Below are 275,685 nucleotides of genomic sequence, written 5' to 3'. Positions count from 1 at the left end.
CAGGACTAGGCTAAGATCAGGTGGAAAAAGTCAATAATATTTGAGACACATGAACAGCAGTCTTTGCCACTGCCCCAAACCAAGACACCGCTGACAGGCAGCAGCTCTGTATACAGGCCTCTGTGATGCAAACCAGACCCTGCTGTTTGTTTCATGATGTGCAGCAGCAGCAAAGTTGTCTGTCATCTAGAAACCACTGCTTCTTTGTAGGTTAGATTAAACTAAAGGGGCTGTGCTGAGTGGGTGAGGGGTTATACAAGGTTGAGGAGGTGTGTGTGTTTGTGTGCGTGTGCGCATGTATGCAACCAATGTATAAAAGCATAGTGACTGAGAAGCAATAGGGCTCTTTCATTGGAGACTGAGCAAAGGGGTTGACATAAGATATATGTTGAGTGACATACCCCCAAAAACATGGAGGTGTAGGTTACACCCCTTTGCCTATGACTTGCTTTGCAATTGCAAGGCATCCTGCACTCCACTTCCCCCTTACATAGCAGCGCTGTAATTATAACTAGAGCCGGACAGAACATTTTTGACTAAACTAAATTTCAACAACATGTGCTGTTTGTTGAAACTGAAATGTTTTGGGAGACCTAGTGGTTTCAGAGGGTTTTTGAGTCCAGGACAGACAGAGTGAGAGAGACTCTGTAGCTGGATGGTGATGGTACTGGCCTGGGATGTGCTGATGTGGAGTGATCTGGGACAACAAAAACTGCTCTGAGTCCAGCAGAACCAGGGTATGTCTATACAGCAAGCAGGATTCCGGGACAGTGAGTCTCAGACTGTGGACTCTATAGACACTCTATGGACTCAGATTCACAGGGCTCGTGCTATGGTGCAAAAAATAGCAATGTACGTGTTGGAGCTCAGACTGGAGCTTGGGCTCTGAAGCTCCTCCCTAGAGCGCTAGCCCAAGCCTGACTGTCCACACTGCCGTAGTACAAGCCCAAGTCTGTAGACTTGCTGCTGTGGGATCTGGTTTGTTGTGTAGATGTACCCCTGGCCAGTACCTATAGTGTGTCTCACACACCCTCCCTCTTTTTATCTCCTTTTTTATTTTATTTTTTTTGTGAAAATGTTCTAAAGGTTTTGTTTTCATTCCAGTATGGAAGAAAAACGGATTCTGAAACCTTGAAAGTTGGTATGAAACAGAATTGTTCTCCTCCAATCAGCTCCAATTATAACAAACACACTAAGACACTCAGTTCCCAGCTGTCCCACACTTTGCTACTCTGATGGTATTCATAAGTGAGAAATTGTGCTGATTGAGACCCTGCTGCACCATTCATCATTTGTATTATTATCATCATTGTTTATATGGTTATAGTGCCTGGAGTCCCCTACCAGCTCAGGGCCCCGTTATACTAGGGATCATACAAATATATAGTAAATTACAATCCCTTCCTCAAAGAGCGTACTGTAAAAAAGACAAGACATAATACAGTAGTTGGATGAAACAAATAAATGTTATGGGGAGGATAACAAAAGGACAGGGTAAAGAAAAGAATAGGATGCTTTGATATAGACTAGTTGTGTGCACAGTCCCTAGCCAATCATTTGCAGTAATCACAACTCTCCACCTACTTCATTACCCCACCTGTCCATATTCTCCAACCACACTCCTGTGTGTTGCTATATCCTTGAATCAAGGAGTCCATTTGGGTCATGATCGCTGCTGATTGCTATGCAATCTGTGAAGGATGGGTTCAACTCTTCAGTGCTTTCTGTGTCACGATTTCACAGATACCTCTACTTACTGGTCCGTATACACCCTCTGTAGCCACCACTCAGCTTCTAATTTCTGTCCTCACTTGTCTGCAGAAGACCATCAGGTTCACCAGGAGTCTCCAATAGTCCTCAGACTCTCCCTCAAATACTCTCCTGCCCCAAGAGGAGAGAAAGAGAGAAGAATCCCTCCCCAAACTCATCCTGTTTCCCTCCCTAGTCATTTGTCTGTTCCCTAATCTGGCTGACATTTCACCAGAGGCAAGGTCTCTGCAGAGCCACCCAGGGCGCATTGCTGCAGCACACTCTCCAATAGCTGATGCCTGTCGTGGGGCAGGACAGGAGACAAGACAGCTCTTGTTGTACAGATGGAAATGGGAGGCTTGTCTCATGGAGTGCAATAGATACTTTTAGCAGACTCCAACAAGTCTGAAGGAAGCAGGGTGGATTTGATTTAAAATCCTGATTTAAATCAGTCACTAGTGAGGAAGACTCGGTTAAGTCGTGGATTTCTACATAAAAGTGCATTCTTGTTGGTTGTTATAACCTTAATACATATTCTTCACAACTCAGAGATGGATGTAGGTTTCATTTTTAGGAGGTACATACTATATATATTTTAAGTGATTTATTTTGAAAACTTTTCAGATTAGTTTTACAGCTATATCAGAAAATGAATAATTGTTTGGTTATTTCATTTACCAAAGGTAATTGAAGCAGATATTTATGAAGTCATTGGGAGGTGAACTATCTCCAATTCAACAGGTTAATCAATAATATTTGGAGGATTTTCTTGCCATGCTGCATTAGGAGGAGAACATAACCAAACATTTAAATTGTTTTACTTAACTAAAACAACAACCATCAGAGGGGTAGCCGTGTTAGTCTGGATCTGTAAAAGCAGTAAAGAGTCCTGTGGCACCTCATAGACTAACAGACATATTCGAGCATGAGCTTTTGTGGGTGAATATGCACTTCGTCACATGCATCTGATGAAGTGGGCATTCACCCACGAAAGCTCATGCTCCAATATGTCTGTTAGTCTATAAGGTGCCACAGGACTCTTTGCTGCTAAAACAACAGTGTTATGTATTCTGAATTTTTTTCTTCAACAGCAAACATATAATATTTTAAGAAAACGAGCATATGAATTTTTGAACTTAGTTAAACATTCAAGTTTTTTAAGATCAGGTTGGTTTTTGTTAAAATTGTTTTTAACTAAAATAGTTAAATGAAATATAATTTTTAAAAAAAATTAAATCAACTATGTCAGCCAGGTCAACGTGAGAAACTTAAAATATTGGCTTCTGCAGCTAACTCACCTTCATTTTCCTGTTTGTTCATAATTTGGAAAAGAAAAACAAGCCTTCCTGCTTTTTCAGGTCCCAAACAATTTCTCAATTTGGAACGAATTAGTCCAAAGGAAGAAAATATTCTTTCTACACTGGCAGAAGAAGCTACTGCTGTTAAAAGTGAGATTATCACTTGAACAGTCTCTGAATCCAAGTGCTTAAGTGACTTCCACCAGTTCACTAGTGTGACTTTCTTTAAAACATTATCAGCAAACATATATTTCTTGAATGGTTCACCCTTAGCTCTGAAGTTTATTATAGTTGGCATTATGGAGGGATGATTGCTGGATGTCCATGTCATAGCCAGCTCCTCTTCTTCAGCAATTAAGGTTTGACCCTAGTACCAAGTACTGAGAATATTTGCAAGAAAATGAGCTGGAGATAGTGCTTGTCCCATTTTTTTTTTAATGTTTGTAATTTAACTCTGCCATTGCATATTTCTCTTTTTAAGATCTCACTCAGTTCCCTCCAAATTTCAACAGCATCAGCAATAAAACAGCTATTTCCCTGCATTTCGTTTAAGGCTACAGAAATAGGTTTCTGGGTACTCAGCATGTGTTCAACATTTCTCTTAAGCCCAATGTTGAGAGCTTTAGCTGTGACAGTGCCATCTATTTTTTCACGATTTTGTTCACAAACTGTCATCAGATTAGGCCAGTTCTTGATATAGTGCTCAGAACAGTCTACTACTGAGTTCCATCACATGTCTTGTGGGAGAGTTAGCTTGGTTCTTCCCACTTTTTTCAGAGCAGCTGCTGCAAAATGGTTGTTACGGAAGTATTTTGCAATTTCAACAACATTAGCCTTTATTTCTGGAACACTGAAGTCTTTGGCTAGGAGGTGCATCAAATGATCACTGCAACCGTATGTTATTAGCTTGGGACTCTCTTCTAAATAATTTCTTCTCATCTTGGATACATTTGCAGCACTGTTTGTAACCAAGCTGTGTACTAGACGTTTGAATTTTTTTTCACAGTTTGTTATAGCTTTTACTGCTACTTCTTGTAAGTATTCTGCTGTGTGTGCATTTCCTGATGTATCAATTGTTTCTGTAAGGAAGACATTCCCTTCTTCTTCTGTTGTCACACAAGCACATACAACAGGATCATTGTGGACATTGCTCCACCCATCAAGACTCAGGTTAACAATTTTACCCTCTCGACCTTTTGCACACTGCTCAATTTCTCTTTCATACACTTTATCCAGCGATTTGCCCGTGACATCTGCTCTTTTGGGTGGACTGTATGCTGGTCTTAATGACTGAACCATGTTAATGAAGTGTGGGATTCTCAATCATACGGAAAGGAGAGTTTGTTGCATAAACAAACCGGGCAATTTTTTCATCAATTACCTCTTTTTGTAATCTGCTGGTTCTTATCACAAACTTATTTTTGGTTGTTTCTGGATGATAGAGATTTTTTTCGCTTTTTGCTCAAGGTGATATACTGTGGCTATGTGACATACATAATGTGACTGAAACACTATCATTGTCAGATAACTCTGAAACTATGGAAAATGATGGTGATCTTGAAGGTGAATAGTCTTCGGAATCCTGTATGTTGAGGATGGATTCTCCTAAACAAAATAAATCAATGCAGTTATTTAATTATTATTACCATGCAATTTAGTATTAGTCATTGCATTCACTGACACTCAGTACTACTTTAAAGGTGAAATTGTAAAAGGAAGATCTGCCTATTTCAGCTATTTATTTTTTATCACAACTGCATCTATATTTTTTGCTCAAACATGAGAATTCAAGAATAGTCCAGAAGGAAGACCGGCAGTCCTTAAGAAAGAAGTATGAAATAAAAAAGTTTACCAACCTGAAGATCCTGCATGTTCAGACATGTTCCTTTCATCATCTTTAACGCAGCTTCCTCCTGAGAAGGAACACGTCTCATGATGTTGTTCCATTCAGGCAACTAGGCCTTGCATTTCTTTGTTGCACTGTTTGCATTTTGCACGCATGCCTGTCTTACCCACAGGTAGAGGAACTTCATTAAATATTCCCAAACTGGGTCTCTCTACGGCCTGCTGCCATTATAGGTTTTCCCTTCTAGTGAGAGAATGGTATGGTAGATCTCAAATCCATGAAGGCTACACTCAGAAAGACCTCAAGACTTCTGGAATATGCTGCTCAAAGAATTTCACTTTTGTTTCTACTGCCTGTCCCTCCCTTCTGACATTTATCTCCAGACTTCTTCACCTTGTCCAGATCTATTCCGCCCCCAACAATCTTCTATTCATTGAACTTTTTGAAACTTTGCAGCCTTAGAGAGAGATAAGGGAATGACTTTGTGTACACAAATTTGCAGAGGGACAATAGGGTTGAGGTCTGTTATTTCTCACTTCTATATATTATTTATTTAATTAAAAACATTTTTGCTGTTAACAAACATGTTATCTCTGGAGACACAAATCCACAGTTTGAGAACTGCAAAACTAAGCATCTCTGATGGTATCTTCTAGACTGAGCACCGGGTTCCATTGGGTAGATAGAAAGATTTACCTAAATAATCATACAGAAGCCCCTGGAACGCTATAAGATTGGGTCCCTAATCCATGAACTATTGGAACTCATTTACAAAACTTTTCTTAAACATTACATGAATATATTGTCTCATAATATAGAATTAGAATTTATAATCTCTATTCCATGATGAAATATCTTTGAGTTATAATGTATCTTAATTAATTTTCCTCAAAAAGCATTTTATCAAAAAAATCCAATTTAAATTAAAAAAATCCAATTTTTCTTTAAAAATCATTGATTTTTATCCACCCTGGAAGGAAGATCATTTTTGAAAGGACTCTGAAAATTAGAGCACCGCCCCAGCCTGATTTAGCATTGACTCATATTTGGACCACTAGCAGTGAAGGAGCAAAGTGACCCTATGAGGAATGCACCAGGCACTGTTTCTCATGATGCTGTCTCAGAAGATGACAGCAGAATCAACAGCATCCTTTTCAGGTGCCAACACGCATTTACAAGGGCAGGCAGTGCAGTATCCCTGTTCTCATTATTCCACCTCTCCTTGTGTGGTGCTGAGTGACTGGTTAAGGCATTCCCCCTTCCTCTCTAAATCTTACTTCCCTACCACACCACAATAGAGTGAGACTGATAAACAAACTGATCCTTTACTTTTTTCCCCAACATCTTCAGATGCCTCAGGGAATGACTCTACATCCGTACCAATGTTACCCAACCTTGTCCCCCCTCTACCTCTCCACATTCTCTCCGAAATCTTAATTCTCCTATTCCTGCATCTACCATGACAGAACATCATGGTGCCCCTAATTAATGAACAACCACATAGTTCTGTATCTATCAGTGTCCGTTTACCTAGATCCAGTACCAGGTATAGGCAGCAGCTGAACAAGGGCCCAAAAGAAAAACATAATCAACTTTTAGCGTCCTCATCAGCATCCTATCCCTCCCTCACCTCCTTCCCCTCCCACAGGGACTCAGTTATCGCTGGTCAGCTGTCTTTTGCATTAGCCACATGCCTGTTGCAATAAATCTGCATATTCACTGCCCATCCATCAGTATCTGTCTATTTGTCTTATTGATCATTCCTCATTCACTGATCACCTGCAGAACTGTTTCCAATAAGCCAGGCCTTTGTGGTCCTGGGGCTTGGGCCAGTTGGCTGCTGTTCTTATCTCCCTAGTCCACCTCCTCCTTTGGGTTCCTACGGCCTTGTCTACACTACCAAGTTTTTTGTCACCAAAAGTGATGTCGACATCCAAAAGTTGACATAATAAAAATCGCAATGTCATGTTCACACTTGTTCTTTCTGTCGGCAGATCATGTCCACAGTGGGGGCACCATCATCAACAGTGTGAGCAGTGCACTATGGGTACTTATCCCACAGTCCTTCTGTCGCTAGGTATTGTGGGACAACAGAGCAGATCGCGGTGCATCTTGGGACAGTGCTAAATGTCCCGTGATGCATTGCTTTCTGTTCCAGCACTCCTTGGGCTTCCGGCTTTCTTTTATGGCATTTTTTCAATGGTCCTTCTTTGCTGTGTACCCCAGCATCTTTGTGAGACAGGATGGATCCCACACTGCTCTCCTACTCTCTGTTAACTGTCATGAAGACATCACGGATGGCAGTGCAATTAATCATGATGTTCCTAACTGAAGAAGACTCGCAGGTGCCCAACATTCTGCGTGATATGGATAGAAGGAACTTTAGATTGCTTTTGGCATTTTGGCAAGTGCATTGGGCTTATGAAACAAGCTCTGAATGGTGGGATCATATCATCATGCAGGTGTGGGATGACAAGCAGTGGCTACAGAACTTTTGGCTGTGGAAAGCCACCTTCCTGGATCCATTCTATGCATCCGAAGAAGTGAGCTGTAGCTCACGAAAGCTCATGCTTAAATAAATTTGTTAGTCTTTAAGGTGCCACAAGTACTCCTGGTTTTTTTTTTTACGGATACAGACTAACACGGCTGCTACTCTGAAACCTTCCTGGAACTGTGCATGGAGCTTGCCCCAGACCAGAGGCACAAGGACACCAGAATGAGAGCTGCTTTCTTGGTAGAGAATCATGTATAGGGTAACCAGATGTCCCAATTTTATACGGACAGTCCAGATTTTTGGGTCTTTTTCTTATATAGGCTCCTATTACCGCTCACCCCTGTCCTGATTTTTCACACTTGCTGTCTGGTCACCCTAAGCGTGTGGCAGTTGCTGTGTGGAAGCTGGCAATGCCAGACTGCTACCGGTCAGTCGCAAATCAGTTTGGAGTGGGAAGTTGACCACTGGGGCTCTGTTAATGCAAGTGTGCAGGGCAATATATCACATCCTGCTACAAAGGACTGGGATAGCTCAGTGGTTTGAGCATTGGCCTGCTAAACGCAGGGTTGTGAGTTCAATCCTTGAGGGGACCATTTAGGGAACTGGGGTAAAAATCTGAGGATTGGTCCTGCCTTGGGCAGGGTGTTGGACTAGATGACCTGTTGAGGTCCCTTCCAACCCTATGACTCTGGGAAATGTTTTTGAAATAGTGGACTGCTTCACAGACATGGGTTTCCATAGCTGTGGAAGGGCTATAGATGGCACACATGTTGCAATTTTGGCACCAGATCACCTTGCAACAGAGTACATCAATAGAAAGGGGTACTTCTCCATGGTGTTGCAGGCGCTTGTGGATCACCACGGGTGTTTCACTGACATCAACGCAGGGTGGTCTGGGGAGGTGTGTGACGCATGCCTGTACAGCTGCCTGTACAGAAAGCTGCAAGTGGGAACTTTCTTTCCTAACCAGAAAATTACAGTGGGGAGTGTTAAAATGGCCATAGTGATCCTGGGAGACCCTGCGTACCCCTTACAGCTGTGGCTCATGAAACCTTACACAGGACACCTGGACAGCAGTAAGGAGTGGTTCAATGACAGGCTGAGTAGGTGCCGGACGACAGTTGAATGTGCCTTTGGCAGATTAAAGAAGCACTGGTAATGCCTTTATGGCAGGTTGGACCTCACTGAGGATACTATTCCTATGGTCATAGCCGCGTGCTGTACATTGCATAATTTCTGTGAAGCTAAGGGTGAAAGATTTGCTCGGGGTGGAGTGCTGAGGCAGACCACTTGGCTGCTGATTTTGAGCAGCCAGATGCCAGGGCTGTCAGAAGAGCCTAGAGGGGAGCTATTTGAATCAGGGAGGCTTTGAGGCAACACTTTGACAATGACCACCGGTAACATACATCTCTGTCTGAGTTGCTTCAGTGTTCCATGACATGTAGTTTTCCTAGGGGGAAATGGTGACATTTGGGGCCTTATATTCCTGTAATAAAGTGATTTAAATGCCTGTGCATATATTGGCAGTGCCTGCAATCTCACCTTGTAGAAAAAAAATAAAGACGATTTACCATTATAAAAATTTGCTTTTATTGCACAAGAAACAGCACACACAAATGCAAGATGCTTGGTGGGAAAGGAGGAACCAGGGAAGGGCAGACTTTCACAACTGTGTGTAGGTCGAGCTATCATTGTGAAAGTTTTCTGAGGGGGTGGAGTGAAGGGGAAACCGAGAAGTCCCAAAAGGTGGAAAGGAATGTGCGAGCACAGTTTGTGGGGAGACATGGAAAAGAGTTCTGAATGTGCTGCAATGGAGGTTGAGCACTGATATGCTCCGTCTGAAGCATTATTAAGGACTTCAGCATCTGTGTTTGCTTCTCCATTACTTTAATTATCCGCTCAGTGGCGTCCTTTAAAAACATGTGATTCTCTTTTCTGTCCTGCCGTTCGGCTTCCCAGCACTCCTTTCATTCCCTGTTTTCTGCGTTGGAACACTGCAGGACCTCCCAGAGCATGTCTTCTTTGCTGTGTCTTGGGCACTTTCTTATCTGGTGGAGATGCTCGGCCGGGATGGCCACATCTGTTGAAGAACAGAGCACAATGCACAGAAGCGGGATTGTTAAATTCACGCACAGCATTGAAACATTTCTGTTAAATATACCTTTTGCAGCATTGCCATCACTTTCTCACTGACCCTAGCCAGGCACACATCTCTGTGAACACCCAAAGCATGGTGAGTGTTGGCGAGGGGTGGGCAGGCGCTCCACATGGGGAAAAGAGCACACACTCTTTGCAAGGATCATAGTGCCACATTCTAGGGAACAAATTCTAAAATTCTCCCACACTTTTCCACAGGCAGGGGTCATTCTAGTGTACATTTCATTGCTAAGAGTAAGCAGGGAAATGAGGGTACATCTACTCCATGCTTGTGGCTACTGCCCTGCTCCCTGTGCTGCTTGCCTATGTGCCGCCTTGGTCCCTGCACATAGAGGAGAGGCAATCCTCTGCTGACAGTTCCATGGCAGAGCTGCTTTGTTCTTTCCCCCATTGTAGGAAACTTTTCCGTGCTGCTTCCCGCAGCTCCCATTGGCTGGGAACGGCAAACCACGGCCACTGGGAGCTGCGGGCAGCCCGTGCCTGCAAACGGTCAATGTAAACAAACTGTCTCGCGGCCCGCCAGCGGATTACCCTGGTGGGCCATGTGCGGCCTGCAGGCCACAGGTTGCCCGCCACTGCCTTAGACCCACTAGCTACCACTTACTGTCTGTCTCTCTTCTGTCTGAGGCCACTAATGGCTGTCGGGGTGACCTCTGTCAAATTAGTTGCTTTAATCCCATTTCCTAGTGAACAAATATGCACTTCCAAAAATCAGCAGCACAACTAGGACCCAGATAGGCAATCTTGTCAGAAAAGCCAAGGGCTGAATTGACAGGCAATTGAAGTAATCTCTCCCCATTAGAATGGTCCCTCCTTCATGGTAGGGCTGGTAGGGCAATAAACGGCGTTTGTGTCTCACTTTGTTGTGTGTGCTTTTCCTGTTCTGTGGATAGAGGACTTCAGTCTCCAGAGCTGTCAATCACAAACATTATATTCACCCCCAAAAAATTCAATGGCCTTAAAAAACAAGGACATAATATTTTCAGTTGCATGTCTTGCTGAGAATATCAAGTTATTGGCTGATTAAAACATTGTGGTTCCCGTGGCATCATTCATTCTGATTGTTCACATTACTCTGATTTCTAATGGTGTTTTAAATTAAGAAATACGAGCACCTGAACTTTTACTTTTCATCCTGCCTTTTCATATTGGTATCTGCCTATTTTATTTCAAAGTTGACCTACTTTCTGCAAGATATTTTCTTTTACCTTTATTCCTTTCTATGTCACTTTGCTCCTCACCATGTATTATCATGCACCTTCTGTCTCTTGTTACTTTGTTTCTTTACTCTTCCAGTTTCTCTGTTCTTTTAGCTTTCTTACATTCTGCAGCCCTGTGTCTTCTCCCTTTGATATTTGGCCTTCACTAAAAGATTCCAAACACTTAAGTGCTCCTTACTTGTAGATCTTTTTAAGTGTACTCTGTTAAAATAGCACCATGCTGTGCAGCACACCTGAGGTGCAACCACTATGGCTTACATGCTTTGAATGAAAAAAATAGTCCCAAAATAGCTCGTGGCTCTAATCCAAAGCCCATATTTATCATTGACTTCCAAGAGCTTTGGATCAGACACTGTGTATTTTGTTAACTTAATTTAACTGAATCCATTGAAATTTTAAAAATAAAACCATTGAATAAATATTAATCGTGACCAAAAATACATTTTTGATTAACAGGAACTCAGTTAACTATGTCCAAGAAAAGTTAAAAGGGCCCCAGGATAGTCACTGAAATCCATAGTAATAAAGAAAGTCGGCAGTGATACAAAACTAGTAATAAAAATAATGTATTACATTTCACTAGTTGCCTACGAAGACTGAATGAATAGTCAGGTTTTTGTGCAATACTAGAGCAATTCTGATGGGTACACAGGAAGCTGTCTGACTATGGACAGCATTTAGGTCTCTCTGGGTACATCTACGCAGCACAAAAAAACCTGTGGCAGCAAGTCTCACAGCACAGCTCAGATGACTGGGGGTCAGCACCATGGTGCTAAAAACAGCAGTGTAGACATTTGGTTTGGGGCTGGAGCTTTTTGCAATAATGAAGTATAAAGAATGGCCTGTCAATGAATGGAAGAAATAGAGAAAAAATGAAGATAATCTCTAAGTAGCAGCTGCTGAATAAAATCTTTTTCATACAGCTTTAATGTGACACTTAATTTTGTATGTTATAGCTTAGCTACTATGATATTTGGTGCATTAGAAATACATAAAGGGTGAAACCCTGGCCCCACTGAGGTCAATAGGAGTTTTGCCACTGACTTCAATGGAGCCAGGATTTTACCAAAGTGAGATGACATCTGTGGAAAAGCCAATACATTGTAGAGATTAAAATTTAGTCCCTTCTGCTGCTGTAAGCACAGCACCCTTTGAAGCTGCCTAAGAAGTAAGGCTTGAGAAGCAGTTAGAAACCCTGTTCCTAGTCACACATACAGCCAGTGAAATACAACTGCCATTAGTAGAACTTCCACAATCCACATTTTGTAATGGCTGTAATATTGGTTGGGCACACTTTAGACTAGTGGTTCTCAACCAGGGGTATGCGTACCCCTGGGGGTAAACAGAGGTCTTCTGGGGGTACATCAACTGATCTAGATATTTGCCTAATTTTACAACAGGCTACATAAAAAGCACTAGCGAAGTCAATACAAACTAAAGTTTCATACAGACAATGACTTGTTTATACTGCTCTATATACTACACTCTGAAATATAAGTATACTATTTATATTCCAATTGATTTGTTTTGTAATTATATGGTAAAAATGAGAAAGTAAGCAATGTTTCAGTAATAGTGCGCAGTGACACTTTTGTATTTTTATATCTGGTTTTGTAAGCAAGTAGTTTTTAAGTGAGGGAAACTTGGGGGTATGCAAAACAAATCAGACTTCTGAAAAGGATATAGTAGTCTGGAAAGGTTGAGTGCCACTGCTTTAGACTTTCATATCAGTCTTTTTCTGGCTAACATTAATCTACTATAATGAACTGCAATTATTTATCTAACAGAAGCTGGATTTTCCATTGATGACTTTTATGTTGCTTAATGTTACAAAAGTACTTAAATGGGAGAGAAATACTGAAATCATAGGGCCTGATCTTGCTTCCACTAAAATCAATGAGAATTCCACAATTGATTTCAAGGGGAGAAGGAATGATTTTTAATGTATTTAGAATTGATGTTACATAGAGCAGCAGCAAGAGACTATATCAAGAAAAGGTAAAACACCCTTTTTAACATAAAACCATGTTAGCAGAAAATTTGACTCATCACAGTAACAATGGGTTGAGTGATGCAGCAAGCAACTTCTTTGTTTTATAGGTCAGGAGGCGGAGAAATAAGGCATCCTGTACACAGAAGAAAATTGATACTGTCAATTTCTTAGCTCTTGTCTCATTGATCATTATAGTTTGTTTCTGGGAGTAGGAAACAAAGTGAAAAACTATTATCCTGTCACCGGGACTGCTGGCATAAGTGAGGAAGGATCAGGCTCTGAGTCTAGAATGAGTTCTTTTTTCCTTCTACACAGACATGGCATAATTCTGCACTGACTTGCCCCTTGTGTGGTCATTTACACTTGCACATAGTGAGTATTAAATGCCACCTGTCTGATCTGAGTAAGTTTTTGCATCCACTTTGTGCAAATGTAAATGACCACAGCAGGTGTAAAGTAGTGGAGAATCAGGCCCAAGGTGTCTCTGAGACAGCGAGAAGGGCTAACTAAAAAAGCCACAACAGAGTGGTTAGGCTGAACTTTGAAAAAGCGATAACAGTGTATTACATATGAACCCACCCACAGCTATATCTATTTTGACTGTGTGCGTGTTTAGTTATGTACACACACACACCTCTTCTCTTCCTCTCTGCAGATACATGTGGATGTACGGGTGTGTAATAAGTAACGGGTATTTAAACACACACACATCTTATGCATGAAAAGTTTAGAGACAATCTTCCCTGTTTCCTCATTAATACTCTATACAGACCCCTCCTTTGAGCCCCATCTTTTCAAACGCAGGGATGCACAGAAAACCCTGTCAAAGGGGACCTGACTGAAGCCGGCTGCGTGTGTGAGGGAGGTCAGCCAGGGCAGCACTCAGGCACATCTCTGGAGGCAGCACGCTGTGCCTCTGCTCTGAGAGGAGTTTTGTGCCAGTGGGCGGCTCCTTCCTGTGCAAACTTTTCTCTTGCCTCCCTCCCTCCCCGCGTCCATCTCAGTGCCTTGCAGAGGAGCGGGAGCCTCTTCAGCTTGTTGCCTTTGCCCGCGGCTCTGTGCTGAGACACCTCAGATTCCACCGCCCTCCTCAGCCAGACTCGGTCGGGAGGTCGCTCCCTGCCCCGCGCTCCCGGCTAGCGGGTCGCAGGGCTGCCGCTGTCTGCCCAGGAGGTGATGATGGAGGGTCGGAAGGGGAGCGCTGCAGAGGCAGCTCCTCCAGCCGCTTGGCTGCTACCCGGTGATCCTGGCCCCAGGGGCCGCTCCCAAAGCGACATCTCCTCCTTCTGTTCCTCCAGAAGAAGCCACCCGTTCAGGTTCAACATCACGGGCTCAGGTAAGCGGTGGAGTGGGGTATTTGTTCTGGTGGATTTCTAGTTAAACGTGTTCCAGTCTGATTCAGCTGCAAGAAGCTGGTCCGGGCTCTTAGTACTCTGTTCTGCTTGGGAGCTTTTGCAGAGGGTGTCCTGGAGGGAATATGGGGAAAGGGAATCTGTGTTAGTGCCAGATCCATCTGGGTTTTGTACCTGGCTAATTTTGTACCTGGCTGGTCATTGGGGTTTAAAAACCTTCCAAACTGTTGAGGGCGGAAGGTGCCAGCAGGGTGTTGCGACCAAAAACTTGGGTTTATATCGAGAACCAAGTGCCAGCTCTCTCTCCAGCTTGAGTCAGGAGCATTACCTTGAAAGTTGTATTGTTGTGTCTGTTTCTACCATCCAAAGTGTATCTAAAGAGGGAAAGGCAGTGTAGCACTCCATCTGACATGCTTCAAGACCTGAATGAGTCTGCAATTTGTTTAGAAGATCTAAGCTGCCCTCACAACATGGGGCTGATCCTGAGAGGCAAAGAGTGCCTAAGATTCATTTTGACTTCAGTCTGATTGGATCCTCAAGATCATCCTATGTTATGGCTAATATCACTGTTTGTTTATGCAGATTGTCTGTTTATGAGATCTAAACACCTTTATCACCCTCATTATTCATTGCTTGGATATTCCCTTCTTCTGTTTCAAAAGTGCAGTTATCATTTTGCTACCTGGCTTTAGAGCTTTTCAAATTGACTTTCCTCAAATATACAATATTTTATGTGAGTGTTTTCAGGACGTTTGTGAAGAGACAATGAAATGCCCTGAAAGGGACCCCAAATACAGAGAAGTGGAACTGATTGCATGACTCACACAAGGCCCAATTTGTCCTCATTGAGTGCTTTGCTTGATAAAGGCTGCAGATTCTGGCTTGGAGTGGGAATTGCACTATATTGTTTTACTGCCGTACACTTTCTATTAAAATGTTATTTTGAAGATTCCTAAGTAAATGTACTACCTTCAAATCTCTCACACTTACTGTTTCACTAACAAAGGTGGGGTTTCCAATGGGACAAAAACTTGTGACGCAAAATTCTGTCCACAGCTAGGAGTGCACAATATACTGACTTCAGTGGAAGTTACGGGTACATGTCTCTGGGTGTAATTTGAGCCTTCGAGACACATGAGGTTTCCAAGAAGGTCCAGGGTGAATTTCAAGTAGAAATTTAAGGGAGATAAGGATCCCAGTCTACACTGTAGAAATTGTAAAGTGGCGAAAGTAAAAATGAGGCTATTCCCTAGTCTTTTAGGCCATTTCTTGTGGCTCAGTTTAAAAAGATCAAAGCCCAGTTACATCCCGCAGTACAGATCTGCATATGTTTACATTTATTTGGAAAATGAAAGGCCAGATCCTCAGCTGATGTAAGTCAGCACTACATCATTGAGTTAAATGAAACTATGCCAGTTTACACCAGCTGAGGATCTGTCTTTGAGATGCTTTGGAATCAGTTATGCTATTTATGCACCGAGGTTGATGTGGCGACAAACCACAATGAGGGATTATGCTTCAGGGAGGCATAGTGCCTTCTGGAGCTCCCAAGTGTACAGAGCGAGCACATCTGCTGCAGCATCTATTCAGATAATGTAGGGAGAGCAGCACACTGCACTGAGCTAGCAATGCTGCCTGGTATGAAGGGCACTGCCCTCTAATGCAGCTTGCACTATGGGAAATGCTAGGTGGGAGTAGGTTCTTTGGTTGGGGAATGCAGAAACTGTGAATCTATCTGGCTGCTGTGCAAAGAGCACAAGTGGGAGAGGAGGCTTCTTGCACACTTGCAAGGAAGTAAAACAAAATCTGGGCCTGTATTAGATTCAGTCTGCAACTCTTTTACTGACAAAAATCATATGCCAGTTTCTGCATCTCATCTTTCCTTTTACCTTTTTCTTTTCATATTTGTTCTTTTTGAACTATGTTCAAGCAAATTCAGGGCTGGTGAAGGGTGCTGCAAGTATAGGGGACTAATTGTTTGTGTTAAGCAAGTGAGATAAGAGCCAGAACAGGTACAGCCCGGACTGCAGCCCTGCAAGCTCCCCATGCTGCCCACCTAATATGCCTCAATCCAGGCCTAGAAGAACCACATCTAGGAGTGATAGTGTTCAGTCTCCTTGTATGTTTGGTCTTCAGTTTGTCTGCCAAGACTGCCAACAAAGAGATAGTGTTAACTGTGGTGACTACCAGGATGTGGACATTTCCCTTCAACAGTATGATTTATTTGTAGTTTTCTTGCCTTATGTGAGGCAAATTAGGCCTCCCTTCCTGTCCTTGTCTGTTTTTTTAAAAAACCAAAACCTTTCAAGGACGTGCCAGCGTCCCTGCCAGCAACTGACAAATAATTCCTTCTGATTTATTTTTTAAACCACTTCTTTGTTTTCTCCATTGCTGTTCCCTGGATTTTTCCAGCTGTGCATGTGCACAACAAGAGGTCAGGTAACACAACTGTTGATTCCATTTTTTAAAAGGGTACACCTGCATAAAAAATTCAAAGCTGTTACATTTTTAATATGGTGGTTAGAAATATTTTAATACAGCGTTTCCGTGAAAAATAACCGGTATTCTCATTCTTCCAAAAACCTGGAAAGCAAACATAACTGGGACTGAAATGTGGAGTGCTTGGAGGTACAATATGACAATGATTATTATTTTTGCCCCATCTTTTCCTGTAGCCTTATCAGTTTCTTTATTTAAAGGAGGCCATTCATTCACATCAAAGATATCACATGCACACCAAGTGTCCCTATTTAGAAGGGATTTTTTTAAAAATCTGTACATGTTTTTTTCCCCTTTGTAATTCCCAAAATCTGTCCAGCCCCAGTATATTTGAATGAAATGAAATGGTGCCTGCTGAAGTCATATTTTTGTCCCCATCAGCCAGACTCTGATCTCAGTTGTGCTGACTTAAATAAGAGCACAGTTTGATCCATTTTCTGAACAATCAGTACTGTCATTATTCCGCCATTTTAGTCACCACTGAATTTGCCACTATAACTGCATCAGTTGTTGAGGGACAGTATTAATGGAGATTGTCTAGTTATGAAAATTCTACTAGGCTTTCTAAAAGCAGTTTTGGCAATGACTCACAAAATCCATCTGTCTGTTATTCCAGACAAGCAATCTATATATCTGAACAGATGAATGAATCTAGGCTTTTTCTATAGCCTGAAAGTAACAGTTTCCCAGCATCTCTTTACAACATCTTACCATCAACTGCTGTCCTACTTTTTAGGCTAATGCAATTTAAAATACATACTTTTTTTTCAAAAGGGACCTATCCTAGGATAAGTGATGGCAGGTTATTTTCTTCATCTGTCTGGCCAAACTGTGTCAATCCTAGTCACACTGAGTAATACTTTATCCTCAAGTATTTTCATTCATTTCAGCAGGACTATTTGAGGAGTGAGGTACGACTTAATGGTGAATAAAAGTGGCATAATCTGGCCCATAATCTGGCCCCTGGTAGCAATTTGACTTGTACCCTCAAAAAAGATTAAAGTCATCCAAGTTCAGAGGGCTCCTGCAAGGCATAGCCTGCATGCCATTTAATTCCCATGCTAAGGGGCATTAAGTCTGGGAACTGCCGAGAGGTACCCTCGGAGTGGGGGTAGATGGTGGGTGGAGAAGGAATGTTCTCTCCAAGTTTCAGAGATGCTGCAGAGCCACTGCATGAACACTACTTGAGTCAAATGGCTGAAGCAGCTGATCTCTCAGCCGTAATATGCCTCAGTTATGCGGGTGGAACCCAAGGATACGTAATGTGTGGGCAAGTCTCTGGTCCAGTGATCTAATCTCCACCTGCCTTTGGCAGTTGCCCAAGAAAGAATTCACGAGTTTAGTCCTTGTGAATGACAGTTTAATTGTTCCTGTGAGTGTCTTGGTGTTGGTCCTTTGCAAGAGGTTCTTTGTTTAGATAACTTGTTCTAATGCCACGGATGCACTTTAAGGGTGAAAGGGTAGATTTTTGGACCCCATCTCCAACCCCGCAGTGCAGTTCTGGTGGAGGAAAGGAACTGGAGAGTTGTCCTAAGAAGGCAACCAGGGATTCGACCAATGTAGCTGGCATTGCACCACCCCACAACCCATCCTGAGACACCATGGGTTCGCTAGGGGTGACAGGGTGGAGCCACAGTATGGTGTATTCTGGCAATCCCTAGCTAGCAGAGTGGTCCTTGGGGGACTGCTCTACCCAGGATAATTTAGTTCAGTATGGTCCCCGCTTGAAGAAGTGGAAAGGTCATTTAGAATCACCACTATCTTGAAATTAATCCAGTGTTCTGCGGGGAGCCAGTGTAGTGAGAAGAGCACCAGGGTGAGGTTTTTTTGATGGCAGGTTTTGCTCAGGAAGACAAATGATGCATTTTGGACAGACTGGAACTTTTTATGGCTGGTGAACTCATTTCCAGAACAAGTGAGTTTCAGTAATCCAGCCTGAAAGTCACCAAGAAGTGGATCATTGCGGCCAGGCCATTATCGGACAGCAGCAGGTGCAACCTTCTTGGCAGATGCAAATAAAAGGTGTTTTTGACAGCTGTGGGTATTTTAGTGTCCAGAAACAATTTGGAGCCCAGAATTCCCAGGCTATGGACTGATTTAACTCTTTGAGGGGAGACTGTCTCAGTAGTGGGAGAGATTAGGTGCTGATTAGCTCTTTAGGCTTGTTTTGACTAATTTAGACTAATCTCTGAATTTGGCCCTTCGTGTTTGACGTTGGTTAAGTCACTTAGGCCAAAGTCGTCAGAAGGGGCTACAGACTGCATTCCATAATTTTGGGGTCTCATTTTCACCTACCAGACACCCAATATTGTAACTAAAGTCCATGGGAGCTGCAGATGTTCTGTGCATCCAAAAAATCATGTCATGCATACACTGAGTGGGGCTGTTCAGCAGAGAGAATCTTTCAGTCTGTGGATGAGGAAGATGGCAAGTTTGGAGGGCATCTCTCTCATGCTAGGGGAATATATTTGTGTGTATAGTAATTACCTTTGAAAGTGTTTGTATGAAAATTACATACAAATTGAAAAAGGAAAAAAATATAAATGAAATATATACTTTTATTGAGCAGGCTTTTGCAGGATTTGTTTACAGCATAGGTTAAAGAACAGAAATTACAGGAGGGTTAACACAGGTAATTTGGGGTGGAAAATTAAGTAGAAGAAAAGACAAATAGTTACTTTGTTGTTTAAGATCAGCAACTAGGAACAACCTGTGTGATTTCTAAGAAATTGTACATCCTTTTACTAAGGCGGTAAGCTCTTGATCTTTTTTCATTATATTTAAAACCTGGACTATTGAAAATAGGAAATAAACCTACCGGTATTTTGTTTGACAAGCAAATATTTATGAAATACGTATATGTATTTCTTTGTAATCAGGAAACATACTGCAGCTATTGTCACGTAACCTTAAACTTGACTGTTTTCATCATTACACATCATTTGTAATTTCAAAGTTGTTCTAAGGAAATTGTCAGCTGTCGGTGTACATTTTTTCATACTGCATTTATTGCAAAAGATGAAGTCTGTGTGAATCATTATCTTTGATTATGTTAGCTGAAGTATGCACAAGGAAGCTAGGTGCACTAGAACTTACCCACTGATTTCTGATATGTGGGCTTATGCATTACTGCCTACAAGGTAAGAATCTAACAGTTTTTTATATTGGACTTGGCAAATCTTGCTGCCTGCTGAAGCTTGTAGAAAACAATTGTGTCTCTGATAATAACACAGAATGATTAAGTGTGGGTGCACTGGGAGCACCATGATGTTAAAAACACAAAATACTATGTCATTTTTACAAGTGGAATGATTTCCAGTGCAGCACTTTAAAATCAATTCTAGATGTGAGCCCAGGATGAAAAATATTATCTTTATGCAGTAATGATCTCCACGGCTAGCTAAGTAGAAAGCTGGTTACAAACATTTGCACTATATTATTTAACATGCATTTGTGGCAATGAATCAGCTACTGGCTGTGTGATCTGTTTAGCATTTTGCCACTGTGTATTTTAGTTTCTCATGGCCTTTGGCATTTCTCACTTCCTGCTAAAGCGAGGCTTTTACTGAGTAACCATTTAATATCAGATCACATCTGAAGTACAAAGTCTGCGTAGGCTATTAAAAGATGCATTGCAAAAGAGTTTTTCACTCTTTTATCTTTGCTGACTATAAGTCACGTAAGGTTTTGAAAAAACAAACCCTAAATATTTCATTGTATTGAACTCATCATTGACTTTGTTGTTTTGTCATTTTATGAAATAGTAGCCCCTTTGTGGCAATCAGAACTGCATGTGGTTAGAAGTACGTGGGCTGTAAAAAGTTACATGGGGTTGTAATGGGACACTCTGAGTAGCTGGGTGTGACACTATATCTTTTCTCACCCTTGATGTCACCTGCGGGCTGCTGACCAACCTTGATGGGTCTTCAGTGGCTTTGCCCTCGGCAGGGGCAGTTGCAGGCCCCAGCACGCCATGCGCGTGCTTGGGGCGGCAAGCCGCGGGGGGCGCTCTGCCAGCACCGCGAAGGTGGCAGGCAGGCTGCCTTCAGCGGTTTGCCTGCGGAGGGTCCGCTGGTCCCGCTGCTTCGGTGAACCTCCCGCAGGCACGTCTGCGGGAGGTCCGCCGAAGCCACGGGACCAGCAGACCCTCCGCAGGCAAACCACCGGAGGCAGCCTGCTTGCCATGCTTGGGGCGGCAAAATCCCTAGAGCCACTCCTGGCCCTCGGGCCAAGTCACAAAGTCTGAATGAACCCTTCAGACCCAGCTTTGGGCCCTTTAAATTCAGCCCTTTGTTCGGACTCCCAAATAAGCTCCATCCCCTTCTTGGGGTTTATGCCACTTTACCTGTGGCCAGTGGGGGAACCCAGGCCCACTAGTATGGGCTCCAATCCAGGAACCCTCTACACAGCTGCCATGTACTGCTTCATCCAATTCTTTGCTACTTCTTCTCTGGGCCTCTCCCTACATGGCCCCTCTAGCTTTAGGGTTAAGGCTCTTAGGTCTTTTCTCTCTCTACAAATCCAGTTATGCAAAATGCAGCCAAAACCAAACTCTGGCTATCCCTCAAGTTCCTTTAGCCAGAGAGAAACACCCTTCCTTTCCCTACCCCCCACCCCCTCGGTACCAGCCAGGAACTGATCTGCTAAGCTCCTGCAGCTTCTTTTATCTGGCCTGCTGGGTTCTGATTGGTTGTCACTAGCCCTTCTAGCCCTTGGAGGACCACCCTCCAGGATTGTCCTGGAGTCTCTGGAATTAAAGATTAATCTTTAATTACATTTTATGTCATGTGATGAAATCTCCAGGAAAATATCCAACTAAAATTGGCAACACTAAGGCCTAGGTCTCTCTAGCTTCCAAGATGGCTGCTCCAACAAGGCCTCTCTAGGCAGGCCTGAAGGAACTACCTTTTCCTCCCACCTTCCTGGAGCGGGGTGTACTAGGACCGGGCACCTCCCCTAGGGAGCTACAAAGGCCAGGTTACACCCCGTCACAGGGCCATAAACATATTATGATAGAAACCATGTACTTTGTAAGCTTCAATGTGAGATTTGTAAGCCATCTATGATACAGAATATCAAGAGAAATTGTGTCCTGCTCCTTTGTGCATTATATATGGTAAATAGGAGAACTCAAAGTGAAATTTTAAGATGAAGACTGCACCCTGTGGCTATTTTTGTTTTTCACAGTGGTGGAGCCCATGGAAGTCCCCCATAAAGTGGTCAATTGTTATCCAGGTGTCCAGGTTGCTCATCGTCAAGTATACTTTGGCTAATAATAATAATAAATAATAATAATAATATCTAGCTCCTATATAGCAGTCGGTGGATCTCAAAGTACTTTACAAAGGGAAGTCAGTATCAGTATGATGTGACAAAGTAGCCTTTAGTAGTAATCATTACATTTACCTAGTATTGTTTGTTGCTAGGTGTAGTGCAGATGAATAAGTCAATGTTTCCTAAAGGTACTCTGTTAAACCACTCAGCTTATCTGGAAGAGTTTCCAGAGGGGGACCAAAAAATCCTGAGTTCAGTGTCCTGGATTCCATTGCCTTTTACTTGTCTTTTGAAATATCCTGTCATAGAAATATTAATGACAAGAGACATTCTTGCTTGTCATTCAGGTGGAAAGCTTTGTCTTCTTCTTAACATATGTAAAGAGTTAGGCTGTTTATCCTGTAAAAGAAATACACAGACAGTAAGAGCCTGGTCCTGCTCTCACTCACATCAGTTTTAAATCATTGTAACACCATTGACTTCTGAGGACTTGTTCTTGTTTACAATGTTTATGAGATCAGAATTGGGCCTTTAATATGTAAAATCAGGCTATATAACTATGAAAGCCTGTAAAAATATTTAGGATTTGTGAGTTTATGAAAGGCTGAATCACTGAAATATTCTTAAATATTATAGGAATCAAATCCTAGGTACGATGGCTTTAGAAATGTTACTGTTGTCACTCAGCCAGAAGCTTTATCAGAGCAATGTCAACAGTCCTCGCAAGCTTCCCTTGCCCTCATGTGAAGAACATTCAAGTACAGCTCTGTTAAACAGCAGCATCGCCTGCTGTGTACTTTGGTAATGACATGTTTTTCTATCATCTGTCAACACCTCTCTTTACCCCTGTGCCCCTTGTCCACATAAGATTGACACTTATCACATAACGTTTTAGACAGGCATTTGACTTGTTTTTTCAATGCACAGTCGCCGTGTCTGTCTAAACACTCTTTGGAGCGACAATACAGTCTACAGCTAGGACACTTCAGCTGCACGCCCATACTATCTGAACACGTTGCACTCAAGCAGAGGTGGCAACAAGACCTGCACAAGTGGTCATGACTGTACACAGTGTGGCAAAACTAATAATTTTTCACACTGAACAAGTTTTTCACATCCAGAACCTCGTATTAATGCTCATCGTGCAACAGGATGAAAAAAGTCTTGGGGAACACTGGGCCTCCTGTTTTAAAAAATCCCCAGCCGCCTTTCGCCGCATAAAGTACCACCTGTATGTTGATTCCTAAATGCTGTTCAAAAGCTGTGCATCACTGAGCATAATCTTTTTTTTTGATCTGACCACCCGAGTTTGTCATCTAACTTTCTCGCCCCGTCTAATAATTCTGCGTCTGTGGGTTTACAGTTGAACATGACGGCAGAGCCCGCCCGCAAAACACAGATTGGTAAGTCAGGTCTACTAAACACTGTCTCTTTTTATGGATGATTTGACTCCTGAGGATAGAATTTAGAACTCTATGGCCACCCCCGCCCACATTTTTTACAACTGTCACAGTGAGGTGCAACGTCCCATCAACATGCATCTCTCTTTACTCTGTAACAGCTTTGAGGTCTGATTTAAGAAGTCTTCAGCAGACAGCTCATTCCTAGTTCTTCTTACCAAAAACAAAGGGTTGGTTAAATTTGACTCTCTATATGTAACTGAATGTAATCATCAGGGGCTACCCTACTGTTAATGTCATCGAGAACTAATTGTATCCCCCTCAGTATGCTGACTTTATTCACTCAAGATTGACAAAATGAAATTCCTCACAAAACACGGAACCCCCAAATCTAGGTGATTCCCGTTGCCAACTTCTCACTCGCTCCATATACATGTCTGTTTGGGCATCTTCATTTTCAGGGTTACTTGGGGGTTCCTCTATGGGACCATCAGCTGCATCTTCTACATCAGACACTATTTGAGGGTCAGACTCCAAGGTGCCACCATGAGGATCATCAGGAGTAGACAGGAACCCGTCTAGAGAACCCATCTAGAGAAGGGGGGAATTTTCTAAATCAGACTCTGTGTGAGAGTCACTACCACTCTGCAGGTCAGTTTCTGCCTCCCCATTCTCAGACACACCAGTTTGAGAGCCTCCAATAGGGGGCATCTCTTTGTTTTTTTCTCCTCATCACCTCTTTAGCCTTTTTCAAAAATTTTACAGCGACCCTGGTCTGTATCTTCTGGGCAGCCATCCGTTTATTCTCCCTTTTATTTATGCCTTAGCTGATGTGTACCTTTGAGGATGCCCCTTTTACCCAGGCCCCTTTCCACAACGAGTCACGCCTGCTCAGAGCCACCCTCTGGAAAAATTGAAGTATTTTTCAAAAAGTCACCTGCAAGAGCTTTTGCATTTTGGATGTAGTTTCCAGTCCTCCTTTCTTTTACAACCCCTGAGGATACAGCGTCCATCAGCTTTCTGAACGAAGCATCGTATTTTCCCCAAATCTTTTTAGAATACTGAAGAGCTGTGCCAAGCAGTAGCATAGCTAGTGGGGTGCAGGGGAAGCAGCCACTTCCCCTCAGCACATTTTTCCAAAAGTGGCGCCTTAGTTAGGGGTTACTATGGCATCAGTGGGCGGGGCCCACGCTCCCTCTGCTCTGAAGCTTGGTCTGCCAGGCGGTGCTGGGATCCTGCAGGCAAGGGAGGGGAACAGACCCAGAGGAGCCATGGGGAGGTGGCGGCACGGCCGGAGGAGTGAGGGGGGGGCGCAGCATGGTGGCCCGCAACTCCACCCCCGCTGCAGACAACTTTGATGTGGACAGTTTGGTGGCTGGGCCCCTTGGAGCGCTCCATGGTGCAGAGACAGCTGTCAACAATCAGGTCCGGGCAGTTCCTGCTGGCCCAGAAGAGCCCCGCAAGCGCGGCCACAAAGCAGAGGCAGCAGCAGAGCCCGTGCATGGTGGAGGAGCGGACGCCGCGGCTCTGCGCTGCTCATGGAAAGCTCCATGCACAGCTCCCTGTGAGGGCGGCTCGGTGCCTGCCCCGCCTCCTGCACTGACCAGGTCCTGGGGCAAGGAGGGTCTCCCCCGCCTCCTCGCGGCAGCCACACCGGGCGGTCCCGTGGCCGGTCACTCCCAGCAGGAGCCTCGGCGTTGCCCTCAGCTCACCGGAATAAAACTCCCCTGAGGAGGGGAGAGCGCTTCCCCCCTCCTGCCACGGCCTGTCAGTGCAACCCGCCCACAGCCAGGCTCCGCCAATAACCCCGGGCAGGGCAGCACCCCCGGGCTGAGTGGGTGAGCCAGGCTGCAGCTCCCCCAGCTCCTGGCCACTGAGCTGCGTGCGATCTTGGCTACCAATTTGCCATGTGATCGGGGCTGCCGGGAGATTCGCCATGGTGGGGTTTGCTCTCTGCTGCTGGCTGGGCCGGGTCTAGTGACCGGGCCCCGGAAAGAAGTGACCGGGTCCCGGGGGCAGCTCCAGCCCCCTCTGCACAGAGAGCCCCAGGGACCCCAGCCCACTCCCATCCCAGGTAACCCCTGCCCAAGCACCATACCCCATGTACCTCTCCCATGTACCCCGTGCCCCTGCCTTTCCATCCCCTTCACCTCCCCTCGTACCCTTCTCCTCTGCCACCCTCCCTACATCCTCCCCTCCACCTCCCCTCAAGTCAACCCCCCTGTCCCCCTCCCTCCACATCCTCCCCTTCACCTCCCCTCGTACCCCCTGTCCTCTGCCAGCCTCCCTGTACAGCCATGGAGGGGCGGCACGGCCGGAGGAGTGGGGGGGGGGGCGCAGCATAGCTGCAGTGTGGCCGGAGGAGCCAGCCAACGGGGGCGGGGGGGAGAGGCACGGTGTGGCTTGAGGAGCCAGGGGGTCGTGGCCAGAGGAGGAGCCAAGGGGGGGGCGCCTTTTGTATGTTTGCTCCCCTGCTCTTAGAACCTGGCTATGTCACTGGTGCCAAGCTTATTGTGCTGGGAGAATGGTTTGTAATAATTTTCAGATACTTCATAAGGAGATACCCCAGCATCACAGGAGCTTTCAGTGCTTGTTTTTTTATTCACAACCCCTCAAGCGCATGCTCTGGATTTGTGAATGTCTGTGTTTTGACTCAGAGTTTTCTCAGGGTTTGGTGTGGTGTTGACCACTGAGGAGTTGGAGTTGTGTTTGCGTGGTTGCAATATCCCAGCATCACAGGAGCTTTCAGTGCCTGTTTTTTTATTCACAACCTCTAAAGCACATGCTCCAGGTTTGTGAATGTCTGTGTTTTCACTCACAGTTTTCTCAGGGCGTGATGTGGTGCTGACTGCTGAGGAACTGGAGTTGTGTTTGCGTGGTTGCTTTTTACCAGAGTCTTATGTTTTGTCCTTGGGTTTGATGTATATAAGCTTTGGACTGCCCTGATGCTTCATCTGCATTCTTGTGCTGTTTTGCGTTGGTGTTGTTGTTAAAGGGCTCAGAGCAGATTTCTGGTGGAGGTGTCCCTGTAGCTCTGACTACAGCATTGTCAGGAGAGCTACCCATGCCTGATTAAGAAAAACAGAGATGTTCCAATTCACCATCAAATAAACATTTTACAAAACTTAACTTTACCATCTTTCTCACCCATACCTATGTATTTGCTTAAAATACAAAACCTCATAAAATAACCAAATGAATAAGCAAAATATATTTACTGGACTTCATCCATCTGTCAACCATTGATGCTGGTGAATTTTCCTTTTCAGCTGTCTCTTTCCTTTTTCTTTTGAGATTGTTTACCTTCTCATGTTTTGATCGTACCATGGAGCAGACAACATTATTATTATAAAACACATGAAACCGTCTTGTAAATTTAAAAAATAAAATACTCATTAGGATGTTTTTCTATTTAAAAAGTCATAGCTTTAAAAGAAAATAATCCATTTCAAGCTGTACAACAAACACAGGTTTTGGTTTATTTCTACCACTAGTGTTTCTCTAAAACCTAGACATTTTTAATACAAGCACGTTTCCACCATGCACTCAAAAACGAAGTGTGCAATAAAATACTTTTTAACCCCCCCACCATAACTATGTCTTGCAGAAGCCCCCTAAGTCACCAACAACAATTTAAACACTAACTAATTTTAAAACAACCCATTTTAAAAGCAGGGGCGGCTCTGGGAATTCTGCCGCCCCAAGCAGGGCGGCACGCCGCGGGGGGCGCTCTGGCGGTCGCCAGTCCCGCGGCTCCGGTCGCCAGAGCCGCGGCACCAGCGGACCCTCCGCAGGCACGTCTGCGGGAGGTCCAGCGGAGCCGCCTGCCGCCCTCCTGCGGCACGCCGCCCCAAACGTGTGCTTGGCGCGCTGGGGTCTAGAGCCGGCCCTGTTTAAAAGCACATCACATTTTGCAGAGTAAAAACCAAACGGTTTTGAAACAAAATACTGTAAAACCCTACATATGTATCTTAAGCATAGGCCTCCCTGAATCACCAACAACAATTTAAACATTAAAACTAATTTTAAAAAGACAAACCACCCATTTTTTAAAACACATCACATTTTGCAGAGTAAAAAACCCTGTTAGTTTGAAACAAAACAAACCGTTTGCAACCAAATACTTTAAAAAAAATCCACATCTATGTCTTACACAGACCCCTAACTCACAAAAAAACCCAGCAGTTTTAAACCCACCAAACCAACAGTTTGTAACTAAATACTTTTAAAAAACCAACACTTATCTCTAGCATAGGCCCCCGAATCACCAAATAGGGTGACCGGACAGCAAGTGTGAAAAATCGGGATGGGCTTGGGGGGGTAATAGGAACCTATATAAGAAAAAGACCCAAAAATCAGGACTGTCCCAATAAAATTGGGACAGCTGGTCACCCTAATCACCAACAACAATTTAAACACTAACTAATTTTAAAACAACCCATTTAAAAAACAAACTTCACATTTTGCAGAGTAAAAATACCCCTGTTAGTTTGAAACAAACCAAACCAACTGTTTACAACCATATACTTTAAAAAATCCCACACCTATGTCTTGCAGACCCCTAACTCACAATTTAAACATTAAAACTAATTTTAAAACACACACATGCTTTTAAAAGCCAATTGCAGAAAGTTACCTTCCACAACAGGGTAAGAGATGCTGGCACATGGTTATTCTGTCCCGCCCCATGTGTATTCGGGCATTTGGATTAAAAAACAAGCAAAGTTTTTAGTTAGTATTATTCCCCAATTGCATCAAATCCCTATGCAAGCAGTGTTATACCTGGTGTTTTTAATTTAACAGTATTAAGCACAACTATAGTTAAAAATGGGGTTTTACCTGGCCCTGGTGAAAAGCAGCTTGAAGTTGCTATTGCCATGCTAAACAGATCACACTGCAATAAAGATAGGTACCATTATTTAATAAAGACAGCATGGACAAAGAGTGACATTAAATAATATAGATTTTCAGAGTTGAAAACAAGCAGCATACCTAGTCTTGCAGTCCAGCAGCTATTCTGTTCAGGATAGTTTCTGTTGAAAGAGGACAGTCTCCAAAAAACTTTGGTTTTTATACCATCCTAATTCTTTGTTTCAGAGTTTGTAGTTAGCAGGTTGATTCTTACAACTCTGAATTAATAGGTACTTAAGGAAATTAGGCCCGCCCGCCCCAACGTTCCCTTTTGTGATCTGAGGGGTGGGGAAATTATGGTAAGTTGTCTGCACAACTGGGCTGCTCTGTTTTTTCAATGAAACAGAAAAATCTATTTTAACTAAAAAAAAAAGAGCAGTGTAGGGCCTTCTTACAGTATTAAACCGTAAATCACCATACACAACAATCCTTAATGTTACTGATAGTGAATGGCTTGGTTTTGTTTTTGTTCTTAAACATGTTCATTTCATGCTTAAAGTTTTGGGTTGTTTTGAAATAAAATGGATGTATCACAACCACAGTAAACACCCTACAAATACCCCCATCTTTTAAATGCTTTTACAGTAAATGCTTGTTCTATAAAAGAATGGTGGAGGTTTGTGAACCCTTGAAGCATTTCAGTTTTGGGCTAGACCCTTGTTTAGTTTTGTAAATATATTATTTTAATGACTTTGAGGTTTTCTTTAAACTGTCCAATAGCATTCTACAAACTCCTGGGGTTATATTTAAGCTGTCCAACAGCGTCTACAAACTCCTGAGGTTTTATTTAATTTAATATTAATCAGACCTCACCATCACCACCCACCTCTCTCCCTTACTGTGGGTGTTCCCCGATCAAACTTAATTACTGATCACTAATACATTTAACCCTGATGGCAACAAGGGTGGGTAATCACATCTAAACCTACAGACTCAATAGAGTCACCCTTGCTATTCAGTGTGGGTGGGGTTAAACCATCAGCTCAACAAAGTGAGTCAGCTCTATTGTATTCAAACACGTCTCAAACATCCCTGTTTTATATAGAAGCCTTTTTTTTTGCTTTTATTTTAAACACTTTTTGGGGGGGTTTCCCCCCACAAGATTCTACTACACCCATTTCAGCTTTTGGGGTAAGTGGGTCTCTTTTACACAAAGACACAAGAGCTAGTTTCTCACAAACTATTTTTTTTATTTAAAAGACATACAGCCCCTTAAAAACAAACCAAGATGCTCCATCAAACGTTTTATCTTACTTTAGGACCACACAGACCTTTGAACAGAAACACAGATAGTCACAAAGCCCTTTTCAATAGATATTTTTATTTACAGCTACCAAGTTTTATATCGCATGTTTGTCCCCTCACCATTCTCTAACTTAATCCTTTTAGATTTCTTACCAATAGTCTTTTTCTTAAGCAGGGTTCTGTAACTGTTTGTGTGGACCAGACAGTCAATATAATGCTGTAAGCAGGCATCTTCTGGTTTGGTCATTTTCTTTAAATCACTGTCAGGATCTGAACCAAATTGCACAGCATTTACCAAGGTCACCCCTTGCGCTAAATTTTCTTGGGTTAGACACAGACATTGCAAAGCATAACCTATGGCAATAACAGTGTTTAATAAGCTTTCCAAACACAGCTCAGCACACAGATCCCGGAGCTTGCAGTTTATATCCTCCAAAGTCCAACTCACACAGTCATGGTACCATTGGGCTTGCATGTCTATGACACAGCCCTCACAATCGTTGAAAAGCTTTTCCCTAAGGCAGTGATTAAGGACAGCATAAACAGCATCACGTACAGTAGAACACATGACCTTTTTATGCTCACGACATGGCACTGGCTCAGTTCTATGCCAAGCCTCCTCCTTAAATCCATATAGCCATCATCCTCAGCATCTCGTCAACAATTTCTATCAGCGTTGAGCAAAAACAAGATGGGCCCGGTTTGTCTTTGTTGTCTGATGCAACACTGTCCAGGGCCTCCGGGTCCTCTAAAAAGGCATCGTTGAGCTGTCGAGAGATTTTCAGAAAATAAACAACTGTAAGCCTTCCCACTGCTTGTTTTTAGATTTATGCAACCCCAGGTCAGTTTCTAACCCCATTACACTCCATCCTCAACCACCACTTCTTAGTTGTTCATTTACCTGAGTGACGTCTTTTCCATTCACCTTGTCCACCGGTGACTCCCATGAACCATGGTCACCTTCCTCCATAGGGGTGGAAAACGAGATACTGTCACACATGTCGGTCTTCCTCACGAGGAGTTGGGTTTCGGGGTTGGATTCTGGTGTATCCATCAATGGCTGGGCCAAAGAGCTCCCCTCAGCCGCTTTCTCCTCCTCCTCGGAACTGTCGCTGATGTAGTGCTTTCTCCACAGGCGGACGAAGGCCTCAGAGCTAAAACAGATTCTGAAGTTCTCACCAGGGTGGTGAAGAAGTCCATTTTTCCTCTCAGCATTTCCATGATTTCTGGAACACGCATTCTTGGAACAAAATGGCCTCTTCTGCACGGCACCAAAACTTCTGGGGGTGTTGCTGCACTCTGCTTGGTAGAGGGCGGTAGGTGGAGCTCTTAGAGGGGTCACATGACCATTCTGGGTTGCTCACTCTGCCCCAGAACTCCCCCCAATTGGTCAGAAACGCTCTTGGGGAGGTCCTCTGCATCTGAAACCCATCCTGATTGGTAGAGAGTGGTGGGAGGAGTTCTTAGAGGGGTCACACAACCCTCTTCTGGTCAGGTCACCCGCCCTAGAATTCTTGATTAGATAGGATGTAATCAAGTGTTGCCCCTTTTTGATGTGAGCGGCTAATCACAGTTTGGGGTCCTGGGGTCGTTACAGTTGGGAGCAGAAATTGGTGATAGTCAGGTTAGTCAGGATACTCCCTGATTGGTCAAATCTGCTCTTGGAGCAGTCCTATGGGGGGTAAAACCCATCCTGATTGGTAGAAGGCGGTGGGAGGAGTTCTTTGAGGGGTCACACAACCCACTGTGGGGTGGGGTGGGATAGTTCAGTGGTTTTAGCATTGGCCTGCTAAACCCAGGGTTGTAAGTTCAATCCTTGAGGGGCCCATTGAGGGATCTGGGGCAAAAATCTGTCTGTGGATTGGTCCTGCTTTAAGCAGGGGGTTGGACTAGATAACCTCCTGAGATCCCTTCCAACCCTGATATTCTATGATTTTATGATTCTATGTATCACCTCACCCCAGAACACCCACAATCAGTCAAATTTCCTTTCGGGGCAGCCCTCCAGGGGGTGAAACCCATTCTGATTGGTAGAGGGCGGTGGGAGGAATTTTTAGAGGGGTCACATGACACCCTTTGCTTCCAGTCATTTGTCCGTCTTGACCCCAAAAGTAATACCCCAGGGGGTGGGTCTTAGGGTGACAGGTGGGAGGTGCCTGGGGGGTCAGGGGTGGGGCCTATGTTTGATTGATGGTATGCCCCATATACTACTTACATTCTAGAGACCCGTTTGACTAGGAAGCTTCAGTGAATGAGATTTGAATGGAGCTGGGACCCAGCAAAAATGAGCTAGATTTGTTAGATTCCACAAAAGGGCCGTGAAAACTAAATATAGCCTTTGGCTAAGGTTGTGGATAAACAGGGATAGCTGGAAGTTGCTTATTATTGTCTGTAACAAAAGTATAAATGCTTGCTGTAATTGTTTACCTGTTAAGAGACCTGTCTAGGAAGGGGAGACCCTATGTCCTAGTGCACTCTCTCCCTGCTGTAGCTGCTAAACAGAATAAAGTATCTAACTTTGCTGTACCCAACCAAAAAGTGAGAACTAAGTTTTTCTCCGACAGACTTTTTGGAGATCATGGGGAAGGAACAAAAGGCCTGTTAGGAGTCATGAAAAGAGAAGACTGAATAGTGGGAATAGAGGGGAGATCTTTCAGAACCATAAGAAGAGTAATGGCAAAGCTTAGGAAAAAAGCTACGCTTTGGCATGATTCTTAGTTTTTCTAAATCTAGAACTGGTTGAAATTTTCTGACCAAAAACATTTCCTGATGAAACATGTTTTTTTCCACAGGAAAATCTTGATTTCTAATACAGTTTCCAAAATTCAATGGGAAGGACTCAAACAAAGTGTTTATTTTTAAATTGACATTTTGAAATGTTTCAGATCCAAGTTTGTGAACTTTTAATTACAACCCCCCCACCCCCACCCCCTGATTCGGGACCAAAAAAAATAAAAATATGAGATTTTCCCATGGGATGGAAATGCCATTTTCCAACCAGCTTTAACTAAATCAGTTCACCTGTCTAGTGAAAATATTATTAAAGCCATTTTCTTTTTTTGAGTTAATCACTGAAGCCCTGATCCTCCAAGGTGCTTAATGCCTGGTCTAAAGGATGAGGATACTCAGAACTTCACAGGATCAGGCCCTAAAAAAGTATATTGATCCAATGTGCCATACAACTTGTAAAGACACGTGCACTTTCTTTTTTCCATTCTTGGTGGAGAATCATAGCTTCTAAATACATTTGTGACTAATGTACACCATATGCAAGTAAATTACAGGTGTTGAGTTGAATTGGCGTAGATGTGGGGTTTTGGTTTTGGGGGGGGCGTTTATTATTGTTTATAGACACAGTAAAGAATAGTTTGTGGCAAATTTGCACTTGAAAGTTTTTGTCCTAATTGCAGGCTTTATTTGTGTTCAAACACATACAGCTATATTTAAACTTAGTGTGGGAATAATTAGTAGTGATCCTTTTATTTTATTTTATTTTTACTATAGCCCAGTTTCATTGCTTACAACTCATTTTAAAGTAAATTTATTTCAGATAGTCTAGTGAAATTTTTCATCCACAAATGGCAATTGCTCCCAATAAACAATGTGAAAATTGTATTTACATTTTACAATTACCTGCTTTTGACTGAAATTAAGAACTGAATAGTGGCAAGCTCAGGAAACCCAGGTTTGAAACATATATTAATATGTCTGTTCTAAAATTAAATTGTTTATTTTTTTAATGTGTTCATGTCAGAAAGGAAGGCTGGCCTTGTTGTAAATGTGCTATACTAAGACTAGTGAGAGCTAGGTCAGTTTCTTCTTCCACCACAGACTTCCAATGTGATCTTGGGTAAGTTACCTTGCCTCAGTTCCTCATCTGTAAAAATGAGATTATTTAACCCTGCACCTGTCCACACGATGAAGCCATTTTTGTCGACTTAAAGGGGTCTTAAAATCAATTTCTGTACTCCTCCCTGATGAGGAGATTAGCACTGAAATCGACATCAACGGGTCGCATTTGGGGGTAGTGTGGACACAATTTGATGATATTGGCCTCCGGGAGCTATCCCAGAGTGCTCCATTGTGATCGCTCTGGACAGCACTCTCAACTCTCGTGCACTGGCCAGGTAGACAGGAAAAGCCTCGCAAACTTTTGAATTTTATTTCCTGTTTGGCCAGCATGGCAAGCTGATCAGCACAGGTGACCATGCAGAGCTCATCAGCAGAGGTGACAATGTTGTTCCAGAATCGAAAAAGAGCTCTAGCATGGACCGAACGGGAGGTGCTGGGTCTGATCACTGTATGGGAAGATGAATCCATGCTATCAGAACTCTGTTCCAAAAAACGAAATGCCAAAATATTCCAAAAAATCTCCAAGGGCATGAAGGACAGATGCTATAACAGGGACCTGCAGCAGTGCCTCATGAAACACAAGGAGCTCAGGCAAGCCTACCAAAAAAACAAAGAAGCAAACGGCCGCTCCGGGTCAGACCTCCAGACATGCCGCTTCTATCATGAGCTGCATGCAATTCTAGGGGGTGCCCCTACAACTACCCCACCCCTATAGGTGGACTCCTGCAGGAATGAGGATTTTGGGGATGAGGAAGATGAGGAGGAGGAGGAGGAGGTTGAAGACAGCACACAGCAGGCAAGCAGAGAAACCATTCTCCCCGACAGTGAGGAACTGTTTATCACCCTGGAGACAGGGATTCAGAGGGCTGGAGGGGGATCAGGGCTGGGGTGGGGGTTAGGGTGCGGGAGGGGGTCAGGGGTGCAGGCTCTGGCCAGTGCTTACCTCAGGCAGCTCCTGGAAGCAGCGGCATGTCCCCCACTGGCTCCTACATGGAGGCACGGCCAGGGGGCAGTGCGCATAGTCCCCTGGCTGCCCCTATGTCTAGGAGCCAGAGTGGGGACTTGATGCTGCTTCCAGGAGCCATGCAGAGCCAAGGCAGGCAGGGAGCCTGCCTTAGCCCCGCTGTGCTGCCGACTGGACTTTTAACAGCCCGGTCAGCAGTGCCAACCAGAGCCACCAGAGTGCCTTTTTAACCGGTGTTCTAGTCGAGAACAGAACACCTGTTTCCTGCCATTTGATTCCTTCTGCATTCAGAGACACAGGACTCTGTATGTCTTTGTTAATAAACAATGCTGCATCAAAGAAATAACTAACTATCACCAATTTCTGCTCCCAACTGTAATGTCCCCAGGACACCAAACTCTGATTAGCTGCTCACGTCAGAAAGGGGCAACACTTGATTACATCCTATCTTTTTTCACAAATGTTTTTGGTTTCCATGTCAACTATAATTAGGACTACAATTTTGTCATGGTGGTCAGAGAAGCTGTGAATTTTGAAGTCCATGAAATTCACCCAAATCAACTTGCATTGTGACCTAGTGCACAGAGTAGCACAGCCATTCAGGTTTGGCCCATCTGCCCCTGTGTAGAAGGAGATGTCAGAATGGACAGGCCAAACCTGAGTGGCACTGCGACTCCGTATGCTAGGTTGCAACGCCAATCAAATTTGTCTCACTGTCCTTCTGTCTCCTTCTGTCACCAAACAGAGCAGTGTTGCAAAAAATGTGTGCTAGGCTGCAGCACCCAGAGTGTGAAGCTAGGCCCAGCTCTGTGGGACAGGAGCCGCTTGGGCACATTCTCCAACCTCTCACCCCAATGAGCCCTCCACTCCCTGCCTTTCTGTGACTTGTCTTTCTGTCATGCGCCTCTGCTGTGAAATTTATTAAATATTTCTGTGACAAAATCATAGCCCTAACTCTAATCCATGGGAATTCATCAGTTTTGAGGATATGCCATACCACTATTGTGATATTACTTATCCTGGCACCAAAGAGGAAGCATAGCATTCTGTTTTATTTATCCGACTACAGAAGTCTCTAGAGATTTTCCCATCAGTAGAGTCTCCAGTTGTATAACTAGGGGGTAAGAGAGACTGTACCTGCACAAGGGTGCTTCATCTTCCTGCTGTCCTTTTACATTTAAATGGCAGGAGATTTTTTTAAAAAGTGTCTTTCTATTCTGTCTTATTTCCAACAAATCTGAGCTGGTAAAATGTCACATGTTGGCAGGGCCGCCCAGAGGGGGGTGCAAGTGGGACAATTTCCTGCAGGGGCCCCCACGAGAGTTTTTTGGGGGCCCTGGAGCAGAGTCCTTCACTCGCTCCAGGGCCCCTGGAAAACTCTTGAGGGGCCCAGGCCCCCGGAGCTTCTTCCGCTCCTGGTCTTTGGCGGCGGGGGGTCCTTCCGCTCTGGGACCTGCTGCCAAAATGCCCCGAAGACTCGCAGCGGGGGGGGTCCTTCTGCCCTGGGACCCGCCACCGAAGTGCTGGGTCTTCGGCGGCAATTCGGCGGCGGGGGCCCCCTGCCACCGAAGACCCCAGGCCCCTGAATTCTCTGGGCGGCCCTGCATGTTGGCTACCTTATTGAAAAGTAAATCCAACAGAGCTGCTGCCACCCAGTTATTTTAGCCCTTGCGAACTTGTTCTGCTATGAAATTTTTGTTTGATTTCTTGGAAGTTGAAATAACGGTGATTTTTGATCTGCAAAAAGCAAATTTGGTTTTAGAGAGAGAAAGATTAAGTGGATTAATTTTTATAGCTCCTGTCTTGTTTAGAGAATCAACAAGACAGTTGTCCAACAGAATCTGCACATGGTGATCAGTTTTCAATATATAGGGTTGTTTGTGTGTTGTGGAGCAAGGTGCTGTGCATTTTAGCATACAATACAACAACATATATTTCATTGTGTAGTGTGGATATTTTTCATTGTATAGTGGATGCAGTTTCTCTCTAGGACATAAGTGTGCTAGAGACTAAGTACAATCTCAAATATCATAATAGACATGCCTGTCATTTATTTACACAAGGACCAATCCCTTCTGTCTCAAGTCACTGCACAGTCTGCACAGCAGTCAGAACAGAAACAGTCCTGAAAGCAATTCAGAAGGCTTCTAATGTGTCTCTCAAGAGAATGAAACAGTTATGTTGAAGAAGGTTCCCTGCCAATGCTCCATATCTGACAATAATAATTTGTACTCAGAAAGAACTCACTGTATTACATCCGCCTCATTCAGCTGGCAGCCTATCAGTGTTACCAATTGACCATAACATCCTTGTAGCAGAGGATCTGACTGACCTTGAGTGAAACAGGTGAATTGATTACTTTCTACGAAATATACATTTCCAGTGACTTTTCTCAAAACCCTGTTTAATGACTCCTTAAAACCTTGGACACCTGCAGTGCTTGTAGTTGTTCACCGAAACTATGTTTTATCCCCTGAACCTCTGATATAATAAACAGAGAACATAAAGAAACCCTAGGTACAAAGAAAAAAGACATTTTACCTGTAATTTCCCATGTTCATGTTATTTTCTCCACATGTTGCACTTTCTTTTAGCAGTTGCTAAATCAGCTCTCTTAAATGAAGCAACTGTTATAATAACAGAGTAATCACAATTATTTTCCTTTTCTAATTTTGTCTTTTTTATTGCATTTCTTAAAGTTGCTGCAAAGCGTACATTGCAAGAAATGTACTAACACACACAAGCTTATATCACAGAAGTTAGTCAGAAGTAAAAACAACCCAAGTCACATAGTAAAGAATACAGCTTAGAAAAGCAGCTTCACATCCACTATATTGGCAATCATTTTGCAATCATTGTAATATTTTGTGAATTTGGGGAGGGGGTGGAGAGGAATTGATATTTGATTCACCTGTATGAGACCAAACAAAGGGTATCTGGTACAACATACAAGGGGTCAGATGTAAGAGTATTGGGATGAAATTTATGGCGGGGGGGGAGATCAAATGTTATTAGGAAAAAGCTTCTGAGAGGTGAGATCCATTGGACTGTGGAATAGTCTCCCAAGAAAAATTGTGCAAGCTGCACTACTTACAACATTTAAAATCAGACTGGGTAAAGCACCAGAAAAATATATAAAAAGAACAGTCCTGCATCAGCAGAGAGATGGCCCAGATGACCTAACAGGTCTTCTGTGGCTGTGAGTCCCCTGAGTCTGGGTGTCTGCCGGAAATTCAGAAGTGGTGGCAGTTTTCCACTGGAGCGGGGGAGAGCTGAAGGCAGGCAGACTCTCCCTCTTTCCCTCTCTGCCCCTCTGGAGGGATCCACTGGTAGGAGGGACAAGAATCTTCCTGAAGAAGAAATGAAGCAGCTAGGGGACTTGTACAATTAGAGGCTGCTGTTGCTGATGGGAGGCTTGGAGACATATAAACTCTCAGCCAGGCACTAGTTCCTCCTGCTGCTCCCACTTAGAGTCTCCTGCCTGATGAGGCAGCCAGTGAAGAAGCAGAAGCAGAGGTGTGCCAAGAGAGATGAGAGAAAGGAGAGTGATGGCAGAGGTGGCATTATGTAATGAAGCAACCTGCCACTAGATCAGGTATAGCCAATAATGACAAATGGACACAGGATCAAACTCAAAATGCTGTGTGCAAATCATCTCTAGTAGACACCTGAGGAGTCGATCTTTCTTACACTTTGGCAGTACTTGTATAGCTTGTCATGCCAATAAAATCTCATTGAACTGAAGGGAGAAGGGAGAAGACTCTTCCTCTGCTAAATACAGAGTGAGAGTTGCATTCCACTTTACCTGAACCCTGGGTTTATGATAACTATATTTAGATGAACCACCTAACAGGTCAGAGGCAACTGCTTATGTCTGAAATTGGGACTATCATAAGAAGCTTACAAAGGTGGGAAGTGTCTTGGTAATGGCAATTCTGCTGAACCAAGTGGCGTTAGCTACTTTCTATGCTCTTTTCTATGTTTAATGTGAAGGATAGAAAAAATGTCAAAAGAGATTTCAATGCAAGCAGAAATAACTAAGACAAATTCTGCTCTCCATTAAAACATTATACTTCTGGCTTCACTGGAATTAATCTAGGTGGACTATAGTGTAAGGTTTCAAAGTAGCAGCCGTGTTAGTCTGTATCCGCAAAAAGAACAGGAGCGCTTGTGGCACCTTAGAGACTAACACATTTATTTGAGCATAAGCTTTCGTGGGCTACAGCCCACTTCATCGGATGCATACAGCAGAAAATGCAGTAGGAAGATATACATATACACAGAGAACATGAAACAATGGGTGTTACCATACACACTCTAATGAGAGTGATCAGTTAAGGTGAGCTATGAGTGTAATAGAGAGTAGAACCTGGCCTTGTGGTTTTAAAAAATAAATCCAAACAGTTTTAGAACCCACTGTGTAAACGACAAGTAAGTATCACTCTCTCTGACCAAGGATTAGACGCTTGGGTTTATGAACAGTAGAAAACACTGCAGTTCGAAAAAAGCACACAGCACAATGCTAATATCAACTTGTAATGCTACTTTACATTTAAAAGGCTTAGCATAGTAAAGGCAACCAGCATGTGCATACATTGCAATGAGCCTAATCTCTAACATCAATAGGTGTTTAGTCCTTTGGAAACATTTGCAAGAATGGGCTTTTCATATTGAGAGGCAAAGCTCGTGCAATGAGTTTAATGAGGAAAAATCAGAAACCAATTACAGTGGCTATTGGTGGATGCCAGATGTTTAAAATATTCATTCTGGAACTGATTACTGCTCCTCAAGTTCATTGTTTTTGGATTGTTGATGCTTTAATGCAATATCGTTCTTTGGTACCACTCTACAGTGCACAGTCTCCATTAGGGTTTTCTCTTAGGCCAGGAATTTGTGTAATAGCATTGCTTGTGCGATACTGTATAGGTGGAGAGCTTTGTAAGAATTTGATATAGGACTGGAAGCCACACTACAGCAGAGGTAAGGCAAATGTAAAATTCTTGTATGTGGCTTTGTAGTGAAGATTCGCAAAGTGTAATATAGAAAATTTTGCAATGTTAAGAATAATTATATACTGTGTATGCCCTGGTCATAGATCCTTTTAGATTGGCTGGTATAATTTGTGTGTGTTTATAACATTCTACAAACATCCATCTTCAGTTAGGGCCCTGCAAATCTGCAGATATCTGCAGACCATGTTCGCAGATCGCAGATGAATGCGGATACACATTTTATATCTAGAGCCCTGCAAATCTGCGTTGACTTTATCTCTGTTGACCGCATTTGCAGATCGCAGATCGAATGCTGATACAAATGTTGTATCCACGCAATACCCTACTTAAAGTGCCATTTTTCTGAAACACTGTCTGTCAGACTGAAATCAAACAGTCCACCTACATATTGCTGAACTATGCTGGATCAGTGGGGGATATAGGGAGAGAACTAACTGGGAACTATCAGATGCTGTGGGTGAGGGGACTGGAGACTGGCTGTGTGGGTCATTTCTTCCTAGAGACCCCAGCGGGAGCAACCCCCTCTTCCTGGGGGTACAGAGAAATGGCCAGAGGCTGTTGGACACTGGGGAGAGCAAGAATGCGGGGCAGGAATAGCTATGTGATTTCCTCCCACTAGAGATGCTTCCAGGTACAAGCCTTTAGATACTTTTACCCTAATTTTAGAGTGTTTAATATTACAATTTTAGTATGAAGTTATAATAATATCCTTGACAAAGAGACATTTGATTGTTGAGAAAAAGTGTATGTTTTAAGAAAAGAGATAATTATAACCAGGAACTCTTAGCATAGAAAAGAGATGTTTAACGTGAATACAGTTCAGAGGATAACTCTGCAAGAATGATTTAGTTCTCTTATCATGCAGTTATTATGATCTGTTCACACACATATATTTAACCTCCGTCCATCCCCTTCCTGTTAAACATCATACTCTGTCCTTAAGGCCTATTTCAGGGTGCCCAACTCTTATGATTTCATTGTGACTCCTGTGATATATGGTGGGGTTTTGTTTTAAAGTTCCAGCTCCTGGAGTCACACGATTTTTTGAGAATATCAGCTTTCATTTTCAAAAAAGAAACATTGCTAATTAAGACATAGGTGCCGATTCTGTGGGTGCTCTGGGGTGCTCTGCACCCACTGGCAGCTCCCCGCACCACCCCTCCATCCCAGCTCACCTCCGCCTCCACTCCGCCTCCGCCTCTTCCTCCTCCCCTGAACGCACCGCCGCATCCTGTTTCTTCCCCCTCCCTCCCAGCGCTTGTGCCGTGAAACACCTGTTTCGCGCGGCAAGCGCTGGGAGAGAGGAGGGAGGAGGAGGAATGCAGTGTGCTCAGGGAGGAGGTGGGGCTGGGGCAGGGATTTGAGGAGGGGTCTAATAGGGGCAGGGAGAGGACGGAGTTGGGGCGGGGCCAGGGGTGGGGGAGGCATGAGCATCCACCGGCGCCAACGAAAGTTGGCGCCTATGAGTTAAGATAGCAATGATACCCACCTAAGAAGTGTGGGAGACCCTAGTTCCAATCTTTTCTTCTCATGCAGCAGAGGGGCAACTGAAGCAAGATCTCCCATATACTGGGTGAGTTCTCTAACCACTGGGCTAACGGTGATAAGGGAGGCCACCTCCCCCTCCCTGCCATTTTGTGACGTCAGTCCTCCTTTGCTTTTGTGAAAATACCCCAAATTGAAAAGAGAAACTTAATGAGCATGAAACAAAAATGTTTAATTTAGATACTTCTGAAATATTTTGACTTTTTTCTGAAAGCTACTCACTGAAAAAAATGTTGCCCTGATCTCTATATGATTCATATTTAACAGCTCCCTCCCATTGAGTTAAGGGCAGGAACTGGGTGTGATAGGTGTCAGTGGTGATTCTTCTGAGTGATGGTGAGTGCCTCTTGGTTTCCTGGCTGCTCTCTCCTCTGGTGAAGGGTGCTCTGTGCCTACATCCCCTTTGCCCTCTTTCAATCTTGCCCTCCTTAATCCTATTAAATGGAAGAGGAAAAGGGAGGAAATGTCCTGGGGAGAAAGAAGGGTTAAGTCTGAATAGCAGAGTGAGAGCGGATTTGCGGGGAAATGGAATAAGTGTGAGAGATTGAGGGGTGGGGAAGTGATTTCCTCTCTTCATTTCAAATTTTCCGCTCCTTCCCCTGCTCTGTCGCCAGATTCTATGCTTCACTCCTTCTCCCTGTACACACACATAGCACAATATGCTGACAAATTAACTCTACCCTGAAAAAAACATTTGGTTCTGCTCCTCACAAGCCCTCACACTTGATACTGCTCCCTCCACATAGACCCACCCAATTGTTTCTGCCCTCTGGAGCCCCCCACATGCCTGCCTCTACCTTTTTTCTATTCTGATGTTCTCCTGTGCTCTAAAACCTGTTCCTTGCTCTGACTTCCCTCCCATGAAAAGAGCAGTGGATCCAGCTAATCTGTGGGAGGCACCCACAGAGTAGAACCTTCATTCCTCAACTCCCCAGACCTGGCAGGGTCGCCAGCCTGGATGGGGAGTGTCCAGGAGACATGGCATAGCTGACCCAGGTAATGTTCTGGCCTTGTGTTTGTAGGGAAGGACTGGTGGCCATATTTGCCAGGAGACGAAGATGTCAGCCACTCTGACTAGCTACCATTTGCCAGGCAATCAGAAAGGGAATTCCCCATAGGTTAGAAAGTTTACCTGCAGACCCATAGAAGGGGAAAACCCACGGAATGGGCAGACCTGTGGTTCTAGTTCACTTATCTATGGTGTAATGTTTTGGAACCATTGAAGTTACCTGGTAGGAGCCTCACTCATATGAGTAATATTTATTCCTAAAAGTAGTTTTGACTGAGTAAGGACTGCAGGAGCTCTTTGCTTCTTTCATGACCTTTCTAGTTTTACAAGGCCCTGGTCTCCTGCGAGTTTTCTGTTGGGTGGGAAGGAATGGCAAAATGCCCTAGAGGTACGGCTTTTGTGAGCAACTTTGTTTTCACAACGACAATCTGGCAACATTGAAAGGGAAAATTTTGCACGACCCTGAACTAGGATTAAATCTCCTTTAATGTTGGATTATGACAGTTCTTACTCACACAAGTTGACTTCAGTGGGTAGAAAAGTGGTCATCACTGGATTATCTAGAGCAGGGGTTCTCAACCTTCATTGCACTGTGACCCACTTCTAACAACAAATTACTACATGACCTCAGGAGGTGGGACCAAAGCTTGAGCCTGCCCAAGCCCCACTGCCCTCTGTGGGTGGGTTGGTGGGTGGGGGCAAAGCCCAAGCCCCACCACTCAAGGCAGGGGGGCCCAAAGCCAACGCCTGAGACCCACTGCCCCGCATGGTGTGGGGGGGGCCCAAAGTGAAAGCCCAAGGGCTTTCCCTTTGGGCCCCCCCCACACCTGAGCCCTGCCACCCAGGACTGCCACCTGAGCCCTGCCACCCAGGACTGAAGCCCTCGAGCTTCAGCTTCAGCCCTGGGCAGTGGGGCTCAGGCTTCAGCCCCAGGAAGTCTAACACCAGCTCTGTCAACACCATTAAAAAGGGGTCACAACCCACTTTGGAGTCCTGACCCACAGTTTGCGAACCCCTGACCTAGAGTATGAGGAGATGGAGCCATGCTCTACCCCTCCCTTCCTCCAGCTTCTCAGTGGAAGCTACTTCCACACTCAGATTGTTATGATGCAGTTGAATGAAGTAGTGTGTTCAGCCTGAAGTCCAGTTATTTTTATTGCACTGAGCAAAAAGGAGGAGGAGTGGGACTTTACAAAAAAGGAGGACTCCTCTTGTGAGTACAGGTTATCCACATGAGAGAGCCTTTGAAGTGTCTGCCCTTTCAGTTGCTGTTACCCCAGCTAACACAGCTGTCTCCTGACTAGGCAGCACATCTTATATCAAGCACTCCTATTCTGTCCAGGAGTACTCTGTATGATTCATCTGCTGTCCAGGCTATTAGTTTAGATATACACAGTATTGTTTATATTCTTAAATATTTTTCTGATTAGGATTTTAATATATTCTTTCTAATTGCAAGACTGTTTGATCAGGGATTATTACAAGTTAAAATGTGAGATGGCAAATGAAATTGCTGCTGTGTGAAGTTGACACACTAGATGGGGTGGTTGTTATACTGATGTCAAATTGCTGGCATGAGGACACAACATTTTCTTTCTTTTATGAAGTTATATAAAGTACATGAGTCCTTGTGTAGCAGGATTAATTAATTACTCCAATTATTTTTAACATTTAGGTTTCATTCATACCTGAATGATTTGAAGTCACAGTAGAGCCATTATTAGGTTTGGTTTCTTTAAACACCAATTCAGCTGTCTTTAAGAGAATAAAAAGCTAACTAACGGGACAGCATTGTTTTTAAAATTCCTAAAAACAATTTGTGTTCCAATCTACAAAGGTTGTTTAAGCAATTAAAAAAAGTAATTATCAGTCAGTGCTACTGCTCTCAGCCAACGTAATGTGATGTAATGTAATGAGCCTTATGTTATTGGTTGTGCTAGTGAAATATGAGCTCTTTGTAGTATTTGATTCTGCTGTGCTTGGCCACGGTTTGGGCTTTTCATATTGATCTTCAAAGAAACTGAGTGAGGAGCAGGTGAGAAGTCAGTTCTGTGAGACTTATTTGTGTTGTACTGTGCTGGAATCATCAGAGGCTGGTATTCTCCATCCTGAGGTTGTTGCACACCTATGGTATTAGTGAACTTCAGTTCACGATGGGGGAAGAAGTCTGCTGTTACTAGAACCAGGATTTCTAGCATATACACCAAGTGCTTTGTTTCTGAGCTAAAGCAGCAGGTTTATGAGCACAGAACAGTAGTTCTGTGATGCAGACACCTGTACACTTTGGGAATTGGACTGGGTCCCATAACTAAGTACACACAGGCTACAGAGCTCCTGCCGTATAGTGATGACTTGTGATCAGTATCAATCACATCAAATTTAAATCAGTGACCATGGATCACTTGATGATTACCTGTTCTGTTCATTCCCTCTGAAGTACCTGGCACTGACCACTGTTAGAAGACAGGATACTAGGCTAGATGGACCTTTGGTCTGGCCCTGTATGACCATTCTTATGAGAGAAGAAAGTGGAGTGCATTCCTTTACCTGTAGGGTTCCATAGCATCTTATGAGTAGAGGAAAAAACAAAAAAAATCTCTTTCTTTCATGATTTATTGTAAATTATTATTTATCTGAATTGTAGTAGTGTGTGGGAACCCCACTCATGGACCAGGGCCCCATTGTGCTAGGCACTGTACACACACTGAACAAAACACAGTCTCTGCCCCAGAGAGCATACAGTCTGGTGCATCTGGCCATGAGGGACTGATGAATGAGAATGAATTTCAGTGGGTGGGGGATGAGTGGAGTGATATGTAGGGCCATGTAAACTTCACATTCCCAAGCATGAGGGCCCCATCAGAAATGATGACAAAAATCAGACATTTTGTCAGGGATTTATTTCTAAAAAAAAAAAAAGAAGTATTACAACAGTAAGTGATTAAATGGGTCACATGAGGATCAAATTCAAAAGATGACATAAATAGCGCATGCATGTGTGGGTGTTGGTGAGTAAGGCAGAGGAGATTTTGTTTCACAGTGAAATTCAAATGTAAACCTATGTAGAGTGTAATTAAAAAGAAAAAGGGGAGCTATATTTGTATAGAATAACTTCATACTGAATGTTGGTATTTTCCAAAATGAAGCATTAAAAATCACTATTACTAAAACATTGCTCAATTATTTATTCATTATCATTACCTAAACTTCTCAGAGCAAATAAATGGAGAGAGCCTAGAGATGTTATCACAGTAATCCAGTTATTGGAGAAGTAATTAGCCAGATTGTGGAATACATCAATTATAAGTAAAAACAGAGAGCAAATAAATGATATCATTGACCTTATTCTCCTCCTAAATAGACACACTTAGTTAATGGGATAAACATAAAAAAATTAGTCATAGTAGCTATAGCTAGCTAGGTTTTGACAGAGAAAAAAATATAGTAACACCAAAGTCAGTGTGCTATCATACCAGTTGCCAACAGCTCTAAAGAGTCATTTCAGCAGCTGAGGAAGCCCCAATTTCACCTCCCTCATACCAGCCACAGGAAGTATGTGGTAGCAGCATAGGAATAACTACAGTGCATCTATGCTACTCAAGAATACTACACAGAGAACATTTTAGGGCAGTTTTGTGGAAAGTTGCCTTAATGCACAAGCTTCTCCGTTTGTTCTGTGTGTTGGAGATGGGGAAGAAGGACTAGTAAAATTCCTTTCTCCCGTGCAAATTTATGGCTGAAATCTTCCATCTGTTAGCATGGATAATATCACTGTTTCTAATGGTTATAACATTATCCAGCCCCTTTTTAGAGTCAGTTACAGCATTGACCCAATGCTGCTTTAAAGAACTAGATGATTTGAATGTCTAATTTTAAGTTAATTCTTGAGAACATCTTCCAAACTGCTTTTCTATCTGATTTGGAAGTAGAAGTGTGTAAGAGTTCTGGTGAGTGGCAGGAAGGCATAGCCTGCCTAGCAAGTCCTTGCAGATTCAAGGCTTGCCTATTACATTTTGTCTTGCTTTAACTGCAGCATTTTGCTGAGCAAGAGCATGAACACGTCTGAATATTTCTTCGCTTAGGGCCCAGTCCTGTAATCACTTATGTGAGTAACTTTATTCATATGAATGGGACCTTTGAGGCCAAAGAGACTGCTTGCCTGGGGTTAAGCATTTGCAGGGTGAGTCCTTTATTTAAGGCATTCCCCAGAAAAATCTGCAAAGCCACCATATTGTCCTTCTCAAAATTTACTTCTTCCATGATACCTACAAAGTGCTAGGCCTGGTCTACACTACGCGTTTAAACCGATTTTAGGACTGTTAAACCGATTTAACGCCGCACCCGTCCACACTAAGAGGCCCTTTATATCGATATAAAGGGCTCTTTAAACCGGTTTCTGTACTCCTCCCTGACGAGAGGAGTAGCGCTAATATCGGTATTACCATATCGGATTAGGGTTAGTGTGGCCGCAAATCAATGGTATTGGCCTCCAGGTGGTATCCCACAGTGCACCACTGTGACCGCTCTGGACAGCAATCTGAACTCGGATGCAGTGGTCAGGTAGACAGGAAAAGCCCCGCGAACTTTTGAATATCATTTCCTGTTTGCCCAGCGTGGAGCTCCGATCAGCACGGGTGGCGATGCAGTCCGAAATCCAAATCCAAAAAGAGCTCCAGCATGGACTGTACAGATGTGATCGCTGTATGGGCAGACAAATCTGTTCTATCAGAGCTCCGTTACAGAAGACGAAATTCCAAAGCATTTTTAAAAAATCTCCAGACAGAGGCCACAGCAGGGACTCAGCACACTGCTGCATGACAAGCGTAACAGAAAGCCAAAGAATCAAATGGACGCTCATGGGGGGAGGGAGGAGGGACTGAGGACTCAAGCTATCCCACAGTTCCTGCAGTCTCCGAAAAGCATTTGCATTCTTGGCTGAGCTCCCAATGCCTGTAGGGTCAAACACATTGTCCGGGGTGGTTCAGGGCATAGCTCGTCAATTTACCCACCCACCCACCCACCCCAGAAATAAAAGGGAAAAAAATCATCTCTTGACTCTTTTAAATGTCACCCTATGTCTACTGAATGCTGCTGGTAGACGTGATGCTGCGGCAGTGAATTGCAGTATCCTCTTTCCCCCTCCCTGGTGGCAGATGGTGCAGTATGACTGATATCCGTCATCATCATCAGCCTTGTGGCAGATGGTTCAGTGCAGAAGGACTGGTATCCGTCCTCATCATCAGCCCGTGAGTGCTCCTGGCTGGCTTCAGGTGAGGTCAGCTGGGGACACCTGGGTAAAAACTCCTGGTCATTCCCAGTAGATGGTACAGAATGGCTGGTAACCGTCTTCATCATAGCAACAGGGGGCTGAGCTCCATCAGCCCCCGCCCTTCATGTGTAAAGAAAAGATTCTGTACTGCCTGGACTATCATAGCAGCGGGATGCTGGGCTCTTCTCCCCCACACTGCTGTCCTGTCTGGACTATCATAGCAGCTGGAGGCTGCCTTCCCCTCATTTTATCTCACGCATTCTTTATTACTTCATCACACAAATTGGGGGACACTGCAACGGTAGCCCAGGAAGGCTGGGGGAGGAGGGAAGCAACAGGTGGGGTTGTTGCAGGGGCACCCCCAGTGAATGGCATGCAGCTCATCATTTCTGCGGGATCTGACACGGAGTGGCTGTGCTCTCTGGTTCTCTGATACACTGGTTCTCTAGTACACTTGCCCCATATTCTAGGCAGGACTGATTCTATTTTTAAATACCAAAAAGGAGGGATTGACTCGGGGAGTCATTCCCATTTTTGTCTTTTGCGCCCCCGGCCGACCTCAGCCAGTGGCACCCATGACAGCAGCAGACAGTACAGTACAGAAGGACTGGTAACCATCATCTCATTGCTAATTTACAATGGAAGCAGATGGTACAGAACAGCTGATAACTGTCTCTGCTATCATGCAAAAGCAAATGAATGCTGCTGTGTAGCGCTGCTGAATCGCCTCTGTCAGCGGCATCTAGTACACATACGGTAACAGTGACAAAAGGCAAAACAGGCTCCATGGTTGCCATGCTATGGCGTCTGCCAAGGCAATCCAGGGAAAAAGGGCGTGAAATGATTGTCTGCCGTTGCTTTCCCAAAGAAGGAGTGACTGACGACATTTACCCAGAACCACCCGCAACAATGATTTTTGCCCCATCAGGCACTGGGATCTCAACCCAGAATTCCAAGGGGCGGGGGAGACTGCGGGAACTATGGGATAGCTATGGAATAGCTACCCACAGTGCAACGCTCCAGAAATCGACGCTAGCCTCGGACCATGGACACACACCACCGAATTAATGTGCTTAGTGTGGCCGCGCGCACTCGATTTTATACAATCTGTTTTACTAAACCGGTTTATGTAAAATCGGAATAATCCCATAGTGTAGACGTACCCCTAGACAATGGCTAGGCAGATGGTGTGTAATGAGTGCTGCTTATATCATTGCTGATCATAATTACCTTGCTGTTACCCTGTTCTCTCCCATCTAATTGTGTATCCACCTGTCATCTCTTGACTTATGCTTAGATTGCAAGATCTACAGGGCAGGGTTTGGCTCAGTTATGTGTGTGCAGTGCCCAGCACAACAGAGTCCTGATCTATGACTGGACCCCTAGGCACTACTGTAATCAAAATAATAAATTTGCCAATAACCATGACTAGAAAGAGGATAGCAGTTTTGAAGAGAAGACTTCCGCTTAGATGAGTTTAGGACAAACTTGGCTAATCTAAGAACAAATCCTGTTCCAGGGCTGTGTGTGTTATGCCTTTATAGATCTTTATCAAGACAGCTGTTAAATTGAACTAATTGAAATGTAAATTAAATGGCCAGGAAAGGATTTCTAATTAAGCTATGAATTCATTCCTCCTACTAGACAGTTGCAGATACTAGCATAAGCAGGTCTCCTACATTGCTTCCTGTTTCCAGATAATTTTAAAATGTCAGTCATTTTTGCTTAAAGTTATATTTTTAGAAGTAGGCAAAAAGTAATCTTCCCCTGCTTGACAATGTAGTATCATAACTTTACTGACTGAATTTTTAGGATTTCTTTAAGTGTTTTCTTAAACTCTTGGAACATTGAATAAATGTGCAGTTTTTATAGGATCCAGTCCTGCAATCCTTGGTCAGAAGAACATTGGCCTGGATCATCTCCACCCACCCCCCAGATCCGCACATGAAGGGGACTCTCTGCACATTGATTGCCCCCTTACCATATGGAAAATGAGAAGGTCATTGTTTCCATAACTTCCCCGTCCTTTATCCGGACACCACAGAGGGATTGCTGCATCTCTGGGATCGTCTGGAGGGGCTGGAGACTGGGTGGATCAAGAGGCTAAGTACTGGGTGGAAGGGGATGTAAATCTTCTGCCCCTCCCTCATCCCCCAACCCAGGGAAACTTAAGCTGAAAAGGTAATGACTTGTGCTTTTATTGTCTTCTCCATAGAACACCACCACCACATCAGTCCTGGGGACAAGCAGTGACTGGGGGAAGGTGGCTGGTAGCTCAGCTCCAATGGAGTACACTGCCTGGGGGGTGGGGGGGGACAGAACCTCTGCACATATGTCCCTGGCCTTTCCTGGACACTGGAGGATGCACCTGTTTGCGGGAGGGAGGTTGTCTGCAGTCTGTTTTGCAAATCCTGATTTCCTGACAGAACACTGCAAAGAATATCAACACTGGGTTCCCAGCGGAGATTTCCTCCTCCAGTGCCACTTCCTGTAGGCTTTTTCATGGTGAGAGATGATTGTGAGAGTAACTGTTTGTGCACTTGTCTTTAGACGGAGAGGTGTAGAGTTAGGAACAAAATTCTGATCTATTGAAATATTCATATAGTTTCATATTCACTGATACTCTCATGTGTGCTTGACAGGTTTGTTCATAACAGGAACCTACATAGGATCCATTATAGAACTCCAGGTGAAATTTGTTGAGGCTCAGCATTTAGGTTTTAGTTTATTTTTAAATAAAAATTGTGCAATGGGTGCCCAACAAAATCTCTGGGAGTATGTATAGAAACATAAAACATTTTGAATTTTAATTAAAAGTATTGTAGTGTAAGAAACCCAAACACAGCTGTGACATTCCCCTGGTGTTATCTGACCAGTGATCTGCTAGTTCACTACAACCCTTGACTCTGGGAGCCAGCCTTACCCTGCTCTGCTGTGAGAACCCCCACTCCTGGGCTGTTCATTCATAGCCTCTGGCATGTAAGCTGCTCCCAGCTACGTGAGTGAGCTCTTTTGGCCAGCCGCTGCTTGGATTGTGCAACAGAATGACATTAGCCAATATCTCCGGTCCCTAACACAACCCGAGGAACCTCCATCTTGCAGTGTCCAGTTATGCCCACTGGATGCTGCAAGCTTATATGAGTTCATCAATTTAACAAAGAAATTGATATGTACCAGGCTTGTTATCCCAAGGGGAGTCTCTGACATGCTTCAAACCAAACGCATTGCTTTAGGTAGAATAAACTAACAAATGTATTAACTACAAAGATAGACTTTAAGTGATTATAAAAGCACAACAAGTCAGATTTGGTCAAATGAAATAAAAGCAAAACGCATTCTACACTGATCTTAACACTTTCAGTGCCCTCACAAACTTAGATGCTTCTCACCACAGGCTGTCTGGTTGCTCTTCAGCCAGGCTGTCCCCTTTGATCAGCGCTTCAGTCTCTTGGTGGTGGTTTCTGTAGATGGAGGTGGAAGAGGGAGCACATGGCAAATGTCTCTCCCTTTTATCATGTCCTTTCTTCCCTCTTGGCTTTGCCGCCCCCCTTCAGAGTCAGGTGAGCATTACCCCATTGCAGTTCCAAACTGACCAAAGGAAGTGGGGTGACTCACTCGAGAGTCCAACAGATCCTTTGTTGCTGCCTAGGCCACTGTCCTTTGTTCCTGTGAGGCTAGGATGGGTTTGTCCCATACATGCCCTGATGAGGTGTGAACTGCGCCTCTGCTCCTGGAGAGTTTTTGCTGGGCTTGTTTTAAGCCATGAGGATACATTTTCAGCCTTATAACTATATACATGAAATTACAACCTATAGCATAACTATAACAACAATGCTCAGTGCGTCATGAGCCTTCCGAAGACACCTGACATGACAAACTTTGCATTGGATACCACACAACCATATTATAAGGATGAACATGGGGATGCAGGGTGTTCCCCCGAGGTACAGAGCGTCACAACACCTATGTGCTAATACATGGGTTCTCAACTTGTGGGTGATGACCCCCTGGGGCAGGGGAATGGAAGCTTCAGAGTATTGTAATCAGGTTTCCCTTTCCATATTGCTCAAGAGGAGAGGGGAATCCTAGTGTGGGAAAATTTAAGAGCCACGGTGCTAGTGCATAAACACCAGAAAGTGAATCTGAGCATAAAAAGAAAGTGAAAACTCCCCAGCCTAGTTTTACTCTTTATGCTGAGTGATATACCAAAAAAAATGGTTTAAGTGGTGAAAAAGTGAATTAGCTACTTCAAATACATTATGTTTTAATAATTCAAGCATTATTAGTAATGCGGAGAAAGAACATTTTAATACTTATTTGGCAGAGTCCATCTAATGTCATTCACACCCTGGTTAAAGCTGAGCAGATTAAGTTTCTCACTGCCATATGATGTGAAGAAAAGGTCAACAGAGTTATAAAAATGCCAAACAGCTTTTCATAACCATTTTAATGTGCCTTTTGATATTGTGTGCAAGAGGCCACCCCTCCCTGGGTGTCTAAATATGCTCTTAGAGCACATGTTGCACAGTTTGCTTCTGCTGAAGGTTATTCTTAGAAATAAATGATGAAGGGTGTATCATTTCCCCTCCCCCACCTTTGTTGGTGCCTTAATACAAAAACCTGTGTTTGTAAGAAAATTACAGCATCCTAGATTGCAGTGCCTATTTGGTGTGCAACTGCAAGCGGGTGCTATTGTGAAGGGGAAAGAAAGAGAACAATGGTGCACAAATGTCACTTCGGTATCTTTTTATGTCTGATTATCACCCCAGGAATACAGCGATGACTTGTTTTCCATAAAAGGAATAGATGGCTTTACATGATGTGCTGGGAATGGATGCTCAGGTGAAAGAAATCTTGCAATAAATAAGGTATTTTGTAATACCTACAGAGGGAAAGAAATGCCACCAGATCTTTTATAATATATATATTTGATCATACGGTTACATCAATACCAAGGACTTAAAATAATATAGTACTCGACTTCCAGCTTGTTGTTGATCATGATTTTATATACTTGCAGCAAAAGCTGTTATGTGGCATCTCTAACACCGCAATACCTCCTAACACTATGCTGGAGTAATGGTTCAGCATTAACTCAGGCCTGGTCTACACTACACGTTTAAACCGAATTTAGCAGCGTTAAACCGATTTAACCCTGCACCCGTCCACACAACGAGGCCCTTTATATCACTATAAAGGGCTCTTTAAACCGATTTCTGTACTCCTCCCCGACGAGAGGAGTAGCGCTGAAATCGGTATTGCCATGTCAGATTTAGGGTTAGTGTGGCCACAAATCGACGGTATTGGCCTCCGGGGGGTATCCCACAGAGCACCGTTGTGACCGCTCTGGAAAGCAATCTGAACTCGGATGCACTGGCCAGGTAGACAGGAAAAGCCCTGCGAACCTTTGAATTTCATTTCCTGTTTGCCCAGCGTGGACCTCTGATCAGCACGGGTGGCGATGCAGTCCCAAATCCAAAAAGAGCTCCAGCATGGACCGTACAGGAGATACTGGATCTGATCGCTGTATGGGGAGACAAATCTGTTCTATCAGAGCTCCGTTACAGAAGACGAAATGACAAAGCATTTGAAAAAATCTCCAGGCTATGATAGACAGAGGCCACAGCACCGTGCTGTGTGACAAGCGTAACGGAAAGCCAAAGAATCAAATGGACGCTCATGGAAGGAGGGAGGGGGGACTGAGGACTCCAGCTATCCCACAGTCCCTGCAGTCTCTGAAAAGCATTTGCATTCTTGGCTGAGCTCCCAATCCAGGGGAAAAGGGCGCGAAATGATTGTCTGCCGTTGCTTTCACGGAGGAAGGATTGAGTGACAACATTTACCCAGAATCACCCGCAACACTGTTTTTGCATTGGGATCTCAACCCAGAATTCCAATGGGCAGGGGAGACTGCAGGAACTATGGGATAGCTACGGGATAGCTACTCACAGTGCAACACTCCGGAAATCGATGCTAGCCTCGGTACATGGACGCACACCGCCGAATTAATGTGCTTAGTGTGGCCACATGCACTCGACTTTATACAATCTGTTTTACAAAACCGGTTTATGTAAAATCGGAATAATCCCGTAGTGTAGACATACCCTCAGTGTGACAAGTGCCAGCTACTGAATCATCGCTTCCTGCAGCAACTGGGATTTCTTTGGTCTCTCTTTCAATATACTGACCAGACCTGGCCCTGCTTAGCTTGTGAAATCCAATAAAATCACAGCTCATGGTGATATGACTACAGACTGGGCTATAAACCTTTTGCCTCCCCAGCTAGCTCTGCAGAGACAGGCAAGTTCCTTCTGATGTATGTTATTCTCACACCTGTTTATGGCACCTCACCAACATGCCAATTTGTTTAATGTGCTTTATTCATATCAGATTGGCTGTAAACTTGTCATAATACATTTTGGAGGAAATCATGGCGAAGCTATCAACTACAGAACTATGATAAAAAATAACTAGATGCTGCAGACTTTTCCCCTTTAATTGCAAATATATATCATTGTAGAAGTTTTTAAAAATACCCTTGCTCAGTTTAATTATCTTTAGAGGCATTTGAGTATCTGTTTTTTCTAGGGCTGTCAAGCGATTAAAAAATTAATCGTGATTAATCACACTGTTAATAATAGAATGCCATTTATTTAAATATTTTTTATGTTTTCTACATTTTCAACTATATTGGTTTAAATTACAATGCAGAATACAAAGTGTACAGTGCTCACTTTATATTTATTTTTAATTACAAATATTTGCTTTGTAAAAAAACAAAAGAAATAGTTTTTTTCAATTCACCTAATACAAATACAGTAGTACAATCTCTTTACCATGCAAGCTGAACTTACAAATGTAGAATTATGTCCAAAATAATCTGAATCCAAAAATAAAACAATGTACAATTTTAGAGCCTGCAAGTCCACTCAGTCCTTCTTTTTGTTCAGCCAATCGCTTAGACAAAAACTTTGTTAACATTTGCAGGAGATAATGCTGCCCGCGTCCTCTTTACAATGTTACCTGAAAGTGAGAACAGGTGTTCTGATGGCACTGTTGTAGCCAGCGTCGCAAGATATTTACATGCCAGATGCGCTAAAGATTCACATGTCCCTTCATGTTTCAACCACCATTTCAGTGGACATGCGTTCGTGCTGATGACAGGTTCTGCTCGACAACCATCCAAACTAATGCGGACCGATGCATGCTCATTTTCATTATCTGAGTGAGATGCTACCAGCAGAAGGATGATTTTCTTTTTTGGTGGTTCGGTTTCTGTAGTTTCCGCATCAGAGTGTTGCTCTTTTAAGACTGCTGAAAGCATTCTCCACACCTTGTCCCTCTCAGATTTTGGAAGAAACTTTAGATTCTTAAACCTTGGGTCAAGTGCTGTAGTTATCTTTAGAAATCTCACATTGTACCTTCTTTGCATTTTGTGAAATCTGCAGTGAAAGTGTTCTTAAAATGAACAATATGTGCTGGGTCATCATCCGAGACTGCTATAACATGAAATATGTGGCAGAATGCAGGTGAAACAGAGCAGGGGACATACAAGTCTCCCCCAAGAAGTTCAGTCACAAATTTAATTAACAAGCGTCATCAGCATGGAAGCATGTCCTCTGGAATGGTGGCCGAAGCATGAAGGTGCATACGAATGTTTAGCATATCTGACACATAAATACCTTGCAATGCTGGCTACAAAAGTGCCATGTAAATGCCTGTTCTCACTTTCAGGTGCCATTGTAAACAAGTAGCAGGCAGCATTATCTCCTGTAAATGCAAACAAACGTCTTTGTCTTAGCGATTGGCTGAACAAGAAGTATGATTGAGTAGACTTGTAGGCCCTGAACTTTTACATTGTTTTGTTTTTGAGTGCAGTTATGTAACAAAACATCTACATTTGTAAATTGCACTTTCATAACAAAGAGATTGAACTACAGTACTTGTATGAGGTGAATTGAAAAAGACAATTTTTTTATCATTTTTACAGTGAAAATATTTGTGATAAAAATAATATACAATTTGATTTCACTTACAGCACAGAATACAATATATGTGAAAATGTAGAAAAACATCCAAAATATTTAATAAATTTCAATTGGTATTCTATTGTTTAACAGTGTGATTAAAACTGCAATTCATTTTTTAAATCACGATTAATTTTTTTGAGTTAATCATGTGAGTTAACTGATTAATTGACAACCCTAGTTTTTTCTGATGGTTTTAGAAATATTTACACTCACAGTGAAATTCATCCAGGTATACAAGGATCTCTATTCCTCTTATTGCCATAGGACAGGGATCGGCAACGTTTGGCACATGGCCCGCCAGGGTAAGCCCCCTGGCGGGCTGGGCCAGTTTGTTTACCTGCCGTGTCTGCAGGTTCGGCCAATCGTGGCTCCCACTGGCCGCGGTTCGCTGCTCCAGGCCAATGGGGGTTGTGGGAAGCAGCAGCCAACATATCCCTTGGCCTTGTATAGCAAAATTTATACTTTACTAGTGGATGAGAGGCCTTTCTGTTGCATGAGTGTGGCAGTTGTGTCAAGTAATCCACCATCTTTGTGGTCTCCCTCATTCAACCAATTAAACTGTTGCATGCAAATTAGCTGTAGGGTAAGGGCAGTGACTGGTTGATTTATCCGTGATATCACAATGGTCTAGCATGCCTTACTGTAGCTGAAAGCCTGTGCTCTTGCACAGCTGTAATTCATATGTCAAAAGTGGATCATAACAGACTGTGAATCCCAGTGATGATTGAACCTGGTGATATTCTGAATGAAAAGTGCTCTCAACCATGCTTGTAATTGTTTCTGTCACTTCACACTGACTCAGTAGACATTCTAAGCTTCAGAGTGACACACAGAGTGATAATCCTGGAATATTATTTTATAACTAACCTCATATTGCCTACTTCTCATGGTTACATTACCCTCCAGAACTGTTCCACTATTTTCCTGAGGATGGAGATAGACTTACACACAGTAATTATCAGGATCCCTCTTCTTTTGATGTTCTCATTACAACAGGGAGGGAATGAGAAAAATGAATGCCAACAAACACCTCAAATACCTCCCTCTTTTCTGTGTCAAGTCTTCCTTCTCACATACACACACCCCATTTAACACAAATAAAAACTCATGCCCCTTGTACATTTCCCATCCCTAACACCAGGGCCAGCTTTAGGCCAATTCCCTCGATTCCCCGAAATCGGGCCCCACACCTAAGAAGCCCCTGCGCCTTAGGCGCCTTTTAAATTTTTTTTACTCACCTGGCGGCAGTCCGGGTCTTCGGCGGCACTTCAGTGGCGGGGAGTCCTTCCCTCGCTCCAGGTCTTTGGCAACATTTCGGCGGCGGGTCCTTCAGTGCCGCGGAAGACCCGGAGCTAGTGAAGGACCCCTCCACCACCAAAGTGCCGCCAAAGACCCGGACCGCTACCGGGTATTAGAATCGGGCCCCGCAGATCCTAAAGCCGGCCCTGCCTAACACACACTCTTCTCTATATTTTAAAGCCAAGGATGGAAGCCAGGCCTCACTAAAGTCAATGGGACTAGGATTGTACCCTGAGTCCTCGGGACAAGATTATGTTGTCCTCCCTTTGTTTTTCTCTCCTGATAGGTAATTCCACTGTTACTGCCATGTATTTTTCCTGCTACTGTCTGCTTTGTTTTATGCCTAACGTTAATGTAAATTTCCCTCTTTTACCAAAAGTGAGGCCATAAAACATGGGAGATGAACCTGCAGACCAAACAGAGGAGAAAGTGGAGGGCAAAAAGGCAAGACTATAGTCCCAATATTGTGGATAGGGTAAAATGCATTTTGATGTAGATATATGAAATACATTCCTGTAATTCAGTGGTAAAAGCCTGACAAAACAGTCCAGTATTTCAGTCCTGTAAGGATGGAAGGGGCTGTTAAGGACTATAGAGTCAGGCCATTTTCATAGATTCATGGAGTTTGAGGCCAACAGGGACCATTAGATTGTGTGATCTCCTATCTATCACAGACCATTACATTTCACCCACTTACCCCTGTACTGAGCCCAGTAACTTGTAATTGTGTAAAGAATAACTTTGTGTTTGGCTACAGCATATGCTTTGAAGACATCAAAGACGGAGAATCTACTACATGGCTTGGTAGTTTGTTCCTGTGGTTAATCATCTCATTGTTAAAAATGTGTGTCTCCTTTCTAATTTGTCTAGCTTCAGCTTCCAGCTATTTGTTCTTGTTACAATTTTCTCTGCTAGATTTAAGTTCCCTTTACTACCTGGTGCTTTCTCCCTTATAACTTTAAATATATGATCACTTTATATATTTAAAACACTTTTCTATAAGCTGAAACTATTTTTGTACTAGCTATCCTCATCTGTCAGACTGTTCATCAAACACTGGTGAAAAGGTGCCAGTATACCAGTCACCGCTCAACAAAGCCAGACATTTCTGATACAAATCCAGATCCAAAATGTTCATAAAGTTTGGGTTTGTTTGGATACAAGGTTTTGGTTTTGTCTGTTTTATATAATTGTATGTGGCCAGGTACAACTGGTGAAACAAAGATTGCAAGGTTTTGTTTCAGGCTCATCTCTGTTTTCATTGGGAAAATCATGTGTTTTAATGCACTTGTTTGTAATGTTTAATCTATCTTTAGTACAAGGCAGGAGAAAGCATTTTATTTTTGAGTATAATGTAACCTATTTTGATGTGCTAGACATGTAAATGATATATTGTGTTTGTATAATGAGGAACTGAACAGCCAGACATACATTAGCGCTATCCAGGATCTTGTAGTCTTTTTTTATTGACCATTTACCCTTTTTGTGTTAAGAAGGGAAGCTGTACCGTATTTAACCTTTTTGTTTGTTTGGCAAAGACCCAGCCCTATTTTCTCAATGGCCATTTGCTTTTCCAAGATGTTTGTCTCCTTTCTTTACATAAAGGTTTAACAAGAGTGACTCCAGATGCTTGTAAGAATCTGAAAGGAAGAAGAATTTTGTTTCCTCAAGAAAAATACTTATGTCAAATTTGTGAGGGAAACCTCCTGTGATGGTTTCTACCTAAGGGATCAGTCACACAAGCCCTCCATGTGCAGAGCTCCCACTGAAGTCTGTGGGAGTTACATATATAAAGGACTTTCAGAGCTAGACCTTTAGTGGCAGACAGCATTGTGTGAACACCACAGCATTGTGGGCATTCTCTAGCCATTGCTCTGCATAGTATGTTCCATTGACAGTTAATGGCTGGTTATTTTAAAAGATGCACCTTAGTGAAGATAAGTCTTCTGGCATTATTTACCACTGTGTCAATTAAACCTTGCTCTGAGTAGATTGAAATGTGCTCTGGAGGCGGCCAGCTTGCTAGTAACTTCCAAATGCTCTGAGCAGGTTTAAATGACACAGTAGTAGAAGTGTCAGAAGCCACCATGTCTACACTCAAATTAAAGACCTGCAGAAGGCACATGCCATGGGCTCACAGGGCTTGGGCTAAGGAACTGTTTAACTTCAGTGTAGGTGTTCAGGCTCAGGCTGGAGCCCAGGCTCTAGGACCCTACAAGGTGGGAGGGTCCAGGAGTTCGGGCTGCAGCCTGAGCCCTTGTCAATTAAACACAATTAAACAGCCTGTAGCCCAAGCTCCGCGAGCCTAAGCCCACTGGCACTGGCCAGTCATAGGTTTCTAATTGCCATGTAGACATACCCTTTCAGTTCTCTGGCTCTCACCAGTGCATCGCACTTGGTGGTAGTATGAGTAGACAGTTTTTGCTAAAATTCCCCAGTTTAGACTGTGACTAAAGCGGTTGTATGTAATCGTCCTCAGTGCGTGCACTAAAGTTTCACAGGACTAAGTATGCAACTGTGCACGTACAGAGCTGACTGACATAGTAACAGAACATCATTTTCTAAAAAGAGAAGAAGAAAAGAGTTGTTTTCAAGAGTCCTTTTCTGCATGCACCAAAGTTTCACAATTCTTCCTGGTGCAATTGTGGGGTTTGCTCCTGGGGCAGTTAGCTTGCCTGTCTACCTCAATGTATGTCTGAGATGAAAAGTGAACACCTCTCATATTCCTTTCTAGATCTGAGTTTATTAAAAGTCATAATTCAGAATTAATTTAGAGTTTACTTAAATAACACTACGTTTAAAGCCGTTATTCTTGCCCACATCTTTGCTTATCTCCTGCTGCGTCTTTCCCCATGCTAGACTCAAACTTTTTCTTGACCTCTCCTTATGTCTCTGTTTTCCACCCCCACTGTCTTCATGCCATCTTTCATGTCACCTTCTCCATTTTGACAGTCCCCCGGTTTTAACATATGCCAAGCCCCTTCCTGTTCCTCTGAAAATCCTTCTGTTCTGTGAAGCTCCCCACCTACAAACACCACACATTGCTCAATGGGTTCAGTTTTCCTTTCATGTCATTTTTACATCTTTCTAAATCTGTTGACTTCAGTGGTGTTACTCCTGGTCCTCCAATCTGAGAGCAGAATCAGGCCCTTTGTACTTGTTCATGCTTTTAGATTAAACAATCTTTCTTGCAAGGACTCTGTTCCCTGTTTAGCACATAATGTACTGCAAAGCATCCTGTGCGCTTACAGCATTATGTAAATAATCATTTCAGGCTGATTCGTGGCTTAGCCCCAAGCAAAGAGCAGCACTTTGTTGTGCTGCCCCAGAGCCAGCCACTAGTATAAGATGGGGAGCAGCAGCCCTGCTTCCCTTCCTGTGCTGTGAGGTGGGTAGCTGTTGCAGAGGTTTAAGGGAAAGCTGTGCAGTAGGGGTTTGATCCTGACAAATGCTGAGCTCTCAAGCCTGATCTAGTGAAGCACTTATGTATGTGTTTAGCTTTACACATCGGGACTACTTGTGCACTTCCAGTTAAACACTTGCTTAAGTACTTCACTGGATCGGGTCAGAGTGACCAGCCCTTGCAAAAATGAGCCCAGGAAGAATGGCTTTCATACAAGTAAGGCCTTGTGAATACAGAAGAAGATAGGGAAATCATTAATAACAACCTTGCATTTATATAGATATTACCATTCAAGGATGTCAATGTGATTTATAAACATTAAGTAAGACTCAAAATACCATTGTGAGGTAAGTGGCTATCCCCATTTTACAGGCAGAGAAAGTGAGGCACAGAAGGTTAAGTGATTTACCCAAAGGTGATGACACAGGAAGGCTGTTTTGATTCCTGTGTTTTCAGAGCATCCTTCATCCTTTTATCTGTGGAATCATGCCATCTTTGGCAGGGAAGGGAAGGAATATTCCCTAGAATGAATATGTGTTATGGAACACCGCAATTCCCATGTGATCACAAAAACTATCCTGGGAATTGGAAGATGCTTTACAGAATTACTTGACATTGTATATTTAGAACTTTGAGGTTGGCTAAAAAACCCACAGCATCTAAAACCAAATATAACTTCTCCCAGAGACGTTTACATTACAGCCTCTGCTTGGGAAGAAACAGAAAGAGTGAAATGAAGCGCCGTACTTTACCAGAAATTGTTTTTAAAAAATCAAATATTTTATAATGATATATATACACTGAGTCATTGTTTACATTTTCTACATGTGTGTTTAGACTTGTATTTCATTACTGGATACACTTGTGAAGCTGTAATTGATTATTTGGGTTCAATTATTCAGTGTTAACTTTGAGTGGGAGCTGTGGTTTATTTACCCCCTTCACTCTATTTACTCACTTAATTCCCAAGCCCGCAATGTACATTACTTGGGTGAACTGGGCCCACTTGACTTTGCTGAGACTCCTCATAGGCGCAGTAGCCCACCTACACATTATGCATTGCAGGTTTGGGACTTAGGACCCTATTCTGCAAAATACTGACCTCTGGGTGTCATGTTTATGGTCATAAGTCATAGCTTTGACTATCCATCTTAGGTACCCATATGGTCCCCATCACCGTACAGTAGTTCCTGTGCACAGTGTTTAATGTATTTATCCTCACAATACCTCTGCAACATAGGGAAGTGCTTATTATCTCCATTTCACAGATGGGGAACTGAGGCACAGAGAGGCTGAGGGATTTGCCTGAGATCACACAGGTAATCTGTGCTGGAGCAGGGATGTGAGACCAGGACTCCACTGGACCACCCTGCCTGTCAATGACTACAGTGATACAATTCACAGCATTAAATTTAGGACCTGATCCTGCCCTCATTGAAATCAGTGAGTGCTTTGCTATCAATTTCAGTGGGCACAGTGTCAGACCCATACTAAATAATTATTTCTAGCACTTATATAGTGCTTTTCATCAGCTATGATGAAGCAGAGCAAAATAAATTAAATCAAATTAAGTGGAGTAGCTGAGAAAATTCTGAAAAGAATCGCAGCACCCCATTTAATCATTTTGTGTCTTTCTCTCATACTAAAGACGTATGTGCAGATCACCACTGGATTAAGCAGCCCTATTTACTGGCCAAATCTTAACACTGTAGTGTGGCCTCACGGACAGCAAGGGTTTGGATTCAGTGTTTCTCATATCAGTGTAGTACTGTTTGTTATTTGGTTGAATGAAAAAAAGTGGATTTATTCTATCCCTAATTTCAAATTATTATTATCAATTATTATTTATTATTTATTTTAAAATAAAGCAGGAAAAGGAATGAAATTGAGTAGAGCTGGCTGACAGATTTTCAAATTTTATAATTCTGAGGTTTCAAAATTTGGGAAAGTTTTGAAAAATACCACTTTTTACACTTTTCAACCAACGATAGAGATGTCCATAGAAAATTAAAGTTAAAATTGATAGTTAAAGCTTAGTCGTTTTGGCAGCCAAACCATAAGTGAGATGTCACTCTGATGCTGTAATGTAATAGTTACATCTGCTCATGGGTTTTCATTAAGAAGTAACATGTAGCAGCGTATGCTAATCAACATATGTACCTTCTCTGTACATATACATGTACTTTTATTTTTTCTTTTCTAGAAGTTATTTTCTAGTTTTGACCTAGAAGAGGAGATTCACACTTTATGTTAAGGATTCATTTATAAATACTCAATAAGTTATTACTTGGTTAATCATTTGTTAGTGATTATTATAGAGTCCAACAGGTGAATAGGTTGCTTATTACCATGGCTTATAATGATATAGAACACCTTGTACTGACATGTTTTTCACCTTCTATCACACATTCTATTACAACATGCTTATGACATCTGTCATTGATAGGCTCTTTTTAAACAATTTATAAATAGAACTTTAATATAAAGTGTGACATATTTCTAATCTTTTGCCTCCCTTAGCCCTCCAAGCTTTTCCTTTCTACAATACAGAATGTAACCAACATGCCCTAGATACTCTCCATTTTTGCTTATGACATTCACTCTCAGCAGTTGACTCTCTCTCCCCACCCCCAATCAGTGCAAATAGATCAGGGCTCTAAGCATTTTTTTATTTAAAAAGTGGGGAGGTCAGGGTGGGGAGTAATTGCAGAGATGTATATTGTTGCTCCTATAATACACTCATTGGTGGTGAGCAGAATCTTATATCAATAAAAGATTAAAAAATCCGTTTTCTTTACAATACTACTGAGGATTATGGTAGCACACAGAATTATTTAAATGAAAGAGAAAATAGCAGAATGTGTGGCATTTACGTAGTTTCATGACTAGGTAGCAATACCTTTTCATATGAACTTCACAAAAGTAGGATTATCTCCCTCTTACAAATGAGGAAACTGAGGTAAAGATTGTTCCTTCCCTCCAGTCAGATGGTAGGTCTGGGAATAACACCCAGTCCCCTGATGCCTATCCCCATATTGAATTCATTCAACCTCAGTTGGCAGGAGAAATATCTTTGTGTGAACATAAAAAATATGTATTATTTGTAAGCAGAGAACTTCTGACAATATAGAAAAGGGAAATGTTTAAAAATCCAATTTCACTGAAATTATTTTACATTATCATGGAAAAATCTTGGGCATCAGCATCTCAGATGGTATGGAAAGTCTAGCAGAAACTTCTGTAGTTGGCCTTTCATTCTACGTATGTCAATCAGTTTTTGTTGGGCTTGATTCTGCTGACATCCAATGACAGTTTTGCCCTTGACTAATAGGCTCAGACCCTTTAGTTACTTTTAGCCTGCAAACGGTAGTATAATAATTAATGTCTCCAATGGATTAATTGCTTGTCTGCGTATGCCTATCGATACAGCTATAAATGCATTTCTGGTAAACAATATGGGACATCAGTAATAGAAGTTGTAGGATTTAACGCATAGCCAGAATTAATGACTGCAGCAAATGTAACCTCTTTCAGTGATACATTTTTCTCAAAGCTAAAATGCCTTAGCAAAAAGGCTGCCTTTCCCCACCCTCCACCCTCCCAGAATCAAAACTTTTGCCATTTATAATGTAGGCTCATTCCAGTCTGTTATCTACATCTTTTTCTTTAGAGTTTTGCCTCCCCACCTTTTAAACACTTCCTCATTAAAACAACATTTTTTCTACTTTGCAAAAATGTGTATTCAATATTACATAGTTGGAGGGTTTTTTTGTTTTCTCCCCGGGAGAGGTGAAAATCCAGGGGGGATTTGATAGGCTCACACAGTCTTAATCAGCCTATAATGGAGCTAATGGCTGTTTGTCATCCTTGGAGATATAAATTTCCTGGTGGTGTCTACTGCAGTCAGTGCATGAAGTATGCTCTGACTGCCAGCAAGGTCTAATAATCAGGAGAAGGGCAGTGAGCTTCATTAGAGAGAAAAAGAGCAGCACCGGCTGCTTTTCTATAGAACTCTGCTTCTTGAGTGCTGGAGGGTGCGGAAAAAATGGATAATGCTGGTAAGTGAAAGAAAACGGATCTTAATTCTTAGCTGCTCTAAGGGTTCATTTGTATCCTGTCTCATTTGCTGCAGGCTGTTTGCTATTCTGCTATTTGCAGTTCTGCTATTAAAAATGTTATGTTTATTAAACTGAATTTCTATTGTGTAAAATGTGACATGCTCATTTAACCCTTTAATAGTCTGCTGAAGTTTGGGGTTTTTCGAAATGTGAATATAAACTGTAATTGAAAATTCATCTTTTAGGGACTTCAGTATTATTTCAGAATCTGTCTGCAGGAAGTGTGGACTTTGATCTCGTTATACCACATTAGAGGAGGGAAAAATGCATACAGTTAACTAGAAAAATATCTGACAGATGGCAAAAGGTCTGTATAGGTAATTAACAGAGCAAACTGAAATAGCATTAACATTCATACTCATCACATGTACTTATTATTTTAAGATGGCTTTTCTTTTATGTAAAAAAACTTTAATCAATTAGAAGATAAAACACTGAATATATTTGCACTTTTTTCTGTTTCCTTTGATGTTTCATCTTTAGAGCATTCATTGTAATGCCAAATAATGCATCTCCAGGTTTCTAAGGAGGTAAACCCAATAATAGCTTTACTTATTCTGAGAAACAGAGTATTTGCATTTCACTTTTTGATGGTTATATCGATCAGTGCAAAAAGACAACTCTTTGTGATGAACATTTCACATATTGCTTTAACTGCAGTGCAACTTGCACATGTCTGTTGCTCATTGTTTTATTGTACCAGCAAAAAATAAAGTAAGATACAGAATTATCACTGTCATTGCACCTGGCTTAAATCATTTGGTTTGCTCAGGACTTAAAAACATGACTCACTATATACTGTGTATATACAGACTTTTATACAGTACAATTGAAAGAAGATACTACAAGACAATACTACTGTATTTTATTTTTATAATAAGAGTGTACTTTTGTTTGTGCCTTTAAACTGTAGTGGCCAAATTAATCTCTCATGTACCTTGATTGAGTTTGTGGATAAGCAGGTTAGAAAAACTTGCTTTGATTTCTGTGAAATCCTGTTCTTAAGATAAACAAAAAGTACTACCAGAGATTAAAATGTTAGTACTACTGACAATGTATGGTCCTTTACAATACCAGTGAACTCCTAAACTGATGTGGCGCAAGTTTAACATTTGCTTTTATTAAATAAGATAGATGAGAGATTTGGGGGAACTCTTTGCACTCACCATGTTGGCTGTCTTTTTAACTATACTCAATAGATCTGGAATAAAAGACAATGACATATGCTTGATATTCCATGACTAGGCAGAGTTTTCCAGTCAGGTAAGAGGATTCCCTTATTACAGTATAGAATGCCTGTAGGTGAGAGATACCACAAACTGCTAATTTCTCCTGGTTTTAAACTCTCCACCACCAACAATTAATATTATTGAAATCCTGACCGAGCTATCACTTTAATCCATCTGTAAGAGCCTTTTCTAGAATGAGTCATACTTACTTTAAAGGCCATTTGGGGGAGAGGAGAAAGGCTAATATCTGAAAACCATAGAAACAGTTTTTCCTGCATTGTTTCCTTTTTGCCTTAGGAAGATTTCAAGTTCTGATTCCTCATTGCTTTGCAATCAGCAGCATTTTGGAATTAAAAATAAATAGGACATTGTTCTCTGCATAACTTTAACCAGCCAGTATCAGTATGTCCCATATTGCTGATATGATCATCAATCCTCAAAAATGTGAATGGTAATCTCTCTTTCAGAAACGTAGACTGACAGATAAACTGTATGATTGTACCTTTGAATGGTGACTTAAGAATTAGATAAAAAGATCAAATGAAATATTGTGAAGAGCCTCACGGTAATGGGTAAGGCCTTAATTCTGCTTTCATTGCAGTCAATAGCAAAATTCTCATTGACTTCAGTTGTGCAGAACTGAGCCTTAAATGAGCTTCAGTTACACTTGTAAACTAGGGACCTTTTTCCAGGAATATGTGTCTGCTTGGACATGTAAATGTATAATAGCTTTCAAAGGAGCTAAAGGAGAGCTGTGCACCCAATGCCTATTGTCTTTTGATTGGATTTGGGCGTCCTTTTGCAAATTGACTTCAGCCTATATCTCAGAATTCATATTTAACTTCAGAGTATAACTGCTGACACAACTGTAAGGTCTAAAATATCTGTAAGGTCTAAAATAGCTGTAAACCAGAATGCGTAATTAACTTGTACTTTGGTAGTTTTTCATTTTATATATAAACAAGATAATGATAGAGACACATTGGGTACCTGCCTGAATATTTCCTGAGTCGATGCTATTTCTGGCATTATAGAATTATAGAGTCTTATGCACAGCTGCTGGTTTTAACCATTGAGTGCTGGAAATACCAATTTGGTTATCAGTGTCAGTGAATCAGGCCTTTGTTATCAAATTCATCCTTCTGCCAAATAGACTTTCAGAGTCAGACTACGGATAATTGTTAGGCAGAACTCCAACTACTGCTCTGCATAACCGATATATAGCTCTGTAATTTATCAGTCAAACAGTGTGCCAACACCAGAATACTTTGCTAGGCAAATATGGTTTTGAATATGGCCACTGTTGTTTTTGGGTCAGCAGTATGCACTTTTTGCAGTTTCAGTCCATCCTATGTTGTAGATTTAAGAAACAATGCTCTTGTGAAAAGTGTCCATCTTTCAGTTTCATGTTAGAGCTTACATTCTTGCTCTCTCCGTTAGTGAGACAGCTCTGCATAATTGTTGTCTCCTATATTCTTTTAAAAGCCTTTCCTGGAATAAGAATAAAATATTCATTAAATAGTGTATGGAGTGTCAGGGTAGTTCCAGCAATGTTTGGCACCTGTTTTGGTAATAGTTGTTATATCTGTAGTTATAGCTGGAGGCATTCAGTGGTGTTTTCTTTTGAATTACAGCTACCAGTGTATATGTTTGAAAAGGCTATATAATAGCTATCTCTCTTCTCCCTTCCCACAGCCAATCCTACAGCATGTAAACTGTACAGTCATCATGGCGCCTGTGTTGCTTGCTTGGTGGCTGGGGTCAGGAATGGTGGCAATAAAGCACATTTTAAAGAAATAAAAAGATGGAAGACACAGAGAAAAAACTGATAGGAGACTAATGGGGAGGTTATAAAAACAGCAGGAGCATTGTGATAGCAGGAGGAGAGAGGCTGAGGAAACACAGCAATTCCTGGACTTTCTTTAAAAATATGTAAGACCAGCCTTATCCCTTCCCCCGCAGGTGTCAAACGGTTATATTATTCCAGGATAGGAAGTCTACAGCAAAGCAGACAAGTAGCATTCAAGCAATATTCTCACTTGCATTAGACCATTGGCTGCCACTTTAGCCAGAAATGTTGGAAGATCTTGAGGTATTTATACTGGGATGAGTGACTGCATAGTGCCACTGTGGGGGTAGTTCCAGCAGAGGGCCATGCCTTGCATTAAATTGTCTCTTTTAAAGGAAATGCAAGACATGTACACTGAATGCCATAGCATTTTTGAGGACTGTCTAACTGAACATTAGATTCAATATTTCACCAGCGGTAAACATTTTTCAGTCTTGTAGAATAGTGATCTTTAATGACTATTTATGGAAATCCTGAAATAGTGTTGCAGACTTGGTTTAAAGCATTAATTTTAATTTGTTTTTCCAATATACCCCTACTGTAAAGAGGAAGGCTGAAGGAGAGTAGAAATTTGCCAAACTTAATTCATTTTGCTTTTGATGCATTTGTTAATTTATTTTCCACAAAGTCAATACGAAGCATATAACTGGGGCCAAACCCTGACCTGGTCAAGATTTGGCCCCTAAACTGATACTTTATCATTTTTAAGAGTAATATTAACTGAATGTCTCAAACTCAAGCAACATTTCTACATTAAATATAGGATGTTATATATTAACATAAAAGTATACATTTTCTTTAAGATTTAAGGAAGATGTGTATTCAGGTGATTAAAGCAATGGAACTCAGATTCTGTTCCTGAATTTGCCACCGTCTCCCCGTTTGACCCTGGGTGCAAGTGCCTTTTTTCAGTCTTTCTATGGCTCAGTTTACCAATTTGTAAGATTAGAATAATACTTGCCTGTCATACAGGTGTTGAGATTCTTGGATATTCAAGGCTTTATCCTGGTTAATATCCTGTCTGTGCTTCAGATTGGAACCCCAGAATCATAGAAATGTAGGACTGGAAGGGACCTTGGTAGGTTGTTATACCAATATAATAAAAACCAGCAGGATCTTATTAAGAGGGATAAGGCAAAGATGCCACATTTATTGTAAATATAATAATAAAGCAGAAGATAAAAGTAAACAAAGTTGTTTGACTACTTATTCCTATTACTACTTATTCCTTACACACACACACACACACACACACACACACACACACACACACACACACACACACACACACATAGTGTTCTCAGTGGTTAAGGAGAACAATTTAACACCCTCCTCTTTATAACAACCGTTTCCATACTTGAAGATAGTTTTCCTGTACCACCTCACTCTTCTCTTCTCCAGGCTTACCAAACCCAATTTTTCAACCTTTCCACACAGGTCATGTTTTCTAGACCTTTAGTCATTCTGTTGCTCTCTTCTGGACTTTCTCCAGTTTGTCCATCTCTTTCCTGAAGTGTGGTGCCCAGAACTAGACACAGTACTCTAGCTAAGGCCTTATCAGTGCTGAGTAGAGTGAAAAATTACTTCTCATGTCTTGCTTACAACACTCCTGCTAATACATCCCAAAGTGATGGGTTTTTTTTCAACAATATTATATTGTTGACTCATATTTAGTTTCTAATCCACTACAAGCCCCAGATCCCTTTTTGCAGTACTCCTTCCTAGGCAGTCATTTTCTGTTTTGTATTTGTGCAATTGATTATTCCATCCTAAGTATAGAACTTCACATTTATCCTAATTGAATTTCATCCTATTTATTTTAGACTATTTCTTCAGTTTGTCAGAATCATTTTGATTTCTAATCCTGTCCTCCAAAGTGCTGCAATTCCTCCCAGCTTGGTATAGTCCGCAAACTTTATATGTGTACTCTGAACCCAGGACAGATCCCTGTGGGACCCCACATGATATGGCCTTCCAGCTTGACTGAACCATTGATAAACTACTTTCAGTACAGTTTTCCAACCAGTTGTATTTCTCTAGTTTGTTTGAGAAGGTCATGTGAGACAGTATCCAATGCCTTACGAAAGTTGAGATTTTCATAGAATGCATGGTTGTGGAGTGGGATGACTAGCTTTCATGTTGTAACAAAAGCCATTGTCTCAGTTGAAATTCTGTGACACCTCTAATGTCCAGCAACAAAATCAATGCTACATCCTGCTGGCAACTTATTTTCTCTCTGATATGGCCAGATGACTTCTGTGTCTCTTACATTTTTCAGCAGTGTGGCGATGTTCTCTGAATGACCTTCAGTTCCCCCTTTTTTGCTGACTTTAGCCTCTGCCTATATATAATGGGGCTATGATGATGCCACATTAGCTCTATTGGGTTCATATCCAGTTACCTGTAGATCAAAAAAGAGATTGTAAGTAGACAGCACATTGCAAAGCAGTGATCAACATTCTTATCTTCTGTATATTTTAATTTGTACCAAAATACATCATTAGGAGCTGTTTGCACTCATAGTTCTCGGTGAAAGAAGCTCCCATCGTTGGGTCACTGTCTGCAAGAAAATTAAATCTCTCATTTATTGTATTTTGATTAGAATAATACTTGTTGTAAATATAGCCCTTTACCTAGCAACTGGAACAGAATGTACATGACACCATCACACTGGAAAAACATCTGGGAGGATTAAACTTCATCAGGAATGGTACCACTTCTTCCAGCATTCTGCTTTAAAACAAAAGGGATTATTGGTCCATGTCGCATGAAATGATAGTACAGTAGTTGCACAGTTGCAAAACAAGTACTATAAGATTTAATGGGAAGTATATAAAGCCATGCTGCATCTTCCAAAATAACCATGGGGCCATTCTCCATTGTTGAAATGGTTCCCAGACAGGTAACTTTGTGGCTTCAGGTGCTAAATACAGGCGTTCCAGAAACACATATTGCCATGGTAATCCACTTTCACTGTTTCTTCATCCATGAAGATGACATTATGCAATCTCTCATTACTGTCTGTCCTTTTTTCCTTGCTTCTATCTCTAATCAAAGAGTAGAATATGTTAAGAGAGGACAGTTGCTCAGTCTGCTTGTATGTAAAGTAATGCTCTGCACTGAATTGATATGGGGGGAAATATTATTTTAACCTAATACCACTTGCTTCTTTGCTGTACTCTATTCATAGTTCTTTGGTTGATGGTCACCTTGAATTATCACTGTGCAATCATATTTTAAATACATTTATCCCTTCTTTCCTGTTGCCTTGTTAATCACCTTCTGCTTAGTGTCACAAGACTAATAAATGGTGAAACTCTGGTTTCATTAAAGTCATTGGATGTTTTGACATCGATTTCACTGGGGCTAAAATTTCATCCAAAAGCTGGGAGGGGAAACCGGTGATGTGACTTGCCTGAAGTCACCCAGCAAGTTGGGGCAGACCTGATCTCTCCAGGGACTCAGTCCAGTGCCCTGACCATTCTGCCTCTTTACCAAAACTTCCTGAAGCAGATTACAGCAGTGTCTCCAGAGACCAGGCCAGGAGAACTTGATTCTTATCCCAGCAACCAGCTCAGTTATCTGTGAGAGGTGTGCCCCTTCCTGATAAAGCTACCTAAGGTTGAGACTGAGTTGTCAGGTAACCTTGGTCATGCTGAGGTTCAATGATCTAAACCTGCTCCTTCCCTTGATTGCTTTTAATGGACGGTGAGAAAAATGCACCCGAAAGCAGCTCATTCCACTCCACATCCATGCATTCTATGAAAGAGCTATTGGCTCATGGCGGGGAGGCTGCAGCATTGTGTTGATATGAGCCCACAGTATTGTATCTCAAGCTACTGCCCTAGTACCTGCAGCACAGTATCGAGAGCTACAGGAACCATCAGCTCTGGCTAATACAGAGAAGTGGCATGTTGTAAATGGTGACCTAAAAAAGGCTCTCATTTCATTTTCTGACAAGAAACTTATAGACATGCTAAGATGACATATGATAGCCACAAGGGTACTGAAGCCATGCTTTAAAAACCAGATGGAAATATGCAGTGTCCCAAGATGGCAGGTGACTGTAATTGCCTGGTTGTTCTGTTTTCTGTATAATGATCACAACTTCCCTTTTGTGTTATGTTTGGTTTTATGTATGGGAATAGCAAAAAAAGTAAACCCTCTACATTTATTGTTCCTTTTAAATTTCTAGCAACCACAGAACCACTGAAGTCGGAGCACAGCACTTTAGGCACAGGGCGAAGGAGACTATACTAAAAGTAGCATCAGCCCAAAATCTTCCTCCAAGAAAACTGTATCATACTCTGGGGTATTTCAAGGCAGGAAATTATGGAGGCAGGAAGTTAGCCACAGGGGAAGAAACAAAATCATGTGACCAAAGAGCAGGTAGCTGATAGTGAGACTCCAACATATAGTTGTTTTTGTCATTGTTCATTGTCTAGCTGTGAATCTTTTAGGAAAGTTTGATGATCATGGTGTTACTTGCCCAGGCTTGCTGTGGGGTGTAAAAGTGGATAGTCTGGATTGTTTGGACTTTTACACAAGAATTTCTTCGTTTGTTAATGGGTTTGTTCTTTTTAATTATAAAAAGTTATATATGCAAGTATGAGACTTTTTCTTAAAGTGTAATTGGAGTTGAACATAAAATAGTATAGGGATGCAGGAATGTTCTCTTGAGCCACCATCCTAGAACATTGCATAAAACTGCTGAGTCACTTCTGCTGACTTGGGGCTGGTGTGACTTGGTAACTTACCAGGACATAAGACATGAGCATGAGAAGGAACTAGGGACAAAGAAAGGGAGGTTCAGCAGAAAAACTTTAAAACTGCCAGGCTTGGAGAGAACACTTAGGCCGAGGTTCATAATCTTTTAAATTATCTGAGTGCCCAGTAAAGCCAAACCCTAGGAAGGTGGTAAGTTTGACGTTATATGGAGTATATAGACAATACTTTGGGTAGTATGAGAATGCCATCAGGTCACCCGGAGCACAAGGGTTAGATAATGGATAACCATCTCTAGTTAAAACTGGCAGGTTCTACAGTACCACCACCATAACATGCCAGATGTCTTCTACAGATGCTGGTGGATGGAATCTACCATTGGTAGAAACGAGCACAAAGCTGCCCTCTCCAAGAACCTTGTGAGGGTGGCACTAGTAGAGTGAGGAGCTTCTCACAGGAAGACTACAAAAATTTGAAAGCCAGAATGAATTATTTTATGCATAGCAGCCCCTACATGGGAAGTCTGGGCTGCCAAGGAATGTTTGGTCCAAGCAAGGTAAGTTTGTTGGGGACCTGATGGAATCTGATTAACAAAAGATAAAGGCCAGCATAAATGCTTTTGTCTACTTGCCTATAAGAGGGAGTTGAACCATGCTGCATATTTTTTTGCCAACACACCTGTAACTTCTCCACTTATTTCCTGATTTACTATGCAGTAAAATATCTTTAAATTCATGTCTTTGTGTAGCAATATCCACAGGGCATATTCTGCCATCATAAAAGGGAGGTGGATACAGTTTATGAAAGAATCTCTTTTTTAAGATTTGGTCCAGAAAGTTTGAGAACCCTTGCACAGTGCAACTTAGATTCAAACATGGCAGCAGCTAGTACTTCCACAGTTAAAAAAGTCACAATCTGGATTTGTTCTAGCTCAAATCTACCACTTACTCACAGACACCATGTAACTTCCTCACCGGGGCTTGATTCAGAAGGCGTTTGGATATAAATTCTTGTGTGGAAACCAGCTTTGAGATTTGAAGAAATGAAAATATTTGATTACGTCAAGCCTGAGGAATGCTGATGTTGCTCTAGCATTGGCCTTTACTCATTTAGAGCCCAATTCAGAAAAACAATTGCATGCTTAAGATTAGTCATGTGCTTAGATGCTTTGCTGAATCAGCTCCTTAACTTCAAATGAAAAATTTGCTAATGCATAAAGGCTGTGTGAATGCTATTTAGTATGCAATGTAAACTTTGTGTAATATTTATTTGCTTTTGTCTGTCTTGGCTACTTTGTATGTAGTTGGCTTTGTTGTATACTCTTCCTTTTTCTCCTGCCTCTTTTCTTTGTTTCTATTTTTTAATATTAAAATAAGTGACATGAGACACTAGACTGTCTAATTTCAAGTGAAATTTGGCAAGCAGATGTGGTGTGGTTTAATTGCTTTTGGCATTTTAAAAAGAAATGCATATGATAGAGCTATTGAGCTTTGATAAATATGACAGCTCACATAATTTGTTATTCAATGGATTTTTCCATGCAATTTTAAGATCTAGAATAGTCATTCTTAATACTTCCATATTTACAATAAATCATAATTCTAATGGAGCTATTCTGCTTTGTCAAGCATTACATGATCAGCAAAGCTTTCATGAAGGAAGTTTAAAAAAAACTGTTTAACATTAATGCTGTGACGCAAACTGTCAAAAGCCAAGCAATTTAAAATTCGGGCCAGTGTGCTATCCTTAAACTGAGACATTGTGAAATAACTAGAGCAGTATCATACAGTAAGGATGGTAAGTAACCTTCAAATTCCCTGGTTTTGTCAGTCATAATGCTGTGTACACATTATAGGATTTTTGTACTGGATAAATATGTTCTTTACCAGCAAATCTTGAAGGTTTAGTATAGTGCCTTCAGGTAGATAAAACATGTCTGGTTTTCTGGTGTGGCTAGATGGCTTCAAATGTGTAACTACAACAGTAATGCAGTACATGAAAACAAGAATGGTTTTGTAGTGGAAGCACAAGACTGGGAATCGGGAAATGTGGATTCTAATACTGTCTCTGCTATAGACTTCCTATGTGACTTTAAGAAAGTCTCTTACAGCCCAATTGTGCAAGGTGCTGGTGCCTCTTCCAAACTGCTGAGCTCCTTTCCCTGAATGAGTGGGAGCTGACAGCACTCAGCATCTCAGAGAGTCCCTTGGTACCATACAGGATTAGAACCTTCATGTCTCTGTTTTTGAGCAGCTCTTGACCAGCTATAAAAGCTATATATGTAAGTTTTAAATTAAGCAGATGTGTATGGATCTGTTTTTGCTGATGCATTTTAAAAATGCACACAAGCAATAAATAACTCTGGACATATGTAATATAACATATAATTAACTTGTAAGGTGCATTGGTATGAAAGATGCTATATAACTGTCACCTAATAATTTTAGGAAGTTGCCCACCAATAAATATTGCTTTCTTTTTTGAATGCACACAGGAAGGAAAAACAGATCAGCGTGCAATTGCATCATCTTAAAACTGATTGCACACTGCAGTTTCTGAAGAATACTGAAATGAGTTTTCTGACAGTCTGCCCAGGAGACTTGTTTATTTTTTTAAGGTGCTTCCAAAATAGGTGGGTGGGAGAAGCTCAACAGGGAAATAACATAGGGGATAGAAGCAAACGTAGCATTGTATGCCATCCAATGAAAAGGAGGGTTCGGATAATAAATTAGGAATTAATAGTAGAAAAGCTAATGTTCACATTAAATCTGAAGTGTTATCTGTGCTATTATTACACTTAACGGGAAATAGCTTGAAGAATTGTACAACCTAATTAAAAGCTAGGGTGACAAGACAGCAAATGTGAAAAATAGGGACAGGGAGTAGGGGGTAATAGTAGCCTATATAAGAAAAAGACCCAAAAATCGGAACTGTCCCTATAAAATCAGAACATCTGGTCACCCTAATTAAAAGCACCCAAAGTGGTCTGGATACCAAAAAAATACCCCTCTAACTGACTGCTGAAAAGGAATTAAAATATTCATTATCCATTGGGGTTATTGGGAATTTTCCAAATACAACACAGGCTCTCCCTTTGGAGGTGGAAGTGATGCAGTACTACCGGATAAGGGGGTAGCTGGACATAGATGTGGGGCATAGGTGTAGTTTGACTTTTATATTTGCGGGGGGAGTTCCAGTCAGGCTAATCAGGCTGGGCATGGTGGGGAGGAGAATTCCACGCCTGCCTGAAGCTTGCAGTTTGGGGAGGGCAGTGCCTTCCAGTGCCCCCCCTCATGACACCCATGGGGTGGGGTGCACATTAGCAATGCTCAGTGGATTGCTGGAGTAATGGTGGAGCTGGAAGACATGCTCCTATGTGTATCCTCACCCCAGGAAGGGTTAGGTAAGTGCCATGGTGGCTACTTCAGCCACTGAGCTGAAATAGCCTCTGTGGAGAGATACTGCAGCCTAGGAAGAGGATTGCTGCTACTCATCTGTTTCCACAATTTGTCCCACCCATCCAGTTGTTTGGATCCAGGTATGGGTTCAGAATTTGCCCCAAAGAAAACATTGTCCAAAAATATAGCAATCCTGATTTACTGCACAGTTTGGGTATACTGTGTTTACTATAAAGGGAAAACTAAAATTAGGTAACATATCAGGCCCTGCTCAAGCAGTGTAAAAGTGCTTTAAGATGGGTGTAAATTTAAAGCATCTACCACAGTGATGTAAACATGTCTTAGGATAACTGAGAATAGGGCTCACTGATAATTTCAGATAATTGAGTGAGGCAGGGCAACGATTGACAAGCCCTGGATTTTACCTCCCTCAAACACACACACCTTTCTGATCTTCCCTCCCCCCAAGTTTTTTTCTTCCTATTTTAGTGGACATTAAATTACAACTATACGTATGAGTTCCCCTACAAAACCAACCACTTCTCTTTATATTATTCACATGCGGATACATGGAGATCTGTCGTACATAGTTTAGCATTCTTAGATTTCAGGAGTATTATGAATATGTTACGAACAGCATTTCCTGAACTATTTCATAGCACTCTTCAGAATAGGAAGGATTCTTCTCTCTGAGTGACATTCACCCAGAGCATAGGGGCTCTGGAAGGCAGGGAGTGTGGTGTTGCTGCTGCACAGAGTGCTGGGCAGCCGTGGCACAGAGGTACTTTACATCCTCTGCATGCTAGGCTTCATGCTAAGGTACAGAGAGGTGGGAGTGAAGGGAATGCTGTCCAAGGGAGCTGTGGACAGTTGGCCACTAAGTCCATGATTAAGCAGTTCCAATGGCCACAAACCCCATGTAGAGCTACTAACCCTATGCTAACCCAGAGACTGAGGCAGCAGCTGCAGAAGGGTAGCAAAGCTCTCCTGCACTCTGTCCATGGGTGGAGGAGAGTGAAATTAGCTTCTCTATCCTCAGAATAATTCCGTTCATGAAGCTAACTGTACAGAGAATGTGATGTGATGGTTTTTTCCTGCTTGTGAGAGAACTGCATGCCCAGTGGACAATTTCCTGCTCTTGCAGGAGGATAGACACTGATCTACCTTGTCCCAATATTTTAAAAGGGTAACGTAATGGACCAGGATGTAGGCGGTCAGGTCTAGTAGTCAGAGCAGGAGTCAGGTCTAGTGGGCAGAGCAGGAATCCAGGTTGAAGAACGAAGCCAAGGGTCAGCACAAGAGTCCACTGCCCATTACCAGAACCAGGGGTCAAGCCAGAGTCAGAACCAGGAATCAAAGCTCAGGGTCAAAGCCAAAGTCAGATGCCAAATGCCAGAGTCAGAAGCTGGAGGCCAGAGTTGGTGCCAGGACTGGTGGCCAGGAGGAGAGGGAAGGATCAAGCACAGAGCAGGAGCAGGAGCAAAGGCAGGAGCCAGGAGCAGAGCAGGAACAGGGTTGAGTGCAGGGAATAGGCACAAGCAAGGTCCAATACAGCTACAACAGGAAACCACTTTGTTGCCCAGACAAACTTTCTGTTCCTCCTCCTGGCTTAAATAGCATAGTTGGACCAATTGGTGGAACCAGGCAATCCTCCAATCAGAGCTCCTGTGCGTAGTGCCTTGGCTAAGGTTATAGCCCTAGTAGCTTCTCAGCCCCCCTAATTTCAGTAGCCAGTGGGTGGAAGCCAGCATAGGGCAGTTTTCCGGGGACTCCCAGGCCTGGGTCTGAGACCTTACAGATAAACAGAATGAGCTGGGTAATTATAGGTCTCTCAGCCTGACATTGATTCTAGGCAAAATAGTGGAACAGCTGATACAGGAATTCAAGGACAGTAATACAGTTAATGCCAATCAACATGGGTTTATGGGAAATAGATCAAACTTGATATAATTTTTATGAGATTACAAGTTTGATTGATAAAGGTAATCATATATCAGAGGGGTAGCCGTGTTAGTCTGGATCTGTAAAAGCAGCAAAGAGCCCTGTGGCACCTTATAGACTAACAGACGTTTTGCAGCATGAGCTTTCGTGGGTGAATACCCACTTGGTCGTTTGCATCCGACGAAGTGGGTATTCAGCCACGAAAGCTCATGCTGCAAAACATCTGTTAGTCTATAAGGTGCCACAGGATTCTTTGCTGCTTTTAAAGGTAATCATGTAGCTGTAATACCCTTAGACTTCTGTAAGGAGTTTAACTTGGTACTGCATGACATTTTGATTAAGAAATTAGAAAGATTCAAAATCAATGTGATGCTCATTTAACAGATTATAAACAGGCTAACTCATAGGTTCAAAAGGTAATTGTAACTGGGGAATCATCATTGAGTGGGTGCAGTTTCTAGTGGGGTCTTGTAGGGATTGGTTCTTGGCCCTACACTGTTTAACACTTTTTATCAATGAGCTGGAAGAAAACATAAAATTATCACTGATGACGTTTGCGGATGGCACAAAGATTGAAGGAGTAGTAAATAATGAAGAGGACAGGTCACTAATACAGATTGATCGGGACTGCCTGGTAAGCTGGGCACAAACAAACAATATGCATTTAATACAGCCAAATGTATAGCTATACATCTAGGAACAAAGAAGGTAGGCCATCTTTACAGGATGGGGGACTCTATGCTGGGAAGCAGTGACTCCAAAGTAGACTTAGGAGTCACAGTCGGTAATTAGTACTGGGGGTGCGTAGGGTTGTATGGGGATACCCTCTGGTGAACTATTATGTAGATATCTGATCCAGGGTAATATTTGAGGTTTCTACCAAGAGCCAGTTGCCTGCTGGTTATGATAATCATTGCAAAATGTATGGATGGATAATAATTAAGGAGTTATGTATCTATCTTTAAAATTATGATCTTAAGGTCTTGGAGTTAAGGCGGATAAGGCACCTATTTCCTTATTTGGCCATTTGTGTAATTTGTATTATGCCTCACAATGTCTGCTTTTTTGCAAACTAAGCCTGGGTCCTTCACCTAGGACGCAAACTGACTGCATGCTTGCTTCATGTAAACAGGGTCACAGCTAGCCTGGCTGTATGGAGCAGCAAGGATTTTGGGTGAGCAATATTCTGTACATGAGAATATCTTGTTAATTAAATCAAGTGTCTTGAATGTGTGTTATGATTTTATTTTTATGTAATCATTTGTTTCCAATACTTCTACTTGCTACTACTTGAAACTCTCTGTTAAGTGCTGTGTGTTAAGTGGAGCACTGATCAGAGGTGGAACTGGTAAGCTGAGTTGTACTGTTTCTTTGGAAGCTGCAGATCTGTGAATACTGCGAGGGTCCAGTGGACCAGGGGCTGGAAAGTGCAGGGAGCTGCTCGGAGAGCTCAAAGGTTGGAATATGTCAATTGCTAACATGTAGACTAACAGCAGGGACTGCGAGGCCTAGAGGGCAGTGCTTGTGTTTCCCATGGCTGATGGAGTTGGGGAGCTGACTCACGGGAGGCACAGACAAGGCTTCCTCACAATCAGGGCAGGTGGTAGCAAGGTGCCTGATAGCCCCTGGGTACTCCTCGGAAGCATCACAGATGTATAAACAGGGGAAACTCAAATAGGAGTAGGGAGGTTATGTCACTTCTATATTTGGCACTGGTATGACCACTACTGGAAAATAATGTCTAGTTCTGGAGGCCACACTTCAAGAAGGATGTTGGGAGAACTGGAGAGGGTTCAGAGAAGAGCCACAAGCAGGGTCGCGGGTATCAGGCCGGGGAAGGCTAAGCTTTCCCTGGCCACAGCTGTGGCCCCACCCATGCTCTCCTGCGCTTCCTCCACACCCCCATCCCTAAAGCTGGTGGGCTGGGGGCTCAGCTCCAGCCGCAACATGGAGCTCAGCCAGCAGCCAGGGGATGGGGCAGACAGGGGCACCGTGGGTTGGGCTGGGGGTCAGGCCGATGGCCCACAGCAACTCGGGCTGGCTGATGGAGGTCGGGCCAGCCGGCATGACTCGGGGCAGATTGGAGGTTGAGCCAGCCGGTGGGGTTTGGGGCAGCTTGGGGGTTGAGCAAGCCAGCCAGGGTCGGGCCAGCTGGGGCAGCTCAGGCCAGTACACCTGGGGTGGCTGGGGCTGGCCCAGGGCAGGTCAGCACAGCTGGGGCTGACCGGCTGGCTCAGCTTGGGCCGGGGGGGGCTTGGGGCTCTGGCTGTGGGGGAAGAGGGGATTCGGGGGGGGGCGAGGCCTCGGGAGGAAGAGGTGGAGCCGGTAGGCTAGCATCCCCGAAGGTGGGGCCACTGTCCATGGCCACAAGAATAATAAAAGGATTGAGAAACATGCCTTATAGTGCTTATTTAGCTTATCAAAGAGACGGCTAAGGGATGACTTGATAACAGTCTCTAAGAATCTACATGCAAAATAGAAATTTGATGATAAAGGGCTCTCCAATTAGTAGGCAAATGTGTAACAACTGTCTAGTGGTTGAAAGTTGAAGCTGAACAAATGTAGACTAGAAATAAGATGCAATTTACCAAAGGTGGGGGTGTAGTCTCAATCACTGGACATTTTTAAATCAAAATTAGATATTTTTCTAAAAGCAGTGGTCTAGTTCAACCACAGCTATTAGTTTTCAAGCAGGAATTAATTCAGGGAAGTCCTATGTGCCTGTGTTATGCAGGACATCAGACTAGATGACCTTGGAATTTATTAATCTTTGCCTCTCTAACTACAATAATCCTATGAGGGAGAAAATTGACAAGTATTTTGTTTACAAGAAATAGTCCATTTCTCTCATTTTATGACTAGATAGTGTAGTGATCTCCTCAGTAGATGGGTGTTGTTGGGAACAATTGCACAAACATGCAAATACGCTCTTGGAAAGGGATGGTTAGGAACATATTTGGGTTTGGAAAATTCCAGTTGACTATTGGGTACTATCAGGGACAAATACTGCCATACAAGTTAAACCAGACTGCTCAGAGACGGGTGTCTCAACATCCAGAGCTCAAACTTCTTTCTGATAGTGTAGCTAACTCAGTCTGCCCAAATTGCTGCCTTTTGGTCACACTGGTACATGTAAAACTTGGTTATCTCCTCAGGATGAGAGAGCCTTGTGAAAATACTGCCCACTGTACTGCATTTTGGAGTGCGTTTGTGTGTGTCTAGCTAAAAGAGAGATGCTCAGTTCTGTTCTATCAGTATGGACTCAGTGCTAGCTGTGGTTCATGTATGATAGAGCAGCTCATGTTCTTTTTTGAGATAAATAATAACAACAAGTGGGTCTGGTGATGGGTAACCCAGAGCCAGTTAAATGATTTATCTCCATTTATGCCAAAGGAGGGCGGAGGTCCTGGCATTATTCCAGAGTTGCTGAAGTCAAACATCCACATTTTCATTTTAGATGTCAGCTTGACATTGTAGCTGGAAGTTACACAGGGCTGCAATCTAACCGGTGGGCTGTAAATCTCTTCAGTGACTTACCTACTGAGCACTGCTTATTCACTGAAAATCTAGCTATTAAATATGCCAGTTACTGATGCTGCTCTGGCGCTTGGTGCTCTCTACATACAGGTGCAAATGATACCTCAGTTGTTTCATATAGATGTGACTATTTGCATCTATGCACTGTGGTTATATGTAGTTTTCACTTCAGACCAGGCAAAATCTGACAGTTTACAATGAGCTTAGTTTTTATTTTTAGGTTAATTGAAACCTTACATGTAAAGCAAGGCTCAAGGAGTGAGAATACAAGCTTAGCAAAACTATGTAAAGGTTTGAAGGCTTCCTTTCAAACCAAAACCCCTACGCTTTGTACAACTAATCATTTCGTCTACTGTATGATTTCTTTTCTCAATTACATTAACTCCACACCATAACACTCTAGAGTGCATAAGAGAAGACTAATGCAATTTAGGATTTTTTAAATTAAAATTTTAATTTAGAAATGCATTCAAAACAAACCTTGGCTCCAAACACCCCTAAGCTGCTTGGGCAGTGTTTCCACCCAGTGGTGGATCGTGTGACATTTCTATGGAGGTCACAGGTCCAGTGTGGAGGCAAGGCCCTGAGCAGGGTGAGGCGGTTGGAGAGTGACTCCACACTCACCCCCACAGTGGTGGTTCCTGTCCTGTGAAGCTGGGCCTGGCTCCCTGCACCAGGAGTTTTGACGGGGTCACAGCACTACTCAGGTTTGGCCCATCTGCCCCTCTGTCATGACAGAGGGGTTGCCAGGCCAAATTTGAACGAGTGGAATTGCGACCTGGCACAAGGAATCACCATACCACTCACACATATTTGGCCCTGCCACTCCTCTTTTATGACAGAGGGGTGGCTTGGCCAAACTCAAGTGGTGCTGGGTTCTAAATGCATCAGATTGCAGTGCCCAGAGTGGAGACCTAGGCTCAGCTCCATAGGACAGGAGATGCTGCTTTGGGATTAATGTGGGGCAGGCTTGCTCTCCATGCCCCAGCGCCTCTGCTCTGCATTGAGCCAGGATTACGATTTGGGTGCCAGGATGGAGGGTGCTGCTGTGCATAATCAGTGTCTCATCAGCAGGGTGAGGAGGAGGTGGAAGCAGAGGGGAAGAGCACAGTCCTATGATTTTGTGGGTCACAAAAAAAGACATTATGCAGCTGGTGGGTTGCCTTACTAAACAATTTGGGAACCATGGTGCCAGAGAAAGGTTTGGTTAGAAACATGTGACGGTATTGAAGAGATAGCTATGAACAGAACACTGGACCTGAGCACCCTGGCATTTTGGAGGATCTGGAATCTAAACCTAGATGTGGATTTGAATTTTGCTTTTATTGCAGCCTAACTTTGACCAACACCAAGTCATACTAAAATGAACCCCCCTCCACCCCAGATCTGAGGGCCTCTGAACTAGGTTCAATAACCAGATGTGAATTTTGGCCTCAATGGCATCTCTTTCTAGTGTACAAAGCTTTATATCAAATGGATGGTTTAAAAGCACTGGTCTTGGACTCAAGAAACCAGGCTCAATTCCTTAGTCTGCTACAGACTTCCTAGTTGACCGTGGGCAAGTCACTTAATCTCTTGGTGCCTCTGTTCCCCATCTGTAAAATGGGGATAATGATAATTCCCATATAAATACCATAGATAGATAAATGTTCAACTCTTGTGATACACGTCATGACAATCTTGCACTGAAATGGTGTATCAGAAATAAATAATATCCTCTATCTTTTCTTTTGTCCTGTGACAAAGCACATGAAAGACTTTGAGCACAATGAAAATAATCTGACAGTACGCTACATACTACATGTAATTGCTCCATATCAAAAAAGATTGAAGACAAGAGCTCAGATCAAAGAAAAAGCAACAGTCTCCACTACCTTTTCACTTTCATTCAAAAATAACTTGCTTCAATTATAGTCTTTAGTAGGCTTGTACAAATAATCTGAGTGTGGTTAAGCATTACAATATGTTTAGCTTTTTAAAAATATATTCTAATGTAATGATATTTTTAAAACTTGTGTTTTGAAAGGATGAATCTATATTCATTTTTCCTATTTGTTTGTTCAAAAGGGATCTATTTCTAGTAGTAGTAAAGGTCAGATACAGCTGTCATTCTTTTCTGGTTTCAGTCTGTGAGCCAGATTAATTATAGGCGAGGCTGGTAGCCCAGCCAGTTGTTAAGATTGCCTGACACTTCCCATTATAAGATCCTGGTTTTAGATGCTTATAACTTTGCCAAACTTTAACCATTTGGGCTGAAATTTTGCATACCAGGTGTCTGAAATTCTCTGGGAAATTTTAACCAAAATGGTTTAGCCATTTCTGGGAATGAGGCGAAGAAAAAATGTTTTGCCCATGTTACAAAATTTTGGCGACCTTTTCTTTGAACAGCTTTAGCGCCCCCATGCTTTGGAGCAAGGACTTGAAATTTGGTGGCCTTTGAGTCAGGGATGTGTCTTTTCCCATCCCTGTGAAAATATGCCCAAAGTTACCAGCCTTTGAAAAATTACAATTTTCATGTGCTCAGTAGAGACTTGTTTGATTTTAGCAGCAAAAATCTCTGAAGATTCCATCCTCACTCAGAATGCTTGAGCCTCTCACAGCTCCTTGTGCTGTCCAGACTATTCATGAGCCATGCCCACAGAGCAACTGAGCATGCTCTAGCCCAGGGCTACAGGGGCAACCACTCTCTTGATGCTATTGGCAGTGTAGTCTGGGCACTGGATGTGAGAGTAGGAAACCTGTCTCTCCCATGGCTCCTGGCAGCCAGCCAGGCAATGTGGAGGAGGGACCCATATGATTTGAATGCAGAGGGGACAAAAGCTGGTGAAGGGCTGTATTGGGACAAGGAGTCTGTTGAGGCTGGGACTGGAGAGGGTGTGGGACAGAAACTGCAACTAGGACTATGTGGGCAAGGAGAGTGGGAATCCAAAGGTGGAGGAGAGGCTGAAACTGGAAGCCCTGGGTGAGGAGGAGGGTTGGACTAGGAGCTTATGAGGGAAATGCGGGGAACTGAAGCCAGTTGGCTGGGTGGTAGCAGGAGGAGACTGGGACTGGTTGGACAAAGAGACTGGGACTAGGAATCAGAGTGGTGAGAGGGAGATAGACAAATCTGATGAGTAACTAAGGGAAAGCTAGGAGTGGCTGGGGAAAGACTGGGGCAAAGAATGGGGCGGGGGAGAGAGGTTGTGGGGAGAATGAGAATGAGTGAAAAATCTGGAGAGGGAGATTAGGACTGGGAGCCGTTGTAGGGAGGAAGGGAGAGACAGATCATCCAAGGAGCCATGATGGGGACACTAGGACTGGCTGGGCAAAGAGACTGGGACTGAAACAAAAAGCCTGAGGAGTGGCAGCTGGGACTGGATCAGTAAGGAGACTGGGGCAAGGAGCCGAGGGTAGGGAAGAGATGGAATTGGAACAGGGACAGGTTCCAGGGGATGGGGAGAAAGGGAGGAAACGGACATCTTGTGGGGAATGGGCAGAAATGTCTGTGTCCACTAGAGAACACTCCCCTCCAGAGCCTGGACTGGAACCCAAATTCCTGAGTCTCACAATTCCCTGCTGCCAGGAAATATTTGTGAAACCCACTGGCAAAGTGTGTGTCTCATCCCCTACTAGGGCTGGTCCATATAGTGATGACAGTCTACTACTGTTGTCAGTGACTCCTCTAGTGCAAGTGGCAGAGGACTTTACAGTAGATCTAAAGGTTCTAACACTTTTGATGAACCACGTGAGTGTCCATATAATGTCATATGATGAATTTTTTGGGGTTTTTTTCAGTTTGTCTTTTTAAAAACCTAGGAAATTACACACAAAAAGCGATGTTAAAAGAATGTCATTACAGTTGCGAAGTTAAGTTAAGAAGTGCAAGAATTTTAAATACAGCAGTTGTGTGTAGTTTATTATAAGTAATACACAAGGCAAATAAAAAAATTTAACATTTTTTTACTATGTATGTTTTCATTTATTTGTTCTCCTACATATTTTTTCTCTAGTCGTCAGGAAGAACAGAAAAATCGAGGTTCTTTCTGAGGACAATGCTGCAGTATAGCTAGAATTCCTTTGTAAACATTATGGGACTGTCAGAGAGGCCGAATGCTCACAATTCTGTTAGACTTCATTTGGCGTTGTTGGTGCTTAAGACCTTTGAGGATCAGACTCTATTACTCTAACTATGTCACCATGACCTCTAACAATATATTACATACCATGAGGCAGCACCCTGTAAAATACAGGCCCATAAAAGTCTACAGTTTACAAGTCTGTGTCAGGGGACAGCGTATTATATATTACACAAAAAACTACATTAAAAGAACTTCCTGTGGAGAAAATAGTATGTGATGACTGTATCATCATGCATATGAAGGTTGCACTGGCAACCTTAATTCTACAATTTCCTAATATTTGAGCGCTTGGCTTTGCAACCTTAACATTCTTTTAATGTAGCTTTCTGTGTATAATATAAAATATGATTCACTATAACAATTCCCAGCTGTTTATATACACACTGTCATTGGTATGTATGAAGGGGAGAGTGCGTAGGTGGAGGGGATATAGCTTGAGGCAATCAAAACTTTAAAAAGAGATAGATAAGATGGAGTGCATATTAGGTGTGGTGTAGCCCAGACAGTTTGCATACTTTCTGGAAGAAAATGAGTATTTCACCTATAATCACTACAATCAATAGTATATATGGAGGGAAAAGCGAACTTAAGATTTAGTGTTTCAAAAACATGCCTCTACTCCATGAGTTAAAGGAGAATATTCCTCATGCATGGTAGAAGCACTATACTCAGAATTATAAACCAGTTTTGAGAAAAGGGTAACTCTCCAAAGGGAAAGTTTTGGGCATTCCTGTCATGAGGGCTCCATCTCCACAGTATTTTTTTCTTAAGCAGTATTGTTTAGGAACACAATATCGTAACGTTATTTTAAACTATTCAAAGGTCTACAGAATACAGAAACACTGCTGGATTTTTAGTTTTGTCTTTTTTGGGGGGAGTAGGTTGGCAGTATGTTTCTATGCCTAGTTGGGCCACCTAGGAAACTACTGTACAGTGGAATCCAGTTGGCTTTTTCTGGTAGGTAGCGTGAACATTAGAGAGAAAGTAGGTCAGTGCTCTAACCAGGTATCCAACCAGATGTGAGCTGGCCAGACACAGCTCAGAGCAGAGAATCAGATTCATGGGGTCTAATCTGGGTTATATATAACTCCAAAGGAATTACAGCTACTTTCTGCATCGTAATTTATACATAGTGTAGGCATCTCCAACATATCTTTTGACCTCATGTCTGTGACTCAAATGAAGTTGCACCAGTGATGAATTTGATTAAACTTAAGCTTTATCTTTAATGGCCACCCAACATGAGAGACAAATAGAGGTAGGGACTAGGAAATCACATAGATTATGTCTCTCTACCTGCTGCATCCCAAATTTCAACTTTCCTTTATGCTGTTTCATGACTATCTGTTAGTACTGACATAACACATACATTTTACCTGCTGAGTCTAAATAAAGAGCTACATGTAATGCACATATGCTGTGGGTGGTCCTCCACCATGTTAGAGTGGCACACCTTTTAGAAAGCGTTAACTTGGATGTACATGACCATGTAGCATCTGAGGGGTTAAAAATGAAGTATTTTGCCCTCCCGGTCAGAAAAACAAACTTCACTACAAAATCCTATGTGCAGCTGTCTTAAGTTTGTAGACAGACAAGGCTAAACTAAACCCATTGGGGTGTGCATTTCTTTCGTTCATCTTAAGGTGTTTTGTTCAAAGCCTATTAGTTAGTTACTAAACTCACATGGGGGATTTTTTTTAAAGTATAAATATGAAACCTATACAAACAAAGAGTCCCTCATATGAACTCAGCAGAGTTCATGGAGAAAATGTTTTTGAACTGCTTCTAATCTTTTGTAAGGCACATTATTTCAATTGATGGGCAAATACCAAATAAATGTAAACAGCCTCTTTCAAATGAATAACTTCAATAAATGTCTGAATTTGGATTGTCTTTTTGTTGGACAGGTAAAGAGATTTCTTTCTAGGTATGTTTCTCCCTTTCTGCCCCTTTTCTGCATGGATTTAGATTGACATGCATCCACATTCTGGTCCTGGTCTGAAGCTTAAATTGTCAGGAATCAACAAGGCTGATAGTATATGCTACCAGGCTAGAATCTGAGGGCAGAAACAAGAGACTAAATATGACCTAAATAAGAGGCTCCAAAAGCCCTGGGCAAGAGTTTAAATTAATAGAGGGAAACAGGGATCCAATCAGCTCCCATCTCCATCTGGCTAGCCTATGGGAGGCAGAGCCCAAGGAGGAGGAGGAGGAGGAAGGGCCACCCTGTGTTCCTCCAGCACAGGGGTCAGCAACCTCTGGCACGCGGCTCACCGGGTTAAGCACCCTGGCAGGCCAGGCCAGTTTGTTTACCTGCCGCATTGGCAGGTTCGGCCAATCGCAGCTACCACAGGCCACAGTTTGCCGTCGCAGGCCCATGGGGGAGGCAGGAAGCGATGCAGGCGAGGGATGTGCTGACCGAGGCTTCCTGCCGCCCCCATTGGCCTGGGACGGCAAACCGCAGCCAGTGGGAGCCGCAATCGGCCGAACCTGCTGACACGGCAGGTAAACAAACTGGCCCAGCCCGCCAGGGTGCTTACCCTGGCGAGCCGCGTACCAGAGGTTGCCGATCCCTGCTCCAGCATATGTTTCTCCACCATTTTGCTCCAAGGCTGTCCACTTCCCTGCAGGTCCTATCAGGTACAGTGGTACAACCAGAATTTTCCTTAGGAAGGGGTCCAGGTTACCTGCCATGCAGCAGAGGTCATGTTCTGAGAGGCACACATATATCCATGGGGTTCCCTCTCTTTGCCCTGCTGCGTGGCACATGTATGTCCTTGCCAAGCCACCATCTCTCATTCTGGAGTGGGCCTGGAAGTGGAAGAACAGGAGGAAGCAGTGTGGCCCCAAGTTCTGGGATGTGGGGATCTAGGTCCAGGGCTGTCTCCCAGGGTGGTGCTTGGAGGTGGGGAAGAACTGGTAATTGACGCTATCAGTGACCAGCCAGAGCATGGGCAGTGGGTTTGCAGCCCCAGGACCCAGTGGCCATAGCTCTCCACTTCCTAGAACAGCAGGCTGCCATTTCCTCATGCTGCCTCCTCTACCTTTTCCGCTTCTGGACCTGTTCCAGAAGGAGAGATGGGGCTCAGCAAGGACATTCATGTGAATTTGTAGTAGTTACTACAGTGAAGGTATGTGGGCACGGGGACAGGACCTAGGACTCCTGCTTCCCTGCCCTTATTGCACCCAATCAACTATCCTATCCATTAAGCTGGGTGGATAGCATTATGGTTCTGGAGTGAAGTTGAGATGTTCAGGAATCCAGCGGGGCTGGCAGTATGAGCTACCAGGATAGAGTCTGAATGTGGGAATTTCCTGCCAGGGCTGACTGAAACGCAGAAGTTGCACTGCTTTAATTTAAATAATTTTACAACTTGCCTGTATTGATTTCAGCTAAATTGATTATAAGCCAGGAATAAACTGATTTAAGTGTATCTGTTATAGGTTTCACTCCCCACTCTGAACTTTAGGGTACAGATGTGGGGACCTGAATGAGAACTCCTAAGCTTACTTACCAGCTTACATCTGGTTGCTGCCACCACCCAAATCGTTTAAAACAGCTGTTTGAGTCATTTGTGAAACTCTGTCTTTCTCCCCGCAAAATCTCTCCCCCCTCAAGTACTGTAACCCTTCCCTGGGTAACCTTGTGAGACTTCTCCACCAATTTCCTGGTGAACACCGATCCAAACCCCTTGGATCTTAAAACAAGGAAAAAATCAATCAGGTTCTTAAAAAGAAGACTTTTAATTAAGGAAAAGGGGTAAAAGAAATACCTCTGAGAGATTAGCATACAAGCTACTCTCACAGACAACAGATTTAAAACACAGAGGATGTTCCTCTGGGCAAAACCTTAGTTACACAAAAGAAAACCCAATTTAATTATCCCTCTAATGCAAAAAGACAAAGCTACAAAAGGAAATAAACATAAGCTACTTTATTTCTTTTCTAATACTTACTACCCTGGGTAATTCCTTGATCTTTTTACTCTGGCACAGAACTTAATGAACAGAACAAAGGAAAAACTTCTCTCCTTTCTCTTGAAACATCTTGTTTATTCATTGGTTTCTCTGGTCAGGTGTTAGCTAGGCTAGGTGAACTTCTTAACCCTTTAATGTCTGTTTATGACAGTATCGATTCAGGAGTTTGCACAGGTGTAAGGAAACAAATAATGTAAAAAACAATTTTAGTTAAACAGTTGCAACCTTTAAGTCTTGACAATATTGGACATCTGCGGGTGGTTAGCGAGATAAAAGGTAGTATTAAGGCACCGGGTAAAAAGAAATGTCCTTATCTGGCAGTATTTTGGGAAGAGCATCGATGAGGTCTACTAGCTGCTGCTTTAAGGAAAGGGCCTTTGTAGGAGTGTGTGTGAAATAACCAATTGTTTTATATTACTTTTCCAATTGTGAGAAGCCAAACCTTTTTTTCCCTTATTGAGAGTGAGGCAAAGGAAGTTGGATGGTCCCTAGAACATCAGTAGTTCTTAGAAGAAATTACCATTTGTTTGCCAATCTGCTTTCAAACAGAAGAAATCAATAGACAAGGTTAAACTCTGAATTTTTATAGCTAATCAAAGATCTCACTGCACCTCCTTCCTGTCAAATTGAGCAGTCTGCTGCTGTCCTCCTCAGTGGGAATGCTCCATCAAGCTAGGCACGTTCCATCTTGATCTAAATGGAAGGCAGCTTGAATCAAAATGTAACACTACATGGTGGGACCTGTAGCCTTGGTGGTCTGCAGCTCTGTAAGATAAAAGTGGTGAAGAAGAACTCTATAGACTGAATTTGGCCCATCAATTGTGCTCTGGCCTACCCAAGTTAGTATCCAAAGCATGTAGGGATATTCTGCAAAAATTATCTCTCCATAAATAATAATTAATGCATGTGTATATTGACTTGTCTTCAAGGATCTCAACATGCTTTACAAACAATCAGTTTAGCCAGTACTCCTGTGATGTAGGCAAAGATTACCTCTGTTTTACAGATGGAGAAACTCTGGCTCAGAGTGGTTAAATGACTCATCCATGGTCATATGGAAAGTCTGTGGCAGAGCCAAGAACCAAATCCAGATCTCCTGCATTCCTGTGTTGTGCCTTAATCAAAAGAGCAACCTCCTTGACATATGCTCAGTCCCTGAGACGTAATAGTATGATGCGTGCATTTGTCCTGAAACATGTTTAAAAATCTGCCTTTTTAAAAAATGCTAATACGTAAAGTTGCAAAGTACTACACCCTGATTTATTTTCAGCAAGTCAGGATAGGCTGGATGGCAAATACGGTACACATTTCTTGGTCAAATAAAGAAGTCATAAAACATTCCTGAAAATATCTGGCATGCTTCCAACAATAGATCATTAAATAAGAGAACTATTAAGGAAAGAAACAGGCATCAGCCTGACCACTACATAATGTACTTTAATGACTATGGGTCAAATTAATAAATTTACAGACACCAGGTTTTATTACTGTGTCTGAATCAAGATGCAGTTTTGTAGTTATGGTGCAGTGTGTGAGAAAATGAAAACTCTCATGCTTTGTGCTATGTTTGAATAGAGAATAGGCAAGTGAGGATCTGTGTTTGAGAATCATGGAGAAATCCCCATCCTGGTACATTACATGGCTGATCTTTATTAGTGGCTGATTAGTGGCTAATCTTTATATAGACTTGTATTTACTATTCTAGTACCAAACATTATTTACTGTGTTCCTGTAATTAGCAAATGGAATTAATCTGCTCTACTTTTCTGAAAACAATCACAATTTTAAAAGTAAAATAAGTTATGGGTGGTTTTTTTTCTTTGGGGCTGGATAGAGACCTTGGAAGGGTCATATAACACAGCAGGGCCAGCACTTAAATATCATGCTTATAAGTTCACTATAATTACCTTAGATAAAAGAAATGCAGGAATGATCACACAGGGGGATTGTATAAATGAGTTTTACAGCAGCCCATTTTACAGTGGGAGGGTCATAGACGGGTTGTGGACAATGAGTCTGTGAGCTACATGGATAATCTACCCCAACCATACACATGAGAGAGCAGCAGCCCATGGCTGTTATTCACACCAATACCCTGCAATAGCAACTGTGCAGCAGATATGCATTAGCAGTTGCAGGATTGGGGCTGAGGATTCCACACATACCAGAGCACTCAACATGGTTACTCAGGCTGAGCCATTCTTGTGAGAATTTCCTTCTTGACTAATAGACCACGCTGAGTGAATTTTTCACACCAAAACATTTACAGTAAATACTGAACAGTCGAGCCCTTTTTAAAATAAGTAACATGCCTGGTAAAGGAAATAAGAGGATCCCTCTATGTTGACTTTAGGGCTGCTTTGAACCACTGGCGTAGCACAATGCAAGTACCTGATCCACTATTTTTTCTTGAATAAAATGTTTCTCACCTGCAAGTTATTTTTCTTTCAACCTTTGTAAGCGTTTCCCTCAATATTACTTATTGAATTGTGGTTTAGGTACAGAATCAAATATACAGTTGCACTGAAAACCTATGCAATTTTAACCGGTAGTATTTCCCGTGGCACCCATATCATTTTCAGTTATTCTCTTTTTAATTTTAAATTTTAGCAAAAATTGGTATGTTTCAGTATCTTAAGTTTGGTGTGAGCAGCTTCTTTTAAAAAGTGATGGTAGAAGAGGTGCAGCATTGACACTTAGTCTTGATGAAGGTGATTTTCACAACCAGAGCTGTACAAAATTCATGTTTAATTCACATGAACTGTTTAGATGTTCTTTTGTAGGGTTCAACACCCCTGAATTTTCTTTGGGGTTCCATGATTGAATGAACTAGTGTTCTTAAAGCAAAACCGCTAATTGCACTTGGTTTCCACCCAATCCCATGTATTGCCCCAAGTTTGTTCATTTGGTGAATTTTCTGGGCAAATCTGGCCAGAGTTTCTGACTCAGAACAAAAACCTAGAGAACTCTCCCTCTGTGTGATGCAACTGAACTCACTGACCTCTGCTATGTTAAATCCTACTGATGTTTATAGACCAGTTTCCATATCTGGTATATGTATGAAACATGGAGGAAGTGTCTGCTACTCAAGGATGTATTGGCACATTATTACATGTTTTTTATTGTGCAAAACCTGAAAGCAGATCTGCATCTTGACCCAGGCACTCCATATCTTAAAAGTTAAGTTGGTATGGAAATTTTCTCAAGACGGAGAATGGCTTTAGAAAAGGCAGTACAAAGAAACTAGTAATGAGGAAATTCCCTCCAATTAGGAGCAACATTACTATTAGAAAACGAAAGTTTGGGGCTTAAAACAAATGTATCAAACCCAGTAGCTATAAGTCCAAGTGATCCAAACAGACAAACAAAAACAACCAGTCACTTTTCTGAATGGGAACATGGAAGTACAGTTAGATATATTAACAAGAAACCTGATCTAGTTACACCTTTTCAATGAAAATCTAAAAAAAGATATCCATATACTCTATGGCATAAGAACAAAATCCACATTCATTTGTGGAAGATGTTTCGTAAAATCACTTGGTTTATTGTGTTTTCTTGGCTAAATAGCCTGCTTGCCTAATCACAGTTTCTTCTGCCTCTTAGGCTTGCAGAGTACACAGTCAGTTTTTGACAATTTGATCCATGTTATGTAAATAAGTGCATCAAAGTCAAGTGCTCCAAATATATACAGTATGGCTGATGCAATGCCATACTGACATTTGGCTTCCCTTGGATCTGCTGGAGGTTTTGAAAACATGTCCTGATAGAGTGTGCATGAATACAGCTGTTACACAATTTTCTCAGAACTAGGAGTGGGATTTTGAATTCTATGTGCAAATTGCATTAGTTGTAAAGAGGCAAGGTAATAAAAATCTGACTATTAGAGAGCAGGTAGGGTTAAAAAGTGGTGGTGGGGGCGGGGGGTTTCCACTTCATTTTTAAATGTTTAGGACTCCTTACTAATTCTTGTTTGTTTTTCCCTGGTGAGTATGTTGAGTGCAGTGTTTTTGTTCTCTGCTTTCAAGAATTAAAGAAATGTCAGGAAGAGTTCAGGGAGGAACTGCATCAATTTCTGAAGGTCATTACTAATTAAAAAATTAACAATGTATTACAAAGATTTTGATGTTAGGAGCCATTCTGTCCTCTGTCTTACACTAATCCACATTGTATTACACTCAAAGCTGGGTGAATACTGCTAAAAATTGTAGGGAAATGTTCATTCATATAAAAATAGCTAGTTTGCTTCTATGATATTTGCAACTATTTTGTGAGGTTGGTTGGATATTTTTGCTTTTGCTAACATGTACAAGCAAAAATATATGAAGAATCACTAGACCCACTTGTGAAATAAGGAACTGCTCATCATGAGTAAGAGTGACGTAATCAGGCCTTAGTATGTTTGTAAAAAGGAAAAATGTTACAAATACTCAGACAAATATGCGCGCACACACACAGACATGCATGCATACACACAATTGTGTAAATCATGTTCAAATAGCCAGCTGCTCTTTGTGGGTTTAGAAGTCATCCAGTTAGAGAACAAAAACGGGTAGCTTAGAGGACCTGTAACACAGTGTGGATAATAAATACTTGATAAAATTGTTGCAGTGGATTATTTAAATGCTTCTAGTTGCTAAAATTTGTTTACAAATTGTTCAGTGAATAAGTTTGAATAGCAAACAAATCTGTAAAAATCTAACTCTTTGCAGATAATTCATATGCAGAAAGAGGGGCTAAATTTGTCAAATTACTGGGAATAACTTGCCACTTCTGCCTGAAATGTTCTTCTCTACCAGTATCACAAGTAATACCTAAGATTACTACAAGTGAAACAGATTTGGGAGGGGAAAAATCCTTTTATTTATTTTTTTCAGTTTGGCTACTTTGTGCTTTTGACAGCACTTTGAGTATAGTCAGTTTCACTGTTCCCTCACGTGTAGTCATTCAGTTAATCAGTGTTCCTTTTCCTAGGTGTGGGTCTTGCAGCCACAGAGAAGTGTGTGTATGTGGGGGAAATTAAATAGGAAAATACGATTGTAAAACCACAAAAACTGGCAGGGGGACTAAGGCATAATACCTGAAATTACTCATTGTTTGAAACTGACTAGATTTCAAGTTGTGGGAAGGGGAGCGTGTCACTTTCAGCACTCTAAGTCCTAAGTATTATTGGTATTACTGGAACTGTTCTTTCTGCAACTGAAACAGCTTGCTCTAAATAGATTTTGATTTTTCAGCCAAGTACTGCTAAAGCTGCACTAACATATTTCTACTTGGTGGTTAATTGAAAAATTTCAGAGTAGTTCAGGTCCAAAATATGGGTTTTGTCCCCCCTGCTTGTCCTGTTCTACCTTCTGCCCTGAAGTCAAGAAGTACATCTGGTGCATGCTAGCCGATCCTTGGAAAGCTCACTGGTAAGCTTTTTAGATGGTGAAATGTGACCAATATTGCACCCAGTATTGAGCCCAGGTTTTCTGTTTCTTTGGGTAGGTGTCTTCTTCCAATACATTTATCATGTCATCCCAAGTATAGACTCTGATGCTTTTGATATGAAAGGTGTTATTCTGTTCATTATTATATCAGGCATTCTCCACAAAGGTTTTTACTTAGATGGCCACTTAGAAGGTTAGCACACACTCATCTGAAATATCCATTGTATGTCCGTCCCCTCAGTCCAGTCAGGATTCTTTGTTGCTTTGAACAATTAGTTTTGGATGTTGTTTTCCCTACTCAATTTAAACAGTTCTTTTGATGATGTGTATATGCACCATGTCCACACTAGACATCCCTCTTCCCCCCTTGCACCTCCTAAATTTCCAACCAACAGGGGGAAATTTCATGGGGAGAGCCTAATGTAGACAAGTACTGCTTGGCTCCCAGCACAAACACATTTTACTTCTAAATAAGCAGCTCTCCTCCAAGGAATGTCTGCTTTTTGCATATTAATTACCCTGGCTGGAGGTTTTAACCTGAATTCAGATTCCTGTCTGCCTCATATCTGAATTTTAAAAAAATAATATTTCCAATGGGACCACTGTGATCATCTAGTCGACACTCTGTATACATATGCCATAAACTTTTTCCCAGCTAGGACTCCCAGTGTTCTTCTATAGGCCTCTCTTAACTATTTTGTATAAATGTCTTAATTCTGCTCTCTATAAAATATGACAACAGATTTGTGGTGATCTCTCTCAAAGACTGAAACTTTTTTTACAGTAGGGATTTAAATATGCTTTTGTATTGTGCTCATGCATGAGAACTAAGGACTGATTCTGACCAGTCAAGTTTCCAAGATAATGAAAATCCAAAAGGTAAAAGGAGACAAACATAACAAATTAATTATTTCCAAATGAAAGAATTTTTAAAATAATCTAAAGTGATATTAAAGCAGATCGATATATATATAAAAATCCAGTGGATCAAATTAATCCCTGATGTAACTCCATTGTTATAAATTAATATGGCCCGTCGTTTTTATGTTGATGGTGTCCTTTTAATATGTATTCAAAAAAGTTTTTTACAATCCTTACAGTTTACCATAACTCAGAAGTTACCACACATTTCTTGTTTATTTTGACAATATTTAAATAATTTTTGTACAACATAGCATTTATTTATCTACTAATAACTCTGCAAAACTGCCTAAGTTCTAAATGGGGGGAGTTCATTATTAAATCTGCATTTGAGTAACTGTTCTTGTCCTTCTGCTGGTATATCTTGATAGATACCAGGCTATGATAAAGCTTTTCCTATTATAAAGTTGCACACACTTTGTATGAGTCCTAATATTAAATATCATAGCCTTTCTTTATAACTTGTGGCTATGATATTTAGGATCATAACTGAATCTAAATGCCTAAAAGGAGGAATAATTCTTTTACACTTCTGTAGTGTCTTTGATCTTAAAAGATAAGTTATACAGTGGGCCAAAATCCTGCTTCTGATATTCATTCATTGGAACTATTCATATGAGGGTGATGAGCAGGATTTGGCTTGTGATCCCTTCATCCACCATTGAAACACAGCCATCTGCAAAGCCCTATTTCCCCACTGGAAGAACAGATTAAATTTACCCTTATCCATGGGCCAGTTTAAGACCTATGCACTACTTAAACCTCACTTAAGACCAATTTTGAGATCTTAAATTGGAATTCAGTGGTGAGTAGGACTTGTGCTGATCATCTGCACCATGGTGAATCTTACCCATCATTATGAATAATACTCCCATTAAAGTCAATGGGAGATACTTCTATTCTGCAGTGGTAGAATTAGGCTTCTGGAATGGAACATATCAGCTGTTAACAGCATTCACTGCAGTACCAAACACAACAGTTTAGGAAAGAAAATGAAGAACATCATATCCAGTGGAGAGAGTATGAGGCCGTTGAGTAAACAATATTGCCTACATTCAGATCTGGCCAGAACATTCGATTTAATAACCTTACTTTTGTTAAAATTGTCAAGGAATTCTTAGTGCCTGGTTATCAGAAGTGCTGATCCTCTCCCCAGCTCCCACTGACTTGCATGTAGTTCTGTGTGTTGAATGTTGGAATACCTTTAATGACAACAGATTGTCAGGACCTCAATTTTACATCTCTTCCAAAGACTAATCAGTGTTTAAAGATAAAGTGAAATAAATAGCCCCAAAACACCTTTTAAAACAGCTAGCTAAATTTCAAATAAATATCTTATCTGCAGTCACGTGAAACCATACGTTATTCCCTTTGCATGTAGAACTGCAGCCTAAAATCTTTGCTATAATGGAATGAAAATTGTAAACTGTATCATTTAAGAAATTTTACAAGCCTCAGAATATTGCAGTTACAAAAAGTAAATGCCGAAATAGTCAGGAAATTCTATGCTAAAGTCAGAAACTCTTGAAATTATGTAAATGTAGAGTTAAACACCAAGCAATGCAAACATAGAATGCATTTATTTTGTGTAGCTACTCAACTAGGAAAGTCAATGTGAGGTTGGCATTACCTCTGTGTGCAGGTAGTTCGCAAATGTTAACCCACGGAAGAGAATAAGAACATGCTATTGCTTCTAGCTGAAGTAGTTACTCCTTTAGCTCAGGTGATAAAGACCCAGGCTTTTAGTGTTGAAAGTTCCAAGTTTCAATCCCCCAATAATAAATAATCATGAGAGGCCTATCCATAGGATTAATGGGTTGAGGGCTTAAGAGAAGGATGAAAGACACAGTTCTTAGTGACAGGAGTCAAAGATTGTGAAGCTACTGGAGTCATGAAGATATATGTATGGTTTCTTTAAATCTGTAGCTAGAAGCTAGGCAGAAAAGAGAATAGAGAAGATTCTGAAGTGAAGCAGAAAGAGACAGAATAGTTCTAGGGATAGTACTTGTTTTATCTATTCTAACAGAGTTCCTTATTCAGTATTGGAAGAAAATGGTTCTATGATTTTTTTTTTTATCATTGTCAGTTCACAGACAGCTACCTACCAACTCCTAAAGGAACAGGCTGTGGTAGAAGTATCTGGTAACACAGGAATCTAGTTAAGGAGATTAGTATTTGTTTATAATAGACAAGACAGTTATTTTCACTTTTTCTATATATTAGTTATTTAAATTTTAAAAAAAATGGAAATTGCTTCTGAAGGCTTGTTTTTTAATATAACATGTCTGTAAATATTTGTTAGACTTGTAAAGAAATATTTTTTCTTCCCTAACCTAGTGGTTACTGCCCTTAATTTACAGAGCAGTCACTGGGAAATGAGCAAAGAATCCTGTGGCACTTTATAGACTAACAGACGTTTTGCAGCATGAGCTTTCGTGGGTGAATACCCACTTCGTATGATGCAAGTAGTGGAAATTTCCAGGGGCAGGTATATATATGCAAGCAAGAAGCAAGCTAGAGATAATGAGGTTAGTTCAATCAGGGAGGATGAGGCCCTGTTCTAGCAGTTGAGGTGTGAAAATCAGAACCAGTTTCTCCTCCCTTGGGTTTTCACACCTCAACTGCTAGAACAGGGCCTCATCCTCCCTGATTGAACTAACCTCGTTATCTCTAGCTTGCTTCTTGCTTGCATATATATACCTGCCTCTGGAAATTTCCACTACTTGCATCCGACAAAGTGGGTATTCACCCATGAAAGCTCATGCTCCAAAACGTCTGTTAGTCTATAAGGTGCCACAGGATTCTTTGCTGCTTTTACAGATCCAGACTAACACGGCTACCCCTCTGATACTTGGGAAATGAGATAGATCTAGGTCCAATCTGACCACCTCTGAAACATACCACTAAACATGTTAGTAGTGTAAGGACATAACACTTAGCAACAAGTCCTGTTAAACAAGAAAAATAAGGGCTATTTGATGGCAGTGACCTTTTTTAATCTCTAAAAGGAAAAAACTGCTACCTTGTTACAACCAGCTAACAGACCTGCTTTGGAGGCTTACCCATCATGCAATCTCAGCAATAGTCTTTGTGGAGTTTATCACCTTCACAGAAATCCTTGCAGACTATTGACAAATTTTGCAAAGTATGCTGGATATTTATATAACATAGGGGACATAAATGCCTTTGACAAATTTTATCAGGTTCACCAGCAGTAGACAGAGTAGTCATATGTTCCCATTGTCAAGAAAACTTAACTCCAAAAATAAGCATAAGTTCTCAAAAATTATCCTGTGCACTAGATCTTGTCAAGGTAGGAAACAAACCTGAAGTTACAAGAAGGTTTTGGAAATGATGTGAAAAACAAGTGTTAAGACTTTAAAATCAATGAATTACAGCTATTATTTCTAAGAGGCAATATAGCCAAAACAGCTTTTCATAGAGTTTAAGACCAAAAGGAACTATTCGATCATCCAGTCTGACATCCTGTATATCACAGGCCATTCAATTTCATCCAGTTACCTCTATATTGAGTGCAATAACTTGTGTTTGGCTAAAGCAGGGGTCGGCAACCTTCGGCACGCAGCCATCAGGGTAGTCTGCTGCGGGCTGCGAGACATTTTGTTTACATTGACCGGCCACAGGCACAGCCCCCTGCAGCTCCCAGTGGCCGCAGTTCACCATTCCCGGCCAACGGGAGCCGTGGGAAGCGCAGCCACCGCTTCCCACAGCTTGACCGGGAACGGCGAACCATGGCCACTGGGAGCTCAGGGGTTCCATCCGCCGGCTCCTGCCAGCCGGGATCCCGGCTGCTGGACCCGCTCAGCCCGCTACCGGTCTGGGGTCCCGGCCCTGCCCACATACAGTGGGTATCTACCTTCTCCCTGGTTCTGGCCTATTCTCTTCCTCTCTCTGCACTGAGCTGAGGGTTGGAGTGCACTGAGCACAGGGCTGGGGGTGAAGGGTCTGGCCAGGAGCTAGAATGAGGGTTGTTCAGCCAATTGCTCAGACAAACAAGTTTGTTTACATTTGCAGGAGATAATGCAGCCCGTTTCTTGTTTACAAGGTCACCCGAAAGTGAGAACAGGTGTTCTCCTGGCACAGTAACTGGCGTCGCAAGATATTTATGTGCCAGATGTGCTAAAGATTCATATGTCCCTTCATGCTTCAATCACCACGTGTCCATGCTGATGATGGGATCTGCTCCATAACGATCCAAAACAATACAGACCAATGCATGTTAATTTTCTTCATCTGAGTAAGATGCCACCAGCAGAAGGTTGATTTTCTTTTTTGATGACTCAAGTTCTGTAGTTTCTGCATTAGAGTTTGTTCTTTTAAGACATCTGAAAGAATGCTCCATACCTCGTCCCTCTCAAATTTTGGAAGGCACTTCAGATTCTTAAACCTTGGGTTGAGTGCTGTATCTATCTTTAGAAATCTCACATTGGTACCTTCTTTGCATTTTGTCAAATCTGCAATGAAAGTGTTCTTAAAATGAACAACATGTGTTGGTCATCATCAGAGACTGCCATAACATGAAATATATGGCAGAATTCAGGTAAAACAGAGCAGGAGGCATACAATTCTCCCCCAAGGAGTTCAGTCACAAATTTAATAACTCATTATTTTTTTAATGAGTGTCTTCAGCATGGAAGCATGTCCTCTGGAATGGTGGCTGAAGCACTAAGGGGCATCCGAATGTTTAGCATATCTGGCACCTTGTTATGCTGGCTACAAAAGTGCCATGTGAACACCTGTTCCCACTTGCAGGTGACATTGTAAATAAGAAGCGGGCAGCATTATCTCCCGTAAATGTAAACAAACTTGTTTGTCTTAGTGGTTAGCTGAACAAGAAGTAGGACTGAGTGGACTTGTAGGCTCCGAAGTTTTACACTGTTTTGTTTTTGAGTGCAGTTATGTAAAAAAAACCAAAACCCTACATTTGTAAGTTGCACTTTTACAATAAAGTGATTGCACTTCAGTACTTGTATGAGGTGAATTTAAAAATACTATTTATTTTGTTTATCATTTTACAGTGCATATATTTGTAAACAAAAATAATAATATAAAGTGAGCACTGTGCCCTTTGTATTCTGTGTTGTAATTGAAGTCAATATATTTGAAAATGTAGAAAAACATTCAAAAAAATGTAATAATTTTCATTTGGGTTTCTATTGTTTAACAGTGTGATTAAAACTGTGATTAATCGCAATTAATTTTTTGAGTTAATCACGCAATTTAACTGTGATTAATCGACAGCCCTAAGTCCATTATATATAGCCGTTTGGGACTCTCCTCTGTTTGCCCACATTGAAAGTAATCAGGACATGATCACTAGTCTCAGGCAATTACCATCTTCCAATCCAGCGATTAGTTTATCTTTATTCATCTTAATTCATGAATACAGCTTTGTCCTAATCACTTCAGATATTGCCAAAACTCTCCCCCAGAGCCACACCGCATATGCAGAATCTGAAGTACACAGAGCCTTTTTTCTTTTAAGCAATATAGTGTATGTGAGTGGGAAATAATGGAAAAACTGCCCAAAACATCCAGCTATGGTGAAATTAGTGACTCCCAATAATCCTGATCCTACAAGCTGCAGCACAAGAGTAGACCCTTATACCAGCATAGAGTACTGTGGAAATCAGTGGGGTTCTGCATGGACCCAGGAGTCCTCCTATATGGAGCATATTGTGGGGTCAGAATCAGTTATTTTAGTCTCCATTTTTAACATACCAGGTAAGTTCCGGACATCCCAGTATTTAACTTTGATGTCTTTTACAACTAAAATATGGGTATGTTTGGGGCTGTGGGGAAATGGCTGGTAATGGATTTGGGCTTCTAGTGGCATCAGGAGGTTCTACTGATTAAACTTTCTTTTTCTGAATGTATCTTTAATTAAGATTTAAAAAAAATAAAATAAAACCCTTCCCAAGACCCTACCCCTCTATAAAGTACAGGGAGCCCTGAGGAGAAGTATAATGCCTCTCTGTGTGTGTAGGTGTGCTGTGATTGCTATTCCATCCTATAACTAGCACTACCAGAACACAGAGAACTCAATCCTTTGACGTGGGGGAGATAAGGAGGGGTAAGACCACTAAAGAAAACCAGACCTTGTTAAATTTAAGTACCATGTCTAAGTACTTTATTCGTTCTCCTTCAAAGCCCTATAGGATCATTTAACATTGACCCCTTTGTGTTAGAGGAGAGTAGCTTAAAACTACAAACTGTTCCTGTGATGGTCTCTGTGTGGCTGTACCAGCAAGGGACTCCCTCCCCGTGACCTTTGACCCCCCATAATCTGCATAGAGGAATGAGAGGCATTCAGTGGAGCAGGAACAGTCGTGAGCTGGGCTGCAGCCGGAGGAGGTGGACTTACAAACTAGCCTGCGAGAGGCAGGAGTTCCAGTCGGGTAGGAAAACAGCAAGCCCAGGGAAAAGGTGAAATGAACCCTTGGAAATGTCTGTGGCAGAGAATACATGAGCAAAGGACCAAAAGAGCTGCATGATTGTTGGACACCGGCCCTCTTAAAGTTTAAGAAATGGGCCAGACCTCAGTCTCCTCTCTGTCTGAGCAAGCCAGCGGTGAGTAGCCCTGTAAAGCTGCAAGCGAGCAAGCCACTCCGCCGGACTCCCCGCGGGGTGCTCGGTGCGCTCGGAACTGCTATTTTCTCAGTTGAAGAAAAGTCAGATTGCAGGGAGTGAAACAAGCTGCAGCGTATCTAATTCCCTTAGATGGACGGAACAGCAGCGCTGCACCAAATTCTTTGTCAAGAAAAAGTAGAATGCCTTTGGGGTTGCATGCAGCAGAGTTTGTCTTAAAGGCACAGGGCACTCTTTTCCTAAAAGGATGCCTTAGTTTGGTATTATTTGAATATGCCTTTATTGATTTAACCTTGGTTAGATCTGGAACTACCCTTTTTGAAAATACAAAGTTAACTTGATAATGATAGATATTTATAGCTCAGGGAATCACACATTCCTTACTGTTCTCTCTTTTTTTTTTAAGCAGAAACTGTTTGTCTAAGATGCAAGAAAAGGGTGCTTTTGTTGTTCTGCTTTGAAACATATAGAAAAGAACAGTATGCAATGGAGTTCTGCTGCCTACAGCGCTTCTTAATGCCTATTCTAAATGAATTAGCTTTGGTTTGATGCATATATTTCCTTCTCTGTTTTTTTCTGCTCTGCTTCCACAGAATACAAACACTGTCTAGCCATACCAAAGGTTTTTAATTCTGCACTAATATATATTCTCTTTACTCATCATTCATTTGAATTTTTTAAAAAGCCATCAAGAAGGCACAACTGACATGTAACCAAAGAGTGTTTCTCTGAAAACATTAACAGGCTCTCTCTGAGTTGCAATGCACTGTTTCTTTCCTCTCCCCCGCTCCGCCCCTGCAATTTTTTGTTTTAAATTAAAAAAAGAAAGGAAGGAAGGGGACCTCTGGCACTTATCCCAGCAGTACGGATAGAACCCACCCATCTGTTTGCTCTTGGCTCTCTTACATTTTATGCGTAAGCTGACTATTTATTAAAAGAAATAACATTAGTGGAATTTTTTAAAAATTTTGGTTGTTTCCAAATTAACTTTTTGAAGATTAATACTATATATTTGATATTTTGGGGCAGAAGCATGTTGATATAACCTGGTGTGTTTTAGTTACTGAACAAAAGATCAGCTAACCCCAACAATAATAAAAGAGAAGGGAATGTAGAATCTAAATGAATACCAGCAAGGTTTGAAATTTCCAGTAAAAACGTCACTGTGCTCAGAGCTTTTTCTTTAACACTTCTTGTCATCGTTTAAAATAAGCAAACAAAAACTGTGGCGAGGCTGACCACTCTGTATACTTTGCATTTCTTTCCAAGTGTGTTTAGTGACACTGATACGGAAACCTTTTGCAAATCAAGAGACTATACATCAAACTCTCTTTTCCCTTCTTTACTGTCAGTTTATTCATGGAGCTGTGGGGTATAAGAGAACATTTTTATGAAAATATGGAGGTTTTCTGGAAAAGTATATCATGTTGCAGATGGTACAGTTTTCAGTTCCCACCATGCATGAGCCTAGTAAAATTATCGGTGTATGAAAACTTTGATTATTCCTTCTCTTGACCCACTTCATCTTCTATGTCAATATGTTAGAGAAATGTGGCTATATTTTTAAAGGTTTCACCCAACAGTGAACACATTAGAATTTCATCAAGGTAGCTGTTGTTAGGAAACAAATTTAAGGAAACGGAAGCCTTAGATAAAGTTTTTGTTAAACTTCCTTTACAAAAACATGTTCAAAATGTTATGTGGAAATCTGTGGTTAGGGGACGGAGTTTGTATATCTTGAAACATGTTACTTGTGTCTGTATTCTCCAGGGTACACAGTAATGAAGAATAATTGTACTGGTTTTATAACTAATTAAAAAAATCTCAGAATCTTCTTTTAATTGAAAACAGCATTTTCACTTTGGAGCAACAGAAGAAAACCAGCTGGACAATGTACATTTTGAGGGTACTTTGTGGTGCTCCAGATGAGTTATGATAATTGTGAAAATTTTAACTGACAAGCATACTGTCCTTATGATTCCTGAGTTAGAGGTAGCCTTGTCTGAATACTCTAGTAATATAACTTTGATGCAGCTTTCAGAAAGTTTCACAAAACTGCAGTAAGCTTCTGAAAATGTCTAGGAAGTATATTCTCAGCAAGAAACCCTTGAGACAAATGTGGGTGGGTAGGTCCTATAGAAAAACAGATGCTATCTAGTCTATTTGATGCTTAAAAAGTCATAAGCTTTTGGGGCCAAATCCTGTTCCACTGAAGTCAATGAAATGACTTCTTCTTGACTCCATTGGAGCTGGGTTGCCCCCTCATGAATAGACAGTCCAAAAATCTTCGTTCAGTTTGGCATACCTGCCAGCCACAAGCTGTATAAGCCATTGACAGTTGCTAGAGATTAGAGAGTTAAAGGAAAGCTTTACTGTTTATACACAGGGCTGCAAATCTGTTTTAGTGCTAAGGAATCAATAGGGCATTCAGACCCTTAGCCAACCAAGCAAAAGCAGCTGTGAAAGAGCAAACCCAGGCCTGGGGCTACAACCAGGTTGCCAACCCTCCAGATTTGTCCTGGAGTCTCCAGGAATTAAAGATTAATCTTTAATTAAAAAGATTATGTCATGTGATGAAACCCCCAGGAACACGTCCAACCAAAATCGGCAACCCTAGCTCCAACCTCTTTCTCATCCAAGCTAACATTTAGGATCTGATTGTGCAGTCTGATTTCCTAGTGCGGACTGTTGTCCCTGTGTGGCGTTAAGGGTCCAGCATTTGGGCACCAGAGGTCTGAACTACAGGATCACATTTCAGAATTGGGGCCTTAGATTTGCTCAAGAAGCAGAAATTTGTTCAGTACAGAAAAAAATTAAAATGAAGGTTCCAGGGGGTTCTTGCCCAGAAAATGGGAAGTATCAGTTGTAATGTCCTACATTTTTGATTATTTATTTTAAGTCGGAAGATTTTTTTTTAAAGGGGGTGGGGAGAAGACCCTGAAAAGTAAGTTTGTTTGGTTTTTATCTGGAAATGTGTGTTGGAAATGCGTAGGCCAAGAAAGGAGGGCCCCACATCAATTCTGAGTGTTTCCCAGGAGTGTCTTGCAAGATCAGGGCCTAAACCTAAAACCAGAGGTAGCATCAATTCTGCAACAGGTTGCCCTTTCCTGTCTGTGTACAAAGTTTGCCCTTCCATGTCCGTCTTCCATCCATACCATATCTCCCAAACCTCCATCCTCCTGTACAGCGATGCTCCCTAGCACCTTACGTTAACTAGACATTGGCAGCGAGAGAGAAGACTATTTTGGACATCAAACTTGCTACAAAAATAAAATCACTTGCTGTGGCTCTGACTCAGCAAAGTACTTAAGAGTGACCTTAAGGGGACTTGTTTAAGGTGACACACCTTTTTATTTATTTATTTTCTTAAACTGCTCACTATTTTTTCTTTGCATAAATATATCTTCCCTCCTGTAACTTTAGTGTCTCTTTCCCTCTGGTTAGCTTATTTCTTTTACTTTTTCTTGTCAGTAAGGGCCTATTTCTGCTCTCATTGATTCTGTTTACACACATTGCCTTCACTGGTGTAAAAGAGAGGAGAATCGGATCTGGAATCTGTTCTTTCCCCTAACCCAGAGGCAGTCAAACTGCGGTCTGCAGACCACTGGCAGAGCAGTTGCTGGCTGTCTTTAGAGAGCTGGCTGGTCACATGGAGCTGGCTGCTCCACCTTTGCTCCAGCTGCTCAAACACATTTAAAAGGTTTTGCTTCTTCCGTGTAGGCCCTTGCTCTAGTTGTGTCAAGGATGCTCTGTAAATGTGAATGGTAGAAAAAGTGGGCAGTGCAATTGTAAAAGGCGAGGGGGACAGTGGGTCCAGTAGACAACCTCTGTGTTGAAACGTTTCCCACACGGTAAAAGAAGTTTGAGAACATCCTGCCTTAGTTCCTCCTCTCTGATCTTTCCCCAGGCCTGACAGGACTTGCCAAATCGGCACTCTGAGTGGTGTTCAGGGACTTAACTTTGCACTCAAGAGCTGATCAGTGCAACTATCACTTCTGCTTTCTGCCCAGCAGATCAGTGGCTTTCAAGAGGGAGAAGAGCTGCTGAGCACTGATGGGAAGCAGCTTTTATAAGTAGTTCTTGTATTGCTTGGTGCCAGCCACTTAGTACCATGAGGCTGGAGACTTCTCAAATGGAAGAGCGGGAGTCGCACTGGGAATGTAGCACTCAAAAGCCCTTATCCTGGAGCTGAAAAACTATAGCCCATTGGATCCTGCTATTTGTTGAGCTTGGCATTCTGTGCAGGCATTATCACGGGTCAAAAGTTAACTTGTTTCTCAGCCTGCTTATTTTTATCTCTCTTGGGGCCAGGGGCTTCCTGTTAGTTGACACAGCAGTCACATCTTTTCCTATGGCTGGCCAGAGAACTTGCAGCTTGTCTTGACCAGGCACCAGCAATTTTTTTTCAGAATGCAATGGAAAAGATGGTCTTTGTTTCTGCGAAAGAACAAAGCTAGGTATCAATAAGCAACCCAATTAGATATTGAGTGTCTCTGAAAGCTGTGTAGACAAAGCCTATGACGCAGGGCTGAAACCTGGCTACTGGTGTGCCAGGAAAGCTGGCTTTAACCATGTCATAGCTTTTGAAATTTTACCCTACATCTCCCTTTTTTTTTTTTTTTTTTTTTAGTATCTCCAAAATGCATATAAAAAGGTAAAGACACATATTAGATGTTCATACTTTTTAAGGCCAGAAGGGACTATTAGATCATAACCTGGTCTTCTAAATAACACCCAGTTACCCTTACACGTGGTAGTGACCTACGTCATTTTTGAAAATGAGACTTAGGAACTGAAGTCAGTTAGGTGTGTTTGAAAATTTTCCCATCATATTTTATATTGCAGTGTTCTGGTACTGCAGTCCATTGAGTACGGACATACATTCTGGAAATGTCCAGTGCATATTTTGTTCAGAATGTTTGATTCTCCTTTAGAGGATGTGTGTGTGTGTTTGGGTTTTTCTTTTGTTTTGACTTTAGAATTTGTGAGGACATTTTAAAGCTCATGAAAGTAAAGGACTCAGTGCTGATTTTGAGCCAGAGGGATTGCAAGCATGCACATCGCAAGGTTTCTCCCGTTAACTCTGCCAATGTATCCGAGCCCCAAGCCTCAACAAGCTTGCAATTCCACTCTGTAGCTCTTGCACACACAGCCTGTTAACTGTGCTGGATTTTGTGTTAATTTTGAGGTATGGACAAATGGAAATTAGAATGTGACCACAAAACTCATTTTCCTTTGCCAACTAAGTTGAGATTTCAACCCAAGTCTTCAGAAGTGAAAGTCATTGCTTCCCTTCGGTTTTGAACTTTGGCACACACATCTGGTTTTTTACCTGAAAGAAAGATGCTATCTGCCTTGCTGTTTAAGAAAAACTGCACTTCTGAAACATTCTTTTCATTCAACTCTTTTTTTTTCAGCCATAAATAAACCCGATTGGACTTCAAGTACAGTAAACAACTTTTCCATTTTTTTCATTCTTATGTCTGGAGTCACAAAAGAGGTGCAGCATAAGAATACAACTAGGAAGGCTAATAGTTTTGTTGTGAATATGAACAATAGCCGCCACTATGCTGATGTGAACCAAGTTTTAAACAACACAGGATCGGTAGGATTTTTATCTTAATTTTTTTCCCCACAGGACCAAACAATGGGAAATTTAGGATTGTGCCCTCATAGTACTCAGGCTATGGGTACATAATAGACTGTGCCTGTGTTGGCATAGCTATGCTGTCAGAGCCCCTTAGTGTAGCCTAAGTGTACATTGACAGAAGGAATTTTTCTGCCTGTATAGAAACACCACCTCTCAAAAAGACATGAGTGATACTGTCAGAAACAACCCTCTGTCAGCATAGCTGTGTCTACACTGGGTTTTTTGTTGACATAACTGTCAGTCAGGAGTGTGTTTTCTTCACACCCCAAACAGACACATCTATGCTAGGATAAATTTTAAGTGTAGACCAAGCCTGGGAATTGGAACTCTATCCTTTTTTTGTCTCTTGCACTGTACCCTTATGTAATTATGGATAGGGCCCTACCATAATTCAGGACCATTTTGGTCAATTTCATGGTTGTAGGATTTTAAAAATTGTAAATTTCATGGTTTCAGCTATTTAAATCTGAAATTTCATGGTGTTGTAATTTTAGGGGTCCTTACCCAGGAAGAAGTTGTGGAGAGGTCACAAGGTTATTGTAGGGGGGGTTGTGGTACTGCTACCCTTACTTCTGCGCTGCTGTTGGCGGTGACACTGCCTTCAGAGCTGGGCAGCTGGAGAGCAGAGGCTGCTAGTTGGGAGCCCAGCTCTGAAGGTAGAGCTGATGCCAGCAGCACAGAAGTAAGGATGGCATGGCATAGTATTGCCACCCTTACTTCTGCACTGCTGCTGGCGGGATGCTGCCTTCAGAGCTGGGCACCCAGCCAACAGCCACTGCTATCCGGCCGCCCAGCTCTGAAGGCAGTGCAGAAGTAAGGGTGGCAATACCGCGACCCTCATAAAATAATCTTGTGACCCCCGCCCCCAGGCAAATCTCTTTTGGGTCAGGACCCCCAATTTGGGAAACACTGGTCTCTCCCATGAAATCTGTGTAGTATAAGGTAAAAGCACACAAAAGACAAGATTTCACAGAGGGAGACCAGATTTCAGTCTGTGGCTGTGTTTTTCCTGGACATGAATTTACAAGGGCCTAATTCTGGAGGAATGTATATCTAAAATGTAGGGAGACTACTGTTCTCAATTTTTACTGAATTTTAGCTTCCTTAGTAACATCAGTGAAAAGGTGATCAATTCTGATTATCTGGAGCTTTTGCATATATATGTGGATCTTGGTCTGAGCAGATTTGTTTGAGGTCTGAACCCCTTATGTTCATATGTTTATTAATCTTGACTTATAAGGGTCTAAATTTTTAAAAATGTACTGCAATTTTGGGTACCCAACTTGGCACTGATTTGCCAAGATTTTGAGCAGCCACAACTCCAGCTGACATCAGTGGGAGCTGCAGGTGCTCAGACCTGCTGAAAGAGCAGTACCTTTGTGTGTCAAATTGGGAAGCCAAAATTAAATACCCACTTTGAAAAATTTAGGTCTCAGTGCCCAAAGCTTTTTGCTGCCAGTCGAGACTAAAGTGTGAACAAATGGACTGGGAGACTGTGCAAAAAGGGAAGCAGAAATAGTGCTGGGAGAGACTGCAGTAACTTTCATACATGCCATGCTCTCCCTGAGCAAAACACTGCACAAAATGCCACAGCAGTTAATGTTGATTGGCCCCGAATGAACTCCTCTGCTGCAGCAATAACTCATTACAGATGAGGTTGCAGTGTTAAGCTGCAGTGGAAAGTAGGGGTTCTCTCTCTGCCGTGCCCGTGGAGGAATAACCACTCCACAGGAATGGCCAATGTATTTGTGACAAATGTAAGCTTAATGCCCTGCAAATCTCAACCCTAGTGTTCCCACCTTCTTTCACTTTGTGAGGCAGCTCTTAAGATGAGCTTGAATCCTTTCCATTTTGCTATGTAAGTATTCTGTACCATATTTACATTTCACTTTAGAAAAAACTGTTTTCATTACTTCAGCCCTTTCAGGCATGTGTTTCTTACCACTGCCTTCAACTGTGGATAATTTCATACCCTGATATTTGGTAATCCCTAACCACTAATCAGCTGTTTGCAGCATTAATCAGCAGCTTCCTGATTTACTACATTTAGAAAGAGAAAAGACCACCTAGTAAATTCAATACTGGCAAGGCTGAAAAATAAGATGAGTTGTCCAGTTTTCTGTAGAACTGCATTATCAAATGACCTTCCAGACGTTTCTATCAAGCCCAAACCCCTACAAGTTCTCAACTCCGCGCACATACCCCTCTTTTCAGTATCTAATGATAGATGGTTCTACTCCATAGCCTGCATCTCTCTCCAGTCACCATTCTCCTTCCTTTCTAGACACAGTTCCATAACTTTCGCATTGCTGAATAAACATTAATAGAGATCAAGTAATAATACCTGAGTCTTGTATGGCATTTTTCATCAGTAGATCTCAAAGCATTTTACAAACGAGGTATCATTATTTCCATTTTATAGATGGGGAAACTGAGTCACAGAGAGGCAAAGTTAGTTGCCCAAGATCACCCAGCAGGCAGGTGGCAGAGGCAGGAATAGAACCCGTGTCACCTGAGTCTCGCTCCTGTGTTCATTAGGCCACACTACCTCCATTGGCCCTCATCTCTTCCCTTCTAACTTTTTAGAATAACCATTATCATCAGTCATAATCCAGCATCTAAAAAACATCTCTCTGATCTTAGGATCTCCCCTGAGAGCTACTAAAATAGCATTATCCGGGACCAGGCTCGGGACTGAGTTCCAAAGCTGAGGGGCCCTCAAGGAGAATCATCTGCTCACTGCCTGCATTCCATTTGTACAAGAGGGCTCCAGATCATGTGCACTTGCTGACTGCAGCTGTGGCAATGTGGCATGGGAAGAGAAGGGGATTTTCATTTAAGTCATGTCAGGCCATTTAGAGAGAGAGAAATTTAAAAAAATCAGAGAACCTGGAGTAGGAGGGTGAGGAAAATCTGATACAATTAAAAACAAACCTTCTCCCCAAACCAAACACACACTGGGTTTGTTTTTTCCTGGGAGAAAAAAACAAAAAACCATTCACAGGTTTTTCATACCCCTACCCTCAAGTGAGTCCCACAATCCTCCAGTCAAGTGTTTGTTGTCACGTCTACTGCAGAGTAAGACAGCTGAGTCCAAACAGAACATGCTCTTCCTATACCGCTATCCTAAGTCTGGAATTATGCTCAGGCTCTGGAAGGCGATAAGTAACATGGGCAGGATATAGCACTGTTGCAGCAGGACTGGTAGTAGGAACTAGACATGCAGGGGTGTAACTGTGAACATCAGGTTGATTGCAGGGCATGAAAATAGCCTGCAAGTGTTTCCTCGCCTCCTCTGCCCAACCTCTGACCAGGATCACACAGATTGCAGCAATGGTTCTTTGTGTTATCTGAAACAATTCAACCTTCCCCATTCACAGTCAAACCATACAACTCTTTAGGAGTCCCAATCCATACTGGCAATAGGGGGTTACACTGTCACGTGGAGACTGTTTGCCAGGACACTTACTATATTTTGAATGGTTACCTGAGACTTGAATGGCTTACAGGCCTTATGCAAGCTCTCTGCTTAGGAATGGATTTCACCCAATTAACACAGCTTTCAATCCATAGGCCACTTGGGAACAAGAAAGTCAAAGATGACAGACTTGATCACTTTAATGTGTTTTCTCTGCTTAGAACAGCTATGACGGACAATTGTCAGAGTTGGAGGATTTGAAAGAAGCAGGCACCCAGACATCCCAGTCATAGTGTGGCAGGGCAGAGGGTCAGACTGCATAAAGAATATAATGAGAGAAAAACATTCAAAAAATGGTGAAGATCTGTGTGTGTTGTATTGGCAAGGGATTGGTTAATTGTGTACTGGCTAATAATATTTTCTATTATTTGACAAGTCAGGCAGCTCTGTAAGGTAAGGTAAAGCTGTTTGTGAGTGACATCCTTAAAATACTATTCATTGTTACATCAAAAGATGTAGACTAGAGCCCTGCAGCAGGACTGGGATCCCACAGGACCTGCTGTCGTAACAGCAAGAGTGGATAACCTACTTTGTCGCAGGCGGGATTGGGTGGGTAAAAAACCCAGACTGCAATAATTTGCAGGAAAACACTAAATCTTTTTTAATAAAGGTTTTCGTACTTAAATTTAAGCGAGGGATAAAAAAAAAGATTTGATATCTATTATAACAGGAATTAAAGTATTTTTACATGGTTTAAGCAAGATTTATTTTATTCTTTTAATGCTAAAAATTGTCTGAATTCCATTTTTATATATATGTAATAACTCACCGTTGTTTTTTGTTTTGTTTTTAGTAGCAATCTCTCTCGTGGGATTTGTGGGATCTAAGATTTTTGCAGGTGGGAGCGGGCTAAAAATGCAAGAAACAATGCGGGAGCAGGTGGGAGTGGAAGCGTGATTTAAAAAATAGTCCTGTGCAGGGCTCTAATGTAGACCGTGAACATTGTTTTGTTTTCCCATGATTGCCACTTCATCTGTTTATGAATTTGAACAGTGTTATTGAGTGGAATCGGGGGTATGGTACAGCTGTCCTAACACTTGAAACTGTGCTGAGAAAGCAAACTGTACACTGTAAGATCAACTTTCATCCCCCACAAAGAACATCGATTGTACTGATGCTGAGAGATGTTCACTGTGGCCAACAGGCCAAACATCAGCAGCAAAACTAATTGAGTAGAGGAAATTTCCCATTTGTATATTATTAAATCATTTTTGTATTTTCTGTGTCTGAATGCGCTGGGGTTTTGGTTTCAGGGTCATGCCTAATCAAGATCCAAGAACATTGCAGATGCGCTTGATATTGGTTGAAGGCTTGGGGTTTTAGCAGCACTTGTGCAAAGAATTAACATCACACAGTTTGTAAATATAAACAAATTACAATGAACATCATTCTTCACAAAATATGCGCAGGTTCTGCTAAGTATTTGTTTAGGATAAATAACTAATTTCAACAGCTAGAATGATTGTTCTGTGACAGACAATGAAATTTGATATTTTCACCATGACCAATCCATTACGTTTTCAGCTCAAGCCACGATTTGCCTGGGGTGATAGCTAGAGGCAGACAGGGACACTTTCGAAGTCCTAAGGTTTCTTATTAAATGGCTGTAGCTTTGGCTGAGAACTGAACCCAGTCTACTTATTTTTTCAATGACTCTTGACTGGGGTCAACCTCCATGGACAATGTGCCTGGGGTTTGTTACCCAGAACTTTAATGCTGCCATCTGATATATTGTAAATATTACAGTTCAACCATTTGTATTTTTGTTGATGAAGAAATAAGGCATCTCCCCTTTCTCCTTTGCCCATATATCTCTAGACCAAGGATGGCAATGCTGAACAATATAGAGCCAAATTGTTGTTTGATAAGAATATTGAGGGCCATGACCAAAGTAAGAGGGCACTTGTCATGAGGGAAGTTGGGTTGGATGTGCAGGAGATTTCACAGTGGGGCCACTTGTCATGGGTGTGTGTATAAAAAAAATAATAATAATAATAATTTTTTTTAACAGCTGGATTGGAGTCTCCTCCTTCACAATTCCATCTAAATTCAGTGCAGCCCACTTCATTCTTTTAAATTGACCCGCCATCTGTTTAAATTATATATCCCGACTCTGTGGCAGGGCAATATGATAATCCCCAGCGACCTGTTGCACAGTCTAATGCCTATTGGAATCTGGGGTGCACTGGATCGTCACAGTTCAGTGGAGACCATGCTGGGGCCCTACGTACATGCATCTGTGCTCCCAAATCAAACTTTGCAGGTACAGTAGCGAGTAAGAGACTAGGAGACACATTGGATGCTCTTCCCAAAACCTGAGTTCTCCCATGAGCCACCAGCTAAGCATCCCTGTATTTCCCATACATGGATTCTTATGTGACTTTTGGTTTCCTTAGCTCTATCATCTAATGAATCCTTACAGGTTTGTAAGCTGTAGTTAACCTCATAAGGGAAATTCAGAGGCCAGACCACTGCCGCTTCAGTAAGTACTCTACTCATTCATTGTCCTGTGGTGCATGGACAGCTCATGTGCTGTGTTAAAATATGTTTCCTGTTTTTTGCTAGGGACAATAGTGACTGCATTGTTTTTTGTTATTTCTGACCCGAATACCAGCCCTTCCTGCAGTATAACGTATGCAAAGCATGAAAATCATAACAAGCAACTAGCCCAGTATGAAACCTAATCTTCTATGTGTTTTGGTTTTGTTAGATGAGGGAATGCACACAATGACACTTTTCAGCACATGTTTATTAAACACATCTATTCAGTGAGACACAGTAAAGTAATTTAGCTCATGTAACCACTTAAAGTTGTTCTAATCTGTGATTTCTGGATTCTAGCTGTCTTTACTGGAAAAAAATAACCCAAAACATTTAATTGCCAAGAAATTATATATGTGTTATAATTTATTTCATTGCTAAGAGTTCTAGGTCATGCAGTTTTTTTCCTGTAAATGTATTCAATGTGTCTGAAGATTACTCGGTGATTCTTGAAGTTTTATTAATTTATTACACATTTGAGTGGATGAAAGTGTTGCTGCTTCTTCGAGTGCTTGCTCATGTCCATTCCATATTAGATGTGTGGGCTTGCCACATGCACCAGTGCCGGAAGTTCTTCCCTCAGCAGTATCTGTAGGGGACTGGCTCTGGCACCCTTTGGAGTGGTGCCCGCATGGCGTGGTAGAAGGGGTGCCACTGGCTCTCCCCACCCTCAGTTCCTTCTTGCCACCAGTGATGGTGCTGGAATGTCTGCTGCTTCAGCTAGTATTGATTTCTTCTCTGTTCTTGTGAACTTTGAAATCCTGTAAAATAGCTATACGTAGTTAGTAGTTTTGTTAGTTACATATAGTAGTAGTTCTCAAACTCTCCATTAGTCCCAAACGGGACCCAACTGGGGGTTGGGGCATGCCCTGGTCCCAAGGCTTTAAGCCCTGCGATCGCTGCAAACGGCCTGTGCCCATCAGCGATCCACATACCAGCTGCTGAAGGTGCTTAGCGAAAGGGCACAGAAGTGACAAGTGCCGTATTTGCAAGTTCTTCAAACCTAGGATGAAGAAGAAGCACGATATCTGTCTAAGAGTGCTCCTAATGTAGTCAGCACTCACTCCGGTACTGGAGCAGTGATCTGACTCCGCATCGAGCACCGTGGCCTCTGTGTGCATTGCTCCCCCGGCGCCATCCACAAACCAGCACCAGTCTCCCTCCATGGCTCTGGTCAAAAAGCTGAAAAAGACTGTGAGGGGAAGATCTCCTATCTCCCATAGGGAAAGGAGAGGGCAGTGGGAGAGCAAAGACCCGTGTTGGACAACTCAATATTCCCCTTGGGAAGATGGGCCCCAGCTCACGTCAAGCAGTGCAGCCCATCCCATGCCTTGCCTGCGACTCCAGATAGTGGTGCAGGCCCCGGCCAGCTTCAGGTGCCATCGACACCTGAAGCCCTTCAAGCAGCTCAGGAGATCCTGATGCTCCTGGTGCCACCCTCACCGGCTCCTGTGGTACCTTGCTCTCGGGGAAAACCCGTGTTGGGACTTATGTGTGTGTCCCCGCCTCAGCAGTACCATTCCCCAGTGAGAGGGATGTCCCACCAGCGTTCGCCCACCTGCAGCTGTCATGCTTTAGGACAGGAGAGGCCGGCTCAGCAGAGCCCTCTTCGGTCCTCGCACCAGGGGCACCGATTGAGGGACTCAAGGCTTGTACCTCGTACCTCGCCGGTAGATTGGTGCAGACCCTTTGAGGCATGCGCCACCCGGCAAGAACTCGGGGACTGGCCCCAACCATCTTCAAGGGCCCGGTATTGATCCCGGGACCGATCGGGCACCAGAGACTGCCAATCACCGGACGATCTACTCAGGACGATCTTCCTGGCAACCGGCTCGTAGTAGCTCCCGTCCCGCTCAACTTCCCAGTACTGGTCGAATAGCATAAGGCATGGATCACCGGGTATCTGACACAGATCAGCCAAATGCCGTCGGTCCCCGAGAGCCCAACCAAGACAGTCTCGCTCAAACAGATCGGCTTTGAAATGCAGTGACTGGCAAGAGCCAGTCGGACAAGAGCCACCCGCTCAGCCCAATCCTGGTCACCCGGCATCAACCGCTCCGTTGGTGGCTCCAGCTAGGGGCGAGATTCCCTGACTGCGGGAAGCCCAGTACTGACGGTGCCGACTACATTATCAACACCAAAACCTGTCCATGGTGCCAAGCGCAGTGGCTGGTGCCAGGGTAGCCATAGAACCCTTGGGACTTCGGTGTTCTGTCAGCCGGGGCACAGGGGCTGCACCACGCAGCTCCCGGAAGCCGCGGGATGGCCCCACTCCAGCTCCTACGTACTCCGGGGGTCCATTGGGAGCTGCAGGGGCGGTGCCTGCGGATTGGGCAGTGTGCAGAACTGCCTGACCACGCCTCCGCATAGGAGCCGTAGAATGGACATGCCACTGCTTCCGGAAGCTGCTTGAGGTAAGCGCCATTGGTAACCTGCACCCCTGAGCCTCTCCCTGCACCCCTGAGCCTCTCCCCACACCCCAACCCCATGCCTCAGCCCTGATCCCCCTCCTGCTCTCCAAGCCCCTCGCCCTGCCCCAGCCCAGAGCACCCTCCTGCACCCCAAACCTCTCATCTCCAGCCCCACCCCAGAGCCTGCACACCCAGCTGGAACCTGCACCCCTTCCCGCACCTCTGCCCCAGCCCTGATCCCCCTCCTGCCCTCCGAACCCGTTGGTCCTAGCCCAGAGCACCCTCCCACATCCCAAACTCCTCATCCCTAGCCCCACTCCAGAGCCCGAACCCCCTCCCGCACCCCAGCCCCAATTTTGTGAGCATTCATGGCCTGCCATACAATTTCTATTCCCCGATGTGGCCCTGGGCCAAAAAGTTTGCCCACCCCTGCACTAAGCAGAAATAAATGAATTAAGCTCAGGAATTTTTGTCCCCCTTCCTCTCAGCTACCCTCCCCCATTCTGTCCACCAGGGCTAATAATTTTGTATTAGGGCTGTAGATTAATCACAGTTAACTCATGAGATTAACTCAATAAATTAATTGTGATTAAAAAAATTAATTGCATTCTTAATAGAATACCAATTGAAATTTAATAAATATTTGTGGATGTTTTTCTACATTTTCAAATATATTGATTTCAAGTACAATACAGAATATAAAGTATACACTGCTCACTCTATATCATTTTTTTAATTACAAATATTTGCACTGTAAAAATGATAAACACAGGAAATAGTATTTTTCAGTTCACCTCATACAAGTACCATAGTGCAATCTCTTTGTTGTGAAAGTGCAATTTACAAATGTAGGGTGTGTTTTTGGGTTTTGTTTTGTTTTTTTGGTTACATAACTGCACTCAAAAACAACAATGTAAAACTTTAGAGCCTACAAGTCTACTCCATCCTACTACTCGTTCAGCCAATCACTAAGACAAACAAGTTTGTTTACATTTACTTTCAGAAGACATTGTCTCCTGCAAATGTAAACAAACTTGTTTGAGTGATTGGCTGAAAAAGAAATAGGACTGAGTGGACTTGTAGGCTCTAAAGTTTTATTTTTGAATGCATCGTTTTATTTTTGAATGCAGTTATTTTTTGTACATAATCCTACATAGTTAAGTTCAACTTTAATGATAAAGAGGTTGCACTACAGTACTTGTATTAGGGGAATTAAAAAATACTATTTCTTTTGTTTTTTACGGTGCAAATATTTGTAATAAAAATAAATATAAAGTGAGCACTCTACACTTCGTATTCTGTGTTATAATTGAATGTTCAATATATTTGAAAATGTAGAAAACATCCAAAAATTTAAATAAATGGTCTTCCATTATTATTTAAGTGTGATTATTCATGATTATTTTTTTAATCACGTGATTAATTGCGATTAATTTTTGTAATCGCTTGACAGCCCTATTTTGTATATTAAACATCTCTCTCTCTTCTGGCCTCTCCACCCCCATACAGGAAATCATTGTAAAAACCAGCCTCAGAAAACTGCAAATGAGAACAAATAGAGGAGGTCCCCTATGAGATGAATTCATCATGGTGGATGAATGAGGCCTGGGTTAGCCTGTAAATTAAACTCTTACTCTGAACAGGCACTGAGTTAATTTTCCGATGGGAAAGCTACAGAAGACTCTTACTGCCTGCAGTCATAGGTGCTGGAACAAGGGGTGTTGGGGGTGCTGCCATATATTTCCATCATATACAAGGTTTACAATTTGGTTGAATAGGCTCTTAGCACCTCCACTATACAAATTGTTCCAGCACCCCTGCCTGCAGTCCAGCTGATAACTTAATTAGGCAGCAGCCATCTCCAGCATAATTGGTAACCTATTTCTTCACCCTAAAGGGGTGTTTCAGGAGATATAAAACCAGCAACAGGGAATGTTTCAAGCCTTAGGGGACTCTTCCTCTCTGCAGACAGTGATGAGAGAGGTGTCTGATAGCACAGGGTAGGTTAGTTTAGCCTTGTCCATCTCCTGTGAGGATTGATACTTCTGGGCATAGAATTCTCATCACAGTCCTCCCAATTGCATTTTCCCCTGTCCTTTTTGTATTGCAAGCCCCACACTTGGAGGAACAGAAAGAAAGAGAGGAAATTTAGTTAGTGGTTTCTAAAACAAAACAAAACCACCAGACAAACTTAGTTCAGTATTGCACAAAAATACCAGCATGTGTAGAACATTTTTATTGGCTTAGGCAGTTACTTGTAAGCACAGATGTCAGTGAGGGGAAAATCTGCAAATCTAGATAGGAGGCTGCAAATCTAGATAGGCCAATGCGGGCTGCGGGAAGCAGCGGCCAGCACATCCCTCGGCCCATGCTGCTTCCCGCAGTCTCCATTGTCCTGGAACGGCAAACCACGGTCAGTGGGAGCTGCGATCAGCCGAACCTGTGGATGCTACAGATAAACAAACCATCCCAGCCCACCAGCGAATTTCCCTGACAAGCAACATGCCAAAGGTTGCCGATCCCTGTGCTAGAATCTACTGAAGTATGGGTCTTATGAAAACTATATGCTATTTCTCAAAGTATTCCCTTACCAATATTTGTGGGTTGTTTTTTTTTTTTAAAGGTAGAATTCTGCTAGCAGCAACAGTGCTTAAACATCCTTGTAGAGTGAAAAATTCTGCTTCCAACTGGACAGAATCTTAATATGTACAGTCACTAGTCATCTCTGTCTGCCAAAATTAAGCTCCATGAAAGGGACTGGGATATGGAATAACTGGATTTTATTTCACTCTGTGTTATGGACTCTCTCAGACCATAGGAGAGAGTCCAATTGCTCAGTAAGGCGGTATTCTGAAATGATGTACTTTCTCCAGTCAGTTAAAAGCTCTTGCTTCTTCAAGGTACTTCAGTGTAGCAGTAATACTGTGCACACATATGAATATCTGGAAACCCTTCACAAAGTGGGTCAGTGTTGTCTTCTGTTTTAGAAACTGATAGATGGCAACACTTAAAAGGACTTGCCCAAGGTCACACAGTGAGCCAAGAGCAAAATGACAACTAACCACAAGTCTCCTGGGCCATAGTCCAGTGGATTAACCACTGGCCTATTCAAACTGCACCTTGTTATGGAAGTGCTATACATGTTGTGGACTTGAAAGAAAACTAAGGCCTTCAGAGCAAAGGGCCAGAAAATGAGGATGAGTCAGATATTGTATCTGGTCACAGAAAGTGACTTAGCTTTCTTTTGATATCATTCTGAGATGGTTTCCACTATAGTTAGAATGTAACATTATGCTTGCCAAAAAAACCAACCAAACAAATTTTTTTAAATGCAGTATTATTTTATATCTGATTATATTACAATCATTTGAACTGTGTACAGGAGGCAAACAGATGTTTATATTCTGAAACCTGAACTGTTTCAAATATAAATCCATATTTGGATCTTTATATATACTGTGTGCCAAGTCTTATTCATAAACCTATATATGCTTGTAAAAGTATTTCTTGGAGGGTAAGGCCCTTCTTTAAAGCCAGTTTGTAGGATATGGAGTTCACAGCAACTAGTGTAACTAGAAGTTCTCATCTAAACAGTCCTTATGTTAAATTATGTTTTTCTGTACCCTACTGCTTCGCCAGGAAGCCAGCATTCTGTTAATGCGTGTCACAGATGGGAAAAGGAAACTGCACAGTTGTTGCTGTAACCACTGAAGAGGAGATTTAGATTTAAGAGCCTTCATTGAGTGAGTCATAGCTATTGACTTGTATCATTTGTATAGGTTTCTCTCTTTCCAGATACAGTATTTACCAATTTTTGACAATATTAGAATATTGATCATAAAACTTACAGGTTTAGTAAATAAAACCCTACTACCGTTATCTTCCTGTAAATGCTAAAGAAAGTATTTAACGTGCTTTTTTTAAACTGATATAAGAAAACATGAGTTTTTGTTTTTAATTTTCCCGTTTTATAAACCTCCCTTTTAGTACAATGATGCCTTAAAAGTTACAAATAAAACAAAATTACATTTTGTGCAGTTTTTTGATTTTACAAAAAGTAAAGAAGAAAAGAAAGTTGAATATTGATCTGTTTGTCTCAGCCTGAGTGTAGGTTAGAGAGGGACGCTAATGGTAGTGATGGAGCTGATTAGGCAGTGAAAAGTTCGGATTGTGAACTTCAGCACTTGTGTGTTGCGGGTTTTCTTCCCCCTCAACTATACTGAATACAAAGAGTATGGGACAAATTCTGCCTATTGATTTCAGTAAAGTTCCAAAGATGAGATTTATTTGGGGGAGAGGAAAGGGGGAGAAATCGTTCATTTTTAAAAATGCATTTGTGTTTATTTTCAGAATTCCACATTTGAACTAGTTTTGGTGTCAGTCAAAAACCAGAATAAAAATTCCCAAAATTTAATTGAAAATTTTCCCTTTATATTTTGAAATTTGACCAGCTGAATACAGGAGTAACTGAAAGCAGAGCGTGGCTCCAAGTGTCTGGCATTAATTGTAATTAAGTGGATTGTACATGTGTACCACTGTGCTGTCCTACCTAAGTATTAGCTGATGAATATTGATTGAGTGCAGAGGACACTATTCAGTGCTGTACAGAACTTATAAGGGAAAAACAGTCACCGCTCAAAAGAGTTTGTAATTAAAAATCTATCAACAACAATGTGATGTATTGAAACTGGATATAAAGGAAAAGAAATCACTTAAATTATAAAAGGTTTCCTAGCCCTGCTTCCAGAGCTAGGGGGCTCTGAGAGAAGCCATGTGACCTGAGTCGTCTTGGGTGACTGAAAAGAGCCAGACTGGGGCAAGGTGGGTTGCGTTGTGCATCTCTGCCTTAGGTAAGCAGCCTGGTGTGGGTGGGTGGCCTGGTCTACACTACATCGCTCAGGGTTGTGAAAAATTCTGCAGCATATGAAGTGTAGTTAGGTTGATCTAACCCCAGTGTAGACGTGGCTAGTTGATGAAAGAATACTTCCACCAACCTAGCTACTGCCTCTTGGAGAGGTGGATTAACTACATTGACAGAAAAATCCCTTCTGTCAATATGGAAGCATCTATAATGCAGCACATCTGCAATGCAGTCACTGTAGCAACTGTAGTGTAGACATACCCTTAGAGTTCTAGGTTCTGAGAAATAAAGTAGTGTTGCATTGCAACCTCCCAGAAAGTGTAGTTACGTTTTTCTCCCATTTCTCTGTACGTGTGCCATGAAAATAACAACCAGTTCAGATACAAATAACAGTGTGATTAGGAGATGGAACCACCATGTAGTGAAGCAGAAATACATTAATAAAATAAGCACTTCTGTAAGAGGTGGACTAACACTGATCGGTTATACTGTAGAAGATTGTGGACCAACTCAAGTGTTTGGGTCCTTGATGTCTTTACTCTCTTGATCTACAATACATGTTTTAATAGTAGTGGAGCTTATGGAGATTCCCCTTAGCCCAAGGAACATGTGGCGCCAGAAGATCTTCAGTTCTAGTCCTGCTGACAACTGCAATATCTTTGTGGCCACACTGGTGATGACTCGGCTAATAACTGTGAAGTCTTATATGGCCATGGAATTGTTACTGCATATCTGGAATACTGTGAACCCCAAGCATTCAAAAATTACGAGTCATGCCCCCCAAATCATGAGATTTTAAGGTATAAAGTTTGAAACTTTTTTTCTTTTGCCTCCTGCTTTTTTAACCTTTAGGAATCACGTTTTCCAGCTTTTCTTCACAGCCATGAGGGCTACAAATGTTTGTTTTTTAAATGAAAACTGAGATTCTCACACAATAGCATGACTTCAGGAGCTGAAACAACACCTAATATCCTGAAACTCACAATAACTTTTCAAGAGATGGCACCACTTGGACTATTCTGTTTAGTTTTATTTTACTATCATGATTTGGGACAGTAATTTTTGACTTTAAAAATAAACCCTTGACTTAATAACCAGTTTTAATTGAATATAGTTTTTTCCAGAGCAAGGAACTATTCATTGAAGGATGGTGTGCAACTTTTGATGCTCTTTTACCTGGCATAAGTAGCACTGTTGCAGTTTGTCTACAATAGAGGTTTACATTTGTGCAGCTACTCAGGGGGTACATCTAGAATGCAGCTGGAGGTGTAATTTCCAACTTGGGTAGATGTACAAGTGCTAGCTTTGGTCAAGCTAGTGCACTAAAAATAGCAGTGTAACCATCATGTCTCAGGGTTGGTCTACACTGCAAAATTAGGTCAACGTAAGCAACCTTGCATCAACCTAGTTGTGCATATGTCTGTACCTGAAATTTGTCTCTCACCGATGTAAGCTCTCCATTACGCTAACATAGTAACACCACCTCCCTGAGTGGCACTGAGCCAAAGTTGATGTGTGGCAGTAAATGCAGATCGAATGTAGATACTGTGTTACCTATGTCAGCCCTAACAGTCCTCTAGCAGCTGTCCCACAATGCTCAACACTGACTGCTCTGGTCACAATTGTGAACTCCACTGCCCTGGGGTCATGGAGACCAGAAGTCCTCCTTCCCTGTGAATTTTTGAAATGCCTTTTCCTGATTGTCCATCTTGGTGAGCACACCTATCAGCTCTTCATTGGTGTGGGCAACTGCCCAGCTTACTATGCTGCCTACATGCTCCAGGTGTACTCTGGCCTGAAATAGACAAGAGGTACTGGAGCTCCTGGCCAGGGGAGAGGAGACGCTGCTCAAGTACAGCACTGACCAGTCGTAGAAACGTGGACATGAAACTTCACCACACACTCACCCCTGCACTACTTGTTTCTGTCCCACCATGAATTGCCAAAACTTCCCAAAAGACAGTGCCCTGGATGGTGTGAGTTGCACACTGGGTGCACTGCACTGTGCATCAACACAAGCACTCCTGCCTAGTACGCGCAGTGCCAACGCAAGGAGCCAAGTATGCGCGCGCATAAATGACATATAAACTGTGGCAGCTTTGGGCCATTGTAATTTGCATCGGCAAAGTTTGTAGTGTAGACATACTGTCAGATGGGATTGTACCAGAGGTGAAAGTAAGCTGGTCCGGTCTGGCGTACCGGTAAGAAAGTGCCGACCGTACCGGCTGGGCCACTGATGAGGCAGGGGGGCAAGAGGGGCAGCTGCCCCAGGGCTCCAGTGGTGATTTAAAGGGCGCAGGGCTCCCGGCTGCTGCTTCTACCACCGCCCCTGTGGCCGGAGCCCCGGGCCCTTTAAATTGCCGTTGAAGCCCCGGGCAGCACAGGCCAGGCAGCATTGAAGGGCTGGCTGGGGGATTTTGGCCCGAGGTCCTGCCCCTTCTGGGGGCTCAGAACTGCACCCCCCATACCTTGCCCAGGACCCTGGCCACCCTGCATACTGGTAAATTACTTTCACCCCTGGATTGTAGACAGGTGACTAGCCTGTCACACTACCCTTGCTGCTACGGCTACACTCTTAATTTTTAGCACTGTAGCTAGCACCACCAGGTCTACCCAAGCTAGATATTACACCTTCTACCTCCAGTATAAGACATAACCTTAAGTAAAAAACAAAACAAAACAACTTCTATCTTACTGTACTGTGGCCTCTGGCTGTCCAGGTCACTAACCTTTTTACACTGAAATATCTTAATTCAAGAAAGCACTGCTCCGGAAAGGATCAAATATAGTTAAACAATGCTACCCTTTTGTCCTTTCTGCAATAACAAAATGGATTGTTGCATTACATTGCCATCAGGTTAGAAACTGTTTGTTCACCGTGGTGTTGTTTGCAGGGTTCTGTGTGGGTAAGGCAGGATTTTGTGCGTGGTGAAGGGGTGGTATAGAATGGCACACTGCAGTCTTTGGGGGCAGCTCATGTGGTGCAAATTGCCATAATTTCCTTGTGTTTGTCACTCATTAGGGATGGAATGAAATGAAGCCTGAGCGCAGTGTTTTAAAATGCAGAATGTGTGTGTTGAGCAATGTGTGCAAGAATGGGAGGGAAGTTTGAGAAATTACAAACATTTTCCAAGCTACAAAAGCAGTGACTTCACCTTCCTCAATCCTTTTCATTTAAAAAATGTCACCAACCACTCCTTAAAGCACTGGAAAGAAGCAGTCATTTATAAGCTGTTTTGTAAATGTTCTTTTCAAAAATAATTGTTAGCTTTTTTTATGTCAAAACATGCTTTTATATCAGAATCTAATTACTCGTCAGCTGTGTTCAGCCTGCGTAGTTTTGTGTATGGAATACATTTATCATTAGTTACCTGAAGGTAATTTTGGAAAAGATATTTTCTCGGTATGTGTTTGGGGGAATTAAATTGTAGCTGATTATTTGAAAGTTTCTGGTCAGTCAACGCTGTATGAAATGTGGTATTGGATGGGCTTTAAATATAACATAATAAGGGTAGCACTTAGAAACAGCTGGAAAAAGCTGTATGTTGCAAAATTAATACAGCCCAAAATTTCACTTGTTACTGTTAACACCTGGCTATAGTTTTCTTTCTGCTTCCATGAGCAGAGGGTCAAGATCATCCATGATGCACAGTCTCCATGGTTTTTTGTCTTCCTGCAAAAAGACTCCCCTGCAGTGTTTCCGCTACACTGTTTTTGAGGGAAAGGGGTGGGGTGGGATGGAGTGCAGTCAGAGAGTAGCTGATCTCCACAGTCTGCACATTTCCAAGTCAGTAATCTGGTCAGGATTTAAGGAGTTGATGAATGGCAACAGGACTCCTAAAGGAGCCATGCTGTCAGCTAGAGGGAAGGCCTGACAAGGTTGTTGTAAAGCGGCACAGGAGCCCCAGAGATCTCTTGCTTCTAGGTGTTGGCTACCCCTCTATTCTGCCTTTTTGTGTCTATCTTTTATTATCACAGCTTTACTAAGGTATTTTTAAACACACAACTAAATATTCAACTAAGACTTAGCTACATAATATTGTTCTCACACCTTTTCTTTGTCCTCAGTCATGTTCTATCACCCTACTACTAACTAGCCTGTAAGCTAAGGTAAAGAAGGAAAAAAAATCCAAATTCTACAATTCTGCTGCTATAGATTTTGTTGCAGAATCTACCCTTTGACACAGAATGGTGCGCCAAAATGTAAATTTCACTTAAATTAATTTCTAACCCTTTTGGTGGCGAAGTAAACCTTGTGTGACAGAAACAACAGTTTCCTGTAATATCTTTGGGAGATCTCATTGAATTAAGTTTAAATAGTTTTGGAATCCATTTTATTATAAATTCAAAGTTTTATGTATTGTCAGATTGAATGTAACTTCCCTAGGGGGCAGACAAACAATCCTAGAATATCAGGGTTGGAAGGGACCTCAGGAGGTCATCTAGTCCAACCCCCTGCTCAAAGCAGGACCATCCCCAACTAAATGTAAAGCCTAGGAAGTTTTATGAGCTTCAAAGGACAAATTTAAATATGCCAGACAAGAATGAACTTTTGGTCCAAATAGGGTGACCAGATGTCCCGATTTTATAGGGACAGTCCTGATATTTGGGGCTTTTCCTTATATAGAGGCCCCCCACCCCCTGTTCTGATTTTCCACACTTGCTATCTGGTCACCCTAAGTGCAAACAAAGTTAAAAGGGGGTTCCCAAGTAATCTCTAACCAGAGGCAAATGTGTTCCCTCTGGTTATGCAAGAACCCAGCTACGCCCTGAGAAGGAGATTGAGAACAGGTGATCAGTAGACAGAGTCCCAAGATCAAAGGCTCAAAAGCATAAAGGAGGGACTCACAGATTCATGGGGGTGCTTGTTCTGAGCTAACAGCTGTTATGATCTAGTTACCACAGAAAAACCCCTTGGGGGTTTGAAAAACGGGTTACTTGCTAGAGCCCTGGTTGGAGTTGGGGTGATCTCTGGTAAGCTTATAAGCATGAAGGTAGATTCTTGAATTGTTTTTAATGTGTTTTCTCTGTAATGCTTTCACCTTAAAAAATGTGCTGTGCTGTAGAAAGGGCTGTTGTGATAATTTATTGCAGCTGGCAATTACACTGTGTATAGCCTCTGAGGAGAAAGCAAAGTAGGCTTGTTTAGGCAGTCTGTCTTGCTGGTGAACTCGCAGCATAGGCAAGGAACTGTGCAGCCTGGAAAAAACCCCAGTCAGGAGGGAGAGACAAGTGTCTCCTCCCAAGAGAGGTGATAGCTGAGAGGCTGGGAGCCCAGAGTGGTTGCTAGTAGGCCTGAATTATGACACCTTGCAAATATTAATAGCGTGTTAATTCATAGTCTTGTTCTCCTGATTCCTCAGACAGCCTGAAATAATTGCTCTGAGAGGTGTGAGATGTCCCAGTTTATTTGAATGGCGTGCCCAGAACCCCAACTGTATCCAGCTGCCAGAACCTCTAGCTTCCCCTACCAACTTCTGTAATGAAGCTATCCATTTTCAATGCAAGATTTTGCAGCACACCGAAAATTAATAAATAATTATACTATAAAATAACAGTGAATATTGTTGTGATTGTTTTATTCATTTGCATATTTAATTCAACTAACCTTCCATTTTTATCTTGACTGAAGCTGCCACAAAATCTGCAGCCTATTACAGCTGAGTGCAGAATTCAAGCATTCAGAAGTCATGAGTCAGGCCCTAAAAATGACGATTGGCTTAAAATTCATGAGATTTTTTTAAAATAATTCATTTGGAGTTCTTTTGATTTGCCTAATGGCTTTTGAACTTTTAGGGTTTCCATTTTCAAGATTATCTAACAACCAGGAGGGCTAGAAACTTGCTTTTCATTTTTTAAATTAAAGCTGGGATTTTAATGTATTTGCATGACTCCAGGATTTAGAGCTTTAAGAAAAACATCAAATATCATGACACTTTCAATAAAATCATGAGATTGGCAATAATAGTTTGGCCAAAGTAGGTTTTAAATGATTATTGACATCTGTTAAGAAGATCCTTATTTTTTGTGTAAACATAAGTAAAACTTACTATCATTTAGAACTTATTTGAATAAATTTGGTGGAGGACTGAAATGGTTCCCAAGAGATTGCCAATGGGATACAGTGACCTCTAGATTGCCAGGTTTGAATCTGGCCCAGGTTGGTAATGACCAAAAGTTACCATCTGATGGCCGTTCAGTGGTCTATATTGGAGTGAGTGAGTGGTCTCTGACTGAATATACATGGTGACTTTCTGCAAGAGAGAGGCTCCCAGATAGGAGAGAAACACATTAAGGCTACATTACTGGAGGAAGATGAGCTGTTTATAATTGCGTTGCTTCAGTGGGTAGCTATCTTGGATTGCCAGGGTTGCCAATCCAGCACCAGGCTAACAGAAGCACTAAATTAACTTTTAAAATGTTAAAGAAAAGTACATAATTAGATTTTATTTTAGCCTAAAGCCCACATCAATATGTTAAATAAAAAGGAATACATTCTTATTATTACTTAGTGTTAGGGTGACCAGATGTCCTAATTTTTATAGGCACAGTCCCGATTTTTGGGTCTTTTTCTTCTTTAGGCTTCTATTACTCCCCACCCCTGTCCCGATTTTTCACATTTGCTGTCTGGTCACCCTACCTAGTGTTAATACCAGAATGAAAGAGCATGCCAGAAAAGTGCATACAGTAAAGAAAATCACATGGGCTTGTAGGAATGTAAATAGTCTTAAAAATCAAACTGTTAAACAGGTAGGTAGAGAAGAACCAGAAAAGTAGGGATCAGAGGGGCAGGTGGAATCTGAAATACAGACTGGCTGAAGGCTGTGGAGAGATTAAGAGACACAGATAAGGAAAATATTGTGTATTTACCATGTGTTTTTTAAGACACTTGCAAAATTGTAATGGAAATGTATCATCCCATGCACCCAACCTATCTGCCTACCCTTAACTTGATGATAGTAGAAAAACTAATGGCATTTTACTCGCATGTCAAAATAGTGCTTGCCCCAGGAGCACAGAGAAATTGAATTTTCCAGGTTGTATTATAGGGATAGAAGGTGGCAAGGTGATTAGTCCTTTAGCCTTTTTTCTTTGGGGATCTATACTCAAATCCTGCTTTAAGACCCAAATAACAGTGGGTTTAAAGATCATCGTCTATTTTCCAAACAAGAAAATGGATTAAGATCTCCAAATGCCTTGTCATTTGTGCTCCACATAATAAAGCTACTATGCTAATTGGCAGGATGGGCAGCCTGAAATGGAAGAACAGAAAGTGCTGGAGGACAGGATCGAGATGCACTGACAGCTGTGTGGAGGAAGCTTGTGCAGTTGCTGCTTTGCAATATATTCTAGCCAGTGTTGGTTGTGTTAGTTGTTAGCGCCCCACTTTCAGAACCACCAGCTCCATAGCAAAATTAAAAACCTAAACCATATCACATTAATGCACTCCTCAAATCAGCATAAAGCAGAGCTATAATTCCACCTGGAGCTTTGCGCTCATGGTTCATGATGTCACCAGAATCCCTTGATGGAATTATTATTGCGTTATTATGTATAAATAAAAGCACATTAAACTTTGTATTATAATCCTTTAAAATAGAACTGAATCCCTTCACAAGCTGCATTTTTATGTGTGCTTAGAGTAGGAGAAGCAGCTGGGTTGAAGAATGTTTCATCCTGTATGCAATTTCTCCCCCTTTCCTTAATGAAGAGCTAGATACAGTAAATACAACAGCTGTTTGCCATGCAGCTAAGGATGATGAGAGCAATGAAACATGATACTGAATAAAAGCCATCTGCAACTTGTTGGCTTGGATTTCCTCACAGCAAATAAGTGATTTGGTTTTACCCAGGATCCTGATATTACTGTGGAGAAAAACATGATCTTAAACTGTATCGCTTTAGAAAATGTGCCTGGTATTGACAAATTGGGATTTAGACCAAGAAGAGTTGTGATTAATAACTGATAAATGTCTTGTGATCATGTTCAAACTTGACCGTTTACCCAAGGTAGGGTCTACCAATGAAGATAGACATTTTCAAGGGAGTTAAAGAACTAAACTAAATTAAACACAGTCCTTTTTATGAGTGCAGAGCTAATAGGCTCCATAACCATTTGCAATAACAAAGCTCAGAAATTTACCAGTGAGATTTAAACCTCCCCTGGACCTCTTCATTAGGTTTTTGTGGCCAACTGGGTCACAACATGAAACCTTTTGCATCAGGTTTGACTTATGCACATTTGAATAACTGCAGCAAAATGCAACTTCCTTTGTACTATGTGGTTTTGAACATAGATGACAAAACTGTGGGAATATAAGAAATGTCACTTTTAAAAATGCAGCACTGCAATCTCCAGACAGTTCTGTAATAGGGATTGTAACAACACGACTGATATCAAGTTTATCTTAGGTTTTTGTATGTAAATATTCTGTTTGCATCTATGGATTTAGAGCTCTAATCACAGCATGCAGAGAGGTCATACTGGGAAAAATGTCTCCCAGGCTCCACCCTCAAAATAACTCCACCTTTGTGAGTCACCAATATGCAATTTTCGAAGGGATTCAGTTATACTTTAAGGTATTATAATAATACAATAATATCCCCCACATGCATAATTTTACTGTAGGATTTTGGTGACCAGGGGTTGAATTTGGGAAGGGTGGGAAGCTTCATTCTTACATGAAGAATAAAATAGTTAACAGTGTTAACGTTTTAAATGATCATCACTGGGCATCTGATTTAACACCTACCTGAGATGTCTGGGGCAGCTCACCCCATCAGAGCTATTGTTTGAGGATCTCCACACACTCACACAGAGGATATGTCTTCACTGCAGAGTCAATTCAAGTGATCAGTACCTGGATTAGCCTAGCATGGGTGTGAGTGTTCATACAGCAAAGCCACACTCGAGTTACTGTGTCCTCACTGGTGCGTCACTCAACCAGCTGGGGGCACATCCCATGGTTCTTAGTGCTCCAGTATGATTCTTTCCCAGTGAATTGTGGAAGAATGTGCCTGTAGAGGCCTGCACAGATAGAAAAATTTGTATCTGCATCTGATCCACATCCACAATAATTAACTTGTATCCAACCCATGATCCGCACTCCAACTTTTATATGTATCCACATTTGCACCCACACCAGCATCCTATCTCACTGTTAGGGCCTGGTACAGATACAAAAATTAGGATCTGCATCCGATCCAAAACGATGGTAAACAATACAACCATATTTGTGGATGCAGATATCTGCAGATTTAAAGTGGATATCCATGGATTTGCAGGGCTCTACTTGTCTTTCTAGATGGATGGGAGAGAATTCTGGGAAGGCACTGGAGGACTATCAGCACTTGAGTGATTTAGCCTATGCCTTCACTGCAAATTGGGTGGATTACCACCTGAGAGACAGCATCACGTAGGTTCTAGCCTACAGCCCTGGGACAGGCCACCTAGCCTGGGTTGAAAGTTCCATCACACTTGGTGAGGGGTTTTTGTGTGCAGACAAGAGGGGGTTAGGGGCAACACCTGAGTATGAGCCCAGGTTAATGCTGCAGTGAATACATACCCAGACATCTCTTCATCAGTTACAATCAGTTCACATTCTGAGGCTGTGATCTGCTAGGTCACTCCAATCCTCGATTCTGGGAACCAGCCTTACCCTGCTCTGCTGTGAGAACCCCCACTCCTGGGCTGTTCACACACAGCCTCGAGCATGTAAAATGAGTGTTTACAAGTATCTTTATCAGAGGGGTAGCCGTGTTAGTCTGGATCTGTAAAAGCAACAAAGAATCCTGTGGCACCTTATAGACTAACAGACGTTTTGCAGCATGAGCTTTCGTGGGTGAATACCCACTTCTTCGGATGCATCCGAAGAAGAAGTGGGTATTCACCCACGAAAGCTCATGCTGCAAAACGTCTGTTAGTCTATAAGGTGCCACAGGATTCTTTGTTGCTTTTAAGTATCTTTATGATACCACACCCTCAGTTCAGACAGTCTGGTTTGAGGTTGGTTCGTTCATTACCTACGGTGTTCTTTGACTCTCTACCACCTTCATCTACAGACACCACCACCATGCGACTGAAGTGCTGATCAAAGGGGAGAGCCTGGCTGAAGGGCAACCAACCAGCCTGTGGTGAGAAGCATCTAAGTTTGTAAGGGCACTGAAAGTGTTAGGATCAGCTTAGAATGCGTTTTGCTTTTATTTCATTTGACCAAATCTGACTTCTTTGCTTTGACTTATAATCACTTAAAATCTATCTTTGTAGTTAATAAATTTGTTTGTTTATTCTACCCGAAGCAGTGTGTTTGGTTTGAAGCATGTCAGAGACTCCCCTTGGGATAGCAAGCCTGGTATATATCAATTTCTTTGTTAAAATGACAAACTCCATATAAGCTTGCAGTGTCCAGCGGGCATAACTGGACACCTCAAGACGGGAGGTTCCTAGTGCTGTGTCTGGAACCAGAGATATTGGCTAATGTCATTCTGTTGCACAGTCCAAGCAGCAGCTGGCCAAAAGTGCTCACTCACATAGCTGGGAGCAACTTACATGACAGAGGCTGTGCGTGAACAGCCCAGGAGTGGGGGTTCTCACAGCAGAGCAGGGTAAGGCTGGCTCCCAGAGTCGAGGGTTGTAGTGACCTAGCAGATCACTGGTCCAGATAACCCCAGGGGAACATCACAGTGGCTTTCTTTGCAACTATAGCAGCTAGAAACTTACACTTTTGTTTTTATATGAAAGATGAGATTCCACAGAACAAGATAGCAGCTTCAGAGACGGGCCAGCATGCTATGCTACCCTGTACCCATTCAACCCAAGACTTGTCACATGTGCATTAGTCTGCTGAGGAAGAGGCATCAAACATCACATGTTGAGCTGTTGGAGATGTCTCTCCTCTTCCCTCTTGCAGTCCTGCTTTCATAACCAATAGTCATCTTATATTCCCTTCTTTCATGGGAAGGATGACTATATATGAGCTTTTATTGTGTCTCTTATTCCTTCTAGAAGAAGCGGGGGGGTTATACCCATTCTTTCCATGCATTTTTCCTCCTCTTTTTTTTTCTTTGGATGAATTATCTTGTTCTTATTGCATTAAGAAACAGGCAGGAGACAAAACATTTGGGACCAGATTTTTCAAATAGCTCAGCACATTGGTACAGAACTCTTTTGAAAGTATGGCCCAAAGTGTCTCAGCAGGAGCTGCTGGGAGCTGCACACTATGAACAATCTTGGACCTTATAGATTCCAAAGCCAGAAGGGCAGATCTGGTCAGACTTCCTGTATAACACAGGCCTTAGAATTTCCCCAGAATAGTTCCTAGAGCAGATCTCGTTTAGAAAAACATCCAATCTTGATTTTAAAATGGCCAGTGATGGAGAATTCACCACAACCTTGGCAAATTGTTTCTATGATTGAATATCCTCTCTGTTAAAAATGTATACCTGAATTTGTCAAGCTTCAACTCAGCCACTGGATTGTGCTATACCTTTCTCTGCTAGATTGCAGAGCCCATTATTAAATTTTTGTTCCCCATGTAGATACTTATAACTTTAATTAAAGTTATATCTCTTACCCTTCTCGAAATAGATAGGCTTAAAGAGTTCAATCACTACAAGTATAAAAACCTGCAGGGCTGGAACCTGGGAGTTCTGTGTTGCTGATACCACCACATTGCCACTGAAGGCTTAGTCTGGGCTCCCACAGGATGACCATGTGAAGCTAGGCTTGGAAGGAAGTACCGCCCAGCGGGACCTGAGTGGCAGCCCCTCACAGCCCACTGATTGGCTGGTTCCAGTACTTAAACCAGGAAGTCATGATGGGAAGCTGTCTGAGCAACAACGCAGACTGCATGCCTGCCTCTGCTCCAGACCCTGCTCATGATAGACCCTCAACTCTGGCTTCTGATCCTGGTTTGTCCTTGGCTTTGCTCTTGGATTGCTGTCTGCAACTGATGCCTGACCCTGCCTCCTCACACCTGACACTCGGTTTGCCCTCTGACCTGTCTTGGACTCTGACCTAGTGGTACTTGACTCGGCCTGACTCCTTCTCTGACCACTATGTCTGACCGCCTCTGTCACCGTCATGACAGTTTTCTCAGACCACCTCTGGGTCCTGTGCCCCCCCCCCTCCCGCATCCATCAAACCCTTCCACAGACAATGGAAGGAGCTGGCTGCCCTCCAACCAGCAGCTCCCCGAGGGTCCGGGACCCACAGGACCAAGTCACTCATCTGCAGGCAGAGAGCCCCACACTACAGACCATGTTATGCAGACTGCACTCGAAGCACAGACTCTGCACAAGCAACTAGCCCCGTCACAGGCTCAAGTGGTGCAGCTCACTGCTAAAGCATAGACCCTACACAAGCAGCTTGTACACTCACAGGGACAACCACCTCTCACTGTGCCACTACCCAAACGGTTCAGTGGGGATCATTGGAAAGTCTGGGGATGCTCTTCATGCTCTGTCATCAACTGTACCCCACAGGCCAGACTCAGGTAGGGCTTGTTGTCAGCCTGCTCTCTGGCAAAGTGCTTGTTTGGGCCTCCCCATGTTGGAGCAGAACAGCCCAGAACTCTCTTACTGGAAAGCCTTCCTGAAAGCCTTTGCAACCATCTTTGATGACCCACATTGTATCTGCTCTGCAGAGGCTGCCCTTTGGAAGGTTTTGCCAGGGGTAAGGACCAACCACCTCCTATGCTGCCCATTTCTGACAGCTCATGGCTGATGTTGAATGGAATGAAGCAGCCCAATTTCACCAGTTCTGGTGGAGGCTCAGTGATGACATAAAAGACGAGCTAGCCCATGTTGAAAACTCCACCTGTCTAGGCATTGTTATTGACCTCACCCTACGCATCGACTCTCTGCTGCATGAGCAGAAGGAGGAAAGAGGAGGTGGCCTGACCACTTTTCGTACATGATATGTAAACTTCAAATACTTGCTAATGCCATTTAGCTTAACTAATGCCCCTGCAGCATTTCAGCATTTCATAAATTATGTGTTCAGGGATATCCTGGACCAGTACATGAATGCCTCAATGATATACTGGTATTTTCCAAAATCTTGGAGCAGCATTACCAGCATGTTCGGTCTGTCTTGGAGAGGTTAGAGAAGCATGGTTTGTACGCCAAACTCGAAAAGTGCACTTTTGACCAGACCACCATTGAATTTTTTGGGTGCCTCATCTCCCTGGAGGGAATCCAGATGATCCACAGAAGGTGGAAGCCATCTGCAACTGGACAGCACCCCAGTGGTGCTGTGAGAACTTCAGCACTTCCTGGACCTTACAGATTTTTATAGGAGATTCATCACCAAACTCTCAACTCATAACCCACCCGACTTCCCTCCACCTCAAAGCCATGTGATTCACTTGGTCATCTGAAGCCCAGCTTGCTTTCGACTAGCTAAAGGCTGCCTTCACCACATCCGCAATCCTGGCACACCTTGACCTGACTCATCCCTTCATAGTGGCTGCAGATGCATCCAATGTGGCCACAGAGACAGTACTGTCACGGTGACTTGGACACCAGTCTGTTCTGCACCCTCGCACATTCTATTCTCAAAACCTGTATCCCCGCAGAGATGAACTACGAATACTGGACAAGGAGCCTCTTGCTATAAAAGCAGCATCTGAAGATTATCTTAAGTATTTTTGCAAGACGTGAGCATTGAACCAGAGACAGCTAAGGTGGGCCCTGTTCTTTTCTTCATTCAATTTCACAATTACCGACTACCCAGGAAAGCGAAATGGAAAAGCCCGATGCTCTATTGTGGAAGGGGGAATACTACCGGGCAAGCGAAGAATCGGCTTCCAAGCCCCCCTACCTCCTCGAGCCTGGTAACTTTGCCAATGCCACAGTTCAGTGAGACCTGCTCTCCTTCATCTGATCTGCCTCGAAAAAAGACCCACTTGCCCAAGGGACACAGTTCATGTGGGATGGGATAACGTACTTCGATGTCCCCAGGGCATCCCTGACTGGAGGTGCTAGGGCCCCCTTTACATTTTGAGACCTATAGTTAGCCACTTTTTAATCTATTTCATGTGTGCTACGTTAATTTTATATCGTTGAATTTTTATGGTACCAAGTCTAATGCTGTAGAGAAGTCTGAGTAGATTATGTCAACACTGTTACCTTTATTGACCAGACTTCTAATCTCATCAAAATAAGATATCAAGTTAGTATGACAAGATCTATTTTCCATAAACCCATCTTGATTGACATTAATTACATTGATTACTACTAATTGAGTCCAGTATCAGCTGCTCCATTATCTTACTTAGGATTGGTGTCAGGCTGACAGGCCTATTATCCAGGTCACTTTGTTTACCTTTTTAAAAAATCAGTACAATATTCACTTTCTTTCAGTTTCAGTGCTCTAAGGTATATTAATCGTCAATGAACTCCTCAGCCAGCTCTTTTAACACCCTTGGATGCACGTTATCTGTACCTGCTGATTTTAAAATGTCTGACTTTAGTAGCTGCAGTTTAATATCCTCTAGAGATACTAGTGGAATTGAAAGATTTATCGCTATATGGTGAAACTATATCATCATTATTTAGGTGCCTAAATGGGAGTTTAGCTCTCTTGGAAATCTGGACCCAAATGTGGGTGTTGAGCATTGGATAATCTGGCTCTTTTGAAAATCTTGTATTTGGAGGTTTAGGACCCTGGCACTCAGGAAGGACGTGGCATTTTGGAATGACCGTGAGCAGCACCTGCGCTGTGTTGCTAGGAGGTGCTCGCTTGACTTACTTATTTCAATATTTTTTAAACTAATTTCTGCGTATTGTGTTTCATATGTTGTCTGTTCAGGTTTCTGTGAACTACAGGGGATAGGAAGTCCTAATTTAGGCAAATTACATAGTGTATCTCTTATGTGTTTTCTCTTGGAAGACCAACCCAGTTTGAGGGGCTCAGCTCTCTTCTATCTTTCCTTGCTTTAGTGCTAGATGTTTTGGCAGGCCATTGAAGGGTTTCCACTGTATTTTGTGCAGCTGGAAGGTAATTTTGGAACTAGCTTGAGAAATGGGAATGGGTCCAGAGGCTTCCATGTGATACACTTGACTTGGTCTCATTTTATCATCTGTGAAACATGTTTCATTTACTCCCGAACTGTTTGTTTTTGGTTCCTGTTTATTTTAGCACAAAAGTAGGGTGGCCACATACGTACTTCAAATTATTTTCACACTCCTGTTCAGTCTCTGATGAGAATTTCTGTCACTTGCCAGTTGCTAAATATATTTTCCATAAACTAATCATCACTGATTTTTCCCTCATCTTGGAATAAACCAAGAAATATCAATTTAAGGAAACATTTCTGGTTTTGCAATATTTGTTCTCAGATATGGCATTGAAATATATCGCTATAAAATTCAACAGAATAAGTAAAATTTAAATTTATTTTTAGGCTGAATCACAAAATTCTCTAAGATTTTTCTCTTTTTGTCCCCGCATCAATATATTAGAAAACTTTATCACTGTGCTTCAGGGTGAGGAGATTTATTTCCTGATATACTGACATGATGTACAATAACTTTCGGCCTTCGGTTAAACAGAGCAGTTGGGTTGTGATTTCATGTGCGCAGCAATTTTTTTTTCTTTTCTTTCCATCCCCCTTTCTCCTTACTACAGATGGTTTGGTTGGTTGCTTGCTTGGTGTAGTTTTTTAGGTCAAATTTAGGATCTATCTTGACGTTTATTACATCTGGAAAAGTTTACTGTCTGGAAGCTTTCCATCTCCTTTTTTTAAACAAATCATTGGAGGGAGGAAAGGAAAGTATACAGTTTATTGTGAGCCTAACTTTACTCTTTTCCAATCTGAGCCAACTGGGTTCCAATCAGAGAGCAAGTAACAGGTGGGAATTATTAATTTTCATCCAAATTGGGTTCTAATGTCTGTATTCTGGGAACAATAAGCTCTTAATCGTTCCTTATGAAAGAAGCCAAAAAGGACAGAAGTTGAACAGTTGGTTGAAGAGGGAGTAAGTGATGAGGATGTAGGACAATCTGATGCTCTAATGAAGACGGGATGGTTCCGGAATGCGAATAACTAGTCTGTGATAGGTTGGTATGTGTGAGTACTATGAAGCCAAATCTGGAGGTGCTTTGTATTCAGTCCTAGGCAAACTCCTACTGATCTCAGTGCGGGTTTGCCTGTTCAAAGACTAAGTACAAGTCTGAGTAAGGTGCTCACGGTTTTCCTTGCCGCACCTGTTTCTTTGTATGCTCATTATTTTTCAGTTTAAACAATGTCATCAGTCAGGATGCCCTCGTGAGCACCACCAGCAACATACTGCATGGTGCACTGAATGCGGAAATCAGCTGTGGGGACAGATGAAACAAAACAGTGTTTCTAGCCTCCTGCATCCTTCCTCATGGTTTTTTTCCTTCCTGAGGATTTCAGGATGAAGTATTTACAAAAGGACAAGACAGACTGGTCTTTTATTGCCTGGAAACATAATAGGAAAAATCCCAGTCTGGCTCACTACACAGCCCTCCTTGCTGCTGTCTTCCAAGCCAGTTCAGTAGCTCTTATGCAATGTCCTCTGCTATTTGATTGCCCTGCATTCTCCAGCCCCGCTTCATTATCTATGGTACTTGTATAGACCCCATTACTACGGTATCAGAGTGCCTCATAATCTTTAATATATCTATCCTCACAACACCTGTGAGGTAGAGAAGTGCTGCTGTCCCCATCTTACAGATGAGAAACAGAGGCACAGAGACTCAGCATAGCTCTTCACTGCAAAGGTAATTTGAATTATCTACACTCAAATGAGCTGAGCTCACATGAGCCCAACTACACTGTGAAATTACAGTTGGGCTGCACAGAGTGATTCTGTTGGTGACATTAGATATAGCACTACTTGTCAGTTGCTAATAACTCACGCGATAGCCTACACCCAGGTAGCTCAAGTTAAAAGCATCACCACATGTGAGTTAGGAGTTTGTGTGGGGGCAGCACTAGAGTTAGGGACAAAACTAAGTTAACTTGTCAGCAAAGACAACCCCTCAGTGACTTACTGCAGGTTGCAGAGAATTCTGGCAGAGCAGGGAATTGGAACAAGGGGTTCCATGTCCCAGTCTGGCACCCAAACCACTGGAACATCCATCATGCTATCTTCCCCTAGGCACCTGTGCAGAGTAGTGGGAAACTGAGCTGAAGTTAACTTCTTGCTTCCGGGCAGCCAGGAAGAGGCCTCCCCACCATATCACAGAAGGGTACCTGGTTTTTCTAACACTGACTCTAAAGACATGCTTGAAGATAGTGAGAAAAATTATGCTTTAGGAGTGGGAGGAAGTGAGAGAGAGAGAGAGAGAGAGAGAAAATGGTAGCAAGTGCATGTGAAAGACGGAACCATTGTTCAGGTTATATTCATGCCTAAGACATGTGGCTCTGTGGATGCTCATGCCTTGTACAGCTGTGAAAGGCATCTGTTGTGGCTGTACATAACATTTTGTTGTCAAAAGAGCCAGGAAGTGTGTTTGTGTTACATACTCCTGAGACCGAGGGGATATGAGGATAGTGTAAATCATGTCTGTAATATACCCTGCCCACCTATTTGGATACTATGACTTTTTCTGAGATGTCTGAATAAGAGCATAGAGGCCATATTTGTAGTAGCACTGTCAAGGAAGCACAGAATTCCAGTAGATCCTTGCTAAGTGCTTGTGAAGCACATGTCATTACTAAGGGTACTTTGCAGCCCTATGCAGTTGCTCATCAGGGAGCAGAATTTGGCTTTTTGTTTGGTGGTTTAAAAAACTTAGACAAATTTGCCTTTTCCGTTAGGAGTTGGACTTACTGCAGCAAGATTTCACTTTGCTTCTCATGAGGTGGAGAGGCGTGAATCGGCCATGTGAAACCCTTTCTGAACTTGTGCGTTGCAGGACCATCACGCTGATAGCCTGACCAGTGTGCAGTTTTGTTCCTGTGGCAAGATGGTGACATTCAGCTGGGCTGTGCTCAGCTCTAGCTGTGGCTATCCCAAGGGAATATATCGACTACTCACTTTGGTTATTTTAAGACAGCAATCAGAATTCATCTGAGGTAGCCACTACCCACCTTGTTGAGCACATTGCTAGCAGGAGGTCTAATTAACATTTTGCAGCACTGGCAGCCTGGTATGGAAACCCACATTAAAACTTTAGTTGTTCCCTTCCATTTAATTAAAATACAATCAAATCAATTACATCATGATAGTTTCCCAAAGTTAAAACACCAGATGTATGGCAAGGCAAATGCATACAATGCCAATCGATTGGGTTGCTCAGAGGTGCATTACAGCTCTCCCATTTGTCAGTTTATCTACTGGGGATTAGTTGCATTCTTTTTCTTCCCAAGTAAGAAAACAACAAGGAAAAAAAATCTATCTTTCAGTATGTTTTTCCTTCAGGAAGAATTGATGTTCTAGAATTTGAGAGTTTTATTTAAAATCACATTGATAATCTCAAAAGTGACTTTTTAACCAGTGGCTCAAGAATTTTACCATTCTAAAGAATTTTCTAATAAGCTCTAGAAACAAGCAGCTTCATTTACTTTGTACCAAGTCCAGGAGTTATTGTTCTTGTCGGTGAATTGGGATAACATGCAGCTGCATAAACATGTTGATTCTGCTGGGTTAGAGACCATGACATCAAACTCTGGCACCCTCTAGCAAGGCTGTATGTGAAGTCACAACATCTTCAAAAGAGAATTTGAGGGCTCAGTAGACCAGTATGTCTTTTGTAGCATATCCTTTTGGGGAGAGAGGGTGAGATCAGAGGAAGAGAGAGCGAGAGAGAACTACATTCAAAACTGGATTTCTAGCAGACTGGTTGATAAATAATAAATACACAAAATACTAAAACATAAATCCATAAAAATAAAGTAAGTCTGATTTCAGGTTGACACATCATCCCCTGCTTTTCTCAACCCTTTTATGGTTAGGCATAGTAGTGTCTGTGATCATCGGTTTTAAAAAAAAGAAAAAAAAGAAAAAAGTTCACCCCACTGAGTTGACAGGTCATTCAGCTAGGTACTAGGTCACTCAGTGATCCCACTTCCAGGATGCAATCTATCATCAGCCCTAGGCAGTCTTCCCATTCACTGCCTCAGCTCCATGCCACACCCTCAGTGGCTGGTAGGGGAACTTGGCTCCCACCCTCTTCTCGGGGTTCCAGTCCAGGGACCCTCTGCTCAGCAGTTCTTAGCTTTTCTCTATCAGTCTTCACTGCACCTTCCCTAGACTGCTTCCTACAGCTCTGGTTCCCCTTCTCTCTAGGTGCACCAGCTCAAAGAATCCTCTTCCCAAAGTGTGGCTGCTGCCTGCCTTCCTGCAGCCTTTCCTAGCAATCCTGTCCGTAGCCCACTACCTGGCTTTATAGGTGAGCCTCGCTCTAATTAGCTGCTTCTAGCCTAAAGTTCCTGTTTGCAGCCTAATTAGCTGATTGGGTCCACCTGGCTTAATTCAGCTCTTGCAAGGACAGTGTGGGGTGCACGCCCCATCACACCGTGCATGGATGATTTTTCATATGTGGTGTTCACAGGGAATGCACCAACTATTTATGTGCATTGCCATTCTTAACCCATGTTTTTTAAATGAATTCTTTGATAGCAGTTGACCTAACAGAGCAGTATGAGTCTAATACGGTGGGACCGGGAATGACCACATGAATCCAATCCATATATGAGGTGTTCCAGCAAGCTGTGTTTCTGCAATAATGCTTAAACAAACGGGGCAAACTTCAAGGTGCTGTAGCAGCCTTTATTCAGAATTATTTCGTTTTTGTGGGCTGAAGTCTTAGCGTTTGTGTTTGTATTGCTATTAATAATAATAATAGTAATTAATACTTCCCTATCACACAGATTCATTAGTTTAGTAAATGCTTTGTAAATCACCATATAAATGCTAAGTATTATTAGCATTAAGTGCCTTCACTTCAGAATCTCAAAATCCTTCTTCACAATCATTAATTAAGGCTCACAATGATTTTGTGATCTATGTAAATCTTATCCCCATTTTGCAGATGGACAGACTCTGGCAGAAATGGCTTAACTGGTTAGAGTCCATGGTTAGAGTCAGTGTCATAACCAGAAAAAGAATTCAGAAGGTCTGATTCCCAATCTTATGCTCCACTAGACTATTACTGATGTAATTGTAATTTGATATCATAGTACAGTCTCTATAGATATGTTTTGCTCCTGTAGCTCAACATATACATGCATAATGAAATCTCTGTATATTTGCGTACTATAAGTTTTGCTTACTATTATCTTGGTAATGCAGTGTCTCTGTGGGATTTAATTAAAATGACATCCAAACATGCATTGATGTTAGCCATGTAACTCAAAGTTCCATTTGTATTAATGTGGAATTGCTATTTTAGGTGGAGAAGAAGAGGATTATTAAAAGCAATGACTATGCAAGTTCAATAGCCTTTTTTTGTAGAAAAATGCTTTGTGTACACTGTTTATTGTTGTTAGCTACTTCATTACTCTTGTTTTACATTCCTTTTTAGTAAGCAATAACTCAAGTTACTAAAAGCAGACTATAACCAAGGAATTTTCAGTTAACTACTAAAAGGTGGCTCTGTTCAAACAGTGACTGTAAATATGGCATGGGGCTGTTCCATATTTCCCTAAATTATTTCAAATAAAATCGGTTCAATTTACAAGTAAAAAGATGTTTTGGTTTTGTAGTGTTAGTAGTTAGGAAAAAAACAAAACAAACTCATCCCGGCAGCAGATATTAAAGATGAGTTGCACAAACAGCATAGCTGGCTCTCTGTTACCCAGCATAGCAAGCGTGCCTAGGATGGAGTGTGCCCAGAGCATTTCTACACCTTGGTGCTCCCTGGCTGCTGGAGCGGCCTATAGGGGCCGTTAGAGCTGAGGTACAAGTTTGGGCAGCCCCTGAGGCTGCTCTAATGTGCGCTGGCAGCACCAGGCTCAGGGAGGTGCATTGCTTCCCTTCTTGGGTCCTACAGTTAGCTCATCACCAGTGCAGGGGTGAATCAGGCTTTTAGTTGATCTTTAACAATTTGCCCTTTTACAAATCTTAACAAAATAGAAAATGCTTAGGATGGCAAACTTCAGCTTGGCGCACTTTGAAATAGCCAATATGTTTAGAGATTAATGTTATTTATAACACTGATTTCCCTTGTAAATAGTCCTAAATCTTTTCCTTTGCTGGGTTGACAGGTCCCTGATAATGTTAGTTTAAATGGTGTCTTTCTGAGAGAAATGCACAAATACAGATGGCTGTCACACTGTGTGCACCATTGAAAGTCAATATTTACTCACTGTAACGGATACTCCAACCTTGCAAGTGGCTTTGCACAGGCAACCCATGGGCCCATGTAGCACCCTGCTGAATTTGGTGGGGCTCCATGAGAGCTCAGAGCTCTACCCTTGTGGAGCTCATTGCAGGATCGGGGCCTAAAATACTGCTGTGTGGTAACATTGGTTAACAGTTGACTTTTAATGGCAACCACTTTGTGTCCATAATGTTTGTCAAGTGCTCTTTAATAACGAACACGTTCTAGAATTTCCCAGTAGAGCTTCTATTCAGGAAAGCACTTAAGGATATGCTTAAGTGCTTTCCTGAATAGATTTAAGCATATTGTTAGGTGTTTTCCTGCACTACAGCCAGACAGAGGGAATTTCCTTGTATTACTGTTTTCCGGAAATGAATTTCAGTGAAATAGCATAAAAATGTTTAAGTGCATCTAGTTCTCCAATAATAAAACTATTTTGTCAGCTCCTTAATTTAAAATGAACTGCCTTTCATTGTCTCCCGCATTCAGTGGAATTTGCCACCTAAGCCTTCAGATGAAAAATCTGTAGCTGGGGTAAACAATTGAAATGATGTCAAACTAAATTCATGCATATTGTATTGTTAGGATTTTTGACATCAGACTTAATAGATGACAATTATCGAGGACAAATATGTTGCTCACTGGCTTTTTGACAATGGGGGAGAAGGCAAAGGTTCCAGAGTAAAAGTGAGAGAGCAACATAAGTAATCAAACAACATCCAGTCACGGAGAGTTAGGCACCTACTCATAAATGTACTGTTTCCAGTGATTAATAGAAGGTCCATGGGCACTTTGAGGTAAAAATTTACCCTTTGATGCATGACATGTAAAGGAAACGGTGTAAATCTTAAACACCAATTTCCTGCAAAGCGTTACAAACTTGAAGATAAATAGTTATGGGGAAAAAATTCTCCATAAATGCTCTGGAATTTCATTGTGAAATAGCTTTCTTCCTGGTGGTGTGTTAGTTTGAAATCCAATGTATTAATTTATTATTGCTTTTGAATTGGAATGTTGATGTTTTCTTTAGCCCGGAAATTTTACCAAATTACCTCATCATGGGGTAATTCTAGAAACAGCCTGCAAGGTCTGGCCATCCTGGTTTGTTGCAGCCAGTTCTTTGGTGGGTTGCTTTCAAAACGAAGGAATGAACACAGGGGCAATAGTTTATTAAATGAAAGTCTTCTCCATATATCTTCAAAAATATTTGATTTTGAATCCTGTTTTCAAAAGTTGTGGTTTTTCCTGTATAGTATTTGCAGCTAAATTGATGTTCTTATTTGTGTATGAAAAATGGTTGCTCATTTGAAGGAGGGATATTTGTCCAGTTAAAGCTGATGGTAACGCTGTGTTACAGAGCTAAATGTTGCCCTGTAGGCACAGCCCTGTGTAGGGGGCAGTGCAGAACTATGTTGTCCTACAGGGGGCTCTAGGAGCCCCAGTCTCTCCATGACTGAGAGTCTACAGAGGCTGCACCATCCTTTAGGACAATGCAGCCTGCTCACTGGAATGAGCCCAGTCTGTTCTTCAGGCCAGTGAAGAAAAGAGCAGGGCCATGGTCTTACCTCCTCCCTGTCGACTTTGGGCGTATGAAGGATGCTGTTCCTGCAGTCACTTAACTCTGTATAACCAAGGAGCTACTCACTGGCCCATGTCCCAGAGACCACTCTCTAGCCTCAGGAGTCCAATCCCTTTTCTTCAGGACTTCAGTTCTGTTTCTTCAGACTATTTAACATATCACTGTGCCCTTTCCTCCCTGACCCAGGTTCTCCTGCAGGGTTACATTCACCTGAGAGTCATAAACTGGGTTCTTTGCTCTGGCCTGGAAACTCCTTTAGGAGCCTAACTACTCCCTGCAGCTCTCAGTCAGAAATGCTTTTTATGAGGACCGTCTGATCTTCCAGCAATTCCTAGCCTGCAGCCTCAGCTGGGAGGCAGCTGATTAGTCACTGACTAATGAGTGGGCCCAACTCTCCTTAAAGGCCATCCCACCTGTGAAAGACTGTGACTGGCTGCACGGGATAGCCAAGTGGGGAGATCGCTTGTGTCCTCCCATCCTGTGGCCCTATGCAAGTGCCAGTCACATTCTGGCTCTAAAGCTGGCAAGATTAATTAAAGCCAACTGTAGTGGCCTTTCTATTTTTACAAATACTCAGCTTGTCCAAGGATAACACTTAAATAAAAACTGAGCATAGAATTACCATTCTGAAAAGTTTAAATAACAGCAATTAAGCTGGAAAAGCCCTTTTATGTTATTTGCTCCATCTTCCTGCCCCTGGAGGATTTATTGCATTTTATGGAGCCATTTGTTCAGATTTATTGATTAAATGCTACATATTGGGCCAAATTCATCCTTGCTTTTAACTCCATAGATTTCAATATAGTTGGACGAGGGATCAATTTGGCCAAGTGTCTTCTACAGAATATTGGGAATAATATTTCTTGCCTTTGGATTGGCTGATGTCAGTGTTTAAAAAATCTCCCACAGCAAGGAATTTTTTAAAGATCCAGTATTGACCTTGAAGTCTAGGGCAAATATAGATCTTATCAAACAAACACTGATTGCCTGGGAACTTTGGTGTCAACAGTCCATACTGGTGTGATGGGCCAGAAGCAGCATGGGGCAGTAGACAGGGTACAAGATCATCTGGGTTCTTTTCCAGGATCTGCCAATGGCTCACTTTCCAACCTTATAACTAAGCACTTAATTGTACTGTGCCTCAGTTTTACTCAATAAAATGGGGATAGCACTACTCCCCTCCCCTTTGTAGAGAACTTTGAGATGTGCAGACTGTGATTATTATTATTGTAACTGGAATATGTAAATAAACCAAAGTACTAACAGAAGCCATTCTCCCATAAATACGCATATGCTTAACTCTATATGCATAAACAATCCCATTGATTTCAATTAAACTACTCACATAGCGTAATTAAGCACATATTAAGTGTTTGCAGGATCAGGCTAGAATGTTCTACCTGTTGTCTTCTGATTCTCTACTGAATAAGAAAAAATAATAATAGACTTCAAAGTGATATCATAGGGAAGTTCATGCCACTATACATTTAACTCTATATCATCTCCCCCTCTGCTGAATGGTTATTCCTAATTGGGTCCACAAACCCCAGCATTAAGGTTATTGTGGTAAATATTGGCTCTGACTTTGATATTGTCAGTAAATCTTTGCTGACCAAACTCAGTAATTCTTGTTTGCATATTTGCCTACGGTATTTTGGATTCAGCCCCAAAAGCTTAGTGTTAAATTCTGTTTGTTAATAAGAAGCCTTAGTTATGACAGACTCCACTGTGAATTAATGAATATGAAGGATATCAAATTAACCTATTTCTGAGTGTCCCATTCCATTGCCAGAATTGTTAATATTAGAGCTGGGTGAAAAACTGTTTTATTTTTTTCTACTAAAATTTTAACTATGGGAAATGTTCCAGTTTGCAGTGGAAGATTTTTTTTCCCCAATAAAATGTTCTGACTAGGCTCTCAAACTACCGGGGGAGAAAAATCACACATTTTTGTTGAAAAAATGTTGATGTTTTTATTAGAAATATTTTATAACAAAGTTCTGACCAGTTCTAACTAGGCTATTGAATAGTTATGGAACAAAGGGGCCCAAAATGATGATTGCTTTGAGTCCACTGAAACGATCTCAATCTGGACTCAGAAGAGAGTCCACCCACACTGCACTCTGCAATCTAATAATGTGCAGGTTTAGATTTAGAATATGACTTCCCTCTCCTGCTTGTTTCAGTAACATTTTACTATTCTTCTTTATATAGTTGATGGATTAGACAAGGCTTCAATTGCAAATTCTGATGGGCCAACCCCAGGATCCCAAACGCCTCCTTTCAAGAGAAAAGGCAAACTCTCTACCATTGGCAAAATCTTTAAACCTTGGAAATGGCGGAAGAAGAAGACCAGTGACAAATTTAAAGAAACATCAGCAGGTATGTGTATGGTCATTTGTTAACTGTAAAAATTGCTTTCATAGATTGCGTGATTTTTAAGGCCAGAAGTGACCATTACATGGTAATGCTTCAAAAGGTACTGAAGTTTATTAGATGCTAAAGAGACACTGTAAAGAGTTTTAGGTCCAATATTTGACATACCTTAACTGATTCTGTCACTAAGAACTTTGCTAAATAAACAGCATTTTTTTTTACCTGCCGCATTTCATATTCTTTTAACATTAAAAATATATGTTTATTGATGGACACGGGGCCATGTGCTATCTTTCCCCAGAGAAATTTGGGATGGACAGGTAAAATGTTCCCCCACTAGTCAGTGACTCTGTACTCTAGGATTTGTTCTGTAGCTGCTTCCAGACAGAATGTGTAATATGTGACCAAGTCCTCATCAGCAAACAGCTTATTTAATACACACTATGTACCTCAGCAGATATTTTTCACAAATTCATACTATTAATACATCTGTAATTAAATAACATTTTGTATTCTATGTCAAACCACTTCTACAAGAATGGAATATCAATTCTCACATGCAAGATAGATAAGTCGTGTTATTAGTCGCATTTTAAAGATAGGGAAAATGAGGCACAGAATTTAAGACTAACATTTTCAATACTGTCTACGTAGTCAGCTTCCTTAGTTTGTGAGGGCCTAACTTGAGATACCTGGGGCCCAGTTTTTCAAAAGTGTTTAAGACCTGTGATTCCCATTAACTTGGCTCAGGCCCAACCTATCTCAAGATGGATGTCTGTAAACTCAATTACCCAAAATTAGTGGATATTTGAAAATGTTGGCCTATGCACATATTTTTCAAAAGCATGTTCATAATCTCACATGTACCAGTTTATGTATAGGAAATACCTAATACTGAGTGCAAATCAGAGCTGTGTCTTGCCTGGCCAGTTGCTGGGCAGAGAATTTGCCTCAAAAGCTTGATCCTGCAAAGTGATGAGATGAGATGCTTGGCAGACATATATCTTAAAAGAAATAAGTTCCTATTTCACTCCATTTATAGCCACGTAGAACAAAGTCTGCCATATTTTGATGGCATGAACTCTGTCCCTAACTGAGCAAATATATGCATAAAGTTACTCTTGGGTGTAAGTGTTTTCAGGACCAGGGCCAGAGTTCATACCATCAAAACATTGCAGGTTCTGCTACACAGCTATAAAAGGAGTGAAATGGGAACTTTTTGTTTGTTTTTTAAGATTTCATGGACATTTGCTCACTATTTATTTTTTTTACAGTTACTAGTTCATTCCCTTGAAGGGCCCTGAAATTCTCCTATGTGTCATGTTTTTTCTAAGTGCCTTCCTTGTTTCTTAAATCATATACATTTCAGAGACCTATCATCCTCTGAAACTTTCATCTAAATAGGGCAAATCTTTCCTTTATTTCTAAATTACTTTGATCGTTAGTATGTAATGGGCTATTTTCCTATAGGTTATTTAAAACAACTTTCAAATAACGCCATTATTTCAAATAAGAAATATCACTATACTATGGTAAAGGTACAGCTAGGATATGGGGTAACTTAGTTATCATGCCAATATAATGAGCAAACCATATATTACTAAAATTTAGGTTAAAATTGTGTTTTAAAGTTACACTACAGGTAACATTTCAGATTCAGGTTCTGTTCCTATGTATATGTCAGTAATTATTGCCTGATTAACAACTATAGTTATTAATATTAATGAGATTATTATGAAGCAGTGACCATTTTAAATACTGAATAACTAATTCTGCTGTGTTCATGTAAAGGATAATTGCATCAATTTTCACTTGACTTAACTTTTAAGTTTCAATTCCTGACCTGTGGCACTTCTGGTTTTAAAAGCCTTCCTTGTCTGAGTCTAACCTAAAACCTAATCCTAACAATTACACAGTTTTAAAATCTAAACAGTCTAACCATTCTTTCCCCAAACCTTACTGATTAAAGAGAGGATATTTTAATGACTGGGTACTTCTATTCCTACAAACCTACTTTGGCCAAAACTATTTTTGCTTTAACTTCATTTATTTCAGCTGAGTTATTTCAGTGGTGAATTTGTCCTTTTGTGGCCAAGTTGGAGGAACTCTTCTCCTTGTCCCTGTGTCCAGTTTATGTAGAGATAGATTGTGCCTTTTAGGAACTGCCCTGAATATATGAGTGCATTGCCAGGACGGGATGTGTCAGGCTGTGAACATCACTGTGTTGTGTCGTGACATGATGTTACAATGTGATGACATTTCACCTGCTCAAAGACATTTTAGGACTGAACCAACATGCAGGATATACGACAGTCCCATTAAAATCAGTCCAGTCTGCTGATAACTGGGACAGATGGCTACTGTCAAAGGCACAGCACCAAGTTTGAGGCACCAGCAACCATAACACCAGGCTCTGATCCAGCTAGAGAGAGAAAGCAGAGGCTGCTTAGTCAGATCTTGAGTCATACACCTCTACCCCGATATAACCTGACTCGATATAACACAAATTCGGATATAATGCAGTAAAGCAGTGCTCTGGGGGGGTGGGGCTGCGCCCTCCGGCAGATCAAAGCAAGTTCGATATAACGGGGTTTCACCTATAATGCGATAAGATTTTTTGGCTCCCGGGGACAGCGTTCTATCGGGGTAGAGGTGTATTTGATCTTCTGGTGACATAAGAGCTGTTTGTAAGATGGCTGCTCTTGAAATTGGGTATTTACATGTATGTATCATTTTTCTTTAACAAGCAGGAATTAAGAAATCCAAAAATTATTTTTAATGTTGCCTGATCCCTTAAAATGTTAAACCCATATCATTGATATGCCAGCAAACAAAACCCCACACAAACATACATCACATTCAGTAAACACAATGCACAGGGATCTAGATGCACAAATGTTGGGTAATTGGATATGGAACCTTTAATTTCTGTGACAGTGGTTTGACTCCAGACCAGGAGGGCAGTGACAGTAAACTATTACCATGTAAAGGCTGTCTTGTAAGGATGAGCCCAGTAAGGCAGATACATTATATTTGGAAGTTATCTTTGTAACTTGTCTTAAAATGGAAACTATGATTAACATTTAAAAGGTCTCAAAAATTGGGAATATTGTGGCTAGGGCCATTGTGAGACTGAAAGGCCTGTCTTGCCCCATATGGAGAAATTGGACGGAATGGCACAGGAATTACATGTATGGAGTACTATAAAAATTAATAGGGTTTTTATTATTATGTGTCATTTGTGTTCCCATAGCAGCTAGGATCCCTAGTTATGGAATAGACCCCCATTGTTTTAGGCGTTGTACAAACACAGAACATATATAATAAAACACAGGGTGATCTCTTTTAAGTCTTTTTTTAATCATTCTTAGAATTCTATAGAAGGACTATAATTCCCTATTGTATTGTATATCATGGTGCAAAAAAACACATGGAAAGTAAATCACTTTCTGTTAAATTCTATAACACTTTTGCATGTTCTACACATTACTTGTGATTTTGCATACTCTGCTCACACTGGCTGCAGAGGGAAAATATTAAGACAAATAAAAGTAATCTATCAGACTTTTTTTTAAGGGCAGAGAGGAGAGGGTTTGAAATAGATAAGCTAACATCTTTTTACAAAGACCACCTCTTGGACTTCTATTCTGGCAGTGTGGCTTTGTTTGATATAGCAGAGTGTAGCAGAGGTGAAAAGCAGAATCACTTTCCTGGAACACTTTTAAATCATGCAAACTGTTTTCTTCATTTCAGCAGTGATTTCACAGCACAGTCCTTCAGGTCTGAGAGACCAAAACAGTATTATAGATTAGGTTTTAATTTTTTGCCTCTTCAGGATTTCAATTTAACTTTTTCATCTTCAGATTACAGTATAGAGCTCTACTCTACAGGCAGAACTCACATACAGGTTAAGAGATTTTACATTGAAAAAGTGGCAGACACACAATGTCATTGGTAATGAAGGAGTATAGACCATGGGTATGTGTTAGCAGATAATTACATGGATCTGAGCGCTCTTGTTGGAGAGCTCTGTCAACTGGATCATTGTTTTCATCAAATCCATTTTATAAGACTTTTTATGTCTTCTAATGAGCTGTGGAAATTAATGACGCGAACAAGGCAATGCTAATGTAAAGATCCCTCTAGTGGGGAATGACAGAAGTAGAAAGGAGTTTAGGATCTGACACCTGCATGGATATAAATCCCTTTCCCTCAGTGTCAAGACTGGCAGCTGAACTTCCCTATTAACTTGGCTTTATTAGCCACAACCAAATAGTGGACCTGACTGTAAAGCACCGCCTGGACTAAGTTTCCTCTTCTCCCAAAAGGACTTTCAGGTGCATAGAATTTTTCAGAAATGGTCCAGAGTTGTCTTTTGTTAACTTTTATTTCATTATCTTGACTTGGCATTTGGCTAAGGCCTCCTACTACAATCCTTGACAATATGCAATTCAAGCCAATATACAGCATTCAGGCCATTTTTTTTCTTAATTTTTACCAGAAATAATGCTAAAAGCGAATGTTTTTCTAAAGTGTTGGGTTATACAATTTATAATATTTGAGTTCCTCTCTTATTCACAAAGTGCCAGCAGAGAAAATTCTCTGCATATCCTAGAGAATGAAGTTAACATTGTAAACAGCAGACCCAGGAACTTGTGGTATTTGCTTTAATATTTAGTAGACTGGTTAATTTTTTTACTTTTCCTAGTGAGTACATATATTCTATTTTAATTAAAGACTAAGGGCCCAATTCTCCACTCTATTTCATTGATGTTATGACTATGAAATTCCATTTATCTCTATCCAATTACACCATTATGATAGAATGGAGGATCAAGTCCCAGCTTTTTAAATATATTTTTTGTATTTATTTGTAATGAACATATGCACAAAAATGCATTGTTTCCAATGTTCACAATATTTACTGGTTTTTTAAAGCCCGAGCTCCTGGAGTCATGTTATTGCCTGAGACTCTCAGCTTTTACTTTAAAGAAAATTTAAGTTACTAGTCCTCTTGGTTGCAGATAAAAGCTTGAAAATGTGAACCTGAAAAGCTCAAAAAAGTTAAAAGAACCCCACTTTTTTTAAAAGTTGAATTTAATACACTCCATGATTTTTGGGAGCCTGACTCATGATTTTGAATGCTTGGGTTTTGCAATACTGCACATGTACAGTACTGTAGCTTGTGTGTTGTTAAGTTAGGTTCACAAAAAATGGTGTGTGAACTTTGGAAAATCTGGCCCGAAATATTTAACTTTAAGAAAGAAAGTGTAAAGGAAATACACTACTGCCTTCTACATGAATAAAACACTTTATAATATGCATACAATTTTAATAAATCTATAATCATAAGGTAGCAAATTTAGATCACCTAATGGCCCTATCTTATTGTCCTTACTCAAGCAAAACTCTCATTGGGCTCTATTGGTGTTTGCCTGATTAAGCAGCACTAAATAATCAAATAGTGCACATCTTTAAATATACACTACATAGTCTTCTAGGTTTGTTACTGTCCGCAAATATATTTTCACAGCACAAAACATATCAAGAAGCAGGGGTTGAATTGAGGAGAAACTGTTGCTGGTACTCTTCCAACTTCTGCGTACAAAATAAGGTACACCCTTGCCAATCACCAAAATGAGATGCTGCTCACAGTACATTGTGGAAATGTCAAAATATGACCATGCATGATCTCTGGGCTCTTTCAGCTTGAGTCCCCCTTGGAATTGCTTGATTATGCCCCTTGGATCTGCTACAGTCCTTAGGCTCGGCTTCTTGATTTGGGGCAGAAAATGAGGGGTGATAGTGTCTCAAATGCTACCCACACATGATACCAAAATGAATATTCACTGATAGTAAATTGCACAGATTTGTGATATTTTTGTTTTTTTGCATGATGAATGAGCTAGTTAACTATCAGAACATTTAAATGATCACTAGGCATCTGAATTAACATTTCCCTATGATGACTGGGCCCTTTCACATCTTAGAGCTATTGTTCCAGGCTCAGGAAAACATTTCTGCTTAAATTACATTTTTGAGGTTTTCTTCACAACCACAACAGCTAGAGAGACTTGCTTTGTTTAAAAAAAAAAAAGAAAGCTGAGATTCTGGACAACAAGATAGTACATTCAGAGAGGTGCCCCCTGCTAAACTGCCTCCATCAGAGCCCCGTCAAGAAAACACTCCACTCTGATTCGCATAAATTGATCATTGACAAGATATTCTTATTTTTTCACTTTTCTTTAAGATTTTTAGTAGAGATGAGCCCAGATAAACCTCTGGAATGGAATATGGGAAAATTTAGAACCAAATTTAGAGCTGAACTTTGTGGCTCAGGCACACTGTTGTTCTTTAAAGAAATGTCAGTAGGGAAAATAGGATTGCAAACCTCTCCTTCTCCCACCACTCAGATAGCAGTAACAGTCAAACAAATGCACAAAAGAAAGGAGTTAGAGGCAAAGCTAGCATGTCTAAACCTAGACCATTTTAAACCCATTCTGTTATTTGTACTGCACTTTGAAAGTGTAAAGTATTATTGAACTGTTTAACGTTAATTACTTTGTGCCTAAGTGCTGCCACATCTCCTTACACTGAAGAATCTTAGGGTCTCTCTTCACTGCAAAGATATCTCAGGCTCTTACTCAACTGTTGTTCCTAACATCCCTCCTGTCTACATACAAAAGCTCTTCAGCTGAGTGTGGTGGTGCTTTCAGTCTGGGCTAGCTGGCCTGTCTGAGAGCTGCAGGCTAGAACTCAGATGTTGCCATCACTCGGGCTGGTAACCCACCCAATCTGAAGTAAGGACACAAGCTTAATCACTCCAGTGCCTTCCCACATTTCCCCCTGTGTGCCCAGAAGGACGGACAAGTTCCCCCACAATTCACTGAGAAAGAACCACAGAGCAGCTCAGCTTACTGCAGCACAAAGAACCCTAGGCCATGCTACCAGAAGTCCTAGCAACACGCGTAGATGAACACAGCACCAATGAGGACCTAGTAACTCGGCTAGGGCTTAGCAATGTGGCTGCTCCCACCCAGGCTAGGCTAACCTGAATGCTCAGGCCCAGGTGCCAATCATTGAAGTTAACTGCAGTGAAGAAATATTCTTATCTACTATGGAGCCTGTTGTCAAGACGTACACACACAGAAGACCTATAGGAAAACATTGATTTGCTCTTAAATTCTCTAAATATGTAGAGTAACTTTTATAGACTCGTATTAAATTCTATCGTACTTTCCCTTAAAGGCGGGGTTTGAAGTTAAACCTCATTTGGGCTTAATGCATCCTATCACAGGCTGCTTCCTGGAGATAAAAAGTTCATCCTTTTACCTACTGAAGAGAGATTCCCAGGACAAGTAGAAGTTAAAAAGTTGCATTTGCTTAGCAGTTGACTCTTGTTGCCCCACCAATTATTACAGCAGGAAAGACATTACCTGCTGACCTATGATGGAAAAGGAGCAGGGAGGTCACAGGTGCAGGGCAGAAGGGCCTCTTCCCCAAACAGCTGGGAGGGGAAATTTACCTGTGTTTTGGATAGAGGTGTGTGCGGGTATTACAGCTATGAAGGTAGCACCTGGCCTAAGATTGTTAGCAGAATTATTGTCCTGTTTTTAGCTTGTTCTCTTAAAGGCCTAACAAATATCCTACCCTGGTAAATATGTGTATAGGGAGAAGACTTTTCTTTTCAGTCAGAAAATAGATTGTCAGAGAGTCTTTCAATTGACTTCACTGGGCTTGGGATCAGTCCTTTGAAATAAGCTTGACCGGGCTGTACCATGGAGTTTTCTTACAAAATCTTCACGTAATTGTATTGTGCTAAGAGCTGAAAAATCTACATAACATATGGTGCAAATATTTAAAAAGATGGAGAACCAGATATGGAAATATTTGTACTGATGTGGGAATGATGGTTGGAATTTTTCCCTTTAGCAACATATTTTCCATGCTGTATCTCATAAAATCCATTCACTGTGAACCCAGTTGTGCACTTTCTGTATAAAGGGCTTTTAAAATAATTTAAAAACAAACAGTGAATGGCATCAACTCAAGATTTTTCCTCTCTGTGTCTATTTGCTGTAGAAGAAAAGAAGGCAGAAGTTTATATCTTGGCATGAAGCAGCTGCCACTTCAAAGCCCCATGGTAAGAGTATATGGAATTGGGGCCAGAAACCATTTTTAGCCTGATTAGATCAGGATTAAGCCCAGAGAAAAACTCAAAACTAAATCAGAATCAGCTGGGGCTCATCTTGGAAAGACCAAAACAAAAAATTGGCAGGTATCTAGGCTCTCAGATTACTTTTTAAATGGAAGAATGGGGATTTTAAGACCGCTTGAGGCTTATGGTTACTGAATGACACGAAGCATTCTTTTTGCAATAAATAAATAAAGTTGATTCTTCACTTTTCATGGAAAGTAAGTCCTATGTTGAATTGGGCTACTGCAAAAAATACAGTAGTCAGTGGAATCCCTTGCACGAGTAGGGTTTACTGGGGTGAATGGGGATTGCAGAATTAGGCTTACACAAAATATGTTATTTTCACGCACTGTCTCACAAAACCCAACCTTTCCTGTCAAGGATGAAGCCTTGGCCTCATTGAAATCAGTGAAAATTTTGCCAGTGACTTCAGCTTGGCCAGGATTTCACCCTAAGATTTTTGAACTTGCTGGCGAAGGGCCTCTGGGAACTGAGTTTGTATCACATTAGGATTTCTTAACAGGCAAGCACATTGTGCTTATGGAATTGGTTGCATTTCATAACATGAGTATGGGGCACAATGCTGTCTAGTTTACTAGAGCTCCAAACTGAGTTTACGTTTCTATAAAACCACAAAGATCATAATATCAAGGCAACTGTGCTATAAAGATCTCACCTCTAAGGCCAGTTCTTATTAGACTTACATGAATATTGTTAACAAGGTCAGTTAGACTAGCAAACAACACTGATTTAGTTGTACTGCGTGAGTATATAAAACATGCTATATTAAAATTCTGTATATTGCCATATCTGTTTCACATTAATATTGTTTTAAATTGAATTTGATATAGAAGAATTATTGTGGTTTGCATTACAGCTTCCAGAAAATGTGCTAAGTGGCTTACAGTACAGGTAGAAACCCTGGTATCTTGTCCCCAAAAACGGTATAATTTAAAGTCCTGAACCTGGAAAGAGATTCAGTGATGTGGACCCCTGTGCCCTCTTGGGGTCCTTTAGATTTCAACAGGACTCCAACTAAGTGTAACGTCTACAAGGGCAGATCCCTTTGCAAGACTGGGGCTTTAGTATCAGACATGGTGCATGGGGTGGGGATAAAAAACAGTACAGAAGGGATCTAAGGGAGAACAAAGGTAACAGCAGTAAGATCCGGTGGTCACTTAGCTCATCATGTGCACATCCTGGTGGTTAAGTTTAAAAGCATTTGCAAGGATAGGTTTCATATTATGACCTTTCTGAATGAGGAGACGGTGGTAGCTTGGAAAATCAGAAAAGGGAGACATTTCAAACATGGGAGACAGCATGAATAAAGATACAGAAATGCTTGTGGCAGGAGCAGCTGAATGGTGCGCTGAGGCTGGTGATGTTAGTGGAGCAGGAGAGGATAGATATGTTGGGTCTACAAGGTGAATTTAAGAAATTTAAGCTGAATGTAGTGAAGGAGAAAGAGCCAGCAGAAGTGTTGAAAGGTGTGAGTGGGGACAACATGGTTAAATCAACAGGCAAGGAATAAAGGTTATAGTGGATCACAAACTGAATGAGAGTCAACAATGTGATGTAGTTGTGAAAAAGGCTCATATTCTGGAGGATTTCATTTAAGATACCAGAGGCAATTGTCCTAATCTGTTTGGCACTGGTGAGGCCTCAGCTGGAGTACTGTGTCCAGTTCTAGGCATCACGCTTTAGGAAGGATGTGGACAAACTGGAGAGAGTCCAGAGGAGAGCAACAAAAATGATAAAAGGGTGAGAAAACCTGACCTATGAGGCAAGGTTAAAAAAATGGGCATGTTTAATCTTAAGAAGAAGACTTAATGTTATCAGATTTCCCCTCACTCTTCAAATATGTTAAGAGCTGTTATAAAGAGAACAGTGATCGATTGTTCTCCATGTCTGCTGAAGGTAGGACAAAAAGTAATGGGCTTAATGTACAACAAGAAAGATTCAGGATCAATATTAGGAAAAACTTTCTAACTATACGGGTAATTAAGCACTGGAATAGGCTTCTAAGGGAGGTTGTGAAATTCCCCTCACTGGAGGTTTTTAAGAATAAGCTGAACAAACACCTGTCAAGTATAGGTTAGATTTACTTGGTCCTGCTTGAGGGCAGGGTGCTGGGCTTGATGACCTCTTGAGGTCCCTGCCAGCCCTACATTTCTATGGTTCTATAATTTTAGCCACTGCATTTTTAATGGACTGAGTATCAGTGAAGCCTTGTTGTAATCAAGACAGGAAATGCTCAGGCATGGATGAGACTTCTAGTTGCGTCCATATTCCCTTGGTGTATTGTAAGCGGCATCCATCGCATAGCCTATAGTTTAGCCTGCCTAACACATTCCATTGCAAGACCATTATTTTTGGTTATTTATAATCTTAAGCTGTTTTGGGCTCAAATTTTCCATGCTGGGTATCTGACTCAGTCCGAGTTGTGTGGAGGCTTTTTGTTTTTGCTTTAAATTTCACCCAAAAACAATTCAGCCATTTCTGAGAATGAGATTAGGGAAAATATATATTGTTCTGCCCACATTAAAAAAAAAAATCTTACAACTATCCATTGAGAAGTTCTAGCATCTTTTTGATTTGGAGTATGAACTTGAAATTTGGCGTGTTGGAGGAGGGGGGGCGGTCACTCTGGTGTCAGGAATGTTTATTATCCCATGAAAAACCAGCCAAATTTGGCCAAATTATAAGCCCTGAAAACTGAAGTTCGAATATGCTCAATAGAGACTTCTTGAAATTTGGCAGATACATTCACCATAGAGTCTGTCTGCACTGAGCATGCTCCATCCTCTCACAATAAGAACATAAGAACGGCCATACTGGGTCAGATCAAAGGTCCATCTAGCCCTGTATCCAGTCTTCTGACAGTAGCCCATACCAGGTGCCCATAGGGAATGAACAGAACAGGTAATCATCAAATGATCCATTCCCTGTTGCCCATTCCCAGCTTCTGGCAAACAGAGGCTAGGGACGCCATCCCTGCCCATCCTGGCTAATAACCATTGATGGACCTATCTTCCATAAACTTATCTAGTTCTTTTTTTAACCCTGTTATAGTCTTGGCCTTCACAACATCCTCTGGCAAGGAGTTCCACAGGTTGATACTGCATTGTGTGAAGAAATACTTCCTTTAATTGTTTGCTTTAAACCTGCTGCCTATTAAATGCCTGTGTGCCAGTTGAACTGGATTTGTGCCATCCCCACAGAGCAACTGAGCTACACTAGCAGCCAGGCAGCGTGGAAGAGAAGGAGGAAGAAACCTGACTAGGATACAGAGGGGTGAGAGAAGTGGGGGGCAGGCAGGAGCAAGAGCTGAGAAGTAGGGAGCAGGAGCATGAGGGAGGGAAATAGCATAGGGGAGGATAGAAACAGTGTGTAGAGGGGCAGGGATCAGGAGTGGAAAGACACATGCAGGAGGATGTATGTAAGGGGGATCAGAAGAGGGAAAATGAGTAGAGGGGAGTAGAAGCCAGCTGAATGAACCAGCGGGGAGGGAGACAGGAGTAAGAACTAGGGTAGGGGAAAGTGATTCTGAACCACTTAAAGGAGGGGAAAGTGATCAGGAACAGTCAGCATGGATTCACCAAGGGCAAATCATGCCTGACTAACCTAATTGCCTTCTATGATGAGAAAACTGGCTCTGTGGATGAGGGGAAAGCAGTGGATGTGCTATTTCTGGACTTTAGCAAAGCTTTTGATACAGTCTCCCACAGTATTCTTGCCAGCAAGTTAAAGAAGTATGGGCTGGATGAATGGACTGTAAGGTGGATAGAAAACTGGCTAGATTGTCGAGCTCAATGGGTAGTGATCAATGGTTCCATGTCTAGTTGGCAGCCGGTATCAAGTGGAGTGCCCCAAGGGTCGGTGCTGGGGCCGGTTTTGTTCAATATCGTCATTAACGATCTGGAGGAAGGTGTGGACTGCACCCTTAGCAAGTTTTCAGATGACACTAAACTGGGAGGAGTGGTTCATACGCTGGAGGGTAGGGCTAGGATACAGAGGGACCTAGACAAATTAGAGGATTGGGCCAAAAGAAATATGATGAGGTTCAACAAGGACAAGTGCAGAGTACTGCACTTAGGACGGAAGAATCCCATGCACTGCTACAGACTAGGGACCGAATGGCTGGGCAGCAGTTCTGCAGAAAAGGACCTAGGGGTTACGGTGGACGAAAAGCTGAATATGAGTCAACAGTGTGCCCTTGTTGCCAAGAAGGCTAATGGCATTTTGGGTTGTATAAGTAGGGGCATTTCCAGCAGATCGAGGGATGTGATCATTCCCCTCTATTCAGCACTGGCGAGGCCTCATTTGGAGTACTGTGTCCAGTTTTGGGCCCCACACTACAAGAAGGATGTGGATAAATTGGAGAGAGTCCAGCGGAGGGCAACAAAAATGATTAGGGGGCTGGAGCACATGACTTATGAGGAGAGGCTGAGGGAACTGGGATTGTTTAGCCTGCAGAAGAGAAGAATGAGGGAGGATTTGATAGCTGCTCTCAACTACCTGAAAGGGGGTTCCAAAGAGGATGGATCTAGACTGTTCTCAGTGGTAGAAGATGACAGAACAAGGAGTAATGGTCTCAAGTTGCAGTGGGGGAGGTTTAGGTTGGACATTAGGAAAAACTTTTTCACTAGGAGGGTGGTGAAGAACTGGAATGGGTTACCTAGGGAGGTGGTGGAATCTCCTTCCTTAGAGGTTTTTAAGGTCAGGCTTGACAAAGCCCTGGCTGGGATGATTTAGTTGGGTTTGGTCCTGCTTTGAGCAGGGGGTTGGACTAGATGACCTCCTGAGGTCCCTTCCAACCCTGAGATTCTATGATTCTATGATTCTATAGGAAGTAGGATAGGAGCAGGGGGGCCTAGGAGCAGGAGCTAGCAAGAAGGCAAAATGGTTTATAACCATTAGACCATGCCCGCCTTCCACAATCTTGACTCGAACCGAGGAGATTTTTGTCTTGATATTTCTCTGCTACCAGCAAATAGCAAAACCAACTGGGAAAGTGTGTTTCATCCTGCCGCCTCTAGTGCCTGGGCCACATAGACAACAGCCTGATACCTCTATCAGTAACTCCCTTAGCTCTAATGGTGGAGGTCTATGAATGCATCTAAAGATTCGGGCCCTGCTGATGAACCATGTGGGTGTCAATAGGGTTCCACATGACAGAATTTCTGTTTTTTTCAGTTTGCATATTTAAACTTAGGAAGTTACATTCAAAAATGTCTCTCAAAATCAGTGGATTCTTTTGACAGTTCTGGCCTTGTTCTCTCTTCCCCATTTTACAGATGAGGACAATAATACCATCTGACCTCACAGGGGTGCTGTGAAGGTAACGTCATTAATATTTGTGAAGCGCTCAGATTCTGTGGTGAGATCACCATAGAAATGCCCATGAGGAAATTAATAATTTTCAGAGCAGTGTTTGAATGGTGTGCAGTAAACAAGGCTTGGGGCCACACATTGAATAGTAAGGATTAAAAGAAAAAGAAAGAACAACCACTTGTTCAGTGAGCACCATTCATCCCAGGCACTGAATGAGGCAGAGATCTTATGGAAAAAATAGCATGTGATCATGTAATGAAAGGTTTGTCATAGTGCATAGGCACAAGGGGGCTGAATTAAGGCACAGGCAACCTTAGTTCTGGCATTTCCTAACTTTTGAGTGCTTGACTTCTGCATTCTTAACAGTCTTCTAACATAGTTTTTTTGGATTTAATTATTGTCGTAAGTGAATGAATCCCAGCATAAGTCCATTTACTTTTTGAAAATATTGGATTGTGAAATGCAGTGTAATGTATAATCTAATATCTGTGATATGCCATAAATTATTATTAAAATTCAACCTTATTCGATGCTGGCGTCTCTTCATATTAAGATGCCATAAGTAGACATAATATACCTCTTACACAAGAGATAGATGTATTTGTTATGCAACCTATAACGTTGCAAATAGTAAATAGTAACGTGATTTCTAATGTTCTTTCCAAGAATCAAATAAATTGAGAAAATTATATTATCATGCTAGGCTAACAGAACATAATTTCTTTAAAGTAATTTATAAAACACTGTCAGCTAATACTAGGAATGATGAAGGATCAAGACCATAGCCTCTTTATGCATGAATTTCCCAGTCTGTAAAATGGGGATAAATATATTTAAGGGGTGCTGTGAAGCTTACATAATCATAGACTCATAGAACTGGAAGGGATCTTGAGAGGTCATCTAGTCCAGTCCTCTGCACTCAAGGCAGGACTAAGTATTATCTAGACCATCCCTAGCAAGTGTTTGTCCAACCTGCTCTTAAAAATCCCCAATGATGGAGAGTCCACAACCTCCCTAGGCAATTTATTCCAGTGCTTAACCACTCTGACAGTTAGGAACTTTTTCCTAATGACCAACCTAAACCTCCCTTGCTGCAATTTAAGCCCATTGCTTCTTGTCCTAACCTCAGAGGTTAAGAACAATTTTTCTCCCTCCTTTTTGTAACAACCTTTTATGTACTTGAAAACTATTATCATGTCCCCTCTCTGTCTTCTCTTTTCTAGATGAAACAAACCCATTTTTTTTCAATCTTCCCTCATAGGTCATGTTTTCTAGACCTTTAATCATTTTTGTTGCTCTTCTCTGGACTTTCTCCAATTTGTCTGCATCTTTCCCTGCAAGTTGCATGGGCCCTTTTTAAAGACACCATAATAGAGGCCCAACTTCAATGTATACCCCAAATTAAGAAAAACAGTAAAAGAACTAAAAAAGAGCCACCGTGGCTTAACAACCATGTAAAAGAAGCAGTGAGAGAGAAAAAGACTTCCTTTAAAAAGTGGAAGTCAAATCCTAGTGAGGCAAATAGAAAGGAGCACAAACACTGCCAGCTTAAGTGCAAGAGTGTAATAAGAAAAGCCAAAGAGGAGTTTGAAGAACGGCTAGCCAAAAACTCCAAAGGTAATAACAAAATGTTTTTTAAGTACATCAGAAGCAGGAAGCCTGCTAAACAACCACTGGGGCCCCTTGACGATCAAAATACAAAAGGAACGCTTAAAGATGATAAAGTCATTGCGGAGAAACTAAATGGATTCTTTGCTTCAGTCTTCACGGCTGAGGATGTTAGGGAGATTCCCCAACCTGAGCTGTCTTTTGTAGGTGACAAATCTGAGGAACTGTCACAGATTGAAGTGTCACTAGAGGAGGTTTTGGAATTAATTGATAAACTCAACATTAACAAGTCACCGGGACCAGATGGCATTCACCCAAGAGTTCTGAAAGAACTCAAATGTGAAGTTGCGGAACTATTAACCAAGGTCTGTAACCTGTCCTTTAAATCGGCCTCGGTACCCAATGACTGGAAGTTAGCTAATGTAACGCCAATATTTAAAAAGGGCTCTAGAGGTGATCCCGGCAATTACAGACCGGTAAGTCGAACATCGCTACCGGGCAAATTAGTCGAAACAATAGTTAAGAATAAAATTGTCAGACACATAGAAAAACATAAACTGTTGAGCAATAGTCAACATGGTTTCTGTAAAGGGAAATCGTGTCTTACTAATCTATTAGAGTTCTTTGAAGGGGTCAACAAACATGTGGACAAGGGGGATCCGGTGGACATAGTGTACTTAGATTTCCAGAAAGCCTTTGACAAGGTCCTTCACCAAAGGCTCTTTTGTAAATTAAGCTGTCATGGGATAAAAGGGAAGGTCCTTTCATGGATTGAGAACTGGTTAAAGGACAGGGAACAAAGGGTAGGAATAAATGGTAAATTCTCAGAATGGAGAGGGGTAACTAGTGGTGTTCTCCAAGGGTCAGTCCTAGGACCAATCCTATTCAATTTATTCATAAATGATCTGGAGAAAGGGATAAACAGTGAGGTGGCAAAGTTTGCAGATGATACTAAACTACTCAAGATAGTTAAGACCAAAGCAGATTGTGAAGAACTTCAAAAAGATCTCAGAAAACTAAGTGATTGGGCAACAAAATGGCAAATGAAATTTAATGTGGATAAATGTAAAGTAATGCACATTGGAAAAAATAACCTCAACTATACATACAACATGATGGGGGCTAATTTAGCTACAACGAGTCAGGAAAAAGATCTTGGAGTCATCGTGAATAGTTCTCTGAAGATGTCCACGCAGTGTGCAGAGGCGGTCAAAAAAGCAAACAGGATGTTAGGAATCATTAAAAAGGGGATAGAGAATAAGACTGAGAATATATTATTGCCCTTATATAAGTCCATGGTACGCCCACATCTCGAATACTGTGTACAGATGTGGTCTCCTCACCTCAAAAAAGATATTCTAGCACTAGAAAAGGTTCAGAAAAGGGCAACTAAAATGATTAGGGTGTTAGTAAGGGTCCCATACGAGGAAAGATTAAAGAGGCTAGGACTCTTCAGTTTGGAAAAGAGAAGACTAAGGGGGGATATGATAGAGGTATATAAAATCATGAGTGATGTGGAGAAAGTGGATAAGGAAAAGTTATTTACTTATTCCCATAATACAAGAACTAGGGGTCACCAAATGAAATTAATAGACAGCAGGTTTAAAACAAATAAAATGAAGTTCTTCTTCACGCAGCGCACAGTCAACTTGTAGAACTCCTTACCTGAGGAGGTTGTGAAGGCTAGGACTATAACAATGTTTAAAAGGGGACTGGATAAATTCATGGTGGCTAAGTCCATAAATGGCTATTAGCTAGGATGGGTAAGAATGGTGTCCCTAGCCTCTGTTCGTCAGAGGATGGAGATGGATGGCAGGAGAGAGATCACTTGATCATTGCCTGTTAGGTTCACTCCCTCTGGGGCACCTGGCATTGGCCACTGTCGGTAGACAGATACTGGGCTAGATGGACCTTTGGTCTGACCCGGTACGGCCGTTCTTATGTTCTTATGTTCCTGAAATGTGGCGCCCAGAACTGGACACAATACTCTAGTTGAGGCCTAATCAGTGCAGAGTAGAGCGGAAGAATTACTTCTTGTGTCTTGCTTATAATACTCCTCCTAATACATCCCAGAATGATGTTTGCTTTTTTTTGCAGCAGCGTTACACTGTTGACTCATATTTAGCTTGTGATCCACTATGACCCCCAGATCCCTTTCCGCAGTACTCCTATCTAGGCAGTAATTTCTCATTTTATATGTGTGCAACTGATTGTTCCTTCCTAAGTGGAGTACTTTACATTTGTCCTTATTGAATTTCATCCTATTTACTTCAGACCATTTCTCCAGTTAGTCCAGATCATTTTGAATTTTAATCCTATCCTCCAGAGCACTTGCAACCCCTCCCAGCTTGCTATCATCCGCAAACTTTATAAGTGCACTCTCTATGCCATTATCTAAATCATTGATGAAGATATTTAACAGAACCGCACCCAGAACCAATCCCTGCGGGACCCCACTCATTATGCCCTTCCACCATTACTGTGAACCACTGATAACTGCTCTCTGGGAATGATTTTCCAACCAGCAATGCACCCACCTTATAGTAGCTCCATCTAGGTTGTATTTCTCTGTTTTTGTTTGTGAGACGGTCATGTGAGACAATATCAAAAGCCTTACTAAAGTCAAGATATACCACATCTACCACTTCTGTCCTATCTACAAGTCTTGTTACACTGTCAAAGAAAACTATCAGGTTGGTTTGACACAATCTGTTCTTGACATATCCATGCTGACTGTTATTTATCACCTTATCATCTTCTAGGTAGTATGTGTAGTAATGGTAATATAGTGCTTTGAAAGTGTAAAGAGTTGCATCCTAATATGAAAGGAAGTGTTTCATGGTTCTTTTTATTTTTCATTTAAAACAATTTTTAATTCAAGTGTTACCCAGTAGCATTGGAAAAACATCATCATGAGAACTGGAGAGTAAAACCAGATTATGGGTCTAATCCAGTGCCTATTGAAATCAGTGGAAAGAATGCTATTGATATCAGTGGAGATTGGATCAGGCCCTATGAGCAAAAAAGGATACTGATCAGTCTACTTTCACTGTCCAGGGCAAGTGAAATGCAAAAAGGAAGCAGTAAACATAAATGGTAAAAACTAAGTGAATTAGATTTTGAAAACTGCAAGAATTTTATTTTAATCTAAATTGTTATTAGTAAAACAAGTAAGCAGTTTTTTACATACCTTCTTTATTGTCCCTGGAACCTATGTGATAGAACAGGGGTCGGCAACCTTTCAGAAGTGGTGTGCCGAGTCTTCGTTTATTCACTCTAATTTAAGGTTTCACGTGCCAGTAATACATCTTAACGTTTTTAGAAGGTCTCTTTCTATAAGTCTATGATATAGAACTAAACTATTGTTGTATGTAAAGTAAGTAAGGTTTTTAAAATGTTTAAGAAACTTCATTTAAAATTAAATTAAAATGCAGAGCCCCCCTGGACCAGTGGCCAGGACCCGGGCAGCATGAGTGCCACTGCGAATCAGCTCATGTGCTGCCTTTGGCACACATGCCATAGGTTGCCTCCCCCTGTGATAGTACTGCACTGAATGTATCATTCTATCATCATAAATAAACCTGATGGTTTATGATGGTTAAGACCCCAATCTTTCAACAGTATGTGCACAGGTGGGCCTTTATTTCTTTGTCATGTCCCATTGACTTTAATGGTACTCTCCAGAGGCATAAGTGTCCACCAACACACATCTCTTTGCAAGAAATGGGCATTAGTCTGTATGGTTGTCATGGCCATGATTTTTGTGAATTTCAAAAGAACCTAAGTTCTGTTTTCAAAAGTGACTTGGACTCCTATGTGCCTAAGTCCCATTGACTTTCAGTGAGATCTAGGATTTCAAAGGACCAGATCTCCAAAGGTATTTAGGTACCTAAAGATGCAGATAGGTGTCTGGGATTTTCCAAAGTGACTAGGCACCTAATTAATTTGATTTCAATTGCAGTAGGTACCCAAGTGCTCTTGAAAATCCCAGTAGATGCTTCTTTAGGCGCTTAAATACCTTTGAAAATCTGGCTGTAAGTGCCTGGCACTTTTAAAAATGAAATTGAGGCTCATAAGTCAGTTAGGTGCTTTTGAAAATTTCACTCATGGTCTCTTTCATCCTGCACTGTCTGCTGTTACCAAGATGTCTCAATCAATTTTTACCCTATGCTCTATTTTGGTGTGTGTTTTGTTTGTGTGGGTATGTTACTATCTTTATATGTTTTTAAATTACTACAAAGCTATTTATTTTTAATGAAAAATAAACTTAATTAAAATGTGTGCCATGATTTTTTCCTCAACCTAAAAACATGACTTTGCTTTTTTTTTTTGCTGTGACAACCAGCCCAAATGATAATTTTGTTTCTGTTTATAACAGGCCATATTAACTTCTTTTAAAGCTGTTTTTCCCATACAGTTAGGGTATTGCACAGGTTATGCTAAGCAACATTATTGCTGAGGATATTGGTTATTGTCTGACTAATAAAATAAATAATATTTCCCAGTGTGTGAGATCTGAAAAAATAGCCTTCTCCAGCAAAATCAAGGAGTGTGCAGAGTGTTTTTTTGTTTTTGTTTTAATTTTACATTCAGTACCAGAATGGATATATTCTTAACTGTGCTTTCTCTTTTTCTAAGCGTTGGAAAGGAAGATTTCGACAAGACAAAGCAGAGAAGAGCTGATAAGAAAGGGAGTTCTGAAGGAAATGCCTGAGCAAGGTGATGACAAATAACTTACAATTTAGATCTTAAACTCTAAGCATGAACCTTATTATCATGTTGTTCCATTTTATAATGAATATCAGCTATCCAGCTATAAAAAGGCAGATTTGGCGAAACACTGGCAGGAAGTGGGAGAGACAGTTTGACCAAGTGGATAGGGCACCAAACTTGGAGTCTGGAGACCTGGAGTTTGTTCCTGGTTCTGCTGCTGACTTGCTGTGTGTTCTTGGACAAGTTACTTAACCTCTCTGTGGTCTCTGGAATACTTAGCAATTTTGTAAAGCAGATTGAGATCTGTAGATGAAAAGTGCCAAGTATTTATTGTTATTTTTTGGAATCAGTGGTTCAGAGGATATTTTGAATTGAGCAGTTCTTTCCAAAACAGCTGGAGGAGGATATGGCGATTATGGATGAGAAAGCTAAAGGCTTTGGGGCCCTGCCACTTACCAGTTGGGGTATGTCTACACTGCACTTAAAAACTCATGGCTGGCCCATGCCAGCTGACTCAGACTAAGGGGCTGTTTAATTGTGATATAGACATTAGAGCTCAGGCTGGAGCACAGGCTCTAGGACCCTGCGAGGTGGGGGGAGGGGTTCCTCAGCTCAGAGTGAAGCCCACGCCTAAATGTCTACACTGCAATTAAACAGCCTCTTAGCCTGAGCCCTGTGAGCCTAAATCAGCTGACACAGGCCAGACACGGGTGTCTGATTGCAGAGTAGAAATACCCTGTGTGTCACAAGTGTAAACCAAAGCAAGCAGCTCAACAGCTGGTGTTTCCAATATTGAGAGGTAGCAGGTGTAGGATCTCACACACACCACCACCATCACACCTGCTACATTCAAATAACAGAGGCATAAGGAGCTTTGAGGAAAACTCCTTTTTGTTTAAAAACACAACCAGGTTTAGTAAATGGTAAACATAGAAAAATGTATTATGTAAAGAATGTGTAAAGCATTGTTACCTAAGTCCAATTATACCTAGGGTGACTAGATGTCCTCATTTTATAGGGACAGTGCCGATATTTGGGGCTTTTTTTTAATATGGGCTCCTATTACTCCCCACGCCCTGTCCTGATTTTTCATGCTTGCTATCTGGTCACCCTAATTATACCTGAAGGTTTTCATCAGTATGCACATCTCTCTTTAAAATGTTGTTTGTTTCTGCTATTCGCAGTGGTAGAGTTTGTACTATTCTTGGTTTAATAAAAAAAAACTCTAGATCTAATAAAATCTTAGTCTAATATAATTTTAGTAACTGCAATGCTTTTCCATCTCCTAAAATGAATCCATTTGTCATGAAGACTAAAAAGACAACAGTAAAAGGAACTGACTAAGAATCTAGTGGAATATAAAAGTCTTAGAGGACAGTTTCTGATAATATTTCTAAAAATAGATTTCCACTAAAAAAAAGAAAAGTTTTACTCTGACTGACCCAAGAAATCAGTGTAGTGAATGTTAGATGTGAAGTCAGGGATAGCTTAATATTTATACTCCCTGCAGCTTCATATACATTCATATTTAGAAACGAGGTTATTTTTGTACCTGCTAGTGCTGGGGTGTGTCTCTTGACACCATTGCAGTGTGTTTGTATCAGAGCATGACACTCAGTACATCTGGGTTTCAAGCTTGTCTTTGCTATTGTCTTGCTCTGTGGCTTAGGGCAAGGAACTTAATTGCTCTGTGCATCAGTTTACTCATCTGTAAAACTGATTTTCTAAAAATACAACTTTTGTGGTGCTGTGAGGCTTAGTTGATTGATGTTTGTAAATTGCATTTTGGTGGGAAAGGGCAGTAAACTGCAATATTTTAATCTCTATCTTTGATTAGAACCGGATTTAAAATAAATGAGCTAAAAATGGACATACAATGGGAGTTATTTCTTTAGCCTTCCTTCCCCCCACCCCAGAGTACTCGGTATTCTGTTGTAATGCACATTAAATTTCATTCAGATTGGGTCAGTACAAAAAGAGAAAAGGATGGGAAGGTGAAATATTTTTCCCCCTGTTTAAGAAGGGGCATCTGTCCATTTCTATGCTTCCTAGAATGCTTCTTGCTTTACATGTGATAAGCATGTATGTTTTAAAGAGCAATCTAAAAGAAAACAGGGTAGACGCTTGATGCTCTGAGAAAGAAGGCATACAAAGACAGGAAAGTAAAAGTTGGGAAGGGAAGGGAAGGGAATGGTTAAGCAGGATGGAGAAGAGGAAGGAATGAGCACAGAGATGTAGACAGGTTAAAGGAATTGCCAGGTCTTGAAGGTGAAAATGAGAAGTCTGAACCAGATGTGGAAGGTGGTGGTGGTGGTGGGTGAGAGGCATGATAAGGGCAATCAGTGAGGGAGATACTTTTGGTGAGGGCATTTTATGTAGCTTAAAGAGTGAGGGGGGAAGTGGTGAGGCCAGCGAGGACAAGTTTATACCAGTGAAGGCAGCAGGTGAACAGCCTGTGGGGGAAGGTATTTAACTTTGGAGGTAGAGAGGAAAGGATGGGTTTTTGTGACAGTCTCAGTGTAAGAGGGACTGAAGGTGAGACAGAGGAGTCAACTATAACAGCATGGTGAAAAAGAAGATTGTGGAATTATCAGCAGTAATGAACAAGGAAGGGAGAAGAATTTAAGAAAGTGGAGATCTATTTTTATCAAGTTGAGTGGGAGCTGGTGTCTCGATAGCCAGAATGATAGAATCAGAGTCATAAGACTGAGCAATGGGAGAGATCAAGGATAAAGACCAAGATTTGAGATTCATAAGGATGGTAAGAAAAGCTATGTAAGAGGATGAAATAAAGGGAAAGCAGGGTAGGCCAAGAACTGAATGCCACAAGACTCCAGCAAAGCAGGGGGAGGAAAGGGAGCTATTGAAAAAGTCAACAAAACAGCTTTTGGAGACAGAAGAAGAGAACTGAGATAGAAAGAGTAATAGAATCTTAGTAGGGAGAGAATTCAGTAGGAGGGAAAAGGCAGCAGACACCTGAGAAGAAAGGTAAAAGAGAAGGTCTCATAAATGACCAGAAAGAATATTGTTGATGATCTTAGTAAGGACAGAAGTGGAGGAGTGGAAATGAGATTGTAGTTAGTCAAGGACAGCATAAGTAGATAACATCCTCCAGGTGTTTGGAGGCAAAGAGTGAGGAGCAAGATGCACTGGAGGGAGGATGTGTGTGTTAAGGGAAGGTTCTTAAGAGGATTGAGGAAACCGTAGTTAAATATTAGTAAGTAAAGATAATCTGTTGTAAGAGTTAGGGCAAAATTTGGTCTGCATAATCTTTATTACTTGTCTGATGCATGACTTAGAATTCATCTTGTCTCTCAAGGTTCGCTTTGAAGGGCTGGAAGTTGGATGATAATAATCTGTGTTACTTGTTAATGTGATCTGGAAGTCACAAACTCAGTGAATGGGGAGCCTTATAACATACTATTACAGAGTCACTTAGAGTAGAACTTCGTCAAAATGTTTTATACATAAAATAAATTAATGTGAAATTGTGCTTTTCTTTCGTGGAAACGTAAAACCTGAAAAATCACTGAGTTGACAACAAATGGAGAACTTGCTCTTGAGCATGGTGTAAAATTGGATAACAGCTTTTTAATCTTCATTTTAGCTGGTGATGTAACAGTAAATTTTGAAACCTCAAATGGGCACACCATAACTATCAGTGAAGAAACCATCCAGGAAGAAAATGTAATAAAGACCACAGAAGACAATGGCTCCTTATCTGCCAAAGCATCAGCTGTGGAAGGAAAAAAAGAAGATAAAAAAGGTAAACAAATAAATCCTTCTTATTCTCACAAACCTTCATGGGTCATAAAGGGGGAAGTGGTCTGAGCACAGAAGTGGGAGCCAGGAAGGTCTGATTTCTAATCCTTGACTCCAGTGCTGAGTCCATTTCTGGCTTCGGGCAAGTCTTTATTTCAGATTCTCCTTCTGTAAAATGAGGATAATAATACATAGTGTAAGAGTGCATCCTTGCCTCATGGGTACCCCCTCATTGCTGGTCACCAGGGCCGGCTCCAGACCCCAGCGCGCCAAGCACACGCTTGGGGCAACATGCCACGGGGGGCGCTCTGCCTGTCGCCGGGAGGGCGGCAGGCGACTCCAGTGGACCTCCCGCAGGTGTGCCTGCGGAGGGTCCGCTGGTCCCACGGCTCAGGTGGACCTCCCGCAAGCGTGCCTGCGGAGGGTCCGCTGGTCCCACGGCTCGGGTCCACCGGAGCCGCGGGACCGGCGACCGCCAGAGCACCCCCTGCAGCGTGCCACTGTGCTTGGGGCGGCGAAATTCCTAGAGCCGCCCCTGCTGGTCACAGCATTGCACAGAGCCCTTGTCTCCTGTACCCTCTATAAAGCTTTTCCTCAAACCTGAAACTGTCTAACTCCCCCGCAGGGCATTCTTGGCTTGGCCTTCTAGTCAAGTCACATAAAAGTTTAAAACCTTTCTAGGGAAGCATGAGTAAGTCCAAATGGAGGTTCAAACAAGTCTTCAAACTAATGGCCCTTCCATCCCTCTCACTAGTTCCCCTGTTATATCCTGTCTGTTAAGCCCTAACCCAGGGCTTCTCCCCTGACTAGAGAGACCTCTCATAATTGAGCTCCCTCAGGCTACTTATAAGGCCTAGTGTTGCCTTCTCTAGGCAGGAGGTAATTAGTTAATCACATCCCCAGCTGCAGAGCATAACTAATTGGGGTTCTTCCCCTTGCCTTGCAGCTTATGGTGATTAAGCCCCATTATACATACTCATTAGCCTTTCAGGATTGCTGAAGAAATTAGTTCATGTGTACAATTTTCAAAAGTGCCCAAAGTGATTTATGAGCTTATGTCTCGGTGTCAAAAGTAACTTGGGAAGCTAAGTCCCATTGACTTTCAATGCGTCTCAGCCATCTAAGTGTCAAGTCACTTCTGAAAATTGAACTTAGGCTCCTATGTCACTTACATGCTTTTGAAAATTTGATCCCATGTCTGTAAGAAGGCAATGTATACATGCTAAATGTATACATGCTAAACATGAAAAGCAGCAAAGAGTCTTGTGGCACCTTATAGACTAACAGATGTTTTGGAGCATGCATCCGACGAAGTGGGTATTCACCCACGAAAGCTCATGCTCCAAAACGTCTGTTAGTCTATAAGGTGCCACAAGACTCTTTGCTGCTTTTACAGATCCAGACTAACACGGCTACCCCTCTGATGCTAAACATTATTATTTGGCCAAATCCTGAAGTCAGTTTAGCTTATACTGTCTTCACTCAAACTTCTATTGACTTTGTTAGGAGTTTGATGGCATAAGGAAGAGTGAACACTGAGTGAGGATCACAGGATTTGTCCTGTAATTGTTGTTTCTTTTCTAACATATCTAACACCACGTTGGGGACCACTGACATAGGGGATACAAAGCACTTTGAATTTGAATAGTACGAGGGAAATATTAGAGGGCCGATCCTGCAAGAAGTGGTGAACGCACTGAGCAAAAGCAGTCTATAAGCCCATTGCACTTCACTGGAGTTACTCTTGACTTACACCACATTAAGTGAGAGGACAATTGGGCCTATTGACTTCAGTAGGAGTTTAAGGCAAATGATGTGCTCGTGGCCTTAGAAAGAGTCTGTGTCAGAACTGGAATTGCAATGTGGGAGTTCCTGGCTCACTGTCCTATGCCCAGGTCATGGAACATGCCACTCTCTCTGATCACAACTCTCACTCCGTCATAATAATCAAGATATGAGAGAGTCAGAGTTAGCTAGAAAATTCAGGGGTAACGTGTTCAGGAAGTACAATCCCATGGCAGATGCTCTTAAGCATTTCAGAGGTACTGTACTTGTGAATAAATCTTAAAGAAGAGTTTTTGCCCACTTGACATGCATCTGAGGACTGGAGGCAGGATTAATTCCTTTCATTTAGTATCAGGGCATGCTGCAGTAATCAATATTGACAGACCAAAGTGTATTTAAAAAATCATGAGATTAAAAAAAAATGTGGAGGGTTCTTTCTACGCGTCTTCTGGATTTTGAGTCTGTGAAATTCATGTTTTCAAGTTTTCCCCACAACCAGGAGGGCTAGGAACTTTAAAATAAATAAATAAATAAATAAAATAAAAAGTGAGATTCTTACATGGCTCCAGGATCTGGGGCTTTTAAGAAAAACAACAAATATCACAACACTCTCAGTAAAATTGCAAGAGTTGGCAACGCTGTGGAAAATGGAATATGTTAGGAGTTAAAGGAAGAACCATCCCATGGTGATCTGTAGAGTTAGAGAAACAGGAGCAAACAATAGACTAAAACATACAATGTAAAATGAGTTAAGCAAAAGTGTATGAAACCAAAAAAAAAACAAAAACCTTCCAAGCAGTCTTGTGTGCTGCCAAACAATTCTATAAACTATAAACCCATCTGCTACTTGTCAGTTTACAGATGCTTCTCACATTTTGTAAAAAAAATTCCCTTTGGCAGCTTAATAATGTAACTGTTGCTATTTGAAATAATGATGTGGTGTCAGTCATCCAAGTGGCATGTTTAAAAGGAAATTCCTCCCTGGCATAAGGATAATGAGGAGCTGCTGACAGTTTTTACATACAGCGGGTAATTGATTATTGAGCCTTTGCAGATGAGAAACCTAGATCTTGTTATAGATCATTTATTTACTCTGTGAACTCCAATGTTTTTTAAAAGGAAAATGACCCAGCGCCTTTCAAGGAAAATGAAGAGCTTAATTGTGGCTGTCCTGTGTAGGTACACTAGAGTGGAGAAGAGGGAATAGAGAGCTTCTAAGTACCTCCCCGCTCCAGTTCACCCACACAGAAGGCAAATGTAATTGGGTCGCTGGAGCTATGGAAGTGCTAGGCAGGAAGATTGCCAGTCTGGCTCCAGATTGGGCAACAGTGTGGAGGAGGGATATAGCCATGGACTTGTGCTTTCCCCTCCCCTTCATGTGCACGGTCCCACCCACGGACAGGGAGCAGCACTAGGGAGAGCACAGGCTACACTTGCTGTAGAAAAAGTGTCAGAATTGTAACTGCTAAGGATGATCCTCCCTTCCGTTCCCCAAGCACCCCTGAGGCAGTGTGCTTACTCCTCACTACACAGTGTGTAGTGCCTCCGGTGCCCCTGGCAGGATTGCTCCATCTCTGGCTCACTGGCTTAGTTTAGAACCTTAAGCATACAGTTCGGTTTAGTTTACAAAACTGATGCAATCTGTTTTTATCCCAGCTAGTTAATTTCACACTTCATGGTTATCTTGGTCTTGAGGAAATATTTGGCTGAATACCCAGGAGCAAGATAGTGATGGGAACGGGAGCTGAGAAGTTTAATTTTGCAGCCTGGTAGCCAGCCGTGATTATTAGTGCTGTGAAAAACGATAGTAACGTGGGAACCCAGGGCTGTGTTCTGGATGCTGTGAGACTGAGCACAAGCTTCTGAAACATTCCTAAGCATTTATAGTAGATCAGCTGAACAATGCTATGTGTTCTGGTGGATTTCTGCATGTCCCCCACTGCAGGAAATTTGCATGTTGATTTCCGGCTGGATTTCACAACATCTGTGGGTCTTTTAACACCGGAGAATTCTATTCCAAGCTCTAAATTTTAATTCATTGTGATGCAGCTTCTTACCCCTTCTGTTTGTCCACCGATCTCTTATCTCCCTTTAACTTAGTCTTTTATTTGAGCATGTAAGCCAGTGGGCTAACTCTCTGGCCCATGCATGAAAAAACACTCTCCAGCCACAGATTTTCAGTTCTGTTTTCTTCAGGACTTTGGTTTCTTCAAAATAAAACTATTTAACACAAGTTCAGCATATCAACCACATCCTTTCCCCCTCGCCCAGAGACTTCTGCAGGGACCTATCTACCTTTGGGATTCCAGACCTGCGGAGCCTGAGTCAAGGCAATCCTCTCTGCTTCCTTCTCGGTCATAACTTGCTCCCCGCAGAATTACACTCTGCAGACCATTCCACCGAGAGGCATATGTAAACTAGCCTCTCTCCCCTAACCCAAAGACTCCTGCAGATTCCTTCCACCAGGCCTCTTGCACACTGTGCTGCTGATACAAGTGGTGACAAAGAGTTAGAGGTCCACAAGTGGCTACCCCCATGTTCTTAATTAACCATGCCCATGCTCTGTACACAAGCAGTCATAGGGAAAAATCCCTCTTCTTCTCACAGCAGTTTCGTTTTTGCAGTAAGCTGTGATAACCATATGCTGTTTGCAACATTCATTTTCCTTAGCATCACCCACTGAGTTACACTTCTCTTCCTGGAGGGGATGACTTTGCTGTTGATGTGGATTAGATGCCTGAGTTGCAGCTTTATCTGTTCTCTCTTCCTGAGCCTGCTGTGTTGTTGTTTCCTTGTGGTGCTCCTCTAGCATTAGAAATAATACTACTAGAACAGTATGAGATAATGCTGTGATAGATTGAGAAAAACATTTGGTCTTTCATTATTAAATATCCCTAGCAATTTATGAATTTGCAGGGAGTTGTTTCCAAACATTATGGCCAGAATTTTCAGACAGCCACCATTGGGACCCCGGTTTAAAAAGACTTCAGTTACCACTTACCACTAAAAATAAATAGTCACATTTTCAAAAGAGCTCAGCATATTTGGGTATCACGTCCTTTTGAAAATCAGGCCACAGTGTCACAGTACGAGCTGCTGGATGGTGAACATTTTGTAAACCTGGACATCGATTAGGTGTCTACACAGCAGGAGCAGAGCTTTCGCTGGCTCTAGTTGTGGGTGCTCAACATCTAAATATAAATGCAATATTGATTGAAGCTCTGAATGAGGCATTAACATTTGCTTTGTTTTTGTTTGTTTTGAAAAGGGTAAGTGATGGGTGGATTGCCTTGGTCCAAATGATTGCTCACTGTCCGAATCTGTTACAAGGTGATAGTGACTAAAAGTTACTCCCATCTGATGGCTGTTTCAGGTCATTTTATAAAATGAACAGGAGTACTTGTGGCACCTTAAAGACTAACACATTTATTTGAGCATAAGTTTTCGTGGGCTACGAAAGCTTATGCTCAAATAAATGTGTTAGTCTCTAAGGTGCCACAAGTACTCCTGTTCTTTTTGCGGGTACAGACTAACACGGCTGCTACTCTGAAACCTGTCTTTATAAAAGGAATTGGTCATCTTGGTCCAGTTGTCCAAATCAGAAAACAGCACCTCCTGGCTGGTGCTGTTATACCATGGAGATGGGTATGGAGAAACAGATAAATGATAGAGTTGGCTCTGATGGCTATTGCTGTTGTCAGTCTCAGCTGAGGTGTCAGAGAATGAATAGTCATGAAGATTAAGGGCCAATGTACAAGCAGAATCACACTGGAGGACTCAATTAAGAACATAAGAACAGCCATACTGGGTCAGAGCAAAGGGCCGTCTAGCCCAGCATCCTGTCTTCTGACAGCGGCCAATGCCAGGTGCCCCAGAGGGAATGAACAGAACAGAATCATCAAGTGATCCATCCGCTGTTGCCCATTCCCAGCTTCTGGCCATCATGAAACAAGCTCAGAAACAGTTTCCTTATCTTGTAAAATGTATTTTTTAAGCTTTCCCCCACTTTTTTTTTTAGTAATTTACGTTATAACACAGTAGTGAACTGTATTGGCTAACTTTTTTTTTGTGTGTGTGTGTGTCTCTGCTGCTCTCTGATTGTGCACCTCCAGTTCCAAATGAGGTGTATGGTTGACTGGTCAGTTCATAACTCTGGTGTTCGTAACTGAAGTTCTACTGTATGCAAAAAGAGATGTGACATGGTCAAACAGATGGACTAGAGAAATGATCCTTGCAGCAGCATTCTGAATAGATATGATTGAGGCAAGATTGCACTCATCAAGACCAGAGAAAAGGATGCTGCAGGAACTGAAATGTGAGACAATGAGATTTCTAGTTGTGTGGCTGGATAGGAAAGGCCATATCTAAGAGATGGTGTCTAAAATGAATCTGCAAGGCTTAGATATAGCCTGACTGTGTGGGTGAAGATAATATCCAGGTTACAGACCTGAGTAACTGGTTGCCTGTATGTGTATGTGCTTGTCAGTGTAGTGGCAATTTAAGAAGAAGGGGTACCATCCTTCTGTCCTGTATATTAGGTTTTGTCTGGCCATAGCTCACTGGAAACCTCCCTATGCTGATCACACCTCATTTTGGCTAACCAGTTTTTCTTATCAGTCGTAAGATAAACACCACAAAAGCTGACCAGTGACTGTGGTATTAAAGACCAATCTGTTTGTCTGCTTCCTGAAGGCAGCATGGAGTTAATGGAAGATATTTGATTAATTGATACAAGTTCTGCACCCTTAGTCCAGAGCTGGCGGAAGAGAAATTAATGATTTTTTTAAATGGCGGACTTCAGAAAGGGTCCAGTTGGGAGTTTCACTGAAGCAGCCATAGGACTGAAATCTCTCATCTGATTTTTCTCTCCCACTGACAGCATCCACAGCTTCTGTCATAATCTTGCCTTTTAAAAATAGGTGGGCTTCCTTCATATATCTTCTGCTGCTGTCCTGATACTTTTGTCCATTGCATCAAAGCAGAAGTCATCATCAAAAAGGGAAGCTGGGAAGAATTTTGAGGCAGATGCATAGGTGCTGTAATGACTAGATAGATATGCACAGAAAATGTACTATAAAAGAGAAAAGGAAAGTTTAATAAATATATCTCCTTCTCCCTGAGTATGTCTGATCCAGGAACAAGAAGCAAGAGAGCAGAGAGATAGTTCAAGGGGTCAGTGAGCAGAAGTAGCCCTCAGTTTAATACACCGCTACCTTGATATAACGTCACCCTATCTAACATGAATTTGGATATAATGTGGTAAAGCAGTGCTCCGGGGGGGGGGGCTGCACACTCCAGTGGATCAAAGCAAGTTCAATATAACACGGTTTCACCTATAACATGGTAAGATTTTTTGGCTCCCAAGGACAGCGTTATATCGAGGTAGAGGTGTAGTTGTAAAAGGTTGTCATAATATTGTATCAGAAGCATTAGCAAGAACAGCCAAGTCCATAATGTTGTAAGTTTAGGCTGGAAATAGAGAATGACAAAATCAACAGTTAGTGTAAAGTGATTGTGCTGGATAATCCAGTAAGTGAAAAGGAATGAACCGTTTGTCTTCATTCCCACAACATGTGAAAACAGAGAAGTGTGCGTACTGTGTGTAATGATGACCAATGACACACTGGGCTCAAGTTCACCATTGCTAGACCACAGGGTTGGTCCTAATCCTTTATCCTTGATCCTGAGATAAAGCAGTGTAATTGTTGTCTAACATGTTATTTGTCTTTCATCTACTAATCTTTACAGCGAAGAAATGCTGCTTATCTTTTGGGAATGGATTAGAGATATAGTAACAGAGAGGGTGGAAGGCAGGACAAAGAGATCCAGAAATGGCCACTTGACATGCAGAGAGTGTGGTTCTAATATGATCTTAATTGTAAGAGCTGGTACACTGATTGCCACTGATTACCAAAAATAGCTACCTCCAATGTCAAAGGTAGCTATTTTTAGAAATACTTTAACTATGCATTTTGCTCCTATACTGTCAGTGCTGGCAGTCACAATCAGAGTCAGTGCAAGGGCAAGTGAGTATTCCCATGCCAAATAACATTCCATTTAGTTTGGCTTCAGTTCTGTCTGAAGAATAGAAGTACTGTGAGGAAGATACCCGAATAAAGTTACCATTTCTAGCAAACATGCTGTGGCACAGGAGAAGGAGCTGCTGCAGCTGAAATTTCCAGCCACTGCCAGGTTTGGTAACCACTGAACCTGTGACTGTGGAGATGCCCCAGTTTACAGAACAGTCACAAATTCAATACAGGACTATATGCTTTGCTGCTCTCAAGGGAAGGAAAAAGAACCTCAGGGAATTTGTTTGAGGGGAGAATGGAGCTCCTAGATTCTAACACTGACTCAGACTGTAGTTAGCAGGCCAATCAGTGCTACTGCAAGTCAAGGGTAGAACTCAGAAACCTGTGGGATAGATTAAAATTGGGAGAAGCAGGGTATGTGCCCCATCCTCCATAGAAAGGTCTTCAGTTGAGAGCTAGTGTAACATTTCATTGGGGTGGTGCATTGTTATTAAATAAGAGAAGAGGAACTCCTTTCCGATTCCCAAGAGATTAAGCAGCAGCATCTAGCTTGTCATTGTATTTACACTGTGTATATCCGTGTCAGTCGGCTTCTGTTCACTTTCTTCTTTATAGAGAGCACTGTTAACTGTCCTGAAAAACCGGCATCCCATGCTCCACCGCCGCCTAAGTCTAGGCCTAAACCTAAAAAAGCATCAATACCGCCAAAAAATGTTACTGCTGCTGCCACCGCCACCAGCCATAAGAGTAATGAAGCACCTCATGTTAAAAAAAAAGTCAAGGCTCCTGCTAAGCAGCCCCCTGTCCCACCTCCCAAGCCAACAGGTCACAATGCAAATCGAGAAGCTGGTGAGTACTGAATAGGCAGTGCCAGAATGGTGGGTGCATGTGCATGGGGATGCTTGTACTAATTATTCTCTGTGTAAATTGTAATTACTAATGAATCTGCACCTTACTAGCTCTCCATTGGCCTCGTGCTCCACCAAAAATGGAGAAATCACTTTGCTGTCTAACGTCTGTATATGTGAGATTAAGTGTTATACAGAGGTGATGTAGAATACCCAGTTAACAGCAAAAAATGAGGGTAGAGGTGTTGGGAGAAGCTGCAGGGGAAAGGGTGAGTTCCAAGACAAAATTTATCGTAGTTACTCCCCCCAGAAATTGCTCTCGGAAATGTCTGACTACATATTTCTCCTGGAAATAACTAAAATTTTAATAAATTTTACAAGACTACAAGCTCTCTTAAGAGGGCAGAATCTAAAACCACTAAATTAGCCCTAAAGACTGTCAGATATATTTGCCTCTAGGTGCTAGAATGGATTACAGCTCACTGAAAAAGTCCAACTATTCCCTCAGTTGATTGATAGTTTGCAAAGATACAGAATACCCTTATTATGACAAAATATGCTGCCAGATAAATCACAGCTATACCTACCCATTGGGATACTGCTTAGCTATCATTTAGCAATGATATTGTAAGCAGTCAAGCCTACAACACTAAAATCTTTGACTGAGAGTGGTTATAAATTATAGGATGACAAAAAAAATTAAAACCACCAGAAGGCAATTAAAACACTAGTGAGTTTATAATCAGTGCACTTTGTTTATGCACTAGGCCAACTGGAAAGTTCATCCAGTGCCTGCATTTTTCTCTCCAAATATATCACCATTGACAGATTGCAAATGTTGGCAGGTTTTTGTATTTGAAGCATGAAAGAAGAATCCTATTGAAAACACTACAAAGCTGCTAAAGTTTTGATAGTCACGTTGCCAGAAAAAGTCTTGACATTAACTACACCAGTTACCTGAATGTTCACTTTTGCAGTTAACCCAGAATGCATTGCTTGTACTCCAGAGTCAGGTGGAAAACTAAGTTCTTACAGAGTTGGGAAACTTTCTGTAAAGGTAAAGCAAATAGATTTTTATAGAAATTAAGCAATGGATTCAGGTCAAGAAGGTGATTAGATCCATATTTTGAATTTAGGTAAATAATTATCTTAGTTGTTTACTTAAAATAGGCACTATCTTGGGGCCTGATTCTGTTCTAAGTGATTTTGGTGGTACTCCTACTCCTGGGAGAATTCTGTGCCAAAAACTTAAAAAATACGGCAAAATTCTGCAAATTTTGTCAAAATAATGCAGTATAATCACACCAGTTTCAATTGTTTTGGGTAAGTTATTTAAACTACAATACAAGAAAAAGGTCACAATAACTATTCAGCATTTCTTAAACATATGGAAGTTAAGTTACAAAACTTGGTAAGTAATACCCTGCATTTCAGCTATAATCCTGGATTTTCATTTAAATTACATTACAGAACACCAAACAGAAAAGAAAAAAAAAGTAGAATGTCCTTTTAAATTGCTCAGACTTTCACACATGAAAGTCATACAGTTTTGCTAATCATTGTCCTGGACCTAGCTGGGTACTTTGGGAAGTGCTTGGTTCTGATTGTCCTGACATTTTATTGACTGCTTGGTAAATGTTTTATTTGCCCTCAAAAGTCCTTTTTTTTTTTAAATGGGTAAGTAAAAATCTAACCCCATTGTGCCACTTTGGCACAGGAAAAAAGGGAGAAAGCTCATAGATCTTCCTAGCTCATTCCCTTAGGGCATGTCTACACTTGCCATTTAAACTGGGAAAAGTCCTTTTTTTGCACAAAAACCATGGGAGCGTCTACACTTGCCAATGATTTTTTACAGTGAAACTCAGAAGTTTCATCGCAAAAAGAAAACCACCTCCACGAGAGGCGTACAGCCCTTACCGGTAATGCTTTTGTGGTGATGTGCAAGTGAAGATACATTCTTCCTGTTTACACAGCTTTTAGCCTCTGGTGGATATCCCACAGTCAGGATATCCCTGACCACTCTGGCCAGCTGCTCGGCTGCTCTGATGCCAGGTAAACAGCTGTCCACCTGTAAAGCCCCAGGAACTTTGAAATTCCCCTTCCTGTTTTCTTGGCAAGTGCTCACTTATCTGGCCAGGTGACAATGCCTGCTCCACAGGAGCAAATGATCCCCTGCTTGGAGCAATGCTGAACTACTGGAGCTGATCAGTGTTTGGGGAGAGGAGGCTGTGCAGGGACCCCGGATGCCCCACGATCACCCCCTCCCTTCCCAGAAGACCCATCGTCAAACTGGAAAGAGCTGCATTGTGGGATAGCTGCCCTAGAGCACTGCTCTCAACTGATGGAAGTGCTGCTAGTGTAAACACTCTCTGACACCCGAGAAATTCAGTGAGTACACAAACCAGCGCTTTACTTTCACCGGTTTCCGATCACTGGTGAAACTTACAGCACAAAAACTCTGCAAGTATAGACATACTCTTACTGTCATTTATAAGGCTTTACATCACTCTGGCAATGTAGGGGCCTTAAAACTTTTACAGGTTTTTATGCTCCTGGGGGAACTGACTGAGAATGGGAATAGTTAACTAACAATAGAGTAATTAACAATGTTACTATGCCGACAGGTTGCTACATTTCTGCTTCAGAGAATGAGCTCAATTAACCATCAAACAGAAACATTAAGAACATGTAGGGTTTTTTTTTTTTTTTACAAAAGCTATTTTCTTTAACTTAAAAACATAGTCCAGCCAGGGAGCCCAGCCCATGGAGGAGAATGGGGACATGAGTCAACTGAACTTCACCAGGGCAGTATTTCCAAATTGGAAAAAAATCAAGTTTTAGCTGAACTATTTTGTTTTTTGATGAAAAATTGAAATTTTCCATGGAAAGCAAACATTTTTCACAACAAAAAAAAAGTACTTAGTTGAAAAGCTAATTTTCCATCCAAAAAACAGTTTTGATGGAAAATGTTCAACGAGCCCTAACAATGACAAGAATGATAATACTTCTGACCCATCTGAAATTGGGCAGGAGATGTCACTTGCAGGTTTTCCAGTGTGATTTCAAGTCCAGAGAGGTTCTAAGAAAGAGACAAGATTTTTCAATACCCTCACCTTTTGTAGTTTAACCAGTGACAATGACAGATTGATTGTATATTATGTTGGGATTTTTAACTTTAAGCATGTGTCTAGCCTCACTGATTTCAACCCTGTGCTTAATGCTTTACTGGATCAAGCCCTTTGCTGGATCTCAGCATCTTGCAGGATTAAGCCCTTTGTAAGCACCCTTCACCATCACAGAAAGGTTTCTACTAAATATTGTGCAGGAATAAGATACTATTTGATTCCATTGCAAGTTCCCACTTCTGCCTTTAAATTTCGTTTCTTTTTGATTGATTGATCTGTAAATTAGTCACCCCTAAAGCTCTGCTCCTATTCAATACCTGCTTTACAGTGAGGTCCTGCTTTTATGCATTGTACAGCTAGTTTGTGACATAAAAAGAGCAGCAAATGATTTGCCTATGGTCACAAAGCTGAGTCTCTGCAGATTTTTTCAGGTGCACTGCTCATCACCCTATACCAGAGAACCTTCTAAATGTCTGTACCCCATCAAATAGTGTCAGAGGAGAAAACGGCATACTAGACTTTCTCTGTTACTTTCCTGTTTCGGATTTCAGGCAGCGTAAGCATGGAAGCAGTTTTTGTATCATGAGCTTATTTCACTGTAATCAGTTTGGCCAATAGCTGTATTTTGGTTCCCATCATAAACTGCTGTTTTAAAGATACAGTTCAGTGAATTTCTGTTGCACATTGTTAGCCTCCTGTTCTACTCTGTAGAACAGGGGTGGGCAACTTTTTGGCCCTAGGGCCACATCGGGTACAGAAATTGTATAGAGGGCCGGGTAGGGAAGGCTGGGGGAGGCTATGCCTCCACAAACAACGAGGCATGGCCCGGCCCCTGCCCCTTATCCAGCCTCCCAAAACCCCCACTCCCATCCAACCCCCCTTGCTCCCCATCCCTGATTGCCACCACAGGACTCCCGCATCCTAGCCAAACACCCCTGCTGTCTGCCCCCTGAGCATCCCCCCAGGATGCCCATCCACCATCCAATCCCCCCCCTGCTCCCTGCCCCTTATCCAACCCTCCCTGCTCCCCCCACCCCACGTTACCTGTGGCGTGGGGGAAAGGGGGGTTCAGTCCTTTCCCTGTGCGTTTCCCCTGCTCGTTTGGCTGCTCTTCCTGGCAGTCGGGCAGGGCTCATTCCCTCTCTGGGTTTGGCTGCTGGGGACAGGGACCAAGCATGCTGGGGGTGGGGAGAGGGGCCTGGCTTGCTCTGCGCCTGTCCCCGGCAGCAGGGCCCAGGCCCCTTGACACCTTCCCGTCCCCTGACTGCGCCTCCCTGGAGCACCAGGTCTGGCAGTGCTATAGCCGTGCCGCCCGCTGGAGCTGCAGCCACATGGCCCAGGCGCTGGGGGAACTGTGACTGTGAGAGAGGCAGGGAGGGAGGGGAGCAGAAGGGGAAGGGCCAGGGGCTAGCCTCTGCCCCGCTCACCGCGCTGCCAGGGAGTTGGGCTGGCTCCTCCGTGAGCCTGTTCTCACCCTGATCCCTGGCAGGAAGTCAGAGAGAGGGGTCCTGTGGGCCGGATGTGGCACGCGGGCCATAGTTTGCCCCCATCTGCTGTAGAAGGAAGCTCTGGTGACCATCTGGCCTAGTGGTCAGCTCCTCATGACTTTACAAGTTCTGCGAGTCTAGTCATCCCAGAGGGAGCCCCAGCTGCAGCCTCATTACCCACTCATGTTCCAGTTGCTCCGTCATTACAAAGGAGCTGGGAGGGAGGCAACATGGGGGGACCCCCCCACACACTCCAACGGGTATCAGCACAGGGCCCCCAGGAGTCTCTCAGTGTGGCCAGCCCAGTTACCGAGTTACCCCAAAGTATGTATCCTCCCAGTCATTTCCTATCAGTCTGATGCTCCTCAGTTTGCGGCATGGTTGCGGGCTAAGCAGACTCTCCTCAGTCTCTTAGGGTATGTCTACACTGCAATTAAAAGCCCGCGGCTGGCCTGTGCCAGCTGACTCAGGCTAAGGGGCTGTGTAATTGTGGCATAGATGTTCAGGCCTTGGCTGGAGCCCAGGCTCTAAGACCCTGTGAGGTGGGAGGGTCCCAGAGCTTACCCGAGCTCTGCAATTAAACAGCCCCTCAGCCTGAGTCCCAGGAAACCAAGTCAGCTGGCATGGGCCTGCCCTGGGTGTCTAACGGCAATGTAGACATGTCCTCAGTGTCCAGTTCAGTTAGACAATCTGTCTCAGGGCTTTCAACTCTCAAGGAGCGAGGGAACCCAAATCCCCCTTCACAAAGCTGTTGCCGCTCCCTGCACAGTTCTGAGCATCAGCCTTGTTTCTTGGTGCCACATGCAGAGCAGTTAATTCTCCCACCCCCTTTCTTCTGGGCTGCCAATGTCCTTAAAATGTTCCTCCACTGGGAACATGCTTTGCATCTGTTGAGGAGCAGGGCCTCCTAGCACAGTATTGCTCTATTCCCCTCCCTGGTTCAGTGTGGGGCCTGTTGACCCCATTCCATACTTGGAATGTTAATCCACTGATCTGTTATGTGATTTTTTTTTTAAATGCTCTCATTCACTGTCTTAGTTTTAATGCATTTCCCCTTACAACAAAAATGTTTGACTTCACCAGTGTTTTGATTAAAAGGATTTAATTGTATGGGTTTTTTTTTTAAATGAGAGTCAGAATTCTTGTATTCTCTCCCAGCTTAGCCACTGACTCTTTCTGTGACCGTGGGCAAAACAACTATCTGTGCCTCAGTTTCCCCATCTGTAAAGTGGGGGAGAAAAGCCTTACAAGAACATTGCAAGACATAATTGGATGATATTGATAAAATGCATTTAGATATTTCATATGAAAGGTGCTATGGAACGGCAATAATGATGATAGTCTATAATACTCTGACAAAAAAACATAATAGGAAAGGTTAGTTGTAAAAATCGTTAACTTTAGCTGCAGACTAACTGGGATTATTTGTATCTTTTTGGGGCCAGCATTGTTCAGAAAAGAGGAACCAGGGAAGTTTTCACTGGAGCTAGTTCTCCACAGAATGCATGCAACTAATTCTCACAACTGCTCTATGTGCACGTACATCTCAAGGAGGATGTACAATCATGCTTTAATGATTGTGAAACAAGACTTATACACAGACATAGTAACATTTTCAAAAGCCCCTAAATGATTTAGGAAACTAAGTTTCATTTTCAAGAGTGACTTAGCACTGATATGCTTAAGTCCCACTGAAAGTCAGTAGCTCGTAAGTCTCTGAGTCACTTTTGAAAATGAGACAGGCTTCTGTCACCCAAGCATTTCTGAAAATTTGTCTTGATGTGTAGCTAGCTATTCAGTCAGGACAACTGTGTTATTATTTTAAACAACTGGATTTTTAAGATTATTACTAGGCATTGACCTAGTGGTCACCACAGAGTGATGACAGTCAGGATCTCTAGCCTCAGCTCTAATGACCTGGGGCAAGTACTTACACCTTCTGCCTCTACCCACCTCTAAAACTGGAAGTAATAAGACTTACCTACCTCACAGGGGACTTGTGAGGACCAATTAGTTAGCTGATGTTTATCAAATGCTTAGAGTTATAGAAGTACTAAGTATAGTTATTGTATTATTAAAATATCAATTCAAGATACAGTTCAAATGGTTTAAAGAAAAACTGCATTTCTGAGGTTGTAAAATGTTTGTCTTTTCTCATTCTAGCTAGCTCCTCTCATGTAAAAAAATTACCCGTCTCCAAGTCATCTTCTTCACAATCTCTTTCATCCACATCATCTCATCCAAAAGCCTCTAAGGAGACAGCACCTAGTAAAACGGGCACATCAGGGACTTCCAGGGGCAAGAAAAAACCCGGGAAGCAGTCAGCCCCACGAACCCGTGCAGATGGGGACGTTTCTTCCACCTCCAATGCAGCAGCAAACAGTTTAGAAACAAAGGTGGAAAACTCTCAGCCAGAGCAACCTCCCGTCATAATTTCTGAATCTGAAGATACAGACCAGCAGAGCAAACTGATTGTCCCTCCTCCTCCCACTGCTCCTCCTCCTCCTCCACCGCCGCTGTTGCCGCCTTCCTCTCCTTCTTCAGCCAGTCAGTTCACTGACACCTCAGAAACACCAGATGTACCCATTAGCACCAAAGCAGGCCTGTCTGTCCCAGGCTCAGATTCTAATCCTCTTCTCCAGACTGAACATGAAACAGACAATGAAGACCTTAGCAGTATAGCCCTAGACAATAGCCTGGATAGGAGTGAAGAAAACACAACATGGTAAGACTCTACTGTCATTTATAAGCAATAAGGTACACAGCACATTGCCAGGGGTGGCGAAACTATTCAGATAAAGTAAGAAACGCTCTCAGTCTTGTACCTTTGCCTAACACTTGAATCAAACCTATCAGATCGAAAACTTTAGTTAACTTGATTTTCATTATTATCCATTTTCACTTGCCTTTACACTTCCATGTCCCAGGCACAACCAAAAGTAGAAGTGGCAAAATACATGAACAAAACTTGAAAATCCTTTCCCAACATAACCAGAACATTTGCAATAGCAACTGCTCCCCTCTGCCACCCTTTTATAAGAATAATAACAGTAAAAAAAAATACCCTGAGCAGATCTTTCTATCAACCAGAAAGGAAGAAGAATCAGAGACTCTATAAAGTCCAGAAGGGACTTCACTATTGCCATTCTGCATAACAGGAAGGGGCCCAAATGTTACAGTGATGGGCATCAATACCAAACCCTAAATAACCTTCCCCGGAGGCCCTGCCCTTGCACCACCTCTTCCCCCAAGGCCCCACCTCCCACTCGCTCCTGTCTGCCCCCCCCCATAGCTCCCTGACTTTTAAAAGTGATGGGACCATGGCCCCCTGGCCACCTCCCCCCCCCACCCCCCGTACTGGTGCCTCTGAACCCAGTCACTTTCAGCATTAAACAGTGTTAAACAAGGTCTGGAGTTTGGTATCCAGAAAGCTTAGCCTGCTTAGTACCATGGCAAGCACACTGTTAAAAATCATTCAACCTTTTATCAAAGATACAGAGAAGAAGGAAAAACAGTTAAAGCATTGGAAATGTAAAGCAGTGGTTCTCAAAGCTGGTCCGCTGCTTGTTCAGGGAAAGCCCCTGGCTGGCCGGGCCGGTTTGTTTACCTGCCGCGTCCACAGGTTCAGCCGATCGAGGCTCTCACTGGCCACGGTTCGCCGTCCCAGGCCAATGGGGGCTGTGGGAAGCGGTGCGGGCTGAGGAATGTGCTGATGTAAAGTATTAAGAAAGGCTTTCATTTTAACAACGTCCCTTCTCTCCTTTCCCTTTAGCTGGAGGAAATTTAGAAGGAAACCTCCACCTCCCCTCTCTTAGATGGTATCGAAGATGGCAATAATTGTCCATCTGGGGAGAAGAGAAGTTAGTTGAGATGAGCTGGAGCTGCTGTTGGTATTGCTATTTTTAAAGCCCAAAACTGGGGAAAGGAAAAGCAGTGAGCTGAGATGGACTGAAGCTGCTGTTGTAGCTACTGTTGCTAAAGTCTGATCCAGTTTCATCTCAGGCGGTGTTTGGGATTCATCTGGGGTGGTGATGTATATGGGTCCCTCTCTCTGGCCCAGTCTGGTCAGAATATCCATTGGGATTAGGACAAAGAAGATCTGGGGAGTCCCAGCATATGGTGGAGTTGGCAGCCATGAGGGTAAAGCTCACTCCAGTAGCCTCCATCTATTCTTCTATTCTCCCCGCCCCTCCCGCCCCAAGTCTCTTTCTTTTAAAAAAGGGAGTGATGGGTGGAATAGCCCATCCCTTCATTATTGTGTCCACCAATTAGGCCTAGTATCTGACACACCAATTTTGGTTCATTAATTTCTGGTTCTACAGCTTCTGTTTTTACCAAGCATGATTTCAACAGAGTCCTTGAATCAGATCAATGTGGTCTTTTTTTTTGGTTGGACTAATTTAGTGTCTATGTCTGGTTCTCTTGCACTTGTTTATAACATTCATTACTAAACTCAACTTGACCAACTTTTCATCAACATTTGTTATTTTAGGTTATTGTAACGTCATACGGACTGAGCTCACAATTAGGGTAAACTTGTCAGCCCCATTTTCACAACAGTGCTTTGTTTTCCTCGCAAGAGAAATCAACATCATTCACAACCACACTAAGCAGTTCTAGTTTCTGCACTTAGGTGGCATAAAGGGGCTGTAATCCAGATGCTAATCGCCAGCAAAGAATTCCCCTGGCATAGAGGAACTCCCGGCTAGCACATCTGTGCCATGATCAAGCCCCTGTGCCTCTGCCCTTCCCCCTCATCCCACACAGAGGGTAGAAGGGCAGTGGGCATGGGGCATGTCCTCCACTGATGTAGGCTCCATTAAGGAGAGGTGTACACAAGTGGTGTAACTTAGAACTACCTGGTAGCAGCAGTAAGTGACGGAGTCAGGCTGGTCTTCAGATCAGGGAGCTGGAACTGACCCTTTTGTACCATCCCATCCCCCTACATCAAGCAGACTTCTGGCTCAGGAGAGAATCTACCGCACTGTATACATCTCCGATTGTTGGCTGTTAAGGTTTTTTTGTATTACTGGTGCAGCTCATCATTAAGACCATTTGCATCTCTTTATATATAAGATTAAGTCAGTCTGAATAAAATAGCTTGTATTTTCATGCTTGCTTATCCAGGCGGTCTCCTTTTGGTGTTCTGTGTTGCTTATCTTAATGTTACAGCGTCTTTATTATGCATCAACAGTTCAGTTACCAAAGAAGACCAGGAAGAGGAGACTCCTAACCTAGCAAGTCCTCAACCAACAGAAGAACCTCCTGAGCCTATGGCCAGTCCGGAAAGTGAGAGCAGCAAAGAGAGCCACACCAGTGACTCCGATTCAGATGGGCCAATACTCTACACTGATGATGACGATGATGACGACGATAACACAAGTGCAGAAAGTAAGACCATTTAAAGAGGGATGTGTGGGGGAGAGGTGGTCACTTTATATGAATGGCAAAAGTAACCCATCAGTAAGCAGGTAGTTTAACTCAGCTATTTTCTGGAAGAGATTCCTTCATCTTTGGTTATGGACTTCTTAGGCATTTGACTCTCTTAGCAAAGATGATACATTGTGTGTGTGAAAGTTTTGAAATTTCATCTGAGTGACCTATCTTGGAATGATCAGGAGGAAGCTGTTTGTCACTGTGCTGAGTTGGGATGCAGGGGAACGGCAGTCTCGGTTACACGATTGCTTGAGTATTTCATTCATTTGGCCTTTGGTCCAATACAAGGCAAGCAGTATTAAAAATGTTATTTATAGGGGTACGGTGTAGCTCGGTGGATTTTCTACTGAGATTGGGTCCCACCATTGATTGAAGTATATTGGTGGGGCAGTGTTGAGAGGCATGCATTGTCATTGTCCATGCTGTATCTGGTTTTTGGATGACTAGATGACTATAGCCCCCACGGCTTTCCATCTAAAATACTTTACAAGCACTAAATGCACTTTTAAAAAATGGATTTTCTCTTTTGTGATAATTTTAATAAATTAGGTGATGTCTGCAGAGTGCTTTGAAGATGAAAAGCACTATAAAAGTGCTAAGTAGCATTAAAAATGAGGAGGGGGTGTGAGGGAGAAGAGGAGAATTAGACTGAACAGAGTAAGGCTTAAGAAAAGAGAAGCAGTTTGCTAAACATGCTGTTAAAAAAGGAAATAAAGTAACCTGTAACGTATCAGATTTCAGGGAGTCTCAAGCCCAGATTTCTCATTTTTATCACATCACTTCACAGATGATGGGCGAAGCTTGTAAATTCACTCACTGTCTTCGAACATCTTGGCTGTCAGCTTGTTCTTTTCTGAGTCCTTCAGCCTTTTATCGTCATGAGCCAAGTTGAAACTATTTTTCTTCTGATGTTAATTAAAATTCCTCTTTTGCATGTGGAAAAAGAGGTGGTTGTGGGGATGTATTAAAAGTTCTCTCTGATAGTTTGCATCTGTAACCTGAGTGTGAATGAACTCTCTTTCCCCTTCCTTTTTTCCTCAGGCTCTTTAGCAAGTAAAATCCGTCGTAGGGATACTCTTGCTATCAAACTTGGCAACAGACCATCTAAAAAAGAATTGGAAGACAAAAACATCTTGCAGCGTACCTCTGAGGAGGAGAGGCAGGAAATCAGACATCAGATTGGAACGAAGCTAGTGAGGTATCCATTGCAATCTGAGGGTGGGTTTGGGAGGTAGGGAAAAAAACAAGAACATTGGCATCACATCTTAAATGCAGCCGCGGTATTTGGTGCAGGATATTCTGGGTTGTCAGGTCTGTGAGCACCTGATACATTCTTACAATGTGAACTAAATTATTCTGTGTACTTGAAAGCCAGATAAAAAACATATTTTATTCCTTAACGGTAGGTGTGGTGCATCATGTGTGTGGAATTCATGGGGCACTTTCCCTTTATATAGGTGTGTGGTTCTTGCCACTGGTGTCCTGGCCAAATTCCAACTCCAGTAATCATATTGTGCTTACCTACATTTCCTCCATAGGTTAAACTGAATACACTGTTCTTAACTTCTTGTCCTAAGCTGCCTTGCGTAGTATTGGTGGTATTGGCGTGCTCCACTCCAGAGGTGGCTGCATTTTGGCTAATAGATTATTAAGTCACCTTAGTGGCTACATGGTTATGTTCATGTAGAGCTTTACACTCAAAGGAGAGTGTAAACCTGTGAAATCACTATGAAGTTTAACACAGTCTTATCAAACTTTTAACATTTCAGTCAGCACCTGGCACTTTAAGGGTTTGATTCAAAACCCATTGAAGTCAATGAAAGTCTTGAGAACTACTGATGAAAAACACTATATAAGAGCTAGGTATTACATTATTTTATATTATTAATATTGTTATTATTCAATGGGCTTTGGATCAGGTCTACATTTTCTATGTACTTTTCACAATGAGTGATTGCTAAATAGATTAAAATCACTCATTTTTAACCTTGTCTGACTTTGTTCAAACTCTGTAAGCTGGAGATAGTCATGTACACACTTGAAAATTTGTACATAACTCAGTCCTCCATTGACATGGGCTACATTAATATATATACACACTTCGTGCAGCTCATTGCCTTAACAGGTTTCTTCTCTACAATGCAAATAAATGGAATACTGTGTTTGTGGGCAACTTCCATTTTCATGCCAGTCCCCTGTAGCTACATCTCTCCTGCTTCTCTTACCAGAAAGTCCATCCTGCAGAGCTCAGCTGCTCAGCCCCACTTTCCAGCCTACCTCTGTGGCTCCAGCCCCTCACTGAAGCTTTGTGCGCTCACCCACCTGTCTTTGCCCCTTCCTTCCATTTTCCCACAGATCTGCTAAGATTATCTAGTGCAGGTTCCCAGTCTGATGGACATGATGAGATTAATTATGTCAGTGATGCTCCCTGGTGAATTGTAGGAGGTTTACTAGACAGAGAAGCTGCCTCTGGGTCTTCTAATTTTCACAGATACCCAACATTAACTTTCCTGTTGAAATTTCTCCTGTTTCTTTGCAGCCCAGAAGTGAATTTCTTTAGTAAATTTATGACAATATTAGCCATGTTTTATAGGATATAAGCCTGAAAATAAGTAGTTTTCAGACATTTTTAAAATGTTCAGATACTTTTTGGCATGTAGGTAACTAAAATAGTTTTGATTTAAATCTCCAGACTTTGCATATACATCTCTACCCCGATATAACATGACCTGATATAACATGAATTCGGATATAATGCAGTAAAGCAGTGCTCCGTGGGGGCGGGGCTGCGCACTCCGGCAGATCAAAGCAAGTTTGATATAACGCGGTTTCACCTATAATGCAGTAAGATTTTTTGGCTCCCGAGGACAGCGTTCTATCTGGGTAGAAGTGTATGTAGCACTCAGTCAGTAGTGTGCATTTTGCTGTGTTTAAAACAAATGAAACTGAAAGAATTTATAAATGCATGAAAATATTCCAACAGTTGCACAGTATATTACAATACAGTGCAGGGAGTTTTTGTACAGATTATTCCTTCAAACTAGATCCCAAAATGGAGTATTTTAGAGCCTTTTTTTTTTTAAAAGGTTTGCACACACAGTTACCATGATTGCATCCACACATTGGTCATTGGCATGTCTAAGTAGCCAACTGTGCCTCAGACTAGACATATGCCGGCTCAGTAGCCAGTGTATGTACTCAGTTGTAGAAAGTGCATTCTGATTAACTGTGCAGTTGCACACCTACCCTTCAGTGGTAAATGAATAGCATTAAAAGCATTAAAGGAGTTGTATTGCAGACTTTAACAAAGCAACCTACTGTTTTTATTGTTAACCTTTGCTTGATAAATCTTGGCTTATAAATGGTCATTTAATTTGTACTCACAGGAGACTTAGCCAGAGGCCCACAACTGAAGAGCTAGAGCAGAGAAATATCCTGAAGCGTAAGTATTCTATGCAGATTAGTGTAATTATTTATTCAGCAAAAAAGCACAACTGTGGGATTCATTAGGAACCTTGACAGTTAGTGTAAAATGCTAGATTCATGCCTGGAGAGAGATGGTGCTTGGTGAAGTGGCATCTTGACATTAGACTCATCATAAATCTGTAATGGCAGCAGTAAATACAGGCTGTATTCAGGGAGACAAACTGAGTCACTGGTCACACCGATACTCTCTCCCTTGACATCAGTGAAGCTGCATGAGTGTGACTGAGCGCAGAATCTGCTCCTACTTTTATAAAAATCAGTCAGACAGGTACTCCTTAAAAGTATTTTTAATACTTTTTAATCACTCCCCACTAACTTTTATAAGAAGGATGGGAAATAACCAGTGCCCCCCCAAACAGGGGTAGACATGAGTGAGTAAAGTACAAAGAGCAAAAGAGAGGTGAAGCGTCCTGGAGGAGAGGAGACAATGCATTTCAGCTCCTTGAAGATGTCAAAGAAACCATTGCCTCCCTAAAGCTGTATTAGTATTGCTGGGTTCCTATGTAATGGGGAGGGAGGAGGAGAGGCAGCATGCCGCCAGTGATGGCAGCCTTGCCCACCCTCACATCCGCTTCTCCCATAACTATAGTTGTGCATTTTTCCATATTGCCCCTATGCACGGAATATCCTCGCTCAACTGATCCATAAGGCTGCCACTCATTGCTCAGGACTCACACCTTGCCTGACAGCTACAAGAAATTGGCCAGTCATCCTGAATAGGATGAGTATATCTGACTTGTTGTTTAATTGTTGAAAAAAACAATGGGTATGAAGTATATTGTACATACTTTGATTGTTTGCCCATCTTTCCCCTTATTTATGTTGCTCGCCTACTCAAACAGGTAAGCTCTTTGGGGTAGAGATTTGTGTCTTCCTTTGTGAGTACCCAATACCTACCATATTATGGGTTCTACCAGCATATGAGTAAGAAATGACAGTAATAATAATAGGAAAATTAGTCCATTTACAACCAAGAAAACCCGTCATCTAGACCTGATGTGTAGAACTTTTCTAACTGTCACATAAATGATACAATGTGTGAAATGCTACATTTTCACACACATAGTCAACCATTGCATGCCTGGAATCCATCTACACACAATGTGTGAGTGGAAGAGAGGGAGAGAAGAAGGCATGGATGGTATGCCCTCTGAAATCCAAGTGACTCTGGTAACATCACTTGACCAGGCCAACCATAAAGCTGATAAAATACCAGTGGTGTCATCCAGCATTTCAAAAGTTAACTAGGATAATTACTAAAACTGTAGCTTCTGGTTATCTGCTATGCACTGTGGTACATAAAAGAGGGTTCAACAAAGTCCTAGCCAAGAGGTGATCTGCAATAAATTTTGTAATTACACTATCAAATGTAATAAAGATAAATTGTGAAGTATAACCATATTAATTTGATAACCAGTCAGCAAACACTGGACCATATCCCAGGTTTAAATTCTCATATAGTATTTCCCGGAGCCCTGGGGCTGGGGGCTTCTGCCCTGCACAGCGCACCAGGGCTCAGAGCTCCTGCCCTACGGGGCATGGTGGTGCTTGCATGGGCTTAGGGTTCCTGCCCTGCGGGAGACACCAGGGCTCGGAGCTTCTGCCTAAAGCCTTTGAAAATATTTACCGGAGCTCCACTCTGGACAGCTCTGGCTGAATTTAAGCCCCGACCACTTGAGAAAGATAATTCTAAAAACTCGTATGAGTATATTACAAGCTACTTCTGCTGACTTTGAGGACACCAGTTACACTTTCCCTGTTCAGCTCTAATTGACATGTTGATAGATCATGTTTAAGGACACAATCAAACTAAAAATCACACCTAGAACTAATTTTTGACCTACTACTGTTACATGTAACACCAAAGATGAATATAGGTGATAGAGATTAGCAGAAGATAAATATTTTCTCTGTCATTTCAGTTTGTTTATCTAATGGGTTTGACAGCACTTTGGGTATAGTAACTTTCACTGTTTTCATAGTATAAACAGTCATTTTCCATGAAAAGACAAGCCTGGGAACTTAAATTTATAACTCTGCTGGACACTAAAAACCATGGTTTTAACAGAGACACTGGATTTATGGCTCATTACAATTTGTAATACACCCTACTGCCTGCTAACCCTCCATTTGTCTACAACTGCAGAGGTGTTAATTGCCTACTTCGTTTTAAGTGGTCTCCTACAGTGTGTCTATGCAGGATTGTTATGCTTAACAATCTTTCCCACCTTGAATTTAGCTTGAACACTCAGGTTACCATCCCCAGACTTGAAGAAGGACTGGTCTACAATGAACACTTACATCGGTATAGCTTTGTCTCTCAGGGGTGTGAAAAATCCACACCCCAGGTGATGTAGCTATGCTGACCTAATCCCCCTGTGTGCACAGCGGTAGGTTGATGGAAGAATTCTTCCGTTGACCTAGTTACCACATCTCAGATCAGGTCTGCACTTATGCTTATGTTGGCAAAACTTTTGTTGCTCTGGGGTGTGAAAAAAACACACCCTGAGAGACATAATCTTTTCTGGCATAAGCATTCATGTGCACAGCGCTATGTTGGCGAGGCACACTCTCCAACCAACATAGCTACTGCCACTCATTGAGCTGGTTTTATGTTGTCGAGAGGAGAGCTCTCTCTCGTCTGCATAACGCGGCTACATGAGTGCTCTTACAGCGGCACAGCCGTATCGGTACAGCTGTGTTGCTGAATGCTTGTAAGTGTAGACATGGCTTCAGGGAGGGTGGATTAACTACACCACTGTAAAAATAATGAAGAGTCCTTGTGGCACCTTAGAGACTAACAAATTTATTTGGGCATAAGCTTTCGTGGCCTACAGCCCACTTCATCAGATGCATGGAGTGGAAAATACAGTAAGCAGGTATAAATATACAGCACATGAAAAGATGGGAGTTGCCTTACCAAGTTGGGGGTCAGTGCTAGCGAGGCCAATTCAATTAGAATGGATGTGGCCCATTCCCAGCAGTTGACAAGAAGGTGAGTATCAACAGAGGGAAAATTATTTTTTGTAGTGATCCAGCCACTCCCAGTCTTTATTCAGGCCTAATTTGATGGTGTCCAGTTTGCAAATTAATTCCACTTCTGCAGTTTCTCATTGGAGTCTGTTTTTGAACTTTTTTTTGTTGAAGAATGACCACTTTTAAGTGTTATTGAGTGTCCAGGGAGATTGAAGTGCTCTCCTACTGTTTACTGTTTTAAGTGTAAACATACCTTCACCTACCTGGTCTCTCTCATTTTCCTGTAGTATTTGTGTGAGTCTTGCTCAGAGAAGCAGGAGAAAGAAAAACATTTAAAACATTTAGGAAAATTTGATTGTAAAAGGTGGCGTGGGCACTCAAGAGCACATGTAGTACCTGAAACTACTTTTTATTCATTTTTAAAATTTACTACATTTCAAGTCGATAGTGATCTTTTAAATGCCAAATAGGTGTGTTTCTTATGTTGACAGTGCTCGTAGCCCATTACCAGAGTAGGTTTTCTGAAATTCTCTTAGCTCTTAAGCCAAATGTATTGTTTATGGGTTTATTATGCCCACTTCCGATGGACTGTTCTGAAATGTTTACATCCCTCACATTCCTGTGTTGTTGTGTGCAGGATTTGTGAATGAGTCAGAATTTCTTTCATAAAGTTTCCTTTCTGCTATGATGGGTTGTGTTAGTATTAGAACTGCCCATAAACAGAGCAGTACTGCAGCTGGAGAATATTTGTGATTTGATTTATTTTTTAGCATACATTTGGGATAGATGAGCTGATGCACAGATCAAATTGATCCAAATGTTTGCCCCAAAATTAAGTTGAATCCAAACCTTTCATAAGGTTCGAAAAAGTTTTTAATACTTCGGTTTTTTGCATCTCTACCTAAAACAGGGATTTATTATGTCAAAAGATATTTTTTATTTTTATAGTTTCAGCTAAACCAGGAAGTACTGGAAATCCTGTGACAGAGATTCTAGCCTGATTTCTAGATCACAGAGCCTTGGATAAGTGTGTATAAGCATCCAGACTTTTGTAACCTTCCACATTAAAAATAAAAAGTTAAGCAGTAACTTGAATGAGTTTAACTCAGGCTGGTTTCTTGCATGCTGACTTTGAAACATTTTAGATGTGCCCCCTTGAATCAATTATAGTATTGCATTACAGCAAGGAAGCTTTTTCAACACTCACATGGAATCAAGTTTACAGCCGTTGTGTTTTTCTGTAGCTGTGAAGAATAGCAAGGCTTTCTGGACTGTGTGCCTGTCCTCTTGCCAAGCCTGGCTTTTTAGAAACATGATGTAGCTTTTGGTGCTAGTTAGGGAATATTAATGATTATCTTTGTACGTGAAAACAGAAAACAGAAACTGCTTTTGCTTTCCACAGCATTCCAGGATCCTAGTGCTTTGTTTGTCTTCTTTTTCATTTCCCTAGCAATCCTACAAAGTAATCTAAACATAGCTAATCCCCACAGGGACTCAGTGGAAAGTTCAGTTTTATGCTCCTGGATTACTTTATAGTTGAAAATAGAACAGTCCTTATGCAGAAAGATTTCTCTTTTCTTCCTGACTTTCTGTGGTGAATTAAATGTCCCATAATGATGCCAGGGTCTAAAATGCCAGTATTTGCTGTCACAGTAGTGGCATAGATATTTATTTCTCCAAGGTCACTGATTTAAAGAGACACCAAAATATCCCACAATTGACATCAATTTAAAATTCCTCTAATCTAGGATCAGATTCTGGCTTGGGCAGTGCCTTCATGTATGTTCCAGAAGCAGCAGCCAGGAGAGGAAGAAAACCATAGAATAATTTTTCCGGTCAAATTCCAGCTGCCCTTCAACCTAGAGGAGATCACTCTGCAGGTTGTCATAGGTGAAGCTGCAGAGGGACATTCCAGGATAGGGCTTGCAGATTGCGAGCATGGTGCGTACATTTTACTCTCTCCCCCATACAGATTTTTGCTCCGAGAGTGGAGAGCAGCCGAACTGTGATTCCATGAATACTACTTTTGCAGCATGAATGTTCATGGGCAAGTCAGTCACTTTCATACCTTCAGCCAGAATTTGGCACTAAGGAGGGATTTTCTAAACTAACTATGGGAGTTAGGAGCACATCTGACTTTCAATGGTGATCATGCTCCTAAATCACTTAGGGATCTTTCAAAATCTCACCCTGTATGGCCACTTACAGAAAACAAAAACGTTATTCTATTGCTGAGAACTGTTTTAAGGACAGTATTTATGTAGGAATTGCACTAAAACAATGTTTGGTGGTGACCAGATAGCAAGTGTGAAAAATCGGGACCGGCGTTGGGGGTAATAGGAACCTATATAAGAAAAAGCCCCAAATATTGGGACTGTCCCTATAAAATTAGGACATCTGGTCACCCTAGTCTTCTTGCCCAACTATCTCCTGTGCATCCTCTTGTGGTCTATGGTCTTGCTACAGGCAGCCTGTCTCTGTTTTTCCCTCTTGGACTGTTCAAATAAAACTTCACCCAGGCATTTTCTTGGACAAAAATATCCCTCCTTGGAGTCTGGGTTTATTAATGTAAAATAAACTCTAAATGAAACTTAAAATCCCAAACAAAGTCCATTCAGAATCCCACACAACACAAGGTTTCTCTTCCTCCCCCAGCCCTTCCTGCATGGGGCCTTTTGCATTCTCTCTCCTGCAAAGACTGGATCTTTCCCAGGGGTCCCTACTATGGTCAACTCCCATAGTCTGAGGAGCAAAGAGTCCTGTGGCACCTTATAGACTAACAGACGTTTTGGAGCATGAGCTTTCATGGGTGAATACCCACTTCTTCGGATGCATCCGACAAAGTGGGTATTCACCCACGAAAGCTCATGCTCCAAAACGTCTGTTAGTCTATAAGGTGCCACAGGACTCTTTGCTGCTTTTACAGATCCAGACTAACACGGCTACCCCTCTGATACTTGACATAGTCTGAGGGTCTTTCTTGCTGAACCTTTTGCAGACTCCACAGCTTCCTGAGCTTCTCCCCTTCATTGCAGAGCAGCCCAGTGCTGCTCTTTATGGGGCAAATCCCTACTCTCTCCCAGATGGGGATCATTCTGTAATCAGGGTTGACTAGCTGTAGCCCTCCAGCCCTGAAGGAGCAAGCCACCCTGTTACAGTGTGAAAAGGGTGTTTTATGTGTGAGTTACAGTGTTGAGTGCCTTAAGTCAGTGAGACAGCTCCTCAGGCAGTGCATCAAAGAACTGTACGTAACCACAGGATTTCAGTCCTTTTTCTTTAGGGCGTGAGTTTTATTTCTCCAAATAAAACAGTTCAACATAAGTTCAACATATAAGCCATGTCCTTTCCCCTGACCGCAGGGTCTCCTGATGGAACTCATCTACTCAATGCAGGTCTCACTCTTCAGATTCTCTGCCTGAGTATAAAGGAGGGTCTCTAGTCCCTTTTGCTGGAGCTTTCCTCCAACAGAGTGACTTCCAGCTAGAGCTGTCAGGAATTTATTGACTAAACATTTCTTTGGATTCATCAAAACCAAAATGTTCTTGTGGAAATGTCTTTTTCAACTAAAATTTCAGTGAGAAGATTTATTTGGTCCAGGATGAAACTTCAGGTGAAGGAACAAGGGTGGTGGGGGAGAGCGAGAGAAACAGACAGACACACACACAATAGCCAAGTGATTAGAGCACTCCTCTGAGATGTGGGAGACACATATGCATGTCCCTACTCCAAATCAGGTGGAGTAGGGGTTCAAACCTGGGTCTCTCACATCGCTAACCACTGGGCTATTACTAGTGGTGGTGGTCTCTCTCCTGTTAGTAATTTTTCACAAGAGAATTCAAAAGGTCTCATTTTCACTCGGATGCAAAACAAAAACAAATATCCCAATCTCAAAATTACTCACAAAATGGAATTCTTTCTGGCCAGTTCTACTGCCAACCTTTCTAGCCTGCTCCCTTCAAGGTGCGCACTCCCAGGCCTGGTCACTAAGGAGAAACTCTCTGCTCTTTTCTCATCTCTAGCCTTCTCCCGGAACTCAAGCTTCCTGACAAGCCTGGCTCTGAGTCACAATCTTCAACCACGTGACCCCAGGATTTATTCCCTTCGCCTTGGTGGCATAGGGGGCAGCTGAGTTCTAACCCCCTTAAAAGGGCAGCACATCCTGTGCTCACTGCCAAGTAATTGTATCCCCAAATTTAAAAGAATTATGGTCTGGAGAAACAAAGCTCAAGTAGACTAAATTATTAATAATGGTTCCTTGTGATATAAATTCAGAGACGTGATCCTAGTATTTCTCATGTTAAGATTCTTACCATGCTTTAGGACATACAGTGATTTAGACAAGCAAGAGAATTCAAAGTTATGAATAATAACTAATTCTAGAAAGAAAATAACAAAAACAGGCAACAGTACAATGTATGTGTTCACTTATAATCTCTTCTGAGCTGTCCCCGTCATGAAGAGCTTGCAACAGAGATTACACCTGGGAGATCCAGTTCCTGTAGGGGGCAGCCTTCTCTAGATGAGCTAAAACCAAGTAAATTAATCCCTAAATTAATAGATCCCGTTTAGTTACCTTAGATATTGTGGTTATTGATTACAAAGGGAAATTTGTTTAAAAGTAAGTCAGTTCCATGCGAGTTGTCATAAATATACTAAAACAGCTATTAAATGGGAAAAGGTAAGTGATCTTGTTAAACTCTATGAAATACAGTAAAGGAAAGAGAGCTTTAGTTAGATTACTTAAAGAAGTCATATGAAGAATATTCACTTCTGTATCTCAATAAACGTAATTTCAATCATAGAGTTAGTCTAGCCTTGGCAGTCTTTGCAAGATTTTATCTCGCTTGAAGTGTGGTGGCAAATCTTTTTCAGGAGCAGGGCTGGTGTTGACATTTTCTTTCTGTTGCTATGATTTTCTTCTGATGCTATTTTTTGTTGTTTGTTTCTTTCTCTCCATCTCACCTTTATCAAAGGAAATTTACACGTACTGAATGATGTTCTGTCTTCAGTGATACCAGGGCCACTCCCAGTGAAAACGTGTACAACAGGTGTACCTGTTGAACAACCATAAGCCTAATGCCTACATGAGATTCAAACTCAGTTTTGGCCACACTCTATGTTCACAGTTTGGCCATTTATTATGGATAAGGGCAAATCGTACTGAACAAGTGTTCAAAACTGTGCTCTCACCTTCTTCTAACGCAGTTTGGTCACATCCACAGTGGACAGATAAACTCCTTTAGAACTAGATTTGGTCCTGAACCAAAACCCTCAATCCAAACTCACGTCCCTGGGGAAATGTGGATCCAGATCTGAACTTTGCAGTTCAGCCAACATATCTGATTGGAATATTTCATCCACAGTAAAGATACACTCACACATAACAACAGAGCTGGGCAAATCATACAAATAATTTTCTGCAAACATTCATCAGTTAAAAACAATTTGCTTCACCCATATTTGTACCCCTTTTTAATTTGCTTTCCACAGACATTCAGGCAATCAGTTTTCACTGGCATAAAAGTTTCTGGAAAGCCAATTTCAGTTACATGCACAGATATCTGCAGAAATTTTAAAGCTGCACACACAATTATTTACCCCATCTGACGAAGGAACAGAAATCATAAATTGTGATCGGTCTGACTAATCACACAGTTAACCAAGTCAGCTCAAATAATGAAAATCATATAGGCCTGGTCTACACTGGGGGGGATCGATCTAAGATACGCAACTTCAGCTACAAGAATAGCGTAGCTGAAGTCAACATATCTTAGATTGATTTAGAATCACTTACTTCACGTCCTCGCGGTGCAGGATCGACGGCCGCCGCTCCCCCGTCGCCTTTGCTTCTGCCTCTCGCCGAGCTGGTGTTCAGCAGTCGACAGGAGAGCGATCGGGGATCGATTTATCATGTCTACACTACACACGATAAATCGATCCCCGATAGATCGATTGCTACCCGCCGATGCGGTGGGTAGTGTAGACATACCCATACTCACTGAGGGTATGGCTACACTGGCGATTTGCAGCGCTGGAAAGCCTCCACCAGCGCTGCAATTAGTAAGTGGCCACACCTGCAGGGCACTTCCAGCGCTGCTGCAACTGCTGGCGCTGGCGCTACCACACTCAGCATGGGGGCATGGGATTCCATAGGCTGGCGCTGGTGCTGCAGCATCAGTCCAAGTGGCACCACACACACCATTGGCCTCCAGGGTATTAAGGTGTATCCCAGAATGCTTTTTATAAATTACTCTCTCTGTTTTGTTATGCAGCCTCTCTTTGTTTTGTTGTGAGCAGGCTCCGTGTGGAGCTCGTTGCCGTTTACGGTTACGCTTATTAAAAAAAAAAAAAAAACAAAGTTTGCTGTTGATCATCTGTGTTGGCTGTAAACAATCAAATGAGATTGCAGGCAGGAGGGGGGAATGAAACAAAGTGAGAGGTTGGCTGCTGCAGGTGTTGCAATTAAGAGTTTAGACTAAGTTGGACAAACATGTTCTGATTTTTCAAGTCAGGGCTAAACACACACAGTGTTGGCTCAAAAATCCTCTCCTCTCCCCCCTCTCCTCCCCCACTAGATCCCTCCACCCTCTCCCCCCTGCAAGCACAAAGCACGTTGAAGCCTGATAGCTGCTGGCTGCACATCCTGCCCAGCAGCGCTGCTAATGCTGCCCTGAGAACTATTAATGATCAATCCATGGAATCTAACAAAAATCAACAACAAAACAATTCACTAATTTCCAGTAACAAACAAATTTGAGGAATTTGCTCTCTGCTCATGGATATTCTGGGAGCAAAAAATAGAGGTTAGGTTCATCAGATAGGTTATTCACTGCCAATTATTTTCTCTGCAATTTTCTTCTCACAATTAAACTCTAATTCTAGAGTAAGGTAAAGGGAACCTTGGGAATAAAGGCAATGATGATCTTAGTCTCTTGACAGGTAGGTGAAGCAGCTGTGCAATTCCTTGTTTTTTATTTCACAGAGTGGAAATGACTGTAGGCTCTCTGCTATATTCCAGGCACAGGGTGAGAACTACAGAAGGCTGCAGAGTTGGGAATCGGAGAGGACAGAGAAAGGCAATGAGAACACACACACAAAAATAGGATAGCTCAGAAATATGAGTATGCGTGAGCCAATATTCTAAGGCCAAGAGAAATATACCATATACAGTTATAGTCCCCTAGTCATCTCCTTTATTTCTCTCTTCCAAAAACAGAGAAGAATGAAGAAGAAGAACAGGAAGCCAGGAGGGAATTAAAACGCAGTCTCAGCAGAAAGGTGATAAAATGTTTTATGTGTAATATACTTGTGTGTATAATAAAGGATGAGAATTTTTCTTTATATTATTCTAAAGTATATTCAGACATACTGACAAAATTCCCTCTCCCATCTCCATTTCCCCAAAAGGTAAACCCTGTTTCAAAGACAGAATGGGCCAAGGTCATCCTTGGTATAAATCCAGCCTGTCCAATTTTCCCTAGCATTTTTACAAGGCAGAACACTACTGAGGGTTTTTGAAAATCCCACCCACAGTGCCTCAGTGATGCACAGTGTGTCTCTCAGAGCTCTTAGTGGGATAACAGTACAGTCCTGATCCATCAAGTGTATCTAAATCACTAAAATTGATTATCAAGACAAAAGTAGTAAAACATTGCAATGCAAGACTCTCCCAACAGGTAATGTATAACTTTTTGCTTGTCTTTCCTAGTCTAGTCAATACAAGAGAGAACCACAGTATACAAAATATTTATCATCGTGCCCAAGTCAATTATTAAATTGTGTTACTTTTTGGATTGTGATCTTCCTGTTAATCTCATGGATGTCTCTTTTTTCTGAATAATGAGAAGTTTAAAACCTTAAAAATAATTTTACATATATATATAATGCACACATTCTATATATGTGTGTGCACATATTATGGATGGGGCAAGGCCAGATGGCTACAGTAAAGTAGTAAGGAACAGGCATGTTAGCCCCAGGCTAACCAAATCCCTAGTACCATGGTAACCAAATGGCAGTTGCTCCAGGTTAATCAAGACACCTGGAGCCAATTAAGATCTTTCTAGAAGGCAGTGGAGATAGCTACATTGATTGGGCCACCTGAAGCCAATCAAGGGCTGACTGGAACTAGTTAAAAGCCTCCCAGTTAGTCAGTGAGATTTGGGTGTGTACACGTACACGTGTGTACACACACACTGCTGGAGGACTGAGGAATACAAGCGTTATCAGACACCAGGAGGAAGGTCCTGTGGTAAGGATAAAGAAGGTGTTTGGAGGAGGCCATGGGGAAGTAGCCCAGGGAGTTGTAGCTGTCATGCAGCTGTTACAGGAGGCACTATAGACAGCTGTGATCCACAGGGTCCTGGGCTGGAACCTGGAGTAGGGGGCGGGCCCAGGTTCCCCCCAAACCTCCTAACTCCTGATCAGACACAGGAGGAGTTAACCCAGACTGTGGGTTCCACCAGAGGGGAAGATCACTGAGGTGAGCAAATCTGCCAATAAGCGCAGGACCCACCGAGGTAGAGGAGGAACTTTGTCACAATATATTATTAATTATATATACATATATGTGATCCTGAAGCAACAAGCACATAAAAAATTACAATTTTTCTAATTCTGTCTAAATTGCTTGTACACATGTGCATATTATGCAGATTAGGGCTATATTCTGCTCTCCATTAAATCAATGCAAACCCAATGATTTCAGATGGATTTTGGGAATACAGGAATTGTCATACTAGATCAGATCCAAGGTCCATTTAGTTTCATATCCTGTCTCTGACAGTGGACAGCACCAGATGCTTCAGAGGAAGGTGTAAGAATCCCATAGTAGACAGATGTGGGATTATCTGCCCCCTACCCCGAGCTCATCCTGGTCCCTAATAGTTACAGATTAAACCCTGAAGCACAAGGTTTAATATCCCTTCCAGAATTGTGTTATTAATTGCAATAATGTTGGATATTCTTGCTATCCATACAACTATCCAATCCCTTTTCAAATCTTGTTTAGTTTTTGGCCTCAGTAACTTCCCGTGGCAATGAGTTCCACAGTTTAATCAAACATTTTGTGTGAAAGTATTTCCTTTTATTGGTTTTGAATTTGTGACCTTTTAATTTCATGGAATATCCCTGTGCGCTTGGGTTACGAGACAGGGAGAACAGAAGTTCCCAATTTACCTCCTCTATTCCATTTGTTATTTTTTATCATGTCCCCTCTTATGGGTCTCTTTTCTAAGGTAAACAGTCCTAGCTTTTATGATCTCTCTCCATATGAGAATTTTTTCAAGACCCTTGATCATTCTCATTGTTCTTCTCTGTACCCTTTCCAGTTCTGCAATATCCTTTTTGAGATGAGGAAGCCTCATAATATGACATACAATTTTCATACACTTTCAAAAATATATGTTCAATAGGATAATTTTGTTTACTGTGACAATTATTAATTTGTAGTTTGATTGGGGTGACTCAGATCATTTGGTTCAATATCATAATATAGACTCTCTGATTCACAAATTCCTTTTAGTTAGAGAAACCCATCAAAAACCTGTTCCTTTTTTTTGGTACTGAAAAACAGATGATTGTAGGTATTAATGTAAATACTAGCATTGTCTAAGAGGGTAAATAGCACCAGTATAGCAAAGTAAAAACTAGTGTTCTGGAGATGATCTGTCAAGATTCTTTGTGGCCTGTCTGACAAAGATTAATTTTATACTCTAAGAAACTAGGTTGCACTGCTTTCCAGTTCCTGTTTGATGTTCCCAAGATGGTGCCTTTTTTTAGACACCTGAAAGTGACCCTGATTAGAAATACCTTTAATGTTCTCTTGAGGTTACATCATACCCTAGGTTTTATTTTGGCTTATTCGATTTACTCTTTTCCACCTCCTGTTCACAGCTCAGTCTGAGACCTACAGTGGCTGAACTGCAGGCAAGAAGAATCCTACGTTTCAATGAATATGTGGAGGTAACAGATTCCCCGGATTATGATCGCCGAGCAGACAAGCCTTGGGCAAGGTTAACTCCTGCAGACAAGGCAAGGGACAAATAGAGATTGAATTCTATAACTTTAAAAATATTTCTCCGGTCTTATTTGCAGTCCCTCCACACCAGTATCATTAATGACCTCTTCTTGAGGCAGTGACATTGTCATGGTACCATGTGTTGCCCACACATAGCAGAACCCGCTCAGGTGCCTATTAAAATTGTACTTACCAGCTCAGTTGTGGCAATTCAGAGATGAATCTCTCACATTTTTTAAATCCCTCCTAGGCCAGTTACATCACTGCTATCAGCTTTTAGTTGAAGTCCTTGGAATTCAACCAAAGATTCTGCAGTCAGAGGTCTACATGCTGGCCCTTAAGTGCTGCTTTTAAAACTAATTACAGTGAATAACAGGCTCTCCCATTACTGTAAAAATGCTTGGCCACATGAATACACCATCACTACAGTTGTCAGGTGACCAACTGCATGCATACACCATTGGAAATAAACTCAGCCTTCAACATCAAAATCCTGCATCTTTACCCTGCAATTTAACAGAGTAGTGATATTAACTAGGTAGTAGAGAGAACTTTAAACAGTGGGAAAAGCTAGCAGCTTTTCTTATTTACTTATATAAGTAGAGTTTTAAAAATTAGGTAAAATAATTCAGAAGAAAGGTCATTTTTTTGGGGTGAAAAGTCATAAAATATTTCAGGCTTACTTTACTAAAAATGGATTCATGTCTGAGAACAGAGTGTTTTCATTCTTTGTGGCTGCAGATAACTTGAGAGGGCCGAGCATAAGGAACCAGCTCCCACTCAGAAGGCAGTGGTAGCTACTAGTCTCAGCTACCAAGTGACTTTAGCAGTTTGCTCCAAGTACAGTGAGTTACACTGTTCTAGCCTAGAGGGAACAAAGACCTGAGATGCTGTAGCAGCATCTGCATCAGAGAGGAAAGGGCTGTCCATGCCAGTCATAAGTGGGGAAAAAAAGATGACTGTGCCCACTGATACTGTCTGAGCATCTGTGTGCAATGCTGTCACTAATTAAATCCTGACATTACTTTCTGCTTTCACAACAGGCCGAGGGACACCCTCAAACGAGGAAGCAGTTATATACCTTGCCAGAGACTCACAATACTTTCAACCAGCATTACCACTTTTTTCAGAATTGAGTTTAGGTCAACTGGCTTTTGTTCAGGCCCGATCTATGCCAGATATTGGGAGAGCATGCAGACTGGTACATCTGAGTCTGATGGAAAGGGGCCCTAAAGCAGAAAGTCACCAGTCCATTGAACTCACTGTAGCCCATATTTCCTCATGATCTCCCCTCGTGGTTTTATAATGGTTGAACAATAGGGCTGTCAGATCTGAGCCCTGCAAGACCTGACAGTTGAAAGCCCTGAAAGAGAGGACCAGTCACCCAACACCATCCTGTCACTATTCCTCTGAAAAGAATGAGTGGATGAATTATCACGTGATCCCATCTACTCTTGCCGGCCTGCAGTTACTTCAGCAGCCCCTCATAACAGGGGTTCTCAAACTGGGGGTTGGGACCCTCAGGGGGTCACGAGCTGTCAGCCTCCACTCCAACCCCACTTTGCCTCCAGCATTTATAATGGTATTAAATATATTTTAAAGTGTTTTTAATTTATAAGGGAGGTCGCACTCAGAGGCTTGCTATGTGAAAGGGGTCACCAGTACAAAAGTTTGAGAACCACTGCCTCATAATCAACTGTCTTAAAGGCCTCTGAAAGATCAAGACATTTGGCCTTAAGTCTCCTGAGGAGATCCTCAGCCATGGTGTTTCCATGCCATGCTCAGGTCTGAAGGAATCCCGGGTGCTTCACATTATTGGATATCTCTAACGCGCACAAAAGAAGCAGACAAGTTGAGAGAGGTGAATGTAGGGGTGTGAAGAGAGGCAAGAGAAGCTGGCATGAATCCTCAGATTTTTTTGTTGTGAAATGGCCGTAAACTGCAGGATCCAGTTATGACATTAGCCCACGAGGAAAGAGCTGGTCATTTCTGTTACTATTGATCATACTGTGAAGAGCACTGTTTTCTTCGGGAGGTTTGTACCTTACACAGTACAGCACACTGTTTGGGTGCAATTCTGTTAAGCTGCTTGTTCCTCTGTCTTTCTGGAGAGAATTACTTTTCTTTTTTTAAGACAAATCAGTAGGGCATTTCAGAAAAATCTATCCAGCTGTCCCATTCCCCTCTTTGCCCCCCCCCCCTCGCCCACCTCCCACAAAGATACCTGCAGGATTTCTGTGCTAGAAATGGGTGGTTTCTGGACCAAATTGTATAGAAAATTCAAGATCCTGCAATACCAAGTAAGGCAGAGGTTCTCAACCTTTTTCTTTCTGAGCTCCCCCCAACATGCTATAAAAACTCTACAGCCCACCTGTGCCACAGCAGCTGGTTTTCTGCATATAAAATCCAGCGCCCACGTTAGTGGGTAGCAAGCAGGGCAATTGCCTGAGGCCCCATACCACAGGGGCCCATGCAAAGCTGCATTGCTCAGGCTTCATCCCCGGGTGGTGAGACTCAGGGCCCTGGGCTTCAGGTGCTGAACATTCTCTATTCCCCATGAAGTCTTCAGGAGCTGAGTGCACTCAGCACCTTGCAGGAAACTGAGGTGAGCAGTCCTGATGCAAATAGCGACATTATTGATCTGCACTGGGAGTTGCACCAAGCAAACTATACTGGTAGCTAGCGCTGATAGGTCAGATCAGTGTAGATGAGGCCTCAAGTCACAGAAGATCAGAGTGCCACGTTTAGAAATGATACAAGAAAGGCTTGATTGTTCATGATAGCAGTGGAACTTTTTCACTTATAGGTCACCTGCTCAGGTCTGGCTAATAATGGCTGAAAGTCATTATCACCACCTGAGAGACAAGGACCAATAAAAGATATTACCTCCTCCACCTTGTCTCTCTGATATGCTACAACAACACTGCATACATTATTACCCACCTGAAATACATTTTTAGGCTCAATACATTTTGTAATGACACAGCACAGTTGGCACAAATTGGTCCCCATGTTTTCAGTCTTAGCAGAGAGGCAAAGGGTCCAGTGAGTGGAGATTCCATTACCTCTTTTCTCTAGAAGTAGTCCCTCTAGGTCCAGTTGAAGCACATCAGTGGAAAAGACGTCTTCTGAGGTCTCTTCCAACCCTAATCTTCTATGATTCTATGAAGTCGGCGCTATACCAGTTCTGTGGATGCAGGACTCTGGTATCTTGCCTATCAATATGGCATTTGCTTAAAAACAAGGGGGCGGGGGTTTGCAATATCTGAGCTGTGTGTCTTTCCTTACACTAGCACAAGGCTGCTGCAATAGTATCATTGTGGTTAAGCAGGACAGTCCCCTGCTGGAATGTGAGATTTATCATTTAGGAGATGGCATTCTGATGACACAGCGTCAACTTATCACACTGGAATTCTGTCCTGCTTTGAAAGACATTGCTCTTTAATAAGCTGCTTTTTTAAAGGATTACTCAGATGGCATTACTTGTATTAGAAACACGGAAAGGAGAAAGAGAGAGAATAAACCTTACACTGAACAGCAGGGTCTGAAAGCAGTGGTTTAAAATGTTTATAGATTTGAACCAAAAGCATTTATAGCAATACCTGTGTGTGTAGAGTGCTGGCCATTTAAGAAATTATATGAATTATATAGTGAAGTAAATGAATTATCATTCTTTTTACATAGGCATTAAGGACTGTCATTTTAAAGTATGCTGAATTTCTGCTGTTCTTTAGTATCTACCAGCTGAAAACATGGCCCTGGAATGTCCAAACACCTCATGGAATGTTACATAAAATTGATCAAACCGAGTGACTAATTTCCATTTGAAAAGTGGCATTCATCTCACATTCCTAAAATCTTATCTCCAGTTGGGAGCTATAGGAATCTTGCAGTTTATGCAATTGCTATGCATGTATGCTATGCATGTATGACTCATCCTCCCCTCCAGGGCTGTATGCTGTGATAATCTCTTTGCAGATGCATACTAAACAGGTGGCTGTCGGGAGTAACAAATTCCCTTTCCCTGCTTCTTTTGTAGCAAATGCCATGTTTTGGGGGAGGGATTTTCTGGCCCCAGATATTTTCTTATGGCTTTCCTAAAAATAATTTTACTGCTTCAAATAACCATAATTGAAAGAGCCATTATGTTCTTGGGATCAGAAGTGTGCAAGAATGATGGATTAAATGAAAGGATTTAAGTGAAAAGTAAATGGAAAACAATAGAGATGAGGGTATTTTGCACCTCACAGGAGTGGGCCCTTGTTCTGTTAATGTATTTTTACTGGATGTTCACCTTTCTGATGTTTGTGCATGTTTTTAATTAGGCAGCAATACGGAAAGAACTGAATGAATTTAAAAGCACAGAAATGGAAGTACATGAGGAAAGTCGACAGTTTACAAGGTGAGTAAAAGTACCTTTTGGCGTAAAGCCACTGAGAGGTGAATGTATCATATTAGTCTCTGCCTTTTCCAAGTCCTCTAGAGTTGTACTGTAATTAATTCCTTGACCCTTAGCTGGTGGGATTTCCCAGTGTTGCTGATGTGATCACTGAAACCACATAATTGATATGGCAATGAGGATAACCAGAATGGAATAGATTTTAAATGGAAAAGATTGCTTATGAAATCCTGAGAAATAATCCTTTCATACATTTTATTGGATTCAGCATGTCCCAGATGAAATTAACAGTCTGCACATATGGGAGGATAGCCCTGCTTCCACAGAATCACTGAAAACTATATGAAAGTATGTGTTAGTGGGTGCTTTGGGGCACTGGAATCAAGCTAGCAGTCTAGCAAACTCCACAAAGTCCATCCCCATTCTGGAGAACTTCCTAACAATTGCCAGAGCTCCTAAGAATCTTTCGGAAATTTGCCAGATTCAGACATTCCATTCTAACATCCCTGATTTGACACAAATAACATTATAATATGCATCTCTGTTTGGACCTGTGCCATAGATCTCACCAAGATATTTCAAATAAGCCTCCTTTGAAGTATTCAGGATAAGTTATCTTGCAGCTAGGATGTGGCAAAAAAGAACTAAAAGAATTTTCAAACTATGATTAATACCTGTCTTTCTTAAATCCCATATCTTTAAAAGGGCATGTCCAACTAACCTTAAATTTGGTCTAAAAATAGTTTGCTGGCTACAGATCAAACAAAACAAATGTGAAGCTAATAGGAGTTTGTGTGGATTTTAAATTAGGAATCAGAAGGTACTAATAGTGGAAATCAATTTTCCACTCAAGCTACTGCAACTCCATAAGGATTACTCAATATATTGTTATTGTATTAATAATAAACAAGGCCCTGATATTTTTAAAACCATTATATAATTATCAAATAGACATTATAGGGAAAGTGGTAGCCTATATTTAGGTTACCTAACAATTCCCATTATAATTATTTTTTCTGACAGTTTTTTGAAGAGCTCTAATGTCTCTATGATTTGCAGCAGGATTTTGAGGTCAGGTGTGTGCTTTTTGTTGTCCCCATGAAAACCTGTTCTGATTTATCCAAATTCTAAGCTGCTGAAGATTGCATTTAGCAGTCTGCATTATGCCCAGTAGAGCTTGCTGCTAAAATCATTCAACCAGTGCTTGATTTGTAATGAAAAAGATGGCAGGGCTCAAGCAATTTTTTTTATTCATAACTGATGCAGCAAGGCTAGAAGTGCTAGGGCGATAAACTGCCATGCCTAGAGGTGCTGGGGCTCAGCCCTGGCAAGCCCTAGCACAAATTAAGCACTGCATTCACCATTGCATACACCATGCTCCCCTAATCTGCTGCAAGGGAGATTTTGGTTAGATATTAGGGAAACGTTCTTACTATAAGGATAGCTAAGTATTGGAATAGGTTATCAAGGGAGGTTCTGGACTAAATGGCCTCTTGAGGTCCCTTCCAGCCATATATTTCTATGATTCTATAAAAACTGAACCTTCAGATAAGACACACACAAAAATTGATCTGGGTCCCTTCCTCCCACTGCTATTGCTGCCACCACTCCATGATTGTGTGTGATCCTTTAGTTAGACTGTATCAGAATGCATACTCGCAGGGAGACAGAATTGGGCTAGATGATCAACTTTAATTCTGGCATTTCCTAATTTTTGAGTGCTTGACTTTACAACTCTTTTAACATAAGGTTTTTAATATAATTATAATAATACCTAGCACTTCAGTGCAGTTTATAAACATGAACTAATTGATTCTCATAACACTTCACGAAGCAGGTAAGGAAACGTTGTCATTTTTACAAACGGGAAAACTGAGCCAAGGATTATACCTATACATACAGGTAGGGATTAGAACCCAGCGTTTTGCTTAGACTTAGAAAATGCCCCTCACGAATATGGATGCAGATCACTAGGCCAAGTGCATAACTAGTGTATCTCCATTTGGCTCCCTGTGTCTTGTATTCCTTGTACTTCATTTAGTCTTTAGGATATCTAAAAATACAGGTTTAGAAAAGTGCAATATAAAGTAAATTGCAAGAGAGAATATTCTGTGCTATGAACTCATACAACTGGAATGTAACTCCTTGATTACATCATTACGAATTATATGGCAAAATTAGCACATATTTGTACAAGAGACACCAAAGAGGAACTTGGAAGTGTTTCTCACCAACACTGAAAACAGCAGTTGATGGACACAGATTGCAGTAGGATTCTCAGAAGCTAGGCCCAGAGGTCTGAGGCGATCCAATACTGCAGCAACTCAGTGAGAAAGCTATTTAGGGGAGGGGCTTGAAACAAGGATGCCAATCCTATCCATGGTACATGTAACCAATGAGTCCAGGTGGTCCTCAAGGAGCTACTGCCTGAGGAAGACTCGGCCCCAAAGTGTCCCCTCCCTGTTAAAATCATAAAAGATTAGGGTTGGAAGAGACCTCAGGAGGTCATCTAGTCCAACCCCCTGCTCAAAGCAGGACCAACCCCAACTAAATCATCCCAACCAGGACTTTGTCAAGCCAGGCCTTAAAAACCTCTACGAATGGAGATTCCACCACCTCCCTAGGTAACCCATTCCAGTACTTCACCACCCTCGTAGTGAAATAGTTTTTCCTAATATCCAACCTAAACCTCCCCTACTGCAACTTTAGACCATTGCTCCTTGTTCTGTCATCTGCCACCACTGAGAACAGCCAAGCTCCATCTTCTTTGGAACCTCTCTTCAGGTAGTTGAAGGCTAATCCCCCCTCACTCTTCTCTTCTGCAGACTAAATAAGCCCAGTTCCCTCAGCCTCTCTGAATAAGTCGTGTGCCCCAGTCCCCTAATCATTTTCATTGCTCTCCGCTGGACTCTTTCCAATTTGTCCACATACTTTCTGTAGTGGGAGGCCCAAAACTGGACACAATACTCCAGATGTGGCCTCACCAATGCCGAATAGAGGGGAATAAACACTTCCCTCGATCTGCTGGCAAAGCTCCTACTAATGCAGCCCAATATGCCATTGGCCTTCTTGACAACAAGGGCATACTATTGACTCATATCCAGCTTCTCATCCACTGTAATTTCCAGATCCTTTTCTGCAGAACTGCCGCTTAACCTGTTGGTCCCCAGCCTGTAGCGGTGCATGGGATTCTTCCATCCTAAGTGCAGGATTCTGCACTTGTCCTTGTTGATCCTCATCAGATTTCTTTGGGCCCAATCCTCCAATTTGTCTAGGTCACTCTGGACCCTATCCCTACCCTCCAGCATATCTACCTCTCCCCCGAGTTTAGTGTCATCCATGAACTTGCTGAGGGTGCAAACTATCCCATCGTCCAGATCATTAATTAAGATGTTGAACAAAACCAGCCCCAGGACCAACCCCTGGGGCACTCCGCTTGATACCGGCTACCAACTAGACATCAAGCCATTGATCATTACCCATTGAGCCCGACAATCTAGCCAGCTTTCTATCCACCTTATAGTCCATTCATCCAATCCATACCTCTTTAACTTGCTGGCAAGAAGACTTTGGGAGACCATATCAAAAGCTTTGCTAAAGTCAAGGTATATCACGTACACCAATTTCCCCATATCCACAGAACCAGTTATCTCATCATATAAGGCAATCAGGTTGGTCAGGCATGACTTGCCCTTGGTGAATCCATGCTGATTGTTCCTGATCACCTTCCTCTCCCCCAAGTGCTTCAAAACGGATTCCTGGAGGACCTGCTTCATGATTTTTCCAGGGACTGAGGTGAGGCTGACCAGTCTGTAGTTCCCCGAATTCTCCTCCTTCCCTTTTTTAAAGATAGGCACTATATTTGCCTTTTTCCAATCGTCCGGGCCCTCCCCTCATCGCCACGATAATGGCCAATGGTTCTGCAACCACATCAGCAACTCCCTCAGCACCCTCGGATGCATTGCATCTGGCCCTATGGATTTGTACATGTTCAGCTTTTCTAAATAGTCCTTAACCTGTCCTTTCACCACTGAGGGCAGTTCACCTCCCCATACTGTGCTGCCCAGTGCAGCAGTCTGGGAACTGACCTTGTCTGTGAAGACCAAGGCAAAAAAAGCATTGAGTACTTCAGCTTTTTCCACATAATCTGTCACTAGGTTGCCTCCCCCATTCAGTAAGGGTCCCACACTTTCCCTGACCACTGCTTGTTGCTAACATACCTATAGAAATCCTTCTTGTTACCCTTCACATCCCTTGCTAGCTGCAACTCCCAATTTTGCTTTGGCCTTCCTGATTACATCGCTGTATACTCCTCCCTAGTCATCTGTCCAAGTTTCCACTTCTTGTAAGCTTCCTTTTTGTGTTTAAGCTCACTGAAGATTTCATTGTTAAGCCAAGCTGGTTGCCTGCCATATTTGCTATTCTTTCTGCACATCAGGATGGTTTGTCCCTGCACCCCGCAATAAGGCTTCTTTGAAATACAGCAAGCTCTCCTGGACTCCTTTCCCTCTCATATTAGCTTCCCAGGGGATCCTGCCCATCAGTTCCCTCTGATTGGCCTGTGGCACGAAGGAGTAATTACACTGAAGTCAGTGGAGTAACACTAGAGAAAAAACATTGCTGTTCAGAGCAGAATTAGGCACAGATGTTGTAGGATTGCAATTCTGGGAGAAAGGAAAGCGCTTCAGTCTCCTTAAGGCCCTGTTGTTAAAAGGAATATAACTCATGTAGTTCACTAATAACATTGGACTGAAAAAGCAAAAGTTGGGTTAGGTCTAATAGTATCGTGGGCAAGTAACTTTGGGGCAGAGAATGAATTATTCATTTAAAAGAAAAAAGAACTATTTAGGAAATACAAATTAAAAGTGAGTTGCAGTCTGCAGCTGGTCAGAACAGATTTGCTCATAAAATTCAGTGGTAGGATGAGAAGATAAAGGAGCTACTTATAGGTTATTATTAATCTGTTTTCACAGTTCTCTTGCCTTACCCAAATTTGATACTGAGCTTTCGATACACAATAAAGATAAAAGTTTTGACATAAGAACATAAGAAAGGCCGTACCGGGTCAGACCAAAGGTCCATCTAGCCCAGTATCTGTCTACCGACAGTGGCCAATGCCAGGTGCCCCTGAGGGAGTGAACCTAACAGGCAATGATCAAGTGATCTCTCTCCTGCCATCCATCTCCATCCTCTGACGAACAGAGGCTAGGGACACCATTCTTACCCATCCTGGCTAATAGCCATTTATGGACTTAGCCACCATGAATTTATCCAGTCCCCTTTTAAACATTGTTATAGTCCTAGCCTTCACAACCTCCTCAGGTAAGGAGTTCCACACGTTGACTGTGCGCTGCGTGAAGAAGAACTTCCTTTTATTTGTTTTAAACCTGCTGCCTATTAATTTCATTTGGTGACCTCTAGTTCTTGTATTATGGGAATAAGTAAATAACTTTTCCTTATCCACTTTCTCAACATCACTCATGATTTTATATACCTCTATCATGTCCCCCCTTAGTCTTCTCTTTTCCAAACTGAAGAGTCCTAGCCTCTTTAATCTTTCCTCATATGGGACCCTCTCTAAACCCCTAATCATTGTAGTTGCTCTTTCTGAACCTTTTCTAGTGCTAGAATATCTTTTTTGAGGTGAGGAGACCACATCTGTACACAGTATTCGAGATGTGGGCGTACCATGGATTTATATAAGGGCAATAATATATTCTCAGTCTTATTCTCTATCCCCTTTTAATGATTCCTAACATCCTGTTTGCTTTTTGACCGCCTCTGCACACTGCGTGACATCTTCAGAGAACTATCCACGATAACTCCAAGATCTTTTCCTGACTCGTTGTAGCTAAATTAGCCCCCATCATCTTGTATGTATAGTTGGGGTTATTTTTTCCAATGTGCATTACTTTACATTTATCCACATTAAATTTCATTTGCCATTTTGTTGCCCAATCACTTAGTTTTGTGAGATCTTTTTGAAGTTCTTCACAATCTGCTTTGGTCTTAACTATCTTGAGTAGTTTAGTATCATCTGCAAACTTTGCCACCTCACTGTTTACCCCTTTCTCCAGGTCATTTATGAATAAATTGAATAGGATTGGTCCTAGGACTGACCCTTGGGGAACACCACTAGTTACCCCTCTCCATTCTGAGAATTTACCATTAATTCCTACCCTTTGCTCCCTGTCCTTTAACCAGTTCTCAATCCATGAAAGGACCTTTCCTTTTATCCCATGACAGCTTAATTTACGTAAGAGCCTTTGGTGAGGGACCTTGTCAAAGGCTTTCTGTAAATCTAAGTACACTATGTCCACCAGATCCCCCTTTTCCACGTTTGTTGACCCCTTCAAAGAACTCTAATAGATTAGTAAGACACGATTTCCCTTTACAGAAACCATGTTGACTATTGCTCAAGAGTTTATGTTTTTCTATGTGTCTGACAATTTTATTCTTTACTGTTGTTTCAACTAATTTGCCCGGTACCGACGTTAGACTTACCGGTCTGTAATTGCCGGGATCACCCCTAGAGCCCTTTTTAAATATTGGCGTTACATTAGCTAACTTCCAGTCATTGGGTACCGAGGCCGATTTAAAGGACAGGTTACAGACCTTAGTTAATAGTTCCGCAACTTCACATTTGAGTTCTTTCAGAACTCTTGGGTGAATGCCATCTGGTCCCGGTGACTTGTTAATGTTGAGTTTATCAATTAATTCCAAAACTTCCTCTAGTGACACTTCAATCTGTGACAGTTCCTCAGATTTGTCACCTACAAAAGCCAGCTCAGGTTTGGGAATCTCCCTAACATCCTCAGCCGTGAAGACTGAAGCAAAGAATCCATTTAGTTTCTCCGCAATGACTTTATCATCTTTAAGCGCTCCTTTTGTATTTTCATCGTCAAGGGGCCCCACTGGTTGTTTAGCAGGCTTCCTGCTTCTGATGTACTTAAAAAACATTTTGTTATTGACACTTGTTTGTCTACAAAATATAATGGTCAAAGCCTTCCTTTTAGCCCTGATAATGTAGCCCGATTCCTTGAGTAATTACACAATTATAATAACTGGGTCATTTTAGATGTACACCTAAGAAAATGAATTCCTAAAAATATAGTCTTTTATTAACAGAATAAGAATAATTTACCAATTTGTAAACATTCAGATTTGGGAAGACGACATAGTGCATATTTATAAAGTGCTGTGTTATTTTTAAAAACATCTCACCCTCACATGAGTTTCATCATTCAACCTCTGCAGTCATTAGACACCATTCTAATTAATACAAATACTAAAATCACACATCTGACTTTGCAAATTAATATAACCTCAGCTAGCTATCCACCTGCTTAACATGCAAATATCGGGTTTTGCCGATAAACCCATTGTACCCATACTTTAAAAAGTGACCCTATATATAACTATGAATTATATTATATTATATTGCAGAAGCATGTAGCTTGTTTTCTCTTGGCTTGAAATATCCCTCTATATCAGAAGAAAATATATAATCGCATCTACCCAAAATATCAAATTTTGGGTAGAATTTTGAATGAATTATTCTCAATATAGTATTTTTATATTTTCCCTGCGTGTATATACATTTTGAAACTGTTTAAACAGAAATTCATGTCCTTGATGATAAGTTATATTACCAGTCCTGGTGCTCTTCTAATACTTTATCTGGCATAACTGACTGTGCTAATAAGAAGATAATATTGTGCAAGTGCAAAGTATCTTTCATCCTAAGACCTCAAAGCAACATGCAAATATGTTTAAGTATTGTTATCCCCATTTTACAGATAATGAAGCAGACTTAAAAGTAATGACCTGTTTTTCAGAGATGCTAAGCTTTTCTGATTCCCAATCAGTTGTTTTAAACATGAGACACAATTGATCTAGTTTGGATCTCATTTGCATCAGTGAAAATCAGGAACAGCTCTGTTAAGTCAATGGAGATAAATAGGTGTGAAATCAAAACCAGGCCCAATGCCATTATCCAATGAAACAATAACACTCATAACTTTTATTTGATTTAATATTTCAGGTTTCATCGTCCATAATTGTTTGACAGTATCCCATACTTCACACCCCAGTTTCCTGTGGGAAAATCATTGCATCATGAATACCTGAGATTGCACTGGAACTTGAACGAGTGAGAGTGTGTGTTGCAGCTTACCCTGAGGTTAATGAAGAATGTGGCCCTCATCTTTACTAGAGAACAAGAGATTTGACTGGGACCAGAACCCAGGGAAAGTGGGGGTAGCATTCCATATTAACTAAGCAATGTCTTGATGGTAAGAGAGATTGTGATTCTGTGGCTAGCTCACACAGATACATTGATATTTTTTCATCAAAGCTTGAGCAGACAGGAAGAGCTGAAGACAATCGTTTGACAACCTGTGGTCACAAACTCATCAGACTTTACATCATGGTGACTGAGGGTAATTGTGGGTACAGTGGGAACACAGAGAGAGGCGGGCACGGAAAGAGACTTTGCCTGTCAGTTAACAGAAAAAAGTTAGAACAAACTGGTAGTAAATTCTTTATGAAACTGGTTTAATTATATATTTGGATGGCAGGAGGAAAAGATTTGTAAATCTGGGAGTTTGAGCAACTGTGTGTGTGTTTTCTAGAGACCTCAGCCTGTCCTAGCAAGACAGTACGCCACCAAGTCTTCATTTCATCAGTACTTTAGTGAAGTACAGTAATTTTTGTGGTGCCAGTGAACCTACTTGCCAGAAAATATTCTTGTTATAATTCAGATGTATTTTTTAAAATTCTGAAAAGCATGCTTAAAGAAAATACATTGAGTATTTGTATAGCACAGCTAAATATGGTTGGTGGTTTTTTAATACAATTACACCTTGGATTCTCTATGATGATGCATCAGAATTACACAAGTAGGTTTCAGAGGACAAATAACAGGACACTGTGAGTGCAATGAAAGGATTCAGGTTTTGAAACACTCTTCTTTTGTCTGTCACTCACATTGTTGTCAAAGTAGTGGCACCAATATCTCTGTGAGCTATGGCAGACAGTATTGACAATCATGACATTCTAATTTGAATCCAGAATTAGAACTGAAATCAGCCATGAATTTGCATATAAGTAGGTTTGAAAAGTGGTTAACAATGTGACTTTAAGAGCAACATTAGATGGATCCCTTGGATTGCTTCTAGAAAGAATTAATATGTGGATCAGTACATCTTCATCAAGGGCCTTGTAAAAGCTACAGAAAATTCTTAGTGTCCACAGCCTGTTTTTGTTGTATGCAAAGAATGCTTATTAACTCACAACTTCTGAAATTGTATGTGTGAATACAATACTATTAAAATTAAATGGTATGGTATGGAGCGTGAAAGGCAATATGTGCTTTTGTTATGTCAGCCCTAAGGCCTATTACAAGCCTTTGGCACTGTTTACACTAAAAAATTCTGTCTTATATTGGCACTTATTTATCCTTTGATTTATATACACAATGACTTTTCTGGGCCTGGAGTACACATAAACATATATGTAATGCAGTATTACAGTATATATATTATTTATCCTTTTTTATATGTGTACATAATTACAATTTATTTTTGTCTTTTATGTGCCCTGTTTAGTTTTTAATTATGAAAGCTAGGTATTTTTTCAGGCAATAAAAGGTCTGTGCAGAGTGATTTTTACCTCAGATTCTGCAGTAGGTTCTTGTGGAGTGTTTTTAATTTATAAAATTGAAGATTGTCATTTTAGATGTCAGCCTAAAGGCGGAATGCAATTTAGTGGCTAAAATTAGATCTCTCTCTTTACTGATATTTACAACAAGACCAGGGTTGCGTAAATGGGATGGATTATTTTTGTAAAGGGCATTCAAGTAATAGCAGGGTTCTTTCCATGAGCTGGCTTTCTGTTTATTTTTAAATAGACTGATTTAAATATTTTAAGGAAATAGGTTGATAGGACCTCTAAGAACACTTTAATTTTGGTAAAAATCCTACAAAATGCAGGGTATGAACCCAAAAATATGAATAACTAGTAAAACAGCCAACTACAAGCTTGTAGCAAATAAAAATAATCAGCATTTTTCCGCCTCTTACTGGAATCAATTAGGTGTATTAAAAATAGAATTAGTAGGAAACAATTTAGCTTCTGCAATGCCATCATTTTGTAACTATGGAAGCAGCATTTTTACATCATGGAAGCAATGAAAATGTATGCCACACTAAATCATACAGATATGTGCAAGCCATTAGTTATAGTTTTGACAGAATTCCTATTAAAATCCCTTATTTTCAGGGTTTAAAACACAGCCATAAAAGTGTACCCTGGATTAAAGCTTGGCAAAACAATTCTTCTCCAGAGACTGTTTTTGTTTGTTTGTTGCCAAATTCAGAAGAAAGTGTGGAGTGAAAAATAGTGTAGAAGTTTACTCTTTTCACACTGACCCATATAATTTGAGTTTTTGTTTAAAAAAAATTAAATGGGACAACTGACAGGTCCTTAATACGACCTAATCACTTTGATAGTTTTAAAAAAAAATTACCAAGGGATTAAATTAGAAAAGTGGCTATGACATATGCCCTGTACAAATTTTCACAAATGTATGGCTTGACCCTGCAAATGCTATGCAGGATAGAAGTCCCATTGATATCACTGTGTGAGTAATGACTACCCATGTAAGTTAAAGCCAGCAGGACTGGGAATTTAGGGCCCCCTTCTACTCCCAGTGAAATCAATGGTGGGCTTTGCCATTGAGAACATATGCCATTTTATATATTTGACAACTAATAGAAGCTACCGTGGCCTCCATTGTTAAAATAAGGTACAAACTATGGCCCTAATTCAACAAAACACTTATCCACATGCTTAAAATGGGATAAAGGAAGTTGTTGACCTCAGTAGGGCTTAGGCACACACTTAAGTGCTTTGCTAAATTAGAACTTACAAATTGTTTATATATAATATACATACACGTTTAACCCTGTACATATATTTTATATATTGTAAATAGCAACAGGTTTGGAGGACAAAAGTTGTAAAGTATTGACCAAGTGATAGACAAGTTAATGAGATTGTGATACACTGTAGTGCTTGATGAGACAAGTTCGCTTTTTCTTGCTGAGCTGCACAGCTTTCAGCTTTCAGATATCTCTCTTGGTCCTTTGTACAGGTTGCCTCAGATCTTTTTCAAATTGATGTAGTGGAAAGGAATATGATGCATATCTAAGCCCCAGAGGGGCTGGCAGCATGCAACTCAGCAAGAAATAATCACAAGTACTGTAATATGAGGCCTAAAGAAGGAAAAGCTGGTTGGAGAGGGTCAACATGGCAGTCCCTAAGGCAGAAAATGAGAGGGAAAAGAGGTGAAAAAGTTCCCACCATGGTGCCAAACACAATCCAATTAGCTGAAATGGATGATGTGATCAATGTTAGTTTGAACTTCTGTTCAGATAGACAATTAATACAACTCTATTTTAGGATACTTGACCATGGCTTAGTTACCTGTATTGTGTTCAGCAATCCAAGTGGACATAAATATATATACAGACACACTCAGTAGACTGGAGTAACCATTTCAAAATTATTGGACATATAACAACTCAGGTCTCAATCTTACATTTGTCTTGCACCTAGACATCCCACTGTATTGTACTTGAGGGTACACAGGATTGGGTCCTTTAAAAAATCCTAAACTCTTATGTACAAAGCAGATTGAAATGTCTGAAGGAGTCACTCCAGCCTCTTAGATGATATTTGTATCTCCTTGTGAGTGAACTGAGAAGCTTATAAAAATTGTATAAAATCCTAAATAATTAATAGGAAATACATGTAGACTCAAAAATTAACCCTGTTTTAAGACAAGATACCAGTAGCTAAAAATCATTTTGGACAGGGATTGCAGGCCTAAGTCTGTTAGGGCCGATCCTACAGCACTACCAACGACAGAGATTACTGCCATGAATAGTCTAATTGAAGTCAATGAGCTTACTTGCCGTAAGGTTTACAGGGTTGTAAGTGTTTGAAGGATCAGGCACTTATCTAGAAACACCAAAGTTCAAAGTTCCATGTGTGCTCTCCTATAGTTGACACTACTAACTCCTAAAGCAGTACAAAAAATTAAGGCCACGCCCTGCCCTGCTTTAGTGAAGCTTACGTCAATTATTACAGAAGAAATACTGAACTTGCTCATTGGCAGGTATAGAGCTTTTCAGATCAACTCTAAAGAATGTTTTTCTTTAAAATCAAATGAAAGCTGTGACCCAAACTTACAAAAAAATTCCTGAGCATTCAAAGGTAGATGCCCTTTCTGAACTCACTTTCATCAGTAGTCCATCTTCAATGGAATTGCTTCAAATACAAGTCTTGTCAACATTTATGCTACATCCTGTTAAGGAACCTGCTTACAACATGGTTGTCCCTCAACCTAATTACAAACCTGGTCGGATCAAGGATTTAGCATGAATAAAAACGTATTTACAGCAAAGTCTATATTACAGTCTATGGGGGAACCATAGCCCCAATCCAGCATCCATTGAAATCAATGGAAAGAATTCCCTTCGCTTTGGTAGGCATTGGATCAGGCCCAATGTGTGTAATCAGGTTAGTGACCAAATGAGTTGTAATCACATGCCCTGACATGACTGTCTCTTTGTAGTATAGATATAGAGCTTTATGCTGCTGTAAACAGAAATCACAATCTGGCCCTTTGTCCTTAATTTCCATTTTAGTACTTTTGTCAGATGGTAGCATGAGTTAAAGGCTTATGCTATGTCCATCAGCACACTGGTTGTCCTGGCATGTCTCAGTGCATCATTTAATACTTTAACACCTTTTTTATTTGTATCGCAAGGAGTTAAACCTGTGAAGCTGCTGTAAATCAAAAAAAAAGATGTTCTCAGGGTGAAAAACAAATTTGCCTCCTGCCTTTAGGAGCCACCAGATTTAGCTCTACTGTCGATATTGGTATTTTTATTGTACAAAACACAGTGCAATACTCACTGCTGGGACTTAAAAACTAGCTTTTGGAGGACAAGAATAATATTTAGGAAATCAGTTGTGAAAGATGTTTTTAGGTTGCTAGTGAAATATTTTGAGAATAAAATAAAAAGAAAATAAATCCCCGTGGAATAGCTTAAATCATGTTTAGAAATAGGCATCTGACAAATCTTATGGAAGTATAGATATAGATCAAGAGGGAGAGATGCAGTAGAAAAAAACAAATTTCAATATAATATTATGGCAGGTTTCTATTTATTAATTTTAATGAATGAAGTCATGTTTTATTATGTCAATCTCTATATCTTGTTCCAGAACTTTAATGAAAATACAGCTCACGTGAGCTACTGTAGCAAGGCAAGAAAGTTGTTTTTATACCAGTAGGTTTGTTTGTGTGTTTGTTTTTTGTTTTTCCATCTAGAAGCTAAATACTGTATTGGATAGGAACAAAGGAATTAATGATATTCTATGCCTGTCTTTATCATTATTTCTTGATTCACCATCTCGCAATACTATGTCAAATGTAACCATGGTTAAGTATTGTTACAATAGAGTAAAATGATGCTGAACATATCTTCTCTTCTTTTTGCTATTCTGTGTGGTGGTATTTTGATTTGTAAATTTGTGTAAATTTTGGAATTAAAGAAACATTGTGTTTTGGACAATTATTTTAATTGGTATGATTTTGAGCCAAACAACAACATCTGTGACTTAAATGCATAGTTTTGATGGACAGCTAGGTGTATCAGGTTTTTTTGGATTTTGATATAGCAAAAGCTAATTTAATATCTCCATTAAAATAGAGCTTATGAATTTTTATTTTTCTTAAAGAGAAAAAGAATTCTATTTGCAGCAAAATGTTAAATCTAGGCAAGTAGATGGATCGGCACGGACATTGCTGTACATTGAAGAACCAATAGCTTTGTGCCACTTGCCAGTTTTTTTCTTTACTGACCAATTGTTCTGGCTATTAGCATAGCCTGGCAATATCAATATGTCATTGTGTTGCAGACCTAGAAATACACTGGACTTTCAAGAAAAAGTATTCTCTGATGCAGAATTGAAGTGCACCACAGTTAGGGCTTGATACCGCAAATCTTTGCTCATGTGACTCTTTCCACTGAAGTTCACTGGGACACTTCAAAGGGATGCCTCCCTGGCAAGAGGTTTGCCGGGTTAGCCAAGCATTAAAACAATAGAAAGGAATAAAACCCACTATGTACAAAATCCAACTAGAGCTAGTGATAGAGTGCCTATAGGGGCTGATCGGGCTTTCACTGAAGTCAATGCGAGTTTTGCCATAAGCTTCTCTATAAGCAGGTTAGGGCCCATAGTACCCAGAGTTAAATCTTGGCTCCACTGAAGGTTTTGTGATTCATTTCATGGGGATCAGGATTTCACTTGCAGAATATAATCAAGGTTGTTATATATATCAACAGGCACTAGAACAGTGTTGACACTTCACTTTGTTATTATTAGTTGGATTAAAAACACAAACAAAACATGCCCAGTTGTGCTCAGAGTATCCTGCCTGAATTTCATCAAAGTTCCACACTTAAAACTCAAAAGAAAGACGCAAACATTCCAGGGTTGATTTTCGGCTGCCTTGCCAGTTGTGTAGTCATTGGTATCTAGGCCAAGTAGTTCAGAACTGTGGCATTTTACGCTCATTTTGCACAGCTATAAGAGACCATACAAAGTGCAAAGCAATGGAGAATCAAACATTCAAGTCTTAAACTTACACAGTGTGCTTTATATAATTATGATTGTAAAGACAAGACCTGTATGCCTCCCTTTGTATCGTAACAGCTTTAGTTAGGGACTGACTATGGCAACTTGGATGAAAATATCAGACCAAATGAATGAGTTTATAATTTCCAGTGACTAATCTGATACTCCATATTACACAGGTGTATTGAGATCTGTGAATGTAAATAACTGGAACTACACATCAATTAATAGCACAGTTTCTTCTTGGTTCTTGATCTGTTCTGCAGTATATATTTTCCACTACTGTCATCTGAAAAGAGTATGTATTACCTTTTTTATATAAAGTACCCATCTTTCCTTTGTGTTTATGCTGTTATTTAACAAGCAAATATATGTTCTGCCTAGTTGTACAATGTTGTAGGATACTTTCCTGTGCACAGTTTCAAGTGCCTTAGAAAACTGTTTAGCTCTTAATTATATATATAAATATATATATAAAATGAAAAAATTACCTCAATAAAACTGTTCAGAAAACACACATTTTCTTCTTGAATTTGTAGTAAGTACATATGCAAGTGTAATGAATCTGGTTTCTGACAGGCCTTACTTTGTAGGAAGTTTACCTCTGATGGTTATCTTAAAAGTGACTCTACTGCGGATAAGGGGTTCATTTTCCCGCACATACTAAGTAAAATTAGCTTTCTAGTCTCCATTTTAATTTTTGGAAGCTTCTTGCACATCTTTGATTTGACAGCTCTTCTGTAGATAGTCCGACCCATTAAGAGCTGTGCTCAGTCACTCTGGTGAGTTAATATTTAAATAGTATGGTTATATTCAACTGAATTGGGGGCATGATTCTACTCTCAGTTTCACTAGTTTATATCAATTTGACTCCCTCCACTGGCTTCAGTAAAGTAACTTTTGATTTATATCTGTTGGAGCAGAATCAAGCCCCAAGTATTTAACTTGACAATGTTTATCTGAACTGCATAAGAGCGCACAGAAGGCCACCATATGCCTGCCACTCTTTTGACATTTCACAAGCAGCAGCATTCATTAGAGTACTGCAAGAAAAAGAACTCTATGCTTATGAGCACAGCATTAGTATTATTGGAAGAGTTAGCAAACAATTACCTAGCAAAACAATTTCCTTAATGGATTTGTCTCAGAACATTTAGGCTGTTCCTTGATTATGTATATGAGAAATGTATGCTTAGCAACCTTATTCTCATCTCCTTTGCACTGAAGTAAACTGTAATAAAGTTAGGAGTTTCTCTGAATTTAACTGAAATCAGAAAATGGGCAAAAATATACTTGAGGTGTCTTTTTATTATACTAATGGTACATATTTTTTTTTACCCATAAGGAGTAATACATACAATGGAGGAAATGTCTTCCTCCTCCTATATATTTAAAGTTTAGGTTTTTTAACTATCTAGCAAGTTAAAAAATATAGAAAATTATGCATATGAGCTACCCCAATGTTATTTTACAAGCCACTGCTACAGTTGGGAAACCCTCCACAGCTAGACTGCTTTTAATATTCAACCTTCTGCACCATTACGCAGAAGGGAACTTGCACCCACAAATCGTGTTTGAAAGAAGGCCAGGAAGAGCATACTGCCACATCAGTGGCATGCCCCTTCCTTCTTAAAACCCCCTGTGCTGGGTTCAGACTGCAACTGGTGACAGAAAAAGGATGGGGTGGGGGGGCAGGAGGCACAGTGATACTGGCAGGTCTATATATTCATCAGTGGGGCCAAATGTAACAACTATAGTAACTTGCAGTACACTGCTTCCTCTTCTACTTTGTGAAACACCCCTTCACACACACCCCAATGCCCATCATGGGGGGAGGCTCCAAAGAGAGCCAGCAGTCAGGGAAGACGCTGGTAGAGAATACAGGCAGCAAGGCTATATTTGCTAACACTTCTAACATTTTCTTGGGACAATTCTGAAGAGCCAGAGCTCTAGGAGCAGCCCAGGAAACGAAGGGGGTTGTATGCAAATCCTGGGGAAACTTAAAGTGATTTGAACATAAGTATCAATACTCAAGCTTCAAAAGGCTGTGGCTGGGTAGGGTTATTGTACATACAGTAGAAAGACACTATTTGGAAGGATGGTCCTGACTGGCTGGCTAGAGATTGAGTTGCAGGGCAGTTATGAATGGTAGGATTTATTAAGGGGAGACAGTTAATTTGGGTGCAGAAGAAACTGAACACACTGGGGAGACAGTGAATGTGGGGAGTGATTTAATAGGGATGGGGAACATTCAGGGAAACAGTAGAGTATGGGCAGGGATTACACAAAGGATTGGATGGCAGTGGGGAATCCTAAACCTCCCCAATTTGCAGGGGAGAAATGGGAGAGGACCAGCTGCTACAGAGCTGCTATCTGGTGACACCTTGTGGGAGATGGACCTGCTGTTCCTCCCTGAAGATGTTGGGGCTAAGGAGGAGGCACGTCACTAGCCACCACTACCCCCCACCCACCCAAAAAAAAGACAACTACTGGTAAGGAGGAGAAGCAGCCTGTTAGGGAAGGGATGCTGTTTAGGGAAGGACAAGGTCTCCATGAGTTCAGGCTGCTTTGCTGAAGCCCAACTCTTTGGGACATTGAGAACTGAAAAGTTCATATGGAAGTTGCAAAAAACTCCACAGGTGTGAACCAGCACACTCCATTCCAGCAACTCCAGCTCTAGGTTCCTTTCTGTTTGTTATACCAGGAAATTTGCTTTAGATGTTGGTACCTAAATCAGAGTTGCCAACTCTGACAATATTATTGGGAGTCTTACGATTGAACAGACTTTGGCGGGGAGGAGGGGTTTGGATTTTTTAAAGCCTTTTACCATTTAAAAAACTGGGAGGCTTCTCTTGCAAGCTTTTGCCCTTATTCACCATGGCCACCATGCTGAATAAGGCCAGCATGCCCTGTGGGTGGCAGATCAGACAGGGGCCTCAGGGGACAGGGGAATGTGTGGTGGAGAGAGCGACCAATGGGCAGGATTGGGATGAAGAGGCGGAGATGTCAAATGTGAGCATTAGGAAACTAAAAAGAAGGGAGGGGAAAATATAAAGAGGTGGCTATAGCGAGCAGATGAGGGGAGGGTGACTGTGCTGGGGGCTGGGAGAAGGGACTGGAGAAGAAAGGAACGATGCCTTCCACTCCCTACAGATTAAATGAGTGTAAGTAGAGCCTCCGGCCCAGCAGGCAGGAGGGAGGCCTGCATTTTTGCATGTGCATTTTGTGTACATGTAAAATTGAATTTTGAATCTAATATGACCACACACTGGTGGAGGCACCTGAATTCCCCCTAAAGTTTAACAATTAGAAGGCAACCCAAACACCAGTGCAATTTAAGTATTATTTCTATTTCATTATTTCAAAACAAATTAACTTATTACTTGGATTATAGTTTCACCCAGAGGCTCCATCCAAGATTGGGCTCCCATTGTGCTAGGTGCTATACAAACACATAGTAAGAGATAGTTCCTGCCCTAAAGACTTTACACTGTAAGACCAAACAAAGTGTGGAAGAGGAAATGGAGATACACAGAGATGTGAAGTGCCCAAGATGCAAATGTGACTCAAGGTTACAAGCTAAGCAGGGACTAGAACCCAGTTCTCCTAACTTCCAAGACAATACCCTACCTCCTAGACCATAATTTTTGGGGGTTAAGTCGTGATTTTGAAGATTTAGGGTTGGCCATATTACAGTAATGAGGCTGAGAAGCAGCAACAGTGAGGTGGGTTGCACTTGCTCCTGTTGTGTGTGAGCCTGAAAATCCTTATTTTAGCAATAGTCATTATTCACACAAGTAGTCCTATTCAATTCTTGCCCAAGGACTTGAATCAGGTCCCTAGTTTGTGAGCTCCTTGAGAGCAGGTCCTGTGTCTCCTCCATGATCTGTATAGCACCAAATATAGTCACCTCCCAGTAAATAACAGTAATACAGGAGCTATTATAAAATCATTACCAGACAACACACAGTATCAAATCAAATTAGCTAATCAATTTCCATAATGCTGAAATAGTGAATCTCCCGGTGAAGAGAGCACATAGCATACTAAATCATGGTAAAGCTTCCAGACTTCAGAAAGTATCAACAGAGTAAAAAGAGAGAAAATGTGGAAGCTTATGACGTTCTGGTGACACCTACTGAAAAATACTGAAATATATCTGAAAGATAATTCAACCGGTATTAATAATTCTCAGGTGCATATACAAAGTAGCAGATATGTGAACATTTATTCAAAATTAAGAATGGTATCTTAACTGTCATCTCTTCATTTGCAACAACTAACGTTTTTTTATTGTCTCTAGACACATGAAAGGTAAAAAATTCTTTCACTTTCTTTAGGGGCATGCTGTGTGTGCACACATATAAATCATATACAGGAGATAACTCATTATCCAAAATGGGTCAGGAATACCGGTAATAAGGATAACATAGTTTAGGAGTTGGATTGAGCCTTTAAACTCAGTCCTGGGCATATGTACACCCGAGGGGGAGTATAGGAAGCAGCCCAGGGGAACCAGACCACTGTCTGGCTGGGGGTGGCAGTATTCCACTTTCATAGGTCAGGAGACCTGCACTCCACGGGTGCTCAAACCCCTGCTGGTGCCCTAGACTGTTTGCTGGGTGCTCAACCCCCTGCTGCAGCTGGGAGGACCACCTGAACCAGGTGGCAGCTATCCTGAGGACCCTAAGGGAGGAAGGTCTCACTGCAAACCCCAAGAAATGCTGGATCAAGTGGAAAGAGACAACCTACCTTGATTACACCTTGTGGCAAGGTATGTTATACCCCCTAATTGGGAAGGTGCAGGCTCACTAAGACCACCTGAACCCAACCACTAAAAAAACAGATCCAACAGTTGCTGGGGTTGGTGGGATATTACTGGTGCTTCGTACCTGACTGCCACAATGCTGCCCCCTTAACTAGTCTGCTCACCAAAGACTAACTGCAGTGTGTCCAGGTGGTCTTGGCTGTCAGAAGGCATTCCGGGCATTGAAGGATCATCTGTGCCAAGAACCAGTGTTATATAGCCCACACTTTAGATGCAGCTTCATTGTCCAAACCGATGCCTCGGCAGTGGGACTGGGAGACGTCTTCTCCCAGGACATAGATGGGGAGGAACATCCAGTCCTCTTTATTAGCCAGAAGCTATTCCCATGAGAACGAAACTATTTGGTGATCAAAAAGAGGCCCTGGATGTCAAATGGGCAGTAGAGGCCCTCCGATATTACCTCCTAGGGAGCCCCTTTGTATTGGTAACCGACCATGGCCTCCTGAGATGGCTCCAACAAATGAAGGACACCAATGCCCGGTTATAGTGATGGTATCTGGCCTTGCAGCCGTTCGCCTTTACTGTATAACATTGAGCCAGTAAGAAGCATGCCACCGAGGATGCCTTTTGCGGCTGCAGAAAGGGAACCTGACCAGCCCCGGAGACCAGAAGTTGGGCATGGGGCCAAGGGGGTTGGGTAGCAAAGGGCTTGGTATCCCTCAGAGACTGACAGCGAGGGAGAGCCAGATGTCCCCTGGTGGGCAGAACCCAGAAGGCCTAGGCCGCCATGCCAGAAGCGGAAGCACGGGACAGGAACAGGAAGTACAAGAGGAGGGCCTGCAGCTCAGCTGAGCAGAAGCCACCAAGGGAGGCAGATGCTTCTAGCCACTCCTGGAGCTGGAACCCATGGAAGACTTTGGCTGTCCTGAAGAGACAACCAAGGACTGCCTGACACTGAGGAGTTGCTAGGACTGCTGCTTGCAGTGCACCCAGGAGACACAGAGGATGACCCTTGGACACAGGTACACCTAGGGGGAGTATAGGAAGCACCCCAAGGGAACCACACTACCGTCTGGCTGTGGTGTTGCCGGAGACACCGTCAGCATGTTGCGAGTGGATTCCCCTCTGACAGACCACTCTGCTGCTGTTTGGGCTCTGGGCTGGGATGCAGTGGAGTTGGGCAGGCCCGCGTCCCCCCTGCCATCCCACCCCTGGGATGGCAGTAGTCCCCCTCCTTAGGTCAGGAGGCCTGCACTCCATGGGTGCTCAACCCCCTGCCAGCACCCTAAACTGCTTGCTGGGCTCCCCACTCTGGCTGAGGGCCTGGGCCCCCTGAACCACTTGTAGCTACCCAGCCTAAGGGTTAAAGCCTTTGAGTGTGTGGTGCCCTACCCTGGCTGAGGTCTTTGACCCCTGAACTATTCGTGTCCCTACCCTGCCAATGGGTTGGGGCCGGAGACTGCTAATTTCTCCATTTACTTAGCCTGTTTCAGGACCATGTGTAGCAATGGGGGGTGGCCTCCCCAGAGATGACAGTGAGGGAGATCCACATCCACCTACATGCTTACAGTGACCATATGTCCTGTTTTGGCTGGGACGGTCCCTTTTTTAAGCCCTATCCCGACCATACTGACTTTTTTGACAAAAGTGGGCATTTGTCACATTTCCTCTTGACAACTGATCATCGGTTGTCAAGAACAAACTGGACATGCACAGCTTTTTGCCAAAAAAGGGGAGTGGGACCCTTAGCGGAGCACAGAGGAACATTTGTGAGAGAGGGCTAGGCAGTGATGAGCTGCCAAAATCTTAACAATGGGTTCCCTATAAAAAGTTCTGATTTAACAACGGGTTCCCTATAAAAAGTTCTGATTTAAGGGATGTGCGACAGCATGTATTTTTTGTACCAATAGGTTACTACGCATGTCCATATTTTCCCAGGAGGTGATTAAGAACCGAAAAGCCTGACATGTTCAGGAAAATACAGATGTATTTCTTTTAAAAAGATGGGGCTGAACTAGAAATGAGCTCCGTTTCACATGTGTGGGTGGTGATCAGGGACAGTCTCATTTTTTTGTCTTTTTCTTATATAGGCTTACTACCTCCTCCCCCCCCGCCGATTTTTCACACTTGCTGTCTGGTCACTCTAGGGTGTTGCACATGTGTAGGTCCCAGCTGCTCCCCCCCCCCCATTGTGCAGGTGTGTGGTTACTGCCTGGGAACTGCAGCTGGCAGTGGGGGGGGGCTGGCTGGCTGGCGGGGCAGGGGGGGGGCTGGGCAGGGAGGAGGCAGGGCAGGGGCTGGGCTGGGGGGGGTGGGCGGCGCGGGTGGGGCGGCAGGGGGGTGGGCAGCGGGCGGCTGGGTGGGCGGGGGCGGGGGCCGGGGGGCGCGGGGTGGGGCGGGGGGGGGGGGGGGGGGGGGGGGGGGGGGGCTGGGCTGGGGGGGGCAAGGGGGGGCGCGGGCGGGGCGGGGAGGCGGGGGGCGGGGGGACGGACTCACCAGGCAGCAGCAGGAGTCCCAGGGCCAGAGGTCCAAAGAGCAGGAGCAGCAACAGGGCCAGGAGGCAGCCCATATGGCTCTCGCAGCACAGCACAGCGCCCCCCAGAAGCCGGGAGGAGGAATTACAGGCTTCCCAGGCAGAGCCCATCAAAGCTTCCCGCAGGGAAGCCAGAACAAAAAGTTCAAAAAAACGCTAAATAAACACGGGGTTCGGCGAGGCGCGCCCAGCTCACCCTGGGAGAGCAGCTCTGGCCAGCCAGCCTGCCCCACATGCTCGAGGGGAGATGGGGGGCCTTGGGCGGCCCTGTGTGTGGGCAGGCGGCGCTCAGACTACCAGCCCCACGTAGTGTTGCCAAGTTTCTAATTCGTTTTCTGCAAACAGCCTTGCCCTGCCCCTTTTTTGAGGTCTGCCCCCCTCCCCCATCCCTCCATCCCTCACACCGGGTTGGGCAGGGTGTTGAGGTACTGGGGGGGGGGGGTGAGGGCTCCAGATGGGTGTGCAGGGCCCACAGTGGTGCTAGGGATGAGGGGGGCAGGAGGGGCTCAAGGCTGCAGCAGGGGGGTGGGTTCTGGGAGAGAGTTTGGGTGTAGGCGTGGGCTTGGGGCTAGGGTGCGGGAGGATGTGCAGGCTCCGGGTGGCGCTTACCTCAGGTAGCTCCCAGGGGCAGCCGGGGAGCTCCATCCGCAGCAAGGGGGCTTGGAGGACAAGCCCCCCACATAGGTGGGCAGCAGAGGGGCTCAGACCAGCCCCACGCACAGGAGGCATGGGGACACGCTCGGAGGGGGTCTGACCGTGCTCCAGAGGCAGGCCTTTTTTGGAGCTCCCTTTGAAGCTGGGGAGCGGCCTGTGTCAGTGCTACCCGAGCCTCCTCCCCCCTTGCCGGTGGCGGTGAGTACTGGCCCTACTCTCCCCAGCCCTGGAGCCAGACTCCGGCCAGGTCCTACTTCCCCCCTGCACACGTGCCTGGAAGCACAACAGCGCTAGCGAGTCGGAGCCGGGCGGGGCATCACTCCGGGGCGCGGGAGGACAAGCGGGTCCGCACGTGCGGAGGCTGCCCGTTGTGTGGGCGGGGCAGGGTTACACCCGCTGATGCCCCCTGGCTTTGTGTTGCGGGGGGTGGCGGAGATGGGAAAACGGGACACGTCAGGCCGACCCCCACCACAGCCCAGGGCCTGGCCCAGCCGGGGGTCGAGGCAGGCGGAGGAGCCAAGACACGGCGTCGGCCGGCTACATCACGCCGCTGGGGCGCCCACTCTGCGCATGCGCTGCAGGGGGAAATTCCGCGCCAAGAAACGTTCATCGGCATATGCGCGTGTCTGAGAAACGCCGACGGGGGCAGCTGCTCGCGCCTCCCTGAGGCATCTACCCCGCCCCCCAGTCCCGCAAGCAGCCCCTTCAGTGCGCATGCCCGCTGTCCTCTGGGCTCCTCCAATCCTTCCACTCTCTCCGCCACTGCCACAGCCCGGTGGGCAAAACCATTCATGCAACGCTGGGGGCCGTGTTAGCGCCTGTGCCTCTTTAACGCTGCCTTCCGCACGAGGGCTTCCGTCGCCCCTGCCAGTTCTTGACTCTGCGGCAGGAGGCTCATTTACTGCCACTACGTTGGTTTGGAGTTGTCGATCCGCCCCTCCCCACCCCCCCGCCAATGGGCAGGAGCTGGTTTATCCCAAGATGGCGGCGGTTCCTGAGCTGCGGTAAAGCACAGTTCCGGGCCGGGCTGACTCACGTGGGAGAGAGACAGACTCGGGGTCTCCCGTAGCGTGCCCCCCCCCCCCCGGACTGTGCTGAGCGCGCGCCGCTGCACCCGCTTGAGCCATGGTGAGTAACGGCCGCGGAGAAGGGAGGGGAAAGAGCATGAAACCTTCCTCACGGGAGGGGGCGCGCGCTGTTGTCACTCGCTTCCCGCCCCCCCCACGGTCCGTCCGCGCTTGGCCCCCGGGCGCTGTGAGAAAAACCTTCCCCATGGGGCCGCACGTCACGGCTGCCGAGTCCGCAGGGAGGGCGGAGCGCCCCGCCCCTCATCTCAGCGGCGTTAACTCCGGAGCCTAATGATGACTGTGGCCACTTGGCTCCCTAATGCTAGGGTGGGGGTTGGCCTCTGCTGGGAATTAGAAGGAGCTGCTGAGGAAGGCTGGTGTCTGTGATTAGTTGTCATTTATTAGGTCGTGCCTAAGACTGAGGAGGTTGTGAAGGCTAGCGCTGTAACAGCGTTTAACAGAGAACCTCCATGAATGTATCCAGCTAAGTCCATTGATGGCTATTAGCCAGGCTAGGGTAAGGAGTGGCGTCCCTAGCCTCTGTTTGTCACTTGACCATTACCTGTCAGGTTCACTCCCTCTGGGGCACCTGGCATTGGCTGCTGTCGGTAGACAGGATACTTGGCTAGATGGGCCATTGGTCTGACCCAGTAGGGCTGTTCTTATGTCTTTATATAAGACCCATCACCACCGGGCCTGCATTGTGCTAGATGCTATACAAACACAGTAGCAGATCGGCCCTGCCCTGAAGAGCTCACAGTTCAAGTAGCCAAGACAGACACAGAGTGGGGGAAGGGGTATCTGTACAATCAAATATAGCTATCCCCAAGTATTCAGAAATTATCAAGCAGGCCTAAAAATCATCAAACTTTAAAAAAAAATGGTTTGGGGATCTCTTAATTTCATTCTTGTTTTGGAGCACCTGGCTTATATTTGCTTCAGAACTTCAGGTGTTTTTCTACATCTATGAGGACTAGAAATTCACAGGATTTTCTAATGACAGCTGAGATTCTCAGATAATCCTTTGGCTGTGGAAGAGTGCCTGTCATTAAGAAAAAACACCAATATCTCAAGCTTTGTGCTAAAGTCAGGAGAGTTGGCAACAGTGATAAGTCACAGGGAGAAAGTTGGTGGAGAGACCCAAAAAAGAGGAAAGATTGGTGATGAAGAGAAACCAAGGGTAGAAATAGTGGTAGCCCTAAAAGGAGGCATAACTTTCCAGTGTGATTAAGATACAGAACAGATATTAACTAAAAGGTATGTTTATTACATACAAGCAATACTCTACCCTCCATCTCTGTGCAAACCTCCCAATGATATTAAAGGAATGTATATAAGGATGGCATATAGATCTGAAATTATTTCCTGCCCCTATACAGACCATAATTATAAATGGAATTCTGCCCTCTTCACAGAATGGGCTTCAGAGGCACACTGAATAGTTTAATCCACAAGCTACTGGGCTGCAGGAATGGAGACCTGGATTTTAAACATTGCATTTGTACCACCATTCTCCTGGAAATTCACAGTTAGCAGTAGTGGCATATATGTCTGCTTACTTACAGTCTTGCATCTCATTTTGTGATAATTCCAGACATAAGATTCCAAAATGCAAACAATATTAAAATCATACCCTGGCAGCTGATACCTTCTTACATCAATGTATCCCAAATGCTACATAACATGTTACATTATCTGTTTTACATTTTTAAATTAAAAAGCAAGGAGAGGAAGGTTAGGCTTATACTGTAACTTACACAATGAAAATGTTCTTATATAATTTTCTTAACCTGTCAGTTCTCAATAATAGAACTGATTGGAAAATGTTATCTATTTTTTTTCCCCACACAATTGTATAGAGAGTTGTAGAATATATTTCCAACAGGATAGTGCTTCAGATTGCTGAGGAATTCAGGATGCTGAGAGGCTGAGATGGTTTATTTTATGTGGTAGTGGTTCAGTTGACAATTTCATTATGAATAACTGGGCTATTGTCTAAATTATATATGGGAAGCTACATTTGCCTGTCCATTTCCCTGTTTCCCAGCTTGAACTTTGTCAGATGTGCCCTGATGTGCCTTTGTCAGAGTGCATTTACTTAAGAACACCTGAAAGCACAGCTGAAAATCATGTGCTGTAATCAGTCTGAAATTCATGTTTTAATATATATTTGTGTTCTGTAGAATTATACATCTGCCATTGACTCTTAGAACATGTGAAGTGTACTACTTTTCGATGATGCAAGAACACATCTAATTTTGGTTTTCTTTTTAAGCCCAGCTGTTCAAGAGTATAACATTTTCTGAAATTTTATAGCAAAGAACGTGTGTGTATGTTTTGGGGAGGAAAGGGGTTCCTTAGAAAAGTTTTTAATATATATATTTTTATAAACAGAACATAACTTTGCTTTTGCAGCCTCACAGAAGGAAGAAACCCTTTATAGAGAAAAAGAAAGCTGTAACATTTCACCTGGTACACAGAAGTCAGAGGGACCCTTTGGCAGCTGATGATACTGCACCTCAGAGAGTTCTGTTGCCTTCACAGAAGGTAAATGCTCACTTCAACCACGGAAGCTTGGATTAAAAATTAATATTGCAGGAGAGTAAAATGATAAGATTCAGAGTCATAACTTGAGAAAAAGGGGGATGGCTTGGGAATAGGTTTTAGTTAGAAGATTGGAGTGAAATCTACCACAATGTAAGAGGCTGGATGTTTGGTTTTTTTTGAGAACACACTTGAATCTTTATAATTTTTTACACTCCTATACAGACAAATCATCAGCATTTTACTAAACACTTCCTAGTGAGAGAATTTTACCTAGCCAGAGGTGGTTATGGTGGATGCAAGGAGGGGGCAGAACCCACCAGGGAGTTCCAAGGACAATGTACTGTTGATAAACCCTGGAATTTAGGAGTTCAAGGCTCCCAGCCTCAAAATTAATCCCTGCTGCCTCTGTGTAGTGAACAGTCATAACAAATCTCCGTGCACTGAATGTGATTGTATAGCTTCTGTACACACAGAGATTTGCAAAAGTTTTGTAAGTAAATGTTTTGCTCATGGCGTACATGGGCTGAACACCTTGTTAAATGTGTGTTAGATTGTTTGTTTTTAAAACAAAAGCTTAGTTATGCCACAAAACTCATCTTCTCTTATGTGTTGTTTAAAAAAAAAAAAAAAAAATTCCTCCTGAACCCTTTAGACTAAGGTTGTTTCAGTTCTGTTTTTTATCAGTTTGGGGGTTTTGTTTTTTCCTGCAAGGTGTCCTTGTTTTTTCAAGATGAGGATTCCCGGGTTATGTATTTGAGATCCACATTATTGCTAATGAATTTGAATCTGACCGAATTTATTAATCCTAATCTTGTTTACAATCTCAAGGGAGATGAGGAACAGAGGAGAGAAGAGCAGAGGAAATATGGAGTGTTCTTTGATGATGACTACGACTACTTGCAGCATCTAAAAGAAGCCTCTGGTCCCTCAGAGCTAGTCCCATCTGATGTGTCTGGTCAACCGAGCAGGAGTACAGTCAGAGGGGAAGGAGAGAGAGAGGAAGAAAGTCAACAGATTCCAGTAAGTATGGTATTTGCTGCACTGTGGACCATTCTTTTGTTGTATCTTTCTGAGTTTAGCATCCTGTAAATCCAGCTACATGTGAGTTTAGCATCCTGTAAATCCAGCTACATGTTCAAAATGTAATAACCTTGTTCAAAAAGCATTCATGTGGTTATAAGCTACTTATGAAGGATTCTGTTTTTTCTGGGCACTTTGGCATACCAGATTTCCTATTTGATCATAGGCAAAAGTATTATAATGGCAATTAATGATCCATTCGTTATTTAGAAGCTGTAAAGCCCTTAAATGATTTTCATCATGACCGTGAGGGTTCTTGTGTGACCCAAAAGGGACGGGATCCCATAATAGTTGTATGGAAAAAAAACCATGTGAGTTGCTTACAGTACTTTTGCATTTGTTTATAATTATTATAAAACACTCCGATGCTGTGGTAATGGACTGTGAGGAAATCTTAAATAAGTAGTAGTAAACTAGAAACTATATCAAATATTGGTAAGAAAGTAATGAAACAAAATCTGGGGAAAATACAGGTGAATGCTTCCAATGTTGAGTACAGTGAAGTCTTGACATTCAGTAGCGTGCCAGAACACAATATGTTAGTGGTTTGGAAAGCTGTTAGGTAACCCTGACATGCAGTGGAGTGTGCAAGAACAGTGTACAAACTGAATCAACACTAGCTTATTTTAAGAGCCTGGGGAAGTGTGGCTATACAGTTTTTTTTCAATTTTCATGAAAACTGGCGCACATGACAGTTTTAATAACAAAGTATATTTTGACCACATTATAAAAAGTTCCATAAAATTAATTACTTTGGAAGCACTGTTTTTTTAAGTTTAAAGTCTTGCAAATAGAAAGGGCTGTAGAAGGGAAATCTTAAAATGGTCTTTAGGAATGCTTATGCTATTAAGGAAATAGAAAGTTGCTTCTGGTTATTTCCTGCACAACCATTTCCTCAGTCACATCTTGAAAGCTTTCAAACAGTCTTTGTACTCGGGGAGTATACATACTAAGGGCAAAAATTCTTCATTGGCTAACTTCCATTACTTAGTCCAGTAAAGAAACAAGGTGAGTGAGGTAATAACTTTTATAGGAACAATTTCTGTTGGTGAAAAAGACAAGCTTTTTTGCTACACAGAGTTCTTCTCAAGTCCACTAAGAAACTTAAGACATCAGTTAAAATCCTGTTTTCTCCAGGTAAGTAAGCAGTAATTTTCAAAGATTTGTCTCTTTGTCAGAGTACTCAAAAACATATGATCACTCTTGCATCTTTAAGACTATCTTAAATAACTGTTTTGTTTCCTTTTTTGTTTAAAGGCTCCTGCTATTAAGTTGCCTTCCTCAGTGTTTGCCTCAGAGTTTGAAGAGGATGTGGGACTGTTAAATAAAGCTGCTCCTGTTTCAGGTACCATACAACTCTTTACCTGTTCTTCTTTTGTGAAGCTAATGGTCCTCTTGGCGACCTAGGTGAAATGATATTTTTGTTAAACATTAAGGTTGTTCATCTATTGATTAATATGAACCTTGCATATTTGATTATATTATTTTGCTTCAGGTATTGCTCAATAGCAGAGAGAAGAATGTCTCCATAATTGAGGAGAACCAAAAAGTGACTCGATTTATTTTTCTCACTAATTGAATCGGTGCTTTTGGAATTATATAGTAACTGGTTCTAATCCTTGGGTTTGTTGTATTGTGCAGGAAACCCTAGTTGGGAAAGGAAGAAGAGAAGGGAAAATCCTTCAGAGGGTGGTGGGTTGTTTTTTTTTAAGGAATTTTGTCAGTCTTTTAATGCCCCATTCCTTCATTGGGATATGTTCAAGTATATCTTTGTGCCCTGGTAGAGTCCCACTGATGCATAAGTTCATCTACCTGCATCCCAGTATAGAGCTGGGTCTTCATTCTCAAAGTTTGTCTTCCTTGAAAGAAAAGTAAATTCCATTCAGCATCCCAGTGTTGTAGTCTTAAACTGTAGCATGATTTAAGTGTTCATTGCGTTACGAAGATGGACAGCTTGCTTGCATAATATACCTATGTGTGCCATTCTGGTATAGCATCTATCACACGTTCTCTGATTGGGTTTTAAAATCCACAGTTCCTTCTGGCCAGAAAGGGGAGTTTTAATGACAAGTGTGCAACAAACTGAAATAGAGGATTAGTTTTGTGGCCTGTGTGTGTGTGTGTGTGTAATTTAGAAAGGTTTTTTTTATATATAGTCTGCAATGGAAATGTATGTACTCCAAACATAGGAGAAGCAGCCATCCAAATCAGAATAAATCATGTATAATTGATTAAATAAGTCACGTGTTATGATGTGTTCAGACTATTGGACCACACATCTGTCTGACTTCTAATGAGCAGAATTATAGTTTTTAACTGAAACATTGTACACTGTCCAATTCAACTCAGCGACTTTGCCTTGTGCTTCTAATGAATTCTTTAAAATTATTTCCCTCCTTCCCAAAAAGGGGGTTATTATCTGAGCTCAGCAAATAGCTCCACTTAATACAAATTAGCATTTATAGTTGGGAACCTTTGTTTCAGGAAAGTGGCTTGGGGATGCGATACCAATTTTAAAGCATTCTTTTCCATTGTAGGACCCCGTTTGGATTTTGACCCTGATATTGTCGCAGCTCTTGATGATGACTTTGACTTCAATAATCCAGAAAATCTTCTCGAAGATGACTTTGTCTTAAAGGCCACTGAGCCAGGGAAAGGGGACTGGAAAGGAGAGGATTGTCGGTATATGAAGCTTTGTAGAACTCTTTAATGTCATAACAAATAATGCAGTATTGTCCCTAATTCTTTTTTTGTTTTTTTGTTTATCTGTTTGAAACAGCACTAAATTCACAAATATATGGAATTTACTTAGTAAACAGGATTATGAGATCTAAACTGTTTCCAAACCTAATGCAATCTCATTGTTACCCATGATACCTCACTTCATAGTATTTCTAGCATTAGCTACTGGTACCACTTCTTTCATAAGCACATGCATAGTTTCACTCGTATTAATATTCCATATTCCAGTATTCCTTTGCTTTCTTTCTTTTCTGTTCCCGTTTCCTGATGTATAACTAACCAGATATGCTGCATTTGGAACACCCAGGGAACGACCAAGCGTGAAAGCATTTCTGGCTATCCATCCTAATCAAATATTTATTGGTACACCCTGAGTTTAACTTTGGCAGCACTTTTACTACTAAACATTTTGACTTCTTGTATCTGCATGAGAAGAATCATTAAATTTAAAAATTTGGCTAGGTTTATGAGGTGATAACACTGGGTAGATTGACAGGTTGTTTTATACCCATTTCTTAAGTGGCTGATCTACATCTATATTATACTCAGGGGCTCTGATACTGAGGATGAAGATGAGTGGGAGGATATGGATGATGATGATGATGATGATGGAAAGGACAACGGTAGTGATGAAGATTATGATTCAGAGGGTCCTTTATCAGATGATGAGGGAGTTAGTGGAGAGATGAAAGAGTTTCTTTTCATGCAAGAGGAGACCAAGAGCCGTTTCACAGAATACTCCATGACTTCGTCCGTAATGAGAAGGAATGAACAGTTGACCCTGCTAGATGAGAGATTTGAGAAGGTGAGGCAACTCACTGATAAAAATGCTAAGAAGCCCAAAGCTTGAGAGAGAGGATATTTTAAACCTATTTCTCTGTGTGTTTTGCCCCATCCTGCTCTCCCACACCCTAAATCCTGTAAGCCAGTGCTTTTCAAACTTTTTAGGCTGCATACCCCTTTCCAAATAAGGTAGTCTACTGTACATCCCCATCTGAGATAGGTGGAGGTGATGGGGGGGGGGGGGTCCAGGCGGGGTCATATGACCCCCACCAGATTTCTGTCTTCCATTTAGCAACAGCTTCTAGAGGTTTTCAAACTGGTGCGGGGGACGTCCGGGGGGATGCAGAGGAATGTTCAGGGGGCAAGTGGCCAAGTCAGGTGTCTTGGGCCATCCCTGCATGGCGGGGCTCGGGGAGGGAGCATCACCTCTGCTCTCTGACTCACCTCAGTGGACCACCCAGCCTGTCGAGGTGTGGGGGAGACTACCAAAAATTTTAACTCAAAGCAGGGGTTACAAAATGTTTGAAAACAGCCCCCCCCAGTCCCATATTCCTCCGCACTCTCTATGAGGCACCCACTACAGTTTGAAAACTTCAGACTCTTAGTCACATACAAAAAGGAAATGTACACCAATGCAGCTGCAGTTTTAATTTTAAGGAGATTAAACATTGATTGCCAATTCTTACTAAATAAAATGTGTTGTCTGTCATTATAGGATTTTTTCTCGCATACCCCAGTTTGAAAACCACCGCTAAGATGATCCATGCGCATAGACCCTTATGCCTGTGCAAGCTCTCACTCATTTAATTTCACAGTGGTGGCAGATGTCTGTTCTTCTCTGAAGATATTTTGCATTACAAGAAATGAGTTTGAGTGTGGGTTTTAAATGGTTCTCATCCAGTGCATGGTTGTATTGTCTCATTCACGTTAAAAGGCCGCAGGGATGTAATCCTAACTATGGCTTTCCTCTTTTCCTGCCTCCAACAATTATAATCATTTCCATTGCTATGGGGAGATGTGGAATCTCAAGCAGTAAAGGATATATCATTTGTCAAATCACATATTTCCTTCTGTAAAGGGGAGGTGGTATTTTAGTCCTATGAGATGAATTTATAAGGTATGATGTTTTTAAAGTGCTTTGATCTAATTGTATGAAAAGTGTGGTGGATGCATGAAGTGTAACTTTTCTACTACGCAGTGGCAGTCTAATTTATTTAATTATCCCAAACAATGTCCCAAAGAGAAATGAGTAATTTGACTATATAACATTGAAAGATAATTTATTATTGGTATGCTTGTGTCAGTCGGAGGTAAAGGAGAGCCTGCTGCAGGCCTACCCTTCACTACTGCTGCTACTACTGTATTTGTTTTGTTGACTTGTTTCAAAGACTTTTATGAGGGGAGAAAGAAATGGGAGTGAATGGAAAGAAATTTATCATTTTTGTTGTTGTAATGCTGAGGAGATGTAGTACTGGAGCAGGACCTCATTGTGCTAGGCACTGTAAGAACACAGAACCAACAGTCTCTGTCTGCCCTGCAGAACTTTTTGTTACAAATAGTGTGAAAATTTTTAATATCAAGAGAAGCTGTTGAACAACATTGTGTCTAGATTGCATGTGAGAGACAAATGCAAATATTCATAGTTCATTTAGCTTTGTGTGTTTTCCTTTTTAGTTCTTTGAACAGTTTGATGACGATGAGATCGGAGCGTTGGATAATGTGGAATTAGAAGGCTTTATTCACACCGACAGCACTCGGTTGCAAGAAGTCCTGAATGACTACTACAAAGAGAAAGCTAAGGAGTGTGTAGAATCACTTTTAGAGCTACTTGTGTGAATCAGAACTAACTCTAATTACACGTTACTCACCTTAGTGACATCTCACTTATTAAGATAAAATCTGAGTTTTAATTCTCCTTGATGGAGACCATATTTTTGTTTGTAGGATGTAATTAGTTTAGTGTTTGTAAAGTATTCTTATTTTTATTTAGCAGTGGATTTCAGTTTAATTGAGTGGTGATGCACCAAAGTGATATGGAGTAGGTTTTTTGGTGCTTTCAGTCTTGTTGAAAAGGAGACATAATTGTATCCCACTGAACTACTGCTAATGTTCAGAGGCCTTCTTGGCCTTCTGATTTGCAAGGAAGTTACTCATTTGGACTGAGGTTTTCCCCTACCATGCATCTTTCTGTTGTTGCTGTTGTAACTGACCCTGCAGCAGAGTATCTCCATCTGCTGTTGTGTACAGAACCAACAGCAGAACCTGTTATGTACATAGTGGAATGATTTGTGTATCATGATTGTATACCTAATTGATCGTGTATACCTAATTGAACACTTATGACCCCAATCCTTTGCATTCAGATGTGGAGGGGGGACGACAGTCAGCCAGCCATTCGGTTCACTGATGTCTCCTCCTTCCTGCATTCAGGTGCACCAAATATTCTTGAAAATAGAGGCAGCTTTCTTAGCAATCTACCTCTGACCCTGCAGATAATTAAATAGTCTGTTTTTCTGGAGATTTGTGGAGAGAGAAGATAGGGGAAAGGAAAAGAAATTCCCATGTCACATTACTAAGTGGTTTGGTTTGGTTTTTTTAAACACAAGAATGGTTTTTCCTGTCTTTTGGGGGGTTATGTAGTCAGATTTAAATAAAAGGGGTGGAGTGAAAGGGTCAGCCCTTCATTCTTTTTTTTCTGCGTTAGGAAGTTATAGTGAAATTCTCTTTTCTTTTTTTTTTTTTTCCTTTCCCTGACTCACATCCTCTTTTATCTTTTCTAAAAGCTGTGTGAAACCCGATGCTCTTGAACCAAGTAAGGATTTAGATTCTCCCTTTAATGAGAAGGGTGAGGAGGAAGAAGAAGAGGAAATCATAACTTTAGTTATTGAGGAACCAAAAGAGAAGTGGGATTGTGAATCCATTTTGAGTAAGTATGTGAGGCTCTTACTGTTTCCACGGATAGTAAAGCAGATGGTAGATTGTCTTGTTACTGATAGCAAGGTTTCTAGTTAAAATAGCTTCTGCATTTCTCTGTGCTTTTGACTGGCACATAACAGCATACATTCTCATAAAAGAAATTTGGCCAGGGGTGTCTTAAGTGCACTAAAACCTAACTAATTGCCACAAGTCTTTCTAATTTAATGTATAACTTTTTATAAAAAATTGCTATGCAAATTGGGGTGGTATTTTTCAGTGTACAACCCTCCATTATCTTCGTTTTTCTGTTTTGCCTTAGGTACATACTCAAACTTGTATAATCATCCAAAACTTATTGAGGAGCCAGCAAAGGTAAAATCATTAGATTTATTTTCTATATAGTATGAAGTTTACAGAAGCCTAAGCAGCAGCATGACTTGTAGAGTCATGACAGTTACTTTCCTGTTGGCTGTATTTGTCTTTGAGTTGACCTGCAAATGGGGTGTGGAGGTAGGAATGTTGCGTTCTGTTTTTGCTGCTTCATGATTTATAAAACATTTAGCAGGTGGTGGTGGTTGTGGTGTGTTGTTTTTTTAAGGTGGGAAAGGGGGTGAGAGAGGAAGAATAACTTTTTTACATTGAAAATTCAAAATTTTGCATAACTTGTTTTTCCTGGAGAATTAGTAAGATTATATCACAAATATCAAGAGTATGACCTGCGCATACTTGCGAGAAATCAGTTCTTTTGGAGGTGGATCTTTGCTGTCCTTTTGAGGACTGAGAACTTGTACCACAGTTCTTTTGTCCTCCAAGGAGTTCCGCAGCGAAATTTAAAATACATCTTGATATTTCTAAAGTTCAAAAAATAAAGCAAACCTCCTTCTTTTTGAGACCTCTTCATAAAGAAGCAAAGAGATCCAACCTTAATTTTTTTCCTTAATAATTACCTTTAAGTAAAAGTTAAACAAAAGAAGGGAGGGACAGTAATGTTAAATATAACTTTTTTTTTTACTTTTAAGGCCAACTTCTGCCACAGATACGTATGGTAGTTCTTGAGTTTGATGGAAAATCATGTGCATCTATCTGAGGGCAGAATTTGGCTTGTGTGTTCACTATTGGAAAATTTGTAGCATTATAGGTGGTTCTAAATTATTGGTGATAAGCAAGGGGGTGATCCATAAACCTTGGAAGAAAAGCACACAGAGGATGGAGAGTTAAAGACAACTACTTCATTGGCACATTGTCTGTCTGTATTTTAGTCCAAACCAATCAAAATTTCTCACAAGAGTGGAATCCCACTGGATATCTTGCCTCAGAGAGGTCTTACAGCTAAGCAGATCGAACGCATGCAAATGATTGATCAAAGTGATCTGCCAAGAGTATCCACACAGCCACGTTTCAAAAATGAGAGCAGAGAGGATCGAAAAGCTAGAAAACAAGCTGTAAAGGAAGAAAGAAAGGTAAAATCTAGTCTTTAATATTTTAAGACAGCCCCTTTGGAAAATGTGTTGCTCTGTTCCTCATTATTCTGTGTTTTAAAAACGATTTTTTCTTTTAAACCAGTTTATTTTGTTTCTGGGAATTATTGGGAAAAATTCACTGGTCTTCAAGGGTTGATTTCTGTAGCTGAAACTGGAGTCTTTTGTTATATAAAAGTCTAACATGCTTCAACCTGGGAAAAGAGAATGTGAAGCAGCATGTCTCTAAAACTTAGATATTAATCCTGGGGGAATTCTGCGCCACTGCGCAATGCAGAATTTTGCAGAAATTAATGTGCATGCAGAATTTCCTTTCCCCCACAGAAATGGGCTGCAGTGCTGATAGCCGCCAGCAGGGGCCACTGGATTCAGCAGAGCATAGCTTACACACAGAAGACACTGCTGGGGGGAGGGAGAGGGAGCTAAAAGGTTTCTGGGAACTACAAGTCCCAGCATGCCCTGAGGGAAGGAGAGGGCAGCATCCTGGAAACTCTCTGCAAGCCTGAGACTGAGCATCAGGCTGTTTCTCCCTCTGGATTCCTGGGCTCGGAGGGAGGAGAGGGGGGCAGAGAAGGGTGTGTGGGGAAGGGGGGACCCTGCAGCTGGGCTCTAGGGGGGAAGGAGGTATAGGTATCTGGGCCAGGGATGGGGTGCCCCACAGTTGGGCTCTGGGGAGGAGGGGGTTTGGGTGTATTGGGGTGGGGGGGCAGAGAAACAAGAACTGGGTTGTCATAGAGGTTTCTTTAACTCTACTCTTGGGGGAGAGTTTGTGTGTGTCTGAATTGTTACAAACATACTTGGTGACAAGTATTTCGAAATAAATTACCAAAATAATTGAAACTGGCATGATTATGTGGTGTTCTTTTGACATAAAATTTGGAGAATTTTTAATTTTTTGGCACAGAATGCCCCCAGGAGTAAGATATGTGGGGCACCCTACACTACAGGTGCTACAACGGTACTGTTGCAGCACTGCAGCTATTCTGCTGTAGTCAAGTATCAGAGGGGTAGCCGTGTTAGTCTGGTTCTGTAGAAGCAGCAAAGAATCCTGTGGCACCTTATAGACTAACAGAAGTTTTGCAGCATGAGCTTTCGTGGGTGAATACCCACTTCTTCGGATGCTTGCATCCGAAGAAGTGGGTATTCACCCACGGAAGCTCATGCTGCAAAACTTCTGTTAGTCTATAAGGTGCCACAGGATTCTTTGCTGCTTCTGCTGTAGTGTAGATGCTTACTTCCATCAACATAATGGTGACGGCACTGAAGCATAGGTTGTCTTATTCATACCCAAGAGATACAGTTTTTTTCATACTCATGAGCGTTGTTGCTAAGTCAACCGAAGTGGTGTGTGTGTGTTTTTTTAAATGCATAAACCAGGCCTTATTTAGCATGTCTCTGAAAGTTATTCAAATATCTCCTTTGGATTGTGAAGGTGTTGGGAGTGAATTATATACTCTGCAAATCTCAAAAATTGGTTTTTAATGTGTAAGTCATTCATGTTTGCAGGAACGGAGAATGGAGAAGAAAGCCAACAAATTAGCCTTCAAGTTGGAAAAAACAAGGCAAGAAAAAGAACTGCTCAATCTGAGACAGAACGTTCAAGTGCTCAAGCTGTCGTAGTGGAACAGATGACTTCCATATTGTGGAAAGTTCTTTGCATTGTTCTTTGTGCTAGGATCTTGGGAAGATACTGACTCTTTTAACCTTGTCCCATCATGGACAGAAGTTAATAACATGGTATTTGAATTTTTCTATAACCAGGTCCAGTAATTTGCCATCTTTTTTTAAATGTAAACAGCTGAAACAATTTTTGGTTACAAATTAAAATTTACAGTAGTATTACTGTATTTTTCTGTCATGAACATAACATGGCAGCTATTTATAAACTGAGTTGCACTGGGAGTGTGTTATGATACTTAAATTACAGAAAAATATACATTTTCTCTGCAACAGGTTTTGTACATATTGAGAAATTTTAACTATTGTGATTCGAGAGATCTCAGTGCTGTTTCTTGATTAGATTTACCTATCTGACTGCATAAAATAATTCTTTCCCTCCCTTTATAATGGTATTTAAATGCAGATTCAGTTGGAAACCATGCTTTGACCTCAGCACAGTTCAAGCTTATGCAGTCTTTTTCCCCCCAAGCCCTGTCCAACTGTCTGAAGTATCTATTGCTGTTTGAATACTATTGTGAAGAGTATTGGAAAATTGCATTTTAAGAGAGAGGTTTAGAAAACTGTTTTTAAATTTAAGGGTTGTCTAAATTCACATGGTTGTGCTTTCCGTTTCATTTGGCGGGTGAAATAATTAAAGATATTTAATGCAAGATTTAGGTTGTGCATCAAAGTTAGCAACATTAACATAATTTCCTTGTGAAATTAACTTGGCTGTATTGAACAGGCTTGCATACAGTGTTTGCTATAAAATATTCAAACAGTAATAAGTCAAAACTGTACACACGCAGAAAAGAGTAGAGTATGCTACATACATGTGACACAACAAAAATGCTGTTGCACTTCCTGACTTTCTGGGACCTTAACTCTGCAGCCTTAGCATTGCACTGTGAGGGAGCTAAACTGTATAAATGCAGACACTGGTGCTGTGTGAGGTCTAAATCATCCATGACCTAGGCAGGAACCTCTTGGGGAGAGCAGTGGTTCATCGTAATCAGACACCGTAAACACCTTAGTTCTGACTCTAGCATTGAATCTGCATTGGCTTTGATATCCATCATTCTGTTTGGTGGCAGTGGACCTATACACCTCAGAAAGGTGAGCAAGAGTTGCCCCTTTATGAGCAGAAAAGGGAAGTACCTCATCTTTGTAGTTCCACAGGACCACAACATGAACATCCTTTCATGCCGTCTTGCCATGGCCAGCTCAATGTAGAAGCCTCTGTGTATGCTGCTTATGGGTGGGAGATTCTGGTAGAATCATAACCTATTTCTAGGATATCGGATACTATTTTTGGAAGAATTCTGGAATGGTGCCCAGGATATAAGGGGAGAGAATTTAAACTACTGTTAATTTAATCTCATCCCAGTTGGCTAAATCCTGAGCACTTTAAGACTGGTGCCTGTGAAGCTTAAATGAAAATTTTTTTTTTCCACGGTTTTTCTTAAGTTTTTGTCAGGTTGTTTTATTGCTTTTTTGGAAGTTTTCTTTAAGTTCAACACAAACTTTCTCTCCTCGATGGGTCTGATGCAATTGTTTAAATTCCTATTGATCCCTAGTATGAACTGACACAGCAGTACGTACATTTCCCTTTCTGTTGTCCTTATGAACACTAAATGAAGGTGAGCAGAAAGCAGTGTGAATCCTCTGTGTATAGAAACTATTCAAAGTGCTTTGGTTATAACATCTATTGCTGCTTGTGAGATTGAACTATTGAAATTGAAACCTAAAACCAGTTTCCTTTTCTCTCAAATCTCTTCTATATTAACCAAATCTGTAGAAATTAGCCCACCTAACTATGATATCTGGGGAAAAAATTGTAGAAGTCCTGTATGACAAAAACATCTTTGTTCATGCTTTCATTTGACTTTTAGCTATACTAGTTTTCATGTATATCATAGGATAGGGCAGGATGTATGTGTCATAATTGTTAATTATTTGGTTGCTGATAACTGGCAACTTGGATTATTGCAAGCACTTGAACTGTGTAAGTAAAAGTTGACCACCTAGCACCCATGTTTCCTGAAAGTGTTTAAAGAGGGAATTTGAGAAATTTGCATATAGAGATGAGTCAGATGCATGGAACAGGTGAGTGTAAAGTGTAATTTTGTGGGTTAGAGTTTATTAGAAATATTGCCACATGCTCTAAAAGAGAACTATGATCTGTCTTCTAACGTACACAAACCATAATCCTCTGCAGTTGGATATTATGTTCAGTTGCTGAAGCAGAGATGGGAAGTCACGAAAAAGGATATTCTGCTAGGCTTTGCTGCCAAAACTCTGAGCCAGATCAAGCAAGAAAATCTTAATTTATTTTGTCCTACATACCTAAAGAGTAATCACAATTTCTTTAGCTATTCTGATATTTGATTTGCCACAGTCAGTGTCCTGATATGCCTTGCATTATGCCATGAGAATGTTGGTAATATCCTGTAAGCCAGTTTGGGAATGTTTCTATGCTCCAGTTGCCTACAGGAAGGTGAAGCAGGCCTGTTCTTCCCATTGCTGCTTTATTACTGTATTATTTCCTTTCTCTCTTGGTTTACCACTTCTATAGGGCAAAAATAAATGAAAGGTAAGGATAAAAAGAGCAGGCCAGAGCAGGAACCAAGACACAATGGGGAAGTCAAGAGTGTTTTTAAAAGGGAGAGAACAGTGGGTGGAATAGAGGTTAAAAAGATGTTGGTTGGAAACAATCAAATTGAGAGCTAATGGAATAGAGCTAAAGGTTATAGAACTACTTTTGGTCCTCCATTGTTAACAATGTCACTGCTAATTGTTGTAATCAAGTTACTATATATGCATCGGTATTCTTTTCCTAATGTCTGCTGCAATAAAAAAAAGTTGCCAAGAGTCTCATGCTGCTGAATGGCAAACCTTGCCTTCACTTCAATGAGATCACGTGCAGACCCTTAGACCTGCAAGTCCTGTGTTTTTTGTTTTGTTTCCCCTCCCGCCATAAATGGGGGGCGGGATGGACCTCTTTACAGGTACACTCCAGCAATTTACTGGTTTTTTGCCTGTGCTCAGTGCAGAGAGATTGATATGAAATCAGATTTGTGTTGTGTTAAGACATGGTACTGTTGTTGGTTTGAAAGAAAACTTTGAGAACCATTTTCCCCTTGAAAAATGCAGTTAAATCAAAACTCAGATGCTTAGCAAACTCATGTCAATTTCACAGAAATTTTATTTTGAAGGAAAACAGTGACATTCTGACAGTTTCAAAATTAAACCTTTTGATATTTCACTTTGAAACTACAGTACTTTGTTTTGAAAATTGTATTTTGTATTCAATTATTTCTTTTGTCAATCTTCTGTAGAGAATTTTTAACTTGCAGGCTTTTCCAAATTATAATGAAAACAAAATTAATCTTCAAAATGGAATTTCCATCCTCCACAGCTCTACTTGCCACTGTCATGTTTTAGTTTAACATAACTTAATTAATTCCCAAGTTTAGATTAGTTAGATTCCGACATTGTACATGAATAGTGTTTTGGGGTTTTTTTTTTTAAGGGCATATTTTTCATTTTGTATAATCAAGTTTGCAGTTTGCTATAAGAACATGTTTAGGCACCTAGGAATTTTTCAGGTATTCCCTGGAGTCATAGGAGAAATACTTCATGTCCCCCTCACCCCTTTGCTCTGTTCTTTGGATCCCTGACTTTCCAGTATACAGCTTTAAGCTGGCACTGACCACCTAGTCAAGAGCACTTGAAAATGGTTTTGCTTCCCTCAGAAATTAGAGAAATTAGGGTAAGTACTAATATACGCTGCTCTCTTCTTTCTTTGTACCTCCAGATCGTCTTATGACATAAGATCATAAGGACACTATTAGGAATATGAAGTGAAGTTTTATGTTTAGTTTATACTTGTATGCATGGAACTGATCAAACATTTATGGCTTCCCAAAATGCCTGCAGTTATCTTCTGTACTGGGTTTGGTACAGCATAACTTTAAAAATAGAGAGGTGGCTTGTGTCTAAATATATGCAAACTTATAACTTACTGGGGTTGTGGTACAGGCTGTTATCTGTATAACGGCATATCAGCTATCCTTATTAATAAACCTACTACTTGGCTTAGTCTGGATCACTCCCAGCTATTTGAACAAATACTAAACTTCTGCTAGCCCCTTAATACAAAATTAACTTGCAAGTGAACATTACTGCTATGAAATAAAATATTTCTTGAATATTATTTAATGCATCTGCTAAATATTCTGTCACAAAAGAAAAAAGGCTGTGTCACAATTGTAATAACAAAATGTGTCTTACTGCTTTTAAAAATATAGGCAATCATCTTCAAGGTGACTGAGTCACTGCATCATTAAGGATCCTAATTTTTTATGTGGCTTATGAATTAAAAGGATTGAAATAAAGTAAAACCTCAGTGTGGGCATCCAGCTTCTCCTTTTTTTGGTGAGCTGTAATCTCTGTAGTGACATACAATACAGAAAGTATCACATCTCCACTCTTCAATTATGATGTCATAGAATGACCTTGTTCTTTGCCATGCTGAAGGCAGCATGAGGAAGATCAGGTCTACTTCAATCTCAGTAAATGGTTTTGCAATACTGATTTCCTTTGTAGCCTGAATCAAAGGTACCCCTACATTTTGTTTCATAGTGTATAGGGCAATTTCAGCTTTTGCTTATACAAGTTACTGTTCCAGTCTCATACACGACATCCCAGATATTAAAACACTAGGGAAATCAAAAGTCAACACCTTTACAAATCTTAGTTACACCGCTCCTTGTTCTAGGTTTTATCTAACGCCTCATTAGCACTTGTTAAAGATGGTTCATGGGTGACTAGATAACTGCCTAGAGAGCCTTTCAGTTCTATGTAGAAGACTTGATTCCTGCATGGTCCCTGGAGGTTGTTTGTAAGTTAAAAATACTAATTTTGATTTTTGTTTCATACATATTTTTGTAGTATGAGAATTCAAAATGGAATTTCTCAAAATGAAAAGCTTTTAAATTTTTTGTTTCAAAAAACAGTTTTGGTTTTACAGAGTTTTCCCCCTTTTTTCTCTCACCGGTGAACTTGTTTTCCCACAAGAAAAGTCAGGGGGAGGGAAGTAAAACAGTACTTTATCTCACTTTAAAAAAAAAACTTTCACGATTTTCTGGTGTGGGAAGGAAGAGTAGGAATTTTCTCGCTGTTTTGAAAAAAGTTTGAAATGTTAAACGTCTTGACATTTGTTTTGAAAACTAAGTGCTATTACCTGATTACTGTTTTGGCCTATGGAAAATAAACTGTTGCAGTCAGTTCTTAAGGGGAAACTATCTGTCACCACCAGCGAAATTGGCATGCTTGTGTGCAAAGTCAGTAGAGGCCAAGGATTTGAATTGCTATGGAAGATTAACTGCCTCGAGGTGGCCACTCCACATCAGGGTACTTGTGCTGTATTTGCCCCTACATTTCAGTCTCTAGGGTTTCTAACCTCTCACACTGAGTACATTTAACATTTTAAGGCTAATGTTAAAATAATTACGTAATAGGTCAAGAAGAGGGTCTGTACATCTGGGTATAGTGCTTAGATTATCCACACATACAAAGTTGTTTTGTTTTTAAAAGTCACGTGATACATAGAGCACCTAATCAGCAATAGCCCTAATTTAGGTGAATAAATTTAAGAATACAGTTTAGATATTAGCATCCACATATCCAGCTACATAACTCATGAGAAGTTGTACAGAGGTTTGGTACTAATGCACAAAGCAAACTATACAGGAGGTGTATCCACATGTCTGCAACTTGCTAGGGAAGCTGTCAGGAGTACAAAATTAAAACTGATTGCCATCAACCACTCCCTTTGCTTTCACAGCCCCATGCTGCATTTCTATAGTTTTGGTAGGGAAAGTCAAAGAAGAATGGAAAAGTGGAGTCTTTTTGTCTGGGCAAGAGCCCCACCCACCCCCGTGACTGGTGTGGAGGGTGGCTGTAAACCAAAGTCCACTGGCAAAATCTCAATTTGTGTGGATCTTAGACAACTTAATAAAAGCATATGTAGAGAAAGACACATGGTTCCTGAATTTAACCCAACACAAGTCTTAAAGTTAGATGCTATCCCAGCCTTCTAGCAAATCCCCCTTGCTAAAGAATCTGTTAACTATACTCCTCCCCATTTGAAAGGTACCGTTTGAATTGTTTTCTATTTGGCATATCTTCAGCACCAAAGCATTTCCAAAAAAGACTGTCTTGGCTTGTGTCAGGTTTGTCTGGTATCCTTTGCAATGCAGCTGTTTGGTATATGGTAGAGATAAAAATGAACACTGAGAGTGATTACATGCAGTTTTGCGACATTTTCAACAAGCTCAGTCTGAGAAAACGTGAATTTGGAAATCATTCATTCATTCATTCATGCCCGTCACCCCAACCGGGGTATGGGCCGCCAACAACAGATCTCCATAGTCTTCTATCCTGGGCCATTCGCTCTAGCTGGTTCCAGGTATAGCCCATTTTTTTGCTATCAACCTGAAGGTCGCGTCGCCAGGTATTTCTTGGGCGGCCTCTTTTCCGCTTGCCTTGGGGGTTCCACTGCAGTGCCTGTCTGGTGATGTTGGTTGGCTGCTTGCGTAGTGTATGTCCTATCCAGCCCCACCTTCTCCTTCTAATTTCTTCCTCTGCTGGGAGTTGATGGGTCCTCTCCAAGAGGTGGATGTTACTGATGGTGTCTGGCCAGCGGATCTGGAGAATCCTTCTGAGGCAGCTATTAATGAAGGTCTGGATCTTCCTGGTGGTTGTTTTGGTTGTCCTCCAGGTTTCAGCTCCATACAGTAAGACTGATTTCACGTTGGAGTTGAACAGTCGAATCTTTATTGCCAAAGACAGCTCTCTGGAGCTCCAGATGTTCTTGAGCTGTAAGAAGGCTGCTCTTGCCTTACCAATCCTTACTTTGATGTCTGCGTCTGTGCCACCCTGCTGGTCGATGATGCTACCTAGGTAGGTGAAGGACTGCACTTCTTCCAGGGGGCTTCCATTCAGTGTGACTGGGTCGTTGCTGATGGAATTGATCCTAAGGATCTTGGTCTTGTCCTTGTGGATGTTGAGGCCAACCTGTGATGACATGGCTGCCACTATGTTGGTCTTCTCTTGCATCTGCTGTTTACTGTGCGAAAGGAGTGCAAAGTCCAGGTCATCAAGCTGGGTCCACAATGACCATTGGATTCCATTCCTACGCTTGTAAGTGGATGTCTTCATAATCCAATTGATGACGAGAAGAAAGAGAAGTGGTGACAACAAGCATCCTTGTCTGACTCCGGTTCGCACCTGGAAGCTGTTTGTGAGCTGCCCTCCATGGATCACTCTACAGTGTATGCCGTCGTATGAATTCTTGATCAGGTTGACCACCTTTGCTGGGATGCCATAGTGCCGAAGGAGCTTCCAGAGGGTCTCTCGATCCACGCTATCGAATGCTTTCTCATAGTCAACAAAGTTGATGTACAACGAGGAGTTCCACTCCATAGACTGCTCGACTATGATGCGGAGCGTTGCTATCTGGTCCGTGCATGATCTGTTCTGCCGGAAACCTGCCTGTTCATCTCGTAGCTGTGGATCGACGGCATCCTTCATTCTCTCTAAGAGGACTCGGTTGAAGACCTTCCTGGCACCGACAGGAGTGTGATTCCTCTATAGTTGGCACAGTTGCTGAGGTCTCCTTTCTTGGGGATTTTGATGAGATATCCCTCTTTCCAGTCAGCTGAATCACTTCTTCTTCCCATATTTTCTCCAAGAGGGGGTACAGCATTTCCACTGAGGCATCCAGGTCTGCTTTCAGGGCCTCTGCTGGGATATCGTCAGGTCCAGCCGCCTTCCTGTTCTTCATCATGGTGATGGCTTTTCTGATCTCGTCTCTGGTTGGTTTATCGCAATTGATTGGGAGGTCCTCGTTGGCTGGGTCAATGTCTGGTGGATTTGGTGGTGCTGGTCTGTTCAGGAGTTCCTCAAAGTGCTCCGCCCATCTGTTCATCTGTAGTTCTATTCCTGTTATAGACTTTCCCTGCTTGTCTTTAACGGGACGTTCTGGCTTGCTGAACTTTCCAGACAGTCGCTTGGTAGTATCGTACAGCTGTTTCATGTTACCGCTGTATGCTGCCTGCTCTGCTTCTGCTGCCAGTCCATCCACATAATCTCTCTTGTCCTTCCTAATATTCCTCTTCACTGCTCTGTGGGCTTCAGCATACTCTTTTTGAGCTTTGGCCTTTGCTGCTCTAGTCCTGCTGTTGTTGACTGCTGCCTTCTTCTTTCTGTCTTCTATCTTTGTCAAGGACTCTGCTGTGATCCACTCTTTCTGCTGGTGTTTCTTAATTCCAAGCACTTCCTGGCATGCTGACCTAAGTGTGTCTCTCACTTTCTGCCATCTGTTGAGTACACTGTCTTCCTCTTCCTCAGACCGATCCTGTAGTACTGAAAACTTATTCTTCAGCGTCAATCCAAAATCTTCCTTGGTCTTATGGTCCTTCAGAAGGTTGACGTTGTACTTCGCTCTTCTGTCTGACGTGTCTATCCAGTTCTTCTTCAGCTTCAGCTTCAATCTGGCCACCACTAAGTGATGGTCGGACGCCACGTCTGCTCTTCTTCTAACTCTAACGTCCTGCAAGGATCTTCTGAACTTCTTGCTAATGCAGACATGGTCGATCTGGTTTTCTGTCATGCCTGCTGGCGATACCCAGGTACTCTTGTGGATCCGCTTGTGAGGAAAGATGCTGCCTCCTATGACCAGATTGTTAAGTGCACACAGATCCACAAATCTCTCTCCATTCTCACTCATCTCTCCCAGAGCGTGGGTCCCCATGACTTGTTCGTATCCTGTGTTATCAGATCCAATTTTGGCATTAAAGTCTCCCATAAGGATGGTAATGTCTTTGTCTGGGAGAGTCTCTAATATTTTCTGGAGTCTGTTGTAGAAGTAGTCTTTGTCCTCCTCTTCACTGTCATTGGTTGGAGCGTAGCACTGAACAACATTCATCTTAATCCTCTTCATTTTAGTTCTGAAGGATGCTGTGATGATCCTGGGACCATGTGCCTCCCAACCAATCAGTGCTCTCTGTGCCTGCTTGGACAACATGAAGCCTACTCCCTGTGTGTGGTGTCTCTCTTCATGTCCTGAATACAGCAACAGCTCTCCTGTCAACAGTCGTCTCTGTCCAGCTTGCGTCCATCTTGTCTCGCTAATGCCTAGTAGGGTCAGGTTGTTGCTCCTCATCTCTGCTGCAACCTGCGCCGTCTTTCCTGACTCGTACATGGTCCTCACGTTCCATGTGCCGATGGTAATCCTCCTGGCTGCAAGAAGGGTGATCGGCTTAGTGGCTTCCTCGCGGCTTTCACCACCCAGCGTCATGCATCTTCGAGTTGAAGACCCTTCTTTTTCCAGGCTAAAAGTCTCTGTTAACTCTATTGTTGGTGTTTCTGTAGCAAGCTGATTTTTACAGGGTGGAGTTGCTAGCCCCACGCCCAACCCTCCTCCTTTACCCTGACTTGGGACAGGCAGATGGCCCCAAAGGACCTCTCTGGTGGAGTTGTGAATTTGGAAAGAAGCAGATAAAATTTCTAGGACTCATACTTGGCAAACAGAGAATTCAGCTGGATTCCAACAAACTGAAAGCATTACTCACCTTACCTGACTCCAAAGATGTTTCTACTGTAAGATGTTGTCAAAGGCTTTAATGACCTCATTCTGGCAGCAATTCTAGCATCTGCCAGCTAACATCAGAAAATTAGAGATGAACAACTAAAGGATGAGACTTGCCAGAAACTGACTCAATTCTGCCAAAGAAGGTGAGGTCAAAGGAGTCACCTTCCAGCAGACCCATATTGGTAGGACCAAAATGACCTTCAGACAGTGGATGGTGTTTCTGAAAGGACAATGCATTCTTATCCCTGTGGTACTTCAGAAAGAGATGCTTGCCAAAATCCATTGACTCCAAAGTATAAACAAGCACAGAGCACAAGCACAACAATCCATATGATGGCCTGGTCTGAGTAGGCAAATTCAGACTTTAGTAGAGGGCTGCAAGATACGTAAAATAGGGACGTGGGAGGGAGAAATCACCAGAACCATTACTCTCTGCAGAGCTACCTGACAGACCTTGGCAGTAGTTAGTCACAGATTTGCCTTTCTGGAAAGGGCACACATACATTATTGTAGTTGATTGATTACTTTTCCAGATATATTGACAGATTTCATCAGCACAGGTCATCCAGAAACAAAAGTCAGTAGCTGCAAGATATGGAGCTCCAGAAGTCCTCATATCTAATAATGAGCCTCAGTTTACCTCTGAAACCTTCCTAGCATTTGCACAAGACTTTAATTTTGAACACTGTACTAGTAGTCCACATTACCCTAGAGTAATGGGGAGGTGCAGAGAGCAGTGTGGACTTTAAAAAGACTTCTGCAAAAATCACTGGACCCAAGCATTCCTTGGCATATCGGTCAACACTGTCTGAACTATCTCCAGCCGAACTTCTGATGGGAAGATGATTCAGGATGCCGTTACCTGGTTCAGCTTAAACCTAAGTGGTCCAACCTGAAGAAATTTTAAAAACAGTATACCAAAATAAAAATTCAGCAACAACGAAATTTGAATGTTCAGCACAGAACAAAAGCACTACCTGAACTGACACCAGGGAACAAAGTTTGGCTTAAAAGCTCCCAGAACTTGGCAGAAATTCCCACATCCTACCTAGCGGGAACTCCGCCAGTACTTCTCTGGAGGGATTGGGTTCATCTGCAGTGTTTCCTGACAACAAAGAGAGGATCTGGAACCTGCAGGTACTTTGTTGGGAAGTGATCCTCCTCCACAGGGAACTCCTTGCACAAACTCAATATGGAAATAAGAACGTGGCTTGGAAGACTGATCAGACCCCTTCAAATACTTGAACTTTAGAATAGTGATCAGGACTATTTAATTCCTTAAAACTATTTGCACTACTCTAGCCCCTTATCAATTGCATTTAAAGTTCATTTTGAACTGTGGGGGGCAGGGGGAGGTGTATACGTTGTCTTAGTCTTTAATCTTTTATTATAAAGAAAGGGAGATGTGGGTTTATAGCATTTATGGTCCTCTAGAGAGGACCAGGATGTGTTGCAGCTGGGAGTTTAATAAAGGTAGGAATATTCTGGTTGAAGAATTCTCCAGTTGGTACTTACACATGGCTCTTGTGTTTGTCCTCACACTACACCATCTCCGCAGAGTCACAACATGACCTGTCCATCACTCCTTTCTCAGGCACAGAGCAATACAGGAAAAGCAATAGGCCAGAGGCAGCGGAGAGTTAAAACAGCTTGCAGCTGGGCAGGAGGGAGGGGGACTCATGAGCCTCTCTTTCCATTGGGCAGTGGGGAAGGAGCAGGACTGGGGAGGAAGCCAACAGCTCAGAGGGTGAGATGTCAGAGGAACTGACATGCTAAAGATACTTGTCTTCAATAGCAGAGAGTAGGATGTTAGAACTAGTATATAGGAGAAGATCAGTTGGCTTAGAGCCGAAGTTAGAATTTTATCCATTTAGGCATTTATCATCCTAGTATCTAAATGTGTCACTTGGTAAGTCTTCAGTTGAATGGTAACCCCTAACATTTCTTATATTAAACTGTAAAGCAACTGTCATGGAAATGGTGAAGCTGGCCCCGCCAGTTGGTAAGACAAACAGAGGAAATGGAGGCCTGTGGAGTATGGAATTTACTCCACCACTGAGGTGAAGAGATCACAAAAGGGGGAAGAAAAAACCCACAGGTGACTTTCGTTGTGAGAAAGTGCCCTTTATATAACCAGTTCCAGAAATCATAGGGCCTGCTCTTACCATTGATTGGGGGGAGGGGGATAAGAAATCCTGTGAAACTAATAGTTGATATGTTGAATTTTATACAGCTGCTGGAAGTCAAGATTTGCTAGCTTGTGAAACCTGTGGAAGACATTTTGCACAAGATGTTCTGGTAAAACAAAGGCTTTTTTCCCTCTACTTTAAGTTTTATGCATCTATGGGGGAATTGTGAGGGTTGGGGAGCAGTAAATGCCAGTAAGTTAAACACAGATGTTAAAAGGAATTTTCACTCTGACTGTAAAAGAAGACTAACTGATCTGATCAGTATTCAGAGTACTGACCTGCCTTGTGGTGTAAATAGGTTATTTGTGCTTTCTCTTATCTAGCAATATTCCAGACTGTGGCAGAAATAATTATAATGTCTTAAACAGAAGCAGCATTAGCAGAACATAAGGTCTTTGCCATAAGATTTTGTTTTTTCTTTGCATCCCAGTTAAGGCACGAGCCAATATGCAGGAAAGTCTTCAACAAAAAGCGCAAAACTTTCAATTCTTTGAAACAGAGACTGCAGGGAACTGAAATTCCCTCAGTGAAGAAACAGCCACCACCAAAGGTATTGTTAAATTGTAGCAGGCATGTTGCCTTCATTCTAATATCTTTGGTCAACGAATGTTGTCATTCACTCCAGCAATGAATGGGTGTCCTGAATGAGCCTAGGGTTCTTCGCTGTGTGTGGCATTCTCTCTTGGGAAATGCTGTCTCCTTGACTGGGTCTGGCTTTGTCCTTGCCTTCCCCTGTCCCCAGCCCTAGCCTTTGTTCTTTATCAAGTGCTAATAAGTGGCTTGTTGCCTCCCCTAACTTGAGGCTTCCTCTCATGCAAGAGCCATGCTGGTGTACAGTGAAACCCTTACGAACACATGGAGGCCTCAGTTCTTATAGGAGTCTTCCTTAAAAAGAAAATAGATGAATAACATACAACGGGTCAGCAACCTTTCAGAAGTGATGTGCTGAGTCTTCATTTATTCACTCTAATTTAAGGTTTCACATGCCAATAATACATTTTAAACCTTTTTAGAAGGTCTCTTTCTGTAAGTCTGTAATATATAACTAAACTATTGTATGTAAAGTAAATAAGGTTTCAGAATGTTTAGGAAGCTTCATTTAAAATTAAATTAAAATGCAGAGCCCCCCTGGACTGGTGGCCAGGACCTGGGCAGTGTGAGTGCCACTGAAAATCAGCTCACATGCTGCCTTCGGCACCCGTGCCATAGGTTGCCTACCCCTGACACACAAGCTTCTGACAGCTTCTTCTCTAGTTAGGTCCGTGAGAGGAAGTGATGGTAGGACACTGATCTAGTGCAGGAATGCTCAAGGTTCAGCTCAAGAGCCATCTGTGGCCTGTAAAGTCCCAAGGACAAAGCTGCAGCATTTCATTGCTATTAAATTCAAACAGTAAGCAATTTTTATTCCTTTATTTATTTAAGGAAGATCATTATCTGTATTGCTATGGTAGCCATAGGGTCTAAGAAGGACTGGGGCGCACACACCACATTTGTCTCACAGATGCCAGTACTATGGTTGTGTGCTGTTTATCATAGAATCCAATTTCAGACTTTGCAGAATCCAATTTCAGAGTTTGACTGATTGAGGGAAGAGGCAAAAAATATAAGAGGAGATCAAAAGGGAGGGGGGAGAAGTGATTGTCATGCTAACTTTCATATTTCATCCAGTATAAACTATAGTCCTCTGTGACCTAAATGTCTTGATATGAGAGGCTATTCTTTTATTGTCCCTTGGAGCACTGGTTAATTTGTGAGGATGGGGAGATAGGAAAGTGGATTTGACCTGAGTCTTACTAAGATTTTGTTCTGTCTAATATTTCTTCTTCCTCTTGAAATTCTATTTAGAAAAGAACTCAGTCAAAGTCTTTATATATCCCCATAGAGGGATATATAGAGTTTGTTGCAATACATTCCCTTTACAGAAACAACCAGAAAAGAAATCCAACTGGAGACAGCTGCATGAGGACTTTATTAATGCTATTCAGTCAGCCAAGCAAGCCACAAAAGCCATGAAAGAGGGCCGACCCCTTCCTCCTCCTCCACCTCCAAGCGTCAATCCAGGTTTGTGATTTAGTTTCACTTACTGCTGCTCTTGTGCTTGCTTATCTTTGGTAAAACAGTGAGCTCCTGTTATTCACAGATGGGCTTCAGCTTTACTCCATTCTGCACAACCCAAGGTGCACATTAATTCCCTCATTTCTGATTTGTTTTTTAAAATGTAGTGGTGGAGCAGAGCATGAATTAGGGGCAGCCCTGGGAGCAGCTAAAGAGGGTTTCTGCGTTCAGTGAGTAGTAGCATCAGGGAGAAGTAGAGCAACATAGATGAATTGCAGAGGAAGAAAAATAAGTGAACCTTTCAACCTTAATGGTAGCAACTCCTCAGTCTAGTAGCAGAACTCTGGGATGGGAGTTGGGATGCTTGGGGTCTAGTCTTGACTGGCATTGACTAACAAAGGGTGAAATTCACCCCTTACCACTTGGAATTAACTGTCAGTCAGGTATAGGCCTCATGCTGGCCCTCTGCATTGGGATGAATGTCACCTTTTGGCTTTTCAGAGGTCAGTAAGGGAGGTGTGGGTGCTCAGCACCTTTGAAAGTTGAGCCTCTTGCTTCTCATAGACTTTAAGGCCAAAAAGGACCATTGTGATAATCTAGTCTGACCTCCTGCACATCACAGGCCACAGAACTTCACCCACTCCTGCAACAGGCCCATAACCCCTGTCTGAGTCACTGAAGGCCTCAAATCATTAAAGATTTAAAGTTACAGAGCATCTACCATTTACTCTAGTTCAAACCAGTAAGTGACCCATACTGCAAAGGAAGGCAAAAACCCACCATGGTATTTTCCAATCTGTCCTAGAGTGTGTGGGGGGGAGGAGGAGAGAGAATTCCTTCCTGACACCAAATATGGTGATCCGTTAGACCTTGAGCATGTGGGTGAGACCAACCAGCCAGACACCTAGGGAAGAATTATTTTAGTAACTCTGAGCCCTCCCCATCTAGTGTCCCATCTCTGGTTGTTGGAGATATCTGCTAATACCACATGCAGATGGGCTATGTCATTTTAGGCATCATACCATCCCCTCCATAAACTTATCCGCTCAATTATGAAACAAGTTAGGTAATTTTCCCCTACTACTCCCCTTGGAAGGCTGTTCCAGAACTTCACTCCTCTGATGGTTAGAAGCTCATCTAATTTCAAGCCTAAACTTGTTGATGGCCAGTTTATATCCATTTGTTTTTGTGCCAGCATTGGGCCTTAACTTAAATAACTCCTCTTTCTCCCTGGTGTTTACCCCTCTGATGTACTTAGAGAGCAATCATATCTCCCCTAAGCCTTCATTTTGTTAAGCTAAACAAGCCAACTCCTTAAGTCTCTTCTTGTAAAGTAGGTTCTCCATTCCTCTGATCATCCTAATAGCCTTTCTCTGCACTTGTTCCAGTTTGAATTCATCTTTCATAAGCATAGGAGACCAGAATTGCGCACACTATTCCAGATGAGGTCTTACCAGTGCCTTGTACAATGGTAACACTTCCCTGTCTCTACTGAAAATACCTCACCTAATGCATCCTAGGATTGCATTCGTTTTTTTCATGGCCATGTCATATTGGCATTTCTGAGTCATCTGTGATAGACCAAAACACCCAGGTCTTTCTCTTCCTCTGTCGCTTCCAACTGGTAAATCCCTAGCTTGTGGCAAAACTCTTGTTGTTAGTCCCTAACTACACGACCTTACACTTTGCACTATTAAATTTCATCCCATTTCTACTACCCCAGTTTTCAAGGTCATCCAGATCTTCTTGTGTGACATTCCAGACCTCCTTTGTATTGGCAATATCTCCCAACCTGTGTCATCCATACATTATATTAGCACATTCCCACATTTTGTGTCAAGGTCATTAATGGTCAAAAGACAGATCCTTGAGGAACTCCATTAGTAACTTCCCTTCAGCCTGATAGGTGAGCTATCAGTATGACTCACTGTACTCTCCCCTTTAACTAGTTCCTTACCCACCTTTCAATTCTAAGTTAATTCCCATCTTCTCCAATTTTATAATTTACTGAAATCCAGATAGATTAGATCCACTCAGTGATGAGCTGCCAAATTTTTAACAACGGGTTCCCTCCTTCCCCCCCCCCCTCGGGGGGGGGGGTCGTGCCCCATCCAACCCCTCATGTTCCTTGACACACACACTCCGAGACCCCGACCCATCCCCCCCTTCCCTGTCCCCTGACTGCCCCTTGCCGCCCCACCCAACCCCTCCTCTCAGTCTCAATGGCCCCCCAGAACCCCTACCCCATACAACTACTCCTTCTCTCTGTCCCTGAGTGCCCCCATCACCTCATCCAACCCTGCTCTTTCCTGACTGCTCCCCGGGACCCTTGCCCCCATTCAATCCCCTGTTCCCTGCCCTCTAACCCCCACCCCCAAACTCCCTACCCTCTCTCCAACACCCCTCCCTGCCCCCTTACCGCTGCCTGGACGTGGCTGGGCCGGGACAGGAGTCACGCGCCGGAGCTGGAGGATGCGGAGGGAGCCCGGCGCCGGAGCCAGGTGGCTGGCCGGGTGGAGCCAGGGAGGGCTGCGGCCAGAGCTGGAGCCGGGCAGCCGGGCCGCCGCCACGCCCAGACCCGCGCTGCGGAGCCCGCCCCTGGCAAAACAGCAGGGGCGGCTGGAGCCACGGGCCAGGCCGGGCTGGAGGTGGGGCTGTGTCCAGAGCCGAGCATCCTGCTAGGTGGGGCACAGCAGGGCCGGGGGGTGCGGCCGAGCCGGGCGGCCGGGAGGGGCTCGGGGTTCGGGACGCGCCGTGCCGCAGCCGGTGAGGGTCGGGCGGGGACCCGGGACGGGGTGGGGACGGGCAGGGTCGCGCCGGGAACGCTGGGGGCGCAGCCAGGAGGGTGCGGCCGGAGCCGGACGGCCGGGGAGGGGTTCGGGGGGAGTCGGGGACGTGGGGCCGGGGAGGGTCGCGGCCGGGGCCGGGGGGGGGGGGACGCGGGGCCATGCCGCAGCTGGTGAGAGTTGGGCGGGGACGGGGAGGGCCGGGCAGGGTCACGGCCGCGGCCAGGAGGGTCGGGTGGGGACCCGGGGCCGGGCAGGGTCGCGGCCGGGGAGGGTCGGGCGGGGACCCGGGGAGGGTGCGGCCGGAGCCGGACGGCCGGGGAGGGGTTCGGGGGGAGTTGGGGACGGGCCGCGGCCAGGGACCGGCCGGGGCACATGCCCCCTCCCCTAGTTTCCTACCTCAGCATCCTCTTCCTGGGCCGGGGAAGCCTGCTTGCTTCTCAGCCCTCCCAGGCTTCCCGCACGAACAGCTGATTCGCAGGAAGCCATGGGGGAGGAGAAGCAAGGAGGAGCTTCATGGCAGGAGGTGGAGGCAGAATTCGCAACGGTTCGCGTGAACCGTTTGCTAAAATTAGACGCCGGACAGAGAACTTTAGCATCCGGTTCGCTGTCCGGCGTCTAATTTTAGCAAACGGTTCACGTGAACCGTTGCGAACCGTCTGCAGCTCACCCCTGGCTCCACTGCATTTCCTTTGTCTAGAAAATTGAAGATCTTCTCAAAGAAAGAGATCTGGTTGGTCTACCTTTTGTAAAACCATGTTGTATTGTATCGCCTTTACTGTTTACCTCTGACTTTTAAAACAAATTTTGAAAGAATAATAAGACTTGGCATACAACTGAGATCAAACTAATGGTCCTTTAACTTACATATATGTATTATATTTGCAATTCTCCAGTCATAGGGTATAACCCCCGAGTTTATGGATTCATTAAAAATCCTTGCTATTGGGCTTGCAATTTCATGTGCCAATTCATTTAATGTTCTTGGATGGAGATTAGCTGGGCCCCCCAATTTGTTCTCATTAAGCTGTTTGTTTTGCTTTCACCTTGGATGTGGTAATTTTCTACTTTAATATCCTTGTTCCCATTAGCCAACCTGCCATTGTCCCCAAGCTCCTCATTCTGGTTATTTAATACTGAGGCAAAGTATTTGTTTAGGTGTTGGGCCCTACCTAGAATTATCTTTAATCTCCACCCCATCCTTCGTGCTTAGCAGTCCCACTTCTTTTTTTGTTTTCTTTTTAGTTATATGGCTAAAGAACCTTTTTACTACTGGTTTTAATGTCCTTTGTAAAGTTTTTCGCAGTTCTCACTTTATCCTCACATTTTTTGACCTCCAAGAGGTAGCTTTCCTTGCTGATCTCTCCCTTTTTCCATTCCTTGTAGGCTTTCTGCTTTCTTTTAATAGCCTGTTTGAGATGCTTGTTGAGCCAGTTTGGTCTTGCAACACTTCTGTATGAGATTTTCCCTTTCCCCTCTCTTCTCGCGCCCCCCCCCCCCCTTTGGACTGCAGGCTTCAGATAGTTTCTGCAACTTTGACTTAAAATGATTCCAAGGCTCCTCTACATTCAGATCCCTGAGTTCCTCAGTCCAGGTAACTTCCCTAAAATTAGTTAAAGTTTTCAGGGAATTAGTTAGTTTTTCCTTTTTGAAATCAATGACCCTAGTTGCAGACATACTTTTGTTTATTCTTCCATTTAGTTTAAACTGAATTAACTCATGTACCTCTGTACCAGATGACTGGAGGATAGCAAATGTAATGCTGATTTTTACAAAAGGCTCCGGAGGCAATCCTGATACTTGCAGGCTGGCAAGCCTAACTTCAGTACCAGGCAAATTGGTTGAAACTATAGTACAGAGGTGGGCAAACTACGGCCTGCAGGCCACATCCAGCCCACAGGACCATCCTGCCCAGCCCCTGAGCTCTCAGCTGGGGAGAGCTCCCTCAGCTCCCCCGCTGTCCCTCCTCCCCCGTAGCCTCACCTTACCGCACCACCAGCGGTCTAGCCCATCGCTCCTGCCAGGCAGCGCGGGCGGCATGGCTGGCTGCGTCAGGGCTGTGAGCTTCTGCTGCTCTGAGCAGCATGGTAAGGGGGCAGGGGGTCCCCAGGGCTGTCAGGACAGAGAGCAGGGGCCAGTTGGATGGGGTGGAGGTTCGGGGGGGGGCAGTCAGGGAGCAGGGGGGATTGAATAGGAGGTGGGGTCCCAGGAGGGGGCGGTCAGGGAACAAGTAGCGGGGGGTTTGGGTGGGTTGGGAGTTCTGAGGGGGGCAGGAAGTGGGAGGGGACGGATGGGGGTGGGGGCCAGGCTGTTTGGGGAGGCACAGCCTTCCCTACCCAGCCCTCCATACAGTTTCGCAATGCCGATGTGGCCCTCGGACCAAAAAGTTTGCCCACCTCTGATATAGTATATAGTACAGTAATCCTTTTGGTTAATCACGTAGACATATAACAAAAAAATGGCAGATTTTTCTAGAGCTTTATTCAATTTTATTTTTTTAAAAGCCAAGCATAATATAATCCTCCACATTTATGAGAAGAAATGCTACTCTCTGATCCAGGCTACACAGCCTCAATGTAGCGCTCTCTTGCCCACTCTGCATTCATTCCACATGTGGAACTCCAGTTGTGCTCAGTGAATGCAGAATAGAGATTTGTAGTGCAATATCAGAGGGGAGAGAAACTCCCATTGATTTCAGTGGGCTTTGGACCAAGCTCTGTATGTCAACAAGAATCTCAGCACTTTGCAATTCATCATGGCACCCAGCCTTCATCTCTACAACAAACAGATCAAATTAACATAGTTGCCAAGGTGTGTGGAATTTTGCCAAGGGCAGTTCTTAGCATTGATGGGGAAATTGAGGCACAGTGAGGGGAAGCGACTTGCCCAAGGTCACCCAGCAGAACAGGCAAAGCTGGGAATTGATCCCAGGTCTCCTGAGTCCTAGTCTCCCAGAGAGTAGTCAAGATATTGAGAGAGAATTATGAGCTGTTGATTCAATCATACCTGTTCCTTTGTTGTAATCAGACTATATTCAGTGTCCCTACTGCTTGAGAAGGTTTAATGAAGCTGCAGCAGAGAGGCACATCAGTTTTTGCAAAGAACAAGCTACACGACGTGTCTTTGCACCAGGCCAGAAAGCAGCCAAACAGGCCCCGGTAAGGAACACATTTGCCTTGTGTTTTCTTGCAGACAGGCTCACCAGACAGAATGGGTTGTGATGTAGGGAGAGAAGCACCACATTTATATGTAGCTTTAAACCACAGTGAAGCTCATAAGAACATAAGAACGGCCATACTGGATCAGATCAATGGTCCATCTAGCCCAGTATCCTGTCTATCGACAGTGGCCAATGCCAGGTGCCCCAGAGGGAGTGAACCTAACAGGCAATGATCAAGTGATCGCTCTCCTGCCATCCATCTCCATCCTCTGACAGGGGCTAGGGGCACCCTTCCTTACCCATTCTGGCTAATAGCCATTAATGGACTTAACCTCCATGAATTTATCCTGTTCTCTTTTAAACGCTGTTATAGTCCTAGACTTCACAACCTCCTCAGGCGAGGAGTTTCACAAGTTGACTGTGTGCTGCGTGAAGAACAACTAATGATATTTTTGGTTTTTAATTAAATGCCATGTGAGTTGCTTCAAAAAATAACACTTCTGTCTGCAGGAAGTTGCAGAAAAGTATGGTAGCAAACGCTGAGGAGAAAATAGCTTCTTCAGACTCTTCTCTAATCAGATTCCAAGAAAGCAGCTGTACAGTAATGGAAACTAATACAGCTTCCATGCTGTATACAGAGTACTACTGTACTATCCTAAGGGATATATCAAAGGCCGAATTCGTTCGGTAGCCTCCGAAGTGGAGTTAATCCTCTGTCTTGACCTGTGCTGCTGTATTTATTCAATGTTTATACAATGTCTACTGAAATATTTTTTTTAATTTTTTATTAAAACAAAAATTGTTCATTAATAAAAAAAAAAGTAAGTGACAGACAGAGTTTGTAACTAGTAATCAGCAAAGTAAAAATCTTGTTATGCCCACCAGTTCATTTTCTTTGAAGTATTTCAATTTTAGAGGAGCAGCAACTTTCCGATGAAAGGAAAGGTAAATCCTCCAATGGAGGGGAAAAATATCAAGGATAAAATTCTTTATCTTCCACCAAAAGGCTTAAAATACTCCATAGTTAAGATGATGGGTGTCTAATCGAGGGAGTTTCTGGAGAACTGGGTGTCTCAAAGGGGTGATGCCATTGAGGGGGAGATGCCTACATGTGTCATTGAAGGGCTGCTTCTCTGAGTGTCTTGGTTGTTTTTGGCTGGATAGGAAAACAATGCTTTGGGGAAGAAGCAACCTACTGGTGGCCTTGCCCTCTGCCTGGCCTGCTGCTGCTATCTCTGAGGGGATTAAGAACATGGGCTGCTCTCAATGCCTCCAAGAAACCTCTGCTGGAGTTGAGTCCTGGTCAGTTTTGTCATGAAACTATGCAAACTGCTTGTGTTCTCCTCACCAGGGCAAGCAACAAATGACTCAAAGGAGAGAACCAACCTTAACAAGTGCTGTGGAATCACTGCTTCAGAACAGAGCCCAAGAAGCTGCCATTGCAGGTAGGGAATTGCAATCGATTGGGTGAGTGAACATTCAGAAATACTTGCACAAAGTCATTACTACTCTGCAACTGGGCGTCAGTTACTGCTACCGCCCAGATGTCGCAGAGTAGCATCACCCTGTCCACTCTACCACTTTTAGCCAGTTTTGTACCCAGTTAGTGACCTGGCTGGCTCTAACAGCCGTTTGTATCCTCCAACAACATGGTTAACATTATTTTAGTAACCCCGGCAGCTAACAGCGTTTCCTCCTGCCAGCAGCATAGACTAGTTACAGGAAGATAGCCATCTTCTACGGTCACAAGTCATCACTCCGTCTGTCTGTGCAGTCTGGGCCCAATCTTGCAAGGTGCTGAGGAGCTCATGAGGCATCAAGCACCTTCAGCTCTCATTGAATTCAATGGGCCTTGAGGGTGTTCAGCAACTTGTAGGATCAGACCCTTCCTGTGAAAGTACATGCCAGAACGCATTGGCCCCTGTGCTGTTGGGTGTCATTCTGTGTAGAAATCGTTCGTTCAGGCACTGTAACACCTGCTGAAGCACTATGGAGTAGCTTCTGAGACTTTTCCTAGAACACTACAACAGTCAGTTAGGCAGCATGGTCGGTGTGGCTGCACAAATGTAGTTTTGTTTTTGTGGTGGTGTGTTTTTTTTTTTTTAAAGCAACACTTCTGCTATGTGGACAAAATGTAACAATGTTTGTAATTGGATCACGTGAGTGAGTCACAGACTGGCAAAGAAAATATGGCTGTGTTTGTAGACTAGGATGGGGAGGTGTTGTTATACGTGTAGAACTAGGTAAATGAACAATAAATTTAGATTTCAGCTTAATTCTGTCATGAGCAGGAGCAGCTATATCCCTCTTCCTCCCCCCCCCCCCCACTGGAAAGGACAAACACACAGAACTAATATACTTAGCACTTCACATCTTCAGAGTGCTGCACAAAACCTAATGGAATCCTTACAATAATCCTGGGAGGTGCAGGGTGAGAAAACAGAGGCAGACCAGTTAAGTGTCTTGACCCATGGCCAGTGACTGAGTCAGTGGCAGAAGTAGAATTAGAACTCAGGAGGTCCTGGCGAGAGCTGATCACAAAATGGGATTTCCATGCTGTTGGAAACTAGTATTTCTACATTCCTTTTCATCCCAAATCAGGACAAAGTTAAAATGGCAAAATATTTCACAGAATGAAAAACTTCAACTCAGAAATGCCCAAATGCTTTGTTTTGAGTTGACATTAATCTCTGCATTTGACTGAGCCACTGCAGTGTCTCATGGTAGTTGTGATTCTGAGTCCCCTCTGCAACCTGGGCAGATTACATCTTCCTTAATGTACCACAGTGTCTCCTTATTATTGAGATACTGCAGTGCTTCATTGGACTTCTGTGGCTGAACCAGTGTGGTTCTTTATGGCACCCAGAAGTACACCTTCCATAGGGCACTGCAGTAATTAAGGCAGATGCAGAGATTGTCAACCCAAAGTAAAAAAATCATTTCAGTTTTTTCTATGGAAAATGCCGACAAAATCATTTCCCAAAGAAAAACTTCACTTTTGACACAACCCCATTTTCCAATTGCAACATTTCAATTGCAAATCTTCAACCAGCCCTAGTCCTGAACTTGCTTCCCTAGAACACTCTTTAGAAAAGAAATGCGGGAGGGAGGGAGAGGTTTTAAAGCTTCCAAGTAGGAAGCATTGGAGAGTTTTTAAAAATTACTTGTCTGTATCCCTTTGTACCTTGTGTTTTGTCTTTTTCTAAGCCTTTGGGTTTTCAAAAATGACTAGAAATGCATTAAAAGTGAGCTAGGCATTTTTAAAATGTAAACATTCCCCTGCATGCCTTGGAACCCCAGTACTTGCAGCATGATGCAAATAAATGCATCACCCCAGAAAGTGAAACTGAGGAGAGAGAGTTTTTCAGTAGTAGTCCTTGAGGAAGAGAATTAGGTTTTAGCATTTGAGCTCTATTATTGAGAAGTAAGATTAATGGCAGTGAAGGATTTTGCTAAATGAAGATGTTGCAGCATTACTGAATTCTTCCTTTTGCTCTCAAAGAACCAGGTTGTGACTAGAAGCAAGAGAAGAAGAGTAATGCACCATTATTATTCCTCTGTATAATAGTTATTTTGTAGATGGCAGCAATTTGAAATCTGTTGGATCAAGCTTGATGTAGGTTTAATATTAATGTGAAATAAAAATACAGCTTAGTAAACTGAATCTTTCTATCGGTTAAAGTGGACCTTGTTGAAGGAATGGGGCAGAAATTAGATTAATTTCCCTTGCCACTTGGTGTCACTATAATTCCAATATATCTGCTGTCCTTATTTTAATTTCTTACATATATTGCAATTGCACATTATTGGGCTGGAAACGCTGGAATCTTTTCCTTGTAATTCAGTCTGAGATCTTTTATAATGGGTGTTTAAAGATGAGTATTTACCCAAATGACAAGGGGGCCCCATTATCCTTCTGCCTTTTGAGATCCCTGAATGAAAGGTACTATGAAATGCCAAGTATTATTGATATGACACCGCTGTCAGCAGACGTGTAATCTGTGTGACAAGATTTCTTTTGACCCACACGGGGCACCCACATTTTTAGTCTTACTGCAGTCAGTAGACATTCTGACTTGTTCATTCTTCTTACACTGATTTCTTTTTATTTGATTTTGACATTCCTTTATCTGAAGCATATAGGTGCATGGGACAACAAATTAGTAATAACAACATGGAGGCTATGGCAGACTTCCCATGCAAAACAAGAAACCCTTAAACACACTGAATTTGGCATTCAGTATTTTTTAAGGGGGGGGGGAGCGAAGTTAGAAACCAGGTGCTATTTGTTATCTCTCCCACTGTTGGGCTTGGTACGCTTCTTTCAGGGTCCATTCTCCTCCCCGCCCATCAGACTCTGTTTTAAAAATAAGTTACATTAATGATTATTGGAGGTATAACCCAGGCAGATATATGTATGCGTGTATTTTGCAATAATTCATTTAATGTAAAAATTATTGAGATACAGTACTGTGCTTTTAAAGGACCTGCTGTGCAGTCCTCTTCTGGAATGCCAGAGAGAACCAAAAAAACATCCGGTGCACCCTTTGGAAAAAATACTTCAGGAGATTCTCGGTAAGAAATATCTTATACTGAGGCTTGGAAGGATTAGATTTTTTTTATCAGTAAATGTTGGTAAACATCAATTTCACTGTACACACATACAAACTGACATATTATCAAATACAAAATTTACAGATAGACAAAAACAATGCTTGAGAAGTTGTTAGAGTTTGCTTCAAAGATATTTACTTGGTATGTTTTGATCTGTGATGTTGACAATTTGTTTCAACAATTATAAAGCTTTAACTTCTTAATATTAACATCTATTGTCATTAAATAATTCTGACCCTAACTACCCACAATTGTGAAAATTTAAATTGATTAAAAATTGAAAAAAATTGATATTGTTCATCAAAATTATTTTTAAAAAACTCATTCTGCCAAGCCGATGTATATTTTACAATAAGGTTAATCAAATGATCAGATTTGCTTGGCTTCTTAAATGTAAAGAACATATATACAGTATGTAGAAATATGTCACAACAAGGGCCACTGGAAGTTAATGTAGCAGAATTTCTACCATTCTGTGACGGGAGGGTCTCCTTATGGGCTTTTCTGATATTCTTTTCTATAGAACTTTGAGTTTTCTCAAGTGTTGGGTGGAACTCTTTTGGCAGGTAAGGGAACAGTTTCAATGTTAACTGATAGTGCTTTCTGCCTGAGTCTGCAGACACAGTGGGTATATCTACACAGCAACTAGACATCCACAGCTGGCCCATGCCAGCCGACTCAGACTTGGGCTTGGGCTACACGTCTGTTTCACTGCTGTGTAGACTTTCAGGCATGAGCTGGAGCCTGGGCTCTAGGATCCTCCCACCTTGCAGGGTCCCAGAGCACAGGCTCCAGCCCATGCCTGGAAGTCTACAATGCAATGAAACAGCCGCGCAGCCTTAGCTCCGTGAGCCCAAGTTGGCTGGCATGGGCCAGCCACAGGTTTTTCTTTGCTGTATGGACATACCCCAAGAAACATTAGCTTTAAGAACTATGAACTTCCCTGTTGCTTTCAGTCGAATAATCACTCTGAAGTATACTAATAAAAACATCCAGCTATGATACTTACCAAGCATAGGTAGACTATGTGAAAGTATGTTCCATACAGATTTCAAGTTTTACGTTTTACCAAAAATTGAATATTATGTCTCTAATATAATTTTTGTCCTTAGAATGGGGCCTGTGAGGTTGAGGGCAGAGAAAATGTCTGATGCGGGAGTGGAAGGTCTCCAAGGCAGGGGAGGGTTCATGTGAAAATCTCAAGTAGGCACTGAAAGCTCTGAGCTTGGGGGGGGGGGGGGATAACAGTTTTATTTCAAATTATTCAATACAAACAAACGTAATTTGGTATGAATTTTCTTTTAAAAATCTAGTGGATTTTTCTGCAAAATCCAGGGCAAAAATTCCAGTGAATAGGGAAAATTTGCTGCCAATTTCCACTGGCTCTAGGCATGAGAAGATTTAATATTAGGGAAAATACCACCTGGGAAGTATTCCATAATCCACAAGTAACAAAGGAATCAGTTAGAAAGTAGAAAAATTCTGAAAAATCAAACTTTTTCATTGAAATTTAAATTATTGAAAAAATGTAACCACTTGATAAACGGATAACAGAGCAAGCAGTTTCTGTGAAAACGTCCAAAAAACACATGCAAAGAATTTGTCAAGTTTGAAAGCATCCAGTCAACTCTAGCATAAGTAAAGTCTAATAAGAAATGCCCTAGATTCCACCCACCTGGCCAAGGCCCATTGAGTTTATTCTTTTATTACATGTAAAGGTATGTCAGGTTTATGGGCAGTGTTTTAATATTTTTTTAATTTAAAAACAGAAGAATGTGTCTGATTTTGGGTTAAGCATTTTTTGTTGTTCCTTTTTTTTCTACTCAGTTTCAGTTCATGAACATATGGAGCCTTTCATTAATGCCTAAATAGTTATTCCATGGTTGGCTGAGTTCATCCAACTGGCTGTGATTATTTATGTTTCTGTTGCTTTGATTTAACCTTATTTTGTTAGGAAAAAAAATATAAGTAACACGATATGAAGGGTTTGTTCCAGTACTAGTAGTAAGTAAATGTCACTTCACTGATTTCAGACTCCCAGCACAAAGCAGAAGATAAGGTGGCAGATCACCCATGACTTGAAATGGCTGCCTTTACTTGTACAGCATTGCTACTGAAGATCCTAGGAAAACAGTTCCATAAAACCATCTGCATTCCAACTTGTCACACAGTTTATTACATGGAAGACAACTGTGTGTTACTGGTTACAATACAATGTGCAAACTGAAGTTTACAAACTTGCTTAGTTTCTTTTCTAGGATACAAATTATTTTCTAGTGCCCTTTTTAAAGCATAATTGACTTTTTATTTATTTATTTATTGGTACATTGTTCTGCCCCACTTATGACTGGTTAAAAGAGGATACCATCAAGATATTGAAAATTACTTTTAAACATCATTGTGATTGTAATAGAGTGCTCACATGCCTAACTTCTGGCCCCTTGCTTCCTCAGTCATTAAGAAGGTATGATAGGGGGACTTGAGCCCTCCCTCTCTACCAGATTCCAGCCCAGGGCCCTGTGTGAAGCAATGGCAGCAGGGTCCTCCCATCAGAGTCCAAAATCTGGTCTCCCCTAGAAAATTAGTCAGTTTAACTACGATGCTCAGTTGTGTGAAAAATCCACACCCTTGAACAATGTAGTTAAACTGACCTAACCCTTGGTGTAGACAGCGCTAGATTGACAGAAGAATTCTCCTGCCAGCCTAGTTACTGTCTCTGGGGGAGGTGGATTCCCTATGCTGAAGGGAGAACCCCTCCCATCACCATAGGGAGTATCTACACTGAAGCACTACAGCAACACAGCTGTGCCACTGTAGCATTTTAAGTGTAGATAAATCCACTGCCCTGGGCTACTTCCTGTGTCTCTTCAGTTTTGGGAACAGCCACTATAATGTGTAGTGGTTCAACTCAAGCAGCACTCCCTTGTGGACCTTCTGTAGCATCCTGCCACAGTCCCAGGTTCCTCTGAGCAGGACAGATGTAAGATTGGAGGGGTCTAATCTCACAGTGTCATTCACACAGCTCAGTCACTGCTGGGTGCTCCTCAGTCTCCTCAGTAATCTCCCTCACTCAGGGACACAGTGCTTCTTCCCTGGAGGCTGTCCTAGGGATACTCCTCTCATGTAGGGAGGCAGTGAGCTCTGAACTGTGCAAGGTTCTCTCTCCTCCTTTTCTTCTCCCTCTAGGCCTGGCATTGGCTGCAGGAATAGGGAGGGCCATAGGCTCTCTTTAACCCTTTTTGTACTGGTGTGAGGTTTCTTAGATTCACCACAGTTAATAAGCCCAAGATGCAAATACCATTTTGCATGTCTTTGTGCATACCATAAAAACATTTATGCCACTCTAATATAGCTGTTTGGAAATTGTGGGTGAATTGCTCTCATCAGGTGATAACCAGTGCACCAATCATATTGCATTGAAATGTTAGCATTAAGGATTCTTGCCACGGGCCCGTCTTTCTGACCCCTCAAAAAATTCCCTAATGTTTACTGTACACATGCCTCTAGAGCAAGGTAATATCCCTGGAATATTACCGGAAATTAAGAATCTCCAAAAAGTAGTGTGTCCCTAGAGAAACTGTGTGCTTTACACTAAGCTCAGTGGCATGCTTGAGCGATCTACAAAGTTTAGTCTGGGCCAGGTGTGCAGTTATGCCATGAAAACATTAAGACGTCTGATAGTTATGTACCCTACTATGCAGACTCACCTGAGACATGAGTGTGTTCCTGCTCCTTCTTCGTAGAAAGAGGTGTACTGCAGGAGAAGAGGAAGTGAGTCAAAAGGCAGATAAACTGAGAAAGTGGCAGAAAATGTTTGATAGATTGAGAGCTATGTCTGCTGGTCCTGTTCACTTCCACTACCATCAGGATTCCAAACTGCTGTTATGGGAGGGTTTCAGAGTTGTGTGTTCTAGGACACTCAACTTCCAGTAGTTATGGTGAACCTTTCTTGACCATGCTGAAGTCCACCAAAAATGTAAGCAACTCAGCTCAGTCTGTCTAATTTTGGTACATCTAATGCTGATTTCAATTTTTTCCTGCCTAACTTAGCTTCCCCCGTAGCTAAATCTTTTGTAGAAGTTAGAGTACAAGATGAATTCTTTATTCAGCCTAGCCCTACTCTGCCACCTAAGGTCAGGCCTACTTCCTCAGCCAGAGGGACACAGATAACGACCAGTCTTTGGAGAAAAGTGGAGAACTGTGGACAATCAAGATGTAAATATTAGCTTAGACCCTCTTTCTTCTCAACCACTGAAGTAGTAATATCCTCTTCCAATCAGGTAGTTGTGAGGGATATGGTATTCTGAGCAAGAAAAGTGTTGCAAGAGAGACCAGTTCCTGCTGATGAATTCTGCTAGAAGAGTTGCTTATGTGTCAGAATGTTACCAAAGAATATTATTACAATTCAGTCTGCCATTTCTTGCAGGAGAACTCTCCCTTTATTGAAGGAGAAAAGCCTGAGGATTGTTTTTTCCATCCATCAGTAAATTCCCTTATTGATTAAAAAAAAAAAAAACCTAGGGAATTCATATGAATTATGCCTTTTCTGCTCACTCAGTTAAGCTTTAAACTCCAAGTTGCTAAGGTAAAATTAAGGTCCTCAGTCCCTGCAGTAGACACTGCAGTGTCCTCTTCTTTAAGCAAACCCTTCCTCTTGAAAGGAATGCCAGTCCCCAGGAAATACTTGAAATGCCCTCAGTAAAATAATATGGTAGGACATCGCATTGGCTGGCTTAGACTTGCTGGGGCCTGGGACCAAAGCCTGAGGCCCACCACCCAAAGATGAAGCCTGAGGGCTTCAGCCCTGGGCATCACAGCTCAGGTTAGAGGCTTCTTGAAGCCATTGGACTTTGACTTTCCCCCCCCCCTTGGCCCCCACTTCTGTAATCTAATTTATCAGTTGCTGGCACACTGTCAGGGGACACCATCCTGTGAACTTGCTGCCAGCTGATGTGAGAGCAATATGCACTCTGGTATCCATCTAGGGAGAGGAGACCAAGTCCGTCTGAAATTGATCATGTGTCACATCCTGGCATGTGACAAGGCAGCCAAGCACCACTGAGACTAGCAAACAGGCCATGAGAAGATAAAGGAACCAAAAACACAAGGCCTAGGATGACTACAACTGCTTTGGCTTAGAGCAGAAAATGTGCCTGGTTTTTTTTACAATGAGCCGGACTGAATCTTCAGAACTGAGACCAATCTG

At 42.1% G+C, this 275,685-nt stretch overlaps 3 protein-coding genes across 11 annotated transcripts; all 3 read left to right on the top strand.

Annotated features, from left to right (window-relative positions):
- The first annotated feature begins 63,776 nt into the window (after positions 1-63,776).
- Positions 63,777-217,910, top strand: PHACTR2 (phosphatase and actin regulator 2). Of its 7 annotated transcripts, none has more exons than XM_039529990.1 (13): positions 63,777-63,879; positions 145,711-145,878; positions 165,650-165,730; positions 169,332-169,490; positions 177,919-178,152; positions 184,927-185,488; positions 187,958-188,154; positions 189,241-189,397; positions 191,586-191,641; positions 201,878-201,939; positions 204,556-204,693; positions 209,005-209,081; positions 217,123-217,910. In XM_039529990.1, the coding sequence occupies exons 1-13, from the start codon at positions 63,867-63,869 to the stop codon at positions 217,136-217,138; spliced, it is 1,920 nt and encodes a 639-aa protein (XP_039385924.1). In that variant the 5' UTR covers positions 63,777-63,866; the 3' UTR covers positions 217,139-217,910. The 7 variants fall into 7 exon arrangements, 5 of the variants coding, with proteins under 5 accessions (XP_039385924.1, XP_039385922.1, XP_039385925.1 ...); XM_039529988.1 differs by lacking the exon at positions 63,777-63,879 and adding an exon at positions 101,404-101,660; XR_005596107.1 differs by lacking the exons at positions 63,777-63,879; positions 209,005-209,081; positions 217,123-217,910 and adding exons at positions 101,404-101,660; positions 201,680-201,782 and having other exon boundaries at positions 204,556-204,581.
- Positions 217,911-232,240: 14,330 nt separating this feature from the next.
- Positions 232,241-249,430, top strand: LTV1 (LTV1 ribosome biogenesis factor). 2 transcript variants are annotated; one of them, XM_039529995.1, is made up of 11 exons: positions 232,241-232,873; positions 235,228-235,359; positions 236,188-236,379; positions 237,697-237,784; positions 238,977-239,121; positions 239,731-239,986; positions 241,639-241,766; positions 242,748-242,890; positions 243,200-243,252; positions 244,140-244,340; positions 245,865-249,430. In XM_039529995.1, exons 1-11 carry the CDS (start codon positions 232,871-232,873, stop codon positions 245,976-245,978), a joined length of 1,455 nt encoding a protein of 484 aa, XP_039385929.1. In that variant the 5' UTR covers positions 232,241-232,870; the 3' UTR covers positions 245,979-249,430. The 2 variants fall into 2 exon arrangements, with proteins under 2 accessions (XP_039385929.1, XP_039385928.1); XM_039529994.1 differs by lacking the exon at positions 232,241-232,873 and adding an exon at positions 233,054-233,329.
- Positions 247,988-272,686, top strand: ZC2HC1B (zinc finger C2HC-type containing 1B). 2 transcript variants are annotated; one of them, XM_039529996.1, is made up of 9 exons: positions 247,988-248,123; positions 257,909-257,973; positions 258,295-258,414; positions 259,787-259,925; positions 265,733-265,863; positions 267,217-267,310; positions 270,350-270,440; positions 271,592-271,682; positions 272,513-272,653. In XM_039529996.1, exons 1-8 carry the CDS (start codon positions 248,102-248,104, stop codon positions 271,671-271,673), a joined length of 744 nt encoding a protein of 247 aa, XP_039385930.1. In that variant the 5' UTR covers positions 247,988-248,101; the 3' UTR covers positions 271,674-271,682; positions 272,513-272,653. The 2 variants fall into 2 exon arrangements, with proteins under 2 accessions (XP_039385930.1, XP_039385931.1); XM_039529997.1 differs by lacking the exon at positions 271,592-271,682 and having other exon boundaries at positions 272,513-272,686.
- The last annotated feature ends 2,999 nt before the right edge of the window (positions 272,687-275,685 follow it).

Source organism: Mauremys reevesii, linkage group 3 (genome assembly GCF_016161935.1).
Source record: "Mauremys reevesii isolate NIE-2019 linkage group 3, ASM1616193v1, whole genome shotgun sequence".
Classification (NCBI taxonomy): Eukaryota; Metazoa; Chordata; order Testudines; family Geoemydidae; genus Mauremys; species Mauremys reevesii.
This window is presented reverse-complemented; position numbering and strand designations above follow the sequence as displayed.

Excerpts from the sequence above, each read along its gene's own strand:
- PHACTR2 (XM_039529988.1), top strand. The coding sequence starts at position 101,618 with ATGGGCCAGACCTCAGTCTCCTCTCTGTCTGAGCAAGCCAGCG. Across the intron at positions 101,661-145,710 it reads TCTGTCTGAGCAAGCCAGCG|TTGATGGATTAGACAAGGCT; the intron begins GTGAGTAGCCCT and ends TTCTTTATATAG. Across the intron at positions 169,491-177,918 it reads AAAAAAAGAAGATAAAAAAG|AGAGCACTGTTAACTGTCCT; the intron begins GTAAACAAATAA and ends TCTTCTTTATAG.
- LTV1 (XM_039529994.1), top strand. The coding sequence starts at position 233,309 with ATGGCTATTAGCCAGGCTAGG. Across the intron at positions 235,360-236,187 it reads TTCTGTTGCCTTCACAGAAG|GGAGATGAGGAACAGAGGAG; the intron begins GTAAATGCTCAC and ends TACAATCTCAAG. Across the intron at positions 242,891-243,199 it reads GGATTGTGAATCCATTTTGA|GTACATACTCAAACTTGTAT; the intron begins GTAAGTATGTGA and ends GTTTTGCCTTAG.
- ZC2HC1B (XM_039529996.1), top strand. The coding sequence starts at position 248,102 with ATGAGTCAGATGCATGGAACAG. Across the intron at positions 259,926-265,732 it reads ACCTCCAAGCGTCAATCCAG|ACTATATTCAGTGTCCCTAC; the intron begins GTTTGTGATTTA and ends TGTTGTAATCAG. Across the intron at positions 267,311-270,349 it reads CCAAGAAGCTGCCATTGCAG|GACCTGCTGTGCAGTCCTCT; the intron begins GTAGGGAATTGC and ends GTGCTTTTAAAG.